The sequence below is a fragment of the Gasterosteus aculeatus genome, chromosome 4 (assembly GCF_964276395.1).
Source record: "Gasterosteus aculeatus chromosome 4, fGasAcu3.hap1.1, whole genome shotgun sequence".
Classification (NCBI taxonomy): domain Eukaryota; kingdom Metazoa; phylum Chordata; class Actinopteri; order Perciformes; family Gasterosteidae; genus Gasterosteus; species Gasterosteus aculeatus.
Window position 1 is genome coordinate 29,545,134 of NC_135691.1, and position 269,466 is coordinate 29,814,599.

Below are 269,466 nucleotides of genomic sequence, written 5' to 3' on the forward strand. Positions count from 1 at the left end.
TGCCGACTGGCTTATTATTCAAAGAAAAAATTAAATGAGCTTATCTGTAAGGAATACATTACATTACTTTCTGTCCTTTCAGCTTGCAACATTTCATAAGCTTTGCCAGTCCAATGAAAGCAACCTCACTGTCAATAATCAACAAGTCTGTATGAATTTTTGTATTTTACACCATTCTGCATTTCTGTATTCATGACAGCATGCGCAGCAAAGACCAGTAAGAAGAGGCTTACGATGCCATAGTATGAGCTAAAAATCTCAATTGAAAGCTCAAGAATCTCCCTTCTTGTGAAACACTGCTGTCCAATTTACAACTGATGTTGGGCCGACATGCCTCAGCCAGGTGGGCACGGTACACAGCAGCGTGGTACAATGACAGTATTGACCCCTGATTGGTTCCTCTAGCCAGGAACGCTTCAACCGTTTCTACCTTTGGTTGAGAAAATGCACCACAGCAATAAAAGAAGAAGATGTGCGCATGTGAGAGAGGGTCACGTTTTGGCATTTGGCATTTCAAACGTTGTATTTGACTCTGAACTATTGAACTATTACTACTGAAAATGAGAATCTTGCTCTCTAATCCGTGAATCGGGGTGTGCTGACGCTGAGTCACGACTGAGTGGGTTCAGGCTTGAGTTCAATCTGTGCTGAAGCAATGCTGTTGCATGCAGGGATACACTGTTATCTCTGTGGCCCAGAAAGACCAGTTATATCTCTATTTCCTCTGAGTGCAAACACACACACACACACACACACACATTAAATGCGTATGCATACTATATATACACGCAAATATAAATAGGCACACAGACAGACAACAGACATTCATAAAAGCACACATGAACAACATACATAGGTTTTGGCACACACAACTGCTGACAGGCTGCAGTCAAATGCTTTTAATTTACCCTTTCAAGGGGTAGAATACAAACTCACACAAGTTCATACTCTCTTATTCGGTGCTCAACCGATACGACGGGGTGAACGAGGTCCATGTCAGGCGGTCTCATTTCGCCTGAGATGATGTTGCTTTGGTGAAAATGAGACGAGTCTCTCGTGGACTCGGTAGTCCCTCAGCAGGCTACTAAATGTTGTACTATAGGAACTTTTATCGTTCGACTTGGAACACGGCGTCCATGTGGACATTAGGATATAAAACTGGCTACAGGGTTTCTTATTTCATCTATCTTATGCCTGTGTTATATTGTAGACTCAACCCCCGGGTGGTTGTGGGAGGCCGCAAACGAATCCTTTCTCACAGCAGACAGGAATAATAACACCTGTGGAGGCCGAAGGTCAACCTCCTTTAATCTTCTCATTGAAATCGTTGTCTCATTTAGATATTAGCAGTATGCATATTCAATATTGTTGACTCTTTGTTCAAGTTCAGAACAGCAACAGAAGCATAATAGTGAACAGGAAACCAGAAGAGGAAGTGGAGACATTGTGGCTTGGCTTCTTCCATCTAATGAGAGCTGTGAGCAAGTACATTTAACTTGCTGTAAAACTTTGAAGATGAAAAAAAGATGAAAGGATGGTCTTTAATATCATCAATCTTATCTTTAAAGGTATCACAAAGGTATATGTAACTATGGGTGATCAATACTTCTGATGAAAGATGATGCATCAGTTTATTCGGGACCTGTGTTTGTCTGTGACATTAACAGAGTACGCAGCTGTAATTATTATTAATGACTCGTAATTAAACAGCGTCGGGGCTTCATCCGGGGATAGGAGTTCAATTAACAACTGTGTCAACGGCAAAACGTTCCGTCTCCACCACAACTATCTAACTACACCGTCTCCTCCATCAGGTTCCCTCTCAGGTGACCTTCAGGTGCTGTTGGGAATTTGAAAACATCCCTGTGGGAATTCAAATTACGCGGTGAACCGGGTGCTTAAGACTCTGATGCCACAAAGCAGATGTAAACATATGATCTCCTCCTACATCCCTTACTTCCTACTTAGGGATTACACTTACCACCTAATTTATCCTCGTTGGGTCTGTTATCGTGTTGACTGCAGTCACGTTGGACCAACAACAGAAAAAATATAAATGTCGAGATATGTTTTTACACATAACAAGTACACACATAAGCCCGGAAGGGGTTAAAAAGTTTGGCATTCCTTCCGTAAAGGCGGAGAAGACAACGTGGAAAATAAACAGTGGGCAGCTCAAAATAACACGTTTAATGAGGGAAATCAAATGTGCTTGACGCGACGACGCAAAAAATGAATTCGATGCATGACACACAATGCAAACAATCGTTGCTCCTTCTCAAGCTGGGTCCACACACTGGATCATCGCTGAAATTTCCGGGCAATCCGTGAACGCAGCAGTGCCCGGCGAACACTCGCAGGGGATGCGTTGCAGACGCAGCTCGCTTTCGCCGTGCTGGAAACAAACAATGCGCAGGAAGAGGGACGCCGACTCTGTCTAGTAGATACCGACTGATCATGGCCGGTCGGTGGCGAGACGGTCCTCGCGACCACCCGGGAAGCCCCGCCGGGGGCTTGACCCAGCGACGGGGGCCGCTCGGAGAGACGGGGCGCGCGGAGGAGCCGCCGCTGCGGCAGCTGCGGCAGCTGCCGCGCTGGATGCGGCTTTACTTCTACGCCATGCACGGCCTCACTCTGGACGTGGTGCTCTCGGCTGCGCAGGGTTTTTTGAATCGACGAGACCCCAAATTGGTGGGCTTCTCCTCCCCGTATCTCTGCATCATGCACTCTCTGACCCACTTGGCGCTGGAGAAGATCTACTCTCAGAAGAGGTGCTTCCGAGGTCGGCCGGTGGTGTTTCATCTGGTCTTCTACCCGTCTGTCTACATCGGGCTGCAGATCCTCATCGGCAACATCAACACCTTGACCGAGCAGGTGAGGGTGGTGTCCTGCACGCAGCTGGCGGTGCACTATGCCCTGGCGCTCTATTTCTCCCTGGTGTTCCACAGGGGTATGTCGAAGCTGCTGTACCACCCCTCCTGCCCCCTCCGGCCCCCCGGGGAACTCGGCGCGGAGGAGGGCAGAGGTCACGGCCGGGGTCCTCTGCGCGCTCTGCCCGCCTTCGCGCGCCTCTTGTTCTACGGGATGCAGGGTCTGCTGGACGAGGTGATTTTCACCTCCATTTGCAACCTGGTGGAGAAGTCGGACCGCAGCCTGAGCGGCTACACGTCCCCGTGGTCCTTCCTGATGTACGGGACCTGCAGCTCCGCGGTGGAGACGCTTTACTTCCACCTGCGCTTCGGCAGGGGCTGGGGGACGCTGCGGCGGCTCCCTGTCTACATCTGCTTCATCTACACCTGGGAGTTCTCCTGGGGTCTGGTCCTGAGGCAGTTCGGAGCCTGCTCCTGGGACTACTCCCACTATCCGTACAACTTCATGGGACTCGTCACCCTGCTGTACATGCCTGGCTGGGCCTGCCTCAGTTTGTATCAGGACGTGCTGTCCAACGTCCTGCTGAGAATCCGGTGCATGGAGGTGGAGGTGGAGGGTCCGGTTGAGGAGAACGGGGAGGTCAATGGAGTGATGGAGACAAAAAAACAAGCTTGATTTTCATGTTGGTGGTCCAACTTCCAGGGGAACAAACGGGCATAATTTTAGTCCAATTAATAAGTTAAACACATGTTTAACATGTGGATGTTGATATGAATAAAGAAATGCAAGAGGTATTCATTTAAGATACTTTGACTCTTTGGACAGTTGGCCAGCAATTTGTTGACACAAACGTTGAATGGGTTTGCTGTAGGGCTGCAACTAACGATTATTTTGATAATCGATTAATCGGTCGATTATTTCTTCGATTAATTGATGAATCGGATTTTTTTTTAAACGGCATTAAAAAGCTTTAATTTCCAACCCTTTATTCTAAAACTGAACCTCAAATTCGTCAGAACTAGTTCTCTATACTACACTCACAAACACACCCTCATGTCCACTTGAAGCATATTCATTACATTATTACCATTATTGTAGTGCAAGTTAAGTAAATGCATACAGCTAAAAAACAACCAAGTGCTATGAGATGAATTTAAAATGGCATTTGTAAATAAATGCATTAGAGCCTTCTTAGTTGATTTAATGGATCACCACGTGTCTCCCTTTACAGGCATAACATCAACTACCGTATAACCCACAGTATATGCGCATATATCAGCAGACAAAAGGTGGTGAATCATACAGTACCTATCTTGTCTTCTCTGAACAAGTCACTTCATGAGTTGAACATAATTTGGGCTCATTAACAGCCGCTGTTTCACTCCACATTAGCATTTTAACTTTGGGCTGGAATGAATAGTCTTTTTTGAATAGTCAGTTTTATGAAGCCTTTAATCAGGTTTTTCTGATTAGAAAATGTTTTGGTAAAATATGTCAGTTTTATAATATTTGGTTATACAATTTGTTTTTAAGTCATTGTAGGAAGGGTATTGTATTTTAATAATGTCATTTCCTGAGTGCAAAGCTTGAGGGAATTATAAAGTTTTGAAACACTTCAATAACAAGAAAAAGTAATGTCAATTTCCCTTTCATATCTTTACAGCAATGCTGAAATAGCTGCACTTTATTACTTAGAATCATTCACTTTTGGGAGAAATCAAATTGTACTTTGTATGGAAATATTGAGGTACTGAGCAAAAATGTCAGCTGGTCATTATGAATAAAAACATGTGACAAATCGTATTTGATTCCATTCCAACTTAAACATCTGCCCCTGATCAATAACAGCAGGGGTTAGCCTGCCTGTGGCTGGTGTTCTCTTTCTTTTTCTTGGCAGCTAAAGACGTTCTTCAACATTGCCATTCGCTGAACAACAGAATCAGCCAGTGCATTTTTTTTTTTTCCTGGCCAGCCGGTTTTAATCACACGTTATGATTTCGTGAACTGTACGTCTTGGTTAAATCTGACCTATTCCTCAGACGCGACCAGTCATTCCGTGACTTTAACGTTATTTACATACCCAAACAACAAGTTCTTAGCAAGAACGCCTCGCCCTCTTTGTCTGCAGCAGAGCAGGAACGCAAGCCTGACGGAGCGAACATTTGGACTCGCTCTTTTCATTCGGTTACCTCGGGTGTTTATGCTTTGTTCAAACATGCCCTGCCATTGGTTACGAGCGACAAAAATTTGGACTCGTAACTGTCAAGGCATGAAACGAATGTCTGATAAACAAGAAGTCGCTCTGCTTAAACCAGTTCCTGGTTCTGTCCTACTTGTCACTTCCTTGTTGAGTTGTTGAGGTGGAAATGAAATGCACAAACTTTTCTTCTCCTTTGTTCACAAACCAGCTCGGAGATCGCTGACACAAGCAAGCACATGAATCCAGATTCACGTCACGTGCCCAGAGGACACCGTCAATACGCTGTACGGTGTCCGCTGACAACAGCTCAAGGGGGGGGGAGGCGTTGTGCACGCCGACTCGACCCTACGGACTCATTAGCACTATGAATGTGCCCGAGCTGAAAGCATGGCTTCATGCAGATGAAAACAGCGTGTGAAATTCAACAGTTTTCTTTATAATCAACATTAACCATCAGAAATACAACACGTGAAAAAGGGACGTACCCTTGTTGTCATGTTGGCCGACCGAAAGACTCAGTTTTCAATTACATTTGATAACATTGTTCGTGAACTCTCTCAGAAATTAGAGTGGAAAAAAACATTGAAGTGTACTTCTTGTAGAAAAACACTGTCTCCAAAAGAATGTATCGGTAGCAGCTTGCTACCAACGTCGAATGGTGGAGTTTTCTACTTCTTTTTGTCCGACAAATAAAGAATGCAGCTGGTGAGGCCCTGTGAGTGTTGTCACTCTGTGAAGGGTAACGTTGTGTGTATAGTAAAGCACCTGTGCCTGTCCTGCTATGACCATGTCCGCAAGGAAGTGAAAATAAAAAGCCTTACATCACTCCTGCCTCCATGTTTCTTTTCAAATATTTTCAAAATTCACATACAGTAAAATCAAACAAACAAATACACCACAGGGGTTCATCTATATTTTGTGATGCTTCTTAGATCATCATTTAAATCATTTTATGCTAAACTTTCAGGTTCTTTTTAACATTGTCCTTAGTAATACTGGTTTGTTGCTCATCCTCTAGCACGGCTTTATTCGTCGTGTGAAACTGATACAGCCCTTGTTTCACACTGAATACCTGGGCCTGTGTTTTCTATGAGAGCAGCTCAGTCCTTTAGCGCTGACAGGTTACCCCCCCCCCCCCCCCCCCCCCACCCCTGCTCAAAGCCTGCAGGTTCTGAACATGCAGGATCCGTAAATTCTCCGGGTTTAAATGGAGGCAGTGAGCTGTCATTTCTGCGGACACAGCGGCCATTTCTTTGACAGAAGAAGATGCTGCAGAGCCGGCCAGCTACGGTGACACATGGTGATGTAAGGGCTGAGGGTGGAAGGGAGGTAGGAGGTAGAAGGTAGGACTCTTAGGTCCATTCAATATGAAACTGAAGGAAGGAGACTATCAGACGTAGCTTAACACAAATACTGGAAACTGGGGGTAACAGCTCCCGTGTGTCCCTACAACAATTGAACACTTTACAATAAATCATCTCTGGCCAAATAACGACAATAACAACCCTGTACTGCTGTGATCTTGCTGCTCTTCCACTTCCTCTTCTCCTTTTACAAATTATTATTATTGTCTCTTTTGGAAGGTTATTCTTTTGTTTCAGTTTTAGTTTATTTAACCTAATTTAATTTAATAATTTAATATTTCTATTATTATATTGTATATAATGTGTATCTTTTTATTCTATTTTCTTCCCTGTACATGCTGCTGTGATACCAAAATTTCCCTCTTGAGGGATCAATAAAGTATCTATTACATTACAGGTCATTTAGCAGACGCTAAAGTCAAACTAATTTATATTACACTTTAAACCCACGGCTTTTTCACATTTTGCCTGGGGAGCAATTAGGGGTTAGGTGTCTTGCTCAGGGACACTTTGACATGGAACATGGGGCAGCCTGGACTTTAACCACCAACCTTGTGCTTCCCAGCACACCTTCTCTAACCCCTGCGCCACAACAACCCTATCTATCATATAGCATTAGCTATAAGGCTTCTTCATCCTGTGCAGACGCTGAAGTCCTAATGCGCTGAATAATACCTGATAGCTGAGAGAATTTTATTTAACCTGAATTTACAGAGCTTCCGTTCAGACTTTTTGACACAGTGAATGTCAGTATGATGACAACAATCCCGGTCTCCCTGGCTTCCCTACAAACTACACCAACCCACACAATCCATCAGTACCTGAGCCACTCAGGTATTGTTAGTCAGACACAGAGACGAGCAGACTCCTGTGTCATGTAACTGAACACATTGTCTCTGGTCTGACCAGCAGTTCACTGGCGCGTCTTTCAGCAGTGCAGTGGAGGTCTGCCGGGTGATGTTACCCGGCCATCATAGCAAGCGGACCCCCCCCCCCCCCCCCTCCCCACCCCCAGGGTATTCATTATTGTCTTTGTTCAGATAACAGAAGATAGTATGCACGCATGGTGCCCACACTTTCACAATTCCTATTTCCTCAAAACACTCAACCCCCAAAGTAAGAAGAGAGGATAGCGAAGTGAAGGTTACCTCCTGAGCAGGGTGTTGTTACAGGAAGAAACCGAACCCCTCTTAAAACTGAAGCCCTTAACGTCTCACTAAAAGCATGAGGAAGTAACCCAAGATGCATCTATTCTAGTCGCTTGTACAGCTGATTTAAAGCCTGAATCCTTTTTAGTAAGTGTTTGTCATTCCGTCCTCCCGAGCACATCTCACATCTCTTTATCTCATATCACTCACACTATAATGCCACTCAACACAAGACTCTCAGTTATCTGGCTGAGGAAACATCTGTTCTGATCTAGAAAGACAGGTTGCACGTAGGCAAACAGAGGCGCAGTCCCACTCCCTCCGGGCAGGGCGGACACTCTCCGAGCTTCCTGTAAACCATTTATCACCATCACAGCGGCCTTGGGACTGTCTGCCAGAGAGACTAAAGCTGTGGAGAAATGCAGAGGAGGAGAAATTAAGTCTTCCAATTTTAGAGGTTATTTTAGCGATGCATACATTGTAACCTGTAAGCTGTTCTACATGCACGGACCTGCAGGTAGACTGACGCGTTGAGGGCCCAAGCTGGACTCCCACAGCCAGAGCAGCTCATCATTCTGCTCCCTCGACTCCGTGGGGCGCCGCCCTGTGTGGCCTGCCTTCTCCCAGCCATACCTGTAGCAGCTAGGAAACAAGTAGAAGCCCTGAAAGATAGTTGGGTCACGTGGCTCAGAACAAAAACAAAAATAGTTTGATTTACAGTTAGTTTTAACTTGGAAGTGTTGCTTGGCTTTCTCTGTGGCCTTATGCACTGACATGAAGCGGTTTGTTTGCATGAGGTGCGCCACTGGGTAAAGTCTGGTAGATAGTGCTGCAGTTCCTGTCCCATAAGGGGCGCCACTCCTCCCAGTCTATAACGACCAGGCCTTGGCTGGTCCTGCAGGGGAGGCAGGAGGATGAAGAAGTATAGGTTCAAGATCAGCATCGAATCTTTAAAACAATAAAGGATGAAACTAAAGCATGCACACTTGGATGGGATGTAGTAGTTATTATGATTGTTCACAATGACTTGCAGGTTACGTCTCTGGCGGATGCCCCTGTTGAACTGTTTCCTCATAGCGAGGTTTACATGAGGCACCCAGTCGGTTTGTGTCGAACAGAGACAGAAACATGACAGTGTAAAACAGCTTCGTAGCCACCAGTAAATGGGTCAACCACATGCAACCAATTCACTCTAGAAAAAACGATTTACCAGTAATGTTCTTATATGTAAAGTAATTGAGCCTGTGGTATGAATGCAGCATATGCTTTTCAACCATGGATTTGAATGTAAATAGAATAGAGTTTGACTCATTGCCAAGCAACTCGATAATAACAACATAACATTCAAATATTGGTCCCCGTACCTTAGCAGGTGTGGCCACACCTTCGAAGGGCAAAGCGTCCAGTGAGACGTTGTACCTTTTACACCCGAAACCACGGATGTTCCAACTAACAATGAATGGTTGGTGCCAGAGGCATGATGGGAAATGTGGGATGTGGAGGTGTTGATGTTTTAGAGGAATGAAGACAGGAGCGCTGTGGAGAGGGAGGGATGTCGAAACCGGAGAGGGAAGCCAGGGTGAAGCAGTCTGAGGTACAGAGGAAGATGGAAGTGGAGTCGGAGGGAGGAGCTCGAAGCCAATGCTGCTGTATAACCTACGCAAAGAAGCCCATCATTTACATTTAAGTGAAATGCAAAACCTACGTTTTTTCAGACTATGAAAAAAGAGAACAACAAACCTGGACATGCCGGCAGCAGACCGCCATGTCCAGGGAGGAGGAGAGTCATGGTGGGCAGAGCTGTGTACGGAGATGCTCTTACCTTGTTTTGATCGCAGCGCAGGAAGGCACGCCTGGGTGAGAGGTTACCGGTGAGCGTGCACCATCGTCATGGTGAAGCGCAGTGAGCAGGGGCCTCTTGTATGGAGCTTTAGGTGGTTGTTGCGCTGGTGTTGATGCTAGTGATTGTCACCTGGGATGGGACGCGCAAGTAATTACAACAATGGAGGTGGTGAAAGCAAATGGGATTACTCGACGAGCTGACATTCACCCCTTGATATTTTAGAACTTTAACTACTATATATATACTGTGCAGTACACAGCCTGGTTGGAGAAAATGCTAAATATGACACCAATCAATCGGCACATTTTGTGACGAGGGAGGAGTTGTGGCATTAATAATAGGCGTCGGTCAACTGACATACAAACTGTCAACTTTGGAGGGCGGCGTGTGTGTCGTAGATGATACCGCAAGTCAACTGTAGTAAACAAGATCATGTATGTCTCAGTTATAAAAACCATGTCATGGCCTTATTTTTTTGTGCCTTCAGAATAGGAGATCAAATCCTCACCACAAAGGATCAATGGAGTGATAGAGAATGATGATAATGACTAAATACAATTTTTTAGGACCAAATCTGATACTCAATACAAATTGCAAATATATATTTTTAAGTTTATTCTTGAGGACAAAAGGTACAACAGCACACAAAGCCCCTCCATTATCGGCCAGTTTACCTTCGACCGGATTAGATTAGATTAGATTTGATTAGAACTGCTTTTGTTTGCTTCAATGCAGCAGCTGTTGCTGTCCACTGAGCCTAAGAGGTTAGACAACGAACCCTTTCATATTTTTTGTAAATCACGGGGAAGCATGTTGGGATGAAACAAATACATTGCTTTTTAATAAATTACCAATAATAATTATTGGTATTAGTCACTCTGGTTTAAAGGAAGTTCCGACTAAATTCATTCCTGCTGTTTTGCGGCTGCACTGTTCTCCTCTCATCCACGATCACTGTGTAACTGGAATCTCCATTGTTATAAAGCACACACACACATACGCAGAAGCTCCAAAATATTTGGCAAATGTAATGTGATAAAGTAACCAGTGTGCAGTGTTTAGCACCAGGGATGTAATATCCAGCATAATGCTGCCATCTGGTGATCATTGTGTAACGGCTGAAGCACGCTTTGACAATGATAATTCCCAAACTTTCCTGACTTTCTTTTTTCTGTGAATCACAATGTATGGATGTAATGAGTGTATGTATGCAAACCGGTTTCCTAATCCCGGAGCAACACTTGGCACACTATCGGACTTGCATGTTTGAATATATTTGCGTGTTATTTTGACCCCATTGTAATGTTTCCTTAAGGAGCACTTTTTTGAATGTGACGAGGAGATGTGAAAAGGCCAACTTTATAAAATATGCATAGAGAGGCCTTCCTTTGGAATTCCAAATATAATATTCACGTCGTCCTCTTACGTCGTTCTCTCACAACCTCAGCTTGCGCTTGTTGTGCAAATTGGGTCAAATGAATGTTTCAAAAGGGCAAAGCCCCTGGAGGTGTTGACGCATAACCCCCAAAACACATACTGTCCTAACAGACAGATAATGCAGTGTTCCACCCCTTACATACCCATGCACATATATTAGAAAAGACACATGGGCGCCGTGAGACATATAGTCAAATGCACTGAAAAGACAGAGCTGCTAATGCTCACATCTTGGGAAATGTCAGTGAGGTATCTTACACAAGGCACAGTGCTGCCCAGTTCAGTTCCTTTGTCATTGTGCGGGTGAGTGCATACCAAGCTGTATTAGCTGTCAGCTGCAGTGTTCTGTTATCTGTCTCTTTCTCGATACGTGCCAGGATGAACAATTTGCTTCCTTGCTCTTGGTCTTGCTTACTCGTTATGACAGGGTTTTGGAAAATCTGGGGTTCGTGCACTGGAGTGAAATCGGCGATGCTGCCTAATGCTCTCTTTGCCCTTCCTCACTCCCACTTTTGTTTATTTTCTTTCTCACACTTATTCCTTTCTCTAGTGCCGTTTTTTTCCTGTTCCTGCATGAAGAACATGTGTGTTCTCACAATTACTCATTCAGGATGAGTCATTTTCGATTAATTCTTCACCTTGCTTAGACAAGGCTAGGTGGAGTAGTGCAGAGTTTCGCCTTGCGAAACTTTGCGTGTCTTTTTTCCCGACCACATGGCGAAGCAAGTGTCTTTCTGCCTGTCTGACAGGTTTTTCAAGTTTGACAAGATTTCTGTGGAAGAGAGTTGAACTGAGTCAACGTGAGCGTGCACAGCACTCCTAACACCAGCCTGCCCCTCAATGAAAAAGTCTAACCTTCCTATCACCTTTGTTTACAAAGTAATAAACCCCTTTCACTCTTAAATGTGTAGACATACTGTATGTCTGCCATCCATTTTACCCACCGTCTGTACAGAGATGAGGGATCTTTTCATCATGGGAAGCTGAAATTGGCTCATGTGCATTCAAGACAGGTGTTGCTTGCAGAGGAGAAATAATTTTAGTTTTTGAAACACTCTCCTGTCATACATGAATACATATTACAAACAAACGCAAGCACACACACATATGTTCATGTTTATATGCAAAGACATTGATTGACAAAATGACGAAATCAGAGTCACTTCATTTAGGAATACTGGTAATGATGAAGCCTGCAATTGGCTGGCGACCAGTCCAGGGTGTACCCCGTCTATTGCCCGAAGTTGGCTGGGATAGACTCCAGCCCCAGGATAAGCGGTGTGAAGATGGATGGATGGATGGATGGATGGTAATGATAAAGTTGTTTTAAAAGGAGGCACCACATTTTGATACCTCATTTTTTTATGACGGTCTTGGCTACTATTTTGCTTGAACCACCTCTCAAATACTGCTGCAAACAACACCCATTTATGAGCCTGAGCATGTTGCATGAGTAATAAAAGCACCCTTCAGCAGTAAAATGTGTATGAGCCATCATGGATACTGCCCCTATTCAATACTAAAAGTGTAGTTGGCTGGATGGTTAAGCGGTGCTCATTGTAAAAATTATAATTTCTGATGTGAAAAGACTACTGAAAGCGGTGTTTCATTTTGTGGTTTCAGTCAATCAACAAAAATCTGGAGAAACACACTGAAATCTACTCATTGAAGCATATGTTACCCCAGAGGCAATATATAGTAACTGGAGCAAGCTTAATCGTACTTCACCTTTCATAATCCATTTACAGTTTGTTGCTATGAAAGGAATAGACATGTGTATCATCCCAGAAGCATTTAAATTCAGGCGAGGGTAATTATTTAATGTCCGAGGGACTGTTATTGTTCTGGGAAATAGATATCAGCTCTGCAGCTGAACCATGACCTCTCTGACGTCAAGAATAAAGTAGCGCACTATTATCATCAGAGGGAAATGACACATTCCATGGTTCCCTTGTTCACACTTATTCAGTTTTCAACAATTCCTCTAAAATTGAGAATTATATTCCATTATGTTCACAACTCGCACCTTATTTCTTATCTCCTCCCATTCTGCACTCACATTCCTGTCATAAAAACGAGGAGCGAAACGGACCAAACCATGTCGACGGGGAGTACGCTAACAGCTGTAATTTTATTTAGCCTTTTTCCTCATTTTAATTTTGAACAAAATATACCTGCACTTTTAAATATCCAGGAAAGAACTATTACCATTCCCCGTGGCAGAATTAGCTCTGGGTAATTATGTGGAACAGACCTGGGGTAGGTGTAAAACCCTATTCCCAAATAGTGGACTCGTCCTGGCTCTGCCATGTTGGATGGAACTAGCTCCTCTGAGCTCCCAGGCAGACGGACTTCTCAGTAAACTTTTTTTGCCATTTTCCGCCTTCGCCCGGTCTTTTACCATTTTTAAAAGAGAACTGGGACGTTGCGCGCGTTTCTTGGCACCCCGATATCCCCGGACGTCCGGCACAAACTACCTACGTGAAGGGGTCTGGGGGGAGGAGGGGGGGAGTCGGTGCGAGGCCACGAATGACCAAGGAATTGTTTATGTGCCTCGTTGGATTTCCCATAACGAGTTACCGTCCGTGCACACGTAACACGTCGATCCCCGATAATGAGCGGACACCCGTCGCAACGGCGGCAAGCAAATGTCGGGTCGATGCAACTGACACCGCAGGAAAATGAATGCCTTTTCAACCACCTCGGAAGGAAATGCATCGTAAGTTTGTTCCTTTCCTTCGGTCTCTCCTATCACATTTGGGGGGAAGCTAATAAAGCTAACTAACGTGACCTTACCCGTGTGTCTTAATGACGTCAGCTAGGAGGCGTAACGGTGCGTTTGTGGCCTCTAGTTTAATGTTGTGATATCGCAGTGGACGTGTGTGTGTGTGTGTGGGGGGGGGGGTTGTTTTGACAGTAAGGTCGACTTTCTTCAACGTCCCGTTCGGGACAAGTTGTCCCTTACTGTTTCCGCTGGTGCGACCCTCACCTGACCCATGACACACCTGAAGCCACCGTGGAAATCGTTCAAATCCCGCCGACGCCCCCCAGCCTGACTGCTCTTGGGGCGGGGGGGGGGGCGATGATACCTGGTGACTGCGGTCCGGAACTGCACCGTCACGACTCAGTTTCGTCTAATATTGCGTCACACGTGCAGCATCCAGCTGACTCATTTTCGTTTCTGTGCACATAGCTAGATTGTATGACACTCGGGCATCAAGCACCACGACATGTTTTGCTTTTTGATGTCTGAGTGAGAATATTCTAAACAACATACACCCTTTGTTGAAAATGTCAGAAAATTGTGTTATTCTCCCGTGTGTAGTTACTCAGTATTCATATTGACACTAAGTGTTATCAGCTGGAAAGCATGTTGCACCCTTCACCTGTTAATGTTCGCCTTCAGATTAGAGATGTTATAAAGTCACGGATCAGATTGATCCAGTTCTACACTTCAGATTTGTGTAGACTTTGATTTTGTTTTCGGGTCACTTCCTCATATTGACCATACTGTCCTCCTTTCAAAGCGTTCAGTAAAGGTGTCAGAGAAACAGCTGGCCGTCTTTGTGTCCACTGCACCCAGCTCCTCAGTCCAGTGGATCAGTCATGTGGTCCCTCGCTCTTTTTTTTTTTTTGTGTGTGTTTGCTTTTGGAGAAGCTACATTTCCTGTCCCCCGGGACGTGGCACGCCAGGCCCCGTACGGGGTCACCACGGTGGGGATGGGGATCTCCCGCCTGCCGCTTTGCAGCAGGTTCCTGTGGCGTGTCCGACTACACCTATATGACCCCCTTTTAAAAAAACATTTTTTTTATAAATAGTCCAGTGACGTCCTTCCTCGGGCATTTCTAGGCTGTTGTGTCATTCGCCATGTGACACAGGATGGCAACATTCCTCCCAGTCCTACGCTCTTGTGTGTTTGTACGCGTCCTTGCATGCAGAGAGAGTTTTGGAAAGAGGCAGTGTGTGTGTGTGTGTGTGTGTATGTGTGTGTGGCAGCATAATGAGTGAATTAGTGGCTGACTGAGTGATTTGTGCCTTTTTATGTAATGCAATTATTGTGTGGAAAATGTGAGAACCTCGAGCACCTTTTACTTTTATTTGTCTTTACTGTCTTCTCACCAAGATACACAGCCATTAGTTGGCAGAATTAGACTCTGTGCTGTCAAATAATTGAAACAAAGTGATGCAAAAGGGAATCTTTGTTTGCACTAGATTGCTTCTGGTGTCGCTTTTTGTCTTTTTATAACATAAAAACAAGATTGCCCCACCGCTATTTCTTCCCCGACCACATGGCGAATCTTTGATGAAATGATGAATGTTCTTTTTACATTTTGATGTTTTAATTTTTTGTGACTTCGCTAAAGTCCAGCCCATTCGGAAGTTTTTGCAAAAAATGTGTACGTAGTGCTCATGACATTTACTGTCACCATGTTTGCCGAGACAGTTGAAAGTGGCAAGACTTATTCCTGTCAATGTGTAACCGCTGTGATGGCCTCGTATTATCCCACTACTTGGTTCATATGTTAGGAATTACAAGTATTCCAACCTGCTTTTGGCTTCACTAGACGCACACACACACGCATGCATAAAGAAAGCAATACTCTTACAGGTACACACACAGTGGTCTTACTCATTGATTTCGCTCATTGGTATTCCTTCTGCTGTTTTCACCATCAGCAACGCTGTCTCACTGGGCAAGAGGTGGAATGGGTCCAAGTGTGTGTGTGTGTGTGTGTGTGTGTGTGTGTGAGCGTGCAGACTGCCTGATCAGCGCTCCTGTCCTACAGGAAGTCCCGTGGTCGGCCTCCTCTGGTGATTTGTGCTGGAGAAGTGGAACATGACTCCTTTTCGCCATCGCTTTGTACAGCGTTTCTCCTTCCTTTCTCCTTTTTTATGTCATCATCTGCCCCGATGCCCCATTTTTCATTCATCTTCCTCCTTTAGCGCTTCCTCAAATCCCAGTCTTCCTTTTTTAGTTCTGTTTTTTCTTTTTCCACCGTTCATCACGTCCCTTTCTTCTTTCCTACGCTGCCTCTCCACATCAGCAGCTCCTCCTGTTTCTTCCCGAACAAAACCTGGAGACAGAAATTGCAACACTAGGTGTGATTATTCGAACCCGGCACAGTGTGTGTGTGTTGCTTGTGTTGTCCTGTGGACGGCCAATGTAGCAGGAACTCCCACAGAAGCTACTTTCAGTACTTTGACAGATGTTTACACGTCTGGGGACAGATCTTGTCTCTAGTTGAGATCAAAATCACAGTGGGTGTTGTCCGAGCAAGGGCTCCTAAAGAAGGAGGGTAGGAAGGCTGATGTTGGCGTAATTATAAAGAAACTAAAAAAATCAAACGCATCCGATGTTGCGCGTTGCCGACTAATCTCCATGGCGATGTGCCGTTCAGGTGCGTCGTTGTAGTAGCAGAGAGATGTAGGAACAGAAGTCCGTGAGAGAGAGAGAGAGCGAGAGAGAGCGGGAGCATGAGGGAGCGAGTGCTTATAAAAATAAAAAAAATTGTTCTACGATGACGTCATAGACAGCGCTCTGCTTCCTGGAGCCTTTGGCCCTGTCGGGGGCAATCAGCGCTCCACGTGGAGAGGAGCCCTCCGCCCACCCACGCCCCGGTCGCTGTGCCAAAGCGAGGCCGTCACACAACGGTATTTTTATGAGTCTCTTGATGTGCTTTTTAGTATTTAGACATCCAAATCCACACGATCAAGAGCTGCAATGCTGCTTTCGAGAGGGAATTATTTCGGATGAATGTTCTCTACGTGGAATCATGGAAGCATCTGTTCATGCTTAAGTCGGACACAGAGGTCCTGGGGATGTTGGGGGGGTGGAGGGAGGAGAGGGAGAAAGAAAGCTGTCGTAGACGTCATCACTTTTACCTGAAAGAAGTTTTCCAAAACTGGATGGAGCTTAATGTAACTAAGCTGGCTGGAATATCATAAGCCCTGGGCATGCTACAAGTTTGCACATTCATATTTCCTACTGCAGGCAAACACAGTAGCAATATTAGGACAAGGACAGGTTATTGATGTTTAATTGAAGCTCTACTGTTGACGTCTTGAACAGAAACGAGCAAGATGAAAACAGACAAAACTGAAAGGTAACTCCAGAAAACACCTCTTCAAAATATATTTTCGGCTTCATTTAACCGTCACATTCATATAGGTAAGACTGAAAGGAACCGATGAGCCGTATCTGTAAATTACTAACGATACCCGTCACTACACTTACACAACCCCAGATTACAAACGCACAACACGAGGCCTCCCCTGCAGTCTGCAAGTGTGCCGTTATTCCTGGAGGCATCACGTCGAAAAAAGGCCCCAAAGACCTCCAGGCTTTTCCCTTCCCGGTGCCGTGGCTTTCATCTTTGTGGTAATGACTGTGAGCCGGGACCCCTCGGTGTGAGAGACCCCCGGCAGGAACCTGTAAAACCAGTGGGGGGGGGCTGGTTTTGTCGTGTGTGTGTGTGGTGTGCGCTACAGGTGTGCCCTTCTGTGACTGTGTGTGTAGTTTAGCCTCAGGCTTTGCTCCTCAGTTTCACATACGTGTGTGTGTGTGTGTGTGTGTGTGTGTGTGTGTGTGTGTGTGTGTGTGTGTGTGTGTGTGTGTGTGTGTGTGTGTGTGTGTGTGTGTGTGTGTGTGTGTGTGTGTGTGTGTGTGTGTGTGTGTGTGTGTGTGTTATAAAACATTGGCTCAGGCAGTTTAGCACGAGAACATGTGGGCACAGCTCAATTTAGCTTTAGCTCACTGAGTCTTTGCCCTTGTGAGCTACCTTTTTTTTTAAATTCCATTACTATTTAGATCCATTTAACGTGACACGAAGACACAGGATAAACTTGTGCCCCCCCTCTGCCCCCCCCCCCCTCCAGTCATTATCCGCTGCAGTGGTCCAGGTGTTCACGGCAGAGAGGAACTCCAGCTGGAACAAGAGATGCTGCGGGGTGGCATGTCTGATCAAAGACAACCCACTGCGATCCTACTTCATCAGGGTGCTGGACATCAAGGTAAGGACGCCGCTGTGGCTCCTCCCCGCTGACGACGGGACCCGAGGTGCACCGCCGCTTGATATTCATAACCAGCAGCGAAGACTGTGGGACTTTTCATTTAAGACCCGTAGCGCTTCGCCGCTTCCTACTCCTTCACCGGGCTTCGTTCTGTGTGTCCTCTCCCCAGGATGGGAAGATCTTGTTTGAACAGGAGCTGTACATCAACTTCAACATCAACCCCACCAAAGCGTACTTCATCACATTTGCTGGAGATGTGAGTTTCCCCTCTTCCTCAGTATTCAAATGTGGTCACAAGTACTTTTTTTTTTTTTTTTTGTTTCTATTTAGATAAGGTGATGTGGCAGGAGGAGGGATGTGGGGGGGTCAGGGAGCAGGTACATTTTTGATTTCAGATTCATTCTCGGCTCTCGGCCTGCTATGCACACGCGTGTCTGTGGAACTGCCGTGCGCGGCGAGGAGGGACAGTTGTAGAAACGGCCGTTTTCCAGACTTTCTGGGGGGGTCGTCCCCCTTGTTCAATGGTCGGGGAAACACTATTTCATATTCATATTTCAAAGTAGAGCCACTTCTCAGCATAACAGAACGTGTGTTGATTTAGGGAGAGAATTTTGTTCAACCAAACAGTCTTAAGACCTTATATTATCCATGAAACAAATCCAGAAAGAGAAGAAAGAGAAGCACCCGTGAGTCAACTTCCAGCATCGGCCACCAAAAGTTCGCATCCTACCGCCTCCAACTAAACTATTTCTAGAAAGCCAATTGAATGGACCATCTGAAGCACTTTTTGTGAAACAATGTTTTCATTTGGGGGCCAAACAGCGGCTCAGACTCCAGCAGACCGTGAGGTATGCGGGAAGGCCAGTTGTGATGATGGAAGTGAGGACGTTTAGGGAGCCAGTTGGCCCTTAACAGGACATCGTGTGACATAACAAATGTGTTTTGATGATGAAATGAATTTTTTTTTTTAGTTCTGTTGTGTGTGTGTGTTTACAGGCGTACCAAGTGGGTCTGAACTTTGCCCACGAGGAGGAGGCCAAGCGTTTCCACGGCCACGTGATTGACCTCCTGGGGAAAAGACAGAGGAAATCTGGTACTGACTTCCTGCTGCTGCCCACTTGCCTCCACACCGACCCGCTGACCGAAAAACATGACATGTTTGGCAAATTCAGATCTTGCGTTCAAAATGATAATAACAGCGATGCAGAAAGGTTCAAGATAACATGCAGCAACAGACGATTGATCGATGTTGTTGGCTTTTCTTTGTGTGCCTTTTTTTTAAGAGGTGAAATTAGTTTGAGCACAAGTTACATTTTCTAAACATGTCATTTTGAAAAGAAAATGCTCAAACACACAGAACTAGGCATTAAACATAAATTCAGCAGGTGATGCTTCCGCGCTACAGTGAATTCTGGCCAGACTTTGGTGGAGGTTTGGTTTAACTATGGACGAGTTTTCTCAAACGGAGACCGATTAATGAATGAACACTCCACACTGGGGGGGGGGGGGGGCGTAGGCATTGCAGTGTCATGTACAGTTTTTTCATTTTTTTTCCATCCTGCACCAACAATTTAGATTATGGCGCTTAGAGGCAATCTAAGAAAATGTATTTCTGGCCTGATACACTATAAATCTATCCATCTAAGCGAAGCAGTAGTGGATGTTTTTCATTATGCTGTATTTGAAAACACATCACTAAGCTGCTCTGATCTAGCATTTAGCCTTTAATCAGTTAGTGGCCCTCAGTCCTAAATCTTCATCCTCGCTTGATTCCCACCGTGTTTCTTCTTCTTCTTCGGGTCATTTCCAGTGGGATCATTCTTTCACCTATCCTTTCCTTCAGCCCTCCGCATGGGGCGCTTAATCTTATCGACACGGTGTCTTCTCTTTGACCCTCAGCGAGTGCAAATCTCAATCCTCCTTCTTTATCGTGAGGGTGTAAAAGAACTAACGTCCTTTAAACGCGCTCACCAAAACACTCTTTCCGAATAACTCTGTATTCTGCTCACGCCGAACCGACACCCCGTCCCCTTCCTCTCTCCGACTCGCTCAACACCCGCTTCTCACTAACGACCCGCCGCCGCCCGCCACATCGCATTGTAACGATTGCATTTGTCTGTGTGTTCACAGAGAAGAGACGCGACCCTCCAAATGGTACGTTTTCCACTGTTTTTTTTTCCTTTAGACTGCTTCAGAACATCACAGAAGCCAGAGACGCCATTGGCAACTTTAGGGGGAAATGACTGTGCCCTGGAAACAGATGGCATTAAAGATCTGGTACCTTTTTGTCGTCTCAAATCAACAGCTGTATTCTTTCCCCAATCAGCCGTGTCCCATTTCCAAACGGCATACTAACTGTAACAAAACCGGCAGCACACACACACTTTATTTTATCGTCCCGCAATGCACAAACAAAATGGAGAAGCTGCTCCTTGCTGATCGTAGATTTGGTTAAACTTGGCAAGGTAAAAACGTCATTCGACGACCTTCCGCTGCATCGCTTCCTCTAATGCCGGATTGAGAAACCAGCTGGAGTTGTTGGAGGAAAAGAAAGCACAAGATTGTTTTGGCATTTTAAAATCTATTTCTGCGTGAAGTGGAGTCTTCGTGCTGAACTACGTGTCTGACCATCGGCCGGTAGGCGGAGGACTCGGCGTCCGTGGATGTGCACACATTTGTGGCACGTTTAGCGGCAGCTCTGGACTGAAAAACGGCATCACTTAATCCAGCTCTCTCGTGTGTGCGGATGACACGTTTGACACATTTTTGTATTCAAAGCAACTTCACGTCACTGACCCTGTTGATGCTTTTCCTGTGGGTCACACGTGGTCAGATGTCATGCATGACGTCAACCACCACGTAACTCACAGGTCTACGGGTAACCCCTTTGGGACCAGATTCAGATATTATTCTGGCGCCCTATGGTTTCGCCCCGTTTTTTTGTGGCTCCGCCTCCTTCTTGTCTTCATCATGTTTTTAGAAACCCTGCAGCTTACCGTGGGATTATGCATTGATGGGCTTTAATGGTTACGTAAAAAAAAGAAAAAATCCAGCACTAAATCCAGAATGATTCGCTGGGATTTGATCCATGGGTGTGTATTTTTTGTTGTTTTGTGCCGGGATGGGGAGGAGATGGTAGTGTAGGTGGGTGGAGAGATGTTCAGTGGGGGGGGTGGAGGGAGCCACGCCGTGCGAGATAATCTGACTGCGCCCTGCTGTGATGGAGAGCGGCTGAGGGGATGATTGCAAAAAAAAAAACGGGTAGAAACTATGCAGAGCTCAGACCGGCGGATAAAGCAAAATATGGTGAGCGATTTGCACAGAAGGAAACTGCTGGTGTGATGGAAGGAATGTGAGCGGAGCGGTAAACTCTTTGGCCCGGCTAAGTGTCGGCTGTGTCTTCTCGCAATGGCGTCACTGGATGTCCGCGGCTTGCGCAGCGTGTCCGTCTCCCCCGCCGGATGTGGGACAAAGCCGCCAGTTCAGTAAGTGCGCCGTCACCGGGCTCTTCCTCCGCGCCGCCGTCTGGCTTTTGAAAACCTTTTGGGGATCGTCTTGAGGAAAGCCTTTTTACTGGCCGGGAACTGGACAACCAGGAGGATTTCTCTTTCTACCTGCTTAGAGTTGTGTTGTGTCGGGACTCCACCCCCCCTGGATGCGGTGCTTCCAACACGCCACGTTTCTCCGTTGACTCAGAAGAGACACACATAAGCGAGGCTGTTTTCTGAGTCCGCATCCAAATACAGGTTCCAGGACCTCGTCCCCTGGCGCCTCCACCTTTTAGTTGGTGCTTGCCGTAGTGCTCATTGCCCAGTCAGCTGCTGCGATGATGTTCTGCACCACCTTCCTGTCTGCTCCCTCCGAGGACCTTAATTGTGACGGCAATGGAGGAGCAGCAGCCGCAGGGGTCGGAGGTTTGAGCCCCGCGGGATGCCTGTCCTCTTTACACTGCCTGGTTCTGCCTCAGGACGAAACGTACCCGTCTCTCGCCGAGCCGCCCTGCCAGCTCGCCGTGTCCCCCGTGGAGCACGCTCACAACCTGGTCAGCAGGATGCTTCTCGGCATCAATGCGAGCGCCTGCGGGGCGAGAGACGGCGGGTGCATCTGGGACCGGGTGAGGAGGCGGCGCAGCCGGTCGGCCTCGCCCTCGCCGAGCAAAGCGCCCCAAAGTCCCTGTAGGGAAAGTGTTAAAGGTACGTGCTGCCGCTGAGGCACCGGTACCGCTCCTCGTCCCATCTGAAGTCAACGCTGTTTGGCTGCCTGTGTGTTGGGAGAATAGGATTTAGTAGACCTGTTTTTTTATTTTTTATTTGTTACCCAGACATCTTGTCATTTTGGTTTCTACTTTCCCTTGATGTTGTTGGTTAGCAAACTTAGGCCTCACCTTGACAATCTTGATGAGTGGCAGGTTAAATACAGGTTGAAGACAATGCATTTACATTTCTGACAATTTGGATGGTTAATTGAGATGTGCACAACGCTCACAGAACTGACGAAACAGGTTTTACAATACATACGTACATTTATCCCTGAAAGACCTGTGGTGTTTAGTATCTTCTCCGTATTTAACCTGAAGTAATAAGATGATGATACAATTCCACGTATTCCATTTTCAAAAAGTGAGACGTCTCCGTGCCAAAAGTCTAATAACGGCTTACAAATCTGAATAACAAGGACCCGAGTTCTTTTTTTTTTTTCTCATGACGTTTTCAACCGATAGCGTGTCAGCGTCTTCACATGTGCCACACATGTCATTTGTAGCCCTTCAATATGACAACAATATTATATGTATATAAATGTTGAACATTTATAATGTCCTCTTGCTCCTTGAGATCTTGTGGAAGTTTAGATTATGTTCGGTTCCATGCAGTGCTGTATTATTCTAACTTGGTCGTCTCTGTGCACATTTCAGGCCCGACGTTGCCCATGGCGACGGTCGACATCAAAAGCCCAGAGATCAGCAATGCGCAACGTTTCCACAACTCTCAGGTGAACAACATCGTGCACTCGTCCTTCCAGAAGAGGGAGAAAAAGGGCAAGGCGAAGAAGAAGAGGCTCACCAAGGCGGACATCGGCACACCGAGCAACTTCCAGTGAGTCGGCACAGGCCTCTTCTGGGGGGGGTGGGGGAGGCTGAGCTCAGGTGACGGACGTGGGGGACCTGGTCACAGGGCGGTACTATACAATGAACCGACCTGACCGGCGGTGATGGTTCTCGCTTGAAGGGTTCATCCTTTAGGATCCGAGCAGTTTGTATGTACTCCTGGGACGTGAGTCCATGCGGATCGAGATACAAATCCAGAGTAAATGTTTGTGTACATGCAAACGCTGCATGACTGTGGATCTCTTAGGTCATGTAGACGTTGACGCAGTCTCCCTCTCGGCCATATTAATCCGGGCTGTTTTATTGAGAATTATAATCTTAGAGAGAATGTGGAGTGGGATTGGTGACGTGGGGAAATCTGTATTGTGCGTCCAGGAATAATCGGTGGTAGCTCTCATAGTTTTCTGGGAGATTCTGCAGTTTGCAGGTGGGCCATCTTGGTTAAACATTTTTTTTTAAAGCTGTTTATTGAACCTCAGCTTTTGTGTTACTTACAATGCATTTCTGTTCCGCTTACTCCTTTTATTTGTTTTACTTTTATATGACATCACATGACCTCTTTTTGGCTCCTCTCACAGGCACGTCGGGCACGTAGGATGGGATCCAAATACAGGTTTTGATGTAAGTACAATCAAGAATGCCTTGTTTTTTCGGTGACCTCTCGATATTCTTAAAACATGGCACTTTGTTAATCTAGAATAATCTCACCTTGTAAATTACTTTTATATCAGCTCCATAATATTGAGCAGAGCTGTGAATGCTCAAGTCATCAGGAACGTTACACAAGGTGATTTAGGAGGGAAGTGAATGAACCCTAATTTGCATAATCCATGGACCCGTTCCCAAAAAAGCATCATAAATCTTTATGATGGACTGGATGATTAGGATGAGATCATGCGGGTCAAGGGACTTACTCTGCTGGCTAATGAAAAAGATGAAATTCAGGTGGTTTGGTTTCTTAAATGAATGCTTTCCAGGACTCATTTGAGATGGTGACGTCGGTTCTATGAGGCTTGCTCACCTTTAAAATCCTCAGGCTTGGATCTGGAGCACCGATGATGGGATTCTAAAATGTCCAGGGGATGTATTTTATAGTCTTTCCAGTTTCTCATTGTTCTTTACTCCACAGATACTGCAGATAACGTTATAACCCACCAAAGTGTAGTGTAACACCACACTCACATGTGAGGTCCACTTTAGTTCATGGTGGTAACAATGGATATAAGCAGTACTATAAGTACTGTGGCAAAAAATAAAGGCGAGTGTCATAATCTCACCGATGTATAGTTAAATAACCAGTATGCTGTATTATTTCTATTCCTCTTCCGACAGTTGAAGGGGAAACTTTTCTTATATAGTTCTTTATAATAATCAGAAACCCTTTGGCCAAGCTTTTTCCATCTTTTTATTCATATTTGGGTTGATAAACGTTTTAACTATCTCCTTTGAAATGTCACTCCACACCACTAGGTGGCAGAATAATCACTAATATTATGGTCTCATTTCAAGCCGTCCTCATGCCCCAGAGTGTGGTATCATAAATGATTATGAAGAAGAAAACAAAGTTACTTCTTACATGGCTAACCTTCCCCGAATGGACAACAGCCCAATGAGAATAATCATTAAATTAAATGTAAAAAAGTTAAATGTCCCTTATTTAATGAAATCACAACCTTTTTTAGGATAATAAACCCAAGCGTTTTCTTTCTCCAGTTGAATAACTTGGACCCGGAGCTGAAGTCTCTGTTTGATATGTGCGGCATCTCGGAGGCTCAGCTGAAGGACAAGGAGACCTCGAGGGCAATCTATGACTTCATCGAGAAGAAAGGAGGCGTAGAAGCTGTCAAAAACGAGCTGCGGAGAGAAGGTGAGGCATTTGGTAATAGCCTAGAGTAATGGAGGAAGCAAAGGATTTATCACATTATTTTCTTTGGACAAAAGAATGAATCGTCTAAATAAAAAAAGATAACATCCAAAACTTTAGCTTGGAAAGGTCCACAGTTGACTTTACTATTCTGGCTTTTTGCTAGACTTTTAAAAGGTGACTATAAATTTAATTGGTGTGATGGTTTTATCCCCAGGTCCGCCCAGGTGGATCGGTAGGTTTCTGTGCATGAGCCGTGCATGCAAAGTCGCACTGTAATACAACATGACAATTCGACTATAACGTGACTTTTTTTCAGTTCAGTGTTTGCTCTTTTACTCGTGTTCGAATAAGATTTGAATTTTTGTCTTTATCTTCTGAAGAGACTAAAACTCAGCTTTCGAGTTGAATGGTAGAAGGCTGCCCCCGGTGGTTTGATTGCATAACTGCATGATGCTTCGACACCAACAAGAACTGAGATTATGAGTTTTGACCGATTCGCCGAGAAGATTTTTTGCAGATTTATGCAGATGTTTGACTGATGTGCTTTAAATTCCTATGTGAACATCCAGACATTCGGTCCGTCCTCTCGTGAAGCCGTTCATTTGGATAAAACACGTGGAATGAATTCTGGATGTTTGTCGAGGCTGCAGTGGGAACTCCGCAGTGAAGATTCCATCTTTGCTCTCTTAATTAATTATTTTCTCTCTCTCCAGCTCCTCCGCCCCCTCCATCCAGAGGCGGCCCTCCTCCCCCACCCCCACACCACAGCTCTGCCCCACCGCCCCCGCCTCCAGCCAGGGGCCGAGGTGCCCCGCCACCTCCTCCCCCCTCCAGAGCTCCCATCTCTGCGCCCCCTCCTCCCCCTCCATCCCGACCGGGCATGTCCGCTCCGCCTCCCCCGCCCAGCCGCAGCTCCCTCCCGCCGCCCCCTCCGCCAGCCCATGCCTCAATTTCGGTGGCGCCTCCCCCGCCACCTCCTCCTCCCTCATTTTCAAATCCATCCAGCGCAGGAGCCCCGCCTCCCCCCCCTCCTCCTCCACCCCCTCCTGGGCCTCCGCCCCCTGGCCCCATGCTGCCCCCACAGGCTAACGGAGGGGACGGCGGTCCGCCCTCAATCAGCCCGGGGGCGCTGCTGAGTCAGATCCGAGAAGGCGCCAACCTGAAGAAGGTGGAGCCGAAAGAGAGGCCGACGTCCACCGGCACGGGCAGGGACGCCCTCCTCGACCAAATCCGACAAGGAACCAAACTCAAAGCGGTCCGTAGACATTCGTCACACGCGCCCCATCAGAAATGTGCTCATCTTAACCCTTTGCTTTAACTCACGCTGGTATTTCTCTGCAGAGGGACGACAATACAGATTCAACCCCTTCCCCCGCGGCCGCGTCTGCAGGCATCGTGGGGGCCCTGATGGAGGTGATGCAGAAACGGAGCAAGGCCATTCATTCTTCAGGTACGAAACATTCAGCATCTACTTCGTCCTGAAATATGAAATACGATCTTCCTGTCATGCACGGTGGAAGTAGAGAGGGTGGGTAGTAGAGAGAGAGGGTGCGCTGGGAACCGCAGGGCTGGCCTGTAATGTAAAAGTCATCATTTATGCTGGCGCGTTAATCAAAAGTGTTTTTTAAATGGAGACGTTTATTCTTCCTCCTCAACAACCCCGTGGTTTCTTTTTTTTTCTATTTTGAGTCTGAGGAGGAAAGGGTTCTTCCCTTGATTCACAGAGCGTTAAAGTTAACTGTTGAACAGAGGGGAAAAAACTATAGACATTCATGCTACAATTCATAATTTCAAACTTAATCTAGAGAAGTAAGCGTTTTGGAAATGGATATTGCTTTATTGCTAATACGGTAATTAGTTAGCTATTTTGTATTATTATATATTATTATGTCGTATTATTTTTGCTGTTTTTGATATTCTTCATGTGCATCTCTTCTACAGATGAGGACGATAATGATGACGATGATGAGGACTTTGAGGATGATGATGAATGGGAAGACTAGCAATAATTGTTTTGGGTTTTTTCTCTGCCCTCTCAAACCCCTGGATGATTATGACACTAAGATGATTCGTCTCTCTATAAAGAAATATTTCATTTCAAAAATTCTAAATGAAATGTTCCATCAATTTGCTGTATATGTTTGTTGCCTTTATGCCTTTTTTTTTTCTCAATCTGTGCAATACCTCATTTAGTCTGTAGATGTTTGTCAATCTCATATGTGAGACAGCCGTTTCTTTGTCTCCGTCACGTCTGTCTCTCCTGTGTCACCTCCATCTTGTCTTTTGATAGCAATATGTCTCATTTCGACGGTGTTCGGCCTTTTTGATTGATCTGCATTTCTTTCTCGTCCTCCCACCTTCCCTCGCCTCCATCTGTCACTCCGCCATCTTTCAGATCATCACTCATGTTCCCTCACTGTCACTCTCTCATGTTCCAATTTCACAGATGAATGTGTACAATTTCACATCGAAGTGTCTCTTGAACCTTTAGCGTTAAATCTTTTTTTCTTTTCTTCAATGACTTAGTCATCAATCGTGTCTTCATTGTTTGTCAGGAGGAAAACAAAATTGAACTATTTTCATACCCTATTGCTCTCTAGTTTATTTTTACTTATTCAAATGAACCTAGTTTAGCACTCATATTTTCTTAAAACTGAGACGAAGAAAAAGAAAAATGCTCTTTTTGGAATATATAGCATCATTTGCTGTTGACTGTAAATTAGCTGAGATGAGTCTTATATTTTTGCACAGATTGAAAGAGGAGACTCGCTGCATAAATACAGGACATTTTCAGGGTGTGTATCATGATGGGACATAAATATGCTTTCAGCAACGAGGCACCAGACATTAAGCATTTTTAACCGTTAACCAACCACACTACATACAGCACATACAAGGAGGTAGCCCACATTTTTATGGCTGTCTATCTGTTGTAAATTTTTGTTTTGATTTCAGTGTAAACTGCTTTTTATCTTTATTTTATTTTTTACAATATCAAGTAGTCGTGTATTAATGAATGTCTGTGTGTGGGAATCAGGTCATTCATCGTGTTAAGCTTCAGTAATAAATACATTTTAGTTTAACACACCTGTTGCTTATAATGGGCCCAAATGCTAAGTTACTGTACAGAAAACAGCGGTGATAAAGTAGTTTTTGTCCCGTTGGAGACACTAAGTGACACTAAGACACAGTTTAGGGACAAACACTAGATCCATGGCATCGTTCAGACCAGTATCGACATGTTCTTGACTAACTAGTAAATCTTAAGGTGTAATATAGGAATAGTTGAAATAACTGGTTATTTACTCTCTACAAAGACCAAATGGTCAGAACTTTTAAGGCCAAATTTGTTTCTTTTTGACAGACACTACTACAGAGGCATGATTTGTCCTGTTGTGTTTTAAACCCTTAAGGTCTGACCAAAAATGTTTCTACTTGAAGCAGCTGCTTCAGCAGTTATGGCATTATTACTTAATCTGGAGACTCTGTATTTATGGCTTGCTCGCCAACCAACGAGTAGCTACTACCAGAGACATTTGTGGAAAAATACTACAAACCAGAAATGGGGAAAATGTATATTTGTTTGTCCTTTTACCCATCAAAGGTCAGCTAACGTTAGCCGTCATATGCTAACTGGGCATACCAGGACAAAAACAGCTGCAGAACCCCCACATTTAACACTAACATAATAATGACGTTATTGTGGATTAGGCATTTTATCGCTACTCTGTTCTACTTTCAATTTGTACAATGGAATTGTGTCAATTCCTCCTGGAGGCGTCGAGCGCGAAGCCTGGTTGTCCAGGTTCCCTCGCCGGCGGCCGTGTTAGCATTTCGCACGGGCTAATTATTAGCATGCTACAATGGCTAACATGCTGTGGCTAATAGGAGAGCTAACAGAGAAAAGTCTGACCCTCGGTGTAACTAATATCCAGACAAAAGAAGGGCTTGACAAAATGAGCTGTTTTTGTTTTCACTGTTGCAGAAGAGGAATGTTGGATTTCTGTCTTTGAGAGACAAATTGCCACTTGTTTGAGAACTGACATCTTGTCAAATGTCGAGAAACCTTGCCATGTCTTCGCTGTTAGCTTCTGTAGTGGATTTGGTAAATGAGGAAGCCAAGCCTTCTCAATGAGGCTTGACAAATATTCAACATTGAACATTGTACACTCCAATAAAAGGTTGATATTTACATATTTTTGTTTTGGGTTCTACCTTCACAGCTTGTTTTAATTTTCTTCCCAAAGCTTTTCGCTATTTTTGTTTTAGAAAAAGAGACTGCGATCCTGATAGTTAACGTCCACGGGCGTTTGTGTGCGAGAGCAAAATTATGTGTGTCAAGTTTATAATCCCAACATGGCCATCTGTTTGCCAACTTGTGTGCGTGAGTATGAGACAAACACAGGCCTCGTCAACTGGAATGAACAGACAGGCGGGGAAGTTTGACAGATCTGGGAACAGCTGAGCAGCGGATTATCACAGCCTTTACAGCTCCCAGTCCATCCACCGAGTCGGGTAGAAAGGAGTCGGGACACCCGTGTTTCTCTTTGGGAGTGTGCACAGACATGAGATGAGCGCGTCCTCCTCTCAACAATCATTTTACATTACATTACATTACAGGTCATTTAGCAGACGCTTTTATCCAAAGCGACTTACATTACACTTTAAACCCATGGCTTTTTCACATTTTTGCCCGGGGAGCAATTAGGGGTTAAGTGTCTTGCTCAGGGACACTTCGACATGGAACATTGGGCAGCCTGGAAGCAGCCTGGAAGCCTTTTAGAAGCCACCACAAGACTTGCCACCATCACAATAATGACACAATAAACAACATTTCCGTGTCTCCACGGTTTTATTTTTTAGCAGATGGTCAGCTGACGCCGTGAATCAGTTTTGTGAGCGGGATAACCGCAGGTATGACGCTTTCCACTTGTGGTAGCTCACTTCCATAGAAGTGCCAAACGAGACAAACGGTACCCACCTGCACTCAAACAGGCATTAATGAAATCGCCACTACTAAAAACTCATTGTTTACTCATCGGTTTGTGGAAGTTGTTGGATTTGTATTACCTTTAATGCAAAAATGCCTTCTTTTACACTCGCACATAGAAACCTTAAATAATTGTGGGCATTTGACAAAAAAATATTGTTTCTTTAACGATTTAGCCAGGTGTCCTTAAGCTAAGTAGAAAATTAGTCAATTAATTGCAAAATTGCCCTGTTTATGTATGATAGATTATATCACATTATAGGATCTGTAGTCATTTTAAAATTAGCACTGGAATATATTGTGAATCGGTAACAAAGCACGCATCCATTGGGGAGGAATGTAAAGGTCAAAGGGCGTGAGAGCTGCGATTGAGGAGCTGTAGCATTTACTGTAGGTCGGTGTTAAAGGAACGTGTGTTAACTTGTTGACATTTGTTTGTTATCATCAAAACCTCGTTCCACAATCTAATTTCCGTGTGAGCGTGATGCAGAGGCCTCATTTACGAGCGGAAACGTCCCTCCGTTGAATGAAAGGATCTTCTGGGAGGGTCCCCCATTGACCGTCTGACAGATGTGACAAAGTGCAGTGCTCGAGTAGGAAGCCTCATTCTCAGGACACTTGTTCTAAGGAATGCATCTTGCATGCTGAGCTGCTTGACTCGGCAGGGCTGATGAGTGTGTACTACATTTGGGGGAGCTTAACTCAGCTGTGTCTTGTTTACGGTTGGATTTTCATCTTAATATGAAGCAGTACACCATCTCATATCCACAGTACTGCCCGCCTTCTTCCTTGTGCCTTTTACATGGGACCTCACTCAAAAACTATGAGTAGTAATTAGTATGTTTCTCAATGTGGGCGTCCCCGACCGCTCTCTGTCTCTCCTCCCCAGTCTGTCCCCTCGCCCCTCTCTATAATGTCAATGGGTCTCTGGACCGAGTGTCCCCATTTCTTAATTGGCAAAATCTTTTTGTTTCTCTGGTCTTGTCCATCTAATAAAAATAGATTACAGTGCAAAATCACTCCACGCTATTTTAATCTGCTGCAGCAGTGGCCGTGGTTTAAAGTCTTATTTGATCTTGTGTGTGTGTTTTCTGTTTCAAGTTGGTGTCTCCTCTGTGATGTCAGTGGTACTAGTAGTGGGTGTCTAGTCCTCCCCCTTCACTTGTCATGCATTGTGAATTGTTCAGACAAAGTGCGCCAAAGGCTGTATTGCGCGGTGACTGCCGTGGGCGCATTGTGAGTGGCTCTATGCATCAGTGACACTTGACCAGTAAGATGAGGCACTGATGAGAAAAAACACACTGCTGCACAACAGCTCGACCCTTTTCTCTTTAAATGGAAATCATCCAGAAACCAAAGAGGCCAAACATAGTCCACGTACACCGTTGAGTATTGTAAACACCAAATGGCTATATTTAGAAATGAACACATAAGTCAACCAACAACCCATCATATTTACAATTTTACAAGAAAATAGTGTATTACAAAACATACGAGTGTATTCAACTAATTGCAAAATGAATATACAAATACCATTTCCAATTATGCATAAATATGTGTGCAAATCTCCCGTAGATTTTCTTTTTCACGATTCAGAATCCAGTTTCTGGCTCCTCTGCAATCCCAACGTGTTCTCGTGCTGCGCTTTGACCACTCGAGCTTCGTCGTCACGCGGACTCTTCCATTGCCATGGCAACAAGTAGACCCGTTTTATGTCTGCTTTCATTATCGTAGATGATGCGGGACCTCCACCTGGAAAATGAGCATCGTCGCAACACAGGCAATGAAAAGGACATGACGGTGTTAAAGGTGTTTTTAAAGTTACAACCTACTAGTTGGTAGGGCTGTTTTTGTTGGATGTGTGTGCGCGCTCTGGTAACCACGTGTCATATCTGTCGTTATCGAAGCTCCACTAGACAGTTTCTATAAATACCTCCACTAAGTGGCAGGAATTTCACAGCGAGGGCACCCCGCCATCTGAGGGCAGCAATGATTTTCCACTCAAGCGATGTTAGAAGCTGTGCTAAAGCTTCTGCTGAGGTAGTACTTCATTCCAAGAATGCAAAAGAACTCTGTTCTTATGTATTCATTTCCTTCACAGTAAAAGTAACACAGCGCTTAAAGAGAACTAAGAGAAAACCCAGGATGCTTTTGTCTCGTTCCCTTTGTTTCAATATCCCTTGTTTATCTTCATCTTCGAGACAAGCGTAGCTAGGCTTGGATGCCTTTCATTATTTATATATCGGCTTTTGTGTATCTCTCTCTGATAACTCATTGTGTTGTTGCCACAGTGCTGGCAGGTGGTGCGCAGCCTCTTTCCCGCTTACCCCAGTGTAGAAACGGACCATAGCATGACTCAGACACCCCTGACTCTGTGTCATCCTCATTTAAATCAAACCTCCCTCTTGTTCAGTTTGCCGGAGGCACTTGTTGCCATTGTGAATGTTTTACCTCTGAATAACTCAGCTTCAATCTGACAGTAGTAGTCGTCAAGATATATGAAACAAAACTGCATATTTTGATCATCAGATTACAAGCATCATTTAAAACGTCCCTTTAGGACTCACCCGTTTCAGTGTGCGGCTACTGCTGTTGCGGATGGACTCCATCAGCTGGTCGTGGGACGACCTGCCGGGCGTAGACGGCCTGCTGCCCTCCTCTCCCGCCCTCCTCCTCTCCGCCGACACGGGCCTCAGCGCGTTCTTCAGCTCCCTCAGGATGCTGCTCGTCTCTTCCTTCCCCGTCTCCTTCCCCGTCTTCTTGCCCTTCTTACCTTTCGTCTTCCTCACCTTCTTGCTGCCCGCCTCGTGCGCCCTGATGACCTCCGCGATCATCCTGGTGGGCTTCTTCTTCTCCCCCCGCTGCGAGGCAGGCGGTGGTGGAGGAGGTGGGGGTGGAGGAGGTGGTGGTGCTGGAGGAGGAGGCGGTGGGGCGGGAGGAGTCTGTTTTTTAGCCAGGTCGCTCCTGGGGAGTTTGGGTGAGGACCAAGGAGAGGCTCTGGGTGAGCTGTAAGGTGATGAACGAGGTGTTGCTTTCTAGGAATCGCGAGGGGAAAAAAATGGATTATGACGAGTGCACAGAAGACTATTAGGGACTTTAAAACCAGTAATGGAGTTTCAAAAAGAGAAGCAGACTGCCACTGTCGGCCCTGTGGGGCCGGACCAATGGAAGAATAGTACCGTTTTATTAGACGAAGGGGAGCAAAGTCACATACCAGCGCAGTGGTTCGGGGGTTAACCGCCCCCTCTGGCGCCCCCTGTTGGCCCTGCTGCTGCCTCTGCTCTTGTAGCCGTTTCTGCCTCTGGCGGTCCTGGTTCCTGGTGAGGATCCCCGTCATGCTCATCCTGGGACCGGGCAGGTTGAACTGGTAGCCCAACTTGATCAAGGTGTGGTTTTCCCTCAGTATCTTCACCATCTCCATCTCCACCTGGAGGGGGAGGGGACGTTGTTACACCGTCAGACGGGAAAGACAACGTGGAAGGTGAGAAAGGAAGAACTCACCTGTCCTCCGCACATGTGCCGCTGATTGTGGAACCGGAGCTCCGTCAGGGTGTTGTTTCCGGGGAGGGCTTGAACCATCGCCATGACGCCCTTTCCACTCACGTAGTTGGACTCTATGTTGAAGCTGGTGATGGAAGAGTTTTCCCTCAGCATCTTGGCGATGGCCAGCGCCACAGCGTCGTCGGCTCGGGTGTTCGCGACGCTAAAGACCCTAACGTGTGTGTTGGACCTCAGCGCTTCAGCAAATCGAATTAGGGTTTCCTAAAAAAAGTATGTTATGATATTGTCAGCATAAATGTACAGAGTGTCGTTATTCTTTTCACTCAACACCAGCGCATCTAACGACACATCTAACATATTTGGAAGGCCAGTGTTTAGCAAGCAAAGGTCATCCGCTAACCCCGCAATCTAACAATAAAAGTCACACTCATTAGCTACCAGAGGATGATTTAAACACGTTGTTCATCTTGCCAAATATATAACTACAACCCCTTCCAAATATCAAGGCAAGCAGCCCAGTTCCAAAAATAGGATGGCATACAATCAAAGAGTACTGCCGGATGCTTGTCTGCCCCTGACCAATAATATCAAATCGACTTTCTGGATGTTTCGATAAACAGAGCAGCCGCGATGTAAAGGAACCTTTGGACAGTTTGCATCCGTACCTGTGAGATGTCCTCAATGTTGTTCAGATTGACCTCCGAGAGCTCAGGGTCGTTGCTGAGAGCTCGCTGGAGAGCGTCGTCGACGACGGTTGGGTTCCCCGTCGCATTCGGGTCGGCAGGTGGAGGGGGAGGGGTCAGTCTCATAGGCTCCACCCTCTGCGGCTTCAGTAGCCTTGGGGTGTCGGCCGATGCCTGAGCCCCGGATTCCTTTGAGGGCTCGGCTTTTGATTTATTGTCTTGTTCCTCCTGCTCGTCCTCCTCTTCATCGTTATCATCTTCCTCCTCCTCCTCCTCTGTTACAGCTTCTTCCTCCTCCTCACTTTCCTCTTCTTCCTCTTCTTCCTCCTCTTCCTCCTCTTCCTTCTCCTTTAACCCTTCATACTTTCTCTGTTCTTTCTCGTTTTCAACATCTTTTTCATCCTCATCTCCGCTGTTTTCTTCTGTCACGCACTCCTCTTGGTCTTCATCCTGTATTTTGATCAAATAATTCGTTTTTCAGATGAAACGCTGTTGTTATGAGCATTTGGGTTCCTAGATGCTCCATCCTAAAGCTAACTAACAAAGGTGGAAGAGTTATTTCAAATGACTATTACTTTTCACTTTTTTAACAATCTCTTTTGAATTTTATCAATAACTCCCTGTACGAATGCCAAGGAGATCCAATTAAACAACAATACTGACCGTTTTGGAGCTTCCTCCACAAATCTCGTCCTCCATCAGCCTACGTGTCTCGCTTTCCCAGTACTTCATGAGGGCCTCTCTGCTGAAGGTGCCCGTTGGGGTCTTGTCCGTCTGGTCTCTCTGTCTGAGTCCTATAGGCACGTTGGCGTCCGGATCGATATCCACCAGCTCCTTTTCCAACTCGGCCAGCTCTTCGGGGCTGAGGGAAGCCAAGAGCTCGTCCTCGTCGACATCTTCGTACTTGCTCAACTCCCGCCGGTACCCAAAACAGCTCATGGCCGCAGATCGGTCAACGTGACTTTAAACTGACGCAGAAGAGAAACTAGAAGAACAAACCTAAAAAACAAAGCAGTTCAGAGAAAAAGACAACGTCCCGCGTGAGGTTGGCTGGAGATCCACGGTCCGGTTGAGGGGATCCTTGACAGGTGAAGCTGTTTCGGATGAACCCTCTCCGGTCTGAACTGGTTCTATCCTGGCCTGCCGCGTTGCTGGGAGTGTGTTGTGCGCGTTGGTGTGTCCTCTCCCTTCTAATCTCGTCAGCTGCTGTTTGGGCCTTAAGAGAGGGATCACAGGGGAACGTAGCAAAGCGTGGGCCCCATGATGCAGCGTCTTTTTTGGGAGCCACTGCCCTGAGCGACAGAGACACAAAAAGCATGTGAGGTCAGAGACTGTGTGGCCTGTCGGCGCAGCGGTCCAAAAAAGACAAACCGGACACACCAGAACTAATTACACAACTTTATGTGTGGCGCGAACGCGTAAAACTAAGATGGTGAACGTGGTACAACACGCTCTTGAAAATCCCTGTGACTTAACACAGTGTTACTTCTTTTTAAAAACACAGAATTTGAATTTTGTCTGCGGATGGGACAGACGTTGTCGTGGCTGACGTATCGCCAATCAGCTGCGTGAGCCACGACGCCGATACAAACTGAAAGACAAAAAAACAGACAAAATCAAGGGTGTGATTTAGCGTACAGGTTGAGTTATTGGTCACATGATGAGCTGAATCCGTATTAATCTTTATTACAGGGGAGTCCACAACAGATACAAGCATGTTTTGCTCTTACTGAGACGTCAGGTTGACTGTAAATCTAATATGAAATCCAGTATCCACTATCCATTGCTCCACCGTTACCATGGAGACAATGGAAGCGCCACCATAAACGTTGTTGCAGGGATGAAACTTGGAAAATGGATGACACGCAACTTCAATCCACGCGGTGCTTGAATGTGTTGTATTGAAATTCCTTATAATGAGAAAAGCATATTTAAACAGCAGAAATCGGCAGATTATATTTCATAGGAGCAGGAGCGTTCATGCTGACCGTTGAGCTATTAAAAATGACCAAGAAAACACAAGAGTGGTCGGAGCTCGACCTGAACCCGCTGCGATGCACAGAGCGCTGTTCCTGTAGTCCTCCGGAGCCGGATGTACAGTCATCAGGGGCCAGTTTAAAAAGTGATTCAGTCATGATGTTTTATTTATCTTTGAGACCTTGTTTTTTTTTTACCTTTAACACCAAGAATTGTTATAAACATTGCTATTTAAAAAGACATTGGATGTGTTACTCCACATCGGTAAAATCTACTCAGCATGTGTGAGGTTCTGCTTAACATCCAGCTGTGCCCCACCACAGCTGTGCGTGCCAGGCAAGGCGTCAACGCCGTGTCTTTTATAAGCAGCTCCAGACACTCGACCTGTCCCCCCGTCAGCCGCTGAGTGGACGCCGTCCTGACCCGAGAAAACGAAGGGCTCTCCTCGTGGTGATGGGGATGACGGTCCTCAAGACTCTTCAAGGGGAGAGGGATGGGGGGGGTAACAGGAACAGGCGGTCTGAGCCACAGTGTTGTTCAGTACCAGAGCTGCAAAACGGGGATAAACAGAGGGCTCTTTGTGGAAACGACTGCAGAGACAACGCTGCCGAGCTGTGAGGTGCAGAGAGCGACGTGTCACAGTCTAGTTCGATCAGATTGGCAGGAAAGGAATGTTAATTAGACTCCTTCCCTCTGGAACTGGCTTAGCTTCTATTTTTATATAAAGGCATATATTGTCAAGGAAAGATGGTATGAGAGGAGGGAAGGAGTGAACCTTTTCCTTGGTGTTGTAGCCTGGTCACCTTTGCGGCCTCACAGTGAGACACACCTGCTCGTCGTAGGCCCCGCCCACAACCAGCGGGACAACCAATGTCCTACGATCTCTGTCTCACTGCTACAAAATGGGGACCAAACAAGATGATGCGGGAAATTTACACAATAACGAGAATAATGAACTATTACTATTTTCTCGACATTAAAGTTCCCATTAAAAACTTGATTAGGATAATTTTTAACCGAAGACATCCAGCAATATATATATATATATATATACATAACAACCAAATTCTAAAGGAGGAAATCTTCTAATAGCCCTGTTTGGAGTATATACAGCACATCAATAAGATTTTTCTTTTCCGAGTGCAAATAACAAAACGGTGTCTGGATAAGCCCAACTCTCACCTTGCAGCAGCACATGCAGGATCTCTGGCTGCGTGCAGAGGCAGCAGGCCGTTGCAGACACACAATCTGAGAGCTCCTGCAGCGCGCACACACACACACACATCACCTGCGGATACACAGATCCATGCAGGATTTCCCTGGGGAACATCTTCAATATTCATGGAGTGAATACAGCGAGTTCATCCACGTGAACATGAAAACCAACATTTGTTTTCATTTGTAGGGGAACATTTAGAAATTAAACTGCTTCAACTTCAATCATAACAGTTTGAGTAAAACCATTTTGGACATTGTTGACTCTCATACCTTTTATCAAACCTGGCAGCTTGTGGGCATATCGAACTTGATAAGTTTGTGATTTGGGCCTTCCTGCTCAAAGGCATCCATTTCTATAAAGGTGACATCTGTGCCCTCAACGCTTTCTCCCCGGCTGCAGTCATGCAACCTATTTATCAGCACGGTGTCACATGTGATTTCCTTAAGTACGAATCTCTCACATCTTAGATGGCGGCACAAAATGGTGTTGAAATTGAGTTACTCATATCGTAACATCTCGGATGACGGTCTGAAAGTGCACGCCGGCTCGCAGCTCGTATGTTTTTGTTTTGTGGGGTTCCTAAACTGTCTGTGTTATATTTAGAAGAGCTCTGTTCCAGATGGCATGACTGTTGCGTTGTCTAACTCGTGGGTGTACAAAGTTCTTCTTTTGCCGATTGGCTACAGTGTGACTTTATTCCAACCAGGTCCTCTTGCACATGTGGGGACAGTCTTTTCCTTTGTGACTGGCATTGATTTGATAATGCAACTCAATAAGGAATATTGAATTATTTTGTAAAAAATATTGTGCAACTGAACTCTCTGCACATACAGATTAAATAAGATAAGAACACTTTATAAATCCTGTAGCGGGGAGATGTAGAGGATTACAGCAGCAAAAGGGGTAAAGTGCACACAGAAGTAGTCAAAAGCAAAATCAAAACAGTTATAAATAGCAGCAATAAAATAAAAACAATGAATCCAAAATAACTGCGTTTTAACAATAAGAGTGTGCTTGAGGAAATAAGCATAAGTCAATATAAATAGCTCTGGATGATAAATAAAATACTGAAATAATAAAGCAGATGATGGCTGAATATCAGCTACCCTCAAATTCGTGCTCCAAATAATCGTACAACATAAAATAAAACTGTTATCTAACCACCACTTTGTAAACAGCTGTGGGAATAACCTTGACATATTCTAAGCGCAATATTCCCTCGAGAGAACAAGCGCCCACTCTCTCCTGACGAACAAATTGAAACGTGGGAGTTTATGGAAAAAGTCTGTGTGTGACACAGTGACTCAGCCTGTAGGCGGCCTCTCCAGCGTCTCGACAGATCCGTCTGGACTGGAAGCAGACTGCCAGCCCGTCGCCAGGTTTCACTACACGCTCGGACATCACACGCGTGCACACAATGAGCTCTGTCTTTGAGCTGGAAACACTTCATCTCAGGCAGCGGATTTGAGCAACCACAGATCGTTGCTCCATATGAGGAAGAAAGTAAGTAGTATAATTGTGTTGCTTTCTTTTTTTAATATGTGTTATGTAATTGTATTTACTGATGCAGCTGTAGCCCATGTCTCAATAACCACTTTCCCTCGTCCCACATAGTGCTTGTTAAATAGATGCATGATAATTTTGATGTGCAGTCAGGATGCTTTCAAGAAAGATTGCAAAGGATCTCACCGTGTTTTCACTCCACTTTTTAATGGTGCCGATTTTAACTATTGAATTTTTGAAAACTTTAATTCACTCTTCAGCATAAAATGAAAAGTACTGAATAATTATTCCTTTAAGCATTACTTTAATTCTAATGGTTAACTGATTAAACGGGACACAATTTGCTTTCACTCAGTATACTGAATAACAGAGAATAGCACGTTCGCCAGAAGTCCATCTGCATATTCACTTCATCCTGCTGCTGGAATATGTTTTAATGGGAATGACCATTCTTTTGAAGCAAACCACATTCCTGCCCGTCGCCCCGGCAACTAAAAAGTCTGATTCAACAGATTTGATCTCATTGCATGTTTTGCATTTTAAACCAATGGTCTTTCAGAGGGGGGGGGGGGGGAGAAACACATTAACTGTTAAGTTAGTAACTGTTTTCTTTGCATATAAAAGGTGCGTTACTCAGAAGTGGTTTCAAAGTCATTATGATAAAAGTAGATACATTATTTATTATTTAGGATTCAGGCTGCAATTAACGATACTTTTCATCTGCCAGTAAAAAAATGTTATTTACCAAATAAAATAGATTATCAAAGTAGTGGTAATACATTGTTTGATTTATCAATTAACCAACTAATATAACGTGAAACTGAGAAGTAGTTTGACTTGTAAATAAAGTATTAGTACTTTCAAGTTAATTGAGCTTCAAAGAGATTAAATATACTCGTTTTTTTGTTTTTTTTCAGATCTTGAAAGCAACTTGTCTCCTCTTGAGTCTGTGCACGAGTTTGAATATCTGCTTCGGAAAATTTGGGACACCGATAACTGATGATGTGAGCAAGCTGTCATTATTGGTGAGATTACTGAATCACTTCATACATCATCATACATATCAAATCCATGTATCAAATCCAAATGTTTGCCGTGTGATTTGTGTGCCCGTATGCTAAGAACTTGTGTCACTGACGGGTCTCAGAAATCTTCTGTCTTGATCTCCGTTGTAGAAGCAGAACATGCCCTCCGACTATGAGATTCCTGTCAGTTACATTCCCAAAGAGGTGGTACGTAAATGAAGATGTGAAAACAGAAATATTGTGAAACACGTAACTTTGAACAGAAGAATGCACCTGTCTCTGGTACCCACTTCTTCAGGCTGGCCCCTGCTGGGTGGTGCTGAATATCTATCCTTTGGAGCAAAGTCTTCGGAAGCTGGCCAGCAGGTTCGGTGCCGTCTCGTCCAACAGAGAAAACACGATTGTCTTCATTGCAATGCTGAAGAGTCTACGCTTCACCTTTGACCATGAAGAACTGGTAAGCAATCCTCGTGGATTGTGCAAAAAAGGCGCTTCAGCTTCAGCTTTTGGGGGGAAGGAGTGCGCAATATTGTTGGGCGCATGTAACTGCATACTTGAGTTATTTCAGGGCCGCTTGTCATCTCGATTCCCGCAGGAAACAACAATGCAAGTCTTCCAGTGTCACTATCAGGAGGAGCGCCTGATGTCTGGTCTTTACTTTGACTACATCAAAGACGTCTTACATGCCGCCTCTCAAGGAGCATCCGGCTTCTCTTGCAAGCCGCCATCGTGCCTTAATCCACGACAAACGCCAGGTAGAACCATTCATTTGCATTTTTAATGGCGAAGGCTGCTTAATGGCCTGTCAGTGGGCAGGTATTGATCCGTGGGTCAGCGACACACCGCTGGGGATAGGAGCCACATATATGTAACCTTGCACACATACAGTCAATTCAGATCAAGGAAGGAAATGTGTCATCATAAATAGCTGATCCGACGGAGCCAGGGCTTATACTTGCACTGAATAAGTTCTGGTTTTCTCAAAATGGAAGGAAAGCAAGAAGGATTGAACCGTCAGATTGCGGGTTACTCGCTCGATAAATAAACCTCAGGAGGATTGGCGATCCCACCATCCGATCTGTGCAGAGCAAATGCCGCATTGGGAGATTTCCAATCGTATTTCTGTCTTGCAGGGGGTCTGGAGGAGGGCAGGGAGACCAGCTGGTCCAAGAGAACTCCCTTGCTGCTGGCTCTCATCCCCTTCATGGCTTGTGTTGTGGTCCTAGTGTACCTGGTAGGTGAACCAACTCGGACTGAAATAGCTGCTTTTAAAAGAGAGCCAGATCCAGTATTTCCTTGTAGCATGAAAAGCTCCAATAGTTAACTTCATGCGGTTTGGAGCTAATAAGCAAAGGTTTGTTTACACTAGACTAAGATGGAGAAGACGGGAATAACACAACTTGTTAACACGTTAGCATTGTTATTGTGAGCACGGAGCCGCTGGCGTGTTTGCAGACGGTTCTTTCCTGCAACTGTAAAAGCTCCTTATGTGTTGCTTCATTGAGTCCATCGGTACTCAGTTATCACACTATTGAGGCGGATAATCACATGTATGTATCAAGCAATACTGTCAAACAATTATTGTAACCTATAAACTTCGCCATTTCACCACCGCCTCCAAGCTCTTCAACAATGAAGGAAAGATTCAGCTTGGAGCCATTTCAAAATAAGTTATTCAGTGATGAACATATCGTTGGTATAGTTTGTGTATAGTTCCAACGAGACGCCTCTCAGAATATTAAAAGTGAATGGCTAAGAGCCTTTATTCAACATTTCCGTCCTTGGTAGTAATTTTCCCATCAACTACACTCCCTTGTGCCTTTTACGTTCTGTGGGTCAACCCAAAAAAGCCTGCGTGATTACGAGCCTTCAATTTTGTGAGCACTTCCAGGAAGGAAGTCAAATTTACAAGTGCTCATCAAATATTCAGCAGTACTTTGAGGCTATTGTTACCTAATGTAATCATCTTCCCTTTGGAGATCTATTAGATGTTATTTGTTCATCCTAGAAAACAGGATTTAAGAACCCTGCTCACATTGCGAGTGTAATTTTTCTATCTTTTTTCTTCTTCTTCTTTAGCTCAAGTCTGGGAGGCTTCTGCCAGTGTGCAACACTGAAAATAGCCACATGGCCCCTTCTGACACCATCGCAACTGTGTCCGTCTCCATCCCGCTTCAGACGCTCACCCACGCTGCTGACACACAGCCGGTGGGGGAGGCGATCCCCGAACATGAGAGCGGATGAAGCACAATTTAACCGAAGAGGGGAAATCTGGACCGCACGGTAACAACGCGCTCTGCAGGTTATTGTGTTAGTGGATAACCCAGCGGTCTCGCACCCTTCTTCTGCTTTCACTCATCTGAGTGCGTGGACCCGGGCTACCAGAGGGAAAACTCACCTGCTGTGAAGGCACTTCAAGCACTTAACCATCCAAAGAGGGAGGAGGAGGGAGGGGGGGGTGGAACCAGAGGAAGAACTCACTACATAATGGCTGGTTATGCCCCAAAGTGGCTGGTGAAGTACATTGATTGTCTCGTCTTGGCCGGTGTTTAGCAGCATCTGGCTTGCCTTCTCTGAGTTTTCCTCTCTTCGCTGCCATTCTGGGTGTTGCCAATTCTGCAGTTTTGAGCCTTGATCAAATGTGCCGCCGGAGCCTCTGACCCAAAAATATCAAGACTGTTTGAGAGATTTCCTTCTAAGATGAGGTTCCCGTCGTCAATTGGCCGTGTGCCGGTGGTTAACGAGATCTTCAGTCCTTTCACTGTCGTAGAGCCAGGAGTCAACACACAGCGTTCCCAACCTGCTCTCGGGCTCCGGGTTCTACTGAAGAAGTGCATTCATATCACTACTGCTCTTTGTAAATGCCTCAAAAGGTAAAAGCGGGAGTCAAAGGAGCCGCACGCGATCTACCCCAGCTCGCCTGCTACTAGTTGACATTATCCTGATCCGGCGCAAACGACCAAACCTTCCAGTCCACAAAACGACACCCCGAGCGCTTCAACAAGAGTTCCGCTTTGTGTATTAAAGATCTGACCAGATGGCTGATAGCCACCAGCAGAGGCCCCTTGAATCCCCGCCATTGTATCTCGAAGCTTGTTGCCCAGTGATCTATAGCTGCTGCTCGGCCACAGCGGGTGTGTTTTTTAATGCCTTATTCACTGAGTCAATCATGTTCGGTCATGAGAACATGACTACTGTGATGTGTCAGAGAGAGGGAGCGAGGGACGGGCAGGCCGAACGAGGGATAGATGGATGGATGGATGGATGAGCTCAGCGAGAAGCATAAGGAGGGCTTGTTCTTGCCACAAAAGAAGTGGCCGTAGGCTGGAGGAAATGCCAGTTACAAACACGACTGATGTCGGCAGATCCCTATGAATCAACAGGCTAAGAATCTCCCCAGACCGCAGGCAATGTAGCCTCATCTGCAGAGGATGGTTCGTATTTCAATAACAGTTTTCTGTATTCGAGTGATTTACATCCAAAACTGTAATCTGGGACGATATACCTTTTATTCAGATGTTTTCAGGTTTTAAAGCAGGTCTGCAGCCATGTTTACTTGTCATTCTGGTGACCAATGTAAATAATTTGAATGTTGGCATTTGGTGGAAATGTGTATTTCTGTTGTATTTGAGATATTTAAGTTATTTTGTTATAAGATACATTACATACACAATTGATTCATCTCTTTCTACAATTATAATGTTGCACATAAATAATAGATCAATTCAAGTTAGGAATGTGACGGGGTGGAAAAACTGCTTTGATATTTGGTAGAAACACATTTGGACCTTGAAGTAACTAAATTCACATCACAAAGCTACAGTAGCAGATCACAATGGCAATTTGGTCAAGGTCCTTTTGCATGAAATGTTTACATTATTTAGTCCACCCCCTGTCAATGGCCCTTGAGAAAAATAATTTTAGTTCTATATGTATATTTTCAGCCATTGAATATTTATTCAACCATATAGAAAAATACACAATATATATTGGTGCATCATATTATTGTCAAAACATATGTAATGTCCTGTCTGAATGTGTGCTATATCATTTGTATTAAAAAAATAGAAATCTTTTTTTAAAAGTTTAGTTCAGTTCACATGATAAGAAGGCTCCATGCTTGGTTTTGTAATGACATAATTCTGTATATACAAATCTCAGAAGAGAGATCAAACATTAATGGATGGTTGTCAGGTCATAGACTCTGATCTCCATGACAGATGAACAGGGACCAAGATGCATTGTTTTCATTGCCATTGTTATTGACTGCACAAATGAAGAATAAATAGCATCAATAAAATGCTTTGGTGATACTATAACTGTATTTGTGTTTGCTATGTCACGTAGGGACTCATTTTAATTTGACTACAGTTTCACTACAGTTTTAAAGTGTTATTTTTAGTCAAACTTCACTTAGACATCAACGAGCATCCACTACACCCCTGAACATTATAGGTCAAATAGACAATTAATCGTGGGATAACCATCACAATTCATACAGCCGATTGATCTTCTGTGGTTTCGCGCCTTCCCAAAAACATCAAGACCGTGCTTTTATTTTATAGACTAATATCCGCCGGAAACACTAAAGCTTTTGTTTTGGAAAGCCGCTCCCCAGCGGTCGCCATTATTCTTCCTGGCTTGACTGTCGGGGGAAACACGGTTATTTACTTTTAAACATTATTTTGCGGGGTAAACGGCAACATTGTCGGCCCATTCGTGCAGTGGCTTGATTATTTCATGAATTAGCTCCGCGCCCTGGGCCCAGAATGGAGAAACGATCCCACACCGCAGGTAAGCTGCTAAGCTAACGTTAGCACGCTAACAGTAGCTCCCTCCCGAGAACGCTGGACGGAAAATGAGCCGCAACGAAAGACATCTGGTGCCGTAAACGGTCTGCTTGATTTTAACCACGAGTCAACGTGCGCCTTTCCAAGTCATTTGGGGTTTTTTTTGGTGGTTTGGCGAGTAGCTAGCCAGTAGCTTTAGCTAATGGCGGGGGGGGGTCGATTTTTTAAAATTAGACCATCCTCCCCATCCGGATGTCCCCGTCGTGGGCTCCGTCGCGTTTAATATCAGCTGCGATGAAGCCGTAGCGGTCACGACTGTCACCGTCGACTGCGACTCTGCAACCGAACTCGGGCTGCGTTACAGTTTGCCGCTCATTCCCTCCGCTACTTCTCGGTCACACGCAAAACGTGCACAGTTTATCTGCAGCGATCCAAGCGATGCAGCGCCCCCTACAGCAGCTCAGCCTGCACAGCACGTCCCCTTGTTGTTAGTTCGTAATAAACAACATTATACAAACCAGATGGTCCTTGTCACTACCGCTAATAAAGGGGGGCATTTACATCCCTGACGAAAGGTCAACTGCATTATCAAAACGGCAAGAAACTTCCTTTCTGTTTAGTGTCTGTGATTTTGCTGCAGGTACTCAAATAATACAAATTTTGCAGAGAATACCAGCAGATGCAACGCAATGTGAGAAGAGCTTTGTCTTAACCTGTCGGCAAGCTGAAAACCTTTTCCTTTTTTTCTCCCCTCGTCCCCCAAACAGGTGTCGGCGGTTCCCTCCCCCTGTCCTCCCTCCGCTTGATGGCGTCCCCTCTGCAGCTGACGTACTCGTACATCTGGCAGGTCATACGGCAGAGGAAGGTGAAGCAGTACGGTAAAGTGGAGGAGTTCGTGACCATGGTGACGCAGACGGTTCCTGAGCTCATCAGCTTCAAGCAGACTGCCCAGCTCGTCCTGGGGCTGAGAGCAAGGGTGGGAGCTTTTGTTGTTGTTATCAAACGTGTGTATGAATGAATTAACTGTTTCCTGTCAATACAAACCACACACATAAAAAGTGTGTCTGAAGTCATAGCTTTTGTTATTGTGCCTCTCAGCATAGCCAAGGTATTTGATTCCTATAAGGAAAGCAGATACTTGCAATTCTACTTTATGTTCATTTGAAGTTTGATGTTTTTTCTTATAACCTGTATATTCTCTCGTAGATCATTTTGGATTTGCTTCAAAAAGACGGACCACCAGATTCCAGAGCTATCCAAACTCTGATAAATAAGTTGAAGGTCTCTTCATCTATAGGGGTAAGAGAGGGAACTTTTTCTTGTCTTGCATTTACTTCTCTTCATCACACTAGACGTTAGAATCCTAATGTGTGAGTTAAGTTATTCAATGTAACCTTTTGTAAACCTTCCTGTGTTACAGAAGGACGCAGAAGTGGAGAAATCTCAAACAAATTTCATGGTACTGGTCCAGAATCTGCTGAAAAACCCAGTTGAAAGAAAGCGCTTCTTCCAGGTACGGCAACTTTTATTTGAATTTATTCCAAATGGTGTGCTTTTATTTTATTAACGGCTAATAATATATTTTATTAATAATAATATATTGACAGTATCGTAGTATAGTATCTTAGTTTTGGTTGTTACAACACAAGAGACGTGTTCTATTTGAAAAACACACACACTCGCAGCTGATTAGGATTTAAAACACAGAGCATGCGGAGAACAAGCACATTGAGTTGCTTTAACTCATTTCACCAAAGTGTTGAGTCCCTGAAACGTTCAACTCAAACCACATTGTCTCCCTGCAGGACGTGTTTCCTGTTCAGTACGGCATAAAGTTTGATACGGCGCTGCAGGCTCTGACCGCCTGTCTGGTGTGCAAGCTGGAGCAAGTTCTTCCCGTCCCCAATCTCTCCCAGGTATGAGCATGCACGCATCGCGTTTTGACATAAACTTGAGTAAGAACAGGTTTTGTTGTCCGTATCGAACAGCTCAAGAGGTCAAATGAACATTCATGGTTTCCCTTTCCTGCCTCTCCTCACCTCAGCTTGGGGCCATGATCTCGGCAGATCTCGCTCTCCTGGAGGCGTGCGGGGGCTTCATCCCCGACACTGGAGACCTGAAGACTCTCCTCCTGCACCAGCAGGCCAAGGGACTCCTTGGTGTTAAAGGTATACTTCAATACTTTGTGATTGGACACAAAAATAAAATGGCGATCATTAAATATACATAATCTAACACAGTGAAAATGAATCCATCCATTTGTGCAGCAACAGTCTCGTCCTCGGTGGGAAACTGTGTGCTGTCTTCACTCGCCTTCCGGCCCAAACCAGTAGAACCCCCGCCGCCGCCGCAAGAACCACTAAAGCCGTTAGAGGCCGCTGAAACCGGCCGAGAATCCCTCAGTGACACCGAAGACCTCGGAGGGATGTCGGACCATCCAGCCAGCCCCGCAGAACCGGCCGCTGCACCGCAGGGGCGAAATCCGAAATCGCCCGACGACTCTGTTGAAAAGGAAAAGAAGGTCCCGGCAGCAGCTCGGGGGGAGGATCCGGCGCGGGAAAAAAGTGGTGCACAGGAACAGCCCGCCACACCTCTCCACGGCAGAGCGGAAGATGAAGCGCCGGAAGCGGGAGATAAACCACAGTCCCAGCGGCCCCCCTTGAAAGCGATCCCCTTCCGGGTGGTTCAGATGCCGGTCAAACCCGCTCCCGCCTCGCGGGAAGCAGGCAGCGCGGGGACCAAAGACGGCCAGAAGCCTCACACCCAGCGGGTCACCTTGCACCAGTGGGTGTCGCAGATTGCGACGAACTCGCTCTCGCTCCCGGCGCTGCCGCCGCTGCCCCCGGCCAGGTTTGGAGGCGGAGACGACGCCAAGCCGAGCATCCGGCGGAAAAAGCAGATCCGACCCCCGGCGGACCGGTTCACCTGCGGCGTGTGCGACAAGAGCTTCCCGTACCAGTCCAAGCTGATGGACCACGAGCGCATCCACACGGGGGAGAAGCCTTTCGCGTGCCCGGCGTGCAGCAAGAGCTTTCGAACGCAGGCGTTCCTCAACAACCACCTGAAGACCCACAGCACGGCGCGGCCGTACGCCTGCGGCCAGTGCGGCAAGTGCTTCAACAAGCTCCAGAGCCTGACTAAGCACATGCTGGCCCACAGCGGCCAGAAGCCCTTCTACTGCAACATCTGCAACAAGGGCTTCACGCAGTCCACCTACTTCAAGCGGCACATGGAGTGCCACACCAGCCAGATGACGTTCCCCTGCAAGCACTGCACCAAGAGCTTCCCGACGGCGTTCAAGCTGACCAACCACGAGCGCTGGCACACCCGGGACCGGCCGCACATGTGCGAGCGCTGCGGGAAGAGATTCCTGGTGCCGAGCCTGCTGAAGAGGCACATGGGCTACCACATCGGGGACCGCCAGTACCTCTGCTCGCAGTGCGGCAAGACCTTCGTCTACCTCTCGGACCTGAAGAGGCACCAGCAGGACCACGTGCCCAAGGCGAAGATCCCGTGCCCCGTGTGCCAGAAGAAGTTCTCCAGCAAGTACTGCCTGAGGGTCCACTTGAGGATCCACACGCGGGAGAGGCCCTACCGGTGCTCCATCTGCGAGAAGACCTTCACCCAGGTCGGAAATCTGAAGGTGCACATCCGGCTGCACACCAACGAGCGCCCGTTCAGCTGCGACGTGTGCGGGAAGACCTACAAGCTGGCGTCCCACCTGAACGTCCACAAAAGGACTCATACGTGCAAAAAGCCCTGGACGTGCGAAACGTGCGGAAAGGGCTTCTCCGTCCCCGGCCTCCTGAAGAAGCACGAGCAGTTGCACCTGCGGGACGCGAACCCGGACTTCGCCGGCAAGCGGAGGCACCGGGGGAAGCACAAGAAGCACTCGCTCAAGAGGAAGTACGACGAGGAGGACGAAGGCAGCGACGACTATTAGTCGACGACACGGGTTTTGTATTGAGCAGTGATTGACGACTGACGTAATCAAGAGGAACTCATTTCTTAGCTTGTGGTAGAGTTTAGGTTACCGCGACCTTCTGGGTAGTGAACACACATTTAGAATGATGTTAGAACCTTCTTTCTTTTTCTTTTTCTCAATCACCAGTTTTAAAGACACCCCTTATGATTTGAGCTGTTTGGTCTGAATGTAGCCAAATTTTAAAAAAATGTGCATCATGTCAACTAAATACAGTAAAGAATATTTCAATGCATGTGACTTTAGAGAATTTGTATTATGTAACAGGATGTTATGTCTCGAGGAAACATTTTATTTTTGTTTAGAAGCTGTAGAGGCTGTAGAGGCCTACATGTATCACTCACTTCTTATGTAGCCCTGAACTGTAAACATACAATTACTCTGCTATTGTTAGCGTGAAACTAAGCTGATTTGCATTTATTAGGATTTCTTACTTTCTTTTTTTTCCAGCCGTAGGAGCCGTGTTGTTGCTGAATGTGTGGCTGTGAATGTCATCGCCGTCATTACTTCTGCTCTTGTGAGCTGCCATGTATACAAGCCATGAAGCAATTAACTGGTTTTTGATGTTTTGCAGAAAAATAAATTACAGCACTAAACAAATGAATGTTGTCTCACTGGTTTTTCTTGTGAAAGACGTTATTTGAAAGCGGCCTGGATCAACGAGCCCTGAAACGAGTCCGAAATGCGGAGTCACTCCTGCTATCGGGGGCCTCAAAAGTAAAAACAAGAGCCGAGATAAATCACATAGCATACGCTTTGTCGAAACACAACGGGTATTTAGTGCTTCCCGTTCAGCATCCACTGGCCCCGTAGGTGTCATCAGCTACTTAACCGACGGCGTGCGCTCAGCTCACCACCCCTGTGGCTCGGCGGAGGTCTTCCGATTGGCTCGATCCGCGTGACGTCATTCGGGTGGTAAAAGGGAAAGAAGAAGAACCTCCACTTTCACTGCAATTGATTGAAATGTAGAGTTGAAATGCATTACCTTTGGCTTAGCTCACTCCTGTGATGACGCAATGTATTATAATAACGCGATATATGATATAATATAATCGTGCGTACTTCAAATAGAGAGTTCCGAGATCTGTTTGAGATGGTGTAGGAAATGAGTCATTAGCAGCACCACAATGAGCTCCACCTGTGGTCAATAAGTAAGTTCAGAAAGCACAGAGCCACCGAGCGCTGTTTTCATTCGAAGCCTGAACCACTGATAATATCAAACATACCCTTTATTCAGTGCTGTAGTGGTAAAATTAGAGGTGGGTAAACTCTGAATTTTGTGATCATACAGACCTTGACGCGATGCGAAGCAACGCAACACAAAGCGTCGCGACTCTGTAAGGCTGCCCTGGCTATATTGCATTATGTTATCAGTAAAAGTCATATACAATCAATGACAATGAATACATGTGTTAGTAGTTTATTAAATTTAAGAAAACAGTAAAGAAAAGTATGTCAACACAACACAACAAGACAATTGCAGATTAAGAACTATCTACATATGGAGTCTCCTTTTCACAGTAGTGCCCAGAGGGCCTCCTTGTCCTCCACGTCAGGTCCTGCCTTGCACAGAGCTTGTTCTAAACTTTGTTATGTTCGTGTCTGTGGTTTACGTCACGCAGCCTCGTGAAGAAGTAGCGTTGCACATATCCTGAAGTGTTCCAAGACACGCCCAAGGTAACCAGTTGTTTTAGATCCACGACACCAAAAGGTTTCCTTTATGCTGATTTACGTCAACAATATGAATAAATTATACTAAGGGTCAATAAATTGCTGTGCGTTTCCGTGGTGCACTGCTAAGAGCTGCCACCTGATTGACATTTTAATGTTTTGATCCACCGGGTTCGAATCCAGGTTGTGCCGATCTTTCTTTTAATATATTTTTTTATGTAAATGTTTTCATACGTGGCCGTGATGTGGTGCTCACTTATACAATCGTAAACGCTGCAATGGATTTGTGATGCGTTTTGAAGATTTTCAGCAATATGTTTGTGAATGTGTGACGAATCAGGGAACTGAGGCGGACACATCTGCAGCTTTGGAGTGAACACAAACACGCACGCGTAGGGAAACCAGTAGGTGGAAAAACCAGTAGGGGTGTAACACCGGTCCGTGAGGAAGAAAGGTTGGGGCGACTGGGCTGATCCACAACGTGTATGTGCCTCCTGGATCCTGATTGGTCGCTGCTGCAGCCGCAAGGCACTGATTGGATGCTCACAGACCGTAATACAGCGCAGATGAACATAATTCAGACTACGGCGTTTATATGTTCAACAATAGGAAACGTAGTCTTAGCTGTTTTAAAATTACACCAAGTTTATTTCGGATTATTCCAACGGAAGAATACCAGGCGCAGGGAACTTTGAGATGCGTAAACGCTATTTCCAAAATTCCAGAGGTGCGTAAACGGCGTTTACGTCCGTTTACCCGCCACTACAGCCCTGGTTGTACGTAATAGGCACTTGTGTTGTGATCTGTAACGGAGCGTTTAAGACCCCATCATTGTATTAATACGAGATACCAAATGAAGAGCCAGAAAACGACTGTGGATGTTTTATTAGCGTGGTGTCTTTGTTTCCTGACCAGCCCATGCATACCTGGTGTTGGCTGAAAGAACACGCACAATTTGTTTTGGAACCAGAAAAGCCGCTGAGCTTCTACCACCAGCAGCCGCCCAGAAGCGTAAACACACCCGAGTCTTCTAGGGGGCGACTATGGGTGAGTGGGGAGCACGGTCGTCCTCCAATCAGAGGGTTGTGGGTTCGATCCTAGGCCCGGCTAACCCGCATGTCGTTGTGTCCTTGGGCAAGACACTTAACCCACCATTGCTCCTGTAGCTGCGACTACAGTGTGTGAATGGTAGTTACTGATGGCAGGTGTCACTGTGTATGGTTCTCCTGTCATCAGTGTATGAATGGGTGTGAATGGGTGAATGATGTCATGTAGTGTTAAAGCGCTTTGAGTGGTCAGAAGACTAGAAAAGCGCTATACAAGTACAGGCCATTTACCATTTACCATTCTACAGCGTCTAAGACAATTAAATAAGAAACCTTGGATAGTTCAGGTGGCTTCAAGACAAACTCAGTTTATGTCCAAAATATAATTTAACCCCAAAACAATGGAATGTTGATATGAATACCTGAAAAGTTTCACAGCACCAATTGTCGAAAAAATATTTTAACACCAGGAAAATGGTGGAAACTGTGATACCTCAGATAGACAGGTGTGAGCCTTTCTCAATCATGTCCAATCAACAGAATGTAGCACAGGTGGACTCCAATCAAGTTGTAGAAACATCTCAAGATGATCAGTGGAAACAGGATGCACCTCAGCTACATTGAGTGTCATGGCAAAGGCTGTGAATACTTATGTACATGTTTTCGTTTTTTATTTTTAACAGATTTGCAAAAATTAGCAAAAAACAGTTTTCACTTTGTCATTATGGGTTGTTGTGTGTAGAATGTTGAGGGAAATAATGAATTTAATCCATTTTGGAATAAGGCTGTAACATCACAAAATGTGAAAATAGGGAAGCGCTGTGAATACTTTCCGGATGCACTGTATACTACCGATTCACAAAGTCCTGCACTATAGCTGGGGGGACATATTAGTACTGTTAAATGCTTGCAATTTCCTTAAAAATGCAGTGTTTGTACCAATCCAACTAGCATCAAACTAAGCTGGACGACGTCAGTGTAGGTCACAGCGTAGAGTCCTCCCATTAACGGAATGAAAAGAACAGCCGCTACTTTGTCGCCGTATTTCTCCTGAAATGGGTCCATCAGGGTGACATAATTCTTTGACCGAATGGGTTTGACAAAGAAGAGTGCACCTGAAGCCACACAGACAGACGTAGACATCGTATTTAAAATCAGCGTACTGATGAGAAAATATTTCCTATTAAAAATGTGCTTTTCACCACAACAGTAGGCAGTTGTGTTACTCACCTAAAACTAAGTTCATGACAAAGGCGAGGGGTCCAGTGGCCCACGCCAACCCCTTTGTTGGATCATAGACCACTTCAGCATTACCCAATATATAGCCTCCTCCCACCCAAGTGGCTGCAAAGCATCCGGACACACACACACACGGGCAATACAAAAGACAAGTAATGCTAATTATGGAATTGGAGAGATTCAAACTAAACATGTCAATCTGCTTTGAGTACCTTACTTTTAAAATAAATGGCACACAGCTTGAATTTCACCGACTCCTCCAGGAGGCGCGTCTGGATGACTGCGGCTTCCAGCGCTGCTTCAGGCGGACCATTACAGTCTGTGAGCATCCAATCAGTGCCTTGCGGCTGCAGCAGCGACCAATCAGGATCCAGGAGGTGTGTAAACACACGGATCAGCCCAGTGGTCCCCAACCTTTCTTACCTCACGGACCGGTTTGATGTCAGACAATATTTCGCGGACCGGTCGAGAAGGTCCGACGTGGGGGGGTAGTAGTCGTTGCGGGCGGAACGACCGACGGGGGGGTAGTAGTCGCGCGCTCTGTGTTCGCTGGTCGTGCACGGTAAAAGAAAAACTCCTGGTTACGCGTAGATTAGAAAACAAGTCAGTTCTCAATGTGAAAAAAAACAGGCTGAGTGTTCCTTTAACTTATGTTGTCAGTGTAATTGACAGGCTGCTTAACTGGTTAACTCTTAAATTCAACATATTTTTTCAGGCAGTGAGAGGACAGGCAATGATGCAGAGAGCACAGGGAGAGGAGAAACACCAGGTCCAATAGAGAGAGAAGCACAGAGGAGCCATGAATGTGTTCTGGGGTTCATGGCTCCTCTGTGCAAGACAGGACCTGACGTGGAGGACAAGGAGGCCCTCTGGGCACTACTGTAAAAAGGAGATAGTTCTTAATCTGCAATTGTGTTGTTGTGTTGACATACTTTACTGTTTTCTTAAATTTAATAAACTACTAACACATGTATTCATTGTCATTGATTGTATATGACTTTTACTGATAACATAATGCAATATAGCCAGGACAGCCTTACAGAGTCGCGACGCTTTGTGTTGCGTTGCTTCGCATCGCGTCGAGGTCTGTATGATCACACAATTCAGAGTTTACCCACCTCTAATTTTACCACTACAGCACTGGTTACGTACCAACTAACTTACAGGCGTTCAGTCTCAGCTGTGTGTGCGTGCGTGTGTGTGTGTGTGTGTGTGTGTGTGTGTGTGTGTGTCTCCGGTGAGTGGCCGTTTAATAAAGTGTATTCACGCTGTGGCAGCAGGACGACCACCATTAGAAGTGGGTTACACATTCGCAACCTCTTCAAGGTCGACCTCCGACTCAGAACCTTGTCCGCTTTATGAAGGCAAATCAATGTTAAAAGCTGAGAGCGCCAATTAGGTCCAATGCGCGCGCGCAAACCAAACATCTGCGAGCCAAAGGTCCGTCTCGCGCGCTCTTTGCTCGCTCGTGCGTTTCTTTTTGACAGTAACGGGGGAAGACTCAGTCACCATGGTCTCTACATCCAATTGGTTACAAACCTCGTCTTTTGGATTGGCTGGATTTGATCTCTGTTGAGAGTTATGCGTTCCCAGAACTATATAAGCCCATTTGCGCACTTTATAAAACAACAATAACGGATAGAAAGTCGATTTAAGCTCTCTTGGATTTTGACATTGATTTGCCTTCATGCCTTTTGCTCACATTTCTTTCACTTCTAAGTTTGAAGGCTACAGTGAGTGAGTATATTTGTGGCTCCTTGTGTTAGTTTTCTTCCACCATACTGCTTTTAATGATGTCATATATAAAAATGGTTGATAGTGTTAAGTGCAGTTACAGCGGTCTGAATATGGGATGGTCGGGACTGTATTGTCTTTTTTCTTTGTAACAAAAATAATATTTATGATATTCCGAGAAGATTGCAGGAACTCGGATCTGTTGAGGTAATAAAGGGATTTATGTTTGTGTCCTCTCCCCACAGACTCGGACGATGGCGGTTAACTGGCCAGGACTGCTGTCCTTATGCGTGTTTTACATGATGATACTGGCCATGGGTATCTGGGCATCCAGGAAGTCCAAACGCGAGGAGAAGAAATGCACTGGCAACCGCAGTGAAGTTACAATGGTTGGGGGGCGGAACCTAAACATCTGGGTCAGCATATGCACCATGACAGGTAAAAAAATAAGGACAACAATAAGGCCGTAGATTGTCGTAATCACGGAATGGGGCCTAATGAGGTTTGTAAGAGAAAACCATCCAGGTACATTTATTTTAAAAGTAGGGTACTCAAAGCAGATTTTGACATGTTTAGTTTGAATCTCTTTAATTCCATAATTTTCCCAATTTGTCCGGAATGTAATCAACACATTATAGCCAATTATTAAATAGATTGAAAATCTGGTAACATTACTTGTCTTTTGTATTGTGTCCGGATGCTTTGCAGCCACTTGGGTGGGAGGAGGCTATATATTGGGTAATGCTGAAGTGGTCTATGATCCAACAAAGGGGTTGGTGTGGGCCACTGGACCCCTCGCCTTTTTCATGAACTTAGTTTTAGGTGAGTAACACAACTGCCTACTGTTGTGGTGAAAAGCACATTTTTAATAGGAAATATTTTCTCATCAGTACGCTGATTTTAAATACGATGTCTACGTCTGTCTGTGTGGCTTCAGGTGCACTCTTCTTTGTCAAACCCATTCGGTCAAAGAATTATGTCACCCTGATGGACCCATTTCAGGAGAAATACGGCGACAAAGTAGCGGCTGTTCTCTTCATTCCCGCTCTCCTCGGCGATATCTTGTGGGTAGCATGTATCCTTGGTGCGTTGGGTAAGTCAGAAACCACAACTTGAAGAACAAAAATCCTTCTCAATTATATAAGTCTTATATACACACACGTGTATTATTATACCACTGAGAAAATAAAAAGTGAATTTGTTTGTGGTCACAGGAGGGACGATAAGCGTGGTCATGGATATCTCCTCCGCGCTCGCCGTGTGCGTCTCCGCCGCTGTGGCTATCGTCTACACGTTAATGGGAGGACTCTACGCTGTGGCCTACACTGACGTCGTCCAGCTTAGCTTGATGCTAGTTGGATTGGTACAAACACTGCATTTTTAAGGAAATTCCAAGCATTTAACCCCAGTCCCCCCAGCTATAGTGCAGGACTTTGTGAATCTGTAGCATACTTTCCTCCCTACTTCAGTGGCTCTGCGTGCCTTTCATATTGGCGAACCCCTCCTCTGCCAACATCACGGTAGCTGCAGTGACCAAGCTGCACCAGGAGCCGTGGCTCGGCAGCCTGGAGCTGGAAGAAGCAGGTCGCTGGGTAGATGACCTACTGCTTTTGGTAATGGACACCCCCAAAACACATACCTTAAAACGGCTATTAAAGCTCATGTGTAGTTAATATGCAAGACGTAGTGTGAACTTGGGTTCTATTCCCCTCCAAGGCAATCGGTGGGATCTGCTACCAGGCTTTCTACCAGAGAGTCCTGTCCACTGCCACTGATGCGCAATCAAAACTCACCTGCTATGTTGCAGCAGTTCTATGCCCAATTCTTGCCATCCCGTCACTCATCATTGGGGCAGCAGCTGCATCTACAAGTATCTAGATTGAATTACCCTCTTATTGCCTTGGAGTGATAATGTATTTAGTGTTATTGTAGCTGTGATGATGACTGTTATGTTCAAATTGAATCCATAAAAAACACTTAACAATAGGTAGTAATATGTTCTAACACATCAAAACACAACTGTGGTGGAGGGGCGTGGTTAGCTCAGCTGCAGGGGGGAGAGCGGGGGAGTGGTTCAGGGGACGGTGCTGGTAGATGAGGAGTAACCAGGTGTAAATGATCTGCACTGATTCTCTCCTACTTAAGCAGTGAGCAGGATCCAGGTCGGGGGAAGAGAGCTGGAGCCTGCGAGCAGAGCACAAGAGCTGAGCTGAGCGGAGCCGGACAAGGCGAAACCGACCACGCGCATAGTGCGAACTCATTCCTGCTCACTGTCTTCCCTCTTGGACAATAAAAGTCTGGTTACCCTCATCCTGTGTCGTGCGTCTTTACAAGAACCCACCGGTGGTAGCGCTATCGCGGCTACAGTGGCGCCTGGCTAAGGATGGACGCGAACGACCTCGGAGAGGGCCTGATGCAGCCGGCGGTTGCGCTTGGACGGATGCTGGGGGAGATCGCCGCGATGCAGCGCGAGCAGGCCGAGGCCAACCGGCACTTCCTGGGGGCGCTGCAGGCTGCTACAGACCGGCAGACCCAGGTATTGGAGCAATTGGCGGCCCGACCGGTCGCTTCCCCAACGACGCCGGGTCCCTCGGCGTATGCGGGCGTGGTGGTGCACAAGATAACCCCGGAGGACGACGTACAGTCATACCTGGAGATGTTCGAGGCAATGGCGGGGGCGTGTGGCTGGCCGGCGGACGAGTGGGCGATCCGCCTCCTGCCGCTCCTAACCGGGGAGGCGCAGACAGCGGCCCTGGGCCTGCCACCCGGTCCCAGGCACGTCTACGCCAGCGTGAAGAAGGCCATTATGGATCGACTGGGGCTCTCCCCCGAGGACCATAGGAGGCGGTTCCGAGAGGCGAGGCTGGGGCCGGGGGACCGCCCGTTCCCATTTGCCCAGCGACTCACAGACGCGGCCAACAGGTGGCTGCAGCCGGAGGGCGCGGGAGGGGCGCCGGCGGTGGTGGAGAAGGTGGTGATGGAGCAGTTCCTGGAGGGTCTTCCGCCGCGGACTGCGGCCTGGGTCCGCTACCACCGGCCGGCGACGCTGGAAGCCGCCGTGACCCTCGCCGAGGACCACCTGGCGGTGCACCCCGGGGGCCGTGGGGAGGGCGGTCGGCCGACCGCATCGACGCAGCCCGTTCCCGCGCCACGACGGAGTTCCCCGCGGCCTGTTGCGACTCGGCCCCCTCCGTCCCCGCGCGCCCTAGCCCCTCAACGGGGTACTGATCCACCCGGCCTGGCCGGCACCCTCCCTGACCTACAGAGGGCTCCTCAACCGCCAGGGCAGGAGTGTTGGAGGTGCGGGCAGCCCGGACACTACCGGCGGGAGTGCCCGCTAATGGAGGTGGGCCAAACGGTGCGGGTTGCCGGGCCTCCAGCACCCTCCCCCGGTCTGGGAGCGACGTACAGCGTTCCGGTAAGGATCCAGGGGGGTATACATCAGGCGATGGTGGACTCTGGCTGCACGCAGTCTATGATCCACCAGAGACTGGTTCGACACGGGGCATTGGTGGAGGCATCCCGGGTGAGTATAAAGTGTGTGCATGGGGATATTCACGACTACCCAGTGGTGCCGATAGAGATTAGGTTTGGGGGTAAAAAGCATAGAGTAAGGGTCGCGGTTAGCTCCCGCCTGACGCACCCTCTGATTTTGGGGACAGACTGGTCGGGGTTTCATAGGTTAGCGGGGCAGTGCGCGGGGGTGCGTTCGCGACCGGTAGGGACATGCGGGGTGTGTGCGGCGCTCGGCGGTGACGCGAGGTTGTCCGACGCTGCAGACGGGGAGGGGGAATCGGCGGGGCCTCCTATGGGGACGCCGCCGACGCCAGAGCTACGCTCCATGGAAGATTTTCCACTGGAGCAGTCTCGTGATGACACTCTACGCTTTGCCTTCGACCAAGTGATGCAAATTGATGGTCAAGTGGTGCGCCCCGACGCCGTATTATCATACCCGCACTTTTCGCTGATTAGGGACAGGCTATACAGAGTGAGTCGCGACACTCAGACAGGGCAGGAAATTACGCAGTTGTTGGTACCAAAAAGCCGCCGGGAAACAGTTTTCCAGGCGGCTCACTATAACCCGATGGCGGGCCACCTGGGTAGCGACAAAACTCTGGATCGGATAGTAGCCCGATTTTACTGGCCAGGCATCTGGGCGGATGTGCGCCGCTGGTGTGCATCCTGCCCACAGTGCCAGCTGGTCAACCAGCCGGCCATCCCGAAAGCGCCGTTGCGTCCGCTGCCGTTAATGGAGCTGCCGTTCGAACGCTTAGGTATGGACCTCATCGGGCCATTTCACCGGAGTGCACGGGGGTATCGCTTTGTGTTGGTGCTGGTGGATTACGCAACTCGATATCCCGAGGCAGTGCCGTTGCGCAGCATCTCCGCCAAGAGTGTTGCGCAGGCGCTGTTTCAGGTCATCTCCCGAGTCGGAATCCCGAAAGAGATTCTGACTGACCAGGGCACCTCGTTCATGTCACGCACACTACGAGAACTGTACGAATTGTTGGGGGTTAAGTCCGTTCGGACCAGTGTATACCATCCCCAGACTGACGGCCTGGTGGAACGGCTGAACAAGACACTGAAATCCATGATTCGTAAGTTTATTCACGACGATGAACGTAATTGGGATAAATGGCTTGACCCTCTGTTGTTTGCAGTACTGGAGGTCCCCCAGGCCTCCACGGGATTTTCTCCCTTCGAGCTGCTGTTCGGCAGAAGACCACGGGGGGTGCTCGACCTGCTTAAGGAACACTGGGAAGAGGGTCCGAGCCCCGGTAAGAACGAGATTCAGTACGTCCTGGACCTGCGAGCCAAACTCCACACACTGGGTGAGTTGTCACGTGAGAATTTGCTCCAGGCCCAGGAACGTCAACAGCGGCTGTACAACAGAGGGGCCAGGCTGAGACAATTCACACCGGGAGAGAAAGTGCTTGTATTACTTCCTTCTTCCAGCTCAAAACTACTCGCCAAGTGGCAAGGGCCCTTTGTGGTCACACGGCGGGTAGGGGACGTCGACTACGAGGTGGTGCGATCTGACAGAGGGGGAGCCACGCAGATCTACCACCTCAACCTCCTTAAAGCATGGAGAGAGACGGAGTCCGTGTCCCTGGTGTCTGCAGTAGCAGAGAGCGAGGAGCTGGGCCCAGAAGTCCCAAAGTCCACCGATCCCACCCGGCTCCCGTCCGACGCCCGTCTCTCTGCAGCCCAGCAAGCGGACATAGCCCGGTTGCAAGATCAATTTAATGATGTGTTCTCCTCCCGGCCAGGTCGCACGGACCTCATAGTGCATCACATTGAGACGTCCCCGGGCGTGACGGTGCGGACGCGGCCCTACAGGCTTCCTGAACACAAGAAGAAAATGGTTCAGCGAGAATTGGCCGCTATGCTGGAGATGGGGGTAATAGAAGAGTCCAACAGCGCCTGGTGCAGCCCCATCGTTCTTGTCACCAAGAAGGATGGCTCAATAAGGTTCTGTGTGGATTATCGCAAGGTGAATGCGGTCTCACGGTTTGACGCTTACCCGATGCCCCGGGTCGACGAACTCCTGGACCGATTGGGCACCGCGCAGTTTTTTACGACACTGGATTTGACCAAGGGCTACTGGCAGATTCCCTTGTCACCAGAGTCCAGGCAAAAGTCGGCGTTCTCCACTCCGTTTGGGTTGTACCAATTCACCACGCTTCCCTTCGGGCTGTTCGGCGCCCCGGCCACCTTCCAGCGCCTCATGGACCGGGTGCTGCGTCCGCACGCTGCGTATGCGGCCGCCTACCTGGATGACGTCATCATCCACAGCACCACGTGGGCGGAGCATGTGCGGCGGGTGGGCGCGGTGCTGGAGTCCCTGAGGCAGGCCGGGCTCACCGCCAACCCGGGGAAGTGTGCAGTTGGACGGAGGGAGGTACGGTATCTGGGGTACCACTTGGGCGGCGGGCGGGTGCGCCCGCAGGTGGACAAGACCGCAGCCATTGCAGCCTGCCCGCGGCCCAAGACGAAAAAAGAGGTGAGGCGGTTTTTGGGGCTGGCAGGTTACTACAGGAGGTTCATCCCGGGCTTTGCGGAGCTGACCAGCCCCTTAACGGACCTGACCCGGAAAGGTGCCTCAGATCCGGTCCAGTGGACGGAGCGGTGCCAGTGGGCGGTTGAGGGGGTGAAACGAGCCCTCTGTGGGGAACCATTGCTCCATACACCTGACTTCTCTCTCCCTTTTGTCTTGCAGACTGATGCGTCGAACAGAGGGCTGGGGGCCGTTTTGTCCCAGCAGGTGCAGGGGGTGGACCGCCCGGTCCTCTACATCAGCCGGAAGCTGTCGGAAAGAGAGGCCAGGTACAGTACGGTGGAAAAAGAGTGCCTGGCCATCCGGTGGGCGGTCGACTCCCTGCGGTATTACCTCCTGGGACGCCAGTTCACTCTCTGTTCGGACCACGCCCCGCTGCAGTGGCTCCACCGCATGAAGGATGCCAACGCCCGGATCACTCGGTGGTATCTGGCTCTACAGCCTTTTAACTTCAAGGTGATCCATAGGCCGGGGGCGCAGATGGTCGTGGCGGACTTCCTTTCCCGCCCTCAGGAGGGAGGGGGGGGGGAGTCGGTTCGGCCGGATGGCTCCCCGGCCTAAGTCGGGCGGTGGGGGTATGTGGTGGAGGGGCGTGGTTAGCTCGGCTGCAGGGGGGAGAGCGGGGGAGTGGTTCAGGGGACGGTGCTGGTAGATGAGGAGTAACCAGGTGTAAATGATCTGCACTGATTCTCTCCTACTTAAGCAGTGAGCAGGATCCAGGTCGGGGGAAGAGAGCTGGAGCCTGCGAGCAGAGCACAAGAGCTGAGCTGAGCGGAGCCGGACAAGGCGAAACCGACCGCGCGCATAGTGCGAACTCATTCCTGCTCACTGTCTTCCCTCTTGGACAATAAAAGTCTGGTTACCCTCATCCTGTGTCGTGCGTCTTTACAAGAACCCACCGGTGGTAGCGCTATCGCGGCTACAACAACCTCAGCAGATCAGACCTGTACAACCCCGCGATTATGATGTTTGCTGTCATTTTATTTGTTCAATGTCAGATTGGAACGAGACCAGCTACGGCTCCCCCGGCCCGTACCAACAAGGCAAAGCCGGCATGATCTTGCCAATCGCCCTTCAGCATCTTTGCCCATTTTACGTCTCGCTGATCGGCATGGGAGCGCTTGCTGCGTCTGTGATGTCATCGGTTGACTCTGCCCTTCTGTCTGTCGCCTCCCAACTGGGCCGAAATATCTTCAAGAATGTCATCTACAAAGGGGTAACATCTTTACCATTATTGTGGCATTGTTTCTTTTGGAAGCTTGTTCTGATAAAAAGGCGGGTTTACAGCCGTGGCAGTGGCACTGTGAGTGTGTTTTAGGACTCGCAAGCACCTCGTTTACATGAAAGCCAGTGAGTCGCCGCAGGCACATTCTAACTAGTTTTTGAGGCACGAGTTAACTGAAACATTTTAAAACCCGAAACCATCCAAGACCCTTTGGCTGCGAGACAAAATGCTGTTTTTTTTGTTTTGTTTGGAGGCGTGTAAAAGTCCGCCCTGCACTTGGTGAGAGGGTGAATTAAAGCAAGATTGTAGAAAATACATGAGAGAAGAAGTGTTTCACATATAACGATGACTTAAATGTGGTACCTAGACAACAAATAGTGCAATCCATATTTTGGTTTCATAAAAGTACCTTAAAGACTTGTTGAGTTAAAATGATTTCCTCTGCTCCAGGCCTCGGAGAAACCGATCCTTGCCGTGGTCAAAGGGTCAATCTTCCTTTGTGGAACAATAGGAGCAGGTCTGGCCATGACAACAAAGTCCGTTTACCTGCTCTGGATCGTCAGTGCGGACGTCCTTTATTCAATGCTGGCTCCCCAGGTGATCTGCATCTTCTACTTGTCCCGGCGGGTGAACCACTACGGCGCCTGTGCCGGCTTTGTGTTGTCCCTCCTGCTGCGGGCTCTGGTGGGGGAACCGCTGATAGGCCTTCCCGACATCCTGCCCCTGCCGTGGGACAAGACGGTGGACGGGCACCGGTACCGCCTGCTCCCCTTTCGCGCTGCAATCGTGCTCGTCACCATGGCGACTGTTTTGGTGGTCTCGCGCCTTGCCTCGTGGTTGTCTGAGAAGGGGCTGCTGGTGAGAGCAAGTGACGCAGAAGCCGACACGGCCATGAAGTACACGGCGCCGGTCGGAACGCACGAGGAGGAGGCCGAGAGAAAATCCTCACTGACCGTGAGGACATGAGCGCTTTGCTTGTGCATCTTTGAAATGCTCATAAAAGGAATATTCAGAACATTTGATATTACTGTGGTTTTATTGTGGAATCTTGAGCTTTTCGACCATTTTCCTGGTGTTAAAATATTTTTCGACAATTGGTGCTGTGAAACATTCCATTGTTTTTGGAAATGTTACACATGACATTAGATTTTGAACATAAACTGGGTTTGTCTTAAGAACCCTTGGATAGTCCAGATGGCTTTATTTAGTTGTCTTAGACGCTGTAAAAGACTTGGGTGTGTTTGTGCTTCTGGCTGCTGGTAGAAGCTCAGCGGCTTTTCTGGTTGCAGACATGCACGAGTTGTGCGTGTTCTTTCAGCCACACCAGGTATGCATGTGCTGGTCAGGAAACAAAGACACCACGATAATAAAACATCTGCGATTGTTTTCTGGCTCTTCATTTGGTATCTCGTATTAATACAATGATGGGGTCGCTATTAATAAACCGCTCCGTTACAGATCACAACACAAGTGCTCATCAAGTACAAGAGAAGATTCATGGTACATAAACATCACGAGATTAAACAATGAATAAAGGGTATGTTTGATACTAGCAGTGGTTCAGGCTTCGAATGAACACAGCGCTCGGTGGCTCTGAGCTTTCTGAACTTACTTATTGACCACAGTTGGAGCTCATTGTGGTGCTGCTAATGACTCATTTCCAACACCATCTCAAACAGATCTCGGAACTCTCTATTTGAAGTACGCACGATTATATTATATCATATATAGATATTGCTGTTATAATACATTGCGTCATCACAGGAGTGAGCTAAGCTAAAGGTAATGCCTTTCAACTTTAAATTGCAATCAATTGCTCAATCAATCTGCTTCGAATGACGTCACGCGGATCGAGCCAATCGGAAGACCTCCGCCCAGCCACAGACTAAACATGGCCGCTTTCAAATAACGTCTTTCACAAGAAAAACGAGTGAGACAACATTCATTTGTTTAGTGCTGCAATTTATTTTTCTGCAAAACAACAAAAACCGGTTAATTGCTTCATGGCTTGTATACATGGCAGCTCACAAGAGCAGAAGTAATGACGCCGATGACATTCACAGCCACACATTCTACTTCTTGTGTTCAATAACAATGCAGCAACAACACGGCTCCTACGGCTGGAAAAAAAAGAAAGTAAGAAATCCTAATAAATGCAAATCAGCGTAGTTTCACGCTAACAATAGCAGAGTAATTGTATGTTTTTTTCAGTTCAGGGTTACATAAGAAACTAAAGCTTCATAATTATATATTTTGGTTTTAATAAGAATAGAAAGCGTGGCTAAATATAACGTGAAAGGAGAAAAGCCTTCAGAAAATTATTTTGAGTTTACCTGCTCTGGATCGTCAGTGCGGACGTCCTTTATTCAATGCTGGCTCCCCAGGTGATCTGCATCTTCTACTTGTCCCGGCGGGTGAACCACTACGGCGCCTGTGCCGGCTTTGTGTTGTCCCTCCTGCTGCGGGCTCTGGTGGGGGAACCGCTGATAGGCCTTCCCGACATCCTGCCCCTGCCGTGGGACAAGACGGTGGACGGGCACCGGTACCGCCTGCTCCCCTTTCGCGCTGCAATCGTGCTCGTCACCATGGCGACTGTTTTGGTGGTCTCGCGCCTTGCCTCGTGGTTGTCTGAGAAGGGGCTGCTGGCGAGAGCAAGTGACGCAGAAGCCGACACGGCCATGAAGTACACGGCGACGGTCGGAACGCACGAGGAGGAGGCCGAGAGAAAATCCTCACTGACCGTGAGGACATGAGCGCTTTGCTTGTGCATCTTTGAAATGCTCATAAAAGGAATATTCAGAACATTTGATATTACTGTGGTTTTATTGTGGAATCTTGAGCTTTTCGACCATTTTCCTGGTGTTAAAATATTTTTCGACAATTGGTGCTGTGAAACATTCCATTGTTTTTGGAAATGTTACACATGACATTAGATTTTGAACATGAACTGGGTTTGTCTTAAGAACCCTTGGATAGTCCAGATGGCTTTATTTAGTTGTCTTAGACGCTGTAAAAGACTTGGGTGTGTTTGTGCTTCTGGCTGCTGGTAGAAGCTCAGCGGCTTTTCTGGTTGCAGACATGCACGAGTTGTGCGTGTTCTTTCAGCCACACCAGGTATGCATGTGCTGGTCAGGAAACAAAGACACCACGATAATAAAACATCTGCGATTGTTTTCTGGCTCTTCATTTGGTATCTCGTATTAATACAATGATGGGGTCGCTATTAATAAACCGCTCCGTTACAGATCACAACACAAGTGCTCATCAAGTACAAGAGAAGATTCATGGTACATAAACATCACGAGATTAAACAATGAATAAAGGGTATGTTTGATACTAGCAGTGGTTCAGGCTTTGAATGAACACAGCGCTCGGTGGCTCTGAGCTTTCTGAACTTACTTATTGACCACAGTTGGAGCTCATTGTGGTGCTGCTAATGACTCATTTCCAACACCATCTCAAACAGATCTCGGAACTCTCTATTTGAAGTACGCACGATTATATTATATCATATATAGATATTGCTGTTATAATACATTGCGTCATCACAGGAGTGAGCTAAGCTAAAGGTAATGCCTTTCAACTTTAAATTGCAATCAATTGCTCAATCAATCTGCTTCGAATGACGTCACGCGGATCGAGCCAATCGGAAGACCTCCGCCCAGCCACAGACTAAACATGGCCGCTTTCAAATAACGTCTTTCACAAGAAAAACGAGTGAGACAACATTCATTTGTTTAGTGCTGCAATTTATTTTTCTGCAAAACAACAAAAACCGGTTAATTGCTTCATGGCTTGTATACATGGCAGCTCACAAGAGCAGAAGTAATGACGCCGATGACATTCACAGCCACACATTCTACTTCTTGTGTTCAATAACAATGCAGCAACAACACGGCTCCTACGGCTGGAAAAAAAAGAAAGTAAGAAATCCTAATAAATGCAAATCAGCGTAGTTTCACGCTAACAATAGCAGAGTAATTGTATGTTTTTTTCAGTTCAGGGTTACATAAGAAACTAAAGCTTCATAATTATATATTTTGGTTTTAATAAGAATAGAAAGCGTGGCTAAATATAACGTGAAAGGAGAAAAGCCTTCAGAAAATTATTTTGAGTTTACCTGCTCTGGATCGTCAGTGCGGACGTCCTTTATTCAATGCTGGCTCCCCAGGTGATCTGCATCTTCTACTTGTCCCGGCGGGTGAACCACTACGGCGCCTGTGCCGGCTTTGTGTTGTCCCTCCTGCTGCGGGCTCTGGTGGGGGAACCGCTGATAGGCCTTCCCGACATCCTGCCCCTGCCGTGGGACAAGACGGTGGACGGGCACCGGTACCGCCTGCTCCCCTTTCGCGCTGCAATCGTGCTCGTCACCATGGCGACTGTTTTGGTGGTCTCGCGCCTTGCCTCGTGGTTGTCTGAGAAGGGGCTGCTGGCGAGAGCAAGTGACGCAGAAGCCGACACGGCCATGAAGTACACGGCGACGGTCGGAACGCACGAGGAGGAGGCCGAGAGAAAATCCTCACTGACCGTGAGGACATGAGCGCTTTGCTTGTGCATCTTTGAAATGCTCATAAAAGGAATATTCAGAACATTTGATATTACTGTGGTTTTATTGTGGAATCTTGAGCTTTTCGACCATTTTCCTGGTGTTAAAATATTTTTTGACAATTGGTGCTGTGAAACATTCCATTGTTTTTGGAAATGTTACACATGACATTAGATTTTGAACATGAACTGGGTTTGTCTTAAGAACCCTTGGATAGTCCAGATGGCTTTATTTAGTTGTCTTAGACGCTGTAAAAGACTTGGGTGTGTTTGTGCTTCTGGCTGCTGGTAGAAGCTCAGCGGCTTTTCTGGTTGCAGACATGCACGAGTTGTGCGTGTTCTTTCAGCCACACCAGGTATGCATGTGCTGGTCAGGAAACAAAGACACCACGATAATAAAACATCTGCGATTGTTTTCTGGCTCTTCATTTGGTATCTCGTATTAATACAATGATGGGGTCGCTATTAATAAACCGCTCCGTTACAGATCACAACACAAGTGCTCATCAAGTACAAGAGAAGATTCATGGTACATAAACATCACAAGATTAAACAATGAATAAAGGGTATGTTTGATACTAGCAGTGGTTCAGGCTTTGAATGAACACAGCGCTCGGTGGCTCTGAGCTTTCTGAACTTACTTATTGACCACAGTTGGAGCTCATTGTGGTGCTGCTAATGACTCATTTCCAACACCATCTCAAACAGATCTCGGAACTCTCTATTTGAAGTACGCACGATTATATTATATCATATATAGATATTGCTGTTATAATACATTGCGTCATCACAGGAGTGAGCTAAGCTAAAGGTAATGCCTTTCAACTTTAAATTGCAATCAATTGCTCAATCAATCTGCTTCGAATGACGTCACGCGGATCGAGCCAATCGGAAGACCTCCGCCCAGCCACAGACTAAACATGGCCGCTTTCAAATAACGTCTTTCACAAGAAAAACGAGTGAGACAACATTCATTTGTTTAGTGCTGCAATTTATTTTTCTGCAAAACAACAAAAACCGGTTAATTGCTTCATGGCTTGTATACATGGCAGCTCACAAGAGCAGAAGTAATGACGCCGATGACATTCACAGCCACACATTCTACTTCTTGTGTTCAATAACAATGCAGCAACAACACGGCTCCTACGGCTGGAAAAAAAAGAAAGTAAGAAATCCTAATAAATGCAAATCAGCGTAGTTTCACGCTAACAATAGCAGAGTAATTGTATGTTTTTTTCAGTTCAGGGTTACATAAGAAACTAAAGCTTCATAATTATATATTTTGGTTTTAATAAGAATAGAAAGCGTGGCTAAATATAACGTGAAAGGAGAAAAGCCTTCAGAAAATTATTTCTGGTGTCTGCAGTTCCCCTCAGCTGTCTGTGGTGTTTTTGTATAGTTGGCATAGATAGTTGTTTCAAATAACAATATGCACGTCAAGGGACAAAGTGATGTACCCACGTCACTGGAATATGCACATGGTCAATGGACTTTACTCGTTTCCAAGCAGCAGAATTACATCCTTTACTCTTTTTCCTTCGCTATGTTAGCATTCATTGGGTTTCTTTTTTTGCTTTTTTGGTGGCGCTATAAAGAACTTGTAAAAGTACAGCATTTTTACCGCATGGATATGTTGTTTTAAGAAATGCTGTAAACGAAACACCCAAAAGGCGGCGATTTCAGTTACAAAATTCAATACTAGCCTTTGCATGACCGGTTTTCCTATTTAAAATGGAACGATGCATGGTTGAGTTTGTCCTCAATACAGAGTAATGTTTAGCATGAGAGGAATAAGCCAAACATAATGTGCACTGCAGTGTACAAAACACAGTACAGGATGTCATTTGACCATTTTACAGAATTGTTGTTTTTTCCTCTTTCACAGGTCACATTGTCTACAACCCAACAAATCAAACATGACACTCTAAAACCTCCTATCTCATTCCCCTCTGACAGGATTAAAAAGTTGTCCCATGACTGAACCCCACATTAAAGAAAATGCAGTCACCAACACCATCAACCACAATATGCCCTCTTGGCTCTTTCCAGATGTGTCACGTCTTATCTACTAATAGACATTATAAACGACTTTTAACCCCTGTGCAACGTCTCGGCTAAATGCACCGACTCAGGAAGTGTCGTTGACCACAGACGGACGGACAGAATCAGAGTCCTTCGTTCCCGACGTCCTTATTTGAGCGCTGTGCAAAATAGTCTTGGAGACTGTTGGAAAAACTGCAACGTTTCACATGAATCAGTATGTTGAAAAGGAAAAGAAGGTCCCGGCAGCAGCTCGGGGGGAGGATCCGGCGCGGGAAAAAAGTGGTGCACAGGAACAGCCCGCCACACCTCTCCACGGCAGAGCGGAAGGTGAAGCGCCGGAAGCGGGAGATAAACCACAGTCCCAGCGGCCCCCCTTGAAAGCGATCCCCTTCCGGGTGGTTCAGATGCCGGTCAAACCCGCTCCCGCCTCGCGGGAAGCAGGCAGCGCGGGGACCAAAGACGGCCAGAAGCCTCACACCCAGCGGGTCACCTTGCACCAGTGGGTGTCGCAGATTGCGACGAACTCGCTCTCGCTCCCGGCGCTGCCGCCGCTGCCCCCGGCCAGGTTTGGAGGCGGAGACGACGCCAAGCCGAGCATCCGGCGGAAAAAGCAGATCCGACCCCCGGCGGACCGGTTCACCTGCGGCGTGTGCGACAAGAGCTTCCCGTACCAGTCCAAGCTGATGGACCACGTGCGCATCCACACGGGGGAGAAGCCTTTCGCGTGCCCGGCGTGCAGCAAGAGCTTTCGAACGCAGGCGTTCCTCAACAACCACCTGAAGACCCACAGCACGGCGCGGCCGTACGCCTGCGGCCAGTGCGGCAAGTGCGGCAAGTGCTTCAACAAGCTCCAGAGCCTGACTAAGCACATGCTGGCCCACAGCGGCCAGAAGCCCTTCTACTGCAACATCTGCAACAAGGGCTTCATGCAGTCCACCTACTTCAAGCGGCACATGGAGTGCCACACGAGCCAGATGACGTTCCCCTGCAAGCACTGCACCAAGAGCTTCCCGACGGCGTTCAAGCTGACCAACCACGAGCGCTGGCACACCCGGGACCGGCCGCACATGTGCGAGCGCTGCGGGAAGAGATTCCTGGTGCCGAGCCTGCTGAAGAGGCACATGGGCTACCACATCAGGGACCGCCAGTACCTCTGCTCGCAGTGCGGCAAGACCTTCGTCTACCTCTCGGACCTGAAGAGGCACCAGCAGGACCACGTGCCCAAGGCGAAGATCCCGTGCCCCGTGTGCCAGAAGAAGTTCTCCAGCAAGTACTGCCTGAGGGTCCACTTGAGGATCCACACGCGGGAGAGGCCCTACCGGTGCTCCATCTGCGAGAAGACCTTCACCCAGGTCGGAAATCTGAAGGTGCACATCCGGCTGCACACCAACGAGCGCCCGTTCAGCTGCGACGTGTGCGGGAAGACCTACAAGCTGGCGTCCCACCTGAACGTCCACAAAAGGACTCATACGTGCAAAAAGCCCTGGACGTGCGAAACGTGCGGAAAGGGCTTCTCCGTCCCCGGCCTCCTGAAGAAGCACGAGCAGTTGCACCTGCGGGACGCGAACCCGGACTTCGCCGGCAAGCGGAGGCACCGGGGGAAGCACAAGAAGCACTCGCTCAAGAGGAAGTACGACGAGGAGGACGAAGGCAGCGACGACTATTAGTCGACGACACGGGTTTTGTATTGAGCAGTGATTGACGACTGACGTAATCAAGAGGAACTCATTTCTTAGCTTGTGGTAGAGTTTAGGTTACCGCGACCTTCTGGGTAGTGAACACACATTTAGAATGATGTTAGAACCTTCTTTCTTTTTCTTTTTCTCAATCACCAGTTTTAAAGACACCCCTTATGATTTGAGCTGTTTGGTCTGAATGTAGCCAAATTTTAAAAAAATGTGCATCATGTCAACTATATACAGTAAAGAATATTTCAATGCATGTGACTTTAGAGAATTTGTATTATGTAACAGGATGTAATGTCTCGAGGAAACATTTTATTTTTGTTTAGAAGCTGTAGAGGCTGTAGAGGCCTACATGTATCACTCACTTCTTATGTAGCCCTGGACTGTAAACATACAATTACTCTGCTATTGTTAGCGTGAAACTAAGCTGATTTGCATTTATTAGGATTTCTTACTTTCTTTTTTTTCCAGCCGTAGGAGCCGTGTTGTTGCTGAATGTGTGGCTGTGAATGTCATCGCCGTCATTACTTCTGCTCTTGTGAGCTGCCATGTATACAAGCCATGAAGCAATTAACTGGTTTTTGATGTTTTGCAGAAAAATAAATTACAGCACTAAACAAATGAATGTTGTCTCACTGGGTTTTCTTGTGAAAGACGTTATTTGAAAGCGGCCTGGATCAACGAGCCCTGAAACGAGTCCGAAATGCGGAGTCACTCCTGCTATCGGGGGCCTCAAAAGTAAAAACAAGAGCCGAGATAAATCACATAGCATACGCTTTGTCGAAACACAACGGGTATTTAGTGCTTCCCGTTCAGCATCCACTGGCCCCGTAGGTGTCATCAGCTACTTAACCGACGGCGTGCGCTCAGCTCACCACCCCTGTGGCTCGGCGGAGGTCTTCCGATTGGCTCGATCCGCGTGACGTCATTCGGGTGGTAAAAGGGAAAGAAGAAGAACCTCCACTTTCACTGCAATTGATTGAAATGTAGAGTTGAAATGCATTACCTTTGGCTTAGCTCACTCCTGTGATGACGCAATGTATTATAATAACGCGATATATGATATAATATAATCGTGCGTACTTCAAATAGAGAGTTCCGAGATCTGTTTGAGATGGTGTAGGAAATGAGTCATTAGCAGCACCACAATGAGCTCCACCTGTGGTCAATAAGTAAGTTCAGAAAGCACAGAGCCACCGAGCGCTGTTTTCATTCGAAGCCTGAACCACTGATAATATCAAACATACCCTTTATTCAGTGCTGTAGTGGTAAAATTAGAGGTGGGTAAACTCTGAATTTTGTGATCATACAGACCTTGACGCGATGCGAAGCAACGCAACACAAAGCGTCGCGACTCTGTAAGGCTGCCCTGGCTATATTGCATTATGTTATCAGTAAAAGTCATATACAATCAATGACAATGAATACATGTGTTAGTAGTTTATTAAATTTAAGAAAACAGTAAAGAAAAGTATGTCAACACAACAAGACAATTGCAGATTAAGAACTATCTACATATGGAGTCTCCTTTTCACAGTAGTGCCCAGAGGGCCTCCTTGTCCTCCACGTCAGGTCCTGCCTTGCACAGAGCTTGTTCTAAACTTTGTTATGTTCGTGTCTGTGGTTTACGTCACGCAGCCTCGTGAAGAAGTAGCGTTGCACATATCCTGAAGTGTTCCAAGACACGCCCAAGGTAACCAGTTGTTTTAGATCCACGACACCAAAAGGTTTCCTTTATGCTGATTTACGTCAACAATATGAATAAATTATACTAAGGGTCAATAAATTGCTGTGCGTTTCCGTGGTGCACTGCTAAGAGCTGCCACCTGATTGACATTTTAATGTTTTGATCCACCGGGTTCGAATCCAGGTTGTGCCGATCTTTCTTTTAATATATTTTTTTATGTAAATGTTTTCATACGTGGCCGTGATGTGGTGCTCACTTATACAATCGTAAACGCTGCAATGGATTTGTGATGCGTTTTGAAGATTTTCAGCAATATGTTTGTGAATGTGTGACGAATCAGGGAACTGAGGCGGACACATCTGCAGCTTTGGAGTGAACACAAACACGCACGCGTAGGGAAACCAGTAGGTGGAAAAACCAGTAGGGGTGTAACACCGGTCCGTGAGGAAGAAAGGTTGGGGCGACTGGGCTGATCCACAACGTGTATGTGCCTCCTGGATCCTGATTGGTCGCTGCTGCAGCCGCAAGGCACTGATTGGATGCTCACAGACCGTAATACAGCGCAGATGAACATAATTCAGACTATGCCGTTTATATGTTCAACAATAGGAAACGTAGTCTTAGCTGTTTTAAAATTACACCAAGTTTATTTCGGATTATTCCAACGGAAGAATACCAGGCGCAGGGAACTTTGAGGTGCGTAAACGCTATTTCCAAAATTCCAGAGGTGCGTAAACGGCGTTTACGTCCGTTTACCCGCCACTACAGCCCTGGTTGTACGTAATAGGCACTTGTGTTGTGATCTGTAACGGAGCCTTTAAGACCCCATCATTGTATTAATACGAGATACCAAATGAAGAGCCAGAAAACGACTGTGGATGTTTTATTAGCGTGGTGTCTTTGTTTCCTGACCAGCCCATGCATACCTGGTGTTGGCTGAAAGAACACGCACAATTTGTTTTGGAACCAGAAAAGCCGCTGAGCTTCTACCACCAGCAGCCGCCCAGAAGCGTAAACACACCCGAGTCTTCTACAGCGTCTAAGACAATTAAATAAGAACCCTTGGATAGTTCAGGTTTATGGTAAACTCAGTTTATGTCCAAAATATAATTTAACCCAAAAACAATGGAATGTTGATATGAAAACCTGAAAAGTTTCACAGCACCAATTGTCGAAAAAATATTTTAACACCAGGAAAATGGTCGAAACTGTGATACCTCAGATAGACAGGTGTGAGCCTTTCTCAATCATGTCCAATCAACAGAATGTAGCACAGGTGGACTCCAATCAAGTTGTAGAAACATCTCAAGATGATCAGTGGAAACAGGATGCACCTCAGCTACATTGAGTGTCATGGCAAAGGCTGTGAATACTTATGTACATGTTTTCGTTCTTTATTTTTAACAGATTTGCAAAAATTAGCAAAAAACAGTTTTCACTTTGTCATTATGGGTTGTTGTGTGTAGAATGTTGAGAGAAATAATGAATTTAATCCATTTTGGAATAAGGCTGTAACATCACAAAATGTGAAAATAGGGAAGCGCTGTGACTTTCCGGATGCACTGTATACTACCGATTCACAAAGTCCTGCACTATAGCTGGGGGGACATATTAGTACTGTTAAATGCTTGCAATTTCCTTAAAAATGCAGTGTTTGTACCAATCCAACTAGCATCAAACTAAGCTGGACGACGTCAGTGTAGGTCACAGCGTAGAGTCCTCCCATTAACGGAATGAAAAGAACAGCCGCTACTTTGTCGCCGTATTTCTCCTGAAATGGGTCCATCAGGGTGACATAATTCTTTGACCGAATGGGTTTGACAAAGAAGAGTGCACCTGAAGCCACACAGACAGACGTAGACATCGTATTTAAAATCAGCGTACTGATGAGAAAATATTTCCTATTAAAAATGTGCTTTTCACCACAACAGTAGGCAGTTGTGTTACTCACCTAAAACTAAGTTCATGACAAAGGCGAGGGGTCCAGTGGCCCACGCCAACCCCTTTGTTGGATCATAGACCACTTCAGCATTACCCAATATATAGCCTCCTCCCACCCAAGTGGCTGCAAAGCATCCGGACACACACACACACGGGCAATACAAAAGACAAGTAATGCTAATTATGGAATTGGAGAGATTCAAACTAAACATGTCAATCTGCTTTGAGTACCCTACTTTTAAAATAAATGGCACACAGCTTGAATTTCACCGACTCCTCCAGGAGGCGCGTCTGGATGACTGCGGCTTCCAGCGCTGCTTCAGGCGGACCATTACAGTCTGTGAGCATCCAATCAGTGCCTTGCGGCTGCAGCAGCGACCAATCAGGATCCAGGAGGTGTGTAAACACACGGATCAGCCCAGTGGTCCCCAACCTTTCTTACCTCACGGACCGGTTTGATGTCAGACAATATTTCGCGGACCGGTCGAGAAGGTCCGACGTGGGGGGGTAGTAGTCGTTGCGGGCGGAACGACCGACGGGGGGGTAGTAGTCGCGCGCTATGTGTTCGCTGGTCGTGCACGGTAAAAGAAAAACTCCTGGTTACGCGTAGATTAGAAAACAAGTCAGTTCTCAATGTGAAAAAAAACATGCTGAGTGTTCCTTTAACTTATGTTGTCAGTGTAATTGACAGGCTGCTTAACTGGTTAACTCTTAAATTCAACATATTTTTTCAGGCAGTGAGAGGACAGGCAATGATGCAGAGAGCACAGGGAGAGGAGAAACACCAGGTCCAATAGAGAGAGAAGCACAGAGGAGCCATGAATGTGTTCTGGGGTTCATGGCTCCTCTGTGCAAGACAGGACCTGACGTGGAGGACAAGGAGGCCCTCTGGGCACTACTGTAAAAAGGAGATAGTTCTTAATCTGCAATTGTGTTGTTGTGTTGACATACTTTACTGTTTTCTTAAATTTAATAAACTACTAACACATGTATTCATTGTCATTGATTGTATATGACTTTTACTGATAACATAATGCAATATAGCCAGGACAGCCTTACAGAGTCGCGACGCTTTGTGTTGCGTTGCTTCGCATCGCGTCGAGGTCTGTATGATCACACAATTCAGAGTTTACCCACCTCTAATTTTACCACTACAGCACTGGTTACGTACCAACTAACTTACAGGCGTTCAGTCTCAGCTGTGTGTGCGTGTGTGTGTGTGTGTGTGTGTGTGTGTGTGTGTGTGTGTGTGTGTGTGTGTCTCCGGTGAGTGGCCGTTTAATAAAGTGTATTCACGCTGTGGCAGCAGGACGACCACCATTAGAAGTGGGTTACACATTCGCAACCTCTTCAAGGTCGACCTCCGACTCAGAACCTTGTCCGCTTTATGAAGGCAAATCAATGTTAAAAGCTGAGAGCGCCAATTAGGTCCAATGCGCGCGCGCAAACCAAACATCTGCGAGCCAAAGGTCCGTCTCGCGCGCTCTTTGCTCGCTCGTGCGTTTCTTTTTGACAGTAACGGGGGAAGACTCAGTCACCATGGTCTCTACATCCAATTGGTTACAAACCTCGTCTTTTGATTGGTTGATTTTATCTCTGTTGAGAGTTATGCGTTCCGAGAACTATATAAGCCCATTTGCGCACTTTATAAAACAACAATAACGGATAGAAAGTCGATTTAAGCTCTCTTGGATTTTGACATTGATTTGCCTTCATGCCTTTTGCTCACATTTCTTTCACTTCTAAGTTTGAAGGCTACAGTGAGTGAGTATATTTGTGGCTCCTTGTGTTAGTTTTCTTCCACCATACTGCTTTTAATGATGTCATATATAAAAATGGTTTATAGTGTTAAGTGCAGTTACAGCGGTCTGAATATGGGATGGTCGGGACTGTATTGTCTTTTTTCTTTGTAACAAAAATAATATTTATGATATTCCGAGAAGATTGCAGGAACTCGGATCTGTTGAGGTAATAAAGGGATTTATGTTTGTGTCCTCTCCCCACAGACTCAGACGATGGCGGTTAACTGGCCAGGACTGCTGTCCTTATGCGTGTTTTACATGATGATACTGGCCATGGGTATCTGGGCATCCAGGAAGTCCAAACGCGAGGAGAAGAAATGCACTGGCAACCGCAGTGAAGTTACAATGGTTGGGGGGCGGAACCTAAACATCTGGGTCAGCATATGCACCATGACAGGTAAAAAAATAAGGACAACAATAAGGCCGTAGATTGTCGTAATCACGGAATGGGGCCTAATGAGGTTTGTAAGAGAAAACCATCCAGGTACATTTATTTTAAAAGTAGGGTACTCAAAGCAGATTTTGACATGTTTAGTTTGAATCTCTTTAATTCCATAATTTTCCCAATTTGTCCGGAATGTAATCTACACATTATAGCCAATTATTAAATAGATTGAAAATCTGGTAACATTACTTGTCTTTTGTATTGTGTCCGGATGCTTTGCAGCCACTTGGGTGGGAGGAGGCTATATATTGGGTAATGCTGAAGTGGTCTATGATCCAACAAAGGGGTTGGTGTGGGCCACTGGACCCCTCGCCTTTTTCATGAACTTAGTTTTAGGTGAGTAACACAACTGCCTACTGTTGTGGTGAAAAGCACATTTTTAATAGGAAATATTTTCTCATCAGTACGCTGATTTTAAATACGATGTCTACGTCTGTCTGTGTGGCTTCAGGTGCACTCTTCTTTGTCAAACCCATTCGGTCAAAGAATTATGTCACCCTGATGGACCCATTTCAGGAGAAATACGGCGACAAAGTAGCGGCTGTTCTCTTCATTCCCGCTCTCCTCGGCGATATCTTGTGGGTAGCATGTATCCTTGGTGCGTTGGGTAAGTCAGAAACCACAACTTGAAGAACAAAAATCCTTCTCAATTATATAAGTCTTATATACACACACGTGTATTATTATACCACTGAGAAAATAAAAAGTGAATTTGTTTGTGGTCACAGGAGGGACGATAAGCGTGGTCATGGATATCTCCTCCGCGCTCGCCGTGTGCGTCTCCGCCGCTGTGGCTATCGTCTACACGTTAATGGGAGGACTCTACGCTGTGGCCTACACTGACGTCGTCCAGCTTAGCTTGATGCTAGTTGGATTGGTACAAAGAAAACTGCATTTTTAAGGAAATTCCAAGCATTTAACCCCAGTCCCCCCAGCTATAGTGCAGGACTTTGTGAATCTGTAGCATACTTTCCTCCCTACTTCAGTGGCTCTGCGTGCCTTTCATATTGGCGAACCCCTCCTCTGCCAACATCACGGTAGCTGCAGTGACCAAGCTGCACCAGGAGCCGTGGCTCGGCAGCCTGGAGCTGGAAGAAGCAGGTCGCTGGGTAGATGACCTACTGCTTTTGGTAATGGACACCCCCAAAACACATACCTTAAAACGGCTATTAAAGCTCATGTGTAGTTAATATGCAAGACGTAGTGTGAACTTGGGTTCTATTCCCCTCCAAGGCAATCGGTGGGATCTGCTACCAGGCTTTCTACCAGAGAGTCCTGTCCACTGCCACTGATGCGCAATCAAAACTCACCTGCTATGTTGCAGCAGTTCTATGCCCAATTCTTGCCATCCCGTCACTCATCATTGGGGCAGCAGCTGCATCTACAAGTATCTAGATTGAATTACCCTTTTATTGCCTTGGAGTGATAATGTATTTAGTGTTATTGTAGCTGTGATGATGACTGTTATGTTCAAATTGAATCCATAAAAAACACTTAACAATAGGTAGTAATATGTTCTAACACATCAAAACACAACCTCAGCAGATCAGACCTGTACAACCCCGCGATTACGATGTTTGCTGTCATTTTATTTGTTCAATGTCAGATTGGAACGAGACCAGCTACGGCTCCCCCGGCCCGTACCAACAAGGCAAAGCCGGCATGATCTTGCCAATCGCCCTTCAGCATCTTTGCCCATTTTACGTCTCGCTGATCGGCATGGGAGCGCTTGCTGCGTCTGTGATGTCATCGGTTGACTCTGCCCTTCTGTCTGTCGCCTCCCAACTGGGCCGAAATATCTTCAAGAATGTCATCTACAAAGGGGTAACATCTTTACCATTATTGTGGCATTGATTCTTTTGGAAGCTTGTTCTGATAAAAAGGCGGGTTTACAGCCGTGGCAGTGGCACTGTGAGTGTGTTTTAGGACTTGCAAGCACCTCGTTTACATGAAAGCCAGTGAGTCGCCGCAGGCACATTCTAACTAGTTTTTGAGGCACGAGTTAACTGAAACATTTTGAAACCCGAAACCACCCAAGACCCTTTGGCTGCGAGACAAAATGCTGTTTTTTTGTTTTGTTTGGAGGCGTGTAAAAGTCCGCCCTGCACTTGGTGAGAGGGTGAATTAAAGCAAGATTGTAGAAAATACATGAGAGAAGAAGTGTTTCACATATAACGATGACTTAAATGTGGTACCTAGACAACAAATAGTGCAATCCATATTTTGGTTTCATAAAAGTACCTTAAAGACTTGTTGAGTTAAAATGATTTCCTCTGCTCCAGGCCTCGGAGAAACTGATCCTTGCCGTGGTCAAAGGGTCAATCTTCCTTTGTGGAACAATAGGAGCAGGTCTGGCCATGACAACAAAGTCCGTTTACCTGCTCTGGATCGTCAGTGCGGACGTCCTTTATTCAATGCTGGCTCCCCAGGTGATCTGCATCTTCTACTTGTCCCGGCGGGTGAACCACTACGGCGCCTGTGCCGGCTTTGTGTTGTCCCTCCTGCTGCGGGCTCTGGTGGGGGAACCGCTGATAGGCCTTCCCGACATCCTGCCCCTGCCGTGGGACAAGACGGTGGACGGGCACCGGTACCGCCTGCTCCCCTTCCGCACTGCAATCGTGCTCGTCACCATGGCGACTGTTTTGGTGGTCTCGCGCCTTGCCTCGTGGTTGTCTGAGAAGGGGCTGCTGGCGAGAGCAAGTGACGCAGAAGCCGACACGGCCATGAAGTACACGGCGCCGGTCGGAACGCACGAGGAGGAGGCCGAGAGAAAATCCTCACTGACCGTGAGGACATGAGCGCTTTGCTTGTGCATCTTTGAAATGCTCATAAAAGGAATATTCAGAACATTTGATATTACTGTGGTTTTATTGTGGAATCTTGAGCTTTTCGACCATTTTCCTGGTGTTAAAATATTTTTCGACAATTGGTGCTGTGAAACATTCCATTGTTTTTGGAAATGTTACACATGACATTAGATTTTGAACATGAACTGGGTTTGTCTTAAGAACCCTTGGATAGTCCAGATGGCTTTATTTAGTTGTCTTAGACGCTGTAAAAGACTTGGGTGTGTTTGTGCTTCTGGCTGCTGGTAGAAGCTCAGCGGCTTTTCTGGTTGCAGACATGCACGAGTTGTGCGTGTTCTTTCAGCCACACCAGGTATGCATGTGCTGGTCAGGAAACAAAGACACCACGATAATAAAACATCTGCGATTGTTTTCTGGCTCTTCATTTGGTATCTCGTATTAATACAATGATGGGGTCGCTATTAATAAACCGCTCCGTTACAGATCACAACACAAGTGCTCATCAAGTACAAGAGAAGATTCATGGTACATAAACATCACGAGATTAAACAATGAATAAAGGGTATGTTTGATACTAGCAGTGGTTCAGGCTTCGAATGAACACAGCGCTCGGTGGCTCTGAGCTTTCTGAACTTACTTATTGACCACAGTTGGAGCTCATTGTGGTGCTGCTAATGACTCATTTCCAACACCATCTCAAACAGATCTCGGAACTCTCTATTTGAAGTACGCACGATTATATTATATCATATATAGATATTGCTGTTATAATACATTGCGTCATCACAGGAGTGAGCTAAGCTAAAGGTAATGCCTTTCAACTTTAAATTGCAATCAATTGCTCAATCAATCTGCTTCGAATGACGTCACGCGGATCGAGCCAATCGGAAGACCTCCGCCCAGCCACAGACTAAACATGGCCGCTTTCAAATAACGTCTTTCACAAGAAAAACGAGTGAGACAACATTCATTTGTTTAGTGCTGCAATTTATTTTTCTGCAAAACAACAAAAACCGGTTAATTGCTTCATGGCTTGTATACATGGCAGCTCACAAGAGCAGAAGTAATGACGCCGATGACATTCACAGCCACACATTCTACTTCTTGTGTTCAATAACAATGCAGCAACAACACGGCTCCTACGGCTGGAAAAAAAAGAAAGTAAGAAATCCTAATAAATGCAAATCAGCGTAGTTTCACGCTAACAATAGCAGAGTAATTGTATGTTTTTTTCAGTTCAGGGTTACATAAGAAACTAAAGCTTCATAATTATATATTTTGGTTTTAATAAGAATAGAAAGCGTGGCTAAATATAACGTGAAAGGAGAAAAGCCTTCAGAAAATTATTTCTGGTGTCTGCAGTTCCCCTCAGCTGTCTGTGGTGTTTTTGTATAGTTGGCATAGATAGTTGTTTCAAATAACAATATGCACGTCAAGGGACAAAGTGATGTACCCACGTCACTGGAATATGCACATGGTCCCATTTGCCCATTTTACGTCTCGCTGATCGGCATGGGAGCGCTTGCTGCGTCTGTGATGTCATCGGTTGACTCTGCCCTTCTGTCTGTCGCCTCCCAACTGGGCCGAAATATCTTCAAGAATGTCATCTACAAAGGGGTAACATCTTTACCATTATTGTGGCATTGATTCTTTTGGAAGCTTGTTCTGATAAAAAGGCGGGTTTACAGCCGTGGCAGTGGCACTGTGAGTGTGTTTTAGGACTCGCAAGCACCTCGTTTACATGAAAGCCAGTGAGTCGCCGCAGGCACATTCTAACTAGTTTTTGAGGCACGAGTTAACTGAAACATTTTGAAACCCGAAACCACCCAAGACCCTTTGGCTGCGAGACAAAATGCTGTTTTTTTGTTTTGTTTGGAGGCGTGTAAAAGTCCGCCCTGCACTTGGTGAGAGGGTGAATTAAAGCAAGATTGTAGAAAATAAATTAGAGAAGAAGTGTTTCACATATAACGATGACTTAAATGTGGTACCTAGACAACAAATAGTGCAATCCATATTTTGGTTTCATAAAAGTACCTTAAAGACTTGTTGAGTTAAAATGATTTCCTCTGCTCCAGGCCTCGGAGAAACTGATCCTTGCCGTGGTCAAAGGGTCAATCTTCCTTTGTGGAACAATAGGAGCAGGTCTGGCCATGACAACAAAGTCCGTTTACCTGCTCTGGATCGTCAGTGCAGACGTCCTTTATTCAATGCTGGCTCCCCAGGTGATCTGCATCTTCTACTTGTCCCGGCGGGTGAACCACTACGGCGCCTGTGCCGGCTTTGTGTTGTCCCTCCTGCTGCGGGCTCTGGTGGGGGAACCGCTGATAGGCCTTCCCGACATCCTGCCCCTGCCGTGGGACAAGACGGTGGACGGGCACCGGTACCGCCTGCTCCCCTTCCGCACTGCAATCGTGCTCGTCACCATGGCGACTGTTTTGGTGGTCTCGCGCCTTGCCTCGTGGTTGTCTGAGAAGGGGCTGCTGGCGAGAGCAAGTGACGCAGAAGCCGACACGGCCATGAAGTACACGGCGCCGGTCGGAACGCACGAGGAGGAGGCCGAGAGAAAATCCTCACTGACCGTGAGGACATGAGCGCTTTGCTTGTGCATCTTTGAAATGCTCATAAAAGGAATATTCAGAACATTTGATATTACTGTGGTTTTATTGTGGAATCTTGAGCTTTTCGACCATTTTCCTGGTGTTAAAATATTTTTCGACAATTGGTGCTGTGAAACATTCCATTGTTTTTGGAAATGTTACACATGACATTAGATTTTGAACATGAACTGGGTTTGTCTTAAGAACCCTTGGATAGTCCAGATGGCTTTATTTAGTTGTCTTAGACGCTGTAAAAGACTTGGGTGTGTTTGTGCTTCTGGCTGCTGGTAGAAGCTCAGCGGCTTTTCTGGTTGCAGACATGCACGAGTTGTGCGTGTTCTTTCAGCCACACCAGGTATGCATGTGCTGGTCAGGAAACAAAGACACCACGACAATAAAACATCTGCGATTGTTTTCTGGCTCTTCATTTGGTATCTCGTATTAATACAATGATGGGGTCGCTATTAATAAACCGCTCCGTTACAGATCACAACACAAGTGCTCATCAAGTACAAGAGAAGATTCATGGTACATAAACATCACGAGATTAAACAATGAATAAAGGGTATGTTTGATACTAGCAGTGGTTCAGGCTTTGAATGAACACAGCGCTCGGTGGCTCTGAGCTTTCTGAACTTACTTATTGACCACAGTTGGAGCTCATTGTGGTGCTGCTAATGACTCATTTCCAACACCATCTCAAACAGATCTCGGAACTCTCTATTTGAAGTACGCACGATTATATTATATCATATATAGATATTGCTGTTATAATACATTGCGTCATCACAGGAGTGAGCTAAGCTAAAGGTAATGCCTTTCAACTTTAAATTGCAATCAATTGCTCAATCAATCTGCTTCGAATGACGTCACGCGGATCGAGCCAATCGGAAGACCTCCGCCCAGCCACAGACTAAACATGGCCGCTTTCAAATAACGTCTTTCACAAGAAAAACGAGTGAGACAACATTCATTTGTTTAGTGCTGCAATTTATTTTTCTGCAAAACAACAAAAACCGGTTAATTGCTTCATGGCTTGTATACATGGCAGCTCACAAGAGCAGAAGTAATGACGCCGATGACATTCACAGCCACACATTCTACTTCTTGTGTTCAATAACAATGCAGCAACAACACGGCTCCTACGGCTGGAAAAAAAAGAAAGTAAGAAATCCTAATAAATGCAAATCAGCGTAGTTTCACGCTAACAATAGCAGAGTAATTGTATGTTTTTTTCAGTTCAGGGTTACATAAGAAACTAAAGCTTCATAATTATATATTTTGGTTTTAATAAGAATAGAAAGCGTGGCTAAATATAACGTGAAAGGAGAAAAGCCTTCAGAAAATTATTTCTGGTGTCTGCAGTTCCCCTCAGCTGTCTGTGGTGTTTTTGTATAGTTGGCATAGATAGTTGTTTCAAATAACAATATGCACGTCAAGGGACAAAGTGATGTACCCACGTCACTGGAATATGCACATGGTCAATGGACTTTACTCGTTTCCAAGCAGCAGAATTACATCCTTTACTCTTTTTCCTTCGCTATGTTAGCATTCATTGGGTTTCTTTTTTTGCTTTTTTGGTGGCGCTATAAAGAACTTGTAAAAGTACAGCATTTTTACCGCATGGATATGTTGTTTTAAGAAATGCTGTAAACGAAACACCCAAAAGGCGGCGATTTCAGTTACAAAATTCAATACTAGCCTTTGCATGACCGGTTTTCCTATTTAAAATGGAACGATGCATGGTTGAGTTTGTCCTCAATACAGAGTAATGTTTAGCATGAGAGGAATAAGCCAAACATAATGTGCACTGCAGTGTACAAAACACAGTACAGGATGTCATTTGACCATTTTACAGAATTGTTGTTTTTTCCTCTTTCACAGGTCACGTTGTCTACAACCCAACAAATCAAACATGACACTCTAAAACCTCCTATCTCATTCCCCTCTGACAGGATTAAAACGTTGTCCCATGACTGAACCCCACATTAAAGAAAATGCAGTCACCAACACCATCAACCACAATATGCCCTCTTGGCTCTTTCCAGATGTGTCACGTCTTATCTACTAATAGAGACATTATAAACGACTTTTAACCCTTGTGCAACGTCTCGGCTAAATGCACCGACTCAGAAAGTGTCGTTGACCACAGACGGACGGACAGAATCAGAGTCCTTCGTTCCCGACGTCCTTATTTGAGCGCTGTGCAAAATAGTCTTGGAGACTGTTGGAAAAACTGCAACGTTTCACATGAATCAGTATTACGTAGACAACATGATGTCTTTGCTCTTTCACACGGAGAGAGACACTGTGTTTTGGGTCAAACGATAGTAAGACGTCTGCGCCTCAATCTCGTGGTGCCGATAGTCTGCACCGATAGTGGTGCCGTTAGTCTGTTTATCTTCCAACTGCATATTCACACTCCAAAGAAGAAATAGTTTCTAACTTAACAAGCTATTACCTCAACTTTGGTTTAACTATAAGAGGTCGATAATAAGTTACACAGGAGCTAAAGGAATTTCATGAAGTAACTCTTCAAACTGTCTAAAAAGAATAAAATCGGAGACATGCACTGAAATGAGTGCGACAATGAGACACTCCGGGAGCAGATATGCAGAGGCGTTTCTTTAGAACAACGGCGTGGAGGAGACTAAACAGATCTTTGTTGAAAACACGGAAGGGTTTGAGGCAGTGACGCAACAGTCGGAGATGCAATGCTGATGCCTCCTTGCAAGACTTATTTAAGAAATGTATTTTAATTTATGTTTTTAGTCATTGCAAATCATTCATAGCAAAGGATGCATTTCAACACAGCAGCAGGCCTTGGCGTGACGTTCTGTTCCTTTTCCAATGTTGGTGAGCATTGTTAGGGATTTAAGCCAGAAGTGCACCCCTAGTCATAGAATTTGTAGTACGTGTAATGATGTTTAGTGATAGAATTATAGTTTGTGTGTTATTAGATATTAGTTATTACATTAACATGTTAGATGAAGTGAATGCAATTTCAATCAAACACAATTCATAGTCATTTAAATCATATAAACACTGTACACATTAACATTCTGTCACAATGTGATGTTAAAACCTGGGGACGGATGCCAATTGCCGTTCTTTATGGATTTCTTCCAATTTTTCCCCAAAGAGGGTTTTTTGGGAGTTTTTTCTCCTGTCAGGTAATAAATGAACAACTTAATGCGAGGCAGCCGACTGAGGCAAATGTCTTGAGAATTGAACCACATGAACTGTTTTAGATCTTATGATGAAGTGTGATGAACGGTGATCATTAATGATGGGTTGTTGTAATCAAAGTGTACTAGTTATAAGATGAAGACTTAAACCATGTATGCTTTGTTAAATTCACTCATTGGGGCATAAAGCCAACTGTATCTACATTGAGTGCATTTGTGAGGGACAGATAGTACAGTGAGGTTTCAGGTTACAGCTGCAGCTTCACACCTCGACGTGGAAGGGACAATGGAGGAGGTGACCCTTTGGAGAAGAGGCCAATGACATTCAAATGCACCAAGGAAGACACACCTCAAGAGGTTTCAAAGGGCCATGGCGGGGGAAAGACTGTTAGATCTTCTCCTGCAGCCGCGTTGATAAGTCACTTTAGACTTGCTCAGAGAATTCTCTATTTCGCGAAATATTCCACTGTTCGCTTAGTATTTCACTTTGTAATTGTAATCCCTATTACGTTGTTCAGTTATTAAATAACTTTTGATTTTTGAATTTAAACGAATTGACTCATTCGTGTCCTCGTTTCCGGCCGGGACGAGAACAAAGGATTGAGTCCTCCCTCGAGAGCTTCCGAAACCTTAACAGCATTCGAGTGCTCCCTCTGCTGTTCAGCGGCCTCACCAAACCCTTCATTCGTCAAATGCTGAGTCTTTCTCCTCGTCTCACGTTATGTGGCGAGTCTACGGTGCGCAATCATGTTTATGTAATTGATTGTAACCCGTATCAAAAGTACCTGTGATTAATCAAAGCGTTGCTACAAGTGTTTTTAACGTCCAACAATGGATTTCCAACAGTTTTCTTCTACAAATCCATCTGGAATGGACCCTTTACATGTGTTTTTTGTTTACAGACATTTGTGTTATTTTATATTTCATATTTCTGCTCAACCTATTAGCTGCAAAGGTCACTTTAGTTCAGGAACATTTGGCCTGCAGGCGGGATGGTCTCTTCCAACTTTTAAAGTGCTCAGCAATAATAATAATTGATGATCTATAACATACCCAGGAGGTAAACAGGAATCAGGTTCATGATTACTAAGTTTCTATTTCTGTTGAACATTTTCAATTCGTATTAAGCTCAGTGACTAAAATGTTTTCAGTGCAGTTTTACACGTAAAAATGATACTAAGCGTGAATCTCGTTATTTAGTGATCCTAGTTCACTCAAATGCGCTATTACTTTTTGACCCACGAATGACACATAAAAACACAGTGCGTTCATATCCAACAAATTCTCTATTGACAATTTTTATTGTGTCGCACAATATGTGAACAGCATATCTACAAAATCAGGAGTAAAAAAAGCAAACAGTAGAAATTCCTCGTTGAAGCGTTCAATGTTATTTGATACCCTTGTTCGTGTCAAATCTCTATTCTTGGCAGGGCTGGAGCAGCGGATCCGTGGAAACCTCATCTGGAGGCCTTACCGTTTTCGTGAACATCCATCCTGTCAGGAGGGAAAAAGGGATGTCTGATTAACACGTTCAACTCGGGAGGAACATTACACCCGTATGATTGATTTTTCTCACGCACCCGTTTTCGTCTTTGAGCTGCTGGTACAACTCAAACTTGTTGTTGACGGAGCTCACTCTTCCGACAAACTCCTGGTGCTTCCTGGAATTGGCGACGGTGATGCGGTTGCTCCACATGGTGAGGAGCGAGACCGGACCTGAACAAACAGCGAAACAAAGCCGTTGATCAAAATTAAATCACACACAACCACAACAATCGAGTGGCATTTGCCGGAATTGTCTTTCATTTGCTCACTGGTCGTTTTGCCAGTGATTTCTCTTCTAAACAGAGACTACGGTTGGTACCTTTTGCTCTCTCGGCAGGCTGAACCTCTTCCGTGCACAGGCGTGGTTTCTTGTTGGCCGGCTCTGGAGAGTCTGGGGAATCCTTGATCACCTCCGGCTCCTGCTCCTCTTTGTCGAGCAAACCTTTAAGTCTTTCGGTTCCAAACACAAAAGTAAGTGAAGCATGAGAAAGGGCACCAAGTTTACGGACCAATATCCCACGCAAAAAGCTACAGATTCCTTTTTGCTACCAAATGCTGGTCATTATTCACATCTGAGCAGCGCTGACCTCTCCGACTCCTGCCAGCTTTTGTCATCGGTCTCCTTGGTGCCATTCTTCTCGGTTTTGTCCTCCCTCTCTTCCCTCTTCCTCCCCCTCTTCTTCCTCTCCTCCTCCTCAGGGGGTTTGCTGCGACAGGCGACGATGCAGTCCAGCACTTGCTGGTGTCGGTTAGTTGCCCCGGCGTGAGTTTTTACTAATGTCTCGAGCTCGTTCCACATTATACGATACTGTTCATCCCTGAGAACAACAACAACAAAGCGATACATCAGTGACCCCGGTGTTTAACTTACACTAATTGCGATTTTGAATGTAGTATAAATACCTCTTGGGGCCTTTGCCTCTGGAGCCCACGGTGGAAATGGGGAGAGGGTCGTTCTTCCTCTCCATGTCCACCAGGTTGTAAACGGTCTTCTGGCAGGTCAGAAGGTCCTCCTCGGACAATGTCTCTTTCACTATCAGGTTGGCCAAAGGAACCACCTAGTGGAGGGAAACAAGAAGACACAGACACAGGAGTGAAGGAGGATAATAATTCAGTAACATTGGAAACAGGTTATCTCGTATTTGCTCACTCACAGCCTGCATGTTGAAGATGGTGGTCTGGGAGATGATCATCGGCCAGTATCGAGTGTGGCGTTCCAGCTGAGCTTTGGCCCGTTCGACTGGTAGCTTCCCCGAAGGATCATGGGAAGACTCTGAAACAGGAGTGAGCCGGTTCTCCCTCATAAATTCGCCAAAATCCTGAAATAGACCACAATTTTTTTATTTTTTTTAAATACAGTCACCCTTTTGAATGATTCTTGTTGTGCGTCCGGGTGGAGCGAGCTGAACGTACAGTGATGCGGTAGTCGGTCACTCGGCCTCCACAGCCCTCGCTGATGGAGGGCGGGTCCTCCAGGGTGGAGCGGTTGCTGTTGAGCACGTGCAGGAAGATCTCTCCCCCGTGGCTGCTGAGCATGTGGCTGATGACCTTTGACCCCGACTTCCTCGGCTGCTCCAGAAGCACCGACCGACCTGTGGTCGATCCAAAAAGGAGCAGTAAGCGACCGACGGACCAATCAGTGGCAGTCGTTTGAGAGATGGGTGAAAAAAAGAGGGAGGGTTTACCCGGCTTACCGTTGAGGAGGAAGTTTGTTAAACAGGATGAGGGACGACTGTTCACGTCTGTGGGGGAGATGCGGTACGCTCCTGTACAGTAATGCAGTTCTAAGGGGGGAAAAAAAACACAAAAAGATAATAATAATAATCAGGCATTGCAGGGATGAATAATTATTCTGTGCAAAATACAAATAATGTGTTCAGGGTTGAAGTGTTCCTTGAAACAATGAATCATTAAAGTAAAATACCACCTTTTTTGTCTTAATATAATGCCAGGAGGGGGAATTCAAAATAACTAAGAACGGACAGAACATCTTGACCCACCTATGCTGTTTGTTCGTGGGGTGCACCATTTCAGTGTGATCGTCTCCTTGAGTCCATTTTCCCGAGTGCTGGAGCCGGCCATGTGCAAGTCCCCTGCACAACACAAACATGTCCCACCAAACGTTCATTTCTCCTGATAGATTGGACGGATTATGTATCAAACATACATAACATGCATGCATAAATCATGAAGGATCTCCAAGAATCTGCAAAAAGATTTCCTTCTCCAGTGCATGTAATAACAACGAAAGCTACTCTGAGCACTATTTGAAAGATGTCTCCTTACCACACATCCAAAAACCTCATTCTTAATACATTCATTTGTTTTAAACTCGAGTTCTCACCACTTTTGAAAAACTCCAGGTGAGCATCTCGGTGATGCAGGAGCTCAACGTCATAATTGGCCGACGTGTTGGCGTGCTGCTCTTCCTGTCGATCCGCAGACACAATAACACATACGGGTCAGCATGTAGCCAGCTCTCACAACGTGCAAAGTCATACACACAAATGAACACTGCTGATTTCATGTTCCAAAGGGTAAATGATAATGTAAACAACCAAAGTAAAAAAAATAAAAAATAAAAGCTCTCTGGGTGACTTAAGCACTTTAATGCAAATTTCCACATAAGTTCACACAATACTGAGCCTATACTTCATGGACTAAATCATGGACCCCTGAACGCTGATAGAGAGCGCTCTATACGTTTAGGCCCAAGCCCGAAAATGGGAACAAACATATGTTGTTTTTGTCAATTAATCACAAGCTTTAAATTTGCAAACTTTCTAAAATGGGAAATAACAGTTTTAAAGACTAGCTAAAGGTCAGGTTAATAAAAAAGTTATCCAGACAGCACAATGGACCACAACATGACACTAAAGGAATGGTTGGGAACTGATGGGGGAAACAGACCAGGGGAACAGTTTAGGCAACTTTTAAGGTGTAAACACCTGACAGACACTGACAGTATTTGACAACTCAGAAGAGGCAACGCTGGTCAAAGAGGTTCCGACATTAAATTACTCGAATGAAACATTCATATGCTGCAGTTTTTATCATCCGTTAGCAGAAATGCTGAAACCACCAAACGATTTTCATTCTCCAAGAAGAATTTAGATTAGCGTAAAACGTATGGGAGCCAAAATAGTAGTCTTTCACTTTTCCAGCAGAAGCCAAACCCCTGCATTCCCTGGGTGTCCACATGAGACCAGAGTTGCCTGTCCTTTGCTGGAGCCTCATCGGCAAATATTAAGGCCCAACTGTCACATCAAAACAAATTAAAGACACCGTAAGCCTGTTGCAACAGTAGAACTCCAAACATGTACTGCACACTGCGTGGTGTAAACTCTGACCCTTCCTCACTTTGATGTGTGTGTGATAAGAGTACTAACCTGGTCGCAAACATTTAATGTGGGCTAGCAAAACAGAAAATACAGCATGAAACCAGCAGCAGATTCACAGTCAAATCAACATGCAAATGAGATAAACAAAAAGATGAGACTGTAAAGTTTCATGAGTAGTTATCGGTGAGGAAGGGCTCATACACAAAGATTAAGCAAGCAAAAGAAGTAGTGTGACGGCTGTATGAGAACAAAATAAAAAAATTAATTAATTAAAAGCAAGAAAAGAGGGAGTGTTTTGCATTCTTGACATGACAACATTGGTCTACTAGCGAAAGAAATTAAACATTTAAAGTGGATGTGAGATTTAATTTTGGACAAAACAAAGGGCAAGAAGCCTCTTACCTTCATAGGGATGTTTGTTATGGTGGTGGAGGCCAAGTCAAAATGTTGCTGGACCAGAATGTTGAGTTTGGTGGAAAGGTGCCGCCCGGCACGGACGCTGTGAACTTCGCTGGTGAGCAGAGGGGAGATCTGATACGACCAGAGAGGAAGTGTGCCGGTGAGAACTAACAGCTGTGACATTATGGTGCGCAGTGTTTCTAAGCGGCCGCGCGTCTTCGTTAGCACCCACCTCTTTCTTCGGCCGGTCAGACACCAGTGTGTCCTCTCCCTGTGGGTGGATGTGAACGAGGACCAGGTCACACTGCTGGATGGCCATCAGCCTAAAAACAAACAAAAAATGACTTTGCTACCAGAAAACACGGCTCGGAGTAATTTCAATCGCTACCATGGGACACTGACCTGTCCGAGCCTGCTGCCAGCTTGTTCTGTTCTAAAATAGTTTCCTGGATGCAGTCTTCCAACATCCGGACATGGGTGTCACTGTATGATAGAACAGAGAGAGAGCCCTGCATTTGAATTCTCTGAAACAATATAACAAAAGCTTCTTTAGCGCGTACAAACAAAAGGGGGTAGATGACGACCACAAGATAAGCCCATACATGTACACATACAATACATGTAAAGTAAAAAACAGAACTGGCAGAGTGGCTGAGAGGGAAACAGAAGTATCAACACTTGTTGATCAGGGTTTACCTTTTAGTATTGGTTAAGCATATTATACGACCCCTATTGGCGACTCTCTCCGCCGTGTCCATCAGAGAGGTGCGCCTCTCGTGCTGCAGCTCTGTGATCTTGCACAACGACTCCACCGCAGCGACCAGCCCGTGCAGGATGCTGCAGCACTCGGGGTCCTCGCGTGGGTTCGGCGGCCCGACAGCCGCAAGAGCCGACATGAGCTGCCAGAGAGGACAAACGGGATACTCATATCGCGGTTCTGATGAACAACTGCAAAAATGTGGACGCCGTGGCAACACCAGGACCTTTTGTAGGCTAACATTTGTATTATACATCGGTTAGAATTGTCACTGCTTCACCGAGTTTTGTAAGCAGTGGATTACCTCATGAGTACTCTGGTCTTCGTGCCTCCAGCTATTCAAGATGTGGAACTCTGAATCACTCACAATGTAGTTGATCTGTAAAACCAAAAGGAGTCAGAAGAGGTTGATTTGATGTTAAAGTAACAGGTGCACTGCAACTAGTAACCACATTGATTAAAGCTCGCTCGTTAGGTCGTCATCAGCTTCAACAATAGCTTCAATAATACCAAAATTCACACTCATTTACAGCAAACGTTATATCTCGAAAATTGAAACCAGACGTTGGAGAAACTGCCAAAAGTATTTCAGCAAGAGATAAAAATCAAATCAAAAGAGAAGCTGACCAGTTTGTGCAGCGGATACACATCGTAGAGGATCCGGCAGTACTCCATGGAGCACTCCACGGCACAGGTCCACAGGGACTTGGACACGGGGGCCAAAGGAATGACCCCCTGAGCCCGACTCTTCGTCAGCACGTCACACTCCACCTGCTGACGACTTGACTCTGCCATGTAGGGACAGTGGTCCACCACAAAGACCGTCTTGTGAGACACCGAGAACATCTTCATTTTGGCGAACTCCAGCGTGCACCGAGCTGTAGGGACAGCAGGTCGAGGCATTCACAAACCCAAATCAAAACAAAACAAAGCCTTTGTTGTGCAGTATAATGTATGTATGTTAAGTAATCTCTGTTTAACAACTGTCAAATTTAAACATTAAGCAACGTATATGTCTCTTCGTTTTACCACGATATAAATAGGATTATTTAACGGTTGCTGGTGGTGGACGGGACAGTCTCTGTTGACAACAAATCTTAGCAGCGTCAACTCACCTGGTGAAAACCTCGTCTGCGGAACGTTTTTCCCGGTCAGAAAACGATCTGAACCGGTTAAAAGTCGAGGGTGCTCGTTCTGGGTCGAGTTTTGACTACCAAACTGAGACCCAACCAGTCACCGAATATGTTATTTGCCGATAACTCCAAATCGTCAGCAGGCTAACATGACTGCTGGCTAAAGGAGCATTTCGCTAAGCATCGCGTTAGCCTCTTAGCTACAACTAGCCGGAATCATTTGTTTCCGGATTCGCGTGTATTACCACGGACGTACACATTCACCCACTGGGCCGTTTGTGTCTAAACTGAATGTTTTCCCATGTAATGTACCTGCAAGTGACTATTTAGTAAACATGTAGACACTTGGAATAACTAGTTAGAATAAACAATACGCTTTGAATCGTGACAAGCTAGCAACTTGTTATTGGCGGATGTAACGTTGGCTCTATTAGTGTTCCGTCGCCCTTTTCCTTCCCCTGAATGATGGGTCGCACTGTTGAAAGGTTCCCAACCCAACACTTTGCATTTAGTATTTGTGAGTCTGCAACGGGTTCAGTCGCCGTTTTGGCCGCAGGAGATACGGGTACAATCAGACTATTCCGGGCACACATCAGGGCGTTTACGATGATACCTCTGATTAACAAAACAGAAACCCGCATCTGCACGGCGGGTAACGGTTGACTGCGGGGGGAACGCACGCAGCGTGTGAATGAATCACGTGGAATGAATTCGGAGCGTCACGCAACGCATCGGCTCGCGCCGTTGCCTTGGAGACCCGAATACCAAACATCTGGAGAAAAAAACAGAAATACATTTTTCCACCCAAACCAAGTGTGTCCATAAGTCAACTTGATAAGACTTCGGGGTTAACTTTGGAGGAGTGAAGTGGGCGCAACCTGATCTGTCAAATGGGGGCTGAACAACCGCAACAACAGCCTCCTCCTCCGCCGACCCCACCCGTGAGATTTCCATTCTCTCAAGTCACCACTTGAGCAAAACTTTATCCTGTTGAGGAATGCAGTAAGAGTGCGTGGAGGACGCGCCTGCGCCGTGACGCTGTTGTAACACAGTTAGTAGTTAGTAGTAAAACAAGTAGTTTTCTACTTTCGGTGATGCGAGCGGACGAGGACCATGAGCACCAACGACATCTACGAGATGGACCCCGTGAATGATGACCTGGAGGGGGGCTCTTCCTCGGGCATGATAGAAGAGGAAGTCGGTAAGAGTCTTGTGTTGGATGCGCACGTTGCGCGGCTTTACGGGCGCTTTGCGGATGTATCCGCTCTCCACATGTGGTAGTTGAGGCGCATTTGTTTGTCGTCTAAACATTGAAGCTCTGATCGGCGTAACCGCCTCAAAGTGTTTTAAAATCACGTAAAAAGAGGTATCAAATAGCACGCAGTATCTCGTCTGCTATTAGGTGCAATTTTGAGACGTTTTTATCTTTATTCTACTTCTCTACATTTTAGATGAAATTACACTATTTTTAAACACACCCACTTATGTGAACTTTAGGTACGGTAATTAAAAAAACAGTTGCCCTTTATTACTAGGCCACTTATGCTGTGTACCATTTGCATAGTTTTTACCTTTGGCACATTTTGGTGCTAATGATTCCAGCTTTAAGTATAAGGGTGGTGATTTCCCTATTGGACAAAACCGCCCCCCGAAAAGACATCTGGATTCCCTGTTTTCTTTGTCTCATGTGCCCTTTTGGAAGGCCTCAAACTAGAACAGTTCCCATCTCTTCACACTCTTTCGTGCTTTACGAAAGTCTTACGCCCCCGACGCCACAAACTGAACTGAACTGAACTTTTACGGTCGTCACGTAGCCGGTGACTTCCTTTGAGTCCTGTCTGTGCAATTATGACATGCTGGTACGGCCTGCTTTGGCCCCCTTACAGCTCACTGAGAGACAATTGGTCCTTTGGCTTAACTCAAATAGTTGTGAGAAACTATGCAGAAGGCCCTGACAAATTACATGGCTAATAGTTTTCACTGTGGAGCACAAAGCACAAGCCAAAGTTCACTCCATTTAATCAGGCAGCCTGTGATGCTGCCATTACAACATAAGAAACACCATCAAAGATCAGAATTTATTTCTCTTCTGTTGTAAGTCAAGTGTTCTTTTGGTCAAACAAAATGCAGCTTCATGCTGTAAAAACAAGTTTTTTGCTCCATTTGTTTTACGCGTGTTGTCACGGAGGATGTTCGCTAGAGAGGAAGTGGGCTGCGACACGAAAGCAGACAACTTGGGGGCATTAAACACGCTATTCAAAATAATCCTACCCACTGACTGACTGTCAGGGTTTCCTAAGAGTTTACAGTTTGTTACTGGTTCGGACAGTTGGCCTGTCAGAGGATAATATGGTGAACAGTTATTCCACAACGAAGTGCCCCCCCCCGATTGTTACCATGGCCAGTGTTTTGAAAACAACATCTGTCTTCGGCTAGTTTTTGTCATCGCCCTCTACTTTACATGGAAAGATTGCAGGGCTTTCCCTACTGGATGCAGTGTCATCTAAAAAGAAAGCAAAAGTTACGTATGATGTAATTCTGACGCATATGAAAATGCATGCAATGTCGCCCGATGCTGTCAGCCGTGTGAACGCCAAGAGCAGATTTCAATCCTTTGACCACATGGTGACCTAGTTAAGCAGTACAAAAGAAACTGCATGGGTTTGGCGGGCCTTGATTTAGGAGGGTCTCTGCTTTTGGAAATTTCAAATGAGTAGCAGCCATTGCTGCTTCAGCGGGCGCCACTGAGGTGGAACACGGACATTGTCCCGGTCAGAGGTATTTTTGTGGGACGTGAAGTACCTGTGAGGTCAGCAGCACCTTCACTGGCAAATGGAAGATTTAAGAAGGCGGACAGGCATTTTACATTACAGGTCATTTAGCAGACGCTTTTATCCAAAACGATTTACATTACACTTTAAACCCATGGCTTTTTCACATTTTTGCCCGGCGAGCAATTAGGGGTTAGGTGTCTTGCTCAGGGACACTTCGACATGGAACATGGGGCAGCCTGGAATCGAACCAACAACCTTGTGCTTCCCAGCACACCTTCTCTAACCACGACGACCAAGGCTGAGCTCAGCCAGTACGCACAGATAACAGAAAGTCAGCTGCTGTTGTTTCTACGTTATGGGAACATACAACGTAACTGTGTCGTACTTCCTGTGGTGGATAGCATGCGACCCCCCTCCTCCTCCAAAAAAGGTTTTAGCGGTCATCTTTCTTTTTCTTCCACTTCAAACATTTAAATGATTTTCATGGTCACGGGCAACATCAACGATCTCTAAAATATATTTTAGTATTTTTTGAACCGACCTCAGTTCAGGCAAGCCTTTGGTAAAAACAACAACAACATAATGGTATATGAACCCATCTTTGTTAATTATGCGTTTGCTAACTTTATTGGCAAATGAATTACACTGAATGTGTGTGTAGCGAGGTGTCTGACACCCTGACTGTACAAAAAGTCTGATTGAAGATGCGTGGGATAATTAACATTAATGTCTGTATTGTTTACATGATATCAATATTTCTTTATGTATTGTGCACACTGTGTAGATGATTTAGAAGCCAAATGCCATTTACCCTGATTAGTGTTGTGATTGGATTTTACCACTGCAGAGTTGAGGATTAAAAAGAGATTCTTCAAAGTTGTAACGGTATATTTTGACACCCCAATTATACATAAATATGCATAAAATTGCGGCCATTGAAATTTCTACAGCTTGTTTCATATCCTTTTTAAATGCCCATAACACGGTGATATCAGCCTGCCAAAGTAGCGTTTTGAGCTCAACTAAATGTGTTTATTTTTACGTCTTTGTTCACATTCATGCTTTTGTTCATATTTTCAAAGTTTACCCCGAGGAGTTTTTACCAACGTATCACAGTATTAAAGAAGGAGCAACAATCACCAAAGCGCTGCTGGTGAGTCTACACAGTGATGTTGGTGTCAGTTTCAGTAGCAGCAGACCCGTACCTGAATGTGTGATGATTCATATGAATATTCTGATGAATACGACACAGATGGCAGAGATCAAACGTGTTAATATACGAAACCACGCATGTGATATAATGTGCTTGTAAGAGCTTAGTATTCAAGTCTGTTTGGTCAGAGAGAGAGAGAGAGAGAGAGAGGGCGGATCTCCTAATGTTTGCTTTACACATCACACGTTAAAAAGTGTGGTCAATGTCAGTACCCGACAACATCTCACGCACACGGATCTCCTCTCTCTTCTCCGTGTGCACCATGTACGGGACCATGGAGGAAGAGGAGTACGAGTTCCGGCAGGTGGACTTACCCGGCCTGCGTTTTTGTTGCCCTCAGGTCGAGTTTAACGACAAACCCGACTCCCTGTTCTTCAACGACGGCGTGCGGAGGATCGACTTTATCCTCGTCTACGAAGATGAGGATAAGAAGGAGTTTGAGAAGAGGCACACGTTTCAGCGGCACAAGGTCAGCCTTTCATTTTTAAGATTCCTCAAGTGTTTTTAGTCTAAGATTTAGTAGCACATAATTTCTCTTAGTGGATAACATACTATTTAAGTGGTAGTTTTCTCATAAAAACATCTAGCGTCCTCCTCGGGTGATGTAATGTTGTGTGTTTAATTACACATATGAAATCTATTGCTTCGTGCCTGTTTGCAAAGGGAGTTTTCAGGATGCCAGTTTGTCACTTTGAATTAAGTGTTAGTGAATAATAAGCACAGTACATTAAATAACACTTTAATAATCTTGGAAATAAGAACAGCTCGGCTCACATTGTTCTCGAGCTTCCCCTCGCACTTTATCTCTCAACCATTCAACGCGCATAGCGACTCGGTGGTTCGGTCACTAGATTCTCACGGGCAAGTGGTGGAAATGAAGAGCATCACTGCTCCACTTCAACCTCCAAAGAACCGTAATAAAAAACAAAACAAAATCCGATTATTTTGGTTGTACGTCTTCTTTTACTGAATTTAACCTTGGACAAGTGTTTCAACCTGCTACCTGCTTTTAACACATCATCAATGAAGGACACTGGGACGTGTTTAAATACTCCGGTGTGTTGTTTTGTTGCTACCAGCGTCTTTCATGATAGACTTAGTGTGAAGGTTGTGTCATATAATGCGTGTAGATCCACAGACCTTTGAGGTCTGAAGTGTTGCAACTGTATTCTTGGAAACGGAGTCGGCGAAAATCATTCACGTTATTTTTCTGGAGTGAATGGACGCGATACGTGTAAGCAAGTTTTGTCCAGTTCCTTTTTAGAAAAGAGGCCGACTGGTAAAGTCACAGCTCATGAGCTCGTTCGCCACAGATTCACAGATGAGGCAATCCGTCATTCGAAATCAACCCAAAGCAAGCTAAAGCCAAAAAGTGATGGGAAGAGCAACAGTCTCTACCAGGCACTCCCTGTGCTTTGTTTTTAATCCCAGAACTGAACCAGGGTCAAACACAAGTTGCCGAATCTTTTTTTCGGCACGCTCTTTATCTTTTAAGGGTGTGTCCCGGTTCAGAGAGTGTTGTCTAAATTGTTATCATAATACATTTTTTCAAAAATGACTCCCCTCGTTTGTCTAGATGTAGTGGATGTATTTTCTCCACGTCATGAAACGTTCAACAGGGTTGGCACCGCGTGAAAAAACGTGCAACGGCGTTACATAAAATTTCATTCCAACTCACCAACTGAAAAATTAGTTGCCCCTTTCTACATGACTTGTCTTGTACTTTTTCATCCTGAATTTGCGTGCATTTGGTCCAAGTAAAAGTTGTGTGGCGGTTCTGTGTGTCCGGGATTCCGTTCTCTGTAATGTTTGACATGCCACCACTCAAGAACGCGCTTGGACTTGCTCCCATTATTGTCATCTTTTTTGCCGCAGTGTGCAGTGGAACGTTATGGAAATGTGATACAAAATAAATTAGCGTCACATGAACATTTACCAGAGGGATAATAGTAATAAATAATACTTTTGTGTATAAGGATAATCTCTTTTTGAAGTCCTTCGACAAATACTCAGTATTTACACTGCCAGTTTGGCACACACATGCATATGGTCTCACCCGGTAAATAAACAGAATCATAATGGCTGGAGAGCGGGTGGGAGCTTTAAATCAGGGAGCTTCAAAACTTTTCTTGTGTCGTTCCCCGTAGCGGCGGCGAGAGTACTTTGAGGCCAGCCTGATGGAGATGGGAATGGAGCTGGAAGCGACTAAATCTGTAGGTACATCACCCTTTTCAGAAGGTTTCTCTGACTGGGCCTAATATTAAACGCAGACCTCATTTGTCCTTCCGCAGGTAATAGACGACAAACTGCTATTCGTGAAAGTCCACATGCCGTGGGACGTGCAGTGCACCTACGCCGAAGTCCTGCACATCAAGCTTCCCATCCAGCTCAACGACCAGTCCCTGCGCCCCTCCCCGTTGCGCTTCTTCTCCTGCATCACCAAGCGCTTCTACCCCAACGAAGACCTGATCACCAAGGAGGCAGAGTTCTTTACCGCCCCCTTCGAGAAGGACCGCCTGGATCTCTTCTACGTGAGGGACAAAGACGTCTTCTTCACTGCGTCCATGAGGAGCAGAATGGCAAGTTGTCTCGTGGGGGTCGCGTCGGGCCACTCGCAGCTTCTTTATTATTGTATATTTATTTGGTTGGGTGTTAATGTCCTGTGCTCAGAAGATGAGTCAAATTCATGCTGAAACCATCTTAAGATTGTTATATGTTTGTCCGTAAACAGATGAATGACTAAAAATGTCTTCTTCTTTTAGGCATTTTACATCCTGAGTCGTGCTCCCTATGAAATACGAGGGAAGATTAAGAAGTTTGGCATCACCAAACTGCTGGATGGAGGAGTGTACAAAGCCGCCTATCCCCTCCATGACGTAAGTTACATGTTACAGTCATACACGTGTGATTCAGGCCTTTTCTAGTTTTGTAGCAGCCGTGTGTAGCATGATGACGCACTAACCGCCAAGACAAATTCCTTGTATGTTTGACATATTTTGGCTAATAAATGTTTCCTGATTCCTGATTCCTGATTCCTGATGTAAGTTAATGAATTTACTGAAAATTCCTCTTTGTTTTTTTGTATTGTTCTTATTATTTCAGTGCAGGTTCAACGTCACGTCCAAAGAGGAGAGCTGCCCCAACGAGAGATTCCTGCTCTATGAGGAATGGGCTCATCCAAAAAGCTTCTACAAGATGCAACCACTTAACCTCATTCGGTGAACACAATCCTCACGCTCTCATCACAAATGCATGTAGGACGCCCTCGTGACAGCTGAAGCTGAAATGCTTTTGGTGCCGTGTATTGTCCAGAAAAAGTTTCAGAACCGCAAACCTATTAAAATCTCTCTGACGTCTTTGTCCTTGAAGGATATTTCTTGCAGATCCGCCGAAGATTCAAACTGTTTTCTTGTTTTCGCAGGAAGTATTATGGAGAGAAGATTGGCATTTACTTTGCCTGGTTGGGTTTCTACACAAGGATGCTGGCTCTGGCTGCTGTTGTGGGACTCAGCTGTTTCATTTATGGATACAAGACTCAAGAAACCAGCACCTGGAGGTACATCTGTTTTGTGGATTTTCGATTAATTACAATGAATTAACTTATAATTAGATGACGTATAATGTTTGGGATATTTCCATGTCTGATCGTCTCTGTCCTATGTTTTAATAACCGCAGCAAGGAGGTGTGCAGTCCTGACATTGGAGGGAATATTGTGATGTGTCCGCAGTGTGACAGAGAATGCAACTACTGGAAGTTGAACAGCACCTGCGAAGCTTCGAAAGTGAGTTAGGCGTTCTATGTTTGTTCAAAGTTTTAGTCCCCCTGCTCATGTTGCAGAATATGCAAAGAAAAAGAAAGAACCTACTTTGCACGTGTGATGGATGCTGCTATTTCCGTACAAAAACGGTTATGTCTGGAACTGATTTGCATATAAGCACAACGGTCTGTGTTTCTTTTTTCCTCTTTTTCTTTTAGAAACTTTGCATATTTGATAACTTTGGAACATTGGTGTTTGCAGTTTTTATGTCAATCTGGGGTAAGTTGTTCAAGTTTCCCATTGGCTTTAATAACAGAATATTTTAACCATATCATGTCCTCATCTCTCAGCATTATTAAAGGCTAAACAGACACAGGAAGTGACTGACAGTACAGAGTGTATTCCGATGTTTCCTTCTTTCTCATTATGCGCTTCATCTTTTTTTCCCTGCTCATGTTCATTTCCTGACTAGTCACTTTGTTCCTGGAGTTTTGGAAGCGTTACCAGGCGGAGCTGGAGTACACGTGGGACACCGTGGAGTTTTTGGAGCAGGAAGAGCCACCGCGCCCAGAATATGAAGCAAAGTGCATCCATGAGAGGAAGAACCCCGTCACAGGGGTAAAACTCATTGGATTATATTCTAATGACGTAGAACTACACAAGCCCGGCGAAAAATCCCGCTGGAACAAAAATAATAATTTAAAAAAGTAGAGAGATATTAAAAGTGTAAACTATGTGAACATAATGGGTTTTACGTCTGGCTTTGTTGTTTTTTAAGCCCAGGATTTTACTGCGTTTCTTTGTGATTTAGGTCAAAGAACTCGTGCCCCACACAGCCTGTGAACGATGTGTTCGGGTGTCAATAGGAATTGGCACCGTCTTATTCTGGGTAATGTACATGAATCATGAATTACTTTTTCATTGGAAATTTAAATTCCATCTACTTAGAGAGCGTTGAATTCTTAGGTTGTTTTTAATTGTATTAATTGGAAGTTTAATGATTCACTAGTTACAATAATGACCAAATTAATAGTTATTCCCAGTAAACTTGTTAAATTACTAGTTAAAAACTTGATAAATTACAATGATTAGGACAGAATTAAAAAACCACGGACGCATCAAAAAAAGCACTTCTCGTTTTGTTTCCTCAACTTTTTTTTGTCCTTTAGATTCTGTTGATCCTGGCGTCCATTGTGGCCATCATCGTTTACCGCCTGGCGGCCTTTTTCGCCTTCTCGGCTAAACTCAGAGCGCAGGACCTGAAGGAACTGGAGCCCTTAAAGGAGTATGTGACGCCTCAGATGGCCACTTCTGTCACAGCCTCCCTCATCAGCTTTGTCGTAATTATGATCCTCAACATTCTCTATGAGCGCGTCGCCATCTGGATCACAGATTTTGGTGAGTTTCAATTGTACTTTTCCCCATCATTCACTTGTTTGCATGTGGTTGAGAATACTAATATCCCCTTGTTGTTGTTCTGACACAACAACAGAGCTGCCCCGGACCAAGACCGACTACGAGAACAGCTTGACCATGAAGATGTTCCTCTTTCAGTTCGTCAACTATTACTCCTCGTGTTTCTACATCGCTTTCTTCAAAGGGAAGGCGGTTGGCCATCCCGGGGATCCGGTTTACCTCTTGGGAAAATACCGGAACGAGGAGGTACAGTTTGGTCCCAATGGGCAGTTTGTTACGTGTCTGACTTGCTCGCTCACACCTGGTGTCTCGCTGTCCTGCAGTGCGATCCCGGTGGTTGTCTGATTGAGCTGACGACTCAGCTGTCCATCATCATGGGCGGGAAAGCCATCTGGAACAACATCCAAGAAGTCTTGCTACCGTAAGAGTCCAAAAACAAATGTTTTAGGTTCAGCAAATCTGGAGTGAACAGAAGTGAACTTATTGCTTGAAACGGGGCTATTAGCTAATCATCCTCCAACTTCCCTGTTACTGTGTATTCTCCTCCGCACCTCCATAGGTGGGTGAAGAATTTGATTTTACGCCACTGCACGCGTGGGGCTTCAGAGGCGGCGATTCCTCGCTGGGAGCAGGACTACCGACTGCAGCCCCTCCCAAAACTAGGACTGTTCTATGAGTATCTGGAGATGGGTAAGTCCCTGGAGCCAGTTGCACGAGCTGTTCTTCAATCCAGACTTAGTTACAACGCTGGGTTCGACTACACCGAGATGTATGCGTGTCTCCTTCAGTCATCCAGTTTGGCTTCGTGACCCTGTTCGTTGCCTCCTTCCCTCTGGCGCCGATCCTGGCTCTGGTCAACAACGTGTTCGAGATCCGAGTGGACGCCTGGAAAATCACCACCCAGTTCCGCCGCATCGTGCCGGAGAAGGCGCAGGACATCGGCGCCTGGCAGCCCATTCTTCAAGGCATCGCTATATTGGCCGTTGCGACAAATGTGAGATGCTGTTTGAGCTGAGTTTGTTTATAAGTCACATCGGCGAGAATTGCGAAAATGGCGTTGCCAATCCATTTCCTGATTTCATTATATTTACCCGGTGTCTCAACAGGCGATGATCATCGCTTTCACATCCGATATGATTCCACGTTTGGTCTACTACTGGTCTTTCTCTGTGTACCCGTATGGAGATCACTCCAACCACACCATGCAGGGGTACATCAACAGCTCGCTGTCTGTATTCAACATCGACGACTTCTCCAATTATAGCAAGCCCTTGATGACGCCTTACAACATCACCACCTGCAGGTACCAAGACGGGCCGTCTGTATGGGACAAATTCAAATGTTTTTGTTGGTGTATGAATGGAACATTAGTCGATAATATGTTCCAAATGCTTCCAAACTTTCTCTCTCAAATGTATTTATATAACTTGCAAAAATGATCAGAGTTAATTGTGTAACGGAAACCTCTCGATGAACTTAAAACAGTCATGTTTGAGTGTCAAGTTTCCGCCTTGTAGGTATCGAGATTTCCGATACGGTCCCGGGCACCCGAGGCAGTACGAGTACACGATCTACTACTGGCACGTGATCGCTGCCAAGATGGCTTTTATTATCGTTGTAGAGGTAAGTGGAACAGAAAAATGAAATCTTTCTGACACTAAAAAAAAATCTTTTATCATCAAGACGCACTAATGGTGGTGTCTTCATCCACTTCTCGCAGCACATTGTTTACCTCACCAAGTTCATCCTGTCCTACGTGATCCCGGACGTCCCATACGCTGTCAGAGAACAGATCAAACGAGAGAAGTACCTGACCCAGGTTGTCCTCCACGAGACCAACCTCAAGCTGGTGACCAAGCGTCGGAAAATAGTCGATGACGGGACGCTCACCTTCGGGAAGGTGACCCTGACCGGGCAGGAGATGGAACTTGATTTCTGAAAGTAGCCCGTATGGACGAAGACATCAGACCATACAGTTACACACATGACTACAAAGTTTTTTGAGGGACTTAGCCACGTGTGTTAACACCTTGTGAACCAGTAACAAAGTAACCACTTATTCACTTACTCGTCAAATGTCCTCACACGCTGGACTCCCGTGGTAAAAGGAACAGTGCATCTAACCTCAATCACCGCTAAGAGTGCCTTTGATTCATGCATTGATTATTGCGCAACTTGTTTTTGATGTTGCAGCAAACACTTTCTTAAATCAGTGCCACACACTTTGTAACTTTAGTAACACCAAACTATTTGGTGGATGAGCAAATAAATATAAACAATCTTAGCTTCGCTCTTCCAGGACTTAGTATCCCAAGGTCTTCAATCGCAGATGGAAATTGTGTCCATAGCACTTATAGGACCGTGTTGGTCTAAAGGAAGAAATTGAACAATGGTCAAAAGCGCTTTATAAAAAGCTAAAAAGCTATTGTGTAGACCTTGTTTTTTTTGTCTAAAACATTTTATGTATATTTTCATCAACATTAGCTTCTAGTTTAATTACTATATTTAATTTTAACTTGGATATATCGGCACTGCTATGCATCAGTCTGCATAACCGGTTTGGTTGTATACTGTCATCAAATATCAGTGTTATTATATACAAAAAGCCACCACTCTCAAATACATTGTTGATGATGAATATGTATTTTTTTAATAAATTTAAAGCTGAACGCTATTCCAGCATTACACCGAATGGCTATTCAGTTTGGCAAATATTTTTCAGTAAAAGGAATTAATGGCAGTCTTGTGAAGTACAGTTTCCTTCTCTATTCACGTACTCTGATTTCCTGTACTGTTTATGCACTTTGTACTTAAAGAGTTCTACTCCTGTGCCATGCAATGTGACGCACAACATTTTAAGGTACAAGTTTTGTCTTGTGACAGACATTATTTTGGTATTTCCTGTGTTATTGCTGAACTCTATGATCAACAACTGTGCTGTATTGTTGCCTCACCTTGTGATTAAAATCAATGTACCATACATCAATATAGTACCAAACAGTGTCATATACCAGCATTATCTGGGGGTGTCTATGTTGTATTTTTGATTTATTTTGTCGGTGCCATAAAATGTGTTTTAAAGCTGTCCAAGGATTAAAAAAACGTTTCACCGTTATGGGTTTCATTTAATTAAACCTCTCAACCTTTCATCTTGGACTTATTCAGAAGTGTGCTCTGATGCACCTGAAATAAAAACTGATAAGTGATGTCACAGAGTATGTACGGCCTTCTTAACTTATAACTTATAACTTAACTTATCACTGCAGCAAGATAAAAAACAGATCGAATACCTCTCCAGCATGAAACCATATGATGTCATGGTGTTAAAATCTCCATTGCCTGCCAGCTGCATTGTGCAAGTATTCAAAATTGGCCTTGACGTGGTTCGTGCCAATACTAGAAATGAAATAACCCACAGCAATTACGAAACTAAGAATTTCGAAACTACATATTTATTTGCCATATATATTAGGCTGCTGCTTCTTGTATTTACAGTTACTTTCCACAGATATTGAAACATTTAAAAAATATATAGCTATCAATAAAGAATCACTGCATATCTTTAATACCAAGCGGCTCAGTGGGTGACTTTATCTACATTTTAGATCAGGCATTTTCTCCAACGCTCTAAGTACGTCATCTAAAGGCGACACAGGCCCCTGTGTCAACTCACATGTACGCTTTCTGTTTGCGTGCCGAGGTGAAAAGGTTTTGACTAAAGTTACGTGTATATATTTGTTGAATCGATAAAAAACTACCCTGTTCCTGTGAAATGAGTGCCCAGATCACTTGTGTCGGATGGGTGGGGAGAGGCTTCGCTAAAGAAACGCCAGAAAAAGTAGGTAGTAAACATGCTTCAGCTAGCTCATGTTAGCCTACAGGCAGCTAACTTGTCAACATGGCAGGCCGTACACGATCTGCTACCTAAACTTGTAGTTTATTATTCTACATGTCTTTAAAGATGATATGTCCCTCAAGACTGTAAGAAAAAATGAATCACCAAAAATGTTGATACACTAACGTATTTCAACATTTAAAAAAATAATTAAATGATCTAACAATTGTTTTATTTTGTATTTCTTTGTACATCTACAGTATACATAGTACAAGTATTTAACCCAAAAATGCTAAAACCAACTCCCCTCTTCCTTATATCTATCAATGTCTTATTATGTTTAAGCCAAGTTTCTTATTCCACTCCAGGTTGAATTGAGCCAAGAGGAGCTACACCGCATCATTAATGAAGCTAAAGAAGAGCTGGGGTATGTTGGAATACAACTAATTACTGCACTGATCTATTGTCCAACTCAATAGGAATAGAATATTACAGTTTAACCCTTGACAGCTGAAGCGGGTGTTGTTTTTGTTTGGTGGTTTTTAAAAATATTCTTTCCTTTTTTAAACCAGGGAACTAGCAGCCCAGGAGGAGGAAGATGATGATGATGATGAAGGTATAGCTTGTGAGGACAATCTTGATACCAATACAGCGGATGACCCTGGACTTCCAAAGGATGACGATGAAGATGGAAAGGAGGAAGATGACGACGAGCTGGCCGAGTATGGCCTGGATAGATATGATGAAGAGGATGCAGGTGAGTGGGGAGATGCTCATGAAGATTGTGTGTGTGTGTGTGTGTGTGTGTGTGTGTGTGTGTAGACACACATTTCTGCTCACTGTGTTCACTTCGCTTGTGTTTTTATCAATGGAGCTCTGAGTCTGACTGTATATCTGCGGTTTGTTTGTGCTCAATTTAGTGACCACCAGTCTCGGCGACAGTCTGGCTGGGCTTACAGTGTTCAGCTCTAACCAGGAGGATCCTTACATCACCCTCAAAGACACAGTAAGCGCACTCCATGATTACCTGAAATCAGATTTCAGTAAAGTCCCAATTCAAGTTGCAGTTAAAGCTTAATATCCACCACGAACATGTATGAATGCAGTTCAGTTGAAGTAATTTTTTCTATTTTATTGCAAGAATGAGCCATGAAAAAACACCATGAAATTACAAAAAAAAAATGTAATTTGGATGTGTCAGCTCTGTTATTGAAGGGGAGTGCACACTATTTATTTGGACAAATTTGACAAAACACAAAAATCCAGTGCTTGATGTAAAATGTTGATGCCCATTATATCTTGTCAAAGCTAAATTGCTCAGCTGACTTTGTTCTTCCCCCAAGGACCAATATGAGCGAGACGACTTCCAAATCAAGCCCAGTGATAATCTCATTCTCACAGGCAGGGCAGATAAGGACTGCTGCAACTTGGAGATCCATGGTAAACCTTTCATGACATGACGTGATGACAGAGAGTTTCCTGAAAAACATGAAAACATCTTCCTTTGTTTGGATTCTGTTATCGAATATAAACTACATGTAGAAAACAAACTATTAATTCTATAGAACCCTGGAATCCATATTAAACACTTGATCTCTTGCTTTCCAGTTTATAACGCCGAGGAGGACTCTCTGTATGTTCATCATGATATTCTTCTGCCAGCTTACCCACTGTGTGTGGAGTGGCTAAACTTTGACCCCAGTCCTGGAGAACAACCCGGTAAGAAAATTCAGCTTTGCTTTGAAAAAGCTTGACTAAAATCCTGTTCCTCTTCCTACCGAGCCTCGGTTTGTATGTACTTTGTATTGACATTAACAACCGAAAGACATTTAGACATAAATAGTTCTCAGCGTCCTATTGAATCTTCAGCTAGCCAAAAACTAAAAAGAAACTAATCTGTAAATGTGCCATTGTACGGCATTTCACCATGTTCTCTTTCCTCGTTACAGGAAACTATGCTGCCGTGGGAAACATGACACATAAGATAGATGTGTGGGACCTGGATGTGGTGGACTGTTTGGAGCCAGTCTTTTCTTTAGGGAGTAAAAAGGCAACCAAGAAGAAAAAAAAGGCTAAGAAGGTACAAGCCTGTTCTTACTCTGCCTTAAACAACATCGGTATGATGAGAGTGGGGTTACGTTTATTTACTTTAAGGTGAAATTGTATATCTTTCATAACTTTGTCCTTTGGATAATCTGTCGTGGAGAGATGGGGTTTTATGTCTTGATAATGAAACAATTGACATGTTGTGCCTTTTTAAAATTCCTGTGAGGATTATTTTTTTTAATATTTGACACCATTGATAGTAGACTTGTTCGTCTTGCTCACCTGCATCATTTCCTGCTTTGTTCTATCTCAATAACACAATGGTGTCGTTTCTTGTTGACGCCAGGGGGCTGCAGCAGCAGAGCCCGTCGAGGGACACACAGATGCAGTGCTGGATTTATCCTGGAACAAACTGATCAGGTTTGTATTCTACAGCTATTAGGTTTTTTTTAAGCAAAAAGGAGGGGGGGAGGGAGATAATAAATGTGCAGACGTATTTCCTAACTGTTTGTGGTCCTTGGTTGTGTATGTGTGCAGTCATGCATCTCAGCATCGTTGTTTAGCCTAAAGCAAATCGTCCTTCTCCTCCATAGAAATGTGTTGGCAAGTGGATCAGCAGATGACACGGTTATCTTGTGGGATCTTACTCAAGGCAAACCAGCCACAACTCTGCACAGCCACACTGACAAGGCAAGTAATTAGAAACACAATTATGGTGAATGAAACTAGGTTTTTTGTTGTTGTTGCTTCACAATTTGCAAGCACTAGCTTCATGGAAAACCCATTTTTTTAATCTTTCAGGTTCAGACAGTATCATTCCACCCATTTGAAGCACAGACTCTGATATCAGGATCATTTGACAAGTACGTGTAATCCCTGATTGTCATGAGACGATAGAATGAGGTGATAAACAGATTTGGTTAACGGTGAGTTTGAGACGCAAGTGTTTCTCTTTTCAGGACCGCTGTACTGTATGACTGCCGCAGTCCAGACAACAGCAATCGGACCTGGAGGTTTAGTGGTCAAGTGGAGCGGCTGACCTGGGACCACTTTTCACCATACAACTTCCTGGTAGGTGCTCAAATTCCTCTGCTGCATTTTAAAGGAAATCATTTATCCAAGTTCCTTTTCTAACTTTCAGCGGTTGCAAACTATGCCTACAAACACACCTTGTGTGTATACACCATTCATTGTGCAATAGACCTGGTTTATCCCTCTGGTTCTATTTATTTCACAAGCTCAGCGGTTAACCCGAGTCTGTGGTTGTGTTTCAGGCCAGCACAGAGGACGGCTTCATCTACTGCCTGGACGCACGCTCGGATAAACCGATTTTCACACTGAAGGCTCACGATGAAGAAGTGTCAGGTGAGAAGAGGAGGTAGAACTGTTGCATCGGTGCACCACAGCCGTCATTTAAGCGGGTCACGGATGATTCGCCACTTGTTGTTCTGCAGTGCGTGTTGAGATACTTGGTCGGGAGTCACTTAGGAAGGATGCAACTATGGGTTGGCCTTGTTGCTACATAAGTGGGGAAACTTGTGGCTGATGTGTTTTGGAAAACAATTTGATGAGCACAGGGAGGATCACAAAATCAAACCAGCGGGGGTCCTTCCTCTTACATGTCCTCCACCATCTAATCTGCATTTGGGTGTATTGTGAGTGTGGATCGACAGAAATAAATGTTCTTTCTATATACATTTCCTTTTTTGAAGGCACATTGACTGTACAATATAAAAATCTTCTGCAGGATTGAACCTCAGCAGCCAGATCAAAGGATGCCTGGTCACCTCATCAGCTGACAAACACGTTAAGATTTGGGACATTTTGGGCAATAAGCCCAACCTTGTGCACTCACGAGACATGAAAATGGTAAGAACTTACTTACACAGCATGTACGTCTCAGATTCCTCCACCACGACCCATTTCAAGGTCAAAGTTACTTAGTTTGTGGTTGTTAAAGGAGTTCTATAACTTAATTCTCCACTTTTTACAGGGTGTACTGTTCTGTGCGTCATGTTGCCCTGATATGCCCTTCGTCTATGCCTTTGGGGGACAAAGAGAAGGCTTGCGGGTTTGGGATATAAGTGATGTTGCAGCAGGTATAGTTTCTTTTATTCCTTTTTTGTTTGTGTCACACACTTTGCATAATAAATGCTGTTCATTGAAAGCATATTATAAGTTAAATAACTGTCTTTAAACAGCCCAAAACTTGTAATCTATTATTTGGTTTGCCTTTAGTTGCTGAGGTTTTTGGCAGCCGAGAACGCTTGGTGCCGAACACCGGATCACGGGCATCCACCAGTGCAGCTGCAGCAGAGATGGAAGTTTCTGAGTGACGAGCCAACAATTTGTAAACATGAATAAACTTGTTGCCGTGTTCGGCATCCTGCGGTAGTTCACGTTAAAAGGATTCAAACAAATGAAGCTGCACTCCTAAAGGATTTGAAAGGTTTCCCTGAATTCATACTGGACTGAACATACCGGAAAAACCTGTTGAGCTTGTCTCCCTGGACTGGTCCCAACCACCACCACAACAACAACAGCAGCAGCTTGTACACTCAAAGTTGTGTTAACAAAATAAGAGTATTTGTCTTGTATACATACTAGTGAGTATTAAAAATATATTCTGGCTTTTTATTTGAGAGAAATTAATCAAATGTTTGAATTGTTTGACCATTATTTTCAGTTTGCCTTTTCTTTGTACATTTACAGATGTAAATGTACAAAGAAAAGGCAGATGGTCCTTATTTCACATTTAATTACCGTCATTAAAGGTGTGTAACTTGGTTTCCTGGTAAAAGGAAGAAGCCTGCGCTCGCACATTCAGCCAGTGTTAAAAAACTAACTAACTCACTAACTAGACTGTGATGCACTTTCAAACCATTGTGAAGGGCACATGACCTTTGGTATCGATGTAATGTCATTAAAACCTTATCCAGCCCTACAGAATAAGAGCGGTCAAAAGTCTAAAATGTGTTTCAATTAAATAGTTTAAAAAAAAGAATACACAAGAAATCATCTTTTTCCAAGCGTATAGTGCACATAAATGTACGTACTGCGGTAGGAATGGATGAAAGGCTAGATTTGTATTTGTATGACTGGTAACCCAGCTTAGTGGAACTAAACAGAGTGAGCCTGCACAACAAGACGGAACTATTATAGTGGTGCACAACGCCATACAGGCCATCCGTGCTGAACATGGCGTCGGGTTATTTGTGCAAGCTCCACGGTCTCCTAACGCGACTTTCTAACGGCAACCAACTACGACATGTACACAGTAAGTTCCGTTAGCCCATTATCAACGCATCTGCTCATGGTCGTCATTCTCTCCGCTTTTTAAACGAAACCGTACACCATGTTGTTAGCGTACTGATGGGTATCAAAGCTAACGGAAGCTAACCTTGAGAATATGGTTACTAATAAACTCTTGGATTTGTCTAAATAATGTGTAATAGTTTATTGGTTCTACCTCCGTTTTTTCGTTTAGAAGCTGAGAGGTTCTGCTAAGTGTGACGGTGTGTGTCTCTTTTATTTATTTTGCAGCATGTTTGGTTCCAATGCGACAGAAGTCCAGTGTCGGTGGTCCTTTGCTTGATTCCCCTGACTGGTATGTTAAGACGTCTGCAAATGATTACAGTGACTAAACCAATTAAATGTAAAAAAAGGACATGTCATTGTAAAATTATTCCCATTATTTTGATGAGGATAATAACCTCCATTTCTCTTGGATTTAGTAATGTGGAAATTGGTGTGACTTCAGATGGGAGAACCATAGTGTGCCACCATCCCACTGTTGACGTTCCCTATGAGCTTACCCAGGTAATATAACACAGTTCACACATGTGTTGTCACTTTAGTGGTTTCAAGCAATTTAGAACTGCAAACAAGTTAATAAAGTGTTGTAAAGATGACTGCGTGCTGCATTATGGTAAAACAGTATCAGTAATTGGTACAAAACAATGTATAGGAATTATTACAGGGGTGTTGGAAATGAGCATAACCTTTTATAATTATATAAAAGGGAAGCGTGTTCATGATGATGAATCTTTGCAGCCTATAGAACGTCCGGACCCTCTGACCAACTCGGTTGAGACCCACGACCAGATTTTAAAGGCCCACCTGAGCAAGGAGGTTTTGAGGGACAAGAAAGGGCCCACAATAGAGGAGCTCAGCAAGATGTTTTTCACTACCAAACACCGGTGGTATCCGGTAGGACAGTAAGTACACACATAATATTCTCTTGTTTTGTCTGGTTTAGTATGGGGGTAATGCTGGCCTATTAAGACTAAATCATTTGTCAATTTGGATAATTACCCTTCATTTAATTTTTGTAGACTTTTTATATTCGAACTGCAGCATGTAACTAGAGTGTAAAAGCTGAAAGTAAAAGTATATCAGATTGACATTGACCCAAAGGAATTTTCTTCTTTGTCACTGTTTACAGGTACCACCAGAGACGCAGAAAGAAGAATCCCCCAGAGGACAGATAGTTGAAGGCCAAACTTACAGAGCAGCAAACGTTTGTGTTTTTGTCATGATGTATAATAAATAAACTCTTGAATATTATGTAGATTGTCATGACTTTTTACTCCCAGTGCTGCTATATATGTACTATATATTTACACACTTTGCCTGGATTGTAGGTGCTGATCGTAGGTGCAAATATATATACCAAAACGGCTGGCACCAGGGAATTTTCTTTTTCTTTGTGTGCCAATTTTGCTAACGCTAAACCTGTACCAAAACATAATTGTCAGTTGTGCATTCTTAGGATTTTTCTATCTGAACTTGATTGTCCTAGAGTATACAAGGCTTTGTTGAGCTTTCATATCTGTTAATTCATACCGTCATCTGTTAATGCAACAAAAAAAAAACACTGTAGGAAGGTCCGGCACACCAAAACTAACCACCTAACAGGTTTAGAAAAATGATGAATCAAAACAAAATATACCTCGATTTTTTCCATTCAACACATTTGGTCTACAAAATGATAAAAAGGTGTAGCATTGTGACTGAAAGTGTTGACCCTCCAAAATGGACTACATTAAATATTTTTCTAATTTTAATAATTTAACATTTCCTTTCAAAACTGCATGTGCTGTACAAACAGACTTTCTTATGCTATACCCATCCCTGCATATGTTAATTAAAAGCTAGTTCCTGATTATTTTTTTTACGGAGCTATTTATTTTTATTTAGGCAGTTTTTCAATATACCAAAGATGTCCCTTTTATCATGTCAAAGACTGGAACGGAATAAATAGAAAATATAATTAAATATAAAAGGAAATGCAAAACTCAAAGGATGACCCAAGCAAAACAAACACTTGCAATGAAAGCAGTTCGCACCGTGTAAGACACGAATATACAATGACATGTGTATACAATTCTCTTTAAGGGTTCCAGGAAAATGTTCAGAAAAAATATATTTTTTTTAAAAATGCTTTCTTTTAGAAAATATCAATCCGTTGTTCATAATGTTGCCAGCAACTACTAAAATCTCTCTATAAAACGACCGTGACGATCTGCTTTACAGAGACAACATTTATACACCAGCGTATTTGCTTACGTCATCGGAAGCCACCGGAAGAGAGAACCGCGAGCCTCCGCCCCGCTCAGTCGATCCCAACTGAAGAGAAGGCGAGTCCACGGCTAAAAATATAATAGCTAACACAAGATGACCGGTTTGCCTCGTAGGATTGTAAAGGTACACTCCACACCCGATTCTGTCCACATATATGTGTATACATGTATATCTCTTAACTAGGCCGTCTGCGGGTATTGTTGAGTGCGTTCGGTGGGAATATGGATGTACAATTACTGCCAACCGAAGTTAGCTCGACTAGCACAATTAGCTCTCATCTAGCTAGCCATCGAGTTAGCTCGCTGCTCTGCGTCTGCCACTGTTTTGTTTGCCACTTCCGTTGGCACACGTCCGTTCTAACGGCGGTTTCATATATACTCGACTACATTGTCGTTGTTCTGAAAATCCAGAACAACAACCCCCATCGGACTATTTTGCAGTACGGGCCAGCAAATCACAACCAGTTGTCTTTAGTCGCCATTTGAATGGATTCGCTGTGTTAGCTCCGCTAGCAGCTTTAACGTTAGCTTAGGTGATCGGCTCACATGCCTGGCGACGATGCCAACGGCCTCGAAACAGCGAAATGCGCGTAGTTAGCCAAACGTGTTTTGTATTGATTCCCGGTGTATTCAACGTTAACCATAATTGTGACGGAATTTGAGGCCCGTCGCGGTCTCATCCGTCCGCCTCGTCGCCACTTGGCCGGGCCGGGCCCGTCTCCTCCGTGGCCGCGATCAGCCTGTTCCGCCACCTCCTGCTACTATTTTTCTCGGGGGTTTTGGTGTGTTTTTTTTCTTCTTCACTGCCGGTCGCAACGTCGATGCAGCAAAACACGACACTCGCGTCCATTATGGACCCTGCCCGTGATGATTTGCCACGATCTTAACGAATGCAATCTTTGCAGCACGATTACTGCGGAATGTTTGGTGCACCTGCTTCACCAAACGCAGACAGAAACTGTTCCACTTCCTGCTTTTGATTTCTATTTTTGACTCTCCCTTAGTGTCGCACCATCTTTTTAGTTTTTAATGACGCGCAATACAACTCATTCTTCCGATTTCGCTAATAACATAATATACTAATAACAATAATAAACATTGTATAAGCGTAGTTGCATCAGACAAAACAAAAAAAGTTATTGTGATCAAATGGATCTTAAAATGATCAAATTATCACAAGTCCTTTTGATAATGAGCCATTTTAGTCACATTTAAGAGGCGTATTCCTTTAATGTGAATACATTCTGATTTAGTTAGCATTTCAAGATATGAAAGAGGCAGAATAAAGGCTATTTAATGCACATGATTTTTGTGTACAAATAAAATGTTTGAATGAATTAGTGGGGGTTAATGTGATTACACCAAGTCAGCGTGCAGCCCTTCCTAATGGCTCTGGCTGTCTTTTAGTGTTCAACGGTATGTTATGGAATGTGATTTTGTATGTGGGTTACTGTGTGTGAGTGACTAAGCAGGGCAAATTTGTTTGTCCTTGTCCATTTGCATACTTGAAAGTGTGCACCTACGGAAATGTCAACAATCGTGTTGTGTGTTTCTCACCCCGACCACACGCAGGAGACACAGCGGTTGATGGCAGAGCCCGTTCCAGGGATCACCGCACTGCCAGATGAAGCCAACGCACGCTACTTCCATGTGATCATCGCAGGCCCTCAAGACTCCCCCTTCGAAGGAGGCATATTTAAACTTGAACTGTTTCTTCCGGAAGAGTATCCCATGGCAGCTCCCAAAGTGCGATTCATCACCAAAATCTACCACCCCAATGTTGACAAACTTGGAAGAATATGTTTAGACATCTTGAAAGGTAAGGACATATATAGTGCCGCACCATGCATATTGCAGGTTTGTGATGAGTCTGAGGAAGCTAAGAGCTGTTGAGACGCTACCTTGCTGTCAAAGATGGCTGGTGAACCCGAACATCCAGTCAGGGTTGAATTGAGCGGTGGAATCTGCCCGTTCAAAAGTTTAACATCACAATGATCCGTGTGATTCAGTGAGCATTAAAAATACCAGTTTAGTGGAACATTTGGACAGTTATGTGGATAAGATGAATATATATATATATATATATATATATATATATTCATTTTTTTTCCTCTTCACATTAGCTGCCATCTGATGGTTAATATTCAAGTGGAACAATAGACGTAGAGTCGCCTTACTTCTGACAACAGGTTCATGCATCTTTGACACAAGAAGGGACAGATTAGGGAATCCGTCTTTATTACACTCCAGCAGTGTGTAGATTCACAGGTTCAGTTTTTACTGACAATGTAAAATAACCAAAATTACCTCCTTTTTAAATATGTGATGGATCAAAAGCATCCTGTTATATTTGAAGGTTTTCAGTAGCAATAGTTTCTGATAATTAACAATTAATAGCTATCCTATATTTGATTCCTTGGTTCTACTAGAGGCAGAGTTGTGACTTTCATTAAGAAGCAATAAGAAAAAGAGCAATTCCTGCTCCTTCGCCACGTTGCCATGTGACACGGCGGTGTTATTACTGCACCCCGCCCGTCTTTATCCACTAATACCATAAACATACCCTGGAGTTTCCCCCTCGTCTTTTTGAAGCAGTTTCTCTCCCTTATCTTTTTGCTTATTGTTTTCTGAACCTCACTTCTCCCAGATAAGTGGTCTCCAGCGCTGCAGATCCGCACAGTGTTGCTATCCATCCAGGCATTATTAAGTGCTCCCAATCCAGATGATCCCCTCGCAAATGATGTGGCAGACCTGTGGAAGAGAGACGAAAGCAACGCCATTGAGAGAGGTGAGTTTTATTCAGAGGAGTAAATTGGGTTGCCTCTGCCGGAGACTTTTGGATTTATCAGGGTTTTCGTGGTTTGGACCAGTGGTCCCCAACCACCGGTCTGTGGGCACCACAGAACGCTTATATATATTTTTTTCTCTGAAAAATGTTTTATTTGGAAAATTGACCGGATTTTCTCCTAATGTGTGCTCGTCCCTCTGACATATTCCCCACGCGTCACAAGGCGTTTTTCTTGTCCTTTTACCGGCACGGCAGTTTCGCCGACCAGCAAACACAAAGCGCGCGACTACTACCGCCCCCCGCCCCCCTCCGTCGAAATATTGTCTGACAACGGTCCGTGAGGTAAAAAAAAAGGTTGGGGACCACTGGTTTGGACCAAACTGCTCTCACATCAGAACAACACAGTCCATCAGAGACATTCCAACTGGCCATTGGTTAATAGGAACCTGGCTTGAGTATTTAGTGCCTCCAGCTATTTGTCCCGTGACGTCCGTGCGGGCTTTATGGCCGGCCGCTCCCGCACACGGGCAGTAAAGTATCTGTACCTGTACCAAAGACGATGTTCAACGTGTCACAAACAAAACTTAGGAGACATACGGAGAGGCAGCAAGTCTCAGATTATGTAACGGGGGGGTTGTGAAAAGAACTTTTACTAGTTTGAAACATCTGGTTATGCAGAAACATGAACATGTACCACCCCATCATAACAACTGCATGTTAAAAGTGTGTAGACGTTCCTGTAATTTCGCAGGTTTTCTGCCACTTAATTATCCCAAACTATGGCTTGTCTGTTATACAAACGTAACAACACAAGACTCTGCATGTTCAACAGCAGATTTGCTGTGCAAGTAGTTCAATTTTAGCTTGCTTGTTTTGTTTAGATAAAATGTTATAATACAACAAAAACCCGTAAACCCTCAGAGGGGATCTGTAACTAGCGACTAGTTAATTACCAAAAGAAACCGTACGAATTGGAGTATGTAAATGAGTTCAGCTTTCTTTGTTTTTCGATGACGGGAAAGGATCACCGTTGGGGTTAAAACAAACACTTTAAAAAATGTCTACTCGGCCTTTGGAATTATCCAAGATGGTGATCCGCTGACTACTTGTTTTGTGTTTTAGAAATTCTGGTACGTGTTTGTTGCTCTCGATCTGCTCATCTGGGCAGTCTGTGTCCTGCACCATATTGTGCTCACGCCACCATTTTGTTTCTCTGTCTCTCCCTCAGCCCGATCATGGACCCGGCAATACGCAATATAGAAGAACGGGGACGAGGCTTCTGAATGTGATCCACAAAATGTACTCCTATTCTGTCGACGTTCAAATTTAACAGACAAAAAAAAAAAAGATAAGTCCAAAACTGAAAGAAATGACATGATTTGCAGACCTCTGGGTGACTTATTTTCCTGTCTAAGACGCGTTAAGTGTGTGTGTGTTTGCCTGTTTTTTTTTCTTCTTTTTTTCTCCTTTTCTTTCTGTGTTGCTATTTAAATGCATGGACGGAGAACGACACCCTCCCAAACTACAGTCTTAAAGATAACATGTCGCCCAGAAGGAGGCACATACTGGTACGTTTGCAGAATACACATGCATTAAAGCTCTTCTTCTTTTAACACGTGCATTACTCGTCAACTCGTCTCAATGTCTTTTTGTGAGAGATGACACGCTCCTGTTATTTTCAGCCCTTCGGTGTACAGCCGTCTCCAAAACCCGTAGTAAGCAGACGGGACGCATGAGCGAGGTCTGCCTTTTCACTCTTGTTGGTGGAGCGCACACGGGACGCATCCACAGCCGAGCACTAAATGTTCACCACACTGCAGAGACTGTTCTGTTTTATCAAATATGCGAAGTACTCTTCAAAAGACTTTTTTTTTTCTTCTTTTTTTTTCGTGTAACTGCAGCGCCAATCAAGTTTGATTTGAATTCAGCGGTTATTACACATTGGAGGCTCTCGGGACAGAATTGAAACAATGTCGTCCACAGACAACTCGGGGCTGTAAATGAGCCCAACAATTTTTAACGTGAACACAAAAGTAAAACCACACCAGTCGTGGATTCGTGGCCCCCGGCAGATGTAATATCTCGTCGTTCTTTTCATCTTGCTCTTAGGTTGATAGAGGCTGATTCAGCGTGTGATGTAGTTGCTTGAGCCCATTTAGATGAGGATTGTGTAATTATTAATCTAAAGATCTCATGCTTTAATGTAACGTCCGGCGGTCTGCAGTTTAAGTGAGCGTGGGACGACTTGGGGGGAAGCGTGGAGCAGTTTGCTCCACATGCTTCAAAGAAGGAGAAAAAAAAGGCCATTTCCAACACATTTAAAAAGGTAGAAAGACGAATGTTGTGTGTGCTGGAAAGGATCGTTGGTAACAGACTACTAAAATGTGTTGACAATGTAGTTTTTTTTTTTTTAAAGGATGTGGAGCTGTTATTATTTCCCTTTTTATTTTAACTGTCTGTCCATGCTATCTATGTTGCTTGTTCTATATTTTATTTTTCTGAGTCAGTTCATTAAAATAAGGCATGTAACATAACCAAACGTATATCTTATTACGATTCAAAATACTACTTCCTTTGGTGTTTTTGAGACTTGAGTGTTCTCTTTAAAGGGAAAGGGTTTCTTTTTTTTAGTTGCAGGTGTCGTCTTCTGAATCAGTTGTCTTTGACCATCATTTCCCAGTTTGCCTCACCTGCTTTTGCTCTTTCTATGATGATGATCTGTGATGATTATGCAAGTGCATTGAATTGATTTGGGTCATTGTGGTGGCAAAAAAAAATATTACAAATAAAAAGTATTAAAGGCTATTAAGGATTTTCTATCACATAAGAGTCCCTTCGAATTGAACATATGACATAGATATAAACGCTTTTGTAGGGCAGAACTATTTGATGCATTCAAATTATCAACAGACAAACGTATGTTTAAGGGTTATTTAATACTATTATTAGGGAGTTTGCACAATGCATATAAGGAAGTGGAGCTTTTGGGTCGTTCCGTAGGTGAACCTTTTGAAAAACACAAATGACAACATGAAAATACAAACCGCATCCACAAGAAATAAACACAAATCTGAATTTGGGTGTTATGATCCTACTAATGGATTCTGCTACGGAGGATTTACAAAACGGCCCCTTACGTTTCCCCGCTGATGCACATCTGAGGTAATGAGTGAATCTAAGGACTGTATGCTACAGTGGTTCATTTCATGAGATTCACGCTTTCGATAGAGACAGAAATTAGCTGTGTAAATGAGACAGCAGCCTTGAGGTCACTCAGAAGAAAAAGAAATCTAAATATTTTGTTGTAGCAGGGACGTTTTAAACAACCTGAGTGAGACCTAAAATGGAGTACCACTCATTTTATACCATATCAGTATTTTACTTTGAAAACCCGCCGCTTATTGGGGTTTACGTTAAAAAGAAATCCACTGGGTTTTATACAAATGTATGTTTCCTGTCAACTTTCCTCCTGCTGTTCCACAGAAGTTCACCAGATGGCGCTAAAATTACCTGGATCGGACGACTTCACACCTGTTAGTGAACCTAACCGAGATGCCTCATGAGGATAATTATACGTTCTCAAGCAATCGACGATGTGTTCTTCATCAGGGTTTACATGGTGAAGGGTATCACAGTCATTGGTCCGTTCCAGGTGTTCGGATCCCAGAACAAAAACAATCTCAGCACACACAGTCTTGAGCAAAATATTTATAGCGTCTTCCTTCCTTCCGGAGGCACTTATCCTCAATGTGTTTTTTTTCATGTGTCCTCACCAGAGTCGAAGGTCTCACAACGTTTTACGACCGCGGACCGGTTTATATGGCAACAGTGACTTGTTTAAGCTGTATTCAGCAGGAAATGATTCCCCTCGCAATCTGAAATAAACATGACACGGTCTCAGAGGCTGTTGTCTCTATTGTGTTTTCCGTCCAAGTGAGTCACTCCATGGGATAAAAGACGTTTCTAATTTAAAAACATGAGCTCATCAGCTACTATACTTACTCCCGAGACGTGTCTGGTTGATGATAATAATTGTTCAGGCTATGGTCTCCTATAGAGTTTGACATACTATCCTTTACATCACATTTTATGGTTTGTTTTGGCAGACTTTACAGGACCTATTAAAACTGTAAGGTGGCAGGAACTCGACACGGTCACTTGGCCGCGTCTCCGCCGCCAACTGTTCAACACTAAAACCTGCCCACGTTTTCTTTTTTTGCACGGATCAAATAAACTATATATAATGTGTTAACTGGCGGGCTTCAGCGGTCTGTTGGATTGGGTTTCCTTTGGATAGAACGAGGCCTCCCCCCCTTACTCTCCCCCTCCTTGCTCCCAGTCGTAATGCTAAGCTAACCATCTGCTAGTTGAGGCCTTTTGTTGATATGAAGGTGGCAATAATCTCATCTATCGCTCAGACAAACGGCAGTTTCCCAAAATATCAAACTGTTCCTCTAAAGCAAACTATCGTAAGGAATTGACATGCGGTTCGAACAAGAATGGGCTTCCCTCTCGTACAAATATCTGCCCCCAAAAATTACATATTTGATTCATCTCACATTTAACATCCCTTTTCTTTTGGAAGATTCCGGTAACTGACCTGCACCAGTTCTAACTCTGCCATTACTGCAGCACATCTTTGAGACCATAAATATGAAAAGAATGTGCAAGAACAGTGCCATGGAAAAACAATCCGACGTTCTTCCCTCCTCTCGTTGAACCTGAATGTGAAACGTGGCTGTATAGTTTTTTTTTTCTTTGACGTGGAGCCGGCCTCCTAAACATAGCCCGGCTCCTCTGACGGATCATCTCTCACGTTGATCGCTGACGGCAGGTGAAAACACGCTCGTCACATTGCTGCAGATGTCGACCTGACGACAGGCCTCCCGTCCCGACTGTGGCGCGTCGTCGCCATCAGCGCTTTATAAAAAACACACACCCGCGTCGGTCGGTTGTGGAAGCCCGTAGAAATGATTGTGTGTTCCCGCATTTAACTCACCTGATTTCCCACTAATCCTTTCTGTCATTTCCTCTCCTTCTACCTATAACCTCCTTTTCCTCGCCTTCCACTTTAACGCCTCATCTCCTTCTCTCCTCTGATCCCTTCTTCCTTTCCTCCGTCTTCCCTCTGCCCTTCTCCCGCTTCCACCCTTGTTTCCCTTTTGCTAACCTCCTCTAATCACCTCCCTTCTCCATCCACGTCTCTCTGGCTCTCTCCGGCTTTCCTCCTCCCTCTCTAGTTAGATGAAGACTAAAGATTAGTCCCGGTCAGAACAACAAAAGTCGGACAGCCAAATGGGAATTCCTCTGTCTTCCAGAGCAGTTATCTGGAACGACTTCAGTCTCATTTTGTATATTACTTAATGGTTTTAATTCATTAATACGCTCTCTATTCAAGCTGTTATGCAAGATGTCTTGCAGTGGAATACTAATGCTGTCAGTGCTGTACAGCGGCTTGCTGTAAATTTGAATTAGGACTGAGGCCTTTTCAGATGTTTTTTGAAGCGAGGACTTTGAAAAGAAACCTGTTCCTTTGCTGAGCAGATTAATCTCCTGAAGCTGAGGCCGTTTGTACACCATTATATTCTCTTTATCTCTACACGTGGTCCGTCCCAAATCTACGTGAGTCACATGTGTTGTGCTGTACAGAGGTACACAGGATAGTAATAGTAACCTTAGCAGGGATACAATCAGCTCAGTACAAACACACACAAGTCCCCACAAGAGAAACACTTTTTCATTCAATGCCAGTCTGCTTTTGGTCGGCCCACCACCTCGGCCAAAATACAACTATAAGATACCTCCTGAGATGAGATGAGATTTATAACCAAACGTCCATGATCCTCAGGTGATAAATCCTCCTTCAACGATCCTGTGCCTTCTGTGTGGCATCTCATGCCGACACCAAATCATCAGATCATTCCAGATCGTTAAGTGCTTCGCTACCTAAGAAATAAACCCCCGACATTCCCATCAGCCTCAGCTGTTTGTGTTTGGTGCTATTTGGTAGATGTTATCATGCTAAATTTAGGACGATGAACACGGTTGGAATCAAATCCCCCCCCCGGCGAAACATTCGCACGCTGCCATTCTCACCGTGTGTATGTGTGTGTTTTCGTGTGATGATGATGTCCGGGATTCCTCTTCTGCTACTGTGACTTCTTCATGCGCAGTGAGAACAGGTTGTCCTGGCCCTTCCTTCCACTTCCCCGCACTCCCCCTCCACACATAACAGCCACTGCAGAAAGGATGGAAGTGTGTGTGTGTGTGTGTGTGTGTGTGTGTGTGTGTGTGTGCGTTCATATCTTTGCAGAGGCCTCTTTAAACGCAAGGGAAGTCACATAGTGTGAACAAGAGACGTGTGCAGTGCTACCACTTCATCCTTTTTCTGGGTGTTTTGTTAACTCTTCCGTCTTTAGTTATATATATATTTATATATATATATATATATATATATATATATATATATATGTATATATGTATATATATATATATATATATATATATATATATACATATACCAAAGAAACCTCAATTCTTCCCACTTTTCAGCTCCATCATCCCAACTGAAGATTTGTTCAGAAGTCTTATTCTCTCGACTTATTCTCTGGTGTTTTCTCGTCCTCCCCTCCCTCTATTCCTCTCCTAATTATACGACTATTATTAATATTAGGATGACACAGGCTCAATGGGCTTTAGAGAAAATCAGATTGTGGTTAGGGATCTACACGTTGAAAGGCACGAGCGGACATCCTGTAATTAAGTAATAAAGTAATTAAGCAACGATAAGGGTTTAATTATTGCTTCTAGCAAATCCAACCATTCATTGGATCTCTTCATTGGGCCTGAGCAGGGTCAACACCACCTACACATAAGAATAACCCCGTCGCCTGTTCACCCATCGTTTATCAGAGGTGACGACGTACCGATGCCGATGGGGCTGATCAATAACTTTAGCAGTGTGCTGTACTCAAGTCTAATCAGGGACCTCATAGCTTGTAGATAACACAATGTTTTTTTTGTTTTTTTTTCAGATTAAACACAAATGCACCTTTTCCCTCTCTCACTCAGATGGAATCATCCCTTGACACACATGTTGTCACGTTGTCTCTGGTTATCATCAGGTCATTACGATGATTACACCGTGACACGTCTTGATAAACACGCAGTCAAGCTTTAGTGTGGCGTTTATAACACGTGACCCACTTCCCCTGCCGTTGTTATTTAGCAGCAAACAACCACAGCGAAAAATAGATAATCATGTAATTCACCACGCAGCAACGTCACTTGAATTGCAGCCATGGAACCCCCCTCCTCCCTCTCTGTCTTTCTGTCTGCATACGAGTCACCTTTTCTTGCATAACAGCTCATTCATAAAACAGCACCACACCTCGGGTTGTGGACGAGGGAAAGGCTCGAGTCTGCTGCTGAGACGTCGGTCATCAAACTGGGGAGGATTTCTCTGCAGTTTTAAAACGCCGTGTGAGTCCACGCGGTGCAACGTGCCTACTGTATCTATAAGATGGAACACCTCGTATCTCTGCTCAGGTTAACGGAGTCTGTGTATAAAGAAGAGTTCCTTGAGTCTGAGTCTCTGTTGTACTGTAAAATAAATACTATATTTATGGAGGTTTAGCTATGTGGAGGTTTTTTTGTGACCTTTTTTTGAGCTTCATGGGTTCTGCTTATCTTTATCTCTTTTTATTTTAGAAATGAGAAAAGTTGAATTGAAAGGAATAATATTGACAAATGAGTCATTCTTTTGCTTTATCATGCTTCCAAAGTCGCTTTTGACTTCAGCAACGAGAAGGCCAAAACAAACAAAGTGAGGAGCACGCACATTATGAGAGAAAGAAGTCCAGGAACAGGCATAAAACAACATACTTTAGAAAGTACTTGGAAAAAAAACTATTGTGCGTTCTGATTACATGAAAACAATACCACGAATTACAAGCTGAGATAACAAGTGAGTCACCATGGGCCAACAAACTGTCATCCAATGGAAGAACAGGGAGGAAATGACAGATATTAAAAAACGTTTAAGTACAACCACTGATTCTGAAGCCTTCTGTTGGGAATACAGTGTTCACAAACGCGTGCTGTGACAGGTGTGTTTGTTTTGCCCACATGCCGTGAGGGCAGATGTAAAGTTGATTTCCATAAAATTCATCTAGTGTCACCTCGGCCTGTCTGCACACCCTTTTTTAGAATTAATCTTGAACACCTACATGGTTTAATACTTACTTACTTACTTATAGATGCAATCTGCAATAATGCTTCGATGTCAATGTAGGTGTAAGATTTCACTTTGCAAATAGCTCAGCTCACAATTCATTGTTGGGTTACACTGAAGTTGGCACGGGTCACCATGGCAACGTGTCTCAAACAAGTAGTCTCTCAGGCAGCAATTCCATTTGAATGCGCTCGAAAAGTTATGACTGTTGATTCACACAAAGCGACGCTTTGAGAGGATGAGATTGGTACATTTGGTTTTAAACAGACCGATTTCTTTCTTGAACCATTTGCGCCTGAGCTGTTATTTTTTTGTCACACACTCCTATGTGTATGTGTACATACCTCCTATATTAACATCAAACTGGACGAAGATTCTCTGTTTCATTCACGGTAATTGTTCCTCAGATGTGTCGCGACGCCGCTCTCGGTTATGGAAGTGTGATTTTCAATCCCCGCCACGGGGCCGACTTTGAGTTTTAAGCTATACTTGCTGAGGAGAAAGGCATCGTTTTCATTCTCCTGGTGTCATCATCGCCGTGGGGTTTCGCCCCAGACAACTTTCCCACATTCCAGCAATCAGGCTGTCACTGTCTGGTTTTGTTTATGCCCCTTTAAAGCCTAATCTTCACATGATTATAGAGTGTGTGTGTTTTTGTTCTACCTCAAGGAGACAGAGGCATCATTGTGAGGAGGAACATTTGCCCGCAGGTAGCCTCAACAACTTGAGCAGCAGTCAACAACAGCGCATCAAATAGAAAAGCAGTCGGTAACTTTGCATGTATTATGTCTTGTTTTATTTTATTTTGTAATGTTAATCTGATGATGAACAACAAGCTTTGACCCTACGCTAATTCTCCCTGTCTATCTAATTACAATGCATAACTGTCCCTAAGTGGTGTTTATCCAAGTTGAGTTTTATTCACATCTATAATAATACCAGGCTTTAATATGCACCAACAGGCACACATTGTGTCCTTCAGTCCTCACAAGTTGTTATATGTGCATCTGCAGGCTTGAGACCTGAAATTACTTCTGTTGTATAAACCTTTAAATGTCGATGTGAGCTGTGAGCATTGCAAATTAAAAAAAAGATTGACGAGAGAGGCCGAGTTGCACCAAGCTACCCAAAATAGTTGATATATATCATCCCATGTATGCTGACTGTGGTTGACAATGATGGTTAATCTTCTATGCTACAATGAAAGGTGTTCTTATTACCCGTTACCTGTGTGGTTAGTTAACTGAGCCCTGATCCAATGACTCTCATAAGCCTACAATCGTAGCTGTACGAGCACTGAGTGGATCAGAGGCGAATGAGGAGGAACCACACATGTAAACCAGACCCGAGTGTGAACGCACTGAATGTGTAATTGAGTGCATGTTCTGTTTGTATTTCGTGTATGTCAGAGAGCAGTTGTCATTGCGACGCTCCTGATAGAGTCCTCCATTCCTCCAACGGTCCCGACGCGAGGCCCGGAGAAACTGGATCTCCCCCCAGCCCCCCCCCCTCGCATCTCGGCTAAAAGGAGACCTTTTTTAACTGCTTTCCTTTGACATGCAGGAAGAGGATGATAAACCCCTTCAAGTAGCACAATGACATAGATTTATTCTCCTCTCAGCTGACTAATGCCATTAGGATAGCTCGACGGAGCATCTGTTGTTATATGTGGAGAATGATCCTGATCCCCGATAAGAAATGACTCCTCATAGTGGATTTCATGCAAACAACACTACTATTTGATTAAAAAAATAATAATTTTCTAACTTGTCTCCCTAATCCTAATGGCATTGATACAAACTAAATTCCTCTAACTGACATTTTTATTCAAACCTTTGCTGTCATCTACTGTTATGTTTTCAGTCCCTTTAACTAGTTTTAGTTTAGGGGGAACAAACAGGGTCATGTGATACTTTTTGTGAATTGTGAAACCACATAAACAGTTGCTGTGATCAATCAATCCAGTTTTTGTCAATCCATCTAATTGGAGTCAGTGGGATTCGTGGATATCCATCTTTTATGTTATAATTTATTTATATATATATCATGCTTAACATTTGAGTTTTGTTTTGTCTCTGGGTAAAATCCTATGCTCTGTATTGCTGTGTTTTTCTTATTATTTCTCAATGTCTTTCTTCCTCTCTGAGTGTGTTGCAATCAAGATTGTGTCCGTGGAGGTATGTGTGTGTGTGTGTGTGTGTGTGTGTGTGTGTGTGTGTGTGTGTGTGTGTGTGTGTGTGTGCGCGCGTGCATCTCCAATCTATTGTGTGTTGATTGTTAATTGATGTCCCCTGAGTGAGAGACAATATGTTCAATGCATATATCTCTCACGCTGATGAAGCTCTTAGTGACGCTCAGGTCAAAGGACACAAGTCTGCAAATTTTTGCAGAGTAAATCCGCCTGAAAGTTGTTAAAAGGCCGTCAGATACGAAAAACAACACTTGATTGCCTCAACAAAAAAATCTCTCCCTTTGACCCACATCGATCAGTCTCATTCTACGGTTGATGATTGTCTCCTGGAGGTTTGGGCTTTTGATGTTATCTGTGGAGATACAAATAGCCGCGGCCTGCAGGTCAAAGATGAACCGCAGGTGAAGGATCCGTATCATCCACCAGCCTCTATCGTGCCGTTCGACTGTCACGGTGGGAGTTACGCCACTAAAACGGTGAACGCGTTACATCGGTTAATAAGTCACAGCAGCTGACAATGCAATCACTTTCTAAAACCCCACCTGTGGGGTAGTAACTGAGGGAAGGGGCGGCATCCATTCCCTCTGAGCTTACGAGGAAGCCAGCGACAATATGGCGGCACCTAAAGGCTTGAGCGACCTTAATGTGTTTGGTCAGGGGGTGCAGCTGGGCGTGGTGCTTATATTCACAGGGTACGTTAGAGCAGTGTACTTTTAACCTTTAAAAAACCAAATTCACAAGTGCAAACACCTAAATTAGTCACGTTTCCTTTTATTGGAGGACTGGCATGATGCTCTGAACATTTTTTGTGTAAATTGAGTGACAGGTGACAGCTGACTGAATTCCCAACACGCTTGATAAGATGTAACTGTCCTATGAACTACTGAAGAGGCAACAGAGGACATTTGACGAAAAAACCCTCCCCAAAATACTGAAGACACAAGAAGAAACACTGCGGGAGACAGTTAAAGCAAACCGTGAAAAATAACGGCATTTAACATCATAGCTTCCCTGCTACTGACAAAGGGAGGCAGAATGTACCATTTGGTGTGTGTGTGGAACAGGTCAAATGTGAAACTCCCACAAGTGCAATAAATAACGAATGCGCTGACAGCATCATGTCATATATACAAGGCTGGTTTTATTTGTTCAGTGACATTGAGGTTTAGGAGAGGTGGGGCCGCAGAGGACTGCCGATGAGCAATGTGACATTCAGAACATATTTTGTAATAATTGATTACAAAATGTACACTATATACTTTTCCCTTTGACATTTTGAAAAATGATTTTGTATTTCCTCAATGTGTCCTGGTTTGAGTATAGGGCATAAAAACACACATCCAACAAAATCAAATACATTGATCACGAGGGGATTTGTATGTACCTTTAATGTAAAAAAGGTGTCGAAGTGCATAAAAAGCATCAACATAAACAAAAAAAGAACCAAAGGTCCAAGATTCCCAAAGCCCTAAACGAATGATCAATAACAAGCCTTACTCGTGTGGACACCTTCATCACTGGGCGCACGCTCTAAATCAGCGCGAGCGCTGCGCCACTCCGCCGGAGGTTCGCGCAAATTACGCATCTGTTTACCGTCGCCTCTTCGACCTGGGAGGGTGGCCCCGCCCACTGAGGCTGAGCCAGCCAATGAGCTCGCTGCGGCCCCGGAGGAGTGACCTGTGTATTAAAACTCCGGATCGCCTCTTTCGTCGTAGTGAGTCAGCTCGCCGTGCGCAAACGGGACCGTCGGAGGGCTGCGCTGTGTAGGCTGCGGACCGCATACGACCTGCGGCACTTGAAATCACGGCCGGCGGCTAGAGCTCCGACGCCATCCGCACGCGGATCCAATGAGGAAAACGGGATAGTCTGACGGGTACCCGCGGTCGGGATATTTCCCAACAACCTCCTCCTCCTCCTCCTCTTCTCATTACTGGCCATCGCGGACTCTACGGGCGCAAAGAGCGGCAGCGATGCGGCGGGTCTGCTGTTGAGTCCTTTCCCTCGCTTATTGCTGTCGGCTTTTTTTTGTTTTTGTTTTTTTGTTACCTGAAAGGGAGACACACAATAAACCCACAATGAAGCTCAAGCCGAACCAGACCAGGACGTACGACGGCGAGGGCTTCAAGAAACGAGCAGCGTGCCTGTGCTTCAAGAACGAACGCGAGGAAGAGGTGAGAGATTCCGCAGAAACTGAACCGAATGATCGATATCCAACGATTGTGTGTGTGTGTGTGTGTGTGTGTGTGTGTGTGTGAGAGAGACTGCGTGGCCTAGTCGTGCCCCGACTGCACCCAGTCATTCAAACAGCACAGAAGGGGTTGAGACCACAATCGGAAAATGTATATTTGATATTATGCAGGGGTTTGGGCGAATTCTCCTGCTTCTAGGCGGAGGATGCGTTAACGTTGTTTTATTATCTTTGTGTCACAATGCCACTATTTTGGTTTGTGTTTCCGTGCTGCTGCTGTTGATGCGCCTTGGGCCATCCAGTTTAGGCTAGTTTGCGAAGCGCGTTTCGAAAGGGGGGGAAACGCTGCTCTCAAAAAAGCTGCTGCGATTCATAACAAACCACAGCGGTGACTGATTTCAAAATAAAACACCCGACCAAATACTTCCGAACCAAACGTTACTCATGTTCAAAGCAACGCTCTTGTTTTGAAGACTGGTTTACTCAACTTCCGCTTAGCTTGTTCTTAACTTGGAGTGGCTAACGCGAAGGTGTCCTGGCGCTCTGTTGCACGTCCCTCCCTTTTCATTTTTAGGGATTTTAGGGTGTGTGTGAGGGGGGGGGAGACGCAAACGAGAGCCTCGAGTCTATTATGAATTAACTATATATCACAACATATACGTCACTTCACGGTGTTGAGCATCCCGACGGGGCGGGTCTGGTACTGACCATTCACGATCACGCTGCATCGCACCGGCCTCAAGCTGCGTAGCATCTATGTGGATGAGGATTTAAAGGGCCCTCCCTATGTAAATAATGCATAGGGGGTTGCAGTCATGTGCTGTTGTTTTGTGTCTCAAAGACCTTTCAAAACACGTATGGTGTGATATCGTCACTATTTTTTTTTTTATTTGAGCGAAGTCAACAGTGACCGCATATTTGGTAAATCGTAGCAGTACAATAACAAGATAAGTAGAATCACCTTTTTTTTAAATATAACGGGTTATTCTAAGTATATATTAAAATAAATGACTCCTTCGAGTTAAGCTGTCAACTATGCACGTGACTAGAATCTCACCTGTGTCCAAATACCTATGTTTTCCGTGGCTAATTCTCTCACGTCTATATTTAGCCTCCTTTTTTGAGTTTTGCTTAAACAAACTGTTTACATATATACAGTCAAAACAGCCCAAGCTGGTGTCCCTGGACTGGCACAGAGAGCTCTGCCTAAGCCCTCCGGTGTTTGGCCCTATGACACACACACACACACACACTCGGATGGCTGGTTACATGTGTAGCTGTTATGTCATCCTTATTTTGGAGTTTTACGTACGGGATGCAGGTTTTCTAAAATTAAAGTTTGCTGTTAACAACCTGTACCTGTAAGTTTGGGTGTCAACGATTTCTACATTCCGGTTCGAAGGAGCTTTGAGATACAAAGGCCTGTGTCATCAAACGCATGCCTTTTATGCACACACAATCAGTTCGTAGACACGGGAGACTCCGCCACGGGGAAATAAGAGCCGTACATTCTGTTGAACTGTCGTTTCGGCGAAAAGGTGCGAGCTGAGGCCCGAGGGCGAGGTTCTGTGGAGTCGCAATTAAACCTTCGACAGGGGAAAACAGGAACCTCAGTGCAGAGGGAAGCCAGTGATGACTAAGGCACCTGGCTGAGTTTACGACACGTGAGTTGCTTGGCACTGTGAGCTAAGAGAGACTTTTTTTTTTTTATTCTATCTTCGGTCGGTTGCTGAAACACGTTGTTAAATAACTAGAAGTCACTCATCCGGAACTCAACGTTATGATTTTAGAAGCATTTCACACCCAGATGTTCAGATTGGATGTTGCGATGCACACGGTTAAAGCCACACGTGTGTGTGTGGGTGTGTTTTCGGGGAATTCAACGTGTTCCTTTTAACAACAGACTGTGTGATTAAATAGAAAAACCTGACTCTGAAACGGCTAATCATTTCTGATCTATATAGGGACTGTTTTTCTGACCTGCCACATTACTTTAAAACGCTCCAGAGGGGACCCGTACAGTAGTCGCAGGCAGACAATGTTCGCAGCGAACAGGTGGACGCGCTGAAATATTTAGCAGCATAACAGCCGAAACTGAGCTAAAAAAAGAGCGACCGTCTGATACTAATTGTTCATATCAAGGTTAACTGCCGTTCAAGTCTTTTGGTGTGTTTTCGTGATTCAGGAGCAACCTCCGCTGGGACACACTGTGCTGAGGCCTCAATAAAACACGCATTTATATAATGCCACGAGTTCATGCATAATTCCGAGTAAGAAGGGAGAATCGTTTTTAAGTCACCACCATGTTTATGAATTCATGACCCAGAGGCTTATTGAAGATACCGCATCGCATTGTAAACAATGTCATCCTGTGAGCTGGAGGGGGGGGGTGTAGGTGTTCAGTTCCTCTGAAAAAAACGATTGTTTTTGCGGGAGATGTCGGCTGTTATAGTAGCTCGCCGCGCTTCTGCTCGCCGTCTCAGACTTCCCACCATTCCCTCGTACCGTCTCCCTGGCATTCGGTGCCTTCTTTATTGGACAGCTACGATGGGTGGGGGGGGGAGGAGGTGTTAATGTCCTCCAGAATATCCCTGCCTGCTGTCCCTTCTTGAGGCCTGCCGGAGGGGCTTCCTGTCGTAATGCTTCTGGTGTCTCCGAATATCATATCAAATTAAGAATGACTGATCTTCTTATTTAAATCAGTTACGTGGCTACACAACGGATTAGCGAGTGGGGCATTTGTCTGTAGTGTTTATCGTTTTACCCGTGAGAGATTTACCGGTTGTCACCTGAGGATTAGCTCCCCCCTCACTGGCGGCCCCTGAGTTGCAGAACCGACACATGTTACCGGGAAACACTGCCGTGTTCCCTCTGGGGGTTTTGTCTCCTGAGCGCCCCTCTCTCCAAACACAAGTGCGTGTTTGCGGGGGCGGTTTGACCCTTCGGCCTTTCTTTTACGAGCGTGTGAGTTATTTTGTTCACCAAATTAACTTTGGCCTTTTGTAGTCTGCGCCATTTTTTTTTTTTTGGGGGGGGTCAGAGCATGAATTTCTTCTTTAACATTGACTCCAAATCACTGGAAACCGGGTCCTGTGAGCACAACAGGTTAAGACGGCGGTAGCTTGGAGAGTAGTTACCAAGTGAGCAGATTAGTCTAAACACGTATCTGAAATGTAACTCGTCCAGTTGTCTCGGTGCTCGCTGACTGTATTCGGCTCGGATGCACACGTGAAGAAACAAATTACACGCAGTTCGTAATATGTCGGTCCGGCGCGCTACATTCCTATATCCATCAAAATAACACTCGCTGTGTTCCGAGGATGGAAAAGTATCCTCTTTGTCCGAGCCGTCCCATTACCTCCCCGGCTATTGTTTTGTAAACACCTCACACTTTTCGACTTGGGACCAGTCGACACCCTTGATCTCCATTCACTCACACACGAGGCAGCAGGTCGGTTTCACACACGCCCCGAAACACAAAGGCCGCCATGACGCTGAAGTAGCCCAACCCGCATGGAAGCACACCCCCCCTCCCCCCCATTAATGGCCTGAATGGAAACAAGACTTCCAGCAGGCGACATTTCCGTTCAACGAGGGGTGAAAATAAGCCCTTGCTGCATATGACAACATGTACCTCGAAAAAGCCTGCTGTTGTATTTGTGTAAGCGCCCTTTCCTCCCGCGTCAGCGCGCTTGTTGGCGCGCGCGCGCCGTCGCGCTCGACATGGATAGCCACCCCACTGCCCCCCTTTTTGTCCCCGATGACACAGCATGGGTGGAAGCAGGTGTCTGGCTCGGGCGAATGTGAGAAAGATGGCCGCCCGCAGTGCTTGCTCGCTCTCTGTGTCGAAGCCCCGAACCTTCGCTGTCTATTGGGGTTCGGGGCCCCCCGGGCCTCAGTGGAGCATCGGAATGCATTGGAGAACGTAAGGGGAGATACGTCCAAACACTGAGATAGGATTAAGTGACAGGCTGCGTCTTCAGGCAGATTACTGTATATGGTGATCTGCATGTCAACATATGTTGCACAAGCTGCTTAACACGCCTTTCTCTCTTCAATGCATGTGTATTTACCCTCCCTGATTCAGTTGCGTGTTTATAAAATGACCACAAGGTGTAAGACGTAGAACATGCGGTTAAATGAACCACTGAAGGCTCTGCACCCAAATCCGCTGTTGGAGTCGCGATCATCCTGCTGTGCTTTTAATTACTAATAAGCAAATGGCTTAAAGCAAATGTTCTAATGTTTACAGCAGGTGTGCTCGAGACTTGTTGTGGTCGATATATATGGATACCGGTAGAGAATGCAGACATGGACACATCTGATCTGTACATATCTGTGCACAGTGCAAGTTTAGTGTTATTCAAGCCCTGCTAGTCGCTTAGGGAAGCACTCGGTGATGCAGAGTGGCTCATGCTGGTTTAACATGCATTGTTTGCCGGGCTCAATGTGTGTTGGAACCGGCCTCAACACAGGCGCCCGCTCCCCCCCCCCCCCCCCCCCAAATGCCTCCCTTTTGTCCTAATTAGAATAGGCTACCTTTTTTTTACCGAAATAATACATCTGGTGATGTTTTCCAGTCAAAGTGACGTAAAGTACCGTGTTTAAATGTGTTTTTATATTTCATCAATTCCACACAGAAGACCATGAACACCATGTCAGGGTTGAATATTTCAAGCTACGAGGGCTGTGGTGGATTCTGGATCCCGTCTACAGCAACAGAGAATAAATAGCAGCGGCTGAAACCAATCGTCTGCCGCCTGTCTTTGAGGCCCAAATCTAAGGGGTCAAGGGTCACGTCGAGCTCACTTTCAGGCATCCTCATGTGACTGCTTACCCGCGTCCGAAGGAACGAACGCGCCACATGATTCATGAAGCGCTTCCTTCTGTTTACAGGTGCTGCTGGTCAGCAGCAGTCGGCACCCGGAGCAGTGGATCGTCCCCGGAGGGGGGATGGAGCCCGAGGAGGAGCCGTGTGGCGCCGCAGTGCGAGAGGTGTTTGAGGAGGTGAACCAAACGTTTTCTTTTTGCGATGTAGGAGAAGTGCTTTTTGTCGTGTAACAGGTGATCAAAGCAGCAACGCCGTGTCTCGGTTTCTGTTCAAGTTGAGAATTACTTAACAAATTCCCGGGGCAGTGTTTCCTATTATGGCCCATTTCAGATGACATGCTGAGGACTTAGGAAGTATTTTTTTTACATTTATATTTTTTTATTAGAAATCTTCCAACGCCATCCAATTCAGGTTAAAAAATTCAAATAAACTAAAAAAGCAGAAGCGGAGGTGCGCGGGTCAAACGGCTTCGGCCGAGACGCGGCGTCAGTAGCTGGGTGAGCCAGGCGTGTGCTGGTTTTCCAGAGCCCCCCTCTGGTAGAGAACCCCGTGTCCCCGGCTACGTCAGCGGGCTAAACTCGGATCCTCGTTGGATTCCTGCGCCTCCGAGGACCCCGGCGGCCCGACGCGCTGGACACATCAGTGCGACAGTGACACTTGTGAAGTATGCTGAGGGGGAAGGACAGATGTCATCTGTCCTGGCGGTCATTTGATATCTGTGAATTACTAAAGTAACTTTAACTGTTAAGAAACAGACATAATTACATTTCCGGAGTGATATTCTCTCAGGATTTGAGCCAGTTCTTATGACTACCATAACAACCAAGGATTGATAATCATTCCTATTATTAGAACTACTAAAAGGCCTCAAATAGTGGAGACGGATATGGTTGCATCTTTAAGAGTCTTTCAAAAGTCATATTGAAGCAGCTGTGAGGTCAAAGAGGGCAAAACTGAGCGCGGCACCGGGATTTATTCTCTAGCTCAGTTTTTCGTTTCAGTAATTTTTCCCTCAAGCGTTTTCTAAATCACAACGAAACCTGGGCGGTTACAGCGGAGCTCAGTACGCAGAGTGCTGTTAAACATTGATGTGTAGCACACAATACTCATTGTCTCGCCACATAATGTAGTTGGTTGTTTGGCTACTGCTTTCCCAATGTTTCCACCCTCTAATTCACGAGTGAACACAGGGTACTCCAGACCTAAAGAAGTGTCCTTTGCCGTCTTTGTGCCACACGCTGGAGCCAGTCGGGACAAAAACAAATATTTTAAATCATTTTCTCCATTTATTCTTTAGGCCGGTGTGAAGGGCAAGCTAGGACGTCTGCTCGGCGTGTTCGAGGTAAGCTTACGCGGCTTCGTCTTACTTTCGCTTTCTTATCCCTACGCGAGTAGCTTTTTGCTTTTGTTTGTTGCACGAAATGTACAATTGCGAGTGGTATGTTTTCGTTTTGGACCCGTGTTTACCAGAGAAACATATATGTTCACACATGTTTTGTTTTTTTATATGATCATTAAGTATTCAGTTTGCTTCCCTTGCGATCCCTCAAGCAAAACCAAGACCGGAAGCACCGGACGTACGTGTACGTGTTGACCGTCACCGAAACCCTGGAGGCCTGGGAGGACTCCGTCAACATCGGTACGGTTTCCCCTTCAGCTTCCCCACTAATGTCCGCGGCGTTGCGTCTTTGCCCTTGGACTACCTTTTACATGACGTGTAAGAGAGCAACATGTTGAAGCTCATGACTTCCATGAGTTGTACTGCGTGCGTCGCTAGAGGAGATCGCCTCGATGCAACGAATGAGGAACCCGTGGAGGAGGATGAACGCGTCCGTTGAAAATGAATCATTTTGAAGTTCTGGCTCTCTAATAAGCACCCAGCTTCCTTTTTTTTTTTTTTTAACCCTTGCCTTGCGCTCTGTTCCCCCCTGCAGGCCGTAAGAGGGAGTGGTTCACCGTGGACGAGGCCATCAAAGTGCTGCAGAGTCACAAACCCGTCCACGCCGAGTACCTGCGGAGGCTCCAGCTCAGCTGCTCCCCGACCAACGGAAACTCCATCCTCCCGGGGCCGCCACCCAACGACAACTACCCCCATTACAGCGCCACCGCGACCTCGCCCTCGACGGGTAACGTGTTGGGTCCCTCCTGCAGATAGGACTGCAACTTTTTTTTTTTTTTTTTTTTTTAAACCACGTGGGCTGTCCAGCCGGGACGGTTTCACTGAAAGTCTGTACAGTCTTGCATGAATCTAATGACTTTTTTTTTCTCCAAGCTGCGGCTCTCTCGTATGTATCATCGCTAGTCTTAGCTACAGGAGAGACCAAAGCACATCGACAGAACTGTGTTGAGGACTCGATGTCTCTAACGTAAAGACTGAATATCTCAAGAACACTTTTTTTCCTTTTCGCTGGAAAATACTAGAGCGACAAGACGGAGCTTGAGGGAGGGTGAAGCCGCGCAGCCGGCTGGCGTGAACGACCTGGCGAAGGAATGCCTTACAGAATGTTGTTTTTTTCTCACTAATGGTCACGTTTTTTTATTTTATTTTTAGCAGATTGGAAGTGCTTTCAAGTCAATAAAAGAGTAATTGACACCAAAGCACATCCATGCGAGGAATGTTTCCAGACTTAATATTGTCTATCATCAAGCCAAGATTATAAAAAATCATACACACGTTGATCCCGGAGCATAGATATGTTTGAAAGTTCTCCTAGCTGGGATTTTCCTGACAAAATGTAATGTCCTCAATTATTTACATTTTGCGTCAACATAAGGTATCATACAATTAAGAGAATAGAACAAAAATGGAAAACATTGTTCCACAAATGGCTTGTGGTCGTAAATGCCAGGGTCAAAGGTCCAAGACGGGTTTATCTCCAGAAAAAGTAAAACTGTCAGCGAGTAGATACCTCAGTAAACACGTGGGGCGTGCTCGACATCCTTTGACCCGACAGGGAAACTGCACCGAGAAGCACAGGCGTTGCGTCTCCACTAACCTCGACCGATGACCTGAACTGTCGACTGTTGAAAGCCACATACCTTTTATGTTACAGTTTCCCACGTTTGTCACGGTGTAAATCCTTTTTTGCCTGAGTTACGGGGTGCTGCTACGGGGTCTGTTCAGTTCATCTAAACCGTGGAAATGAAATAAGAGGATTTTGATGAGTATAGTTATTGTTGACTGCCCTTTTTGAATTAAAGTTTGCATTTTTTTTTTATCATGTCTCATTTGGCAAAACCGACCACCAAATGACATCATTTTCATGTTTGATATGATTGCCCCCCGCCCCCCCCCCAGTAATAATTTGGATTCTGGATTAACCGTAGATATATATATATATTTTTTTGTTGATCCTTTAATGGTTAGGTCCATGAATTGTTAGAAATTGTTAAAAAGGCCCATTATAGCTTTTGCTTTAGTTTTAATATCAATAATTGATCATGATCCTTTGGTTACTGCCTAAACAGGTGGAGTTCTTGGTGCATCGTGGGTCATCCCCATCTTTTTCTCTCCATGTATCCCGCCTGCTTATCCGCTCAAATATTTTCACAACGTTTTTAAGGGCAAAAACAATCCCTAGGAAATATTCTAGATCAACGACATCTACGTGTAGAATATCGAGACAGAAATCCAAAGAAATCAAAGAGTTTTCTCTTAAGAAGCACCAACTCACTCCCCTGTCGACGGCTGAATGACGACTCAAAACCACACAGAGATTTGTAAATAGCTTTGAAAAGACATGTTAACATTAACATGTTTTTAACCCGAATGTACCTGTACAATTTCTCTTAATATTTTATATATTTTCTAACAATGTACAAATGGCAGGATAAAACCAACGTGTTGAAAACCCAGCGAGGACGGTGTGTACAGTATATTTGTATCGATGACCATGTGCCACGGTTTTAGGATATAAAGGTTGGTGTGAAATTGAGTGGTTGAATTAATGCATTCTAAATTCTGATCTGGTGAAATATATCTTTATGAGGACTGCATAGAAGTTAACTTTAGACCGGAAAAAAAAATATCAGAGACTGGAGACGGTTAAATATATTCTTTTCTTTTCTTTTTTTTTTACAAAATGTACATAGCATCTTGGTATTCAAACAATTACGGTAGAATAGTAATGATCAGGGGAATGTTTTGAAAGCTTTGGTAAGACATTGATGAAGTATTTCCATATGACAGACGGATGTTTTTTTTTAATTGTTTATTCAGCTGCAATGATCTCATACTGTTTAACATGGTTTTATTCAGTTCAATGCACCAATTCAGTTATAAACTTTCAGTCTATTGGCAATGTTAGAACTCCAACCACCTCAAGCCTTTGTGTGTGTGTGCGCGCGTATGTATCGTGGGTTGGCGAAAGTGAAGTACAATGTGCCAAATTGCAAAACGTATTAGTGTTCAGGTGGGAAAATCTGTGATGTTTTGTTAAACCTTCATCATTTTTAGCCAACTGCTTTGTGGAAAAAAAGAATAAGACTTTAAACAATGGAATTCCCTACATTGTCCAGGAACCACAGGGCTTCCATTTGTCACATAACCGAGCATGCAAGATTTCACTACAATCCAGAAAACATCATCAATTAAACATAAACCCATTCATCTTAATGTTTTGCAGCAGAAACGCCTCTTTCCTCCACTTCCCGGAGCCTCTGTTTGTCTGTGAACGCTCCTTTTAGGACTGAAGCATGAGGCTAAGGGTGATAGTCCCACAAATAACATGTATGTGCTCCATGTACAAAAAAAATGCGGGATGACACGAGTCCACCGCTTGATTGTCCGCTCAACACACATTGTAATGTCACATGGATGTATCCAGAGATTTGCTCAGAGCTGACTTAAGCTTTCTCACCGTTTTGTCATGGATATTATGCACAGAAAAAGGTTTATGGTGAAAGTGATTTCATGGCGTAGACTGGGGAGATTTGTTTTTGAGGTTGCATTAAAGGGGGAAAATCATATCGGAACTGTTGTTGAATCCTCATTGATTCATGTAATGGCAATATATTCAGGGATTTCCTGAAGTAGAAGCATAACTATGTTTAATTCAAGGAAAAGAAAATCTTGGCTGAGACAGTTTTCACAATATCAGATGACAACTTGACCCTTTAGAAGACTAAATCTGTATTTTTGTCCACAAATACAACAATCACACTGACACTAATTAACCCAGTTTAAATATGTAAAATAAGTTGACAAAATATGATGTGACACTAGCAGCGAATGTAATAGAAGTTGCTCCGTCGTCACTACAAAGTGAAAATGTAAAGGCCTTTGGCCAAATGAGAACACACTCCAGCATGCATGTCTGGCATTAACAGTTGGTCTTTGACGCTTTGCAGCTCCTTTCACGGGGAAAATCCACCTGGGAGGGAAGCACCTCACAACTCAGGCCAAATAGGGCGGGGCTGTGGTTCAGGGTGGAAAAGTGAATAAGCCGGCCAATTCTGACACCTGAGGTGCCAAATTCACAAGGGTGTGATGTAATCATTCAAACCCCACACCGTGCCCCTAAATATGAATTACATCAATATATTATATTGATACACAATGGCGTCAACGCGTTGTGTGCCTTGAACAAATAAGGTTACGCACTGAAGCACATGTGAAAGTGATATGCAAAATAAACAATACCATAGTTTAGTATAGTCACAAATGTAAAAAAAAAAACTACAATGTTGTATCAATACAAAGTTATTGGTTTATAACGACATTTTGCACCAGTCAAGCATTTTTTAGTCAGGCCCAAACTTAAATGGCACCAATTACATCAACGTATGATAGTAATAATATATTCCTTCTGAAATGCATTAAAGGAGCGGGGGGGAGTCAAATACGAAAAGAATCGACTAAAATGTTACAGCCGACACCAGCCAGCGGCGACACCTGACACCTCAGGTGCTTCGCCTGTAGCTCCGCCCCTCCGGGCTGCCAGCAAAGGCAGATCGACCCGCCTCACGCTCACAGGTACAACAAAGCAAAGCCGGTCACCGACCCAGAACCAGCACACCAACCCCCGAAGCGGCCCACCTGGACCCCCCTCCCCACCCCCTTGCTCCTCCTCGACGGACTATTCCTCTTCTATTTCGCGCGGTTCGTCCACAAAAATGGAAGAGCAGTTCTTTAAATCCGCGTTACCTGCGCAGGACTCGTCCGCGTTGGGCGACAGCAGCCTGGCTCTGCCGGCCGGGCCGAACCCGGCGCGGTCCCCCGCGGCGGAGAGCTCCGTGGACCGGACCCTGCGCGTCCACCGGCAGGTGCAGCTCACGCTGGCCCGGAGGGCGAGGAGGACCGAGTCGAGCGGTGAGCTCCGCTTCTCTGTGGCCGAGTTTCACACCGAGAAGCACGCAGGCGTTTTTGCACACGACACTATTGTTTGATAGATTTTTGTTGGCTGTGTGGTCTCTCTGCCCCCTGGGCTAAGTTATACTTAGTTATCTCAGTTTGAACTTGTAGACGTATAATTAAACCATATACCTTTACAGTACTGCGCACTTTCTTTGAACTAAACCCGTTGTTACTGGTTGAGTTGTGGGAAGATCGTTTTCTCCTACACACCTTTCGGATTGCTTTATTTAGTTCGATTATAACCAGCAATGTCTGAGAAGAGGGAAACTCTCCTGTATATTAGAGAAAATAACAAATAATGAATAATCTCACCTATCTATAGCTGATATATATCTATAGCTGCTCGTAACCTGTGATGCTTGTTATGTGTAGTTTATTGTATGCAGTTTATTACTGTTATAAGGTCATCTCTCTGATTTATTTTTTCTGTCTGTACCATGTAAAGTGCCAATGAGCTGTTAAACAGGTCAAATATTATCATCATCATTATTACATAGTGGGTCCTCCTCTCCACTTCAGTGGACCATGTGTGTGTAGCCAGCTGATCATTTTGTAATGCATTCCTCATAGTAGTCTGCTGGTGCAACAGGTTTCTGCAGTTTCATTCATACACTTGAAGGGTTTGTCACTGTGTTCTGTACTTCATGCATTATGTGTTGGCAGCCTTAATGAATATGTGGGCGGATCAGATCTTAAATTCAGCCAGTCATCAACAGAAAGCAATTCCCAAGACGGCATTGATTTTTGTTGCATCAAAGATGAGATGTATTAATAATAGTATTATATTAATAATAGATGTATTAAATGCCAACAAATTTATACAGGATTAAAATGTCTTGTTTTGTTAGCAAGATACATGGTTATCAAAAAACGAGCAGCAGTATCATGATAATAAAAAATAACAAGAATAAATAAAAAATAAAATAAACGAGTGCAAAGGCCACAGTAACTAAGTACCAAATAAATGTATGTATATGTACACGTACACATACCACAGTGGTTATTGCCATCTTTATTGCACATATAAAAAGTGTAATGTCCTGTGGTTCACTGGGTACACAGTTGGTTGTGCTTGTTAGTTAATTGTTTCATAACAACCAATACTACAGGTACGTGTTACATTTTATTGTCATGACTTATTTGTAGTTATTCTGGTATGCAATGTACACGGAGAAGATAATGTCTGGAAATAGCTTTAGAATATCTATTTTCTTTCAGATGCGTCTCCCGTCACCATGTCAGTCTTTCTCAATACTAATTAGTGATTTTGGTTCTTTAGTATACAAGCACAGAGTACTGTACTTTTGTAGCTCAGACTAGGACTCATTCCTCTGATCTGACAAAGTGTTGACAAGCGTTTAGGTAATTACAGTGTGAAACCGTGCACTTCAATAGAACCTCTTAACTTGTTTCAGGTAGTCTCGGTTTACAGAAAAGCATTGCAAAGAGCTTTGATGCCTCCGATGGACTTCTACCAAACACGAAGGTACCTTACTCATGCCTGCACACACACACACACACACACACACACACACACACACACACACACACACACACACACACACACACACACACACACACACACACACAAACCAGTTAGTGGCATTTATCATCTCTTCAATGTGTCGGTACAAACAATCTTATTGTTGTGTTCCCATGGTAAAACTCTTAATTACATAAAGTCAGTTCCAATGGCTACTTTACACATTTAAGATGCTCTCTTTGAATTTTCAGCAAAACGGCACGGACGTATTCTGTTATTTGAATGTAGTCAAATGTTTTGCTCCTGCTTTATATTCAGAGCCTGCAGGCCGGTTTAGATGAATCACTGTGTTCTTACATTTACCTTGACGTTATAGTTGGTGACTTTTAAACAGTATCAGCTCAAGGTGTTCGGAGCCTTGAAACTGACAAGATAAAATAAATGGAGTTATTGTTTATTTGCCAACTGATTACTGGTCAGGGTTATTTTTTCCCTCCTAATCACTACTCGTGGATTAGGTACAGTATGTCCTTTATAAATTGATGAAAAAAATATATAAAAGTTTTGTATTTTAGCTGAGGGAGGTTAAAGAAAAATAAAATATATTTATTAAATATTTCTTCCTTCTTTTTAGAACAATATTTGTAATGTATTTAGTCACCTTCACGAGTTGTTGTAGAAGGTTTTCAATGAACCTTCATAAGGATCATAAGGAAGCTTTGCTCAGTGAACTAGATAGAAACACTAACTAACTACTTTTCTTTTCACAGATGAACGGAATGGGCCTCACCAACCGCTCTCTCTCAAGCAACAACGTGCGGGGGCCGTCGAGGAGGGTGGAAGTGTCTCCCCCACCGAGCCCCGAGTTGCACCACACGCGCTTCAACCACAGCACCCCCCGCCACGGGACGTACACCCACCCAGGGCGCGCTCGATCACACGGGCCCAGCGGCGCGCCGGACTACTCGCTCGGTTCCCATTCATTTCGCCGCTACGCCTTCTCGGAGGCCCCCTGTGGCACGCGGCGGCTGGCATCCACAGCTGCCAACGGGACCCTCCACCGGAGGTTACTCAGACAGGCCGCAGCGCAGCAGCCGGTGACGGCGAACGCGGCGTTTCAGCAGAGCGTCGGTTGCGGCTCCCGCCGGAGTCCCGCTGGAGTCGTGACCGGAGCGATCTCGCCCGAGGAGGCCTGGTTGGTTTGGGTCAGGAGGGAGGGGCTCCGCAGGATGAACTCGTACCCGCCTTCGGCCACCAGCGTGGAGGTGGACGTGGGCAGGCAGATGGAAGTGGAAGTCCCCATTCAGCGGATTCATTGTCGGGATGTCACGCCGCTGTAAGCTTGTGTGTTTGTTTTGTGTTAACTTAAATCACCTGACACAAATCCCCACGCTGGCCTGATGTGTGAGGGGACATTTTAGAACGGAGCGTTTTTCCATTCATAGCCGTCTGCTCACACAGGCAGTCAGAGAACAAGCCTGCGGAGATGACGCTGGAGAGGGCCGTGAACCTGCTGACCCAGGATGACGAGGACACGCTGATCTCTGCAGCCAGCAACATACAGAGTCACTGTCTCAAGAGTACTGATGCCAAAAAGATGGTGTGGTGTTTACTCGTATGCATGGTATCATTTTTACAGTGATTGAAAATGGATTTTGCTGGTGGCTGTATACGTAAAATACGACTTTGCTTTTGCTTGTCCACCCGTTAGACACATTGAATAGGCTAATACATCCAGAGGGAGGTTTAATCAATAACTAACGAATCGATTTGGAAGTGATTTGGGCCTTTGATTTGCTGATGAATGTCTTTGATCCAACACATAGCTGAGTATGAATGTTTCTGATGACGCCTGTGGATGTGGAGACGGATCTGTCAGTCATTGATGAACCTCTTCCTCGCAGGTGTACTACCTCCGTGGGATTGGGAAGCTCCTGCAGCTGTTGGACAGCGACAATGAGGTGGTGCAGTGTGCGGCCGCCGGGGCGCTACGCAATGTTGTTTACCAGAGCAGCGAAAACAAGATGGAAGTGAAGGAAAATGATGGCCTGGCCAGAATTTTGCTTCCGCTCAAGAGCAGCCGTAATTTGGAGACCAGACGAGAACTAACTGGTGCGTTTGTTTTTTTCCACCGGCTTTATTTTTCTTACTTGGAACAGAAGGATACTGGCAGTCAGACATTTAAGATCTGACCGTGGGAGTACATTTCAACTAACATTTTGGGATGAATTTCTTTGCCTTTTTGTAAAGCATTTTTCCATCTCGCTCCTAGGTCTTTTGTGGAACCTCTCGTCTCATGACCTTTTGAAGGAGTGTCTCTCCAGAGAAGCCTTATTGGTTCTCACCCAGTCAGTTCTGGTACCCAGTTCGGGCATTTCTGAGGGTGAAAACCCAAAAGACGAGCTCCTTGCCGATGCTGATGCTTTCCACAATGCCACCGGCTGCCTGCGGTAGGCTCCCATTGTTGTCTGTGAAAGTAGACACTCAGCTCGCTTCGGCAGTGTGGATTTAATAAATAAGTAAAGTGACACCGCCACTGGTGTCAGTTACACAGCTCATAAGAAATGAATTACACAATGTGAGGATTTCTACAAAACACATTGTTATCATGCTTTTTCATAAGTGAGGACCAGATGCTAATGAGGTGATGCTGACGTAACATGAACATTTTAATCAAGTATAATGTTTGGCGTCGTAGCCTGCTAGCATTAGCTTGATAGCACAAATTTAAATAACCAATAGTTTTTTTTCATTAAATGATGAGCATGCTGCAGCGCAATAGAAAAAGTGATTACAATACATCAACGTGTGCATCTGAATGAAAACTGATGCTGTTGCTTTCTCGTGAAGCATAATCACCAAAACAAACAAATCACAATACTATTAAAATACATAATCTTTTTTATGACATAGTGTTGAATCAAAATGTATCTGCTGTGGTCTAAGAATAAGATGTTCAGATCATGTCTCTGTTTACCAAGCCGGAGATATCAGACGCACTTCTCCCCTGGCGACCGCAATCCGGTCAAAAACGCCTGAATTATTCATCCTTGCTGCTTATCGAGTTCCAGCAAGCTCGTTCTCAAACCTTTTGAGGTCCTCGTGGATGAGAACAATGATGAATTCCTCTTCAATTTACATTTCACCATCAAACAAAAGACCTATTGTGTGGAGGCGGAACGTTAATTGTTGTATTTTCTGAAGTTGGATTACGTGAAAACAAAGTCCTTCATTTCCAAAAGTGATTCTATTGACTTTTTACATCTGGGTGTTTGACCGAAGGGGACTTCATTTGTTTCACAATAATGTTGGAATTCGGTATCTGATTGAAACACACAAATCGACATACCTAGATTCTTCTGACTGTTTTGGTTTCCAGAAATCTGAGCTCTGCTGGTCCAGACGGCAGGAAAGCAATGAGGGAGTGTGAGAACCTAATTGACTCCCTGGTCTACTACATCCGCGGCGCCGTAGCTGACCACAAAAGCGATGACAAGGTGAAACGAAAATGTTCATCTTCTTATAATATTGTATTTTGTGACGCACACTGGTCCCGCACTACTTTCTATTCTGCAGTGCATATCGAGTTATTAACACAAATCTCGTTGCTTCTCACTGGATTAGAGAAATCCAAACATAATTAATAAACGAAACTCGGATCCAACTTGCAAAGCAAAACTGCTTGAACTATTACTCCCAATCCAGTTTCACTCCGTTGTATCCATGCGATTAAACAGATCGCCGTACTGTATTTAATTAGATATGTGTCTATATCTCCTCTGAAGTCCACAGAGAACTGCGTCTGCATCCTCCACAACCTGTCCTATCAGATCGAGGCCGAGCTTCCTGAGAGGTACACCTTACATCTTCGAGAATCTCCACAAAACTTGGCTCCCGAGCAGAAGGCCGTTGGCTGCTTTGCTTATCGCAGTGCCAAGATCACAGAGGTAATCCCACCGGACGTTTGTTTTTTAGGTTACTATATTTGACGCAAATATTCTGTGAAGACCGCTGCAGGTCATCACAGGTCATTGGCAGTCCGCTGCATATTGGCTGCCTCTTGTTGATGAGAAATCACCTGCAGCTCATCAACTGTTTCTCTGCAGCATTTCGATCGAACGTGCCCCCTGCTGGAGGAGAAGGCCAACCCCCGAGGCATCGAGTGGCTGTGGAGCGCCATCGCTATCCGCATGTACTTGTCGCTGATGGCCCGCAGCGTGCGTCACCACACCCAGGAGGCTGCCGTCGGGGCCCTGCAGAATATCACAGCAGGGAACGGAGCGGTGAGATGGGGCGGAGGAACACCTTCAATTTTATTCTGTGAAGAGAAACAAAGATGTATGCAACAACAATGAGACCTGACACCCTCTATTCACTGTTGAAATGTTAGTGGGGCAACACCTGTCCTACTAATTAAGTAAACAATATACTGCATTTAATTGGTCTGGGGATTACACGTCATTGGGACAAAGGAATCAAACTACAGTGATCATTTCATCAATAAATTATGGAGGAATTCAAATGAAACCCTCCAAAACTTGGCTAAAGTTAAGTAACTTATATTAAGGGCACAATAAGTGTTTCTGTAGAAATTATTTCAAGGATTCACAGGTCAAAAAAAATCAAATTGTGGTAAAATAGTTTGTTGCCCTGTTTACTCCAAAAATGGTTCATTGGCAACATAAATCAATTGTTATTATGAATACCTTTTAGTAACAGCCTGTATTACTCACATATGATGATGTGTTTTTCTGTGGCCTGGCAGGTGACTGAAGCCATAGCATTTACTATTGTTCAACGGGAAAATGGTCTTCAGCATGTCAGGAAGGTGTTTGAGGAGGGAGAGAGTAATGTGAAGAGGACCTGCATCTCTCTAATAAGAAACCTCTCGCGCTACCAGGAACTGCACCTGGACATTGGTAACTGTTTCCATTACATACTTTGAGTTTTTAAACATTAACCCCATTATTTTCCCCAACCAAGAATTGGGTTAATTATCCATTCGGACCCCGAGCCGCACCTTCTAATTCTGCAAACCTTCTTTATGTGTTTCCTTCTCCTGAAGTGAAGCAGGTGTTGCCAGAGGTGGTCGGGATGCTTCCCAACGACGACACCGGCACCGACCTGCCTACCGAGGTGACGACTTCTCTCTGTCAAATCCTGATCAACCTCAGTCAGGGTGACACGCAGAAAGTCAGGGCCATCATCAACCAGGGAGCCCTCCAAAAGATCATCAACATTAGCAGCAAGGATAAAGGGTCGGTCGGCGCTCACCTCAGCACTCGTCATCAAGAGCTCTTTTATTCCACCGAATTTCATTTCCTGTTTGATTATTATCTCTGCGTGAATGAGTCACAACAAATGTATGAGTGCCGCCTCCTATGCTCATTCAGGAGCAGGAGCATTCACTTTCTTTTGAACTTTTAATGTTCTAGCTATGGACCAACCAGAGCGGGTCAGGCTGCATGCATCCTGCTGCACATCATGTGGAAACACAGTGATCTCCGCGTCGCCTACAAGAAGGTGTGTACCCACTATGTCCATGCAGCACATCACGGCATATCAAACTCAACACAAACATCGCTCCATTCATCATTTTTGACATTACATTGTAAGGACGCTTGCAGGAAACAGTCTATTATTTATTAGGAAAACGAATGAGTCTACTGTCATTTAAGCCTGTTGTTGCCACAGTGCAGTTTTGTATACCACCACTGGGGGGCGCTAATGTGAAATAAACACACACATGTATTGGACTTACAATCCTCTGCAATATGAAATACAACATGTAGTGTCCATAATCCACATTTTGTTTCTCAAAAGGGAGGCTACAGGAAAGCGGATTTCATCAATGCCAGGACAACAAAGGCTGTGAACTCCAGATGAGGCTGAGCCGAAAATCTATAACTAACTCAAGCAGCACTTGTTTACGATAAGAGGTCCCCTGACATGGCTTTAAAGTTGTACAACAGCAAGATGTTCAAGAAACGGATGACCGAACATACCTGCTTAAACAATACATTTATTTTGTTTGGTTGGCACTCAGACACAGCACTTGACCACTGCCTTCATGCCCCGTTATTGGAAAAATTGACAAATGAATGTAGAAACATTTCCTGAAAATGCAACGTTTGCTCTAAATCTTCATGATTGTGTAGTTTGTTTACTGTAGCAGCTGAGAATGCTATTGTGTCCGTGTTTTTTATTTTATTTTAGCCTTTTAGTAATTCAGTAACCAGAATTTAAGAATATAATCAAATATTCACATTAATCTGGAAAGATGACAATGAAATTAACATCCTAATTTATGTAAAAACCAATTACATGTGTAAGGAATAAATGTTCTTTTTTTAATTGAATAATGTCCTACTGTAACACCAATCAACAAGCTGACTTTTTATCAGATTTTGATTCTTGAGATGAATAAATTGCTCAGAATGAATCGTATTATTGACTATCTTCTGGTGAACCTAATTCAGTAGAAAAGCTCTGCCAAAAAGAAGTAGAAAAATGCTTGATTATTATTAAAAATATTATCGTAAATTTGTATAATAAATCACTCTTAACTTTATAATGAGTCCAGAAAAAAAGTCTGTGGGAAGGCTTTATTTGATGACAGTATTGCAAAGTCTATTAATATACTGAAAATACCCCTAGATGCTAAACGGTCGAAAAAAGAAATGTGAACATGGAATGTGAAAATGTGGCCTTATTTATAAAATACTAATATTATACTTAGTTCAAAGATCATTTATATTTTCTGACCTTTCACTTTGAAAAACTTGACTTGCAGTGCACGGACAGGACGAAAAGCGAATAGCGTGGAAGATGAGGACTGTCCAAGTGGATGAGGCTGTGACCTCCGATGACATTAAACCCGCCGTCCGGCCCGTCTCTGTGACTTTGAGGCCCCGGAGACGCAGTTACCTTCCAGGGACCTGCCAAGAGCTGCACTGCGGTAAAGAGGAAGGAGTGGGTGGGGGTGGGGGGGAGTATTGAGGGAGGCTGGATAACAATCAACCAGGCTCATAAAGGCCAGGGCAGAGGTGTGCACAGGAATGAAACAATGACACATTGACAGAAATGTATCATGAAATACCGGCGAGGGGCTGTTAATATGGCCTGCAGAGGGCAGTGGTGTAACATCAACGCCACTGCTCAGGATCAGTTCTGATTCATTAAAGAGTCTCCAAGTGATGCTTTGTTACCACATTTATTTCTCATATTCATAAAGTCTTCATCCCACGTGTTTCAAAGCGGGTTTCCCCCCCTGATTAGAACCCTAAGCCTTTCTATTTTAAGGACTAAAATCGTCTCTTTCTTCTTTCTCAATCATAATCTCTAATTTCCCCACTTTGTAAACTGCGTTGGTGATCAGGTCGATTTTCAAGGTTTGGTTTTAGCGAGAGGAGAGAAAAAAGCTGTGAAGAAGCTAATTCCTTTTCACAATAGCCTACTTGTCTCTTTACGCTGTATGTTGCTCTCGGGATTGGTCAATTTTTCTGTTTCACAAGGACTGCCTTGTTCTCTTTTACGGGAATTAAACAGAGGACCAAACTCGAATAAAAATCAACAAATAAATGGACATTATCCCTCGAAGGTGCCTAAGATAGCAGCTTGTATCAGCCAGTGTGTGAGGGAATAACCTCCCCGAAGCCCAAAGACCAACATGGAAATATTATATGTCCAAAACACAAAAATAACCCACATATAGCAGGTGTCAAGACACACAGGATTGGGTTCGTTTTGCTCAAGAGTGGAGAGAAAGAGAGACCAGACCACATGATGAGGAAACATCTTTATTAAACCGAGTTCAGAGACAACGAAAGCATTCTTTGACGGGACCAGCAGTGGAAAAAACAGTTCTCCTTTTTCTTCTCTTTACACTGACACAATTGTCTGCATGTCAGCACTCAAATTGCTTTCCACTGACACAATCACTCAAGAACATTTGGGATCCCAAAATGAGGTGATTTGATTATATTTCTTTGTAACCGGACACAGCATGTGTGCTTTTACCCCCTCTGATCTTCCCGGAATGTCTGGTATGAAGTACCACCCTGCAATGTCACAAAGTCAGACACAGCACGCCGCGGCGTTTTAGGTCAGGACCAGACGGTTTTAAGCACAGACCCCACTAAAACTCCAGAAGAACCGCAGACGCGGCTGCTGCAATGAACTCTGGGGGAAACCGCGTTAACTGTTGTCTGAAGTTGAAAGAATATTGGAACTTTACTTTGTTTTTGAGTTCTTTGTAATACATTAACAAAGACAAAAACAAAGAATAGAACGCATACCACAATATTAAGTAAGTAGATGCCATTGTAGTTTTAGAAAACAGACCCTCACTAACGAGCTCGGCCGTGGGCCTGCGTGCTCGTTAGGCGGCATCGCCTTCAGCTTAGCGGCGTTTATAAAAAGCCTCAGTCTGCCGGAGCACACGGTCCAACAACACATGAGTGTTGTACACGTTGATTGCACCCATTTTTATTTATTTTTATTTTCAATTTTTGGCTCAGAAATATATTTTTGCAGCTTGGGTGTCAAACCAAGCGCCTCTTTCTTTTTTGGCTCAGCACCGTCTCTTTGGAGAAGCCTCCCTAAAGCTGTTGTCTTGTCTTTTTGTCTGTGTTTGAGTTGATTTCTCTCCCGGGGAGCAGCAGAGGGCTTTGTCACAGCACGGCCAATTAAAAAACACTGATAACAGGCCTCGTATGAAAGTGGGACGAAGAGGTTACGCAATAGATCGGGGGAGGAGGGTTGAGAGATCATAAATGAGCCATTTTCCACCCAAACATTTTCCGACTAAAATGTTTTCTTTGTATTACAAGATGACTCTTCAGAGAAGCTGCTCGAGAACATTCTCTTGCATGTGATCAACTCCACTGACAATTTCAAGTAACCAGACAACAGACTTGTGTTGCAATGTTAGAAAATGCTGGTTCTTAACGCTGTTTAAAAAGTTCTTTACTACAAACACAAATGAGGACCAAATACTAACATTGCTGGTGTTAAGAGACGCTTCCATCGAAGAAAAACGGTTTCCTTGAGTCTTTAGCTAGACCCCAATTTAATGTACACCATGTCCCTTCCCTTATTTTCTGACTGATGCAGATGTGAAATACTACACGAGTAAAATATGTCGGCCTCAGGTGTCAAATAGAGGAGAGAAGATCAAGGAGACCCAAAGTGTTGTTGTGGTTCTGTACCCTAAACTTAACGTTGCCCATGAACCTAAATGGCTTTATTGCCCAGACCGAACTACATTGTTGTTTTAACTGCCCCCCTCCACAAAAACAGTGGTTTTGTTTCACAAACACAACTTCAGTTCTGGAAGACGTTGTATAGCGACTCTGAAAAAGAAACCCATGACAATTTGTGTCTCTGTACTCAAAACCAATTGACTGAAGACAACTGGAGACAGTTTCACATTTTGCAGTGAGAAATGATATGATTACAGTAGGCTTTTACGCCTCATTTCAAACGGCTCAAACTTTACAGATTTGATTTGGTGCCACAAAACCTCCACTAGTGTAATAAAACTGAGCTTGATTTTGTGGTGCGGCCAGTTTTAATTCAGTAACGGATAAATCTCCACTTTAAGTACTGAACATTATAACGAGGTTTGAGGAGCAGGTGCTGCTGTGGACAAACACAGGTGTTTTCACATGTCCTGGCAGATTAAATCTCTGCTCCGCTTCATGCTTGGTGGAGCAAGGAAGGAAGGAAGGAAGGTCTAAGGAGATACAGTGACTAACACCTGTAAAGGGACCTCAATGACTTTGGTTTCCTTCTGTCTGAAGTGCAATGTTTTAGGCATGAAATGCTATATCTTTCTGTGATGAAAAAAACATAACAGCCTTTGCTTTTAAACCTTGACTGTGACACTATAGCTGGGGCCTGTCAATAGTGGCCATTCGTTTTAAAGACGGGGCTTTAAATCCTCACCGCTTTTGTCAAACGTTGTCACCACTGCACGCAAGAAAATCAAGATGCTTGGGACTCATGTTTTCTAAACAGCAGCACCATATGTTGCAGGATTTAATTGCAGTTTGGTTCTTATCTGATGTATAGGCCGACCAAACTGGAGGAATTTAGTGCTTTTATAACTAAAGCCTGCTCTGGAGAGAACCATATTGTGGGTTTTATCAAATGTATGGCTCATGTAAAGGCATCAGAGGTGGCTTAATTGAGCGTCAAAGAACAGATTAAACACTAGATGCAGCAAGCGTTGAGCAAAAAAATAAATAAAAAATGTCCCGCGCAATATGCAACCTGTCATATCTGCATGGAAATTTATGGTATTCTGAAAAGCTTAAGGTCAAGCGTGATTTTTCTTGATCAGCAAAACAGACTGCTGTCATGATTCATGCCGTGAGACATAAAGACATAAGTGTTTTAATAAGGACAGATAACACATAAGAAAATAAATGATCGTCATGTAAGACGCATTCGTCAAATAAAACACTGATGGGGCAAACGTATCACAGATGCATTAAACGCAAATGGCTGGCTGGTGAAATGGAGGGCTGCATTATGCTGAGAAGTGAAGCTCAATAGCTTTTGCCATGAAGCATCAACACATACAATATATGCCCATATGCCAATATATATATATATATATATATATATACACACATTTCTAAATCCCTGAGAACTGAAATCCGCTGGAGCAGAACACTGACTTAAATACTTAATAAATGAATAATAAGCGTTCATTCAAAACTCTTGTCTTCAAAAAACACTGAGAGAAAGTGCCCTGTTTTTTGCTAGTTGTTACCTTGATGGGTGTTTGAGCTTGACCGTGCAGAATGACGAGAATGTTTGCAGAGTCTGACACCAGAAGTCTGTTTTCACGTCCACCTGCTGTGTACGTTGGGGCAGGGTTTTGTGACGTCACATAGCCAATGACGGTTCAGTGTGCAACTATAGTGTGAGCACTTTAGCACAGAGAATAGACCTTTCAAATATATAAGTTGTTAACGTTTGGAAACATTTATTAATGGGCAGGTTATGGATTTGTCAACTAACACAACGGGTGAATGCAGTCATTGAGTCAACACTTAAAACATAAAAAATAGAAATAGAACTGCACAAATCGTAAAGAAATGAATAAAACAAACTAAGATCGTGACATAAACAATACAGATACAGGAAAGTCACGTTTATATTTCTACATTTTGTTTCTTCATGGATACAATGTCTGAAAACCGCCTTTAAAAATCGCCGCTCCCCCCACGTGGCCGCACGCCGCGTTCGTCCCGCGGTCCGCTTGCGTCGCGTTGCGGCTTCAACCGGTACGTCATGCCTTGCGGTGTCCCAGCTCAGCTCCGACGCAATTGAACGAACCCGCCCTGCGGTTCTACCCCTCACTGGTGGCGGGGCAGGGGCAGCAGGAGGAGCGGCGGATGTGGGGAGCCCCTCGCGTCGGATACCGGACAACCGGCCGGACGTTGTGTTTACATCCACGCACAGCGAGAACAGGCGGGGACGCGCGCGCGCCGCGGACTCCAACGCAGGCGCGGACGAGCGCGGAATAAACGGGATCTCCCCGCAGATCAAGCGTTTGAAAGTAGCTGATTTTTAAATGTTTTTATTCATTTATTTGTTATCACAGCCAGAGACACTGAGGCTGCAGCACAACAGGGGAGTTGAAATGCTCGTGCACGCGGGGATCCGATGCTGAATGCAGGTATGCTGTCGGGGATTTGCACGGGACTGAATGCGGTCGGTGGATCTAGCTTGAATGCGTCAGTCCAGGCAACGTTTAAAAATCGGCTGCTTATAAGACGAGGTTGTGGGCTATTAAACGACCGCGGTTACATCCTGGCTCGGTGAATGTCCAGTGGGTATCTATTCACTCTGAAGACAGGAAAACAGAGCAATCGCGGAGCAATTGTAGTTGCATAACTTTGTTTTGCAACTGGGTCACATTTATTTGCGTTTGTCCTCATCCTCTTTTGCAATACGAACGTGGCAGACCATTGTGCAGCCTTTATACTTTTGCACGAAAATACGTCCTTAAATGGGAGTGATTATGGTTGTTACACATGGTAACATAACTGATGCATGAGGCAGCAGGAAATGAGTGAGTGGTCACTGTGTGAGTAGATCTGCTCAGCCCTGCAATGATGAATCTCTTAATAGAGTTGGGCAATAAGCAGCAGTGGCGTTATTCAGAGTTCTATCATCCGAGTCATACAGCACCAGTAAGAGAGTTAGAGAAGTCCTTGAAGTACACATGTGATATGGAAGCAAGGGCAAAACTCATTGATATTGGGTCCATGGAAGGAATGTTGTGCAACAAAAAAGACAAAGGAACAGTTTCTTCACTTGTGTGCAGGGCGATGGAAGGTATTAAGTTTTATGTTACTTGAACTACTGTTGCAACTTTTGTCGGTGAGGCATATCCTCCTCCTGCCTTATGTTATATTTCCCCCGCAGTGAGGATTTTGTCTATGTTTAAAGATGTAAATACAAACTAATAGCAACTACAGCAACTACTATTCATTTCTCATTCATCTTTTGCTCAAGAAAATGTAAAAAAAGAAAAATACAGAGAAGTGCATTTGAAAACTCTTCCAATGCTAAGTTAGTGAACATGCCCAACATGTGCTCCTAAGGTAAGATGCCGTTGTTTAACAGACTGCAGTGCAAATCCAGTCCAGACTTCCCCCTCCCACCACCTCCATGTCAGCTAAGCTCCCAGTCGTACAGGGTTAAAGGCTTATTGTCTCCACCAAGCTGATTAGATTTAACTTTTGAGACTGCAAGCGGGCAGTTTGTTTACCCAACTTCAATATGGGGATTGATCCAAGCACTTGGGAAACATTTAAATAAATAACTGCCTGTTTCTTCGCAAGAAAATCTTCCGCCGTATCCATCCGGAGGCGGTTGGTTCCCGAATGGAAAGCTGCCCTGTCCGATTCCTCCCCGAATCTTTCCACTCAACTCATTCCAGCTTCATGCTCAACCTGCAGCCACCTCGCTCTCCTCAGCTGACCAAGTTGATGGCAAAGTGTAGCACGCAGCTGCAGCGTGCAGAGCACAGAATGGGAAACAAATGGGAGGTTGCAAGGTGCAATTTCTCGTTTGAGTCGTTTTTATGTCTTTTCAGATTCCAGGGTGGACTAACAGTGTATGTAGTAAGAACATAGAGGAGAAACTGTAAAGATGAGACAGTGTTGAATGTTACGAGGCTGTGTGCCAACTCAAAATCACAGTCATGAGCACATTTTGCCGTGAGGGCCGCCGAGCCCCCGCCACGCTCCATCGAGAAAAGGGACATTTAGTTTGAGGACGCGGGTCAAATCCTGATTTAATTAGCCCTTTAATGTTTGAAATACATGCTGACATGAGCATATATTGTGTTGTAGCGCTACCGATGCCAACGTGGCTCGTCCTCTTTGTTAGACGGAAATATCTGATGGCGTGCCGTGACATTTTGTAAAGACTGCACGTTCCTTCAGGTTTGATTATGAAATACTTTTTATCTTTTAGCGCTATCATCTGGTTAATACCCATCCAATAATTTCTTTTATGTTGAGTCTAAACTTTTCTTTTTGTTCATTTCTATAGTTCTTTTGAGCTAATGTTAGCCAAAGGTGGACATAGTTAACATCGGGTCTGATTATAGCAGAGTTAGCATGCTGCTGTTAGCATTTTCCAGAAAGCAATGTTCGGCTTCAGCAAGCTGCTAGCATGGCTGTTGCTAACATATTTACTTTGCCTAAAATATCCATGGCCTTACTCATAACGCATTATATACTTGCACAGTATTTTGTTTTGAATTTAAAAAAAAACGTAATAAATGAGGTAAGAGAGGAATTTTCCCACTTTTTAGATCAACTACACTGTACGACGGCTGCAGTTGAAACTTGCTTAATTTCCACCAACAGACAATCTCTAAAACTTTACATCAGCAACAGGCCACTTCCTTCTGAGCTTGAGAAACCCTGCTGAAGTAGTAGCAGCATCCACCTCCACATTTTCTTGCAGCCCACATTCAGAGGGAACAAAGAGGAAGTGACAGGAAAATAGGGGTTGCTTCTTAATTGTTAGCGACTGTTTGGTCGGCGCTCCCTGACCGTGCCCTCCAATCAATCCAGTCATCTGTGTAAGGCCTCGGACAAAGCCGGAGCTGTGTCGCCATGGCGAGGGATTGTTTGCATCCAGTCATGCCGCTAGCCATGTGGGCTCACGCACACACACGCACACACACGCGCACACACACAGTGGCATGGCATGCTCTTTTGTCTGTGCGCCACTTGTTTCATTGGACCCCCTCCTGCTGCCTCAACCTCGTTGCTTCAAAAATTGGTCCCCGATTGCATCATTGATGTTGTTGAACCGCTTCACTTCACGTCTTCTCGATACAACTTTACTAATTAATGTCTAAAACTAACTGAAATAAAAACGTATTTCTGCATATTACAAATTTCAGTAATTGAACATCATTAATACATTTACAAGTTTTCTTAGTATGTCAGAAGTTTGCACGCTTCAAGTACATTGTTCCTACAGTAGTATAGTTAAATCACCACAATTCACTTAGTAATAGTTATGTTGTCTATTGACACTCTGAAATCATAATTTGTGTTCTGCTCGTCGTTGGCAGACTAGTGAGATGAGCGTGGGTCTGAGGGTTCAAACTCGATCGATGGGTTTATTAAAGTGTAATTAAGTCAGGGACTAAGGGAGCTATGGGCTAAATCAAGGCAGGGAATTAACTCCTTAGTTTGTAATTGTATTTTAAACCAATACCTGTAGATGGTGTGAAATTAAAAGCTATTCTTGTTCTTCCAGTCATAACATCTTTGCACCAATGCTCATCTTAGATATTAAAGGGGACTTAAATGGCATTTTTGTGCTGATCCGTTTAATAAATGTTTGAAGAATGACGTATAGGAAGCACTCACCTGCCGAGGCCCCTCCAGAGATCTGTCTTCTTGAGGCATCCTGAGAATGAATCTCAAGGGAAGGCTGACTGAAGGCACCGCTATGTTTAGCTCAACAGTCGGGCAGAGAGGAGACCGTCATCTTTGTGTGGGTGAAACCACGTTGCAGCAGCAACAGTTGTCCAAAACCTAAAAAAAAAAAACGCCTCCCCCAAAATATACACAGTTTCACACTGTTGACAATTCAAGGCTAAACATAAGCTGAATACAGATAATTTGACCTAAACCTGAAGTCACTCTGTTAGAATGTGCTGGATTCTCTATAGATGGATGACTAATATGTAAAAGATTCAGTGTGCCGTTGGAACGTGAATAATCTGTATTTATTAAACTGTGACTAATGGAAAAGGAAATTTCCCACAGGGTCGGAGGTTAGTCACTCTGGAGATGTGTCGCTGAGTCCGAGACTAAATATGGACGCTATACATTTACAAGGAACTGAACTGAAATAGAACCCCACATGTCGGAGCGTACTAATTTGTGTACACTCGCAATGCAGCATGTGTGATTTGTTTATTCCCTCTCTGCAGCGGGCGGCTCCGAAGTGAGTGCGATTTAGATCAAAGGCGTAACCAGCAAAAAAAAAAGTGCGTAAATAGCATGATGAATTCTGAACAACATCGCAGCAACGGCTTTTAACGATTAAAGCGTTGGAAGTTATTATTGAAGCTTGTTTTAGAAGACTGCAGGGTTGATGCTGTTGTGCAAAGAAGTGGCTTGAAATTGACATAACCTCACTGTCAGTTTACAGCTTTAATATCCTGTATACTGGAACAAGACTTGGTGTGGGTCCCTGTGAAGTTTGCTATTGAGGGATTTATAAAATGCAGTTTTATCATCGGGAATGAAAGTATAAAAACCTGTAGTTTGAAATGTGAACATCTGCTTATGCACAGCTGCTGGCTGCTGTAGACGGTGTGCTGCTGTTTCTCCAAGGTACCAGCATATGTCGGGATATTTGTGTCAGAGGGCCATTGGGAGCATGTAAGTCAAGGACTAAAGTGTGTTAGTGTAATAAGTTTGTCTTCCAGCTCTGATCATATTTCATATTTGTTGTGTCGGCACTGGCGTAGCCAAGAGGTGCCTCTAAGGATCTGCATTAAGTTGATTAAATATAACGGTTACCTTGGAAAAGGTGACTTATAGACCTGAAAATACACTCCAAGGTGTCCATATTTGGCAACCTGCCCGGCTATACTGTGTGTCTCTTTTTTTATATTTTTTCATAGTAATATTATTATGCCTTTCATAAGAGCATTTGCATATTAAAGTCTCTCTTAGCTGACTCGATTAGACTTGCAGGACGTGAAATTTGACTTTGCTCCAGTTTAATTTTCTGTCTGTTTTTCTAAAGGGTTGATGATGATGTATCATAGAAGAGTGAATGACTTCAGTACGACTTTGCACACAGATGTGCACATACCGAGTGTGTGTGTGTGTGTGTGTGTGTGAGAGAGAAAGTATGCATATGTGAGAGACATAGAGGGAGGCAGCCGATTTACAAGCTTGTGTCAACGCTGGCTCTTCTTCCTGGTGAGATTTCAATACCAACAGTCATCGAATGAGCGTTGCATCACAACATTTCAACCGCAGCCGTGACCGTTTTAAAAGCCTCGTCGCCTCATCTGTTGGGCTGCGTTATGAAAACATGTCAGAGGGCTTTTGTTATTGCAACAAGTCTGTTTTGCGTTGAGTCAAACTTTCCAAATGAAGAGTGAATTCAGATCGGAAATGGTTTCACTTGATTTTAATAAAGGGGACGTGTTTCCTTTCTGCCAGATCCAACACCAAAATGAATATAGTTTTTGTCTCTTTTTTCATCCCTAGTTTCTTCCCTTAAACTGTCTTCTTTGTATTATTTTCCAATTACTTGTTTCACCTTTATTCCCTCTTCTATTCTTTAAACCCCCAGCACCCCTTCCTCAACCGTTCAGCTGAGCTCTATTCACGGGTATAGTTTAATTTACGTGCATCTGGGTTCAGATGCAGTTTGCGGGGGGCTCGCTGCAGTTACAAATCATCGCGTTCCCCACCAGAGGTTGGCCTTGCCCTTACCAGATGCCTCCAGTGCAGAGGAGCGAGCAACGTAATGCAGCCTCGGTAGAAAAAGCCCCCCGAGGGGGGGCGCTAGTTAAATTGCAGGAGGGATTGGGGTCCCATTCCAGCTGTGATGAAGATGGAAGGCCCCTAACTTGTTAAGGGGAGGCCCCGAGCGACGTGGAAGTCAAGGATCGCAGCTGAACTGATGGTCCATTCGGGAAGAAAAAGACGGCTCCGGCCCAGTAGGGTTGCAATGGTTTGAGCATTAGGCTGCAGCTCCTTCACTGCTCCGTTGCACTGGCCCCGTTGTCGTCGTGGCCTTGCCAGGTTCGTAATGACTTCCTCGCTGCTGAGGCGCTTGTGTCAGCAGTTTAAAATGGCTCTCATTCTGCGTGCATGCAGCTGCTGTGAGCTTTTCTGCCCCGACACCAGCAAATGAAAAAATATATTGGACGGGGCCCGTAGACGGTCACAATCACTGCACCACAAGTGTGTTCTCGTAGCAATTCATCAGCATTACAGGAAAACGAAAAACAAGTGTTGTTCGTTTACAGGAGGCTGGTGTCAGTTCACTATGTGATATTTTTGTGTGGAACTAGCTTGTTCCATCTGTATTGTAGTAAGTGGGCTGTCTAGGGGTTGTAAAGTCATACCGGGACGTTTAGGAATTGACAAAGGCTAAATAAGGCTAGAGGTATTGTACTGTGTTATTGCCTTTATTTCCTTTGGGATTTTTTTTACCAAACTTTAATACAAAATGAATTGTTGAACGACAATCATTTTCCTTTTCATGGCAACTCAATTGCGTGCCGTTTAACTGTTTAGCAGAAAAACAAACTTCATGCCACTTTTGTTTGTTTTTCTTTCCCCTTTTAGGGATGCACAGTACAACAGTAACACCCCCTTGTGGTGTGGAGGAATGAGGGCCTCTGGATGAAGGTCATGGAGCTGAAAGTTTGGGTGGACGGAGTGCAGCGCATCGTGTGCGGCGTCACAGAATTCACCACATGCCAGGAAGTAGTCATTGCTTTGGCGCAAGCCATTGGTAAGATTTGAATGGATGTGCCCACCTGGTGTTCACAGCAGATGGATGCTCAAAAAAGACCAGATGACACACGAATATAAGCTGTAGATGTGAAATATCATTGACTATCTGATAAAAACTAATAACATGACATTGACCATTGACCAGAAGAGTGGATTTAACCCAGTGAAAATAAATCTACTCCATTTGTCTCAAACTTAAAATTAGGTGGTGTAAATTGTATTTAGCTCCACATAAATCCTAATAGGGATTTTTATTTGTTCTGTGTGTTCTGTCCGATATCGGCCGGGCAGTTTGTTAGACGTGCTGGAGATGATAAATTACAGTAAAATGAAAAGTGACTAGAGGGCTCAAAGAAATTTTCACCATAAATGGGCTGCACAAAAACGAGATGAGTCATGCTGCAGACTCTGGTCTATTTACGTGCTGTGCAATTGCAGAGAAATAATTTGCCACGCTCTCTCGATGCTACTAATTGCATGGATTGTCTTGTGTTCATAGTCGCAAAGGCGAGACACATAATATGATTTCATCAAATTGCAACATCTGGGCTGTTTTGAAAACCCCCCCAAATGAAACAATTTCAGGGATTTCACCTTCACCCTCAAATTCAACTTTTTCTCTGAGCTACAACCCGTCTTTCATGGTGCCAGTGTAGCAGAAGTTATGGCGTTCACTGTCCTTTGTGTTCTCTGAGTCTTTTGTGCAGACCAGGACACTTTGATTTGAATGGCAGTGGTGATGAATGCGCCTCTTTTACAAGGACCCTCACTGTGTGAGACGAGGGTGAGGGGATGGCAGTGTTTTTAGTCTTATCTGTATTTGCACAGACAAGAATGTAACACACACAGACACACACACACACACACACAAAGCCGTGAACCATTGAAAAAAAACTTTTCCCAACACTATCACTCTTTGTTGAATTGAATGTTGCTACTGTTGAGTTCTTTTACTAAACATGCGTGTGAAGTTCTTTGAAATTACCAATGTGGCGCAAGGTTGGAAGAGAGTTGTGAAAGAGTTGAATTAGTTCTTTCTTTCCTCTTTCTCACAATGCACTTCAAACTTAATGTTTTAAAGCGTGCCATGAAAAACCCTGACAGCATTCTCAAAGTATCAAGCCATTCAATTATACAACGTACTTTACAGGCCAAAAATCTGGGTGTAGGCTGCACCGAGAGAGTGACTTGTTTGTGATTCATGAGTTCATGAGGGGCCGAGAATCGGTCTTTGGGGACTCGGCGGGTCAATAAGACTTCAGACGAGAGTAAGCAAGACCAACTAACAAAGTGTTTAACTTTAAGTGTTTAAAAGAAAACTAATAAAAAAACAACAACACAGCCATCCTCTAGTTTTGGTTTAAAATTATGCTAAATTGAGATGAGTGGATGTAGCTTTATGACATCATCTGTAACATGTAACTTAAAACAATTGGACTTTGAACAATGACTATATTCTGTGTCCTGTAGAAGCCATGGTAATGGTAAATGTATTTGTATCCTTTACTTAGTCATTACATTTTTGTAAGCGCCGCATGCCGTCAATTGTCTTTTTTTTTTGGTCCCAGGACGCACCGGCAGGTACACTTTGATCGAGAAATGGCGTGAGACAGAACGTCACCTGGCACCGCAAGAGAACCCCGTGGTGTCCCTCAACAAGTGGGGTCAATATGCCTGCGACGTCCAGCTCATCCTCCAGCGGACCGGCCCGTCCGTCAGCGAGAGGCCCGCCTCCGACGGGCTGGCTCGCGTCCCGGAGCGGGGCTTCTACCGCCAGAGCCTGCCGCCTCTGGCCAAGCTCCGCCCGTCAGGGACAGAGCGCTCGCTCAAACGAAGGGAACCCAAGCGCAAGTCTCTGACCTTCACCGGCGGGGCCAAGGGTCTGCGGGACATATTTGGGAAAAGCAGAGACGCCGAAGGTACCGTGTTTTCGGTGTGTTCAGTTTATTTGAGCTGTCGTCAGTAGAAGTTCGAGCCAAAGTCCTAGCTTCACTGTCCTCCTGCTCCTCTTTCCTTCTCTTTCTCTTCCAAAATGGAATATCCTTCCAGCCAAACACTCCCAGCAGCGGGGTGTGAGTCTGAGCCTGAGCAGGGTTGGAGGTGTTGGAGCAGGATCTGTCCCTGGGAGTCCGGCCAGAGAGCTGAGCCGGTTGGTGCAGCTGCAGCGAGACAAACTCCAGGCCCTGGAGAGCCGTCTGCTGGGCTGCGAGGGCGAGCTGCAAGACTGGGAGGAGGCCGCCGCGGATGAAGTGGGTTAAACCTCAGCTGCAAAGTTCTATTGCATTCACGTAAACATGAAGACAGACTGGGCTCCGGCGGTTTTCAGATTTTTTTCTTTTGGTGGGCATTTCTCTCTTTCCAGGGAGGAAACTTGGAGGAGGAGCTGCTGCATTTGGAGCAGCAGGTGAGGAGGAACGATGCCGAGATGGAGGAGGAGGAGTTCTGGCAGAACGAGCTGCAGATTGAGTGCGAGAGCGAGCGGCTCCTCCGGCAGCAGCTAGCGGAGCTGCAGGGCCGCGTGCGCGATTGCGAAGTTAAGCTCTCAGAGTACCTGGCACACATACAGGTGAGCTGCTCGGTCTTATGAACAGGCATTTAAAGTGGAATCACTTTTTTCTGCTATTCCGATTTTGAATATCTGCCGTGTTCCGTAGCGCATGGAGGGAGGCCTGGAGCAGGAGCAGCTGCAGCAGGAGGCCGAGCTCAACCAGAGGGCCAACGAGGAGGAGGTAAGATCTGGCCTATTTTGGCATTGCATTGTTTTTTTGCAGCAAAGGAAGAAAAAAATGTGCAGTGTTAACCACATGAAAGAGCCCTCCTACATCTCCACTGTCACGTCTGCCCATTAAAAAAACAACGCATGATGAGCTCTAGCCTTCTCTCCCTAACTTGCCACCCGGGGTTCCAGGTGCAGGCCCAGCTGGAGAAGGTGAGGGCAGAGCTTGAAACGCAGAGCCAACACACAGCCCGGCTGGAAAGCAGCTGCAGGGCGTTGGAACACTCACTTGGCCAATCGAGCAGCAGATTACAGGTCAGCTCAGAGTCTATTTACGTTTTTCATTTGAGTTTTTTGACACCGAGGCCTGAGAATTGTGAGGAATTTAAAGCACCCGTGCCAGCTCTGAATACACTACACTACAAAACGCTTTTAAAGATAGCTTCTTTTTTTTAAAATTGGGAGTGTGGGAAAATGCAGTCCTCTGCGCACGGGTGGAACCATAGCAATCTAAGCTTGTTTAAGCTGTGGGCAGTGAAGGGGAGTTTAATCTCTGGCTGGCGGGGATGTGCATTTGGATCCATGGCGGCGGGCATCCCTGTATGAAGGGCTGTGCTCTTATGTACAGGCGAGGTCCAGTGGGGTGTGGGAAGCATGAGGTAATGAGAAAGGGAAGGGAAGGAGGGTATTACGGCATTCTCTGTCTGATTAGAGAGGGGCCTGTATAAGTACACAATCCCTCGCCTCAACTTAAGTAAGCATCTTGGACAGAACTTTCCTCTTTTGCTGTCTCAACTGGGTTATGACTTTTGGACTGATCCTTAGCACAGTGGGATCCGTTATTGATTTTCACATAATAAATCCACCTCAGTTGAAAAACAAATGCATGGATGTAGTTAAGTGAGTGCAGAAAGTATATCCGGATTGGGTACAAGGGCGGAGTTCATTTGTACGTATTCATTTGAATGCACCTTGAGTGTATCATTTATTAGCCGTGGCATTGCCTTAATTTCGATTTCCTGTTGGGTGTTTTTCCCTCACAGGAGAAGGAGCAGGAGCTGGAACAACTGACTAAAGAGCTGCGACAGGTCAACCTGCAGCAGTTCATTCAGCAGACAGGCACCAAGGTCACTGTGCTGCCGGCTCAACCTGCAGGAGATAACAACAATGGCACGTATACACACACACACACACACACACACACACACACACACACACACACACACACACACACACACACACACACACACACACACACACACACACACACACACACAGACCATTGCCACATTACAGTCACCTTTTAATAAAGTTAAATCTCATAGCTAACCTAATTTTGACTGAAGTGTTTTTCATGCACTGTCCTCACGTGTGAATGTAAACAGTGCCACCTGGTGGTCATCCTGAGAAGGACACGCTGGACTGTAGACTTGAGCTGCTGAGGCAAGACTGTTGTGAATAGCTTAAGTCTGTAACCCCATTACATGGACCAAATCACTGGCAGCCCTGAAAGAGTTTCGCCGTTTTTCAAAAGGAAAATCCCTGCTTTCATTCTAAACAGCGAAATCCCCAGGAAAATGTTTTGTTTTATTAAATGTATTAATAGAACACATTTGCACACATTGACTAAAAATGATCTACAAGAAGCCTAGGAGCTTTCATCATTGTCCAAAATATCAAGAATGTAATGATTTTGTGTTCCTTGTTTTTGTTTTGATGCTTGCCACAGAAGTAGACTCCGGTTCTCTGAAAAGACACGGCTCTTCTCGGCTTTTACCCAGCAACCTTCGCACCCTTCAAAGCGCAGGGAAGTCCAGCCTCAACCCTGAAGGCATCTACGTTTGAGCCCCAAACCGTGCGGGAGACATTATCTGAGCAGCAGGGTCGGCCTGGTGGTATCGGGGGGCCGGAAGGCTCCCCAAACTGCTGAAATGCCGTCGAGCAAGGCACTGAAACAATGTGTGGGGGGATGAGTGAGGTATCACACAAAAAAACAAACAGTTCTCCCATCTGTTTCGCATCTTTCTTGCTCGGTCTCGCCTTCCATTTCCCGAGGACTGAGAATCCAACTGATGTCAAAATCCATTTGCAAACTAACATTTAAACCCCCTGTACTTCAGTAACTGGGTGAAGAATCCTCTTAAAGCTTGAAGCCAGGTTATTGTTATAGTTATTGAGGAGGCTTCAGCATAATAGATACACTTTTCTTTGTGCGTGTTGTGAATTATAAATAAGAGGATGCAAAGTTTGGACGTTTACAAACGCAATCCATGCACGAGCATGCGTAAACGCCACACCTGCGCTACGACCTTAGCCATATCTGATTGCCTTACTGGTTTTAAAACCAGACGTCAATAATGTTAAAAGGTAGCTTCTAAACTATGCGCCATATCAATTTGATAAAATGCTTGGCACCAATTTAGGTGGTACGTAATCATGGTAACTGATGTCAGTGAAAAAGTGGCTTTTTCTTTCACATAAGTCGTTTTTTATTTTATTTTGTATTGGTTTAAAATAGAAATGCATTTGCTTCATATTTCTTACATTTGCCCAAAATGGAAAATTGTTTGCCGGACATATAAAATAAATGATAGACGATAATGGAGGAACAATCTTTAACTATCCAACATTTCGGGTTCAGTTTTATGTCAGTTTTCAGTTTTATGTTTTTAGTGCAGAGCTATTATTCTCCTTAGTTTCACGTCAGCACTTTGTCCAGAAGCTCAGAAACATGAAAGAAGTGACGCGCATGAGTGATGGTGGCGGCCTTTTGAGCCCTAAGTGTAAATCCAGCTTGGAAAGTTTATTGATGACTTTATACCCAGTTTGACCACCAGGTGGCGACAAAACATACATTATCCACAGGTGTGAAAGTTAACTGTGTGGAAGCAGCCTGAGGTCTGGTATCTGTCTCTATTCATTGTCATGGGTCAAACGTGACTGCATATTGTCTTTGTTTCAACGCTTCCGCACTTTAGCCAAATAGTGTGTATTCTGAAGTGCCACTTGGGTTGTTGGACATATTTCCCTGGATACATCAAACACAAACACATACTTCACAAAACAGTATTCCACCCACATACTGCAGTCTTTTGTTCCGTCACATTTTTTATAATGAACTAAAGATGTCTCTTATGAACCAAAGCCAGTGTGAAAAACTAATAGTTAGATGAATGTACTTTTTTACGTGAATGCAACTTATGTACTAACGCGTCAAATAGTGGTCATGCTTTATGGAGTCATAGTTTGCTATGACAGATGGTTGAGCTCTTTGTCTTGTGTCCACTCGATTAAAAGAAGTCGACGGAACTTTTTTTCTAAAACACTTTAAAAAAAAAGAGAATTACACAAAAGTCTGGTGTATGTTGTATCACCCATTTCCAATTAAATGTTGAGAATAACATTAACGCAGAATGAAAGGAGATTTCTCAGACGATTTCTGCGATGAAAGTCACACAAACTGCGTAGGAATGTGCGGGTTGAAATGAGGGTCCATAAGCTTTTGAACTTGAAACCGCTTTAATGTATGTGGTTGTCTGTCAAACCTGTGAATTCTCCTAAGTGAGACTGTCTAAAAATCTTTTTTGAAATTATATCAATAAAACATGGAACAATATCAATAGAACAGGAAACAAATGCCTAACGGTCCTGCTTTGCGCTGTAAGAACAAGGTTAAAATGCATACATTTAACTTACATATGGGTGTGCTTGTGCAACTTTGGGGTCTGAAACAGTGTGGGAATTTAGAGCACTGAGTTTCACACGCAGCTTTATCAATTGGAGTCTGTGCTCAGATATTCAAAAGCGGTTCTCCTGTTCCAGAGTTTGTGCAGTCGTATCTTTCATGTACATTGTGCACAAGTTTCAAAGTTTCACAAGTTACCTTCCTTATGAACAACACATCATCAACCCATACGTTATGATGTATTAGTGTGGGCTAAGCTACCGAATACTATCAATATTTTCAAATTAGCTCCACCTTAACCAGCGGCAACATTAAAGTGATGTTTGTTCATTTGTATGATATAAGGAGTACTTTTGATATACACTCAAGTGATTCTCCTTTTTGAAGTAAGTTACTTCCTCAACCACTCACTTTTGTTCTTCAAAATCTACAAATCCTTTTACCAACTGTAATTTTCTCGAGTTTTTCACAGGTTTACCAAGCGTGAAACACAACCACAAGCTTTGAAATCATTTCACCAGCTCGATATCTTATTGATCCTGACTTGAGCCCACAGGAAGAAACTTGTATTTGTGCTGTGAGCGATAACAAAGTGAATTCTCCCCTCCGGTGGGACGAATCTTCGTTGTTTGCTCTGCAAATTCACGTCACGGCTGGAAAAAGTATTCTCAGATATTTACTAAAGTTTTTCTCGCGCCTCCCCCCTCAGTATGCAGCATCATCGTCATGACAACAAGCTCAGCTGTGACACAGAAACTGAAACTAAATTAAGTGGTGTTTGACTGGAGGCTCTTGGATAATGGCATGCCTTACCGGCGGGGAAAAAAGAAATGTAAATAATGTCTACATATCACAGCAGTCTACGGACTTAAAAAAAAAAAAAAAAACGCGGATAGAAGTCTGAAATATGCAGAATGCTCTAGAGGTTAGATCTTAAAGCTGTCGCTCAGTAGGCAGCTCTGCATGCATGCAATAATGTGTGATCGGTTTATTCGGGCTCCCAATTACTGGCTTTCAGGGAACCAACAATTTGTCAGAGAATTTTATTGTTTGGTTTTGTTGTGTCCCTTGTTGCTGGCATTAACACTGAATGAGATTTGAACTCTGGCAAAGAGCGTACAGCCACGAGCAGAAGAACAGTAAAACCTGCACATTACCGTCTTTCAATCTGATGTAATTCTGGCAAAGATGCCATCTTTGGATGTAATAGATAACCACGTTGCATTGAAACATGACGTTTACAGAAATTGCTAATGGGTGCTTTTTATTGTGCCGTCACTGGTGCTTCTCAGTAATGGAGCCAAAACAAATGAGGTGATGGAGCCATTGTGGAAACGGCCATCGAGCGGCTTGGAAAGCTGAAGTAGAAATGCAGCGGCTCAGGGATATCTCAAGGCACAGACAAGAATGGGCAGAAAGTAATCACGGGTGAATGCTGTTTACGTCTCGAGCCATTTGACAAGTTCAATTGTGTTTTCGCTCTCGTGGGGACTTGAGCATCTGTTTGACAAATTTACTATGTAGCCGCGGCTCCTAGATCCCACACGTCAGACGCAAAAGAGATAATGATTTGCTTCTGAGAGATGTGCAACATTATTTTTGCAAAACGGTCTTTGATTTGCAAAGTAAAATTAGAGAAGAACTAGAGAAGAACTGGGGTTAACTTTATCATGAATGATTTAGATGAACTGTGGTGGACTAACTGTATATTGACTCATTGTGTAGACAAATTATTGTATACTGAAAATGTTCTAATTTGTTTTAACTGGCAAGTTAAACTGACTTGATGTTTTTAACTTTGAGAATTTAACATGTTTTGTTTTTTGGGTTGTCATTAAGCCACACATTTAAAAAATCATCTAAAATATAAAAATAAATGAATGCAATATATTTAAAAACATGCCAGAAATGAATAAACCGATATACAAAGCTGAAAACTGTATTTTGTGTGATTTCTACTTCTCATGAAATGCACAGGGTTAACATCGCAAAACATCTGCAAAACATCTCTGTTGAGCCCAAAACTACCAGTTTTGACTAATTAAAAAAATAATAAAGGTCTTTTGTCACAAAATCTGCTCTACCACATTTGACTGTGGTTACGGTTGCTATGCCTTTCAAGCATTCGTTTCCATACAAATGATGCAGTCTGCTGGTGTGATGATGACAGCTTTAGCACTTCAACATCTCTAATCTCTAATGTTTTATACTAACCCATAGCCTTAGCCTTATTCTACTAACCCATTGCATTAGTATTTCATTCCACTTTATTTTATTACTTGTGCACTGTTGTCTTGTCTGTCTACTGTCGCGCACTAACCGCCAAGACAAATTCCTTGTATGTTTGACATATTTTGGCTAATAAATGTTTCCTGATTCCTGATTCCTGATCATTTCAGGAAACAAAGTCCCAAAGATGTTTGGGGAAATAAGTCATGATCTCATTGAATTGTAGTGTTCACACTTGTTTTAAAACACGAGCCATGTGAAGGGGTCTTTAACATGAATATAATGGCATGATCTTGTGCTAAAGAACTCCAGCTCTCAAGCAAATATATCTTCTCACTACTCACCAGTTTGCATTGAGAACATGAAAAGAAAACGTATTGTTCTTGCAGTGCGGAAGGAAATATATAACATACAGTCCATCCAGTTATTGCTTCTTTGGTTTGGAGGGTAAAACAAAAGCCACCAACCAAATTCTTTACAAGCCACTGGGAATTATTGCTTCTATTTCCTCTTCAACATGGAGGAATCGTAGAAACACATTTAAAGTGTGTTTACTGAAAGCCTCCCACTATTGTATCTCCCCCAAGACCCCCAAAAGTACTTGGAACAATTTCACCCAATGATTATATCAGGCTGTATTATGGAAACTCATCCTCCACCGTGGCTTTTTTTTTTCGGGGTCTTTGGTTATGGGGAAGAAAAAAAAAGACAAGAGCACAAGCAAAGCTGCCGCCGCGACCTGAAGAGGCCGGAGACGTGAGCACGACTTTTGCAGTCGTCTAAACGAGACGAGATAAAAGCACGGATGACCTTCTCTAAATCTGCGAAGGATAAAAACAACTTAATATTTAATATGTGTCTGAATTGCAGGAAGGAGCGTCTCCGCAGCCTCTTCACCAGCACTCCAGGAGTCGAGTGTCTTGTCAGATTCGCTCCCGGCTCTCCGGCTGGTCAGCTTTGTGTTCCAGAGACGGACGGCTGCCAACGTCGAATGGAATGAAAGTTTTCTCCAAACAGCAACCGACTTCTGATTGATTTTGAACTTTTGATAGTTGGAGGATTTATCTGACCAGTTTTCTCCCTGGTGTATTTCTGATTTAATACTTTAATGGAGCTCAACAGCTGGGTCAGAGGGGCTCTTATTACATCTGTGACCCTCTCACACCAGACGATACTTTTGATTTGAAGCCTTAAATGCTGTTAAATTCATCCAACAAGTTTTTTTTTGTTTTTTTTGTAGCCATCATTGTCTGCTGTTGTTTATAAGGAGCAGTGTCTAAGTCTAATAGTGTTCCTTTAAGCAGCTCTCACTTTTAGTGATATATTAGAGTGTCTCGTTAGGGAATAAAATTCCCATGTAGGTGACAGCAGTTGACAGCATGCAGGTAACCGCCAAGCCTGGAGCCATTACACTGAACACTGCATTGCTATTCAGTTTAAAATCTCTTTTTTGGATATCAGTGGGTTGTGTTGAAAGCAGGCTTGAGGAGAAACGCGGATGTTAACCTAAACTCTTGTCTTTCGTAAATACCCAATGAGTATTTCATTGATGCCCATATCTGCAAAATAATCAATGGGCTGTAAGCTTTACCAAATGTTGTAAATCAAAAATGGTATTATAAATCAAACCAAACGACTCAGATTTGGGTCTTTATGGGCGCTCTACTTCCAAAATGTTGGTTGGGTGACAATTTATCACAGATTCATGCAACAAATCCACATCCCTCTCAGCTATTATCGACTCCTTCCTCCATCCTGAGCTCTGCCGATTCAATCACAAAGCCGTCTCTGGGCTCGCAATAACATCAAAGTACGTTTGATTTTATCAAAAGGAAATGTGTGCCGTGCCGTGGTGCCACACAGCTCGGTACAGACTCTGTTTTTTGGGGAGAATCCGTGTGGATGGAGATCAGAGATTTCATGTGAGTTATCTGAAAGTCTTCTTAAAGTCTTCACAGTGGGACGCGGGTGAGTAATAGTCTTACGCTCACCCTAATTAGTTAACATCAATTTGTGAATTCTGATGCAAATGTTGCACCTTAGATGGATTAAATAAGTGTATTTGTATATAGAATGAATTGTAGTTCTGCCGGAAGATTGATTAGACTATATTTGTGTGTGTGTGTGTGTGTGTGTGGATATTCACAGAAGCCAGGGCTGATGCTGTCATTAAATAGCCCCTTGGCCCCTCTCCTGAATTTGTTTATTCTGCACTGGGCATGGGGGGAGGTGGCAAACAGATGGGCATCCATGAATTATGGAAATGATGGGCTTTGATTAACCACAACACACTCACAAGTAACTACAGGCCTGCCAAGTTATGTGGCCGTGCACTGGGCTGCGCCGTCAGTCAGGCGGCATCGTGACGGACCCGACGCTTGATTGATTGTTGTTTACCGCTCGATCTTAAAGAGCGGAAGCAAGACCGCTGTATTTTTTCATGTGACTGCTGTTGAGGTTTGGTTCAAGGTGAGAGAGCAACTCAACGTTTGGGAGACAAAGTTCTACGCCGGCAGTTAGCCGAGAAGATTGAGCCCCCTCTCACTAACAATCGTTCAGCTTACCATAAAGTGTATTCTACTAAAATAGATGTTCCATTTTTACCATTTTGATTTAGGCACTGATGCATCACGTCTCACATTTTGGTAAAATTACGCTGATTATACGTTGATTATATTTACAGTTTTAGAATAATAATCCATCACTGGTGTTGGAAACCCTGAACACATTCAGTAGCGTGCTGCAGGATAACTAATCATCTACATCATAATCATTTAATTCGTCAGTTACTTTCATCAAATGAAGTCAGGTTTCTCGAGTATTAAATCCAAGCTCTTTTAAAAAGTATTTGATTTAGTTTGAAACGGGCACCAATTAACTCAGTATTGGCCTTGCAACTCACTTGCAACTAACAGCCCCCCACCCCCACCCTTTGGCATGGGACCCCCCCCCCCACACACGCACACACCATCACCAGCCGCCCCCCTACACACCGCTGTCCCCATCTCTCCACTTTCGTAAATGAAGAGAGACACTCTTATCCCGGAACCAACACGGAAAAGCAATTAAAAAGGAATTAAGGGTGTGCAGGGAGAAATTGGATATGATACCCGACGCCTATTGTAAATGTCACCGTTATTACTGTGTTGTTGTTTCCCCCATTCCTTTGGCCGCCTTGCCCATTTCCAGGAGTGACAGTCCATAGTCTGCGCGGCTTAATGAAGCCGTCTCAGCAGCCAGGGTTTCGGTGTGTAAGGTGAAGAGTGCTGCTTATCCCCTTCTGCACGAAGCGCTCATTAGAATAGTAACACTTCTCCTCCATGCCTGTCCTCGAGCAAATGTCTGTTAAACTTATTTAACACCGCTGCCCTAATGCTATGTGAATAGTTACTGTACTTTAGGTTTACCTAATTGTATTTGCCGCTCAGCTCGTTGTGAAAAAGAGCAGCGATTGCCTTTTGGCGTTAACTAATGGGCCCCTTGATAAAACAAAGTGAAACAAACACCCGTAAAATGCAATTTTACGCTTCATATTGGCATTATTTTGGCCTGCTAAAAAAAAGAGCACCTCAGTTAAATCTTGACGTGCATGAAGAGGCTTTCAATCGGAGACTAGTTAGAACACAGAAGTGGATTTTAAACTAGAGATGTAAATAAATTAAGTTCAATGTTATTCAAACCCAAACTAAAATATATGAATCAATGTCACCATAATAACTGAGATCTAAATCAGCTGAAAAGTAACTCTGATTTTTTTTACATGTGGCTTTTCTGCTTAATATTCAGTTGGTTGTCTACAGAATTGATTCATAGACATTGACATTTGAGGTCAAAGGTCAGCTTGCGCTCCAGAATAACGTAGGGGTTCAATGTCTTACCAAAAGCGGGTGTGTTGTCGTCATGGGAGCTCTACCACTAATCACTTTACAGTTGATCAGAATTGGTCATTCTGGTTTAACCCAAAATGTCCCATACATATGCTGCCATGCATTATTCTCTTAAGAGGAAGTGTACCTGGAAACAGGAGTTTGGAGACTCTGAAAAGCAATTTTAATTTCCCCTCACTGCTGTCCGAGCTGTCAATGAAAACATGAGAAGTGACTGACGTGAGGGAGCGAAAGGAATTACTCTGGGATCCGGGCTCTCCGATGTGAAAACGGCCGGCCGTATTACTGTAATATATGAATGTCCTGTTTTATTACACTTTAATTTCCCCAAGGGACTTTCATTTTACACCGTGCAGCCCTGTCTAAAGTGAATTGATATTCCCTGGGTACTGTCTAGATTTAGATTTCCTTTCCAATCCTTTTTGGGGTTTTGCTGGCTGCTTTTTTTTCAGCCTTGTCCTCCAAACTCATGCAGACATTCACTCAATGCAGCCACAGTCTGATGCTGTTGGTCACTGGGCAGCTCCACTAGAGCGATTTGGGGTTTTAAGTTGCCTCCTCAAGGCCTCAACATTGGTGTTTTGTTGAGGGATTCATTTTCCACATCTAGATATTCGATATAACGGTCAGGAAATCTTACATTTCAAGTTCCTGCAAGAAGAATAATTAATTTCTCGGTTTCTTAGTGATTATTCTAGTCCAGTCCAGTCTGTCTGTGTGTGTGTGCACGGCCGTTTTTCGGCTTCCTTTGTTCTCACTCTCTCCGTCTTACAGTCTGTCTTGTGTGTCCCACTTCATCCCCCTGTATAATGGAAGTGGGTGACAGCCACATTTGAAGTCAAGAGATGAAAGACATCATTTACAAGTCGGTGTCTGCTCTCCCTCTGTCGTGTTTCTCTCTCTCACACGCACACACACACACACACACACACACACACACACACACACACACACACACACACACACACACACACACAAAATATCCCACATTACACAAAGCGATCGACCAAAGCGTCACTAACACCACAAAAAGCACTTTTATAAAAAAAGGTTTTCCTTAAAATCTGCCTGCTACTCCAACACAAGCAGTGATATACTCTGTAAACTTTAATTTTCAGATGACTGTTATGATTATTTTTACATTGGACTGCATTTGAGATGGGAACACCTGTTTCAATGAATGCATGACCGATGTTCACCGCACACAATGCCTGTTGCCAGTTAATGAGTCACGGTGACACAGGCTGAGTTACCTGTTAACATAACGCGGTGGTGCTGACATTAAATGTGTCGCTGCAGATGTGTTTTGTATTGAACGGAACATGAATAAATGTATACTGCTCTTTTGTAACCTTTAAGGGCAGATTCATTAGGTTTGGGGTGACATTTCACCTGTTACCTGTTAGCTCTCCTGTTAGGGCTTCAACAATTGGGACTGCAGCAGATGTAATATAATTGTAACAATTATTTTACAGGGTGTCATTTCTGAAAAAATGTAATGGAATGGGGGAACGTCTGAATACTGATCAGACGAAGGTGGATATTCTTGGTCAGGATGTTTATAGTAAATACACAAAATCGCTAACAGTGACAGCCGCCTGCCCCACCTCTCGCTTCCCCTTTTGTTTTAGCGTTTCCCTCACAAGCAATAGAAGGAGTCTTTTTCTTCTAATTACGAGAGACATAACCTGCCAGGTCTGACTGCCTGTGTTGCCGTAATCTCTGCAGTTCCTCCTCTCTGCATCCTACTGTACCCTCTGGCGTGCACGAGCGCCACGAGGGGTTAGAGTACAACCTGCACCGCCGTCGACCCTCTGCACCTTGTCTTGATGCCCTTGAGCGGTAATTGGTTGAATCCCTTCAGAATCTGACTTGAGGGCACAAAAATCCACAGCTCCCCAATCAGCCGGCTGTCAATCATCCCGCCAACTAAACTAAAGCCGGGGATAACTAACAGGCTGAGATTGGAATTTAGAGTTAGGGAGACATAAGTCTTTCCGACAAGTTTGTGCTCAGCCAGGTGCTCGCGTAGGCAGGGCTATCACAAATTGGATGATAGGGATATTGCCAACATGGCGGTTATGGGGAAGCCCAACATCCAATTTGGCTTTCAGGCAGACAGGATGTGCAATTTTCTTGTTCCAGATATGTAAAAGTGACAGCACTGAGACAGCCCCAATAAGAATACTGAATAAATGTTTAGCTGTCGTTTATATATAAATCTAAACACATGGGATATAGAGTGAAATATATGTCTCTTACTGCACTATTTGTACCCAAAGAGGCAAGGAAACCCTTATTACATTCAAACCTTAACTGGCCCTCTTATCTGTTTGATAGAGCAATTTGGAATTTGGACATCTCAGTTGCACCTCAGCCAACGTTTAGATCCATTTTGACCACCTTTGCGCTCGGTTCTAGTATTTTTGACACCAGGCACATGCACAGACATTCTGGGGGAAAGGTGCTCAAACCAAAACAAGTGCTTGAGCACCACAAGGGGTCTATCTGTGCACGTGCTAAAAAAACTGCCCCGTGGTTTTCAGAACTGACCTTTTTAAGTCAATCAATTTCTCCAGTTTGGCATGTTGCCTGTGTGCATACAAAGAGATCCACTTTTATAGAGAACGTATGGTTGAGAATGCACTTTTGCTGTAAATAAAAATATCTGCCTTTCTGCTAAATGCTGAATTAAAAAATAAATGTGTTTGATGAGACGAATGCTGTTTGCGCCCAAAAGAAATGCCAAAATATGAAAAAAGATGACATTCCATTGTGCTTTTTTTCCGGGTCGGAACCAGATATTCTTAAACATCCGGCTCCGCTCCTTCGAGCGTCAATAAAGAGATAATTCCTTTTCTATCAGACGTGTGTGTCCTTCGTCTTCTTGAGCACAACGGCAGAGACGCCTCGTCGTCAGAGAAATCATCCCATAAGCCATTAAGTCCCATATTCGATCCTCGTGACCCCCGGTGTCCACCCTGAAGAAGTGTCCTTTTAATCACGTCTCTAAATCTGTACTGGGTCCACGGGTGGCTGACCCCGCCGCCTGACCTTCCCGGATGAGGGAGGCAGGCAGCAACGCAACTGCCCGGGGATCGATGGGGAATTAGTGAGTTCACGGGTCATTTTCCTGCTCGTTCGTTGATCGTAAATCAAGAACAGCAGTCAACAGTAATCAATGACAATCGATGCGGCAAAATAATGATTTGTACAACACAATCATTCTTACGTCTAATGGGGAGTCTCGCTATATTTAAAGTAAACATTCATGGCACGAGCACGAATTTAACATCAGCATTAGGAAATTATCATAAAATGATGGTTCCATTGAGGTCCCAGTAAGGGCGTGGCCAGCTTGTGATTGACAGGTATCTACCACTTGTCTGGTCTGACAGTTGGGTTTTTTTATCCTACAAATTTAACTGTTATACAGTGATTTTTCTTTTCATGACAGTTAATTGCATCATTTCGGTGGCCCAAAATGTTTTTTTCGGTTGAAAAAATCAAGTTGGCGACGGTGAAACGGTTTAACTCCAAGCTTGAAAACAACCCTCCACAAACCAATTAGTGACATCATGTAACAAGGTCCACTCAATTGCAGGCTATTGAAAATACACCCCAAAGATACTGGGATATTTCAGTCTGCATCGTAGTGACCAAATTGACCGACGGACAGACGACCCCTCGAGACAGCTAAAAAGCTGCAGCGGAACGGATTAACTGGATCACATTTGGTCCAAACGTTGTACATCCTTCGATTCCAGCATTTGAAGCAGCATCTCTGCCTGGCATCCTGCAGTAGAGACGAGCTGAGCGTGAGTCACTTACTCATTAAAATTCAGATTGATCAACTCTATCCCATATTTAATTTCTGCTCTGGTGGGAGCATCGTCACAAAGCACAAGTGGCCACTCGGTGGTTTGATGGCCATGGCAATTATTTCAACCATATGCCAAGGCTTTCCAAAATACCTGATCAGAACTCAACATCAGACAGCAATGGACTCAAACAGAAGACGGTATTTGCCACTGAAAAAAAACATCTTTATCTCATCCTTTATCTCCTTTTTTCTGTAATTCTCATCTTTGCCATTCCTTCAACCCACTTCCAGTTCCCTCTCTCGCCCCCCAACCCCCACCCGTATCTCGCTCACTTGATTGTGTTGAGCTAGACTCGGGGAAAGTGTCACTATGGAAACAGGGGCAGAGGCAGTTGAGGAGAGTAGAGTAGAGGAGAGGAGAGGAGAGGAGAGGAGAGAAAAAAAGACTGAAAACTGGCCAGTGCTGAGGAATCCACGAGTGGTCATCGGGCTCCAAAAACCCAAATAACCAATGAATCCTGTCAGTGGTGGAAACACTCATTCAACGCACCTCGTTGAGCCATGTGAGCCTCTCATTTTTCCTTTCAGCATTCACAAATCCACTTGTTTGTTTTCACTTAGACAGCGGGAAAGCTGTGAGTGATGCACCAGATAGTGATGAGATCGGATCACTGAATGTACGATACATGAGCGACAGCCTTTTGGTATCCAGAGTCATCCCCTTATGCAAATGCCCATGCTTTGAATTGTGTGAAATCTTAAGATAATCCATTAACTCAACTGTCGTTTTCTATCTACATAACTCCCTGTGAGATTTGTATGATTTTAATAAGGGGAGTCAATGAATAATAGAGGCGTTTTTGCCTAAATTTACCTCATACATGCAATAACTGAGCAACACCGGCCCATCGAGTCCGCAAAACAGCTTGAATCATCAATCGATATGAAAAAGCGTCACACTCCCTGATTGTAGTTTTTCAAATCTGGGAATTTTCTGGTTTTCTTGTAACCTTGTAACTAACTATATTTGAGAGTTTGGGATTCTGTGCTGGATAAAACAAACAATGTGCTACCGTCAAGTTGAACTTGGGAATTAACTTCCTCATACCATTTTTCCATGAATTTACTTGGGAAAATAATCAGATGACAAAAAATATGTTTTGTTAAAACCGTGGTCCGCCGTGCAATATTAAGATTTGACTTTTCTGATCAATGGAATTTAGAAAACTCACATTACCCTTTAAAAAATTAACTTCATGGTCCCATTTATTAAACTAATGACAAAAGACTCCTTTGTCAGCCTTGAGTTTGAGGAGTTGGGTGCTGGAGGAGAGACGAGTGAGGGCAGTGAGCCGGGCGTAGGGAAGGGGAGGAGTAAGAAGAGGAGGGGGAGTAGCATACGAGGGAGCTATGATAGTGAGGCGGGCTGAGACAGTGGCAGAGCGCGCCAGAGGCAGAGAGGAGGCAACGAAGGAGCAGCTCTGCTCCCGACTCTCCATCCCAGAGAAGTCCGAGAGGAAGAAGACCGAGAGAAGTCCACGGTCCCGCCCGGCCGCTGCATCCCATAAGCTGCCTGAAGTGACAACCAAGACGTCCGCCGCGAGGTACGTTACACGGTCTCCTTCCATCCCTCTCCTCTTCTCCATCAGGAGGACCAGCAGCATTCAGGCGCCGGGTGTTAAGTAACGCGTTAGAAAAGATCCTGCTGAGGCTTTTCAGCAGCAGGTTGTTCTCCCTGTGTGTGTGTGTGTGTGTGTGTGTGTGTGTGTGTGTGTGTGTGTGTGTGTGTGTGTAAATGGGGCAGAACAAGGTCTGATTTATCAAAATGTCAGGAGCAAACTCTGCTGGGATTCTGGTCTGTTTTGACATTTGAAGACATTTCATGCAATCAGGCTCATTCAGAGAACAGCGTGGGCTGATGTTATCAAGGACATTCAAAAGAAGTAATGACCTCTAAAACGTGGCACCAATGTTGTCTTCTGTTCTTCTCATCCTTTCACTCACAATGCATCACTGAGTGTTAGAAACTTCCATGTGCTGTTCATACCAACGCTTGTAGTAACTGCCTATTGGATTTTCCCTGAATTTCCTCAGTTTATAAAACTACTACTTGTGGTTTGGGTTTATTGTCGAAAACTTGACTTTATGTATTTAACATTCCTCAACTGTGAAAAAATAATGAATGAATGCCGTTTGTAATGCAATCGATACATCAAAAAAACTGAAAATCATCTAAAACGTTTGATGTACTGAACTGGCTCTGCGGCCAACGGACTATTTCTCTGAACTAAGTCTCCCTGAGCATCTGTCAACCACTCTCTTCATTAGTGCCATTAAGGACGGTCTAATGTTATCAGGCACACTGGTGGTATTGATCTGTTAACCTGTTCCCAGGGGGGCAATTGCCCGCAAAAGCTCCAAGTCTTTGTTTTAAACTGTGCTCTTGAATTGCAGCAGATACCATTTCAGAACAGAGTGGAGGATAATTTGGTGGACTAGTGCAGGAACTGTCTTGGTGCAGATGTCATGATGTCATAGTTACCGTGCCCTCTCCGTCCTGGCTGCATAGTAGAAAATGTTCAGTTGTAATATTCAGTTGTCCTGTTATACCATTGATAACATCAAAGTATGAGGGTTAATTGTGGTTCACACCAATTATTTCAAGTAAAATTCAAGAGCTGTGCAGAGCCTTTTGTTTTTCAGTGGTACCGAATTAGCGCTGTATGAAATATGATGTCATCTCTTATTGGCTGCTTGAACAAATTTTTCAGAAAAAAGACTTTTATCATGAATGAAGAGAAGGGGAGTTACATTATATAATATTATACTGATAATAATACATAATAATATCGAATTGCACCTGCTTTTGTGGAAATTACCAAATTATTCCAAATTTCAACAGGTATTACTTTAATTTCCAAAACGACCCACTGCGTTGTGGTGGCTTTTCACAGAGCTTTTAACAGCCTTGTTCCAGCTTGCAGTATAATTCCGTATCAGTATTCATATCTTGATCGAGAAAGTACCTCATCAATTTCCAGTGTGAAGCATTCTATGTGTAATCTTCACTCAAACTGTATATATTTCTTTTTTAATCTATGTAAATCAGGGATGCTGTGTTGTTAATAAGACAATTAAATCCAAGCTCGTTCATGAGTTGAGATTATATAATATCGTAATGATTGTGATATTCAGCCCGTCATTTTACAGATGAATACATTCTACCTTCCACTTATTAATTATATTTTCAAGGATTTAATACATACAATTTTAACACCTGGGTTGCAAAAAGCATGATATTATCATTATTATTAATCCGTAGATTATTTCACTGATAAAACAACCCATCTTTTAGTCAATGAAATGTTCTAAAATAGGAATAAATGTCCATTTAAACTTCCATTTAATATCTGACCAATTGTTAAAACCCAGAGATATTTGGTTTACTGTCACAAAAGACCTTATAAACGTTTTGGAAAATTGAGAGATACTCAACCTTCTTTTCCTTTGAAAACAAAGGACCATATAATGGAACGATTAAAAGAATAGTTGCCGATGAACACATTGACGAACGTCTTCTTTTCAGCCCGATATTTGATACATGCCATAAAGCAGGTACACGCACGCCGCAATCGCACCCTTTGCAGTGGTGAGGTCAGACTGCGCTAAGCACTAGATGCATGTATTCATGTGCCTGTGGGCAGCATCTGTGTATGCGCGGACGTGCGCGTGGATGGCAAAGAAAGTATATGGAGATCAATGCAAGCAGCTGTTCTCTCTGCACTTCAAACGTTGCTCTGTTGTTGGCGCATCGACGCTCCGACAGGCCTCGCGCAAGGGGATCAAAGGCTAATGAGACAGCCATTGCACAAACGCACCCGGCAGACCCATGAATATTGATACGGCTCAGGAGAGGGATGGAGGCAGGGTGTCTTCACTCGCTCAACAGCCAGTCTGATGAATTAAAGAGGGGGAGGGGGTTGCAACTGTATGCGGGAAAGACTTTGGGGTTTCAGATATTGCCAGGATGTGTGGTCAGTGCTTATTAGGGATACGGTTCTCTCGACTGGTTTGAATAGCTGATGAATTAACTTTTTTTAAAGGCCTTGATAGAGGGTTTCGGTCAAGTTAGCTAAATTAATAATAAATGATTCTTTTAGAAAATGACTGCTGCGTATTTTTTATTTTACAATGCTGGGGTAAGTCGCACCTTAAAAGCTGTTACATTTTCAGTATTTTCTGTAAACTAAGCTGCAGTCGGTCAACAGAGCATCAGAGTATTTGTCTTCCTCTCTGCCCCGATGTCTGCTAGGACCGGTACCACCTAGTGTGCCATCGCCTGAAGGTGATTGTGTCATTGTTTTCCTTGCAGGGTGGTCGTATAGCAGCACATTTAACCTGCTGAATGTCACCCTTCTCCCAGTGGTCAACGGCTACATGGCATCTTATTTGCACTTTCTCTTCCATTATCTAGCTTCACATTGACAAGCATCATCCCCAATCGCTACTCTGGCCGAAGCTAAAGGTGACATGTGGGATTTTCACTTTTCAGTAGTTCCAAGTGAAAGTAGATAGAGAAGTGTTTTCTCCTGGGTGGTATGTCATTTCAGCCCATTTTAGCTGTCGGACAGTAGACACAGAAAGGAGGACAAGTACTGCGGCAGGCGGACGGGGAGCGGGAGACTGATGCGGCAGGAAAGCCCTCCGCGGTACGGGGGCGACTGTTCCTCTATCTGGACTCGGGCTCGTAAATCAAGCCTTCCCTCCGGGGGCCAATCTTCCATTCTCAGACCTTCACAACAGCTTGTTCTCCAGCCTGTGACGAGAGGGGCTGTTGTCACAGCGGCTATCGATCGCACGGGATGAGCTTGTCAGACCGGGGGATTTCACCCATCTGAACGTGGTCACTGAAGTGTCCCGTCTTGTCTCTGTCCGTCTTTGGGCTGCATGTTCTGTCTTTCAGACAAGACGCTGCTAGCTATCTGTCAGCTGCATCTCACGGGGTTCTCCTTCCGAGATAAAATGTCTTACATTCTAAATAAGTGATTCACTAACTTAAAAGAAGTATTAGACGCTGTTTGGATAAAATTGTAAAGCTTTAGAGTGCAAGCTAGACCATTCAATTTAATGACATGAATCTGTTGGAACTGCTGGCAACTCATCTATGGTTGGCATCCAGTGCATGCTGGGACACAAAACAGAAAATAGTTACTGCAGATATTCAATTAAAGGATTAAAGGAACAGGGATTGATACCACTCATTTGGTACAGTTATTAGCGGCATCTGATTAGCTAAATTGCCGAGCAGAGAGACTAGAAACCAAACCTCACAAATGAATCTTATATTTATATTTATTTAAGTTTAAAAACACCAAATATTCTCAATATGTTCAAAGTGTAGTTGGTTCTGTTGTCATCCATAAGCACATTTTCATTTCAAGCACATTATGCATATTTTACTTTAACTGTTTTCTTTTATTTTTAATAATGCAAAGATTAACCAAATACCAAAATCTGACAAAACAAACACACCTGCATTGTGTTTGTCCAACAAGCTCATTAATCATGTTACATTATTTATTCTGAGGATTATTTGTAGTTAAATCTCACTGGATCTGTTGTTTACTACCTCTGTACATATGCAAATGCATCATGTTCAGGTACCAGAGAGTATGTGTGCTACAGCATAAGTATACATCAAAATAAACACAGATGCAGTGAGTAAGTAATTGTCATTATTTGCTAATTATTTTATCTATTTGACATATGAAGCTAATACAAAGAAGAATATGCTTTGAGAAAACCTTGACCAACAATGACTTGGTCTATTTTTATTTTCTTGGCGTTGCCCTTTTGGATTCATACATAACTGGACTGACAAGGTGTTTTAATGACTTCCTGACGAGAAACTAAATTCAAATTGAATGTAAATTACATCTTGGGATGGTGGCTTTAAAAAAGTTATACCGTGCGCAGTAATGGATTTCCAATAGTATTCTCCCATAAGTCAGACTACTTTAAAACCAAGTAGTTAAATTATTCATCAGCGCTCACTCCACCCTTTGAAAGCCAATTAAGTGAACGTTTCATGGAAATCAGCCACAGTATTTTATCTCCTGATGTCAATTTTTATTCAAGGAATAAATTACCCAAATTTGACAGTTCTAAAATTAAAGACCCAAATCTATCCGACACCCCTGTCAGGGGAATAGCCTACCTAACAATACAAAATAGTTATGGGATTTTATCAATTTATTTATTTCCCATATGCATGCTTTGCACATAATTTGTCCTCTACAGTTATGCTGTTGGAGTGAGCAGCAACACATATTCTATACACAAATATAACTGTTTCAGACAAAGTTTATTGCCCAACAAAAAAGTTATTTTAAATGGCATAAAGATTTAGAGAGAGAATAATTGTTCAAGACAGAAATGACGTTTAATCTCGCCAGTCTCAGAAGTGGTATCTGAAAGAAAATTATCATTGCTGCAATATTGCGCCACCATGTCACCAGTGCCTCCTCATTCTTTGTCCTCAGGCAGTTTCAAAGCATTTCTTCATCTTGTTTCCTCACCCCGAAAGCCTAGTTTGTGAAACGCCACCAGTGCTGCATACAAGAGCACTCCCACTCAACCTCCCAGCCGGCAGAGATCACTTGAAAGCAATTTTCTTTTAATCAAGTTCACTGTAAAGGCCCCTCTGATGCCAACCTCAGCAACGCTACTATTTAGGTAGTGGTAAACATAATATTGATTTCTTCATGGGCAATATGAAAGCCTGTTTAGTGAGTTTATTGGCTCTTTCAGGACAGGTAAAAATATAGGTACGTTTTAAGTTTTTTCAAGCACCCACATATTTCACATTTTGCATAAAAATCATTTTCTAAAAAAATACACAATCTTACTTAAAGTACACAAGTATTATTAGCAAAATGATTTTATAGTTTACTTTTTTACTTTACTTCCATTCCACAGCCATGTGATGTGTAGAAAATGCTAAATTTGCCGGACAATCAATGCAAAAGTGAACAATATTTCATAACTCATCTTCATCCGCCTGTCCGGGGTCGGGTCCAGCAGGGGACCCCAAACTTCCCTTTTCTAGGCCACATCTTCCAGCTCTGACTGGGGGATCCCAAGGCGTTCCCAGGCCAGTGTGTTGCCTGGGTCTTGCCCAGGGTCTCTTCCTGGATGCTCTTCCAGAAACACTTTGGTGCCAACTGAAAGTCCCTCTCCAAAGCCACCTCAAACGCCTCCCACACTCGCTCCTTTGCCTCATTTATGGCGGCCTCCCGAATTCTGCCAGATATCATAACCCGGAAGGCCTCCTTCTTCAGTCGGACGGCTTCCCTGACCACCGGTGTCCACCAGGAAGTTCGAGGGCCCCTTGAGACCTTGAGGCCACAACTTACCGTCGGAGCTTAATCAATAGAAGAGTTTTGAACCACTAGTCACTACTCTGGTTCAATGTCCCCGACCTCCACAGAAGTGCGAGAGAAAATCCATCATATGCGACCTCAGATCAGACAAGCAATTTAAAAGTAACAATGTTAAATGTATTTTATTTATTGCTGTTTTCCTTTGTACTTGTCTTCAGGTCAAGAGGACATGATGAGCCATGAAGATGTTGGTTGAACCTCAGACAACAAGACTTAACACATGGGTGAGCTTTACTAAATACTCGTACAGTCTCCTTTCAAAGAGCAAGAGCAAAGATGCATGAAATGAAGGACGGTAGCCCAAAGTTTAAAACAGCCAATATGATCTCAAAATAATCTCACATTTTGAAATGCATTAATATAGATTAATCGCAATTAAGTTTGTTTTTCATAAAAATACATCTTATAAATGAATGAGTAATCACTTGAAACAATGTCTATTTTAAAAGAAAAACCACACACATAATTCATAATAATGATTTCTGGGTGGAACATTTTGAACTAGCAACTCTTCCTGCCGTCCTCGTGCACTTTGCTGTGCTCTCAACTCTCCATCTGACATCCAACATTTAGCCAGGACGTTTTCCAAACTGCTTCTGAACGGATCCTCTCTAGACTGTATGCTGCACATGGTAGATGTTAAGATGGAAGTAACCCAGCATCTGCCACCATGTTAAATCTCTTCAACTTCAACTACCGTCTCGGTCCCTTAACCTCGGCCACAATAATCTCATAGATTAACGCGTTCATTTTGACAGCCCTAGTTGGAAAGGAGGAGACCCTGGGTGTATTCATGGTGCTTTATAACAGTTCTTACAGTTAATTCAGTACTCTTTTGAAACAATATGTACTGCAGAAAACACAGAATAAAATGCTAAATTCTGCAAAATGTCAGTTCTTGATTCAGAGCTTGCAAGCGGGATTTATATATGCTATACAGGACACCCTAGAAACACTTCAGATGAGCAGCTGGTGTATTTTCTTACAACAGTCAGACTCTTGTGAAAAAAAGAATAATAGGTCAATCAATAGAAGATGCACCCATAGCTGATTTCCTGCTACACATGGCTGATGTTTTCTTTTTAGCACAACAGCCGGACAGAGTAGCCCTTTCTATTTTACAGAAGAATTGAAGGTTTACTGGCTGCTCCTTTTCTCGTTACTCCTTGAGATATGTCAAACTGTATCACCCTCCCCCGCCTTGACTTCTCGAATGTCGGCAGTTAGCATAAAGCGCATAGACAAACACATTGGATTTCCATGACTGCTGCACAATAAAAGCCTGTCTTTAGCCAGCTAAACACTTTAAATGTGGAGAGCGGGCAGCAGCACATATTCAGTTTGCATTAACAATGAATACAGCTTGTACAGGCAATTACATACAACAATGTACTTATTCCATAACAGCATTCCTGACCCAGGACTTAAATGGAATGTTCATTCTATGCATTTTAAAGTGGTTACACATGTAGCCATCAGAGATGTTGCACTATGCACTTCCATCTTTGACTCCCCTGCTGCTGCATTGATTCCCAAGAGAAAACCCTGTTGAGCTCACACAGGATTGAAGCTCTGTCAGATTTGTGCACTGAGCGCTTCGGCAAAGTAGAAGAAAATGGACTTATGGCTGCAGAGCCTCCGACTGTGGAAATAATCCCTGTATTCTACATCTTATAGCCTTTACAGACAAAAGTGAGCATTTTAATTAGAGCACTGCTAAATCCAAATCAACTAAACAATAATGTTTTTTTTTAATTAAGAAAATATGAACTGCAATAGAAAGGAAATGTTCACTTGATTAAATGTACAAATAAATGATACATTTACACACCATAAATACCTGACATAAAACCATACTATTTAAAAAAAAAAAAAGTCATAAAAAATGGTTAAAATGGAAAAGCAATTTATAACATAATATCTAATCTAATTAACGGGTAATAGTTTAAGCAGAACTCCCGTCCCATAGATCAAGTATGCAAATTGAGTCCTACCGAGCAGCCTAATGTGTTTTAATGAAACCTCCAAAAGTACCACTTTCAGTTGGTGGCACGAAAGTACTTTCACCAATAAAAGTGAAAAATGAACAAAGCCCTAGAACATCCATTGGATATTAAAGTGTATTTCTTGTGCAGCAGAACTTTGTGAAAATGCGAATCTATGTGAAAAACAGAATAAAAGCACAGACACTAATAGGTACATTTCTTGAAGCTTTCTTATTTTCAGCTCCAATATTCTGTTTCAATTCCTTGTTTTCTGTGGCCTAGTTTATATTCAGGCGGAAAAACCGCAGCGCCGCGAAAAAACCAGAGGTGATCATCTTTTCATATACCTGTTAAAGTCAGGATGATATGCTGAGCTATGTTTTGCAACAATAATGCAGAGCTGTGCCGGGTTCACCTTCCAATAAGTGTTTGATGAGAAGCTTGTGAATGTAGTCGCATGGTGCATTCGGGCAGCACATCTTTCGCTAAAGATGGCCAGTATGAAGGAGTAGCGAGTGTCCAGCTGTGCACTGGGCCGTCCACCTCGAGGCAGGCACACAGAAAAGGACGATGCGACTTGAATGGCGTATTTGCATTCCAGGACATGAGATTAAATCGTGTGTTTTGTCCCGGCTTTAATGACGCCACCCTCACTAAACTCAGGTTGCATCTCACCGGCGCTGACCCTCACGGGCTGAATTCCGGTGACACATTCCGATATGTGTTAATGAGCTGACTCCACTCTGTCTGCGGGTCACGGTGATATTTACAGGAACCGTTGTAGCGGCAGATATCCATGCCTCCCTGTGGCGCTCCCTCGCCTCATTTGCATAGCTTTCAGACTCCCCTTCCTCGCTCCCGCTCTCTCCCCGGCTCTCGTCGTGCTCCACCGTGATCGACAGGCTCCTTCGCACTTCTCTTCAGTTTGTGTCGCACATGTTAATTAAAGCCTCTAATTAGCTTTCCCCACTAAAAGGCCGCATTAAATCAGAATTGGAATGGCAAATGATTCCTGGCATTAGCATAATTGTGTTTTTGAAGTGTAAAGATTTGGGCATTAGGGATGCTAGCACGCGTTTTTGTTTCAGTGATTTGTTGTGTTTGGGGCTCATGTCCCGAAGGGGCCGCTGGAGGTTGGCTGTGTGGGTTTAGGGGCCCCAGGACTCTACAGGGCCTACACACTAATGAGGCCTGCTCCTCTCTGATGGAGCAGATACAGGAAAAACAAACCTGTGATGTGGCACCCTGGGGTGGTCCTGGGAGACTGGCAGAGCGGAACAGGACGTCAGTGTGGCTGTGTTTGTGTGTGAGGCACAGAGGAGACAAACGGTAGATCAAGTTATAACTATTGTTATTATTATTACTTTCAATTGTGTGAGCATCCTTCCTTCTCTGGTGTGCGTGCTGATATTTGCTCAAAGCCCCAGCGGAACTGAACAAGCTAATGCGGAATACAGATTGACTGATTGTTAGAATGATTGACAATAGGTAATGGTCGTATTTTGACATAGGAGTGTAGTAGAAAGATTGTCTGAATATACAGATGGTTAATATTGTATGAAAAAATACTTGTGCACAGCAAAATATTGTTATGTTGTAAAAATAAAAAATACTAGTTGCACACGGTTGAAAAGTAGTAAACTCGAGATGAATGAAAGGTTCTTTTGAAGTCAAACCCGTCAAATATCAATACGTCAGTTGTCTCCTACAGGACACTACAAAGCCTCCTATATATATAAAGTTTCTTATATGTTCTTAATTGACCATTTTGGTACGTGGTGAACAGGATGAAGCAGTGGTCCAGACTCTCAATTATACACATACAAGTTTCTCTTTTTTCCAGTCATTTGAAGTGCAAAAGAAAGCAGTTACAGCTTTTCATCTGCCGTCTTGCATCCTTCCAATTATTTTAACTGAACTAGATTTCTTTTGTTTTGAGAAAATTGGGACTATTCATGTGAATCCATCTTTTTCTCCGACTTTCAGTTTTCAAATTTACCCCACACGCACGTTAAATTTCAGTAATTAAACAATTTTCAGCAATGTGTTGCATTGATGAAATGTGATTGTTCCCTACAGCAATCTAAAACACCATTCTCTGCATAGACCCACAGCTCTATGTCTGAACTGTAATTCCCGCCTACATATCCGTATGTGTGTCGATCAGCTTTATTGGGACTGTATCGTTCAGGTGGATTATTGCCAAAAATTGTTCTTGTTATCGATATTGAACACACTCGTCATGTCCTCCATTTCAGTGTAATGCACTTGGTTTTATTGGTGCTGTGTGCACCCTCTATCAAACATGTGTGAAGCTTGCCGCCATCGCATGAAGCACACGTCGGTGAAGACCTTTGAGAAACTTCGGCCAAGAAAACCTCCTCGCTGACTACTGAGGCTAAATTATTCAGGGTGAACTTGTCTCAAGGCGTAGTAGTGGACCAGTGACAGTTTGGGGGTAGTGTGATAGCTGAGAGTGTTGTCATATTACTCATTATTGAAGCACCGAGATATGCATTAGAATCCCGTTCCAGCCTGGAATCTGCTCCAGGCATGAAAATCCATTAAGATGCATTGTAGGGAGCTGAGGAAATGATGAGAGAAGAGGCAACAGACTGACTTATACCCACTTGCAGGAAGGTATACTTTTAATTTCAGTAATTCCAATTAAATGCTTTTTTATGTGTCTGCAGTCAAATCACTTTTATTTATTTTATAAAAATAACATATGATTACATAAAGACACATACTGACGCATGAGAAGTGAAAGTGTTTATGTGAGAGAAGAAGAGGCAGAAAGTGAGCAGGAAAACACAACCGAAATATAGAAAGCAACGCAAGAGGAGGCTGTTGCATATTTGGTGATTAGTTGCAAAATCATGACCTAATATCACAGTTTTGAATGTCAATATAAAAATTCAAAGTAAAGACGTGATTCAATGTCATTAGTGAATTGACACCAGAGTCTACATGCGAGGAGCACTGTGAGACTGTGCATAGGCACCGACGTGCTAAAGCCAAAACACGAACATGCTTACAGAAACAATGCTAACATTGATGTTCACTTTAAATTAGTTTTTTTGTTTCAGCAAGCCAACATTTGCTAATCAACGCATGACCAAAAGTACAGGAAAGGCCTGGAATGTCATTAGATGTGTAAGTATTTAGACATGAACGAGATGAAAACAATTCCTCGTGAAGTGGGCGACAGCGTTTTATAATCCATCTATTAGTTGGCCAGGCATTTTACTTAAAACCCAAAACATCAACCTGCTAGTAGCACCCCCAGGAAAATTCCCCAAAGTCAGAATGATTTACTGTGGTCCATGAAGGAATGTCCACACATAATTTCATTGAAAACCCCTCTGGAATCAAAGTGGGGGCCAACAAACCTACAAATCTGTATCGGTATTAGCATCCGCAAATATGAATCATGTTGATTTTTGCCTCTAGAAAGCAAGTTGTTTGTGAAAACTTTAATGAATATATAGTTTGAACACTAATGTTCTACTGTACTCCGACAGGCAGTGGTTTACGCGTCACACCGTCAAAGGTCTGTTTTCTCATTTTACTTTAAATGAACCGTGTTGTACTTACAGGTGGGCGGTTTATGAGCCGTGTTACAGCGGCTCGGAAAGTGACTCCGTGAACCAGCACTGGGAACGGAAGCAATCTGTTCAATCACCAGTCCTTCTTTTTTTAATCCTGGCACATTGCAAGCCTGGTCTATTTCTGTGCTTCTGAAACAACAAAAGAAAAAACTCATTATGTGAAGTTCACCCTGTAGGTCGGTACTAATACATCAATCAATCAAGGGCTGGTGGCCTTTAAGGGTGCTCTCATTAATTTTGTGCCTCTAATTCTATATTGACTATTTCAGCAAATGAGGCATATTTCTCAGTTCGATTGAATTGATTATACACGAGCAAAAGATGGTAAAATAACATATTCAAGTTAAGTGTGTGCGTTCACCTTGAAGAGCCGATGACAGACAAGCCCAATATAAACAAGGTGATGATAAGAGGACAGGAGCAAGAATATACAAATATTTTCATTTAAAAAAATCTCGGGCCTCATTTATGACAAAGGGAGGGTTCCCCAAATATTGCGACAGGTAAACAGACACACACACACACAGCGCAGCCCTGATTGAGTGTATGTGTCTGCGTCGGTGGTCAAGGTCAGCTGATAATGGGAGAGATTGAGGACAGGGTGAGGCGGTGGTGGGGGGGAAGGGTCGGCAGCAGTCTCAGGTAATGAGATTTACGACCCTGAGCTCTCGCTGCAACCCCCCTCCACCACCAACACCCAACTACATCCTCCTCCACCCCCGCGCCTCTCCTAACATGACTTATAGATCTAATAGACGTCGGCGCTCCCGCCTTTGATAGAGGCTTCACATTATCACTGAGGGGTAAGTCATCCGTTCAACGAGGCGAGAATACAGAGACAACTCAACCGAGAGGTTTGTGTGTGTTTGCGTTTGTGTGTACGTGTTGGACGGTACACAACCTGTTCAGCTTATGGCCAAAGTTAAGAAATGGCTTTGATTTACCTTCACGAGTTGTTCCAATAACACAACTCCAAAATAAGGGCTCTGTGTCGGGTGTTTAATTTGTTATTTGTCATGTAAGAAGTTTGCCATAACTTTTACTAATATTATAGCAATGTGAAATGTCAAAGTTTGTGTTTAAGGGATGTGCGACATAAGTATAGTACGAGAAATTTAAAATGAAGACGATCAAATACTGCACTGCAAAAAAGTAAGCGCAAATGCCACTTTTGTAACATCAAATTTCAAATATCACACTGGACTATTGCCATGATTTTTGAGATATTCTTATCAAGTGCCCAAATGACTTACATGAATCCCAAATTTTGCATTAGTTTTGTGCCAATTATTTTCTTCATATGACGGCAATTTACCCCTCTAACTTTTACAGTTTTGGACGTGTCAATGGATTAGTATACATACTGTATATGTTATATATCAGTAGAATAAGTCAACAATAATACTCTTCTAATAATGACACAGATTGGTTTACATTAGTTAGTTGAAAGCAGTACAGATATGTACTGTTTGAACAAACGTCTTCCTAGTTAGTTTTAATGTTAACTAAATAATAAACCAAGTCTCATAATAAAGAAAATATGTCTGCCAAATGTGACAAACGTGCAGAAAACGGTTACAGTCCAATTTAAATAAAATGTAACTAAAAAAACGATTGCAAGAATGTAAAAAAGCAACCCGGGAGGTGATTATCTGCCACACAGTAGTAATGGGATTATGCCAACGTGCCACCCTCCGTGCTGGTGTGCTCATTGTGCTGACACGCTACACAAAATGACATTCAACTGGAGCAACACACGCCATTGTTCCAGTGGGCACATCCGCAGCAAAGAATGGAAGCCATTGAACTTGCTGATCATTACCCACACAACCTCTCCTGGAGCGGCAAAACAACATTCATTCCCTGTTCAGCTCTGTTTACGTAGACTTCTGCTACAAAAAAAGAAAGAAAAAAACAACAACAATATGGTGACAGCCAGATTGCCTCCCAACAGATGCAGTGCTAATATTTACACCAGGCCTTCTGTACGTGTCGGAAGTGATGGCGGATTGGATTTCCAGTAAACGCTCACACACACAAACACGTACGAGCACCCCTTCAGTTGTTTGTTCTCATGCAGTCTCCCATCTCTGTGTATTTTGAGAATTAAACCGATAAGCCCCCCCACAGCTAAACCCAGCCAAGCAGTTATTGATGTGCTGTCTTTTTATTCACTAGAAGCTTATTCTGTTCATTTTCACTGTGTCTGCCTTTGTGCCAAGAAGAAGTTACTTCAAACAGACGGACACAGCCGCAGAATTTGAGGCAACAAATATGTTGTGGGTATCACATATTCACTCAACAATCTGGTATTTTTCAAATTCTTCAATCGCGATTGGATATTATCAAATGGCAAATGATATTATACACCACATATATCACAACCAGGCACTAACAAGAGTTTCAAGGGAGTCAGAAAACCCTTCTGAGACGCTTTTATTCAACAAAATTCCAGCTTATTTCAATTCTTCTTTCCATCTTATATCGGTCAGCTTTTGGCATTTGAATTTTATTAACATCCTCTCCATAAATTCATAAACCGCTTTTGTTTCTCTTAAACAATGTGTGCAGAGGAATATCGGCAGCTCATTTGAATAAATGGAGGAATATAGTAGCATATGAAAGGCTAGTTTAAATCGGAACCTTCTTCCATTGTCATATATATACACAAAAATCTAATAATCATAATCTACTTTATATAATTTTTTCTCATTTCTTTCCAAAATAGGAGGCCAGAAATGAATTATTTTGATTCTTAAACGCTCCATCGTTGTCAGGAGCAGAGTATAGATAAAAATCTTCAAAATCTTCAATTTTCAAGAATTGAATTTTCAATGAGACTTTTATGATATACTGCATGCCAACTTAAACTAATTTAATCCTAAACCTAACCTTTATAGCTTACTTTATCATATATCACTTATCTATCACAGGAATAGCGAATGTAACAACAAAAAAGCTCTTCTCTCAAGACTTTTCATTTACATTGTAGACAATTTAGATATCCTTGACACCTGATGCTTCTTTCCTCTGAAAGCATATTGTATTATCGCTCCCATCTCAATTCATCTCATCACACCCTGCGTCTGTGTGGACAATGTCGGCGCTCATGCCCACAGGGATGTTTGTCATTTTGATAGCAGGTGGGATAAGAAGCGTAGTCAGGCAGAGACAAAAACAGCTACAAAACCACAAAGGTTTAAAAGAAATGGAACGAAAGTCTCCTTCATTTCTTCCGAGATTTCAATAACAATGTCATTGAATGCAGCTTAGGACAGATGCCCTTATTAATTTGATTTATCTGTCCTCTACTCAGCTCTTTTTCGTCTGAAGTTATCAGCTGCAAGGGCAATAGTGTTATTCAAGTACCTCCACAATCTGTAGCTCAATAGAGAAAAAGGGGCATTTTCGTCCTTTTGTTTGTAGCTCTGTTAGTGAAAGAAATCCAGTCCCCTGAGCTCCAAGCAAAGAATGAATGTCCAGAGGTTACAGAAGTAATCAACTTCCATTCCATGAGGGAGGAACAATAATACCACTTTAAGGCGACGCCAACGCCGGTTTCCTCTTCTGTTATAACAATTTTGAATAATACGGTTGTCGGAATTTTCTGGTATGTTTTTCCCGCCCGACCAATGTTTATTTCCTCGCGGCTTCATCTTCTTTTATACGTGACACTAATTTCCAATATCGCAGAATTTCATTTTTCACACCCAGACTAAAAAAGCAGCCGGCCCCTTTCAACAAATACGCTCAAACAAGCTCTTCAATGCGAAAACATTACAGCTTTGTTTCAACACAGAGGAGGGCGAGTGTTGCCAGCGAGAGCTTAAAATGGCTGCCGAAAGTCGGAATACTGGAGCTGAACCAAGCCCAGCAGACGGTGGACTGGCTTGCGGGTTGGATGGCTCGGTTCGAAGACAGCAGCTTGTTAGGGTGGAAATGGATTAGCGAGAGGCACAATGGGAGTCTTAGGCGTGTCTGCGGTGTTGTGTTAAAGCCCTGCCTACGTTGCCCGGGCTGCTAGACTCATTTATGCCCAGCGGTGCATGCAGCAGCCAACTCTCTCACACACACACACACACACACACACACACACACACACACACACACACACACACACACACACACACACACACACACACACAGGGCTTTTCTAATTGCCATGGTTTCTCCTGCACTTTCAGCGGCAGCCTGCGATTCGGCTTCCATCAAAGGAGTGAGCAGACCCACGAAGCCCCACAATTGTTTTTCACGCACACTATTGTGTTACGATGTGGGAGACGCGGCAGTGAGTTTTACAGTTGGGTGGAGAGTTCATTGTCCCACTTATACCTTCAGATATAAATTCATCAGATCTTTTTTTTTTTAAAAGGTGACCTGCCTCCAGTATAAGAGCTATTAACAGAGGTTGTTGTACTTGTAGCCTGATAAATGGTGGCATGAATACTAGTGGTTTAGTCGGGGCCAAACTGTAACGTTGCCTTAGACCCAGTTTACACGATGGGAAAACGCATGTTATTTCATGCGTTTTGGCCTTTCATTTACACAAAAACTGAGGTTTTATCACAGAAAACGATCATTTCTAAAAACCCCGGCCAAAGTGGAGATTTCTGAAAACTCTGTTTTTGTGTTTGCGTGTGAACTAGGTCAAACAGAGTTTTAGGTTGTCAAACGTCACAGTATGCGACTAAAAATGCTTCACGTCATGTGTTTAGGTTGGTTTGATCGTGTTTTTCGTAGTTGTTGTTGGTTTTGAGAATTCTGATTGGTTTGCATGTCTTTATCCTTCTCGTTACACTGCCGACTACAGGTTTGGCATAGTTATGATGGCGCCCGGGGCCGTATTTATGCGGGTTCATATAAACAGAAACTTTTTTGAAAACAATCTTGTGTGGACGATGTTATTTTTGAAAAAGGAGGGGCAGAAATAGTCGTTTCTGTAAATACCCGGCTATGTGTAAATGTGGCCTTAGTGTGGCGATCAGGCACTCCACAGGCCTGCTGGCTGGCTGGAGTTGGGTTGTCAGGCAGATTCAGCTCACCTGGTCTGTACTCTATAAGCCGGTGACAGTCAGTGCTACACTTTTTGGTTTTGGTATGTTTAGGTTTCCGTTGTCTGCCCCCGAGCCCGGATGTGACAATGATAACGTGCTATTCTAAGCGGCGTTGGCTCACTCCACCACTGTTCGGAAGTACAACTGTACAGCCTGATCTCCAAAACTTCTCCAAAAATGTATACCAAAATCTTGAACATACAAATTTGTAGTGATACATACTAAATAAATACGGACTGCAACTGATGACGTCATCCTATTCAAAGTGAATGGGGACCTGCACCCCGTTAACACACTTCGCAAAGTCTAACGATGTAAAATAAACGTGTTATGATTGCATTTTTAATGAGAAATCAATGTTAAATTGTAAGAATACAATACTAACCCTAACCCCCTCAAAAAATGCAACATGGCGGAGAGACGTGTTGTTCACTCAAGGGGCGTGGTTAACCACCGCCAGTTCGTATGTATTGTTACGAATTTGTATGTTCAAGATTTTTGTATACATTTTTACAAACAGGTTTTGGAGATCACGTTGAACTGTAAGAATTGCCTAATGCACGTATTATATTGTATAAATTCATGACTTGTTACTCTGTTGCCAACTATAATGATCCATCTTTTTCTTCAATGTTGATACAAATGGAAAAGGATTCGTGGTGGTAATTTAAGTTTACGGCTCACTGTGGAGTGAACTACCGACTAGTGGAATGATGACAGGAAAGACGGGAGAGAAGGACATGTCACAGCAGGAGAAGCACAGGTGTATATAATCTTTGGCGCTCCAATAGAGCCGAGCGATCGTTAATGTTATTAGTAACACCCGTACTACATCTCCAGTGAAAACGATTGCTGAATAAAAAGGTCTATTCACACATCACATTCCCTCCTTTAAAGCAATTAACACAGGCAGCGTGTCAGAAAACGAAGAGCACCGGGAGGCAAACTCCACACAGAAAGTTGATCAAAGGAGAATCCAAAGAGACAGACAACAGAGTGAAGGCATTGTGTGACTGACAGGTGAACACTGGGAAGCACAACAGTGAAAAGACTCCACAACAAAGACATTGCAACAAAGAAAAAGGTTGGATGTTGCTTACTGGTCCTAAAAATACACCCCAGTCGTTTTTTCAATGCCCTAAAATGTCTTCAGTAGTTGTATGTTAAATGTCTTAATTGTGAAGATTTCTCAACAAATCGTTTCCATATATTACACATTCGTATGTGCGATAGAGCCCTCCCCACCGGACGATAAAAACAGCTTTCATCTGGCTGTTCTCTGGTTGGCATCCATTCCCTGCGCAAATCACTTTTCCATTGAAGGCCTCTCAGGTGGTTCTGCATATCAAACCATCTGGATCTTCATGTAAGCGTCACACTGCATCGTGCTGAAAAACGGGCAAAAATCAAGGTATCCCCCCTCTGGGTGTCATGTTTTCAGTTTAGAAAAGATGGGTACTTTAGAAGAAATAATTGGCGGTTCATTGGATGAACCACCTGTCAGTTAAACTCTTGCCAGACTGGAGAAAAGATGGCATTGCTGTTCTTATCCCTCTTTTCACTAAATAACTCCGTTGTGGGTGTAAGCGATGCTATTGCAGCTTTTGTGTAGCCCCTATTGGTGTCATAGCTAGTTAGACAACAGTTGTCTCTCCTACTCACAATAAGGAAAAGGGTAAAGTCTTAATAGCTTTCGGTAGATGCAGAATCTCACACTGGCCCATTTTGTTTTCTACAACCCGCCGTTGTGTGTGTGTGTGTGGTATCGGCTCTATGTGTGTGGGGTCTGGGTAAATAAGGATTGACGGGCCCCTAATGCCCTTTGCAGCAAATAAATGGATAATTGAGAATCCTGTTGTGACGCCCCCCTCCCTCCCCCCCCCCCCAACCTCCCCATCATGTGTATGAGACGAGACGCCATCTGAGCACTCGGATGACGCAGCCAGAGATTGATTGTGCGCGTGTGTGTGAGAGTATGACAGAAAGATAAATTTCATCTCTGGCTCTCCTTGTATCAGTCACACTATTTACATATTCATTTCTCATGTCATAATAAAGTGACAGTGGTGTTGTTCTGTTGCTGCCTCCAAGGTGTCAGTCTTGGATTTGTGCTTTTTGCTCCTTCGGTGGACCACTGAAGAAAAGGCAGGGACACACGCCGTGACATTTGAAATCAAACTTTCCACATTTTGTCATCACTGATCTCTTACCCACTCAAAGAGATTGATATGTTGTGTGGGTACACACTCCGACAGCTGCCACTAATACTGTTTTTATCACTGCTAATTTAACTGATTATTTTTAAACAATAACTTTTTACGCTAGTCAGAAGAAATTCAAGGATTTGATTGGTGTGTGTGAGCATCGCTACATTGGAAAAGGTGCTTTATGTGTTATCCAGATTCTGAACACAGATTTTTGGATGCAATTCAGAAGAATACACAAGGAATAAAGAATATAAATGCAATAATGACTATTGTAACACCTGATTCATTTTAAGCCTACCTGCCGCAGTCACCTTTTTAAGTTTTATACAGTTGTCAGGAAACGGATAGAAAAAGAAATTCCTCCATGGCGACACAGCCAATACTGACAGTGAGATTAAACCATTTGCAGTTGTTAGATGAAAAACAGACGTTTCGAAATCAGGGAAAAGGATGTTTACCTTCTCTACCCTGTGCTCATGAACGATATAAAAGTGCAATGAAATAAAAGCCAGGCGCAGGAGATAGACAACTGGGCCAGTCACGTCTGTCCGCGATGCACTTATCAGGTGGGGATTTTCTGGAAGTGTCAGTCGGTATAGAAGCCTTCAAGGCTCTCGGGGGGAAAGGGGATGCTGCGGTGGTGACAGGGCTATCTGCCTCTGACAGCCCGAAGACCTAAAACCGGATGGCTGGGAGAGATAAGGCTCTGTCGGCCTTGGACACACGCAAACAAACAGGACCCAAACACACACACACACATACACACACACACACATACAGATGAGCACACAAACACACAGCCAAACACTGGCATTCACTTTGCATTAGCAATTTCCCTATTGCCTGACCACTCGCTCATTCATTCACTCATGTGCATTGACTCACACACACGCACACACCCATAAGCACACACATGCTGGCTCCCTGTCTGCCAGCTAGCGAGGCTTTCCATTAGCTTTGGTGCAGTGTGCCGGGTGAGGAGCGCTGGGGCGAGAGACATCAATTTGCTTCCTCTAATGCGCTCGCTGCCCCCACAAGACATATTGATTATTTCTTCCCCGCAAAGCGACAAATAGCAATTTCGGGGGCATAATGGAGATAGATGGTTGGTTTACAAGAAGCCCCCGAAGAAAAGTTGTAAGGGGATGGAGGGCTGAAGGGGGAGGCAGGGGGATGGGGATGCTCCCTCTACCCCCCCGCCCCCCCGCCCCCCAGGTCTCTTTCTCTTGAGATTTCGACTTTACCCACCTCCACCCTTTTGAATGTCACCAAACTGCAGTTCATAACCAAAACGGAATAAAAACGAGTACAAATGAAGCAGCAGGGTGTGGATGACAAAAAAAAAGAAGAGAGATGAGAGTTTCTAACGTGGGGGTGAAGGTACGGCACGGCTTTCAGGCACACCACCAATGCGCATTGATGATGTGCCTCCTCCCAGCCTCACCTCCTCCCGTCTCAATGGTTGTGCTGCAGAGAGCAGCTTCTGCCGCAGTGTTTGCTCTGCCTCGCCCTCCGTTACCTCTTCCTCGTATCTCCCTTGTTAGCATCAGTGCGACTGATCCGCAGGTTGCTCCCGTGGCGAGATCATGAATATTTGATTCTCAGTGTGTTGCAGGGGGAGTTTTTTGGTAGTTTTTAGGTTTGGGCTTGAATATCTCGATTGTTTTCGACGCCTAAAGTAAAAGATGTTGTCTTTAATGGTCCACAGCCCTTTCTGACTGCATTATTTAAAGTAGAATAATTCTTGAAATGAAAAGTCACACACTGCTGTCATGTTGACGGCTGCTTTTAAATCTTAAGACAGCTGAGACCTATGGATTTAAGAAAAGCAGACATCAGTGTCATCATGTAGAGCTCACAAGAGAATCTGAATAAATTGTAAAATATATGTTGTTGACATTCAAGTTGAGCTTTCAGTCCTTGCATCCATATGTGCCTACATTCATTTCCAGAAGTGTTCATGTCCCTTTATCCAACCTGCTGTTCTCTAAAGTGTTCACACTGTTATATCACTGAGTTGTGGTAGCTGATAGCTGCCAGCAGTAGAAGTCGGCGGTCGGAGGTAATACATGTGTGCGGCTCATCACGTGATCGACTAATGGGAAATGGGACAACTTTTCCTTTCCAAAGATGATGTCTGCTTGTGATAACTCTTGTAAAATAAATTGACTTTTTCCGATTGTTAGGAACTGTTCTGACGTGGCACAGACAGACTTGCGCAAGGCTTTCTAATAAATGGGCTTCAGCACAGAGATGCCCTGAGTCTGATATGAGCCTCGGTTATGGGAACAGATGGTCTAAGTTAAGGCGCACACACTGGGGTAAGTAAGTAGATGTGTGGATGATGTCACAGGGTGAAAAACTTATTTCGAATAAGCATTGGCACAGTATGTTGATTATAAAAGTTATAAAACAACTACAATCTGCCAATCAATCCTGACCACATGTTCCACAGGGACGTCCAATCACAAGAAAACAAGCAACACCAGCGACTCTGTCCGACTGTACGGGGTGAACAGCAGAAAGTTGACCATATTGCAACACGGTGATGTTTGGTTGAGGTCAGTTACATTATTCAGACCATAATTATGAGCAGCGGCGGGAGAAAAACTTTCCACGTCAGCATGTGAAAGTAGCGAAACGTTGTTAAAGCTACATTTCCATGACAACAAGTGAGCACGATGATACGCAGACAGCGAATTCCTATGAGAGGGTTTGCATCTGAACCTGCAGCACACTCATTGTTTAGTTGTGCGTCTTCCAACTATTGGTTGTTTTCTGCCATAGCAGGCAGCCGTTTTCAGCACTTCACACTACATGCTCAGCACCCAACACCAGGCGGACAACATTAGCAGCCAGGTGATGAACGTAGTGGAGCATGCAGCTGCATCCTCAGGACTCGGCGGGGACCAAAATGACTGCGACACTTGAATTCAAAAGAGCCATTGCTAATTTTATGAATGAGACTGTTCTTCACCAACTATGACGAGTTACATTGTCTCCTGAAAAACTGACAAAAGAAAACAAACGATGCTTTCAGAATGACGCTCTGAATAGTTTTAACATTGAGCGGAAAAGAAACACGCCTGAACAACACGTATGGGTAATCGTTGATTCATCATCTGATTGTAGACGCACGGATATTGAGCCAAAGAACTGAAGATTGACATTAACCTTGATGTTTTCAGATATCTGCTAACTTGTCAAATATTTGTCTCTCATTATTTTCTATTTGACACACGGTAAAAAAAATGTGTTGACGCATTGCTATTGCAGGGACTTTGAATACGGTCACCAGAATGTTGTGCTCTCTAAATGTGGGAAATTTGCTCAGCCTCACTTTATCACAGTTCCTCCTTAAATATTGAATGTGTATTCTTTTATCCCACCTTTAAACAACTGGCGTTTAAAGCTCAATCATTAATTATTCAGGGTTTTTGAGAACTTGGTTTGAGTGGAGATGTTGCTTTCCTGTTCTGGATGATGTAGACGAGAGTGAAGAGCATGTGTGAGAGCTCTTGCACAATTTTTAATAGTTCATATTCCTCATAGATTAGATAACAACTTGTGTGGTTTAAAGGCCTAAAATTTAAGTTACATGGCCTTTTTAAGTAAAGGCATTGCATCCAAATGAAAAAGGCAATTTTAGTGCAATAGTAGTATTTATATTATATATTTATGGACCTCATGAATTTGAATGAATCCAGCATGACAGGCCATTTAGTTTATTTTAGCGATAACAGATCACAGCTTTAATTGCATGCAACAAGCCTGCTGTGGGCCATTAACCACAATAGATTATTTGCTAGTTTGAAGGATTGTAAAAACTTTGACCATTCCAGCTGCTTTTATACCCCCCACTGGCAGCCAGTATCAATTTAGAGTCTTAAATGAAGGTAATGTAGCCATTGCAAAGTGTAAGAGCAGCAACTTCTTGGTCCGCATGTAAACCGACAACCTTAACAAATGGAATTTTTAAACACCCGGCCAATCCTCAGCAGACTAATAACGCCTCCTTCCCCAGAGATGCAGCAGACCTAAATTAAAGGAAGCAGCCCCGACAGACAGAAGTGACATTGAACCTCATGCAAAACGAGCTTATTATCTCTGTTACTGCCAATGCAGCGCGGCCAAGCTGTCAGTGATCACAACAGACATGTTCTATGCGACAGCGCTATTAAAGGAAGGCGCACCTGATAAAAGGAATGATCCACAGATGTGATGAAAACAGACAGCTGAGATGGAGTGGATCGAGCGCACCGGTGGAGGCGGAGGTTGAGGGCTGAGGAGGTGTTGCATGGTTGGTATTGAGAAAATGGGTAAGGGTTGGAAGTGAAGTGATGCTGTGGAGTTGGGAAGAAGGGGGCAGGAAGGACAGGAGACGAAACAATGGGGACTCAGTGTGGAAACAGCAAGAGAAATGGACGAGTTGTGGTATTAAGAGGGAAAGGGTGAAGGGATTGTGGGACGGAGGAGGGAGAGGTGTTACAGGAGTCAGGGCGCTGGCTATTATCCTGCATCGATTTACTCCAGTCAGGGATGGCTGGACAGGTAATGAAGTGTGGGATCTAGGGGTTTGCAGCACGCGCTTGTCTGGGCCTTATAGCTTCGTGGATGTATTGTGGGGTGATGTGTCGTGTGTGTGTGTGTGTGTGTGTGTGTGTGTTACATGCAAATGGTAAGGTCTAATCTGCTGTGGTTAAACAAAAAACGAGGTCTTTGTCAGATGCTTTGTTTGAATGCGTAATTGATTGACCACGCGAAACATCCAGACACAACCTACCTGGATGGATTACAGTATTTACAAACCCTATGACCTTGGAATTAAACGTATTCATAATAGTTTTGCAACCTGTTCTTTTATCTTTTCCTCAAAGAACATTTCTGAATTGAATTTAAATGACACATATTAATAAGAAAAGCCCCAAAGTCCTGTTTTATATTCAAATCAAACACTTTAATACCACTCACTAATTTAAATTTGGAGTATCAGGTTGCATGGGCCAGGAAAAAAGCTGTCATTCAGTAGTCAGGTACAGCATTAAGGGGGATTAATTTGTATTCATTATCTTCCCACAGCTGAGACGTATCAGATTGTAGGCGGTTTTAATTTAAAGTTGAATAACCTCAAAGGTATTATTCGACATCAAGGTAGTAGTGTTACAGCTAAAAAATCCAATGAAGTGATTATGTGAACAATTGATTTTCTGTTTTTAACCAGCGAAAGAATAAGAATCATGCAGAAATTTGAGATGGGACAGGAAGCAGATTGCAAAGAGCAGGAAAAAAAATTATACCTGACAAAAGGCAAAAAGTGGCTAAATGAAAAGGCCACTTTTTCGTGCTTGTCATTCTCTTGAGCCTCCTTTTTATAAGTCAGTCCATTTTCCGTTGTTTGCACAATATACGCTTTCCTCTTGAGGGGAACAAATCAGAGCAAGAAGCGTGCAATGCACACAAAATGAATATAAAAAATCCTCTTGGGGTTTTGTTTTTAACATAAAAAGTTTCTTAGAAAAAAAGGAATGTTTTGTAAATGCAAAACAGGAGTTTCATCAGGTGCAAGTAGCAGAGGGGGAAATCAATGCTGTAGCTGTGAAACAAGAAATGAGTTGTCCCTTTCCTTTCTTTCACTTTGTACATCCCTCACGTTCGCTCTCCCTCTGCATCGCCTCTTCCTTGATTTTCCCTCCCCCGGAGCCCCGCACTTCCTCTCCCAGTCTAATCCGCTGCTCGACATGCTCCCTTCTTTGTTCTGCGACCCTGACAAGTTGTCTCGTTCCCTCGCTCCCAGGACAACCCCCGGTGTGCTGGGGATAATGGAATGAATGCCGGAATGATAAACCCCCCGAGGATGCCGAGAGAGGAAACACAGGAGTGTGTCAACCGGGGATGATAACACTCTGTTCTCCCGTGCATCTGTCCAAGGAGCAGGGATTACAGTTTTACAGGCAGGCTTTGCCGATTCGCAGACCCTTTTTGCGGGCTGAGATGTTAACACCAAAAGGCCTTGTTGGTGTCAGGGGGCAGCAGGGGAACATTGTCTCTTCTGTGTCGCACCAAGGTCTTCATTAGTTTTGGGCATTGCTTCGCGTTGTGCAATCCTATCCTGGTGGACAGGTCATTTTAAATCACCCTACAGAAGCTCGCTGCACTCCCAGGACAGAAGAAATCCTGAGGAAATGCCACTCTGTTCGAGGCAGGAGTTCTAATTTGTTTTGTCTTGTAACTCAAAGGTGTTGCTCAAGATTACATTACAGCCAGACACTCGGATTGGCAAATGTCAACCAAACGTATGAAAAACACAAGCAACCATTATATTATTATTAGAAAAGTAAGCCTTATTCAGCTTATTACTGCCCAAAAGCTCCTTTGTTGTCCAAAAACAAATCATTGAAACACTACATTTTCACATGCTGACATTTTCCTGAGCACTTTAGTTTATTTTTTTGTTTAGGGTTGTCGAACACACTTTTGCTGTAAATACACACTATATCTCCAAATATTTATCACTCTTCAGCAAACATCATCACATCCAACATATTCACCAATTGCTAAAAACATTTGCTAAGAACTACAGTGCTGCATTGAGATTCAATACCTCCCAATTCTATAGGATCCTAGATATGTAAAAACAAGCTGAATTGTATTTGAAGTTATGGTTTATGAGTTTTGAACAAGAGTATATACATATCTGATGCTGTGAACCTTAAATTGAAGACTTTTTTACACGATATTTCAAATAGCGTCTTACATCCAAACAGAAACTTTAAAGAACCAAATTGCGCTAAAGGTGACTGGCCTTCTCATATGTTTTGTCTTTTTTTTAATCAAAACTGGCTTGTGCTGACTGTCCAGTTACTACTTTCATATTCACGAGTTGTGGTTTCACACTTTCTGTTTTCACACCTGGGATCTGTGCCTCCATTGGGATTTCCCACCGTAATTGTTGGTGAAGAGTTGAGCTGTCTGAATAATCATTCTCTTGTCTGCTGATTCTGATTGGAATGAAGTCTAGTTTGCATGTTATATTTCCACCACTGAAGAGAAAATATTGAATCTTAATCTCTGTAGCTCTGGTCGTCCTGGTCATTTTCTGACATGAAATCTGACTTTTAGGACGTTGAGACAGTGAGGCGAGGAATCAATAAAAACTGATTCGCAAGCCTTTGTTGTCGCTGGAAAATAATAATCAAAGCCCCAAGTTCTTGGTAAAGTTTGAGATGAAATGCCATCTCTTACAAACGGGCTGTCTAGTGGTATTACGCTGCAGTCCAACTAATCTTGACCCCAATCTCCCAGATATCCAGGCAAGGAAGTTGGACACGTTCCCCTTCCTCGATTCAACCTGTCTCATATACCCTTTGGACTTCTCAACCCATTTAACAATCAAACCATTCTTTAAACTGACCTTGAGCACAAAAAAAGGAAAAAAGAATGTGGAGATGAGAGGCTCATAAAGAAAACCTCCCATCCTAAAAATAGAAAAGGTGGCAATTAAGTGCCAATCTAATCATCCCCCGGTTAAACGAGCCCTGAAGATTTTGCCCTCACATCCCCAAGGCTTTTTTTTTCCACACCACTTCCTCATCATCGCCGGCTATCGGCTTAATTACGCCCCCGCCGTCCCCAGATAAGAGAGTGATAGCCTTATCACCACGGCTCATTTCCAAATCCATGAAATTAATAAAGTCTACTTCCCGTCTCAGTGCTGCGGCCAGACTTCTACCAGCAGTCACGTACGAGAAGTCTGAAGTAATACTTTGCCTGTTCTTACAGTTGGCAAGAAAAAATCTAGAGGGAATCATCCTCCAGGAGAGTAAAGACAAAGAGGGGAAGGGGTTTTTTGTATTTTAGGCCGGTGATATTTGGGCTGTAGTTTTTCTCTCTGATGAGGCTTTTGTCTGTGAGTTAGCTTAAACATTCTTCTGGCTTCATTTATCATTCGCACAGTAGCTGGATTGTCCATTTGCGTCAGTTGACTACCTAATTGTCCCTAATCTCCCCCTCGGGAGAACTGCTAAATTGCAGTTTTGTGTGTGAAATATCAATTAGTAGCAATATGTTGGAATAAAAGCGTTACCTGCAGACAGCCCATAAAACTCACAGCTTGCTGTAAGCGAGTTTCTCTATCCTCCATCATCAATAAACCCCTAATCAAATAAAGTGGCGCTTGCGCTGCATTCCAGTCGGATCCACCTGGAGTCTATGAGCTTTCCAACTCTCGTCCCGTTGCCTGCTGTAATCAGCGGGGAGACAGCTGGTCTCACCACGCCGTTCCACCTGCCCGCTCCCCAGAGTAAAGGGCTGTGCTTCAGCGACCAAACCCACTCCAAGTCTCTCTCCCAGGCCCACTCCAGCGAGACTGGCGGGGGTCTCACACATCGATTTCTGGGAAAAAGGGAAGGTTGGACGGACCCGTCACCACGCTGGCGCTGGCAGTGGAATGAGACGGGCTCCCACAAGGTTTGCGCCTGTCATTTATTTCTAAACGACGGCAGATGGTGAGCTTGGCGCTTGCACCATCCTCTCAATCTCCCAAGGTGCACTTCTGTGATGGATGTGGCGAATGGGAGCGCAGCAGAGGAGGCTGAGGCACATCTGCGCCGGGCCGATAACGGGGGGAGGGGGGCAAAGTATGTCTGGGCTTTTCTAGCTGTCGACTCGCCCTCACATATTACTCATTCCCTCACACACCTCTTGAGGACTCCCGTCTTACAGGGTTTATTTGCCTCTAACTTTCATCGCTTTTCTTTTCGCAGACGTTATTAGTAAGGAACCTCTCGGTTTACCGTGCAGCTGCCCTTTTAGGTTCGACACTGCTAGCTGGCTGGAAATCTACGCAAACCGTTCTTCCAGCATGAGATAAACTGGATAAAGGCTGTCACCACCGTTAATTATCCCAGAGTTATATTAATTGCAGCCTTCATGTCTTCAGGCTGTACTGAAAGTTATCCAGGAATGGCTATGACTTTTAAAAAAGGGACATTGAGGCATGTAACTTTCCTTAATTGGATTTCATTTATTTCGTTATCCTCATTAGGGTTCCGTCTTATCGGAGGTCTGTCGGGTCTTTCACAGCATTATATTACAGTATACTGTTGTGATTGAGCTTCATGTAATTATAAAGATGTCCAATCTTCATGAACAACAATGGCTTCTAGGGGAAGTAGAGAGTAACTAATTACAAGCAGCAAGTTAGCAGCTGCTTTAGTGAAGAAAGAATGCACATCCGTGACTGCTAAACAATTCAATGTCTAAAGAGATACATTTGGTGTTTCATGATTAAGTTTTGAGTCAGTAGCTCTGACATTATTAAGTTGTCTATGAAAAACACAGAAATACTTAAAACCCCAGTTGTAGTTTTCTGTTTTTGCTCGATCTCTGGCTTGTCTGTCATTACACAAATTACTTAATTTACAGACAAAGTCTTAAACACTGCTTTGAAATTTAAATTACAATTATATCTTATTCTTTGTGTTTGTTATAAGAGTCATGGTGAAGACCGCTGTTTGGCTTTTATGTTAGCCTTGGTTAGTTACATTTTATTTTCAAATCCAAAAATGATTATTTTATTGATTACTTAACGGGGGAAAAAAAAATCACAATCTCAGAGCCCAAAAAGTCAAAGAAAAGCTATGAAATCCACACATTGAAGAAGCCATCACCAGGATGTACAAACACACCCTCACATCCCACACGCCACCTAACACATCCCAACACACATTAAAGTGATAAATCCCTGCCAAACAACACCCTTGCAAAGGTCACTTCAGCTTTATCATCCTAATCATCGAACACAATCACCTTCCTGGATTTAAGTTCGCATTAAAAGCATCACGGCCCTCCCAACCGCATCCCTGCCCACAGACGTAACCATGGCAACAGAGACGTTGGGCTGCCCTCCGACGATGCATCTCCGGGATTCTCTGTGCGCCGCTGCCGGCTGACAAGTCAGGCGTAAAGAGTCGATTTAGCTGCGGCATTGGGGAGGCTTGCACATTAGAGGAGAGGAAATAGGAGCCAGCAAATACTTAGTGGGTGATTGGCGCCGCAATAACAGAACACCCCCTTTGGCAGCTCGTCAAGCGGTGCTATACGGATGCCATTACAAACAGGCGGCCATTAGCCGGCACGGAGGCTTTGTGAGGCTTGTCGCTGCCTCACGTTTTTAACCCCCGGGGTGTTCTTTAAGATGTGTACAATCAGCTGTACACGGCTGACCCTTTGTTTTTGTCTTCTTTAACTTTTTTTTATTTATCGAGATGGATGGACGGCAAGCATTTAGGAAACATGGGCTTTCAAGCTCTGAAAGAATATTTCACATTGCAGAGTAAAACATCAAGATCCCTGCAAAGTGCGAGTTACATCAATCCCAAAAATAAGCTTTTTTTGGTCAAAACATGGCACACTGTGTGTGCACAACGCCCCAGAGACCCAGAAGTAATAGTACTGAATACTATCTTTTTATAAAGATACAAACACCAACAAGCTTTTTTTCCCTTTTTTGCTGAAGCACTAGACCAGCTGCATTGTAGTGACTTCCTCACTCTATGAAAATGTGCCTCATGCTGGGTCGGGAGTATGCACAGCACATAAGTAGCTGGATCTGCACCGAAACGCTATTAATATGCAGTAAAAAGCAAACCTAACCTGTGGCGGCATTCATATTTTGTCACCATAGGGTAGGTTACATTGATGTGTCCTACATATTTATTTTTACTGTGGGGTGAAAAGTCTGTCAAACGCCTGACGAGATGGATTTTCTTTGACGTACGAAATAGTCTCACACGTTCTCGTGGCATTGCGAGATCCCAGCTTGCCGTGCAGATGAGGTATCTTTTAAAGACAATTTTGCATTGGAAATTCAACATGTCTCTTTTCTGCGCCTAATGCTGAAATCCACTGCCATTTTGAAGATCTGCCTAGCAAAACAAAGGCTATGGCTACAACACGTTAAAGGCCAACACATGCTCACAATGCATGCATCCATGGTGGAGTATGACAACATGGAAGAAAGCCTCTGCCAAACAGCATATGTTGTGTAAAATGAGTGGCCTGCGCCGTACAGACCGGCCGCGTGCACTTCAATAGTCTCCTCTACCACCCATGAGGTGGTGCACAAACACCCAGGGAGGTTTTTTTTTTTATCTCACTTTCACAGTCTCGCAGGCACCCTCACTGACTGGCATCTCATTAGGGGAGCGGAGCGCCGTGCTCGCGTGTTCGCCGCCAGACAGGCCACGCCACAGGCTGCATGCTAATTGCAGAGGCGTAGCCAGCATGAGATGACCTTGTAGGGTAAAAGAGGAAGGAAGGCAGAGAAGTGGTTTGGTTATAGCGTCTGGTGGGAAGGGGGGCTCTCCCCCACCAAAACCGCTTTTGTCCTGACCTTGGGCAGCAAAGTCAGCCAAGTCTGACCACGCAGTGGCGTGCGCTCGTGAAGGGGAAAGTCTCATTAAGAAATAAAAAGCAAAGCAGTATGTAATGTAGGTGGCAAGCATTTTACTTGTGATGAGAAAATAATCTCACTGGTTGACGTTATTCTGACATTAATTTGCTTCTTATCATAACTTTACAGCAATTTGAAAGCCTTTGGGTTTTTTTTCGCCTGACAACTTGTTAGATAAAAGGCTTCAAGTGAAAGTCACATTCAAAAACCCATTGCAGCAGTAATTTTGACTTGACAGTAATATGTATATTTTCACCTTTTGTGACATTAATTTACAACATCAGTTGTATTATAGTTTTGACGCTTGGCTCATCTTCACAGAAGGGCGTGTAATTGGCATTAAACAGATCAAGCTTCTGTGCGAACTCTGAATATCTATGTTGATGACACCAACGTTTTTATATTTTCTTTGCCAAGTAGATGTGGACTTCAAACGACTTGTGTGTTTCAAACAATGACCCCCGACAGGCTCTGTAACTTCGTCGTAACCTCTCCAGCCTCCAACTCCACTCACATCTGAAGCGACTGAACTGTAAAGTCCTCTGATTGAATTCCATTCAATGACAAAACTTGCAAACACTGAGATGGGGAAAGGACAGACAGAAAAGAGACGGGAACTGTCCAAAAAAAAGGTCAAGTATGGCAAACTACAGTTTCCTCTGTCATCGAGATAGAAGCGATGGTTGAAACTTCCTAATACCCGAATCCTGGCCAACTTCGATGTACTTCCTACAAAGAAAGATTACAAAGAATGTGTTGCGAGAGAGAGAGAGAGGGAGAGAGAGGGAGAGTTAGAAGCACAGTTTGAGAGAGAGAGAGAGAGAGAGACTATAGCTTTCTGTTTGTTTTAGTGCCATTAGTTCCTCCCTGCCACTCAATGATAAAGAGGATCTGCCATCAGCCAAACCAGCCATCTCTTTCAGTCCTCATTAAAATGTCGTCATATTAAAAAATAATTTCAGGCCTCTGCTGATGAGCGTTTTATTGCCTTCATGAAAATGTTCTCACTTTGGAGTCAACGGGAGAGAAAACCTTCAACGAGTAATGAGAGCAAGAGACAAAGCGAGGACAGGCTAGATAAGGCTGATTTGTTTCATACTAGGGAGGGTCGTTTCAATTTCTAGTTCATTAATAATTTCTTTATTTTGCAGTCCAACAAACAAACAGCAAAGAATGCACGCTGGCAAGAATAAAGTGGTCAAGATGTTAAACTGGCTACTAAAAGAAAACAATAGAATAGACAAACAAACTGCTGAAACAGATTAACGCAAGATAAAAAGCAACAAAAAAGAGAGGCAAAATAAAAAGGACGGGGGAATTGTTACCCTATGAATTCATTTTTTAATTAGTTCTGGTAGGTTTGATGTTTACTGTTGGGGCTTTTGTAAACAGTTTTTTAACAATAACTAGTTAGTCACGTCAACACAATATCCAGTTATTCAATCAGCAACATTGAATCCAAATAGCTTCCAGTGCTTTGCTGCCAATGTTCTCACTAAAAGGCATCCTACGAAGTAGTGAACCCATTAACAACACATTTCACCTTTGCAGGTCAGTTGTTGCTCTCTGATACAGGTAATCTGAGTTAATCTTCTACTCGCTTACAAAATGCTTCCACAAGCACTTTTCATCGTAGACACATGAAATGGAAAAAGCAATTTTCTAATACCCTGCAGTGGAAAAAACTGCAGCAGCAGGAACTTAGAGGCCGTAAGCGGGAGTGTAAAGGTTACTGAAGAAGTACTTTGACACATTCATACTTAAACAATAGCCTAATGAAAAAATCCTGGTGTTCTAATGACACCCAAAAGGTTATATTCGTTGTGCATATATAGCTTAATACAGAGTGGTTTTGCTGTTCTAGAAGCAGGTTGCTAATGAAAGTCCTTGAAAGATCAAAGGCACAATAAAGGATAAGGTTTAAATGGAGACAATCCTACAGCTATTCATCCCCTGTGGACGTATTATGAGAGGTAGCACTTCAGCTCTTATTGTTTGGACTTATTATTATTCTGATTTGCAGCTTTTCAACATTTCCATTTTGCTGATTTGTTGCTCCAATAATGAACAGCTACACACAACAGCGGCTTGTATGCATATCCTGTAAAGGCTGGAGAGAAAAATAGTGGCTCGGCTTACAGATGCTCCTGCACAGCACTCCATGATGCAGATTTAATATAACCATATGCTGATGTTTTCAGGCACCAATGCTGATTAAATAAGCTGCTTGTATCAGATGAAGAAGAAAAAGTTTTGCACCATTTGTTACGTTGCGTCATCCTATCTCTCTCCTTGATAATCGCATTTCTATTCAAAGTGGAGCACAAACAATAACATTAGACGGGTGTTAGACACTCGCCCTCTTTGCCTGAGCTGTGTGTTTTGCTTATGAGATATTTTAATCGCCAATAGGAACCCGAGCGCACCAGAGTCAATCTATTAATGGGGGGAATCATGAATTATGAGAGGAAATTAAACTACTTTCACACATACTCAGACACATGGACAAACTGAGCACACAAACAGGGTTTGTGTGAGTACATTAATGTCCCAGCAGAATACACACATAACTACTTGATTGGCCCCAAGGGATGTAATATCTACGCTTTAATTCCAGATAGCAAGTAAGCATATCCTGTTACAAGCCATTACAAGAGTTTAATGCCAGGCGCAGTGTTTGTTATGCTCTCATTTTACATCTTCACTTCTTAGGCTTTAGCTCTGTTTGAGATGCAATAAAAAGATTTCCGCTACTTTTGTTACAGCTATGGAGTTTTCTTGTCTTGCTAAATTTACTCTCGTAATCAAAAATATTCAGTTGAAAATAACTTCTTCTATCTTTTTGTTAAGGCTGAATAGGAGGGAGGAGTAAAAAGTATGGACAAGATAGACCTGGTGCATGTAAATCATTTATTTTCCCTTCTGGGTCTGGTGTGTTGTACACTTTATTTTGTGTGTTGTATTTTGGGATTTGCACAACAGTGTAGCTGCTGGAAGGAAACATTAATTTATTGCCCTGGCTCTGTGCTCATGTCCATTCATTCGCCAGTTGCTTGTGGCTCCGTTTTTGGGGGTTTTAATACAGACAGAAGATGCCAAAGCAATGTTAGGTAATTATTCATACTACTACCTACTGAGAACTGAGCAGAAACAGAAAATGAGCAGAAATGTGCCAGGAAACAATGCTACAAGCACTCAGACCCTAAAATTACAAAATGAAATTAACTACTAACTAAGAGAAAGATTGGTGGTGTCATAGAGTGACAGAGTTTGTGTTTTAATCAAATGGCAGCCATCATTTGTCTTTTTTAAGAATGACTAGGATTCCACAATCCTTTACCTTTAAGAGGTGTTTTTTTTATTGTAATCCTGAAGAAATAAACTACCATATTCTCAACGAATGACTATTTGTTTTAGTTAAATATTACTCAAGCTACTGGAAGAACATTGAAAATGAAAAAACAGCCTACAGTTTGCTAAAAGCAGGTCTTTGGGTGTAGTACCAGCTGATAAATAGTGCGCTCTGGGGGACCGGTGTTCATTTGTGATATCCTCATTTCATATTCTCGCCAGTTGGGCACGCCTCAGTTTTGAGGTGTAATGTAGGCCTGCCAAATCAGCGGTAGCCCCATTACTCATCCCCCTCTGTGCTGTCTCCTGGCTTGTGCTCCACCGCTAATGCAGATTACAGGGATATATGAGGGCTATTTTGTTCGCTGCAGGGTGGAAACGATCACAGGCAACCCGATCCCTCTCTGATGCACGATTCTACATCTGTTCCCCCCACGAAAGCCTATCTGGAGATCCATCAGAGCCGAGCCCTTATCAGATCCGAGGCTGTTACATCTCTTGCACATCAATTATAGATGCTATGGGTAAAAAATGGGGTCACTACATCAACACACGCTTTCGATCCTCAGAGACATTGTTTGGCTAAGTGAATAGTGGTTTTAGAAATAGTTTGTGCGCGTTAAAGTGTTAAATTGGCCATCCATGATACATTCGTATGAAGACACAAGGGCCTCCGGTGAAGGAGAATAATGGATGACACGGCTTTGCTATAATGATAACTGTCATTTATAATTTCTCTTCATTGGAACTTTGAGGAACTTGGTGGCTTATGTTAGTGGAATTTGTGTAGGTATAAAGAATATTCCCTGTATTCTTTTTTTCAAAAAGGTGTGAACAATCCAAGACACGTTATTTTCACTCCAAAAATCAGCCGAAACTTAAGGGAATTTCCAACTCGTTCTCTGACAGAGAACACCGGCATATTATTAAACTATATATCCATTCTGTGACCACGTTTAATCTTTATGCAAGTCTGTCATCTGTTGGCTAAATAGACCATTCATCATATTATTGGGCTTTTACAGCCTGACTGTTTGAGTGATCCGTCTCTCAAACAGCCTCTCTCCCCGGCAGCCCAATCAATCATTTTTCAATGAAGATGTCACAGCTCATTGTGTGGAGTGCTTTCCCAAACAATTTCCAGAGCCTTTTAGATGATAAACTTTTCGTGTTCACGACCATCTCTGGCTCCTCTGCAAAATGTACTTTAGAAGCAGAATAATTATTTCAACCATATGCTTCATAGTTTAAATCCTGAATTCACCCACTGTCAACAATTTCCACCTCAGTGGAGACTTTAGCAGGTGCAGGATTGTGCTCACTATTAACTTTTCATTAGGCGAGGTAAACCGCACTTGTCATCAAGAAGTAGCTGCTGCTCAACAAGGGACATAATTGGTTTGTGGTTAATGGCTATTTGGAGCTGCAAGACGAGGGTATGTCCGTAAAATCGCAGTATAAGCCTCCAATTTCTCAGGAAGAAGGGTAAAATGTTAAGGGTCGACAGCTGAATCTGAAATGTCTTCCAGGGTTTGTTCGGTAGTGTATGCACTTAAAAAGCAGAAGATAACGGCCGTTCCATTAACTCCGAAGCCATAAGATTGACTCATTACATCCAAAGAGCCACAGTGGTGCAATACGTTTTTTTTTACACTTGTTCAGGTTCAACTTTTCCTCTGTAAACTCAACTCACGTCTGTTCTGTTCTGCTTCTGTTGCAGGATCCTTCGGGAGTTGACGCACAGACCTGCGACATGGGGAGCCTGAACCCTTCCGGTCATCTTCCCCCAACACAAGAGGATGTGTTTCAGATAACCCAGTGGGCAGAACAGCACACACCAACGTGAACCCTTGCTCATCTCAAAGTATCACCGGATCATCTGTTTTGTATCAAAAGTCTTACATGAAAGTATTCTGCGCAGCTCAAGCAATTCATTGCAAATAAATGTAGTTGAATCAAAAGTATAATATGGTCTTCTGAAATCTACTGGAAGTAAAGTACAATGGGTGGGAGGGATATCCAGATATTAAAAAGAAGTATAAAAATGAAGTGATTTGCTATAATGACACATCATTATTTATAGTCTGACAGTATTTATTAGTAAGTTATTTACTTAAGTAAAAGTAGCCTAAGGATACCGGGGAGATTTACTTAAAGTAACAAAAGTAAAAGCACAAGTACTTAATGTTGCACCTGGTTCAAAAGCGACCAATGTTATGTACTTTCTTTATTATGATGTAAATTAATTCATAAGAAAGCATTGTATTTTATAAGACATCAAATCTTAACATGCATAATTATGCTGGCAAATAGATTCATTTTATATTTTTCAAACGTAACGCTGTTTAAGGAGACGGTACTTAATTGCAGTAAAATGAATGTTCTGTTAATGTTCTTTCCACAGGTGATGCAATAGTTTACCCTAACTTGCCATCATTATCTGTTTCCTCTTTCTTACAAAATGTATTGCATCTACGTAGAATATCAATCTCCTCACTGCATCAAACTGTTCTTTTTAGGTCAAGTGCATTGAAATCCAACCTGTTCGCTGACAAATGATTGGGAATTAATGTAAACTGTTGCCTCACTACTCACTCCTGGTACCATGAGGCCTCATTGAGCAGTTGTGCTCTTCTTTCCCCTCTTCCGTGCGTGTCAGCTTTCCACCACCACCATCTCCACCTGCACCCTCAGTGCACCACAGTTGCATTATAAAACTTGTATAAGATCATTAGCATACAAAGCAGGAAACCTACTGTGTCATACATATTTATCTGGATGTGCCTGACTTTGGCGCGCATGCACAATCACACTGTAACCCTTTTACAACCGGGTGAACTGTCTTTCTGCTGAAGGAGAGCTGCGAACAGACACTATGAAGTGGATGTTACCAGAAGCACGTACTGTTTTAACGGATAGATATTTATTCATGCAACATCTTGAGAAAGACAAGCTTACATTTGCCATAAACTTCACATTAAAACATGTGCAGCTGCTTGCGAGAGCTAGAAAATGTGTTTATTTGGAAACAGCAGATGGAGTTTGGTTAGGTTCATCAGAGCAGTTTGCTTTGAGCATATCAAATACAGTTTACACACAGAGGAATTTCGGTCGAGTAATGCCTGCAATACATATTCATCTGCTGCACTCAGAAGCACGTAATCAAACAGAGAGAAATACAGAGGACATGGCCCCTATAAATACTTGTATCCCGTGTGGTCTACCCCTGACTTTTGAATGAAATCAGCTCAATTTCTCATTCCCTTCCTCTTCAAATCCTCTTTTTTTTCTACTATTACCAACTATTCTACCTTCTTGATGAAAGCAGAAGTCCTCCGTTGATTATATCCACCTGTCTCCTTCTCTTCCCCACCTCCTGTGAGATTGCCGTCGTGTCTTATGGCTTTTTATTCCTACGTGATGGTAGATGGGTTCATGTAGGAGTAGAAGCCACTAAACACGCGGTGAGTGCTCGACATGCTGGCCAGCACACACAGCGAGCTTCCTGTGGCTATGACTGCTTCCTGTGGATACGACAGCTGCCACCTTCTCGCCCATTATCAAGGATATGCCCATTATCAAGAATATGCAAGCGAAAAAAGTAGTCCGCGCTATAGTCGCCGCAGGGAGTGTGTACTGTTTCAGGTTATCATTTCAGACCAGATTTGTAATGTGAAAAATGTTAAATTAACCTAATTGAACAATTGGTTTTAAGACAATAGAGCTGAATGGTGCTTTTCGTGTGGGCTGACAAATCAATTTTGAGTTGTGAATAGACCTACTTTTTCACAAAGGCTTCCCACCTGAATGATGGCTGCACGTGCCCTGAATTTAAAACTCATTCCTGCATTCCTCTGCCCCGAGGTTGCTGTATAAAACTGGAGCTGGACAGCTCTCCAAAAAAGAGATCAGGAGGAGCGGATACCACAATTAAAACGAAACAACTTACAGAGGTAGGTCATCTATGTTGTTTGTTAATACGCCGAATGTGAAGGGACCAACTCTCCTCCAAGAGTGACAACATACAGAAAGTGTGAGCAGAATGTATCACCCATCAATCCCGCTGTCAATAAAAATGTAACCAAATTCTATACATGTTCTATTTAGAAATATGTTGTTGCTGTCCTGTGAAAACCCTGAATCTCCAAGATGACTTGTGCTAAGCTTTGTAATGTTTATATTTCTTCAAGTAACACGGTTTCGCTTTGGGTTAGAAATCTGTTGTGTCTTGGTCTGCCATAGAAATGCAAGTTCAATATTTGGTCAACTTTTATCTCTGTTTTAGTCTCCACCCGGTCCATAGACTAATATGTTGCTGCTAGATGCTGCAACACGTCCATCCGCTGGTTGCTGTGTATGTCTGCAGTTCTGTATGCAGTTAGTGTTAAATCGGTTGGCAATTTTCGTTATTCTCTGGATAGCAACTACATAGTTGTTTTGTTATTTTTGTCAATTCACATGAACACCTGTTTTTTAGTCATCCGTTTCACATGAGCTCTTTGTAAGGACTCTGCTTAATTAGACCAACACTGTTCTTGTAAAGCTTTCAACACCAACCTGAAAATGGAACTCAGCTCAGGGCAAATCTCTGTTCAATCATAAATTAGGTCCAGAACAAGTCAAAAGGGCCTATAATGGTATTCATCAGCACTAACTTTCTGCCTGAAATAAACTTGGCACCAACCAATTAAAAAAGATATTGAAATGATCCTGCGCGTGCTTTGTCTGGTTGGTGCTGTGGGAATTGGGTTTAAATGTCATCCTTCTGTTTCTATTCGCTGTAAAACAGCCTCCTGCTTTTCTCCTCCTGAGCAGAGACTGATTAATTTCTAAATGTGTAGTTGTTGTAAACCCAGAACTGAATAATTAATCCCGGGATATTACGACAAATTGACCAATGCTTGCAATCGTGTGACATTATATATTTGTCGATATGAGGGGCATAATTATTCAAGGTGGAATTGCATTTGATATGGTCTACTAAGGCTTAATGATTTATTCACAGCTGTAAATTGTTATGATCTAAAATTCATCGGGGTGGAATGGAAAGTTTCTTTTGCTTGCATTTTTGGATGAATTTATATTTCAGGTTCTCACTTCAACATATTCTCTTAAAGAGAGGAAGTCAAAAAGAATAGTCGAGCAGCAAAGACACGTGAGAGGAAGCTGAGAGGATTCGATTCAGGAACAGTAGGGGGTCCATGGAAATCTAAAAGTTCCCATTCAATCATCATCGTATCTATGAGACAGAGCCTGAATTATTTAAAACAGCTTAGCATATGAAGAGGAAGTTATGTTTCAACACATTGTGGCCATCCGCTGTTTCACCCGAGATTGTGTTCTCATTTTGATTGTGCTGTAACCCTCATATCCTCAACGTGTTTGGCGAAAACAGTTTGGGGATTTATATAACTAGGTCCTCACGTTATGGAACTTGATTGAGCTGTACAAGGTCGCATAATCCTCAAGTTTAGGTAAAAACATACAAAATGTCAGAAATGGAGAAATGGGACTTTCATCTGACAGCTGCAATAATGAAGCATGTTTGTGTACAGTATGTGTATGAGTGCTTAGCTACTGTATCCACCTCCCTCAGGCTGCACTTCAGTAATAAATAATGCTCTTTAGTGTTCTCTGCTTCATTTGTTTTCTGTTGTAACGTCAGTGCTGCTCAATAAATTATAAATCAAGCCTGTTCAACCTGCCGCACATCTCTCGTTTCATTAGCCCTTTTTGTGTGTGTTTTCTATTGCCACTTCCAGGCACACCCGAAGTGTACACACCAAAACTCACAAGAGCTTTCACTGGATTGGATTCCGAACACATGTAGCTAAGTATAGTACAAATGGCTAGAGAGCAGCAGGAATGCAGCAGTAAAACATGTCAAATTATTAGTAGCTTAAGGTATAAGCTCAATTCAAACCACCTTTCATTGACATAATTGCTTATATTCAGTGCATATTTAATCTGCTATAAGCCATGAAATTGCCACACATAACAACACAATTACACACTAATTCACAGAAAAATAAAGATGGATTTTGGGCTTTGCCGTGTTATCCCACAGAGCTGTCTGACAGCGGGCAAGCTGAAGGACTGTTTAGGGGATGAGTTGCAGAGGCACAGTGGGATTCTTTCACTTTCTTTTCTCAGGGATTTTGGGCAGCAAATCTCGCCTACACACACCAGCTGGCTGTTGTCTGGGGGAATCGCCTCAGCCATTTTTTTTCTGATGAAATCAGAGGAAACGCACAAGCAGCCCAAGGCAGACCACATATCCTTTTTTTTATTCCTTCCCTATTCAATAATTCTCACTGATGGGCCTTTCCTTTGAGCACTGGCACTAGTCCTCATTCCAATTAGGGAAAGGCAAAGAGGCCCCCTTGTTTGTCGGCACGCAAGCAGTAATTAGATAATCCCCGGAATTTGAGCGAGTATACAAAAGGGAATCTGCAATTATACCAGAAAGTCCGTCAAATATTGACACAGATGAGTCCTGCAAAGTACAGATACAGAGGATAAGTCAACTTATTATTGTAGAGGTTTTCTAAAATTTTCAAAGTTGTATGCACACGGGCAAATTATTTGTGTCTCAATCTCATAATCAATCAAAATCTCATTATAAAATAGACAGAAAATCTGATCCATTCTAATATTAATTTGGACTTTATTTCGAACAATGTTTTTGTTTCATGAACTCTTAAAGCACCTTTAGTTTTTTTTTCTCCTCATTTATATTGTACTACTTTAAAAAGAAGAATACACTAATTTAGAATCTGGGGTGCATCGTGTCACATTTGGCCCTGGGTTTAGGAAAGGATCCATGTCAAAATCAGTTGGAACACCAACTTACCAAAAACGAACAAACTGAATACTTCAGTATTCTAATACTGCAAAGTTTTGCAAATGAACACAAAGCACAGATGAAACTGATGGGCATAGAATTTGTTTAGCAGTTATTTGGTAAGAAACCCAAATATTGGACTAGTATTCACATCATTTGGTTCAAACCAAATTTCCACAATCCTTCATTTCAATCAAGACAGCAAATGTTAGCTTCATAGTGGCGCTAAAGGACAAGTCGTTATGCCAAAAAGGTAAAGTAATTGAAACGGATCACTAAAGTCAAGATGATTTATTCTCTGGAACTATTAAATGATGCTCAATTGAAATCTGTCCTGTATTTCTTGACTTCTTGACTTATTTCAGTTAGAACCAAAGTGGTGGACCAATCGACAGGCCAACATTGCAGCTTATTGAGCAACTTGAGTTCTTATTTCTGCAGCCTCTAAATGGCAAAAGTTCAGATGCCACAACATAAGCCTACACAGCCTTTTGGAAACAATCTCTGCTCATAGTGTGACATCCCATTGCGATAACAGTGTGCTGAGTTACACAAATTTTTCTCAACATCTCACTGAAAGCCATCACAACAAGACGTCTCCTCTCTTAGAGTCCACTTAATGAGAGTGTAGCGTCAGCGTTCTGGCTGCAATTACTGTGCTTAGGACTCTTTAATGATATGATAATGGCTTGGCTGTATTACCTCTCAGCTGCCCAAACAACATTAAATACCCTGCGGCTGATTAATCCAGCATCCACAAAAACACCCAATTAGAGGGAAAATGTTTGAATCGAGTTCTACTAACAACTTTAGGGCAGAATAGACAAACACAATGCAGCTGCAAAATATTTCCCCTCACAGTACAGTAAAAGGAAATAATAGCCAAAGCTTGTGGATGTTACTGTTTTACAATGAAAACACACGGTTCTCTATTATATATTTTATATTAGGATGGCGCTGTGACGCAGCGTGACCTAAGATAAGTTGTTGCTGACTGCTCACGGATATAAGGAAAGTAAAATGTGTGACCTTCATTTGCATACATTCGGCGCACCTTTCCTGTTGTTGCTGAGCCTGCATCAAAGTCAGAGGTGTTAAAACATCTAATATGAATTGCACAAAGTTGAGTCCATGTCTTTTTTTTGTTCTACTTTGAACCACGATAAAGGATCTCAACACAAGGCTGTGAGTTAACGTCAAATTGGAAAGAAAAATTCAAAGGGAGTATTCTCAGCGTAAAGACGTTCTATACAGTTTTGAAAAATGAACGATCAGAATTTGAAATATACAAAACAAAACATTTCTCACACCACACCATCATAGTTTGTCAAATACGATTAAACGGAGACACACTTCTAACAACTCCCCACCCAACTGCACTCCCGCCAGCACCCGATTGCTGTCAACGCAGAACTCACAGAGCGATCGTGATTATTAATGTTCAACATCTGAAGTTAAGCTCATGAGGGTGATATTCATTTTTCAGGAGTTCCTTTTGTAATGAAGACCGAGCGGTGACAAAGTCCCGCTGAGTGTACAGAGGAAACACATCTAGTAAACAGACATGGAAGCCAAGTACAAGCAGACAAGACAGTTGCTGATAAGTGCATTTTATTTTTCTTTACTCAAGTATGTTCTACTCCAATTTATACAGATATTTTTAAATTAAAGGTAAAACAACATAAAATGTGGTATAGTTTCTAGAATTCTATCAAATTTTATTGACGGAATTAAACATTGTTGGTGGTGTTTCTACAGTTGAGATGTGGTGTCTACAAAGGCCGCGATTCTCTCCATCTGTTCATGTAGATTGTGCGACATGATTGAAAGCTCCAGAGCTTTGATTGTACTCATTTGTGTAACATCCAATCGTGTAAAATATCGGTTTAGTGTATGTGTGTACACATGTGACAATGATCTTTCAGGAAGACGATCATCGTATTTAATGGCCACCGGGAGTCCCTGGTTTGGTGATCATGTAAATAAGGTGAATCCAAGGTTGCATTAACTGGCTGTGACACTGTGATCAGCTTATTTTTAGTCATTGCATTACTTGCACATTTGTTGGTAAATGTGCACCCTTAATGTAATATTGGACCTGGTCCTGCCCACCTTAATTGTAAAGCCCTAACTTTAAGGGAGGACCTGTGCCCATACCTAGTTGTACCACCATTGTTAATTTGTATAGAGTTCTAACATTGTGTAAAACCTTAAATAAAGTTGTTTACTGCCAACAGTCATTTTTGTACTCAATCTAAATAATCTGTGTCAATGTTAAGTAAAGGTAGTAGTATAGCATATCAGAAGTACCAGTGGAAACAGTGCGACCACTGATGAAAGTAACAATTTGAATGCAATCATGTCTTTGACTACTAATCCTACAACCTGTTTGGCTCTTAATGGTGGTAATAGTGCTACCAATCATCACTTTCTCACCATGAAAGCCTTTTTCAGAGCAGGTCTATGCTTTTAGCTCCATCTCGTCTGTCTCTTATCACCTCTCATCAGCAGGAAAGACGTCGGAAGTGGGACGAGGGGGGGCTGCCCATCCGAGGCAAAGAGGAGAGCCAAAAGAAGGCAGCATCCTTATCAAAGGCCTGGGTGCTGAGAATTGGTTAAAAATAGAAACTGAGAGAGATTGGCATCGATTTCTGTAGGCGTTGACGGCCGGATTGACAGCAGCACAGCGGCGTCGAGCTGTTAAGCCATCGAGGGAATCCGCCAGACTGCCTATGATGAGATGAGATGGGAAGATAACTTCTGACAAGCCCTCCACCCGCTACCCATCTCTAATCACCCGCGCTGCACACACACACCTGCACGCATGCACAAACACGCACACACACAAAAAGAAAAAAGTAATTACCTTGTGATTGCTCAGGCTCGCTCGCACACACACACACACACACACGCACATATGTGCACACACACTTGGTGCCCCCTGAGCAAGTAATGGGACTTTGGCTGGCTGAGCATCCACCTGTCTGTTGTCTCCTGCCAAGCCGAAGCTCAGGTGCTCCCACACATACAAAATACCTGTGAATGTCCCTCCACAGCTACAAGCCGGCGTCCTTAAGGATCTACCGTCAGTAAATTGTGCCTAATTTCCATGAGATGCTTTGAACGGGGATGTCAGTGACCTTTGTTTTAGTGCTGTAAATGAACTCCACTAAGTGATTACTTTTATTACACTGTCTGCTTTACTACACTTGGATGTTGTTCTCCCCGAGGTAGGAGCATTAATTCAGCTACACACGTCTGCCGGGCATACTGATATAAATATCCCTGGGTTGTGGCAAATGAAAAGCCCAAATCCGTTACACATATAATGAATTCGGCTAGGTGAATGGTGCATAACAATAAACATGGTGTGAATGACCTATGATGATCGCCAATAAACATAAATCCCAAAACGTAAAAGGCAGGTTTTAAATGTGTCAAATGAGGATTTAATTACAGTTCCTCTTTATTATTATGCAAATTATATTTATTATTATTCTTATAGTATTATAATTTATATATGTTTTATGTCTATTTAATACATTTAAAAACATAAAATTAGTTATTGTAATAATAATAAAAAGTTTTATTTGACAACACATTTACTAATTTGGGGAAGAAACATCTGTTCTGTATTTGGTAGCCTGAACCAAATAGCTATTTACCCAGCCATTATCCAAAAATTCCATATGGTAAATAATAGAAAAAGGGAATCAGTAAAAACAAAACTAATAAATTAAATATTTGCCTTTATAAATTAAATGCCTTTATGATGTTGGATTAAACAATATGCTGGATGTCATTATTGAAAACTATAAGTTAGTATTTCAGTGTTGTACACTCTATAATAAGTAATATTTGGACTTTAAAACAGACATATGTTTGTACTTATTTTTCATGACGAACATCACAAAATTACCCGAATTCAATAAACAAATGCAAAGTCTTGAATTGAATTCATAAAGATTTAGGATTTATGGATGGGACCTTTGTCAGATTCTGTCTCATGCTTGGTTTTAAAATGATCATAGGAAGCCAAGATAATAATCATTAAAAAAAGTTTGACTTCTTATAGCTGAATCTGTCTGTCATCTGTCCGGTTGATTCTCCTCAATTTAAAATTGCCGTAGAGACAATTACTGTGGGCTCCTTCTAATTAGAAGAACTGAAATCTATGAGAACGTGGTATGAATTATTGAGTTCCTTTTCCAGGAAGGGTCGCTGTTAAAACAAATACTTTTTGTTAGACCTTTTGTCAGTGTGTTGCTGAAGGTCTGAATGGAAAAGAATACAGGTGTGTGTCTCCCTCTGGTGGTGCTAAAAAAATCTAATTTGTATGTTTCAAAATGGCGGTGGTAACAAGCTTTTTCTGGTGGATACCATTTGGTCTAATGGCTCGGATTTGGTGCCCTAAGGAATTTTCCTAAGCCTTTTAATTGAAGCCAAACATTAGATCTCTTTGAAGTTTTTGATCGAATAATACGGATGTTTTTAAAGTATTCGACAAATCAAGCTCTAACATTTAATTCAAGCCAAACTGCAGATGTTTTTAATGTATTCGACTTAAACTATGACTTCATTTGCATAATTTTGTCCCTGATGGTCTAGTGGCTAGGATTTGGTGCTTTCACCGCCGCGGCCCGGGTTCAATTCCCGGTCAGGGAAGTGAGACTTAGAGTTTGGAATTCCAGATCCAACGTTTAATTCAAGCCAAACTGCAGATGTTTTTAAAGTATTTGACTTAAACTATGACTTCATTTGCATAATTGTGTCCCTGATTGTCTAGTGGCTAGGATTTGGCGCTTTCACCGCTGTGGCCCGGGTTCAATTTCCGGTCAGGGAAGTCAGATATAAAGTGTTAAATTCCTGGTCAGGGAATTCAAGCTTTAACTTTTAATTCAAGCCAAACTGCAGATGTTTTTAATGTATTCGACTTAAACTATGACTTCGTTTGCATAATCATGTCCCTGATGGTCTAGTGGCTAGGATTCGGTGCTCTCACCGCCGCGGCCCGGGTTCAATTCCCGGTCAGGGAAATGAGATTTAGAGTTTGGAATCCCAGATCCAACTTTTAATTCAAGCCAAACTACAGATGTTTTTAAAGCATTCGACTTAAACTATGACTCCATTTGCATAATTGTGTCCCTGAGGGTCTAGTGGCTAGGATTTGGCACCTTCACCGCTGTGGCCCGGGTTCAATTTCCGGTCAGGGAAGTCAGATATAAAGTGTTAAATTCCTGGTCAGGGAATTCAAGCTTTAACTTTTAATTCAAGCCAAACTGCAGATGTTTTTAATGTATTCGACTTAAACTATGACTCCATTTGCATAATTGTGTCCCTGATGGTCTAGTGGCTAGGATTTGGCGCTTTCACAAATGTGGCCCGGGTTCAATTTCCGGTCAGGGAAGTCAGATATAAAGTGTTAAATTCCTGGTCAGGGAATTCAAGCTTTAACTTTTAATTCAAGCCAAACTGCAGATGTTTTTAAAGTTTTCGACTTAAATTAAGACTTCATTAGCATAATCATGTCCCTGATGGTCTAGTGGCTAGGATTTGGCGCTTTCACCGCCGCGGCCCGGGTTCAATTCCCGGTCAGGGAAATGAGATTTAGAGTTTGGAATTCCAGATCCAACTTTTAATTCAAGCCAAACTGCAGATGTTTTTAAAGCATTCGACTTAAACTATGACTTCATTTGCATAATTGTGTCCCTGAGGGTCTAGTGGCTAGGATTTGGCGCTTTCACCGCTGTGGCCAGGGTTCAATTTCCGGTCAGGGAAGTCAGATATAAAGTGTTAAATTCCTGGTCAGGGAATTCAAGCTTTAACTTTTAATTCAAGCCAAACTGCAGATGTTTTTAATGTATTCGACTTAAACTATGACTTCATTTGCATAATTGTGTCCCTGATGGTCTAGTGGCTAGGATTTGGCGCTTTCACAAATGTGGCCCGGGTTCAATTTCCGGTCAGGGAAGTCAGATATAAAGTGTTAAATTCCTGGTCAGGGAATTCAAGCTTTAACTTTTAATTCAAGCCAAACTGCAGATGTTTTTAATGTATTCGACTTAAACTATGACTTCATTTGCATAATTGTGTCCCTGATGGTCTAGTGGCTAGGATTTGGCGCTGTCACAGCTGTGGCCCGGGTTCAATTTCCGGTCAGGGAAATCAGATATAAAGTGTTAAATTCCTAGTCAGGGAATTGAAGCTCTAAATTTTAATTCAAGCCAAACTACAGATGTTTTTAAAGCATTCGACTTAAACTATGACTCCATTTGCATAATTGTGTCCCTGATGGTCTAGTGGCTAGGATTTGGCGCTTTCACCGCTGTGGCCCGGGTTCAATTTCCGGTCAGGGAAGTCAGATATAAAGTGTTAAATTCCTGGTCAGGGAATTCAAGCTTTAACTTTTAATTCAAGCCAAACTGCAGATGTTTTTAAAGTTTTTGACTTAAATTAAGACTTCATTTGCATAATCATGTCCCTGATGGTCTAGTGGCTAGGATTCGGTGCTCTCACCGCCGCGGCCCGGGTTCAATTCCCGGTCAGGGAAATGAGATTTAGAGTTTGGATCCAACTTTTAATTCAAGCCAAACTGCAGATGTTTTTAAAGCATTCGACTTAAACTATGACTTCATTTGCATAATTGTGTCCCTGAGGGTCTAGTGGCTAGGATTTGGCGCTTTCACCGCTGTGGCCAGGGTTCAATTTCCGGTCAGGGAAGTCAGATATAAAGTGTTAAATTCCTGGTCAGGGAATTCCAGCTTTAACTTTTAATTCAAGCCAAACTGCAGATGTTTTTAATGTATTCGACTTAAACTATGACTTCATTTGCATAATTGTGTCCCTGAGGGTCTAGTGGCTAGGATTTGGCGCTTTCACCGCTGTGGCCAGGGTTCAATTTCCGGTCAGGGAAGTCAGATATAAAGTGTTAAATTCCTGGTCAGGGAATTCCAGCTTTAACTTTTAATTCAAGCCAAACTGCAGATGTTTTTAATGTATTCGACTTAAACTATGACTTCATTTGCATAATTGTGTCCCTGAGGGTCTAGTGGCTAGGATTTGGCGCTTTCACCGCTGTGGCCAGGGTTCAATTTCCGGTCAGGGAAGTCAGATATAAAGTGTTAAATTCCTGGTCAGGGAATTCAAGCTTTAACTTTTAATTCAAGCCAAACTGCAGATGTTTTTAATGTATTCGACTTAAACTATGACTTCATTTGCATAATTGTGTCCCTGGTGGTCTAGTGGCTAGGATTTGGCGCTTTCACCGCCGCGGCCCGGGTTCAATTCCCGGTCAGGGAAATGAGATTTAGAGTTTGGAATTCCAGATCCAACTTTTAATTCAAGCCAAATTGCAGATGTTATGGAATTCCAGATCCAACTTTTAATTCAAGCCAAACTGCAGATGTTTTTAAAGTTTTCGACTTAAATTAAGACTTCATTAGCATAATCATGTCCCTGATGGTCTAGTGGCTAGGATTCGGCGCTCTCACTGCCGCGGCCCGGGTTCAATTCCCGGTCAGGGAAATGAGATTTAGAGTTTGGAATTCCAGATCCAACTTTTAATTCAAGCCAAACTGCAGATGTTTTTAATGTATTCGACTTAAACTATGACTTCATTTGCATAATTGTGTCCCTGGTGGTCTAGTGGCTAGGATTTGGCGCTTTCACCGCCGCGGCCCGGGTTCAATTCCCGGTCAGGGAAATGAGATTTAGAGTTTGGAATTCCAGATCCAACTTTTAATTCAAGCCAAACTGCAGATGTTTTTAATGTATTCGACTTAAACTATGACTTCATTTGCATAATTGTGTCCCTGGTGGTCTAGTGGCTAGGATTTGGCGCTTTCACCGCCGCGGCCCGGGTTCAATTCCCGGTCAGGGAAATGAGATTTAGAGTTTGCAATTCCAGATCCAACTTTTAATTCAAGCCAAACTGCAGATGTTTTTAAAGCATTCGACTTAAACTATGACTTCATTTGCATAATTGTGTCCCTGAGGGTCTAGTGGCTAGGATTTGGCGCTTTCACCGCTGTGGCCAGGGTTCAATTTCCGGTCAGGGAAGTCAGATATAAAGTGTTAAATTCCTGGTCAGGGAATTCAAGCTTTAACTTTTAATTCAAGCCAAACTGCAGATGTTTTTAATGTATTCGACTTAAACTATGACTTCATTTGCATAATTGTGTCCCTGGTGGTCTAGTGGCTAGGATTTGGCGCTTTCACCGCCGCGGCCCGGGTTCAATTCCCGGTCAGGGAAATGAGATTTAGAGTTTGGAATTCCAGATCCAACTTTTAATTCAAGCCAAATTGCAGATGTTATGGAATTCCAGATCCAACTTTTAATTCAAGCCAAACTGCAGATGTTTTTAAAGTTTTCGACTTAAATTAAGACTTCATTAGCATAATCATGTCCCTGATGGTCTAGTGGCTAGGATTCGGCGCTCTCACTGCCGCGGCCCGGGTTCAATTCCCGGTCAGGGAAATGAGATTTAGAGTTTGGAATTCCAGATCCAACTTTTAATTCAAGCCAAACTGCAGATGTTTTTAATGTATTCGACTTAAACTATGACTTCATTTGCATAATTGTGTCCCTGGTGGTCTAGTGGCTAGGATTTGGCGCTTTCACCGCCGCGGCCCGGGTTCAATTCCCGGTCAGGGAAATGAGATTTAGAGTTTGGAATTCCAGATCCAACTTTTAATTCAAGCCAAATTGCAGATGTTATGGAATTCCAGAGCCAACTTTTAATTCAAGCCAAACTGCAGATGTTTTTAAAGTTTTCGACTTAAATTAAGACTTCATTAGCATAATCATGTCCCTGATGGTCTAGTGGCTAGGATTCGGCGCTCTCACTGCCGCGGCCCGGGTTCAATTCCCGGTCAGGGAAATGAGATTTAGAGTTTGGAATTCCAGATCCAACTTTTAATTCAAGCCAAACTGCAGATGTTTTTAATGTATTCGACTTAAACTATGACTTCATTTGCATAATTGTGTCCCTGGTGGTCTAGTGGCTAGGATTTGGCGCTTTCACCGCCGCGGCCCGGGTTCAATTCCCGGTCAGGGAAATGAGATTTAGAGTTTGGAATTCCAGATCCAACTTTTAATTCAAGCCAAATTGCAGATGTTATGGAATTCCAGATCCAACTTTTAATTCAAGCCAAACTGCAGATGTTTTTAAAGTTTTCGACTTAAATTAAGACTTCATTAGCATAATCATGTCCCTGATGGTCTAGTGGCTAGGATTCGGCGCTCTCACTGCCGCGGCCCGGGTTCAATTCCCGGTCAGGGAAATGAGATTTAGAGTTTGGAATTCCAGATCCAACTTTTAATTCAAGCCAAACTGCAGATGTTTTTAATGTATTCGACTTAAACTATGACTTCATTTGCATAATTGTGTCCCTGGTGGTCTAGTGGCTAGGATTTGGCGCTTTCACTGCCGCGGCCCGGGTTCAATTCCCGGTCAGGGAAATGAGATTTAGAGTTTGGAATTCCAGATCCAACTTTTAATTCAAGCCAAATTGCAGATGTTATGGAATTCCAGATCCAACTTTTAATTCAAGCCAAACTGCAGATGTTTTTAAAGTTTTCGACTTAAATTAAGACTTCATTAGCATAATCATGTCCCTGATGGTCTAGTGGCTAGGATTCGGCGCTCTCACTGCCGCGGCCCGGGTTCAATTCCCGGTCAGGGAAATGAGATTTAGAGTTTGGAATTCCAGATCCAACTTTTAATTCAAGCCAAACTGCAGATGTTTTTAATGTATTCGACTTAAACTATGACTTCATTTGCATAATTGTGTCCCTGGTGGTCTAGTGGCTAGGATTTGGCGCTTTCACCGCCGCGGCCCGGGTTCAATTCCCGGTCAGGGAAATGAGATTTAGAGTTTGGAATTCCAGATCCAACTTTTAATTCAAGCCAAATTGCAGATGTTATGGAATTCCAGATCCAACTTTTAATTCAAGCCAAACTGCAGATGTTTTTAAAGTTTTCGACTTAAATTAAGACTTCATTAGCATAATCATGTCCCTGATGGTCTAGTGGCTAGGATTCGGCGCTCTCACTGCCGCGGCCCGGGTTCAATTCCCGGTCAGGGAAATGAGATTTAGAGTTTGGAATTCCAGATCCAACTTTTAATTCAAGCCAAACTGCAGATGTTTTTAATGTATTCGACTTAAACTATGACTTCATTTGCATAATTGTGTCCCTGGTGGTCTAGTGGCTAGGATTTGGCGCTTTCACCGCCGCGGCCCGGGTTCAATTCCCGGTCAGGGAAATGAGATTTAGAGTTTGGAATTCCAGATCCAACTTTTAATTCAAGCCAAACTGCAGATGTTTTTAAAGCATTCGACTTAAACTATGACTTAATTTGCATAATTGTGTCCCTGAGGGTCTAGTGGCTAGGATTTGGCGCTTTCACCGCTGTGGCCAGGGTTCAATTTCCGGTCAGGGAAGTCAGATATAAAGTGTTAAATTCCTGGTCAGGGAATTCAAGCTTTAACTTTTAATTCAAGCCAAACTGCAGATGTTTTTAATGTATTCGACTTAAACTATGACTTAATTTGCATAATTGTGTCCCTGATGGTCTAGTGGCTAGGATTTGGCGCTTTCACCGCCGCGGCCCGTGTTCAATTCCCGGTCAGGGAAATGAGATTTAGAGTTTGGAATTCCAGATCCAACTTTTAATTCAAGCCAAACTGCAGATGTTTTTAATGTATTCGACTTAAACTATGACTTCATTTGCATAATTGTGTCCCTGGTGGTCTAGTGGCTAGGATTTGGCGCTTTCACCGCCGCGGCCCGGGTTCAATTCCCGGTCAGGGAAATGAGATTTAGAGTTTGGAATTCCAGATCCAACTTTTAATTCAAGCCAAATTGCAGATGTTATGGAATTCCAGATCCAACTTTTAATTCAAGCCAAACTGCAGATGTTTTTAAAGTTTTCGACTTAAATTAAGACTTCATTAGCATAATCATGTCCCTGATGGTCTAGTGGCTAGGATTCGGCGCTCTCACTGCCGCGGCCCGGGTTCAATTCCCGGTCAGGGAAATGAGATTTAGAGTTTGGAATTCCAGATCCAACTTTTAATTCAAGCCAAACTGCAGATGTTTTTAATGTATTCGACTTAAACTATGACTTCATTTGCATAATTGTGTCCCTGGTGGTCTAGTGGCTAGGATTTGGCGCTTTCACCGCCGCGGCCCGGGTTCAATTCCCGGTCAGGGAAATGAGATTTAGAGTTTGGAATTCCAGATCCAACTTTTAATTCAAGCCAAATTGCAGATGTTATGGAATTCCAGATCCAACTTTTAATTCAAGCCAAACTGCAGATGTTTTTAAAGTTTTCGACTTAAATTAAGACTTCATTAGCATAATCATGTCCCTGATGGTCTAGTGGCTAGGATTCGGCGCTCTCACTGCCGCGGCCCGGGTTCAATTCCCGGTCAGGGAAATGAGATTTAGAGTTTGGAATTCCAGATCCAACTTTTAATTCAAGCCAAACTGCAGATGTTTTTAATGTATTCGACTTAAACTATGACTTCATTTGCATAATTGTGTCCCTGGTGGTCTAGTGGCTAGGATTTGGCGCTTTCACCGCCGCGGCCCGGGTTCAATTCCCGGTCAGGGAAATGAGATTTAGAGTTTGGAATTCCAGATCCAACTTTTAATTCAAGCCAAACTGCAGATGTTTTTAAAGCATTCGACTTAAACTATGACTTCATTTGCATAATTGTGTCCCTGAGGGTCTAGTGGCTAGGATTTGGCGCTTTCACCGCTGTGGCCAGGGTTCAATTTCCGGTCAGGGAAGTCAGATATAAAGTGTTAAATTCCTGGTCAGGGAATTCAAGCTTTAACTTTTAATTCAAGCCAAACTGCAGATGTTTTTAATGTATTCGACTTAAACTATGACTTAATTTGCATAATTGTGTCCCTGATGGTCTAGTGGCTAGGATTTGGCGCTTTCACCGCCGCGGCCCGTGTTCAATTCCCGGTCAGGGAAATGAGATTTAGAGTTTGGAATTCCAGATCCAACTTTTAATTCAAGCCAAACTGCAGATGTTTTTAATGTATTCGACTTAAACTATGACTTCATTTGCATAATTGTGTCCCTGGTGGTCTAGTGGCTAGGATTTGGCGCTTTCACCGCCGCGGCCCGGGTTCAATTCCCGGTCAGGGAAATGAGATTTAGAGTTTGGAATTCCAGATCCAACTTTTAATTCAAGCCAAATTGCAGATGTTATGGAATTCCAGATCCAACTTTTAATTCAAGCCAAACTGCAGATGTTTTTAAAGTTTTCGACTTAAATTAAGACTTCATTAGCATAATCATGTCCCTGATGGTCTAGTGGCTAGGATTCGGCGCTCTCACTGCCGCGGCCCGGGTTCAATTCCCGGTCAGGGAAATGAGATTTAGAGTTTGGAATTCCAGATCCAACTTTTAATTCAAGCCAAACTGCAGATGTTTTTAATGTATTCGACTTAAACTATGACTTCATTTGCATAATTGTGTCCCTGGTGGTCTAGTGGCTAGGATTTGGCGCTTTCACCGCCGCGGCCCGGGTTCAATTCCCGGTCAGGGAAATGAGATTTAGAGTTTGGAATTCCAGATCCAACTTTTAATTCAAGCCAAATTGCAGATGTTATGGAATTCCAGATCCAACTTTTAATTCAAGCCAAACTGCAGATGTTTTTAAAGTTTTCGACTTAAATTAAGACTTCATTAGCATAATCATGTCCCTGATGGTCTAGTGGCTAGGATTCGGCGCTCTCACTGCCGCGGCCCGGGTTCAATTCCCGGTCAGGGAAATGAGATTTAGAGTTTGGAATTCCAGATCCAACTTTTAATTCAAGCCAAACTGCAGATGTTTTTAATGTATTCGACTTAAACTATGACTTCATTTGCATAATTGTGTCCCTGGTGGTCTAGTGGCTAGGATTTGGCGCTTTCACCGCCGCAGCCCGGGTTCAATTCCCGGGCAGGGAAATGAGATTTAGAGTTTGGAATTCCAGATCCAACTTTTAATTCAAGCCAAATTGCAGATGTTATGGAATTCCAGATCCAACTTTTAATTCAAGCCAAACTGCAGATGTTTTTAAAGTTTTCGACTTAAATTAAGACTTCATTAGCATAATCATGTCCCTGGTGGTCTAGTGGCTAGGATTTGGCGCTTTCACCGCCGCGGCCCGGGTTCAATTCCCGGTCAGGGAAATGAGATTTAGAGTTTGGAATTCCAGATCCAACTTTTAATTCAAGCCAAACTGCAGATGTTTTTAAAGCATTCGACTTAAACTATGACTTCATTTGCATAATTGTGTCCCTGAGGGTCTAGTGGCTAGGATTTGGCGCTTTCACCGCTGTGGCCAGGGTTCAATTTCCGGTCAGGGAAGTCAGATATAAAGTGTTAAATTCCTGGTCAGGGAATTCAAGCTTTAACTTTTAATTCAAGCCAAACTGCAGATGTTTTTAATGTATTCGACTTAAACTATGACTTCATTTGCATAATTGTGTCCCTGATGGTCTAGTGGCTAGGATTTGGCGCTTTCACAAATGTGGCCCGGGTTCAATTTCCGGTCAGGGAAGTCAGATATAAAGTGTTAAATTCCTGGTCAGGGAATTCAAGCTTTAACTTTTAATTCAAGCCAAACTGCAGATGTTTTTAATGTATTCGACTTAAACTATGACTTAATTTGCATATTTGTGTCCCTGATGGTCTAGTGGCTAGGATTTGGCGCTTTCACCGCGGCGGCCCGGGTTCAATTCCCGGTCAGGGAAATGAGATTTAGAGTTTGGAATTCCAGATCCAACTTTTAATTCAAGCCAAATTGCAGATGTTATGGAATTCCAGATCCAACTTTTAATTCAAGCCAAACTGCAGATGTTTTTAAAGTTTTCGACTTAAATTAAGACTTCATTAGCATAATCGTGTCCCTGATGGTCTAGTGGCTAGGATTCGGCGCTCTCACCGCCGCGGCCCGGGTTCAATTCCCGGTCAGGGAAATGAGATTTAGAGTTTGGAATTCCAGATCCAACTTTTAATTCAAGCCAAACTGCAGATGTTTTTAATGTATTCGACTTAAACTATGACTTCATTTGCATAATTGTGTCCCTGGTGGTCTAGTGGCTAGGATTTGGCGCTTTCACCGCCGCGGCCCGGGTTCAATTCCCGGTCAGGGAAATGAGATTTAGAGTTTGGAATTCCAGATCCAACTTTTAATTCAAGCCAAATTGCAGATGTTATGGAATTCCAGATCCAACTTTTAATTCAAGCCAAACTGCAGATGTTTTTAAAGTTTTCGACTTAAATTAAGACTTCATTAGCATAATCATGTCCCTGATGGTCTAGTGGCTAGGATTCGGCGCTCTCACTGCCGCGGCCCGGGTTCAATTCCCGGTCAGGGAAATGAGATTTAGAGTTTGGAATTCCAGATCCAACTTTTAATTCAAGCCAAACTGCAGATGTTTTTAATGTATTCGACTTAAACTATGACTTCATTTGCATAATTGTGTCCCTGGTGGTCTAGTGGCTAGGATTTGGCGCTTTCACCGCCGCGGCCCGGGTTCAATTCCCGGTCAGGGAAATGAGATTTAGAGTTTGGAATTCCAGATCCAACTTTTAATTCAAGCCAAATTGCAGATGTTATGGAATTCCAGATCCAACTTTTAATTCAAGCCAAACTGCAGATGTTTTTAAAGTTTTCGACTTAAATTAAGACTTCATTAGCATAATCATGTCCCTGATGGTCTAGTGGCTAGGATTCGGCGCTCTCACTGCCGCGGCCCGGGTTCAATTCCCGGTCAGGGAAATGAGATTTAGAGTTTGGAATTCCAGATCCAACTTTTAATTCAAGCCAAACTGCAGATGTTTTTAAAGCATTCGACTTAAACTATGGGGCGGCACGGCGGCGTGGTGGTTAGCACTGTCGCCTCACAGCAAGAAGGTCCTGGGTTCGATTCCGCCCAGTGGCCTTTCTGTGTGGAGTCTGCATGTTCTCCCCGTGTCTGCGTGGGTTCTCTCCGGGTTCTCCGGCTTCCTCCCACAGTCCAAAGACATGCTCTGGGGATCAGGTTAATTGGGGACTTTAAATTGCCCGTAGATGTGTGAATGTGAGTGTGAATGGTTGTCTGTCTCTGTGTGGCCCTGCGATTGGCTGGCGACCAATCCAGGATGTACCCTGTCTATCGCCCGAAGTTGGCTGGGATGGACTCCAGCCCCCCCGCGACCCTGTGTGCAGGATAAGCGGTTTGACAATGGATGGATGGATGGATGGACTTAAACTATGACTTCATTTGCATAATTGTGTCCCTGAGGGTCTAGTGGCTAGGATTTGGCGCTTTCACCGCTGTGGCCAGGGTTCAATTTCCGGTCAGGGAAGTCAGATATAAAGTGTTAAATTCCTGGTCAGGGAATTCCAGCTTTAACTTTTAATTCAAGCCAAACTGCAGATGTTTTTAAAGTATTCGACTTAAACTATGACTTCATTTGCATAATTGTGTCCCTGATGTTCTAGTGGCTAGGATTTGGCGCTTTCACCGTCGCGGCCCGGGTTCAATTTCCGGTCAGGGAAGTCAGATATAAAGTGTTAAATTCCTGGTCAGGGAATTCAAGCTTTAACTTTTAATTCAAGCCAAACTGCAGATGTTTTTAATGTATTCGACTTAAACTATGACTTCATTTGCATAATTGTGTCCCTGATGGTCTAGTGGCTAGGATTTGGCGCTTTCACCGCTGTGGCCAGGGTTCAATTTCCGGTCAGGGAAGTCAGATATAAAGTGTTAAATTCCTGGTCAGGGAATTCCAGCTTTAACTTTTAATTCAAGCCAAACTGCAGATGTTTTTAATGTATTCGACTTAAACTATGACTTCATTTGCATAATTGTGTCCCTGAGGGTCTAGTGGCTAGGATTTGGCGCTTTCACCGCTGTGGCCAGGGTTCAATTTCCGGTCAGGGAAGTCAGATATAAAGTGTTAAATTCCTGGTCAGGGAATTCCAGCTTTAACTTTTAATTCAAGCCAAACTGCAGATGTTTTTAATGTATTCGACTTAAACTATGACTTCATTTGCATAATTGTGTCCCTGAGGGTCTAGTGGCTAGGATTTGGCGCTTTCACCGCTGTGGCCAGGGTTCAATTTCCGGTCAGGGAAGTCAGATATAAAGTGTTAAATTCCTGGTCAGGGAATTCAAGCTTTAACTTTTAATTCAAGCCAAACTGCAGATGTTTTTAATGTATTCGACTTAAACTATGACTTCATTTGCATAATTGTGTCCCTGATGGTCTAGTGGCTAGGATTTGGCGCTTTCACAAATGTGGCCCGGGTTCAATTTCCGGTCAGGGAAGTCAGATATAAAGTGTTAAATTCCTGGTCAGGGAATTCAAGCTTTAACTTTTAATTCAAGCCAAACTGCAGATGTTTTTAATGTATTCGACTTAAACTATGACTTCATTTGCATAATTGTGTCCCTGATGGTCTAGTGGCTAGGATTTGGCGCTTTCACCGCCGCGGCCCGGGTTCAATTCCCGGTCAGGGAAATGAGATTTAGAGTTTGGAATTCCAGATCCAACTTTTAATTCAAGCCAAACTGCAGATGTTATGGAATTGCAGATCCAACTTTTAATTCAAGCCAAACTACAGATGTTTTTAAAGCATTCGACTTAAACTATGACTTAATTTGCATAATTGTGTCCCTGAGGGTCTAGTGGCTAGGATTTGGCGCTTTCACCGCTGTGGCCCGGGTTCAATTTCCGGTCAGGGAAGTCAGATATAAAGTGTTAAATTCCTGGTCAGGGAATTCAAGCTTTAACTTTTAATTCAAGCCAAACTGCAGATGTTTTTAAAGTATTCAACTTAAACTATGACTCCATTTGCATAATTGTGTCCCTGAGGGTCTAGTGGCTAGGATTTGACGCTTTCACCGCTGTGGCCCGGGTTCAATTTCCGGTCAGGGAAGTCAGATATAAAGTGTTAAATTCCTGGTCAGGGAATTCAAGCTTTAACTTTTAATTCAAGCCAAACTGCAGATGTTTTTAATGTATTCGACTTAAACTATGACTTTATTTTTTATAATTGTGTCCCTGAGGGTCTAGTGGCTAGGATTTGACGCTTTCACCGCTGTGGCCCGGGTTCAATTTCCGGTCAGGGAAGTCAGATATAAAGTGTTAAATTCCTGGTCAGGGAATTCAAGCTTTAACTTTTAATTCAAGCCAAACTGCAGATGTTTTTAATGTATTCGACTTAAACTATGACTTTATTTTTTATAATTGTGTCCCTGATGGTCTAGTGGCTAGGATTTGGCTCTTTCACCGCCGCGGCCCGGGTTCAATTCCCGGTCACGGAAATGAGATTTAGAGTTTGGAATTCCAGATCCAACTTTTAATTCAAGCCAAATTGCAGATGTTATGGAATTCCAGATCCAACTTTTAATTCAAGCCAAACTGCAGATGTTTTTAAAGTTTTCGACTTAAATTAAGACTTCATTAGCATAATCATCTCCCTGATGGTCTAGTGGCTAGGATTCGGTGCTCTCACCGCCGCGGCCCGGGTTCAATTCCCGGTCAGGGAAATGAGATTTAGAGTTTGGAATTCCAGATCCAACTTTTAATTCAAGCCAAACTGCAGATGTTTTTAAAGCATTCGACTTAAACTATGACTTCATTTGCATAATTGTGTCCCTGAGGGTCTAGTGGCTAGGATTTGGCGCTTTCACCGCTGTGGCCAGGGTTCAATTTCCGGTCAGGGAAGTCAGATATAAAGTGTTAAATTCCTGGTCAGGGAATTCCAGCTTTAACTTTTAATTCAAGCCAAACTGCAGATGTTTTTAATGTATTAGACTTAAACTATGACTTCATTTGCATAATTGTGTACCTGATGGTCTAGTGGCTAGGATTTGGCGCTTTCACAAATGTGGCCCGGGTTCAATTTCCGGTCAGGGAAGTCAGATATAAAGTGTTAAATTCCTGGTCAGGGAATTCAAGCTTTAACTTTTAATTCAAGCCAAACTGCAGATGTTTTTAATGTATTCGACTTAAACTATGACTTCATTTGCATAATTGTGTCCCTGATGGTCTAGTGGCTAGGATTTGGCGCTGTCACAGCTGTGGCCCGGGTTCAATTTCCGGTCAGGGAAATCAGATATAAAGTGTTAAATTCCTAGTCAGGGAATTGAAGCTCTAAATTTTAATTCAAGCCAAACTACAGATGTTTTTAAAGCATTCGACTTAAACTATGACTCCATTTGCATAATTGTGTCCCTGATGGTCTAGTGGCTAGGATTTGGCGCTTTCACCGCTGTGGCCCGGGTTCAATTTCCGGTCAGGGAAGTCAGATATAAAGTGTTAAATTCCTGGTCAGGGAATTCAAGCTTTAACTTTTAATTCAAGCCAAACTGCAGATGTTTTTAATGTATTCGAATTAAACTATGACTTCATCTGCATAATTGTGTCCCTGATGGTCTAGTGGCTAGGATTTGGCGCTTTCACCGCCGCGGCCCGGGTTCAATTCCCGGTCAGGGAAATGAGATTTAGAGTTTGGAATTCCAGATCCAACTTTTAATTCAAGCCAAATTGCAGATGTTATGGAATTCCAGATCCAACTTTTAATTCAAGCCAAACTGCAGATGTTTTTAAAGTTTTCGACTTAAATTAAGACTTCATTAGCATAATCATGTCCCTGATGGTCTAGTGGCTAGGATTCGGCGCTCTCACCGCCGCGGCCCGGGTTCAATTCCCGGTCAGGGAAATGAGATTTATATTTTGGAATTCCAGATCCAACTTTTAATTCAAGCCAAACTGCAGATGTTTTTAAAGTATTCAACTTAAACTATGACTTCATTTGCATAATTGTGTCCCTGAGGGTCTAGTGGCTAGGATTTGGCGCTTTCACCGCTGTGGCCCGGGTTCAATTTCCGGTCAGGGAAGTCAGATATAAAGTGTTAAATTCCTGGTCAGGGAATTCAAGCTTTAACTTTTAATTCAAGCCAAACTGCAGATGTTTTTAATGTATTCGACTTAAACTATGACTTAATTTGCATATTTGTGTCCCTGATGGTCTAGTGGCTAGGATTTGGCGCTTTCACCGCGGCGGCCCGGGTTCAATTCCCGGTCATGGAAATGAGATTTAGAGTTTGGAATTCCAGATCCAACTTTTAATTCTAGCCAAATTGCAGATGTTATGGAATTCCAGATCCAACTTTTAATTCAAGCCAAACTGCAGATGTTTTTAAAGTTTTCGACTTAAATTAAGACTTCATTAGCATAATCGTGTCCCTGATGGTCTAGTGGCTAGGATTCGGCGCTCTCACCGCCGCGGCCCGGGTTCAATTCCCGGTCAGGGAAATGAGATTTAGAGTTTGGAATTCCAGATCCAACTTTTAATTCAAGCCAAACTGCAGATGTTTTTAAAGCATTCGACTTAAACTATGGGGCGGCACGGCGGCGTGGTGGTTAGCACTGTCGCCTCACAGCAAGAAGGTCCTGGGTTCGATTCCGCCCAGTGGCCTTTCTGTGTGGAGTCTGCATGTTCTCCCCGTGTCTGCGTGGGTTCTCTCCGGGTTCTCCGGCTTCCTCCCACAGTCCAAAGACATGCTCTGGGGATCAGGTTAATTGGGGACTTTAAATTGCCCGTAGATGTGTGAATGTGAGTGTGAATGGTTGTCTGTCTCTGTGTGGCCCTGCGATTGGCTGGCGACCAATCCAGGATGTACCCTGTCTATCGCCCGAAGTTGGCTGGGATGGACTCCAGCCCCCCCGCGACCCTGTGTGCAGGATAAGCGGTTTGACAATGGATGGATGGATGGATGGACTTAAACTATGACTTCATTTGCATAATTGTGTCCCTGAGGGTCTAGTGGCTAGGATTTGGCGCTTTCACCGCTGTGGCCAGGGTTCAATTTCCGGTCAGGGAAGTCAGATATAAAGTGTTAAATTCCTGGTCAGGGAATTCCAGCTTTAACTTTTAATTCAAGCCAAACTGCAGATGTTTTTAAAGTATTCGACTTAAACTATGACTTCATTTGCATAATTGTGTCCCTGATGTTCTAGTGGCTAGGATTTGGCGCTTTCACCGTCGCGGCCCGGGTTCAATTTCCGGTCAGGGAAGTCAGATATAAAGTGTTAAATTCCTGGTCAGGGAATTCAAGCTTTAACTTTTAATTCAAGCCAAACTGCAGATGTTTTTAATGTATTCGACTTAAACTATGACTTCATTTGCATAATTGTGTCCCTGATGGTCTAGTGGCTAGGATTTGGCGCTTTCACCGCTGTGGCCAGGGTTCAATTTCCGGTCAGGGAAGTCAGATATAAAGTGTTAAATTCCTGGTCAGGGAATTCCAGCTTTAACTTTTAATTCAAGCCAAACTGCAGATGTTTTTAATGTATTCGACTTAAACTATGACTTCATTTGCATAATTGTGTCCCTGAGGGTCTAGTGGCTAGGATTTGGCGCTTTCACCGCTGTGGCCAGGGTTCAATTTCCGGTCAGGGAAGTCAGATATAAAGTGTTAAATTCCTGGTCAGGGAATTCCAGCTTTAACTTTTAATTCAAGCCAAACTGCAGATGTTTTTAATGTATTCGACTTAAACTATGACTTCATTTGCATAATTGTGTCCCTGAGGGTCTAGTGGCTAGGATTTGGCGCTTTCACCGCTGTGGCCAGGGTTCAATTTCCGGTCAGGGAAGTCAGATATAAAGTGTTAAATTCCTGGTCAGGGAATTCAAGCTTTAACTTTTAATTCAAGCCAAACTGCAGATGTTTTTAATGTATTCGACTTAAACTATGACTTCATTTGCATAATTGTGTCCCTGATGGTCTAGTGGCTAGGATTTGGCGCTTTCACAAATGTGGCCCGGGTTCAATTTCCGGTCAGGGAAGTCAGATATAAAGTGTTAAATTCCTGGTCAGGGAATTCAAGCTTTAACTTTTAATTCAAGCCAAACTGCAGATGTTTTTAATGTATTCGACTTAAACTATGACTTCATTTGCATAATTGTGTCCCTGATGGTCTAGTGGCTAGGATTTGGCGCTTTCACCGCCGCGGCCCGGGTTCAATTCCCGGTCAGGGAAATGAGATTTAGAGTTTGGAATTCCAGATCCAACTTTTAATTCAAGCCAAACTGCAGATGTTATGGAATTGCAGATCCAACTTTTAATTCAAGCCAAACTACAGATGTTTTTAAAGCATTCGACTTAAACTATGACTTAATTTGCATAATTGTGTCCCTGAGGGTCTAGTGGCTAGGATTTGGCGCTTTCACCGCTGTGGCCCGGGTTCAATTTCCGGTCAGGGAAGTCAGATATAAAGTGTTAAATTCCTGGTCAGGGAATTCAAGCTTTAACTTTTAATTCAAGCCAAACTGCAGATGTTTTTAAAGTATTCAACTTAAACTATGACTCCATTTGCATAATTGTGTCCCTGAGGGTCTAGTGGCTAGGATTTGACGCTTTCACCGCTGTGGCCCGGGTTCAATTTCCGGTCAGGGAAGTCAGATATAAAGTGTTAAATTCCTGGTCAGGGAATTCAAGCTTTAACTTTTAATTCAAGCCAAACTGCAGATGTTTTTAATGTATTCGACTTAAACTATGACTTTATTTTTTATAATTGTGTCCCTGAGGGTCTAGTGGCTAGGATTTGACGCTTTCACCGCTGTGGCCCGGGTTCAATTTCCGGTCAGGGAAGTCAGATATAAAGTGTTAAATTCCTGGTCAGGGAATTCAAGCTTTAACTTTTAATTCAAGCCAAACTGCAGATGTTTTTAATGTATTCGACTTAAACTATGACTTTATTTTTTATAATTGTGTCCCTGATGGTCTAGTGGCTAGGATTTGGCTCTTTCACCGCCGCGGCCCGGGTTCAATTCCCGGTCACGGAAATGAGATTTAGAGTTTGGAATTCCAGATCCAACTTTTAATTCAAGCCAAATTGCAGATGTTATGGAATTCCAGATCCAACTTTTAATTCAAGCCAAACTGCAGATGTTTTTAAAGTTTTCGACTTAAATTAAGACTTCATTAGCATAATCATCTCCCTGATGGTCTAGTGGCTAGGATTCGGTGCTCTCACCGCCGCGGCCCGGGTTCAATTCCCGGTCAGGGAAATGAGATTTAGAGTTTGGAATTCCAGATCCAACTTTTAATTCAAGCCAAACTGCAGATGTTTTTAAAGCATTCGACTTAAACTATGACTTCATTTGCATAATTGTGTCCCTGAGGGTCTAGTGGCTAGGATTTGGCGCTTTCACCGCTGTGGCCAGGGTTCAATTTCCGGTCAGGGAAGTCAGATATAAAGTGTTAAATTCCTGGTCAGGGAATTCCAGCTTTAACTTTTAATTCAAGCCAAACTGCAGATGTTTTTAATGTATTAGACTTAAACTATGACTTCATTTGCATAATTGTGTCCCTGATGGTCTAGTGGCTAGGATTTGGCGCTTTCACAAATGTGGCCCGGGTTCAATTTCCGGTCAGGGAAGTCAGATATAAAGTGTTAAATTCCTGGTCAGGGAATTCAAGCTTTAACTTTTAATTCAAGCCAAACTGCAGATGTTTTTAATGTATTCGACTTAAACTATGACTTCATTTGCATAATTGTGTCCCTGATGGTCTAGTGGCTAGGATTTGGCGCTGTCACAGCTGTGGCCCGGGTTCAATTTCCGGTCAGGGAAATCAGATATAAAGTGTTAAATTCCTAGTCAGGGAATTGAAGCTCTAAATTTTAATTCAAGCCAAACTACAGATGTTTTTAAAGCATTCGACTTAAACTATGACTCCATTTGCATAATTGTGTCCCTGATGGTCTAGTGGCTAGGATTTGGCGCTTTCACCGCTGTGGCCCGGGTTCAATTTCCGGTCAGGGAAGTCAGATATAAAGTGTTAAATTCCTGGTCAGGGAATTCAAGCTTTAACTTTTAATTCAAGCCAAACTGCAGATGTTTTTAATGTATTCGAATTAAACTATGACTTCATCTGCATAATTGTGTCCCTGATGGTCTAGTGGCTAGGATTTGGCGCTTTCGCGGCCCGGGTTCAATTCCCGGTCAGGGAAATGAGATTTAGAGTTTGGAATTCCAGATCCAACTTTTAATTCAAGCCAAATTGCAGATGTTATGGAATTCCAGATCCAACTTTTAATTCAAGCCAAACTGCAGATGTTTTTAAAGTTTTCGACTTAAATTAAGACTTCATTAGCATAATCATGTCCCTGATGGTCTAGTGGCTAGGATTCGGCGCTCTCACCGCCGCGGCCCGGGTTCAATTCCCGGTCAGGGAAATGAGATTTATATTTTGGAATTCCAGATCCAACTTTTAATTCAAGCCAAACTGCAGATGTTTTTAAAGTATTCAACTTAAACTATGACTTCATTTGCATAATTGTGTCCCTGAGGGTCTAGTGGCTAGGATTTGGCGCTTTCACCGCTGTGGCCCGGGTTCAATTTCCGGTCAGGGAAGTCAGATATAAAGTGTTAAATTCCTGGTCAGGGAATTCAAGCTTTAACTTTTAATTCAAGCCAAACTGCAGATGTTTTTAATGTATTCAACTTAAACTATGACTTCATTTGCATAATTGTGTCCCTGAGGGTCTAGTGGCTAGGATTTGGCTCTTTCACCGCCGCGGCCCGGGTTCAATTCCCGGTCACGGAAATGAGATTTAGAGTTTGGAATTCCAGATCCAACTTTTAATTCAAGCCAAATTGCAGATGTTATGGAATTCCAGATCCAACTTTTAATTCAAGCCAAACTGCAGATGTTTTTAAAGTTTTCGACTTAAATTAAGACTTCATTAGCATAATCATGTCCCTGATGGTCTAGTGGCTAGGATTCGGCGCTCTCACCGCCGCGGCCCGGGTTCAATTCCCGGTCAGGGAAATGAGATTTATATTTTGGAATTCCAGATCCAACTTTTCAGATATAAAGTGTTAAATTCCTGGTCAGGGAATTCAAGCTTTAACTTTTAATTCAAGCCAAACTGCAGATGTTTTTAATGTATTCGACTTAAACTATGACTTCATTTGCATAATTGTGTCCCTGATGGTCTAGTGGCTAGGATTTGGCTCTTTCACCGCCGCGGCCCGGGTTCAATTCCCGGTCACGGAAATGAGATTTAGAGTTTGGAATTCCAGATCCAACTTTTAATTCAAGCCAAATTGCAGATGTTATGGAATTCCAGATCCAACTTTTAATTCAAGCCAAACTGCAGATGTTTTTAAAGTTTTCGACTTAAATTAAGACTTCATTAGCATAATCATGTCCCTGATGGTCTAGTGGCTAGGATTCGGCGCTCTCACCGCCGCGGCCCGGGTTCAATTCCCGGTCAGGGAAATGAGATTTATATTTTGGAATTCCAGATCCAACTTTTAATTCAAGCCAAACTGCAGATGTTTTTAAAGTATTCAACTTAAACTATGACTTCATTTGCATAATTGTGTCCCTGAGGGTCTAGTGGCTAGGATTTGGCGCTTTCACCGCTGTGGCCCGGGTTCAATTTCCGGTCAGGGAAGTCAGATATAAAGTGTTAAATTCCTGGTCAGGGAATTCAAGCTTTAACTTTTAATTCAAGCCAAACTGCAGATGTTTTTAATGTATTCAACTTAAACTATGACTTCATTTGCATAATTGTGTCCCTGAGGGTCTAGTGGCTAGGATTTGGCTCTTTCACCGCCGCGGCCCGGGTTCAATTCCCGGTCACGGAAATAAGATTTAGAGTTTGGAATTCCAGATCCAACTTTTAATTCAAGCCAAATTGCAGATGTTATGGAATTCCAGATCCAACTTTTAATTCAAGCCAAACTGCAGATGTTTTTAAAGTTTTCGACTTAAATTAAGACTTCATTAGCATAATCATGTCCCTGATGGTCTAGTGGCTAGGATTCGGCGCTCTCACCGCCGCGGCCCGGGTTCAATTCCCGGTCAGGGAAATGAGATTTAGAGTTTGGAATTCCAGATCCAACTTTTAATTCAAGCCAAATTGCAGATGTTATGGAATTCCAGATCCAACTTTTAATTCAAGCCAAACTGAAGATGTTTTTAAAGTTTTCGACTTAAATTAAGACTTCATTAGCATAATCATGTCCCTGATGGTCTAGTGGCTAGGATTCGGCGCTCTCACCGCCGCGGCCCGGGTTCAATTCCCGGTCACGGAAATAAGATTTAGAGTTTGGAATTCCAGATCCAACTTTTAATTCAAGCCAAATTGCAGATGTTATGGAATTCCAGATCCAACTTTTAATTCAAGCCAAACTGCAGATGTTTTTAAAGTTTTCGACTTAAATTAAGACTTCATTAGCATAATCATGTCCCTGATGGTCTAGTGGCTAGGATTCGGCGCTCTCACCGCCGCGGCCCGGGTTCAATTCCCGGTCAGGGAAATGAGATTTAGAGTTTGGAATTCCAGATCCAACTTTTAATTCAAGCCAAATTGCAGATGTTATGGAATTCCAGATCCAACTTTTAATTCAAGCCAAACTGAAGATGTTTTTAAAGTTTTCGACTTAAATTAAGACTTCATTAGCATAATCATGTCCCTGATGGTCTAGTGGCTAGGATTCGGCGCTCTCACCGCCGCGGCCCGGGTTCAATTCCCGGTCAGGGAAATGAGATTTATATTTTGGAATTCCAGATCCAACTTTTAATTCAAGCCAAACTGCAGATGTTTTTAAAGTATTCAACTTAAACTATGACTTCATTTGCATAATTGTGTCCCTGAGGGTCTAGTGGCTAGGATTTGGCGCTTTCACCGCTGTGGCCCGGGTTCAATTTCCGGTCAGGGAAGTCAGATATAAAGTGTTAAATTCCTGGTCAGGGAATTCAAGCTTTAACTTTTAATTCAAGCCAAACTGCAGATGTTTTTAATGTATTCGACTTAAACTATGACTTCATTTGCATAATTGTGTCCCTGATGGTCTAGTGGCTAGGATTTGGCTCTTTCACCGCCGCGGCCCGGGTTCAATTCCCGGTCACGGAAATGAGATTTAGAGTTTGGAATTCCAGATCCAACTTTTAATTCAAGCCAAATTGCAGATGTTATGGAATTCCAGATCCAACTTTTAATTCAAGCCAAACTGCAGATGTTTTTAAAGTTTTCGACTTAAATTAAGACTTCATTAGCATAATCATGTCCCTGATGGTCTAGTGGCTAGGATTCGGCGCTCTCACCGCCGCGGCCCGGGTTCAATTCCCGGTCAGGGAAATGAGATTTAGATTTTGGAATTCCAGATCCAACTTTTAATTCAAGCCAAACTGCAGATGTTTTTAAAGTATTCAACTTAAACTATGACTTCATTTGCATAATTGTGTCCCTGAGGGTCTAGTGGCTAGGATTTGGCGCTTTCACCGCTGTGGCCCGGGTTCAATTTCCGGTCAGGGAAGTCAGATATAAAGTGTTAAATTCCTGGTCAGGGAATTCAAGCTTTAACTTTTAATTCAAGCCAAACTGCAGATGTTTTTAATGTATTCGACTTAAACTATGACTTCATTTGCATAATTGTGTCCCTGATGGTCTAGTGGCTAGGATTTGGCTCTTTCACCGCCGCGGCCCGGGTTCAATTCCCGGTCACGGAAATGAGATTTAGAGTTTGGAATTCCAGATCCAACTTTTAATTCAAGCCAAATTGCAGATGTTATGGAATTCCATATCCAACTTTTAATTCAAGCCAAACTGCAGATGTTTTTAAAGTTTTCGACTTAAATTAAGACTTCATTAGCATAATCATGTCCCTGATGGTCTAGTGGCTAGGATTCGGCGCTCTCACCGCCGCGGCCCGGGTTCAATTCCCGGTCAGGGAAATGAGATTTAGATTTTGGAATTCCAGATCCAACTTTTAATTCAAGCCAAACTGCAGATGTTTTTAAAGTATTCAACTTAAACTATGACTTCATTTGCATAATTGTGTCCCTGAGGGTCTAGTGGCTAGGATTTGGCGCTTTCACCGCTGTGGCCCGGGTTCAATTTCCGGTCAGGGAAGTCAGATATAAAGTGTTAAATTCCTGGTCAGGGAATTCAAGCTTTAACTTTTAATTCAAGCCAAACTGCAGATGTTTTTAATGTATTCGACTTAAACTATGACTTCATTTGCAAAATTGTGTCCCTGATGGTCTAGTGGCTAGGATTTGGCTCTTTCACCGCCGCGGCCCGGGTTCAATTCCCGGTCACGGAAAATGAGATTTAGAGTTTGGAATTCCAGATCCAACTTTTAATTCAAGCCAAATTGCAGATGTTATGGAATTCCAGATCCAACTTTTAATTCAAGCCAAACTGCAGATGTTTTTAAAGTTTTCGACTTAAATTAAGACTTCATTAGCATAATCATGTCCCTGATGGTCTAGTGGCTAGGATTCGGCGCTCTCACCGCCGCGGCCCGGGTTCAATTCCCGGTCAGGGAAATGAGATTTAGAGTTTGGAATTCCAGATCCAACTTTTAATTCAAGCCAAACTGCAGATGTTTTTAAAGCATTCGACTTAAACTATGACTTCATTTGCATAATTGTGTCCCTGAGGGTCTAGTGGCTAGGATTTAGCGCTTTCACCGCTGTGGCCAGGGTTCAATTTCCGGTCAGGGAAGTCAGATATAAAGTGTTAAATTCCTGGTCAGGGAATTCCAGCTTTAACTTTTAATTCAAGCCAAACTGCAGATGTTTTTAATGTATTCGACTTAAACTATGACTTCATTTGCATAATTGTGTCCCTGATGGTCTAGTGGCTAGGATTTGGCGCTTTCACAAATGTGGCCCGGGTTCAATTTCCGGTCAGGGAAGTCAGATATAAAGTGTTAAATTCCTGGTCAGGGAATTCAAGCTTTAACTTTTAATTCAAGCCAAACTGCAGATGTTTTTAAAGTATTCGACTTAAACTATGACTTCATTTGCATAATTGTGTCCCTGATGTTCTAGTGGCTAGGATTTGGCGCTTTCACAAATGTGGCCCGGGTTCAATTTCCGGTCAGGGAAGTCAGATATAAAGTGTTAAATTCCTGGTCAGGGAATTCAAGCTTTAACTTTTAATTCAAGCCAAACTGCAGATGTTTTTAAAGTATTCGACTTAAACTATGACTTCATTTGCATAATTGTGTCCCTGATGTTCTAGTGGCTAGGATTTGGCGCTTTCACCGTCGCGGCCCGGGTTCAATTTCCGGTCAGGGAAGTCAGATATAAAGTGTTAAATTCCTGGTCAGGGAATTCAAGCTTTAACTTTTAATTCAAGCCAAACTGCAGATGTTTTTAATGTATTCGACTTAAACTATGACTTCATTTGCATAATTGTGTCCCTGATGGTCTAGTGGCTAGGATTTGGCGCTGTCACAACTGTGGCCCGGGTTCAATTTCCGGTCAGGGAAATCAGATATAAAGTGTTAAATTCCTAGTCAGGGAATTGAAGCTCTAAATTTTAATTCAAGCCAAACTACAGATGTTTTTAAAGCATTCGACTTAAACTATGACTCCATTTGCATAATTGTGTCCCTGATGGTCTAGTGGCTAGGATTTGGCGCTTTCACCGCTGTGGCCCGGGTTCAATTTCCGGTCAGGGAAGTCAGATATAAAGTGTTAAATTCCTGGTCAGGGAATTCAAGCTTTAACTTTTAATTCAAGCCAAACTGCAGATGTTTTTAATGTATTCGACTTAAACTATGACTTCATTTGCATAATTGTGTCCCTGATGGTCTAGTGGCTAGGATTTGGCGCTTTCACAAATGTGGCCCGGGTTCAATTTCCGGTCAGGGAAGTCAGATATAAAGTGTTAAATTCCTGGTCAGGGAATTCAAGCTTTAACTTTTAATTCAAGCCAAACTGCAGATGTTTTTAATGTATTCGACTTAAACTATGACTTCATTTGCATAATTGTGTCCCTGATGGTCTAGTGGCTAGGATTTGGCGCTTTCACCGCCGTGGCCCGGGTTCAATTCCCGGTCAGGGAAATGGGATTTAGAGTTTGGAATTCCAGATCCAACTTTTAATTCAAGCCAAATTGCAGATGTTATGGAATTCCAGATCCAACTTTTAATTCAAGCCAAACTGCAGATGTTTTTAAAGTTTTCGACTTAAATTAAGACTTCATTAGCATAATCATGTCCCTGATGGTCTAGTGGCTAGGATTCGGCGCTCTCACCGCCGCGGCCCGGGTTCAATTCCCGGTCAGGGAAATGAGATTTAGATTTTGGAATTCCAGATCCAACTTTTAATTCAAGCCAAACTGCAGATGTTTTTAAAGTATTCAACTTAAACTATGACTTCATTTGCATAATTGTGTCCCTGAGGGTCTAGTGGCTAGGATTTGGCGCTTTCACCGCTGTGGCCCGGGTTAAATTTCCGGTCAGGGAAGTCAGATATAAAGTGTTAAATTCCTGGTCAGGGAATTCCAGCTTTAACTTTTAATTCAAGCCAAACTGCAGATGTTTTTAATGTATTCGACTTAAACTATGACTTCATTTGCATAATTGTGTCCCTGATGGTCTAGTGGCTAGGATTTGGCGCTTTCACAAATGTGGCCCGGGTTCAATTTCCGGTCAGGGAAGTCAGATATAAAGTGTTAAATTCCTGGTCAGGGAATTCAAGCTTTAACTTTTAATTCAAGCCAAACTGCAGATGTTTTTAAAGTATTCGACTTAAACTATGACTTCATTTGCATAATTGTGTCCCTGATGTTCTAGTGGCTAGGATTTGGCGCTTTCACAAATGTGGCCCGGGTTCAATTTCCGGTCAGGGAAGTCAGATATAAAGTGTTAAATTCCTGGTCAGGGAATTCAAGCTTTAACTTTTAATTCAAGCCAAACTGCAGATGTTTTTAAAGTATTCGACTTAAACTATGACTTCATTTGCATAATTGTGTCCCTGATGTTCTAGTGGCTAGGATTTGGCGCTTTCACCGTCGCGGCCCGGGTTCAATTTCCGGTCAGGGAAGTCAGATATAAAGTGTTAAATTCCTGGTCAGGGAATTCAAGCTTTAACTTTTAATTCAAGCCAAACTGCAGATGTTTTTAATGTATTCGACTTAAACTATGACTTCATTTGCATAATTGTGTCCCTGATGGTCTAGTGGCTAGGATTTGGCGCTGTCACAACTGTGGCCCGGGTTCAATTTCCGGTCAGGGAAATCAGATATAAAGTGTTAAATTCCTAGTCAGGGAATTGAAGCTCTAAATTTTAATTCAAGCCAAACTACAGATGTTTTTAAAGCATTCGACTTAAACTATGACTCCATTTGCATAATTGTGTCCCTGATGGTCTAGTGGCTAGGATTTGGCGCTTTCACCGTGTGGCCCGGGTTCAATTTCCGGTCAGGGAAGTCAGATATAAAGTGTTAAATTCCTGGTCAGGGAATTCAAGCTTTAACTTTTAATTCAAGCCAAACTGCAGATGTTTTTAATGTATTCGACTTAAACTATGACTTCATTTGCATAATTGTGTCCCTGATGGTCTAGTGGCTAGGATTTGGCGCTTTCACAAATGTGGCCCGGGTTCAATTTCCGGTCAGGGAAGTCAGATATAAAGTGTTAAATTCCTGGTCAGGGAATTCAAGCTTTAACTTTTAATTCAAGCCAAACTGCAGATGTTTTTAATGTATTCGACTTAAACTATGACTTCATTTGCATAATTGTGTCCCTGATGGTCTAGTGGCTAGGATTTGGCGCTTTCACCGCCGTGGCCCGGGTTCAATTCCCGGTCAGGGAAATGGGATTTAGAGTTTGGAATTCCAGATCCAACTTTTAATTCAAGCCAAATTGCAGATGTTATGGAATTCCAGATCCAACTTTTAATTCAAGCCAAACTGCAGATGTTTTTAAAGTTTTCGACTTAAATTAAGACTTCATTAGCATAATCATGTCCCTGATGGTCTAGTGGCTAGGATTCGGCGCTCTCACCGCCGCGGCCCGGGTTCAATTCCCGGTCAGGGAAATGAGATTTAGATTTTGGAATTCCAGATCCAACTTTTAATTCAAGCCAAACTGCAGATGTTTTTAAAGTATTCAACTTAAACTATGACTTCATTTGCATAATTGTGTCCCTGAGGGTCTAGTGGCTAGGATTTGGCGCTTTCACCGCTGTGGCCCGGGTTAAATTTCCGGTCAGGGAAGTCAGATATAAAGTGTTAAATTCCTGGTCAGGGAATTCAAGCTTTAACTTTTAATTCAAGCCAAACTGCAGATGTTTTTAATGTATTCGACTTAAACTATGACTTCATTTGCATAATTGTGTCCCTGATGGTCTAGTGGCTAGGATTTGGCTCTTTCACCGCCGCGGCCCGGGTTCAATTCCCGGTCACGGAAATGAGATTTAGAGTTTGGAATTCCAGATCCAACTTTTAATTCAAGCCAAACTGCAGATGTTATGGAATTCCAGATCCAACTTTTAATTCAAGCCAAACTGCAGATGTTTTTAAAGTTTTCGACTTAAATTAAGACTTCATTAGCATAATCATGTCCCTGATGGTCTAGTGGCTAGGATTCGGCGCTCTCACCGCCGCGGCCCGGGTTCAATTCCCGGTCAGGGAAATGAGATTTAGATTTTGGAATTCCAGATCCAACTTTTAATTCAAGCCAAACTGCAGATGTTTTTAAAGTATTCAACTTAAACTATGACTTCATTTGCATAATTGTGTCCCTGAGGGTCTAGTGGCTAGGATTTGGCGCTTTCACCGCTGTGGCCCGGGTTCAATTTCCGGTCAGGGAAGTCAGATATAAAGTGTTAAATTCCTGGTCAGGGAATTCAAGCTTTAACTTTTAATTCAAGCCAAACTGCAGATGTTTTTAATGTATTCGACTTAAACTATGACTTCATTTGCATAATTGTGTCCCTGATGGTCTAGTGGCTAGGATTTGGCTCTTTCACCGCCGCGGCCCGGGTTCAATTCCCGGTCACGGAAATGAGATTTAGAGTTTGGAATTCCAGATCCAACTTTTAATTCAAGCCAAATTGCAGATGTTCTCGAATTCCAGATCCATCTTTTAATTCAAGCCAAACTGCAGATGTTTTTAAAGTTTTCGACTTAAATTAAGACTTCATTAGCATAATCATGTCCCTGATGGTCTAGTGGCTAGGATTCGGCGCTCTCACCGCCGCGGCCCGGGTTCAATTCCCGGTCAGGGAAATGAGATTTAGAGTTTGGAATTCCAGATCCAACTTTTAATTCAAGCCAAACTGCAGATGTTTTTAAAGCATTCGACTTAAACTATGACTTCATTTGCATAATTGTGTCCCTGAGGGTCTAGTGGCTAGGATTTGGCGCTTTCACCGCTGTGGCCAGGGTTCAATTTCCGGTCAGGGAAGTCAGATATAAAGTGTTAAATTCCTGGTCAGGGAAATCCAGCTTTAACTTTTAATTCAAGCCAAACTGCAGATGTTTTTAATGTATTCGACTTAAACTATGACTTCATTTGCATAATTGTGTCCCTGATGGTCTAGTGGCTAGGATTTGGCGCTTTCACAAATGTGGCCCGGGTTCAATTTCCGGTCAGGGAAGTCAGATATAAAGTGTTAAATTCCTGGTCAGGGAATTCCAGCTTTAACTTTTAATTCAAGCCAAACTGCAGATGTTTTTAAAGTATTCGACTTAAACTATGACTTCATTTGCATAATTGTGTCCCTGATGTTCTAGTGGCTAGGATTTGGCGCTTTCACAAATGTGGCCCGGGTTCAATTTCCGGTCAGGGAAGTCAGATATAAAGTGTTAAATTCCTGGTCAGGGAATTCAAGCTTTAACTTTTAATTCAAGCCAAACTGCAGATGTTTTTAAAGTATTCGACTTAAACTATGACTTCATTTGCATAATTGTGTCCCTGATGTTCTAGTGGCTAGGATTTGGCGCTTTCACCGTCGCGGCCCGGGTTCAATTTCCGGTCAGGGAAGTCAGATATAAAGTGTTAAATTCCTGGTCAGGGAATTCAAGCTTTAACTTTTAATTCAAGCCAAACTGCAGATGTTTTTAAAGTTTTCGACTTAAATTAAGACTTCATTAGCATAATCATGTCCCTGATGGTCTAGTGGCTAGGATTCGGCGCTCTCACCGCCGCGGCCCGGGTTCAATTCCCGGTCAGGGAAATGAGATTTAGATTTTGGAATTCCAGATCCAACTTTTAATTCAAGCCAAACTGCAGATGTTTTTAAAGTGTTCAACTTAAACTATGACTTCATTTGCATAATTGTGTCCCTGAGGGTCTAGTGGCTAGGATTTGGCGCTTTCACCGCTGTGGCCCGGGTTCAATTTCCGGTCAGGGAAGTCAGATATAAAGTGTTAAATTCCTGGTCAGGGAATTCCAGCTTTAACTTTTAATTCAAGCCAAACTGCAGATGTTTTTAATGTATTCGACTTAAACTATGACTTCATTTGCATAATTGTGTCCCTGATGGTCTAGTGGCTAGGATTTGGCTCTTTCACCGCCGCGGCCCGGGTTCAATTCCTGGTCACGGAAATGAGATTTAGAGTTTGGAATTCCAGATCCAACTTTTAATTCAAGCCAAATTGCAGATGTTATGGAATTCCAGATCCATCTTTTAATTCAAGCCAAACTGCAGATGTTTTTAAAGTTTTCGACTTAAATTAAGACTTCATTAGCATAATCATGTCCCTGATGGTCTAGTGGCTAGCATTCGGCGCTCTCACCGCCGCGGCCCGGGTTCAATTCCCGGTCAGGGAAATGAGATTTAGAGTTTGGAATTCCAGATCCAACTTTTAATTCAAGCCAAACTGCAGATGTTTTTAAAGCATTCGACTTAAACTATGACTTCATTAGCATAATCATGTCCCTGATGGTCTAGTGGCTAGGATTCGGCGCTCTCACCGCCGTGGCCCGGGTTCAATTCCCGGTCAGGGAAATGAGATTTAGAGTTTGGAATTCCAGATCCAACTTTTAATTCAAGCCAAACTGCAGATGTTTTTAAAGCATTCGACTTAAACTATGACTTCATTTGCATAATTGTGTCCCTGAGGGTCTAGTGGCTAGGATTTGGCGCTTTCACCGCTGTGGCCAGGGTTCAATTTCCGGTCAGGGAAGTCAGATATAAAGTGTTAAATTCCTGGTCAGGGAATTCCAGCTTTAACTTTTAATTCAAGCCAAACTGCAGATGTTTTTAATGTATTCGACTTAAACTATGACTTCATTTGCATAATTGTGTCCCTGATGGTCTAGTGGCTAGGATTTGGCGCTTTCACAAATGTGGCCCGGGTTCAATTTCCGGTCAGGGAAGTCAGATATAAAGTGTTAAATTCCTGGTCAGGGAATTCCAGCTTTAACTTTTAATTCAAGCCAAACTGCAGATGTTTTTAAAGTATTCGACTTAAACTATGACTTCATTTGCATAATTGTGTCCCTGATGTTCTAGTGGCTAGGATTTGGCGCTTTCACAAATGTGGCCCGGGTTCAATTTCCGGTCAGGGAAGTCAGATATAAAGTGTTAAATTCCTGGTCAGGGAATTCAAGCTTTAACTTTTAATTCAAGCCAAACTGCAGATGTTTTTAAAGTATTCGACTTAAACTATGACTTCATTTGCATAATTGTGTCCCTGATGTTCTAGTGGCTAGGATTTGGCGCTTTCACCGTCGCGGCCCGGGTTCAATTTCCGGTCAGGGAAGTCAGATATAAAGTGTTAAATTCCTGGTCAGGGAATTCAAGCTTTAACTTTTAATTCAAGCCAAACTGCAGATGTTTTTAAAGTTTTCGACTTAAATTAAGACTTCATTAGCATAATCATGTCCCTGATGGTCTAGTGGCTAGGATTCGGCGCTCTCACCGCCGCGGCCCGGGTTCAATTCCCGGTCAGGGAAATGAGATTTAGATTTTGGAATTCCAGATCCAACTTTTAATTCAAGCCAAACTGCAGATGTTTTTAAAGTGTTCAACTTAAACTATGACTTCATTTGCATAATTGTGTCCCTGAGGGTCTAGTGGCTAGGATTTGGCGCTTTCACCGCTGTGGCCCGGGTTCAATTTCCGGTCAGGGAAGTCAGATATAAAGTGTTAAATTCCTGGTCAGGGAATTCAAGCTTTAACTTTTAATTCAAGCCAAACTGCAGATGTTTTTAATGTATTCGACTTAAACTATGACTTCATTTGCATAATTGTGTCCCTGATGGTCTAGTGGCTAGGATTTGGCTCTTTCACCGCCGCGGCCCGGGTTCAATTCCTGGTCACGGAAATGAGATTTAGAGTTTGGAATTCCAGATCCAACTTTTAATTCAAGCCAAATTGCAGATGTTATGGAATTCCAGATCCAACTTTTAATTCAAGCCAAACTGCAGATGTTTTTAAAGTTTTCGACTTAAATTAAGACTTCATTAGCATAATCATGTCCCTGATGGTCTAGTGGCTAGGATTCGGCGCTCTCACCGCCGCGGCCCGTGTTCAATTCCCGGTCAGGGAAATGAGATTTAGAGTTTGGAATTCCAGATCCAACTTTTAATTCAAGCCAAACTGCAGATGTTTTTAAAGCATTCGACTTAAACTATGACTTCATTTGCATAATTGTGTCCCTGAGGGTCTAGTGGCTAGGATTTGGCGCTTTCACCGCTGTGGCCAGGGTTCAATTTCCGGTCAGGGAAGTCAGATATAAAGTGTTAAATTCCTGGTCAGGGAATTCCAGCTTTAACTTTTAATTCAAGCCAAACTGCAGATGTTTTTAAAGTATTCGACTTAAACTATGACTTCATTTGCATAATTGTGTCCCTGATGTTCTAGTGGCTAGGATTTGGCGCTTTCACCGTCGCGGCCCGGGTTCAATTTCCGGTCAGGGAAGTCAGATATAAAGTGTTAAATTCCTGGTCAGGGAATTCAAGCTTTAACTTTTAATTCAAGCCAAACTGCAGATGTTTTTAAAGTATTCGACTTAAACTATGACTTCATTTGCATAATTGTGTCCCTGATGTTCTAGTGGCTAGGATTTGGCGCTTTCACCGTCGCGGCCCGGGTTCAATTTCCGGTCAGGGAAGTCAGATATAAAGTGTTAAATTCCTGGTCAGGGAATTCAAGCTTTAACTTTTAATTCAAGCCAAACTGCAGATGTTTTTAATGTATTCGACTTAAACTATGACTTCATTTGCATAATTGTGTCCCTGATGGTCTAGTGGCTAGGATTTGGCGCTGTCACAGCTGTGGCCCGGGTTCAATTTCCGGTCAGGGAAATCAGATATAAAGTGTTAAATTCCTAGTCAGGGAATTGAAGCTCTAAATTTTAATTCAAGCCAAACTACAGATGTTTTTAAAGCATTCGACTTAAACTATGACTCCATTTGCATAATTGTGTCCCTGATGGTCTAGTGGCTAGGATTTGGCGCTTTCACCGCTGTGGCTCGGGTTCAATTTCCGGTCAGGGAAGTCAGATATAAAGTGTTAAATTCCTGGTCAGGGAATTCAAGCTTTAACTTTTAATTCAAGCCAAACTGCAGATGTTTTTAAAGTTTTCGACTTAAATTAAGACTTCATTAGCATAATCATGTCCCTGATGGTCTAATGGCTAGGATTCGGCGCTCTCACCGCCGCGGCCCGGGTTCAATTCCCGGTCAGGGAAATGAGATTTAGATTTTGGAATTCCAGATCCAACTTTTAATTCAAGCCAAACTGCAGATGTTTTTAAAGTATTCAACTTAAACTATGACTTCATTTGCATAATTGTGTCCCTGAGGGTCTAGTGGCTAGGATTTGGCGCTTTCACCGCTGTGGCCAGGGTTCAATTCCCGGTCAGGGAAATCAGATATAAAGTGTTAAATTCCTGGTCAGGGAATTCCAGCTTTAACTTTTAATTCAAGCCAAACTGCAGATGTTTTTAAAGTATTCAACTTAAACTATGACTTCATTTGCATAATTGTGTCCCTGAGGGTCTAGTGGCTAGGATTCGGCGCTCTCACCGCCGTGGCCCGGGTTCAATTCCCGGTCAGGGAAATGAGATTTAGAGTTTGGAATTCCAGATCCAACTTTTAATTCAAGCCAAACTGCAGATGTTTTTAAAGCATTCGACTTAAACTATGACTTCATTTGCATAATTGTGTCCCTGAGGGTCTAGTGGCTAGGATTTGGCGCTTTCACCGCTGTGGCCAGGGTTCAATTTCCGGTCAGGGAAGTCAGATATAAAGTGTTAAATTCCTGGTCAGGGAATTCCAGCTTTAACTTTTAATTCAAGCCAAACTGCAGATGTTTTTAATGTATTCGACTTAAACTATGACTTCATTTGCATAATTGTGTCCCTGATGGTCTAGTGGCTAGGATTTGGCGCTTTCACAAATGTGGCCCGGGTTCAATTTCCGGTCAGGGAAGTCAGATATAAAGTGTTAAATTCCTGGTCAGGGAATTCAAGCTTTAACTTTTAATTCAAGCCAAACTGCAGATGTTTTTAAAGCATTCGACTTAAACTATGACTTCATTTGCATAATTGTGTCCCTGAGGGTCTAGTGGCTAGGATTTGGCGCTTTCACCGCTGTGGCCAGGGTTCAATTTCCGGTCAGGGAAGTCAGATATAAAGTGTTAAATTCCTGGTCAGGGAATTCCAGCTTTAACTTTTAATTCAAGCCAAACTGCAGATGTTTTTAATGTATTCGACTTAAACTATGACTTCATTTGCATAATTGTGTCCCTGATGGTCTAGTGGCTAGGATTTGGCGCTTTCACAAATGTGGCCCGGGTTCAATTTCCGGTCAGGGAAGTCAGATATAAAGTGTTAAATTCCTGGTCAGGGAATTCAAGCTTTAACTTTTAATTCAAGCCAAACTGCAGATGTTTTTAATGTATTCGACTTAAACTATGACTTCATTTGCATAATTGTGTCCCTGATGGTCTAGTGGCTAGGATTTGGCGCTTTCACAAATGTGGCCCGGGTTCAATTTCCGGTCAGGGAAGTCAGATATAAAGTGTTAAATTCCTGGTCAGGGAATTCAAGCTTTAACTTTTAATTCAAGCCAAACTGCAGATGTTTTTAATGTATTTGACTTAAACTATGACTTCATTTGCATAATTGTGTCCCTGATGGTCTAGTGGCTAGGATTTGGCGCTTTCACCGCCGCGGCCCGGGTTCAATTCCCGGTCAGGGAAATGAGATTTAGAGTTTGGAATTCCAGATCCAACTTTTAATTCAAGCCAAATTGCAGATGTTATGGAATTCCAGATCCAACTTTTAATTCAAGCCAAACTGCAGATGTTTTTAAAGTTTTCGACTTAAATTAAGACTTCATTAGCATAATCATGTCCCTGATGGTCTAGTGGCTAGGATTCGGCGCTCTCACCGCCGCGGCCCGTGTTCAATTCCCGGTCAGGGAAATGAGATTTAGAGTTTGGAATTCCAGATCCAACTTTTAATTCAAGCCAAACTGCAGATGTTTTTAAAGCATTCGACTTAAACTATGACTTCATTTGCATAATTGTGTCCCTGAGGGTCTAGTGGCTAGGATTTGGCGCTTTCACCGCTGTGGCCAGGGTTCAATTTCCGGTCAGGGAAGTCAGATATAAAGTGTTAAATTCCTGGTCAGGGAATTCCAGCTTTAACTTTTAATTCAAGCCAAACTGCAGATGTTTTTAAAGTATTCGACTTAAACTATGACTTCATTTGCATAATTGTGTCCCTGATGTTCTAGTGGCTAGGATTTGGCGCTTTCACCGTCGCGGCCCGGGTTCAATTTCCGGTCAGGGAAGTCAGATATAAAGTGTTAAATTCCTGGTCAGGGAATTCAAGCTTTAACTTTTAATTCAAGCCAAACTGCAGATGTTTTTAAAGTATTCGACTTAAACTATGACTTCATTTGCATAATTGTGTCCCTGATGTTCTAGTGGCTAGGATTTGGCGCTTTCACCGTCGCGGCCCGGGTTCAATTTCCGGTCAGGGAAGTCAGATATAAAGTGTTAAATTCCTGGTCAGGGAATTCAAGCTTTAACTTTTAATTCAAGCCAAACTGCAGATGTTTTTAATGTATTCGACTTAAACTATGACTTCATTTGCATAATTGTGTCCCTGATGGTCTAGTGGCTAGGATTTGGCGCTGTCACAGCTGTGGCCCGGGTTCAATTTCCGGTCAGGGAAATCAGATATAAAGTGTTAAATTCCTAGTCAGGGAATTGAAGCTCTAAATTTTAATTCAAGCCAAACTACAGATGTTTTTAAAGCATTCGACTTAAACTATGACTCCATTTGCATAATTGTGTCCCTGATGGTCTAGTGGCTAGGATTTGGCGCTTTCACCGCTGTGGCTCGGGTTCAATTTCCGGTCAGGGAAGTCAGATATAAAGTGTTAAATTCCTGGTCAGGGAATTCAAGCTTTAACTTTTAATTCAAGCCAAACTGCAGATGTTTTTAAAGTTTTCGACTTAAATTAAGACTTCATTAGCATAATCATGTCCCTGATGGTCTAGTGGCTAGGATTCGGCGCTCTCACCGCCGCGGCCCGGGTTCAATTCCCGGTCAGGGAAATGAGATTTAGATTTTGGAATTCCAGATCCAACTTTTAATTCAAGCCAAACTGCAGATGTTTTTAAAGTATTCAACTTAAACTATGACTTCATTTGCATAATTGTGTCCCTGAGGGTCTAGTGGCTAGGATTTGGCGCTTTCACCGCTGTGGCCAGGGTTCAATTCCCGGTCAGGGAAATCAGATATAAAGTGTTAAATTCCTGGTCAGGGAATTCCAGCTTTAACTTTTAATTCAAGCCAAACTGCAGATGTTTTTAAAGTATTCGACTTAAACTATGACTTCATTTGCATAATTGTGTCCCTGATGTTCTAGTGGCTAGGATTTGGCGCTTTCACCGTCGCGGCCCGGGTTCAATTCCCGGTCAGGGAAATGAGATTTAGAGTTTGGAATTCCAGATCCAACTTTTAATTCAAGCCAAACTGCAGATGTTATGGAATTCCAGATCCAACTTTTATTTCAAGCCAAACTGCAGATGTTTTTAAAGTTTTCGATTTAAATTAAGACTTCATTAGCATAATCATGTCCCTGATGGTCTAGTGGCTAGGATTCGGCGCTCTCACCGCCGCGGCCTGGGTTCAATTTCCGGTCTGGGAAATGAGATTTGGAGTTTGGAATTCCAGATCCAACTTTTAATTCAAGCAAAACTGCAGATGTTTTTAAAGTATTCGACTTAAACTATGACTTCATTTGCATAATTGTGTCCCTGAGGGTCTAGTGGCTAGGATTTGGCGCTTTCACCGCTGTGGCCCGGGTTCAATTTCCGGTCAGGGAAGTCAGAAATAAAGTGTTAAATTCCTGGTCAGGGAATTGAAGCTCTAAATTTTAATTCAAGCCAAACTACAGATGTTTTTAAAGCATTCGACTTAAACTATGACTCCATTTGCATAATTGTGTCCCTGATGGTCTAGTGGCTAGGATTTGGCGCTTTCACCGCTGTGGCCCGGGTTCAATTTCCGGTCAGGGAAGTCAGATATAAAGTGTTAAATTCCTGGTCAGGGAATTCAAGCTTTAACTTTTAATTCAAGCCAAACTGCAGATGTTTTTAATGTATTCGACTTAAACTATGACTTCATTTGCATAATTGTGTCCCTGATGGTCTAGTGGCTAGGATTTGGCGCTTTCACCGCCGCGGCCCGGGTTCAATTCCCGGTCAGGGAAATGAGATTTAGAGTTTGGAATTCCAGATCCAACTTTTAATTCAAGCCAAACTGCAGATGTTATGGAATTCCAGATCCAACTTTTAATTCAAGCCAAACTGCAGATGTTTTTAAAGTTTTCGACTTAAATTAAGACATCATTAGCATAATCATGTCCCTGATGGTCTAGTGGCTAGGATTCGGCGCTCTCACCGCCACGGCCCGAGATTTAGAGTTTGGAATTCCAGATCCAACTTTTAATTCAAGCCAAACTACAGATGTTTTTAATGTATTCGACTTAAACTATGACTCCATTTGCATAATTGTGTCCCTGATGGTCTAGTGGCTAGGATTCGGCGCTCTCACCGCCGCGGCCCGGGTTCAATTCCCGGTCAGGGAAGTGAGACTTAGAGTTTGGAATTCCAGATCCAACTTTTAATTCAAGCCAAACTGCAGATGTTTTTAAAGTTTTTGACTTAAACTATGACTTCATTTGCATAATCATGTCCCTGATGGTCTAGTGGCTAGGATTCGGTGCTCTCACCGCTGTGGCCAGGGTTCAATTTCCGGTCAGGGAAGTCAGATATAAAGTGTTAAATTCCTGGTCAGGGAATTCCAGCTTTAACTTTTAATTCAAGCCAAACTGCAGATGTTTTTAATGTATTCGACTTAAACTATGACTTCATTTGCATAATTGTGTCCCTGATGGTCTAGTGGCTAGGAATTGGCGCTTTCACAAATGTGGCCCGGGTTCAATTTCCGGTCAGGGAAGTCAGATATAAAGTGTTAAATTCCTGGTCAGGGAATTCAAGCTTTAACTTTTAATTCAAGCCAAACTGCAGATGTTTTTAATGTATTCGACTTAAACTATGACTTCATTTGCATAATTGTGTCCCTGATGGTCTAGTGGCTAGGATTCGGTGCTCTCACCGCCGCGGCCCGGGTTCAATTCCCGGTCAGGGAAATGAGATTTAGAGTTTGGAATTCCAGATCCAACTTTTAATTCAAGCCAAACTACAGATGTTTTTAAAGCATTCGACTTAAACTATGACTCCATTTGCATAATTGTGTCCCTGATGGTCTAGTGGCTAGGATTTGGCGCTTTCACCGCTGTGGCCCGGGTTCAATTTCCGGTCAGGGAAGTCAGATATAAAGTGTTAAATTCCTGGTCAGGGAATTCAAGCGTTAACTTTTAATTCAAGCCAAACTGCAGATGTTTTTAATGTATTCGACTTAAACTATGACTTCATTTGCATAATTGTGTCCCTGAGGGTCTAGTGGCTAGGATTCGGCGCTCTCACCGCCGTGGCCCGGGTTCAATTCCCGGTCAGGGAAATGAGATTTAGAGTTTGGAATTCCAGATCCAACTTTTAATTCAAGCCAAACTGCAGATGTTTTTAAAGTTTTTGACTTAAACTATGACTTCATTTGCATAATCATGTCCCTGATGGTCTAGTGGCTAGGATTCGGCGCTCTCACCGCCGTGGCCCGGGTTCAATTCCCGGTCAGGGAAATGAGATTTAGAGTTTGGAATTGCAGATCCAACTTTTAATTCAAGCCAAACTACAGATGTTTTTAAAGCATTCGACTTAAACTATGACTTCATTTGCATAATTGTGTCCCTGAGGGTCTAGTGGCTAGGATTTGGCGCTTTCACAAATGTGGCCCGGGTTCAATTTCCGGTCAGGGAAGTCAGATATAAAGTGTTAAATTCCTGGTCAGGGAATTCAAGCTTTAACTTTTAATTCAAGCCAAACTGCAGATGTTTTTAATGTATTCGACTTAAACTATGACTCCATTTGCATAATTGTGTCCCTGATGGTCTAGTGGCTAGGATTTGGCGCTTTCACAAATGTGGCCCGGGTTCAATTTCCGGTCAGGGAAGTCAGATATAAAGTGTTAAATTCCTGGTCAGGGAATTCAAGCTTTAACTTTTAATTCAAGCCAAACTGCAGATGTTTTTAATGTATTCGACTTAAACTATGACTTCATTTGCATAATTGTGTCCCTGATGGTCTAGTGGCTAGGATTTGGCGCTTTCACCGCCGCGGCCCGGGTTCAAAAATGAGATTTAGAGTTTGGAATTCCAGATCCAACTTTTAATTCAAGCCAAACTGCAGATGTTATGGAATTCCAGATCCAACTTTTAATTCAAGCCAAACTGCAGATGTTTTTAAAGTTTTCGACTTAAATTAAGACATCATTAGCATAATCATGTCCCTGATGGTCTAGTGGCTAGGATTCGGCGCTCTCACCGCCGCGGCCCGGGTTCAATTCCCGGTCAGGGAAATGAGATTTAGAGTTTGGAATTCCAGATCCAACTTTTAATTCAAGCCAAACTGCAGATGTTTTTAAAGTTTTTGACTTAAACTATGACTTCATTTACATAATCATGTCCCTGATGGTCTAGTGGCTAGGATTCGGCGCTCTCACCGCCGCGGCCCGGGTTCAATTCCCGGTCAGGGAAATGAGATTTAGAGTTTGGAATTGCAGATCCAACTTTTAATTCAAGCCAAACTACAGATGTTTTTAAAGCATTCGACTTAAACTATGACTTCATTTGCATAATTGTGTCCCTGAGGGTCTAGTGGCTAGGATTTGGCGCTTTCACCGCTGTGGCCCGGGTTCAATTTCCGGTCAGGGAAGTCAGATATAAAGTGTTAAATTCCTGGTCAGGGAATTCAAGCTTTAACTTTTAATTCAAGCCAAACTGCAGATGTTTTTAAAGCATTCGACTTAAACTATGACTGCATTTGCATAATTGTGTCCCTGATGGTCTAGTGGCTAGGATTTGGCGCTTTCACCGCTGTGGCCCGGGTTCAATTTCCGGTCAGGGAAGTCAGATATAAAGTGTTAAATTCCTGGTCAGGGAATTCAAGCGTTAACTTTTAATTCAAGCCAAACTGCAGATGTTTTTAATGTATTCGACTTAAACTATGACTTCATTTGCATAATTGTGTCCCTGATGGTCTAGTGGCTAGGATTTGGCGCTTTCACCGCCGCGGCCCGGGTTCAATTCCCGGTCAGGGAAATGAGATTTAGACTTTGGAATTCCAGATCCAACTTTTAATTCAAGCCAAACTGCAGATGTTTTTAAAGTTTTTGACTTAAACTATGACTTCATTTGCATAATCATGTCCCTGATGGTCTAGTGGCTAGGATTCGGTGCTCTCACCGCCGCGGCCCGGGTTCAATTCCCGGTCAGGGAAGTGAGACTTAGAGTTTGGAATTCCAGATCCAACTTTTAATTCAAGCCAAACTGCAGATGTTATGGAATTCCAGATCCAACTTTTAATTCAAGCCAAACTGCAGATGTTTTTAAAGTTTTTGACTTAAATTAAGACTTCATTTGCATAATCGTGTCCCTGATGGTCTAGTGGCTAGGATTCGGCGCTCTCACCGCCGCGGCCCGGGTTCAATTCCCGGTCAGGGAAATGAGATTTAGAGTTTGGAATTCCAGATCCAACTTTTAATTCAAGCCAAACTGCAGATGTTTTTAAAGTTTTTGACTTAAACTATGACTTCATTTGCATAATCATGTCCCTGATGGTCTAGTGGCTAGGATTCGGCGCTCTCACCGCCGCGGCCCGGGTTCAATTCCCGGTCAGGGAAATGAGATTTAGAGTTTGGAATTGCAGATCCAACTTTTAATTCAAGCCAAACTACAGATGTTTTTAAAGCATTCGACTTAAACTATGACTTCATTTGCATAATTGTGTCCCTGAGGGTCTAGTGGCTAGGATTTGGCGCTTTCACCGCTGTGGCCCGGGTTCAATTTCCGGTCAGGGAAGTCAGATATAAAGTGTTAAATTCCTGGTCAGGGAATTCAAGCTTTAACTTTTAATTCAAGCCAAACTGCAGATGTTTTTAAAGCATTCGACTTAAACTATGACTGCATTTGCATAATTGTGTCCCTGATGGTCTAGTGGCTAGGATTTGGCGCTTTCACCGCTGTGGCCCGGGTTCAATTTCCGGTCAGGGAAGTCAGATATAAAGTGTTAAATTCCTGGTCAGGGAATTCAAGCGTTAACTTTTAATTCAAGCCAAACTGCAGATGTTTTTAATGTATTCGACTTAAACTATGACTTCATTTGCATAATTGTGTCCCTGATGGTCTAGTGGCTAGGATTTGGCGCTTTCACCGCCGCGGCCCGGGTTCAATTCCCGGTCAGGGAAATGAGATTTAGACTTTGGAATTCCAGATCCAACTTTTAATTCAAGCCAAACTGCAGATGTTTTTAAAGTTTTTGACTTAAACTATGACTTCATTTGCATAATCATGTCCCTGATGGTCTAGTGGCTAGGATTCGGTGCTCTCACCGCCGCGGCCCGGGTTCAATTCCCGGTCAGGGAAGTGAGACTTAGAGTTTGGAATTCCAGATCCAACTTTTAATTCAAGCCAAACTGCAGATGTTATGGAATTCCAGATCCAACTTTTAATTCAAGCCAAACTGCAGATGTTTTTAAAGTTTTTGACTTAAATTAAGACTTCATTTGCATAATCGTGTCCCTGATGGTCTAGTGGCTAGGATTCGGCGCTCTCACCGCCGCGGCCCGGGTTCAATTCCCGGTCAGGGAAATGAGATTTAGAGTTTGGAATTCCAGATCCAACTTTTAATTCAAGCCAAACTGCAGATGTTTTTAAAGTTTTTGACTTAAACTATGACTTCATTTGCATAATCATGTCCCTGATGGTCTAGTGGCTAGGATTCGGCGCTCTCACCGCCGTGGCCCGGGTTCAATTCCCGGTCAGGGAAATGAGATTTAGAGTTTGGAATTGCAGATCCAACTTTTAATTCAAGCCAAACTACAGATGTTTTTAAAGCATTCGACTTAAACTATGACTTCATTTGCATAATTGTGTCCCTGAGGGTCTAGTGGCTAGGATTTGGCGCTTTCACCGCTGTGGCCCGGGTTCAATTTCCGGTCAGGGAAGTCAGATATAAAGTGTTAAATTCCTGGTCAGGGAATTCAAGCTTTAACTTTTAATTCAAGCCAAACTGCAGATGTTTTTAATGTATTCGACTTAAACTATGACTCCATTTGCATAATTGTGTCCCTGATGGTCTAGTGGCTAGGATTTGGCGCTTTCACAAATGTGGCCCGGGTTCAATTTCCGGTCAGGGAAGTCAGATATAAAGTGTTAAATTCCTGGTCAGGGAATTCAAGCTTTAACTTTTAATTCAAGCCAAACTGCAGATGTTTTTAATGTATTCGACTTAAACTATGACTTCATTTGCATAATTGTGTCCCTGATGGTCTAGTGGCTAGGATTTGGCGCTTTCACCGCCGCGGCCCGGGTTCAAAAATGAGATTTAGAGTTTGTAATTCCAGATCCAACTTTTAATTCAAGCCAAACTGCAGATGTTATGGAATTCCAGATCCAACTTTTAATTCAAGCCAAACTGCAGATGTTTTTAAAGTTTTCGACTTAAATTAAGACATCATTAGCATAATCATGTCCCTGATGGTCTAGTGGCTAGGATTCGGCGCTCTCACCGCCGCGGCCCGGGTTCAATTCCCGGTCAGGGAAATGAGATTTAGAGTTTGGAATTCCAGATCCAACTTTTAATTCAAGCCAAACTGCAGATGTTTTTAAAGTTTTTGACTTAAACTATGACTTCATTTGCATAATCATGTCCCTGATGGTCTAGTGGCTAGGATTCGGCGCTCTCACCGCCGCGGCCCGGGTTCAATTCCCGGTCAGGGAAATGAGATTTAGAGTTTGGAATTGCAGATCCAACTTTTAATTCAAGCCAAACTACAGATGTTTTTAAAGCATTCGACTTAAACTATGACTTCATTTGCATAATTGTGTCCCTGAGGGTCTAGTGGCTAGGATTTGGCGCTTTCACCGCTGTGGCCCGGGTTCAATTTCCGGTCAGGGAAGTCAGATATAAAGTGTTAAATTCCTGGTCAGGGAATTCAAGCTTTAACTTTTAATTCAAGCCAAACTGCAGATGTTTTTAATGTATTCGACTTAAACTATGACTTCATTTGCATAATTGTGTCCCTGATGGTCTAGTGGCTAGGATTTGGCGCTTTCACAAATGTGGCCCGGGTTCAATTTCCGGTCAGGGAAGTCAGATATAAAGTGTTAAATTCCTGGTCAGGGAATTCAAGCTTTAACTTTTAATTCAAGCCAAACTGCAGATGTTTTTAATGTATTCGACTTAAACTATGACTTCATTTGCATAATTGTGTCCCTGGTGGTCTAGTGGCTAGGATTTGGCGCTTTCGCCGCGGCCCGGGTTCAATTCCCGGTCAGGGAAATGAGATTTAGAGTTTGGAATTCCAGATCCAACTTTTAATTCAAGCCAAACTGCAGATGTTATGGAATTCCAGATCCAACTTTTAATTCAAGCCAAACTGCAGATGTTTTTAAAGTTTTCGTCTTAAATTAAGACATCATTAGCATAATCATGTCCCTGATGGTCTAGTGGCTAGGATTTGGCGCTCTCACCGCCGCGGCCCGGGTTCAATTTCCGGTCAGGGAATTCAGATATAAAGTGTTAAATTCCTGGTCAGGGAATTCAAGCTCTAACTTTTAATTCAAGCCAAACTGCAGATTTTTTTAATGTATTCGACTTAAACTATGACTTCATTTGCATAATTGTGTCCCTGATGGTCTAGATGCTAGGATTTGGCGCTTTCACCGCTGTGGCCCGGGTTCAATTTCCGGTCAGGGAAATCAGATATAAAGTGTTAAATTCCTAGTCAGGGAATTGAAGCTCTAAATTTTAATTCAAGCCAAACTACAGATGTTTTTAAAGCATTCGACTTAAACTATGACTCCATTTGCATAATTGTGTCCCTGATGGTCTAGTGGCTAGGATTTGGCGCTTTCACCGCTGTGGCCCGGGTTCAATTTCAGGTCAGGGAAGTCAGATATAAAGTGTTAAATTCCTGGTCAGGGTATTCAAGCTTTAACTTTTAATTCAAGCCAAACTGCAGATGTTTTTAATGTATTCGACTTAAACTATGACTTCATTTGCATAATTGTGTCCCTGGTGGTCTAGTGGCTAGGATTTGGCGCTTTCACCGCCGCGGCCCGGGTTCAATTCCCGGTCAGGGAAATGAGATTTAGAGTTTGGAATTCCAGATCCAACTTTTAATTCAAGCCAAACTGCAGATGTTATGGAATTCCAGATCCAACTTTTAATTCAAGCCAAACTGCAGATGTTTTTAAAGTTTTCGACTTAAATTAAGACATCATTAGCATAATCATGTCCCTGATGGTCTAGTGGCTAGGATTCGGCGCTCTCACCGCCGCGGCCCGGGTTCAATTCCCGGTCAGGGAAATGAGATTTAGAGTTTGGAATTCCAGATCCAACTTTTAATTCAAGCCAAACTGCAGATGTTTTTAAAGTTTTTGACTTAAACTATGACTTCATTTGCATAATCGTGTCCCTGATGGTCTAGTGGCTAGGATTCGGCGCTCTCACCGCCGCGGCCCGGGTTCAATTCCCGGTCAGGGAAATGAGATTTAGAGTTTGGAATTCCAGATCCAACTTTTAATTCAAGCCAAACTGCAGATGTTTTTAAAGTTTTTGACTTAAACTATGACTTCATTTGCATAATCATGTCCCTGATGGTCTAGTGGCTAGGATTCGGCGCTCTCACCGCCGTGGCCCGGGTTCAATTCCCGGTCAGGGAAATGAGATTTAGAGTTTGGAATTGCAGATCCAACTTTTAATTCAAGCCAAACTACAGATGTTTTTAAAGCATTCAACTTAAACTATGACTTCATTTGCATAATTGTGTCCCTGAGGGTCTAGTGGCTAGGATTTGGCGCTTTCACCGCTGTGGCCCGGGTTCAATTTCCGGTCAGGGAAGTCAGATATAAAGTGTTAAATTCCTGGTCAGGGAATTCAAGCTTTAACTTTTAATTCAAGCCAAACTGCAGATGTTTTTAAAGTTTTCGACTTAAATTAAGACTTCATTAGCATAATCATGTCCCTGATGGTCTAGTGGCTAGGATTCGGCGCTCTCACCGCCGCGGCCCGGGTTCAATTCCCGGTCAGGGAAATGAGATTTAGATTTTGGAATTCCAGATCCAACTTTTAATTCAAGCCAAACTGCAGATGTTTTTAAAGTATTCAACTTAAACTATGACTTCATTTGCATAATTGTGTCCCTGAGGGTCTAGTGGCTAGGATTTGGCGCTTTCACCGCTGTGGCCAGGGTTCAATTCCCGGTCAGGGAAATCAGATATAAAGTGTTAAATTCCTGGTCAGGGAATTCCAGCTTTAACTTTTAATTCAAGCCAAACTGCAGATGTTTTTAAAGTATTCGACTTAAACTATGACTTCATTTGCATAATTGTGTCCCTGATGTTCTAGTGGCTAGGATTTGGCGCTTTCACCGTCGCGGCCCGGGTTCAATTCCCGGTCAGGGAAATGAGATTTAGAGTTTGGAATTCCAGATCCAACTTTTAATTCAAGCCAAACTGCAGATGTTATGGAATTCCAGATCCAACTTTTATTTCAAGCCAAACTGCAGATGTTTTTAAAGTTTTCGATTTAAATTAAGACTTCATTAGCATAATCATGTCCCTGATGGTCTAGTGGCTAGGATTCGGCGCTCTCACCGCCGCGGCCCGGGTTCAATTCCCGGTCAGGGAAATGAGATTTAGAGTTTGGAATTCCAGATCCAACTTTTAATTCAAGCCAAACTGCAGATGTTTTTAAAGTTTTTGACTTAAACTATGACTTCATTTGCATAATCGTGTCCCTGATGGTCTAGTGGCTAGGATTCGGCGCTCTCACCGCCGCGGCCCGGGTTCAATTCCCGGTCAGGGAAATGAGATTTAGAGTTTGGAATTGCAGATCCAACTTTTAATTCAAGCCAAACTACAGATGTTTTTAAAGCATTCAACTTAAACTATGACTTCATTTGCATAATTGTGTCCCTGAGGGTCTAGTGGCTAGGATTTGGCGCTTTCACCGCTGTGGCCCGGGTTCAATTTCCGGTCAGGGAAGTCAGATATAAAGTGTTAAATTCCTGGTCAGGGAATTCAAGCTTTAACTTTTAATTCAAGCCAAACTGCAGATGTTTTTAATGTATTCGACTTAAACTATGACTCCATTTGCATAATTGTGTCCCTGATGGTCTAGTGGCTAGGATTTGGCGCTTTCACAAATGTGGCCCGGGTTCAATTTCCGGTCAGGGAAGTCAGATATAAAGTGTTAAATTCCTGGTCAGGGAATTCAAGCTTTAACTTTTAATTCAAGCCAAACTGCAGATGTTTTTAAAGTTTTCGACTTAAATTAAGACATCATTAGCATAATCATGTCCCTGATGGTCTAGTGGCTAGGATTCGGCGCTCTCACCGCCGCGGCCCGGGTTCAATTCCCGGTCAGGGAAATGAGATTTAGAGTTTGGAATTCCAGATCCAACTTTTAATTCAAGCCAAACTGCAGATGTTATGGAATTCCAGATCCAACTTTTAATTCAAGCCAAACTGCAGATGTTTTTAAAGTTTTCGTCTTAAATTAAGACATCATTAGCATAATCATGTCCCTGATGGTCTAGTGGCTAGGATTTGGCGCTCTCACCGCCGCGGCCCGGGTTCAATTTCCGGTCAGGGAATTCAGATATAAAGTGTTAAATTCCTGGTCAGGGAATTCAAGCTCTAACTTTTAATTCAAGCCAAACTGCAGATTTTTTTAATGTATTCGACTTAAACTATGACTTCATTTGCATAATTGTGTCCCTGATGGTCTAGTGGCTAGGATTTGGCGCTTTCACCGCTGTGGCCCGGGTTCAATTTCCGGTCAGGGAAATCAGATATAAAGTGTTAAATTCCTAGTCAGGGAATTGAAGCTCTAAATTTTAATTCAAGCCAAACTACAGATGTTTTTAAAGCATTCGACTTAAACTATGACTCCATTTGCATAATTGTGTCCCTGGTGGTCTAGTGGCTAGGATTTGGCGCTTTCACCGCCGCGGCCCGGGTTCAATTCCCGGTCAGGGAAATGAGATTTAGAGTTTGGAATTCCAGATCCAACTTTTAATTCAAGCCAAACTGCAGATGTTATGGAATTCCAGATCCAACTTTTAATTCAAGCCAAACTGCAGATGTTTTTAAAGTTTTCGACTTAAATTAAGACATCATTAGCATAATCATGTCCCTGATGGTCTAGTGGCTAGGATTCGGCGCTCTCACCGCCGCGGCCCGGGTTCAATTCCCGGTCAGGGAAATGAGATTTAGAGTTTGGAATTCCAGATCCAACTTTTAATTCAAGCCAAACTACAGATGTTTTTAAAGCATTCAACTTAAACTATGACTTCATTTGCATAATTGTGTCCCTGAGGGTCTAGTGGCTAGGATTTGGCGCTTTCACCGCTGTGGCCCGGGTTCAATTTCCGGTCAGGGAAGTCAGATATAAAGTGTTAAATTCCTGGTCAGGGAATTCAAGCTTTAACTTTTAATTCAAGCCAAACTGCAGATGTTTTTAATGTATTCGACTTAAACTATGACTCCATTTGCATAATTGTGTCCCTGATGGTCTAGTGGCTAGGATTTGGCGCTTTCACAAATGTGGCCCGGGTTCAATTTCCGGTCAGGGAAGTCAGATATAAAGTGTTAAATTCCTGGTCAGGGAATTCAAGCTTTAACTTTTAATTCAAGCCAAACTGCAGATGTTTTTAAAGTTTTCGACTTAAATTAAGACATCATTAGCATAATCATGTCCCTGATGGTCTAGTGGCTAGGATTCGGCGCTCTCACCGCCGCGGCCCGGGTTCAATTCCCGGTCAGGGAAATGAGATTTAGAGTTTGGAATTCCAGATCCAACTTTTAATTCAAGCCAAACTGCAGATGTTATGGAATTCCAGATCCAACTTTTAATTCAAGCCAAACTGCAGATGTTTTTAAAGTTTTCGACTTAAATTAAGACATCATTAGCATAATCATGTCCCTGATGGTCTAGTGGCTAGGATTCGGCGCTCTCACCGCCGCGGCCCGGGTTCAATTTCCGGTCAGGGAATTCAGATATAAAGTGTTAAATTCCTGGTCAGGGAATTCAAGCTCTAACTTTTAATTGAAGCCAAACTGCAGATTTTTTTAATGTATTCGACTTAAACTATGACTCCATTTGCATAATTGTGTCCATGATGGTCTAGTGGCTAGGATTTGGCGCTTTCACCGCCGCGGCCCGGGTTCAATTCCCGGTCAGGGAAATGAGATTTAGAGTTTGGAATTCCAGATCCAACTTTTAATTCAAGCCAAACTGCAGATGTTTTTAATGTATTCGACTTAAACTATGACTTCATTTGCATAATTGTGTCCCTGGTGGTCTAGTGGCTAGGATTTGGCGCTTTCACCGCCGCGGCCCGGGTTCAATTCCCGGTCAGGGAAATGAGATTTAGAGTTTGGAATTCCAGATCCAACTTTTAATTCAAGCCAAACTGCAGATGTTATGGAATTCCAGATCCAACTTTTAATTCAAGCCAAACTGCAGATTTTTTTAAAGTTTTCGACTTAAATTAAGACATCATTAGCATAATCATGTCCCTGATGGTCTAGTGGCTAGGATTCGGCGCTCTCACCGCCGCGGCCCGGGTTCAATTTCCGGTCAGGGAATTCAGATATAAAGTGTTAAATTCCTGGTCAGGGAATTCAAGCTCTAACTTTTAATTCAAGCCAAACTGCAGATTTTTTTAATGTATTCGACTTAAACTATGACTTCATTTGCATAATTGTGTCCCTGATGGTCTAGTGGCTAGGATTTGGCGCTTTCACCGCTGTGGCCCGGGTTCAATTTCCGGTCAGGGAAATCAGATATAAAGTGTTAAATTCCTAGTCAGGGAATTGAAGCTCTATATTTTAATTCAAGCCAAACTACAGATGTTTTTAAAGCATTCGACTTAAACTATGACTCCATTTGCATAATTGTGTCCCTGATGGTCTAGTGGCTAGGATTTGGCGCTTTCACCGCTGTGGCCCGGGTTCAATTTCAGGTCAGGGAAGTCAGATATAAAGTGTTAAATTCCTGGTCAGGGAATTCAAGCTTTAACTTTTAATTCAAGCCAAACTGCAGATGTTTTTAATGTATTCGACTTAAACTATGACTTCATTTGCATAATTGTGTCCCTGGTGGTCTAGTGGCTAGGATTTGGCGCTTTCACCGCCGCGGCCCGGGTTCAATTCCCGGTCAGGGAAATGAGATTTAGACTTTGGAATTCCAGATCCAACTTTTAATTCAAGCCAAACTGCAGATGTTTTTAAAGTTTTTGACTTAAACTATGACTTCATTTGCATAATCATGTCCCTGATGGTCTAGTGGCTAGGATTCGGTGCTCTCACCGCCGCGGCCCGGGTTCAATTCCCGGTCAGGGAAGTGAGACTTAGAGTTTGGAATTCCAGATCCAACTTTTAATTCAAGCCAAACTGCAGATGTTATGGAATTCCAGATCCAACTTTTAATTCAAGCCAAACTGCAGATGTTTTTAAAGTTTTCGACTTAAATTAAGACTTCATTTGCATAATCGTGTCCCTGATGGTCTAGTGGCTAGGATTCGGCGCTCTCACCGCCGCGG

The 269,466-nt window shown here is 43.6% G+C and overlaps 18 protein-coding genes, 2 long non-coding RNA genes and 84 other non-coding genes across 118 annotated transcripts; 101 read left to right on the forward strand and 3 right to left on the reverse strand.

Annotated features, from left to right (window-relative positions):
* The first annotated feature begins 2,180 nt into the window (after positions 1-2,180).
* Positions 2,181-4,672, forward strand: tmem229a (transmembrane protein 229A). Its single transcript, XM_040174999.2, has one exon. The coding sequence runs from the start codon at positions 2,458-2,460 to the stop codon at positions 3,544-3,546; it is 1,089 nt and encodes a 362-aa protein (XP_040030933.2). The 5' UTR covers positions 2,181-2,457; the 3' UTR covers positions 3,547-4,672.
* Positions 4,673-7,452: 2,780 nt separating this feature from the next.
* LOC120818150 (uncharacterized) lies at positions 7,453-9,659 on the reverse strand. Of its 2 annotated transcripts, none has more exons than XR_013467501.1 (4): positions 9,406-9,659; positions 8,948-9,239; positions 8,095-8,478; positions 7,453-7,992 (listed from the first exon to the last, which is right to left on the reverse strand). It is a non-coding gene; the product is annotated as an uncharacterized LOC120818150 (long non-coding RNA). The 2 variants fall into 2 exon arrangements; XR_005712092.2 differs by having other exon boundaries at positions 8,095-8,225; positions 9,406-9,657.
* A 3,425-nt stretch (positions 9,660-13,084) lies between these two features.
* On the forward strand, positions 13,085-29,038 carry LOC120817192 (actin nucleation-promoting factor WASL). 4 transcript variants are annotated; one of them, XM_078101856.1, is made up of 12 exons: positions 13,147-13,582; positions 17,741-17,875; positions 18,045-18,131; positions 18,872-18,968; positions 20,006-20,029; positions 22,788-22,968; positions 23,558-23,600; positions 24,693-24,846; positions 25,061-25,078; positions 25,560-26,101; positions 26,188-26,296; positions 26,788-29,038. In XM_078101856.1, exons 1-12 carry the CDS (start codon positions 13,478-13,480, stop codon positions 26,847-26,849), a joined length of 1,557 nt encoding a protein of 518 aa, XP_077957982.1. In that variant the 5' UTR covers positions 13,147-13,477; the 3' UTR covers positions 26,850-29,038. The 4 variants fall into 4 exon arrangements, with proteins under 4 accessions (XP_040029041.2, XP_077957982.1, XP_077957983.1 ...); XM_040173107.2 differs by lacking the exon at positions 25,061-25,078 and having other exon boundaries at positions 13,085-13,582; XM_078101857.1 differs by lacking the exon at positions 20,006-20,029 and having other exon boundaries at positions 13,150-13,582.
* Positions 29,039-31,221: 2,183 nt separating this feature from the next.
* lmod2b (leiomodin 2 (cardiac) b) lies at positions 31,222-35,313 on the reverse strand. Its single transcript, XM_040173108.2, has 6 exons — positions 34,684-35,313; positions 34,003-34,470; positions 33,338-33,598; positions 33,051-33,263; positions 32,404-32,871; positions 31,222-31,588 (listed from the first exon to the last, which is right to left on the reverse strand). The coding sequence occupies exons 1-6, from the start codon at positions 34,957-34,959 to the stop codon at positions 31,562-31,564; spliced, it is 1,713 nt and encodes a 570-aa protein (XP_040029042.2). The 5' UTR covers positions 34,960-35,313; the 3' UTR covers positions 31,222-31,561.
* Positions 35,314-38,553: 3,240 nt separating this feature from the next.
* Positions 38,554-44,059, forward strand: LOC120817196 (kit ligand-like). Its single transcript, XM_040173111.2, has 7 exons — positions 38,554-38,719; positions 39,637-39,744; positions 39,895-39,951; positions 40,043-40,201; positions 40,340-40,499; positions 40,878-40,978; positions 41,824-44,059. The coding sequence occupies exons 1-7, from the start codon at positions 38,708-38,710 to the stop codon at positions 41,986-41,988; spliced, it is 762 nt and encodes a 253-aa protein (XP_040029045.1). The 5' UTR covers positions 38,554-38,707; the 3' UTR covers positions 41,989-44,059.
* Positions 44,060-44,321: 262 nt separating this feature from the next.
* On the forward strand, positions 44,322-49,116 carry LOC120817195 (uncharacterized). Its single transcript, XM_040173110.2, has 7 exons — positions 44,322-44,538; positions 45,302-45,510; positions 45,741-45,833; positions 45,955-46,047; positions 46,340-46,450; positions 46,579-46,702; positions 46,802-49,116. The coding sequence occupies exons 1-7, from the start codon at positions 44,514-44,516 to the stop codon at positions 48,475-48,477; spliced, it is 2,331 nt and encodes a 776-aa protein (XP_040029044.2). The 5' UTR covers positions 44,322-44,513; the 3' UTR covers positions 48,478-49,116.
* Positions 49,117-54,452: 5,336 nt separating this feature from the next.
* LOC120817140 (high affinity choline transporter 1-like) lies at positions 54,453-64,662 on the forward strand. Its single transcript, XM_078101860.1, has 8 exons — positions 54,453-54,644; positions 54,915-55,028; positions 55,144-55,299; positions 55,421-55,569; positions 55,676-55,819; positions 55,923-56,076; positions 61,263-61,480; positions 61,940-64,662. Exons 1-8 carry the CDS (start codon positions 54,461-54,463, stop codon positions 62,453-62,455), a joined length of 1,635 nt encoding a protein of 544 aa, XP_077957986.1. The 5' UTR covers positions 54,453-54,460; the 3' UTR covers positions 62,456-64,662.
* Positions 56,120-61,132, forward strand: LOC144406270 (uncharacterized). The gene has a single exon (XM_078101859.1). It carries the CDS (start codon positions 56,590-56,592, stop codon positions 60,823-60,825), a length of 4,236 nt encoding a protein of 1,411 aa, XP_077957985.1. The 5' UTR covers positions 56,120-56,589; the 3' UTR covers positions 60,826-61,132.
* A 2,007-nt stretch (positions 64,663-66,669) lies between the features above and the next one.
* LOC120818152 (uncharacterized) lies at positions 66,670-70,383 on the forward strand. The gene has a single exon (XM_078101861.1). The coding sequence runs from the start codon at positions 68,284-68,286 to the stop codon at positions 69,742-69,744; it is 1,461 nt and encodes a 486-aa protein (XP_077957987.1). The 5' UTR covers positions 66,670-68,283; the 3' UTR covers positions 69,745-70,383.
* A 1,592-nt stretch (positions 70,384-71,975) lies between these two features.
* On the forward strand, positions 71,976-78,853 carry LOC120818151 (high affinity choline transporter 1). Of its 2 annotated transcripts, none has more exons than XM_078101865.1 (9): positions 71,976-72,145; positions 75,397-75,589; positions 75,860-75,973; positions 76,089-76,244; positions 76,366-76,514; positions 76,624-76,767; positions 76,871-77,024; positions 77,244-77,461; positions 77,920-78,853. In XM_078101865.1, exons 2-9 carry the CDS (start codon positions 75,406-75,408, stop codon positions 78,433-78,435), a joined length of 1,635 nt encoding a protein of 544 aa, XP_077957991.1. In that variant the 5' UTR covers positions 71,976-72,145; positions 75,397-75,405; the 3' UTR covers positions 78,436-78,853. The 2 variants fall into 2 exon arrangements, with proteins under 2 accessions (XP_077957991.1, XP_040030934.1); XM_040175000.2 differs by lacking the exon at positions 71,976-72,145 and adding an exon at positions 75,029-75,154.
* Positions 78,854-79,753: 900 nt separating this feature from the next.
* Positions 79,754-81,091, forward strand: LOC144406271 (high affinity choline transporter 1-like). Its single transcript, XM_078101866.1, has 2 exons — positions 79,754-80,061; positions 80,520-81,091. Exons 1-2 carry the CDS (start codon positions 79,870-79,872, stop codon positions 81,033-81,035), a joined length of 708 nt encoding a protein of 235 aa, XP_077957992.1. The 5' UTR covers positions 79,754-79,869; the 3' UTR covers positions 81,036-81,091.
* Positions 81,092-85,496: 4,405 nt separating this feature from the next.
* Positions 85,497-91,932, reverse strand: ints13 (integrator complex subunit 13). 4 transcript variants are annotated; one of them, XM_040173735.2, is made up of 18 exons: positions 91,390-91,871; positions 90,902-91,152; positions 90,579-90,653; positions 90,214-90,416; positions 89,920-90,000; positions 89,750-89,840; positions 89,521-89,649; positions 89,167-89,190; positions 88,122-88,206; positions 87,778-87,870; positions 87,472-87,561; positions 87,191-87,369; positions 86,932-87,096; positions 86,681-86,835; positions 86,365-86,595; positions 86,097-86,227; positions 85,813-85,948; positions 85,497-85,726 (listed from the first exon to the last, which is right to left on the reverse strand). In XM_040173735.2, the coding sequence occupies exons 2-18, from the start codon at positions 91,124-91,126 to the stop codon at positions 85,690-85,692; spliced, it is 2,130 nt and encodes a 709-aa protein (XP_040029669.1). In that variant the 5' UTR covers positions 91,127-91,152; positions 91,390-91,871; the 3' UTR covers positions 85,497-85,689. The 4 variants fall into 4 exon arrangements, with proteins under 4 accessions (XP_040029669.1, XP_077957988.1, XP_040029670.1 ...); XM_078101862.1 differs by having other exon boundaries at positions 87,463-87,561; XM_040173736.2 differs by lacking the exon at positions 89,167-89,190 and having other exon boundaries at positions 91,390-91,932.
* A 94-nt stretch (positions 91,933-92,026) lies between these two features.
* ano6 (anoctamin 6) lies at positions 92,027-103,683 on the forward strand. Of its 2 annotated transcripts, XM_040173733.2 has the most exons (20): positions 92,027-92,608; positions 95,264-95,334; positions 95,735-95,863; positions 97,542-97,607; positions 97,686-97,973; positions 98,157-98,270; positions 98,497-98,612; positions 98,816-98,950; positions 99,071-99,176; positions 99,371-99,431; positions 99,625-99,770; positions 99,964-100,041; positions 100,322-100,550; positions 100,645-100,814; positions 100,892-100,989; positions 101,128-101,258; positions 101,357-101,562; positions 101,675-101,871; positions 102,086-102,191; positions 102,289-103,683. In XM_040173733.2, the coding sequence occupies exons 1-20, from the start codon at positions 92,521-92,523 to the stop codon at positions 102,505-102,507; spliced, it is 2,754 nt and encodes a 917-aa protein (XP_040029667.2). In that variant the 5' UTR covers positions 92,027-92,520; the 3' UTR covers positions 102,508-103,683. The 2 variants fall into 2 exon arrangements, with proteins under 2 accessions (XP_040029667.2, XP_040029668.1); XM_040173734.2 differs by lacking the exon at positions 95,264-95,334 and having other exon boundaries at positions 92,345-92,608.
* A 513-nt stretch (positions 103,684-104,196) lies between these two features.
* pwp1 (PWP1 homolog, endonuclein) lies at positions 104,197-109,086 on the forward strand. The gene is made up of 15 exons (XM_040173417.2): positions 104,197-104,406; positions 104,772-104,830; positions 104,976-105,160; positions 105,324-105,409; positions 105,747-105,843; positions 106,012-106,122; positions 106,353-106,483; positions 106,796-106,869; positions 107,043-107,139; positions 107,251-107,312; positions 107,409-107,520; positions 107,724-107,814; positions 108,197-108,318; positions 108,443-108,548; positions 108,688-109,086. The coding sequence occupies exons 1-15, from the start codon at positions 104,341-104,343 to the stop codon at positions 108,783-108,785; spliced, it is 1,497 nt and encodes a 498-aa protein (XP_040029351.1). The 5' UTR covers positions 104,197-104,340; the 3' UTR covers positions 108,786-109,086.
* A 482-nt stretch (positions 109,087-109,568) lies between these two features.
* mrpl42 (mitochondrial ribosomal protein L42) lies at positions 109,569-111,015 on the forward strand. Its single transcript, XM_040173419.2, has 5 exons — positions 109,569-109,726; positions 109,993-110,056; positions 110,184-110,268; positions 110,503-110,666; positions 110,894-111,015. The coding sequence occupies exons 1-5, from the start codon at positions 109,648-109,650 to the stop codon at positions 110,937-110,939; spliced, it is 438 nt and encodes a 145-aa protein (XP_040029353.1). The 5' UTR covers positions 109,569-109,647; the 3' UTR covers positions 110,940-111,015.
* Positions 111,016-111,907: 892 nt separating this feature from the next.
* ube2nb (ubiquitin-conjugating enzyme E2Nb) lies at positions 111,908-117,624 on the forward strand. The gene is made up of 4 exons (XM_040173418.2): positions 111,908-112,155; positions 113,604-113,850; positions 114,679-114,819; positions 116,048-117,624. Exons 1-4 carry the CDS (start codon positions 112,126-112,128, stop codon positions 116,077-116,079), a joined length of 450 nt encoding a protein of 149 aa, XP_040029352.1. The 5' UTR covers positions 111,908-112,125; the 3' UTR covers positions 116,080-117,624.
* An 8,748-nt stretch (positions 117,625-126,372) lies between these two features.
* Positions 126,373-137,236, forward strand: nudt4b (nudix (nucleoside diphosphate linked moiety X)-type motif 4b). The gene is made up of 5 exons (XM_040174317.2): positions 126,373-127,414; positions 132,328-132,438; positions 133,560-133,604; positions 133,814-133,901; positions 134,197-137,236. The coding sequence occupies exons 1-5, from the start codon at positions 127,319-127,321 to the stop codon at positions 134,415-134,417; spliced, it is 561 nt and encodes a 186-aa protein (XP_040030251.1). The 5' UTR covers positions 126,373-127,318; the 3' UTR covers positions 134,418-137,236.
* An 852-nt stretch (positions 137,237-138,088) lies between these two features.
* Positions 138,089-146,542, forward strand: pkp2 (plakophilin 2). 4 transcript variants are annotated; one of them, XM_040174315.2, is made up of 13 exons: positions 138,146-138,572; positions 140,033-140,103; positions 140,871-141,436; positions 141,562-141,700; positions 142,005-142,212; positions 142,373-142,550; positions 143,480-143,597; positions 143,886-144,047; positions 144,207-144,383; positions 144,866-145,019; positions 145,166-145,358; positions 145,536-145,623; positions 145,924-146,542. In XM_040174315.2, the coding sequence occupies exons 1-13, from the start codon at positions 138,377-138,379 to the stop codon at positions 145,984-145,986; spliced, it is 2,313 nt and encodes a 770-aa protein (XP_040030249.2). In that variant the 5' UTR covers positions 138,146-138,376; the 3' UTR covers positions 145,987-146,542. The 4 variants fall into 4 exon arrangements, 1 of the variants encoding a protein (XP_040030249.2); XR_005712007.2 differs by having other exon boundaries at positions 138,214-138,572; positions 145,171-145,358; XR_013467502.1 differs by having other exon boundaries at positions 138,214-138,572; positions 145,174-145,358.
* Positions 146,543-151,281: 4,739 nt separating this feature from the next.
* On the forward strand, positions 151,282-166,482 carry rassf8b (Ras association domain family member 8b). Of its 3 annotated transcripts, none has more exons than XM_040174351.2 (9): positions 151,282-151,792; positions 157,974-158,142; positions 159,713-160,063; positions 160,194-160,393; positions 160,507-160,710; positions 160,799-160,873; positions 161,053-161,175; positions 161,904-162,030; positions 162,590-166,482. In XM_040174351.2, exons 2-9 carry the CDS (start codon positions 158,031-158,033, stop codon positions 162,703-162,705), a joined length of 1,308 nt encoding a protein of 435 aa, XP_040030285.2. In that variant the 5' UTR covers positions 151,282-151,792; positions 157,974-158,030; the 3' UTR covers positions 162,706-166,482. The 3 variants fall into 3 exon arrangements, with proteins under 3 accessions (XP_040030285.2, XP_040030286.2, XP_077957993.1); XM_040174352.2 differs by having other exon boundaries at positions 162,593-166,482; XM_078101867.1 differs by lacking the exon at positions 151,282-151,792 and adding an exon at positions 152,269-152,454.
* A 9,388-nt stretch (positions 166,483-175,870) lies between these two features.
* Positions 175,871-211,547, forward strand: LOC120818153 (uncharacterized). Its single transcript, XR_005712093.2, has 3 exons — positions 175,871-176,088; positions 182,085-182,150; positions 211,307-211,547. It is a non-coding gene; the product is annotated as an uncharacterized LOC120818153 (long non-coding RNA).
* A 9,476-nt stretch (positions 211,548-221,023) lies between these two features.
* trnae-uuc (transfer RNA glutamic acid (anticodon UUC)) lies at positions 221,024-221,095 on the forward strand. Its single transcript has one exon. It is a non-coding gene; the product is annotated as a tRNA-Glu (tRNA).
* Positions 221,096-221,394: 299 nt separating this feature from the next.
* On the forward strand, positions 221,395-221,466 carry trnae-cuc (transfer RNA glutamic acid (anticodon CUC)). Its single transcript has one exon. It is a non-coding gene; the product is annotated as a tRNA-Glu (tRNA).
* A 492-nt stretch (positions 221,467-221,958) lies between these two features.
* Positions 221,959-222,030, forward strand: trnae-uuc (transfer RNA glutamic acid (anticodon UUC)). Its single transcript has one exon. It is a non-coding gene; the product is annotated as a tRNA-Glu (tRNA).
* Positions 222,031-222,908: 878 nt separating this feature from the next.
* On the forward strand, positions 222,909-222,980 carry trnae-cuc (transfer RNA glutamic acid (anticodon CUC)). The gene has a single exon. It is a non-coding gene; the product is annotated as a tRNA-Glu (tRNA).
* A 677-nt stretch (positions 222,981-223,657) lies between these two features.
* trnae-uuc (transfer RNA glutamic acid (anticodon UUC)) lies at positions 223,658-223,729 on the forward strand. The gene has a single exon. It is a non-coding gene; the product is annotated as a tRNA-Glu (tRNA).
* Positions 223,730-224,060: 331 nt separating this feature from the next.
* Positions 224,061-224,132, forward strand: trnae-uuc (transfer RNA glutamic acid (anticodon UUC)). The gene has a single exon. It is a non-coding gene; the product is annotated as a tRNA-Glu (tRNA).
* Positions 224,133-224,238: 106 nt separating this feature from the next.
* On the forward strand, positions 224,239-224,310 carry trnae-uuc (transfer RNA glutamic acid (anticodon UUC)). The gene has a single exon. It is a non-coding gene; the product is annotated as a tRNA-Glu (tRNA).
* Positions 224,311-224,609: 299 nt separating this feature from the next.
* Positions 224,610-224,681, forward strand: trnae-uuc (transfer RNA glutamic acid (anticodon UUC)). Its single transcript has one exon. It is a non-coding gene; the product is annotated as a tRNA-Glu (tRNA).
* Positions 224,682-225,012: 331 nt separating this feature from the next.
* trnae-uuc (transfer RNA glutamic acid (anticodon UUC)) lies at positions 225,013-225,084 on the forward strand. Its single transcript has one exon. It is a non-coding gene; the product is annotated as a tRNA-Glu (tRNA).
* Positions 225,085-225,415: 331 nt separating this feature from the next.
* trnae-uuc (transfer RNA glutamic acid (anticodon UUC)) lies at positions 225,416-225,487 on the forward strand. The gene has a single exon. It is a non-coding gene; the product is annotated as a tRNA-Glu (tRNA).
* Positions 225,488-225,818: 331 nt separating this feature from the next.
* trnae-uuc (transfer RNA glutamic acid (anticodon UUC)) lies at positions 225,819-225,890 on the forward strand. Its single transcript has one exon. It is a non-coding gene; the product is annotated as a tRNA-Glu (tRNA).
* A 331-nt stretch (positions 225,891-226,221) lies between these two features.
* trnae-uuc (transfer RNA glutamic acid (anticodon UUC)) lies at positions 226,222-226,293 on the forward strand. Its single transcript has one exon. It is a non-coding gene; the product is annotated as a tRNA-Glu (tRNA).
* A 331-nt stretch (positions 226,294-226,624) lies between these two features.
* Positions 226,625-226,696, forward strand: trnae-uuc (transfer RNA glutamic acid (anticodon UUC)). Its single transcript has one exon. It is a non-coding gene; the product is annotated as a tRNA-Glu (tRNA).
* Positions 226,697-226,995: 299 nt separating this feature from the next.
* trnae-uuc (transfer RNA glutamic acid (anticodon UUC)) lies at positions 226,996-227,067 on the forward strand. The gene has a single exon. It is a non-coding gene; the product is annotated as a tRNA-Glu (tRNA).
* Positions 227,068-227,173: 106 nt separating this feature from the next.
* Positions 227,174-227,245, forward strand: trnae-uuc (transfer RNA glutamic acid (anticodon UUC)). The gene has a single exon. It is a non-coding gene; the product is annotated as a tRNA-Glu (tRNA).
* Positions 227,246-227,576: 331 nt separating this feature from the next.
* trnae-uuc (transfer RNA glutamic acid (anticodon UUC)) lies at positions 227,577-227,648 on the forward strand. Its single transcript has one exon. It is a non-coding gene; the product is annotated as a tRNA-Glu (tRNA).
* Positions 227,649-227,979: 331 nt separating this feature from the next.
* On the forward strand, positions 227,980-228,051 carry trnae-uuc (transfer RNA glutamic acid (anticodon UUC)). The gene has a single exon. It is a non-coding gene; the product is annotated as a tRNA-Glu (tRNA).
* Positions 228,052-228,350: 299 nt separating this feature from the next.
* On the forward strand, positions 228,351-228,422 carry trnae-uuc (transfer RNA glutamic acid (anticodon UUC)). Its single transcript has one exon. It is a non-coding gene; the product is annotated as a tRNA-Glu (tRNA).
* Positions 228,423-228,528: 106 nt separating this feature from the next.
* Positions 228,529-228,600, forward strand: trnae-uuc (transfer RNA glutamic acid (anticodon UUC)). The gene has a single exon. It is a non-coding gene; the product is annotated as a tRNA-Glu (tRNA).
* A 331-nt stretch (positions 228,601-228,931) lies between these two features.
* Positions 228,932-229,003, forward strand: trnae-uuc (transfer RNA glutamic acid (anticodon UUC)). The gene has a single exon. It is a non-coding gene; the product is annotated as a tRNA-Glu (tRNA).
* A 331-nt stretch (positions 229,004-229,334) lies between these two features.
* Positions 229,335-229,406, forward strand: trnae-uuc (transfer RNA glutamic acid (anticodon UUC)). Its single transcript has one exon. It is a non-coding gene; the product is annotated as a tRNA-Glu (tRNA).
* Positions 229,407-229,559: 153 nt separating this feature from the next.
* On the forward strand, positions 229,560-229,631 carry trnae-uuc (transfer RNA glutamic acid (anticodon UUC)). Its single transcript has one exon. It is a non-coding gene; the product is annotated as a tRNA-Glu (tRNA).
* A 492-nt stretch (positions 229,632-230,123) lies between these two features.
* Positions 230,124-230,195, forward strand: trnae-uuc (transfer RNA glutamic acid (anticodon UUC)). Its single transcript has one exon. It is a non-coding gene; the product is annotated as a tRNA-Glu (tRNA).
* Positions 230,196-230,348: 153 nt separating this feature from the next.
* On the forward strand, positions 230,349-230,420 carry trnae-cuc (transfer RNA glutamic acid (anticodon CUC)). The gene has a single exon. It is a non-coding gene; the product is annotated as a tRNA-Glu (tRNA).
* Positions 230,421-230,526: 106 nt separating this feature from the next.
* On the forward strand, positions 230,527-230,598 carry trnae-uuc (transfer RNA glutamic acid (anticodon UUC)). Its single transcript has one exon. It is a non-coding gene; the product is annotated as a tRNA-Glu (tRNA).
* Positions 230,599-230,929: 331 nt separating this feature from the next.
* On the forward strand, positions 230,930-231,001 carry trnae-uuc (transfer RNA glutamic acid (anticodon UUC)). The gene has a single exon. It is a non-coding gene; the product is annotated as a tRNA-Glu (tRNA).
* Positions 231,002-232,881: 1,880 nt separating this feature from the next.
* Positions 232,882-232,953, forward strand: trnae-uuc (transfer RNA glutamic acid (anticodon UUC)). The gene has a single exon. It is a non-coding gene; the product is annotated as a tRNA-Glu (tRNA).
* A 959-nt stretch (positions 232,954-233,912) lies between these two features.
* On the forward strand, positions 233,913-233,984 carry trnae-cuc (transfer RNA glutamic acid (anticodon CUC)). Its single transcript has one exon. It is a non-coding gene; the product is annotated as a tRNA-Glu (tRNA).
* An 878-nt stretch (positions 233,985-234,862) lies between these two features.
* trnae-uuc (transfer RNA glutamic acid (anticodon UUC)) lies at positions 234,863-234,934 on the forward strand. Its single transcript has one exon. It is a non-coding gene; the product is annotated as a tRNA-Glu (tRNA).
* Positions 234,935-235,087: 153 nt separating this feature from the next.
* Positions 235,088-235,159, forward strand: trnae-cuc (transfer RNA glutamic acid (anticodon CUC)). Its single transcript has one exon. It is a non-coding gene; the product is annotated as a tRNA-Glu (tRNA).
* Positions 235,160-235,683: 524 nt separating this feature from the next.
* On the forward strand, positions 235,684-235,755 carry trnae-cuc (transfer RNA glutamic acid (anticodon CUC)). Its single transcript has one exon. It is a non-coding gene; the product is annotated as a tRNA-Glu (tRNA).
* A 1,655-nt stretch (positions 235,756-237,410) lies between these two features.
* On the forward strand, positions 237,411-237,482 carry trnae-uuc (transfer RNA glutamic acid (anticodon UUC)). The gene has a single exon. It is a non-coding gene; the product is annotated as a tRNA-Glu (tRNA).
* A 959-nt stretch (positions 237,483-238,441) lies between these two features.
* trnae-cuc (transfer RNA glutamic acid (anticodon CUC)) lies at positions 238,442-238,513 on the forward strand. Its single transcript has one exon. It is a non-coding gene; the product is annotated as a tRNA-Glu (tRNA).
* A 1,097-nt stretch (positions 238,514-239,610) lies between these two features.
* Positions 239,611-239,682, forward strand: trnae-cuc (transfer RNA glutamic acid (anticodon CUC)). Its single transcript has one exon. It is a non-coding gene; the product is annotated as a tRNA-Glu (tRNA).
* Positions 239,683-240,206: 524 nt separating this feature from the next.
* On the forward strand, positions 240,207-240,278 carry trnae-cuc (transfer RNA glutamic acid (anticodon CUC)). Its single transcript has one exon. It is a non-coding gene; the product is annotated as a tRNA-Glu (tRNA).
* Positions 240,279-240,659: 381 nt separating this feature from the next.
* On the forward strand, positions 240,660-240,731 carry trnae-cuc (transfer RNA glutamic acid (anticodon CUC)). Its single transcript has one exon. It is a non-coding gene; the product is annotated as a tRNA-Glu (tRNA).
* A 524-nt stretch (positions 240,732-241,255) lies between these two features.
* trnae-cuc (transfer RNA glutamic acid (anticodon CUC)) lies at positions 241,256-241,327 on the forward strand. Its single transcript has one exon. It is a non-coding gene; the product is annotated as a tRNA-Glu (tRNA).
* Positions 241,328-241,705: 378 nt separating this feature from the next.
* trnae-cuc (transfer RNA glutamic acid (anticodon CUC)) lies at positions 241,706-241,777 on the forward strand. Its single transcript has one exon. It is a non-coding gene; the product is annotated as a tRNA-Glu (tRNA).
* A 153-nt stretch (positions 241,778-241,930) lies between these two features.
* On the forward strand, positions 241,931-242,002 carry trnae-cuc (transfer RNA glutamic acid (anticodon CUC)). Its single transcript has one exon. It is a non-coding gene; the product is annotated as a tRNA-Glu (tRNA).
* Positions 242,003-242,526: 524 nt separating this feature from the next.
* On the forward strand, positions 242,527-242,598 carry trnae-cuc (transfer RNA glutamic acid (anticodon CUC)). The gene has a single exon. It is a non-coding gene; the product is annotated as a tRNA-Glu (tRNA).
* A 524-nt stretch (positions 242,599-243,122) lies between these two features.
* Positions 243,123-243,194, forward strand: trnae-cuc (transfer RNA glutamic acid (anticodon CUC)). The gene has a single exon. It is a non-coding gene; the product is annotated as a tRNA-Glu (tRNA).
* A 525-nt stretch (positions 243,195-243,719) lies between these two features.
* On the forward strand, positions 243,720-243,791 carry trnae-cuc (transfer RNA glutamic acid (anticodon CUC)). The gene has a single exon. It is a non-coding gene; the product is annotated as a tRNA-Glu (tRNA).
* A 1,457-nt stretch (positions 243,792-245,248) lies between these two features.
* On the forward strand, positions 245,249-245,320 carry trnae-uuc (transfer RNA glutamic acid (anticodon UUC)). Its single transcript has one exon. It is a non-coding gene; the product is annotated as a tRNA-Glu (tRNA).
* A 153-nt stretch (positions 245,321-245,473) lies between these two features.
* On the forward strand, positions 245,474-245,545 carry trnae-cuc (transfer RNA glutamic acid (anticodon CUC)). Its single transcript has one exon. It is a non-coding gene; the product is annotated as a tRNA-Glu (tRNA).
* A 1,456-nt stretch (positions 245,546-247,001) lies between these two features.
* On the forward strand, positions 247,002-247,073 carry trnae-uuc (transfer RNA glutamic acid (anticodon UUC)). Its single transcript has one exon. It is a non-coding gene; the product is annotated as a tRNA-Glu (tRNA).
* A 153-nt stretch (positions 247,074-247,226) lies between these two features.
* trnae-cuc (transfer RNA glutamic acid (anticodon CUC)) lies at positions 247,227-247,298 on the forward strand. Its single transcript has one exon. It is a non-coding gene; the product is annotated as a tRNA-Glu (tRNA).
* Positions 247,299-247,822: 524 nt separating this feature from the next.
* trnae-cuc (transfer RNA glutamic acid (anticodon CUC)) lies at positions 247,823-247,894 on the forward strand. The gene has a single exon. It is a non-coding gene; the product is annotated as a tRNA-Glu (tRNA).
* Positions 247,895-248,418: 524 nt separating this feature from the next.
* trnae-cuc (transfer RNA glutamic acid (anticodon CUC)) lies at positions 248,419-248,490 on the forward strand. The gene has a single exon. It is a non-coding gene; the product is annotated as a tRNA-Glu (tRNA).
* An 878-nt stretch (positions 248,491-249,368) lies between these two features.
* On the forward strand, positions 249,369-249,440 carry trnae-cuc (transfer RNA glutamic acid (anticodon CUC)). The gene has a single exon. It is a non-coding gene; the product is annotated as a tRNA-Glu (tRNA).
* Positions 249,441-250,142: 702 nt separating this feature from the next.
* trnae-cuc (transfer RNA glutamic acid (anticodon CUC)) lies at positions 250,143-250,214 on the forward strand. The gene has a single exon. It is a non-coding gene; the product is annotated as a tRNA-Glu (tRNA).
* Positions 250,215-251,092: 878 nt separating this feature from the next.
* trnae-cuc (transfer RNA glutamic acid (anticodon CUC)) lies at positions 251,093-251,164 on the forward strand. The gene has a single exon. It is a non-coding gene; the product is annotated as a tRNA-Glu (tRNA).
* Positions 251,165-254,345: 3,181 nt separating this feature from the next.
* On the forward strand, positions 254,346-254,417 carry trnae-uuc (transfer RNA glutamic acid (anticodon UUC)). Its single transcript has one exon. It is a non-coding gene; the product is annotated as a tRNA-Glu (tRNA).
* Positions 254,418-255,713: 1,296 nt separating this feature from the next.
* Positions 255,714-255,785, forward strand: trnae-cuc (transfer RNA glutamic acid (anticodon CUC)). The gene has a single exon. It is a non-coding gene; the product is annotated as a tRNA-Glu (tRNA).
* A 1,088-nt stretch (positions 255,786-256,873) lies between these two features.
* On the forward strand, positions 256,874-256,945 carry trnae-uuc (transfer RNA glutamic acid (anticodon UUC)). Its single transcript has one exon. It is a non-coding gene; the product is annotated as a tRNA-Glu (tRNA).
* Positions 256,946-257,251: 306 nt separating this feature from the next.
* On the forward strand, positions 257,252-257,323 carry trnae-cuc (transfer RNA glutamic acid (anticodon CUC)). Its single transcript has one exon. It is a non-coding gene; the product is annotated as a tRNA-Glu (tRNA).
* Positions 257,324-257,815: 492 nt separating this feature from the next.
* On the forward strand, positions 257,816-257,887 carry trnae-cuc (transfer RNA glutamic acid (anticodon CUC)). Its single transcript has one exon. It is a non-coding gene; the product is annotated as a tRNA-Glu (tRNA).
* Positions 257,888-258,364: 477 nt separating this feature from the next.
* trnae-cuc (transfer RNA glutamic acid (anticodon CUC)) lies at positions 258,365-258,436 on the forward strand. Its single transcript has one exon. It is a non-coding gene; the product is annotated as a tRNA-Glu (tRNA).
* Positions 258,437-259,140: 704 nt separating this feature from the next.
* On the forward strand, positions 259,141-259,212 carry trnae-cuc (transfer RNA glutamic acid (anticodon CUC)). Its single transcript has one exon. It is a non-coding gene; the product is annotated as a tRNA-Glu (tRNA).
* A 106-nt stretch (positions 259,213-259,318) lies between these two features.
* trnae-cuc (transfer RNA glutamic acid (anticodon CUC)) lies at positions 259,319-259,390 on the forward strand. Its single transcript has one exon. It is a non-coding gene; the product is annotated as a tRNA-Glu (tRNA).
* A 492-nt stretch (positions 259,391-259,882) lies between these two features.
* On the forward strand, positions 259,883-259,954 carry trnae-uuc (transfer RNA glutamic acid (anticodon UUC)). Its single transcript has one exon. It is a non-coding gene; the product is annotated as a tRNA-Glu (tRNA).
* Positions 259,955-260,060: 106 nt separating this feature from the next.
* Positions 260,061-260,132, forward strand: trnae-cuc (transfer RNA glutamic acid (anticodon CUC)). Its single transcript has one exon. It is a non-coding gene; the product is annotated as a tRNA-Glu (tRNA).
* Positions 260,133-260,285: 153 nt separating this feature from the next.
* Positions 260,286-260,357, forward strand: trnae-cuc (transfer RNA glutamic acid (anticodon CUC)). The gene has a single exon. It is a non-coding gene; the product is annotated as a tRNA-Glu (tRNA).
* Positions 260,358-260,463: 106 nt separating this feature from the next.
* Positions 260,464-260,535, forward strand: trnae-cuc (transfer RNA glutamic acid (anticodon CUC)). The gene has a single exon. It is a non-coding gene; the product is annotated as a tRNA-Glu (tRNA).
* Positions 260,536-261,027: 492 nt separating this feature from the next.
* On the forward strand, positions 261,028-261,099 carry trnae-uuc (transfer RNA glutamic acid (anticodon UUC)). Its single transcript has one exon. It is a non-coding gene; the product is annotated as a tRNA-Glu (tRNA).
* Positions 261,100-261,205: 106 nt separating this feature from the next.
* Positions 261,206-261,277, forward strand: trnae-cuc (transfer RNA glutamic acid (anticodon CUC)). Its single transcript has one exon. It is a non-coding gene; the product is annotated as a tRNA-Glu (tRNA).
* Positions 261,278-261,430: 153 nt separating this feature from the next.
* On the forward strand, positions 261,431-261,502 carry trnae-cuc (transfer RNA glutamic acid (anticodon CUC)). Its single transcript has one exon. It is a non-coding gene; the product is annotated as a tRNA-Glu (tRNA).
* A 106-nt stretch (positions 261,503-261,608) lies between these two features.
* Positions 261,609-261,680, forward strand: trnae-cuc (transfer RNA glutamic acid (anticodon CUC)). Its single transcript has one exon. It is a non-coding gene; the product is annotated as a tRNA-Glu (tRNA).
* A 704-nt stretch (positions 261,681-262,384) lies between these two features.
* Positions 262,385-262,456, forward strand: trnae-cuc (transfer RNA glutamic acid (anticodon CUC)). The gene has a single exon. It is a non-coding gene; the product is annotated as a tRNA-Glu (tRNA).
* Positions 262,457-262,562: 106 nt separating this feature from the next.
* On the forward strand, positions 262,563-262,634 carry trnae-cuc (transfer RNA glutamic acid (anticodon CUC)). Its single transcript has one exon. It is a non-coding gene; the product is annotated as a tRNA-Glu (tRNA).
* Positions 262,635-263,927: 1,293 nt separating this feature from the next.
* Positions 263,928-263,999, forward strand: trnae-uuc (transfer RNA glutamic acid (anticodon UUC)). Its single transcript has one exon. It is a non-coding gene; the product is annotated as a tRNA-Glu (tRNA).
* Positions 264,000-264,152: 153 nt separating this feature from the next.
* trnae-cuc (transfer RNA glutamic acid (anticodon CUC)) lies at positions 264,153-264,224 on the forward strand. Its single transcript has one exon. It is a non-coding gene; the product is annotated as a tRNA-Glu (tRNA).
* Positions 264,225-264,330: 106 nt separating this feature from the next.
* trnae-cuc (transfer RNA glutamic acid (anticodon CUC)) lies at positions 264,331-264,402 on the forward strand. The gene has a single exon. It is a non-coding gene; the product is annotated as a tRNA-Glu (tRNA).
* A 106-nt stretch (positions 264,403-264,508) lies between these two features.
* On the forward strand, positions 264,509-264,580 carry trnae-cuc (transfer RNA glutamic acid (anticodon CUC)). The gene has a single exon. It is a non-coding gene; the product is annotated as a tRNA-Glu (tRNA).
* Positions 264,581-264,879: 299 nt separating this feature from the next.
* Positions 264,880-264,951, forward strand: trnae-cuc (transfer RNA glutamic acid (anticodon CUC)). The gene has a single exon. It is a non-coding gene; the product is annotated as a tRNA-Glu (tRNA).
* Positions 264,952-265,475: 524 nt separating this feature from the next.
* Positions 265,476-265,547, forward strand: trnae-cuc (transfer RNA glutamic acid (anticodon CUC)). Its single transcript has one exon. It is a non-coding gene; the product is annotated as a tRNA-Glu (tRNA).
* A 106-nt stretch (positions 265,548-265,653) lies between these two features.
* trnae-cuc (transfer RNA glutamic acid (anticodon CUC)) lies at positions 265,654-265,725 on the forward strand. Its single transcript has one exon. It is a non-coding gene; the product is annotated as a tRNA-Glu (tRNA).
* Positions 265,726-266,217: 492 nt separating this feature from the next.
* Positions 266,218-266,289, forward strand: trnae-cuc (transfer RNA glutamic acid (anticodon CUC)). Its single transcript has one exon. It is a non-coding gene; the product is annotated as a tRNA-Glu (tRNA).
* A 539-nt stretch (positions 266,290-266,828) lies between these two features.
* Positions 266,829-266,900, forward strand: trnae-uuc (transfer RNA glutamic acid (anticodon UUC)). Its single transcript has one exon. It is a non-coding gene; the product is annotated as a tRNA-Glu (tRNA).
* A 153-nt stretch (positions 266,901-267,053) lies between these two features.
* trnae-cuc (transfer RNA glutamic acid (anticodon CUC)) lies at positions 267,054-267,125 on the forward strand. Its single transcript has one exon. It is a non-coding gene; the product is annotated as a tRNA-Glu (tRNA).
* Positions 267,126-267,617: 492 nt separating this feature from the next.
* Positions 267,618-267,689, forward strand: trnae-cuc (transfer RNA glutamic acid (anticodon CUC)). Its single transcript has one exon. It is a non-coding gene; the product is annotated as a tRNA-Glu (tRNA).
* A 346-nt stretch (positions 267,690-268,035) lies between these two features.
* Positions 268,036-268,107, forward strand: trnae-uuc (transfer RNA glutamic acid (anticodon UUC)). The gene has a single exon. It is a non-coding gene; the product is annotated as a tRNA-Glu (tRNA).
* Positions 268,108-268,213: 106 nt separating this feature from the next.
* Positions 268,214-268,285, forward strand: trnae-uuc (transfer RNA glutamic acid (anticodon UUC)). The gene has a single exon. It is a non-coding gene; the product is annotated as a tRNA-Glu (tRNA).
* Positions 268,286-269,017: 732 nt separating this feature from the next.
* trnae-uuc (transfer RNA glutamic acid (anticodon UUC)) lies at positions 269,018-269,089 on the forward strand. Its single transcript has one exon. It is a non-coding gene; the product is annotated as a tRNA-Glu (tRNA).
* A 106-nt stretch (positions 269,090-269,195) lies between these two features.
* On the forward strand, positions 269,196-269,267 carry trnae-cuc (transfer RNA glutamic acid (anticodon CUC)). Its single transcript has one exon. It is a non-coding gene; the product is annotated as a tRNA-Glu (tRNA).
* Positions 269,268-269,466: the final 199 nt, after the last annotated feature.

Coding starts and splice junctions, on each gene's coding strand:
- tmem229a (XM_040174999.2), top strand. CDS start 2,458: ATGGCCGGTCGGTGGCGAGACGGTCCTCGCGACCACCCGGGAAGCCCC.
- LOC120817192 (XM_078101856.1), top strand. CDS start 13,478: ATGAGCGGACACCCGTCGCAACGGCGGCAAGCAAATGTCGGGTCGATG. Junction 17,876..18,044: donor TCAGGGTGCTGGACATCAAG/GTAAGGACGCCG, acceptor TCCTCTCCCCAG/GATGGGAAGATCTTGTTTGA. Junction 26,102..26,187: donor AAGGAACCAAACTCAAAGCG/GTCCGTAGACAT, acceptor ATTTCTCTGCAG/AGGGACGACAATACAGATTC.
- lmod2b (XM_040173108.2), bottom strand. CDS start 34,959: ATGAGCTGTTTTGGGTACCGGCGGGAGTTGAGCAAGTACGAAGATGTC. Junction 33,599..34,002: donor ACATTGAGGACATCTCACAG/GTACGGATGCAA, acceptor TACTTTTTTTAG/GAAACCCTAATTCGATTTGC. Junction 32,872..33,050: donor ACCCCCGAACCACTGCGCTG/GTATGTGACTTT, acceptor CGCGATTCCTAG/AAAGCAACACCTCGTTCATC.
- LOC120817196 (XM_040173111.2), top strand. Junction 40,202..40,339: donor CCTTTGACCATGAAGAACTG/GTAAGCAATCCT, acceptor CGATTCCCGCAG/GAAACAACAATGCAAGTCTT. Junction 40,979..41,823: donor TTGTGGTCCTAGTGTACCTG/GTAGGTGAACCA, acceptor CTTCTTCTTTAG/CTCAAGTCTGGGAGGCTTCT.
- LOC120817195 (XM_040173110.2), top strand. CDS start 44,514: ATGGAGAAACGATCCCACACCGCAG. Junction 46,048..46,339: donor AAAGAAAGCGCTTCTTCCAG/GTACGGCAACTT, acceptor GTCTCCCTGCAG/GACGTGTTTCCTGTTCAGTA. Junction 46,703..46,801: donor GGGACTCCTTGGTGTTAAAG/GTATACTTCAAT, acceptor CCATTTGTGCAG/CAACAGTCTCGTCCTCGGTG.
- LOC120817140 (XM_078101860.1), top strand. CDS start 54,461: ATGGCGGTTAACTGGCCAGGACTGCTGTCCTTATGCGTGTTTTACATG. Junction 55,029..55,143: donor TTTCATGAACTTAGTTTTAG/GTGAGTAACACA, acceptor GTGTGGCTTCAG/GTGCACTCTTCTTTGTCAAA. Junction 55,570..55,675: donor GCTTGATGCTAGTTGGATTG/GTACAAACACTG, acceptor TCCCTACTTCAG/TGGCTCTGCGTGCCTTTCAT.
- LOC144406270 (XM_078101859.1), top strand. CDS start 56,590: ATGGACGCGAACGACCTCGGAGAGGGCCTGATGCAGCCGGCGGTTGCG.
- LOC120818152 (XM_078101861.1), top strand. CDS start 68,284: ATGAATCAGTATGTTGAAAAGGAAAAGAAGGTCCCGGCAGCAGCTCGG.
- LOC120818151 (XM_078101865.1), top strand. CDS start 75,406: ATGGCGGTTAACTGGCCAGGACTGCTGTCCTTATGCGTGTTTTACATG. Junction 75,590..75,859: donor CAGCATATGCACCATGACAG/GTAAAAAAATAA, acceptor GATGCTTTGCAG/CCACTTGGGTGGGAGGAGGC. Junction 77,462..77,919: donor AGAATGTCATCTACAAAGGG/GTAACATCTTTA, acceptor CCTCTGCTCCAG/GCCTCGGAGAAACTGATCCT.
- LOC144406271 (XM_078101866.1), top strand. CDS start 79,870: ATGCACGTCAAGGGACAAAGTGATGTACCCACGTCACTGGAATATGCA. Junction 80,062..80,519: donor AGAATGTCATCTACAAAGGG/GTAACATCTTTA, acceptor CCTCTGCTCCAG/GCCTCGGAGAAACTGATCCT.
- ints13 (XM_078101862.1), bottom strand. CDS start 91,126: ATGAAGATGTTCTCGGTGTCTCACAAGACGGTCTTTGTGGTGGACCAC. Junction 89,841..89,919: donor CTGGCAGCAGGCTCGGACAG/GTCAGTGTCCCA, acceptor GTTTGTTTTTAG/GCTGATGGCCATCCAGCAGT. Junction 87,871..88,121: donor CCTGGAGTTTTTCAAAAGTG/GTGAGAACTCGA, acceptor TGTGTTGTGCAG/GGGACTTGCACATGGCCGGC.
- ano6 (XM_040173733.2), top strand. CDS start 92,521: ATGAGCACCAACGACATCTACGAGATGGACCCCGTGAATGATGACCTG. Junction 95,335..95,734: donor CAATCACCAAAGCGCTGCTG/GTGAGTCTACAC, acceptor TGTTGCCCTCAG/GTCGAGTTTAACGACAAACC. Junction 102,192..102,288: donor CTTTTATTATCGTTGTAGAG/GTAAGTGGAACA, acceptor CACTTCTCGCAG/CACATTGTTTACCTCACCAA.
- pwp1 (XM_040173417.2), top strand. CDS start 104,341: ATGAGTGCCCAGATCACTTGTGTCGGATGGGTGGGGAGAGGCTTCGCT. Junction 105,410..105,746: donor ACATCACCCTCAAAGACACA/GTAAGCGCACTC, acceptor TCTTCCCCCAAG/GACCAATATGAGCGAGACGA. Junction 108,549..108,687: donor TATAAGTGATGTTGCAGCAG/GTATAGTTTCTT, acceptor GTTTGCCTTTAG/TTGCTGAGGTTTTTGGCAGC.
- mrpl42 (XM_040173419.2), top strand. CDS start 109,648: ATGGCGTCGGGTTATTTGTGCAAGCTCCACGGTCTCCTAACGCGACTT. Junction 109,727..109,992: donor CCAACTACGACATGTACACA/GTAAGTTCCGTT, acceptor TTTATTTTGCAG/CATGTTTGGTTCCAATGCGA. Junction 110,667..110,893: donor CGGTGGTATCCGGTAGGACA/GTAAGTACACAC, acceptor CACTGTTTACAG/GTACCACCAGAGACGCAGAA.
- ube2nb (XM_040173418.2), top strand. CDS start 112,126: ATGACCGGTTTGCCTCGTAGGATTGTAAAG. Junction 112,156..113,603: donor TGCCTCGTAGGATTGTAAAG/GTACACTCCACA, acceptor GACCACACGCAG/GAGACACAGCGGTTGATGGC. Junction 114,820..116,047: donor AAGCAACGCCATTGAGAGAG/GTGAGTTTTATT, acceptor TCTCTCCCTCAG/CCCGATCATGGACCCGGCAA.
- nudt4b (XM_040174317.2), top strand. CDS start 127,319: ATGAAGCTCAAGCCGAACCAGACCAGGACGTACGACGGCGAGGGCTTC. Junction 133,605..133,813: donor GTCTGCTCGGCGTGTTCGAG/GTAAGCTTACGC, acceptor CGATCCCTCAAG/CAAAACCAAGACCGGAAGCA. Junction 133,902..134,196: donor GGAGGACTCCGTCAACATCG/GTACGGTTTCCC, acceptor TCCCCCCTGCAG/GCCGTAAGAGGGAGTGGTTC.
- pkp2 (XM_040174315.2), top strand. CDS start 138,377: ATGGAAGAGCAGTTCTTTAAATCCGCGTTACCTGCGCAGGACTCGTCC. Junction 142,213..142,372: donor GACCAGACGAGAACTAACTG/GTGCGTTTGTTT, acceptor TCTCGCTCCTAG/GTCTTTTGTGGAACCTCTCG. Junction 144,048..144,206: donor GCAGTGCCAAGATCACAGAG/GTAATCCCACCG, acceptor GTTTCTCTGCAG/CATTTCGATCGAACGTGCCC.
- rassf8b (XM_040174351.2), top strand. CDS start 158,031: ATGAAGGTCATGGAGCTGAAAGTTTGGGTGGACGGAGTGCAGCGCATC. Junction 160,064..160,193: donor GAAAAGCAGAGACGCCGAAG/GTACCGTGTTTT, acceptor ATATCCTTCCAG/CCAAACACTCCCAGCAGCGG. Junction 160,711..160,798: donor AGTACCTGGCACACATACAG/GTGAGCTGCTCG, acceptor CGTGTTCCGTAG/CGCATGGAGGGAGGCCTGGA.